This window comes from Camelus ferus, chromosome 10, assembly GCF_009834535.1.
Source record: "Camelus ferus isolate YT-003-E chromosome 10, BCGSAC_Cfer_1.0, whole genome shotgun sequence".
NCBI lineage: Eukaryota > Metazoa > Chordata > Mammalia > Artiodactyla > Camelidae > Camelus > Camelus ferus.
Window position 1 is genome coordinate 31,289,049 of NC_045705.1, and position 276,291 is coordinate 31,565,339.

A 276,291-nucleotide genomic window follows, 5' to 3' on the forward strand; every position below is an offset into this window, starting at 1 on the left:
TGGAGAATTATGATGATTACATCACGTTTAAACAAAAGACAGCAAGGTGTGTAAGTCAACAGTTGAGGTCCCCTTACCTTCTGTTCTCCTCCGTGTGTGGGCCTGGTAGGAGCTACTTAGACCCTTTAAGTGAAGGTGTGTTCCCATCTCACAGGTGGGGAGCCTGAGGTACATGGGGTGCCGGGAGGCAGTGTTGGGCACCTGGGGGTTTGCACCTTGCTGCACATCGAATCCAACCCAGACTTATTCTGCCTTTCAAATTCTCCTCTACCTATGAACCCCCAACCTCCCTGCTTCTCAGAAGGCCAAGCCTGAGGCACCCACTTTCTGGTTTTTTTTTTTTTTTTTACCAAGTTGCTCCCACTTCTGGATACACTGTCCCCCTCTACCTGTCTGGAGAAATTCAAGCCATCCTTCAAAGCTCAGCTCTGGTGTTAGCTCTTCTGGTTGGAATTCATCTTTCCCTCCCCAGCACTCCTTGCTCTGGCCCTTTCTCTCATTACTTTTCCTTGGGCAAGAGGCTTAGCCTCCCAGGTCCCCAGGTCCCTCCTGAGTGCATGGGCTGAACAGTAACATTTGCAGTAATCTTTGCCCGCTATCGGATCATGGACTTCCTCGAAGATGTGATGAAGCTGCTAGAGTAGCTCATGTTTACCGAGGCCCACTGTGTGTCAGCGTCAAGCCCGGGGTTTAAGACTTTTCTGTTCATTATTTCACGTGATAGCCAAGTCTCTTTAGCTGGGTACTGGTATTATCCTCTCTTCACAGATGAGGAAAAGAGGCCCAGAGAGGTGAGATGCCTCTCTCGAGGTCACACAGCTAGTACTACTAGCAGAGCCAGGTTTACCATCTGCCAGAGTTGGGGTCCTAATCACGGCACCCGCTCCAAGGCCGGCTCTCTGCCTCCCTGGCCCCGGAATGGGGGCGGGGAGAACACAACACACTGCACATCCCCTACAATTCAGGGGTTCATGCGCCTCCAAGCCCACCCACCGGCCGGATCAACCAGGCCTTCGCTGTCTTAACGCAGGCCTGGCTCTGCCCTCGGCAGGGATCGCAGTCAACATCTGGTGACCCAGGGCCACGGAGCGGGGCGAGGGATACGGGCTCGTGGCTCGGGAGCGGCAGAGCCGCATCCCGGGTGCCGAGTCCTAGGAATGTGGGAGGGCTGGGCGGAGAGGGCGGGCGAGGCGGGGGCGCTTCCTCTGCCCGCCGGAGGGGAGCCGCCCGGGCGCGCGCGGGGCGCGCCACCGCCCCCTCCCCGCCGCCCCGCCGTCTCGGCGGGGGCGGGGGCTGCCGCGGGAGGGCGGCGAGGGGCCGCGGAGCTCTGCAGCCGCCCGGCCGGCCCGGGCGGGAGGAAGCGATGAATATTCAGAGGGGGAGGGGAAGGGAGGGGGCTGTGCGCTCGCCGCGGCTCCCTGCAGCCCGAGCCGCATGACGCGCGGAGGAGGCAGCGGGAGCCACCGGAGCCGCAGGAGCCGGGATCAGGGCGCCTCGCGCGAGGGGTGGGCGCCGCTCGCTCCGCCCCGCGAAGCCCCTGCGCGCCCAGGGACGCATCCCCCCCGCGGCAGCCGCGCCGGGCTCCGCCGTGTGGCCGCCGCCGCCGCCGCCGCTGCCATGTCCCCGGGGAAGCCCGGGGCGGGCGGAGCGGGGACGAGGCGGACCGGCTGGAGGAGGAGGAGGCGGAGGCGGAGGCCGGAGGCGGCGACAAGGGCGCCGGAGCTTGGGCGCACGGCGGGGCCCGACTCGCGCGTCCCGGGCACGTTCCAGGGCGCGCGGGGCATGAAGCCGGCGGCGCGGGAGGCGCGGCCGCCTCCGCACTCGCTGGGGCTGCGCTGGGCGCTGCCGCCGCTGCTGCTGCTGTTGCGCCTGGGCCAGGTGAGCGGCGGGGTGGGCCTGGGCGAGGGTCGGGGGAGGTGAGGACGGTGGGGGCGGGACTGGCATCTCCTGCACCTGCCCGGGTGCGCCCCGCCTGCGGGGATCGGGGGAGTTGGCTGGGGGCCCGGTGCGACCTCGGAGCCTCCCTGTTGGAGGCCGGCCTCGCACGCCGGCGACCGAGCCCCTTCCTTGGCGGCCCGGTGCCCGAGGGAGGGTGGCGGGATCCGGGGTCCCGGGCTACCCTGAGCCTTCCGGTGGCCGCCCTCGCGCGGGCTGCAGGCCGTCTCCCGCCCGGCCCTGCCCGGAGCTGGTCACATCTGGCCGGCGCGGGCCCCGCTCGCCCGCCCGAGGCGGCCGGAGGGGGCGTGTTTGCGGAGGGCTCCCTACGCGGAGCCGGGCGGGCCTGGCCGCGCCAGGGCCAACCTCCGACCTGGTCGGCGGGGGCCCGAGGGGCAGGGACGGAGGTCAGCGGCGGCGACCTAGGGGAGCCGGGCCAGGGCCTGGCGCGGGGCCTCCGGGCCGAGGGCGATGCTTCTGGGGAAAGTTCCCAGCGCCGGGAGAAGGTGGCCACTCGCAGACGTGCCTCGGGGCGGCAATCCTCCTCTCGGGGAAGCTGCTTGCTTCCGTGGGTGCTTAATTCGTGCTTTGTGGGCGCCGCGTCCCCCCCCCCCCGCCCGGTTTTCTAGCTTCTGTTTTCAGATAATGCTGTGCCTGGCATTTTGGTGACCGACCTTTCCGAAAGCGCCGTTTCTCCTTCCTGGTGTTCCCATCAGGGGGTGAGGCAGGGCAGCTGGGAGACGTCCCCATTTCACGGATAGGGAACTAGAGGGGGAGAAGTGAAAGAGCAGAACCGCCTAGCCCTGCAGCGGGAGCTGAGCCAGCGCGTTCGTCCTCACAGCCTTCTAGGAGCCTGCTAGGGTCTCGAACCCGCGGTGGAAAGGGCCCTCGTGATACCCCTGTTGTGCGTTTTGTAAACGAAAATCTTGATTGTATACAGACAGTAGCTCTGAGGACAGGATGTTTGAAACCTGGGAAGTGAATTATTGGCTGGGGATAGAACCTGGTTTCTGGGAAAACTTTTCAGGCACAAACAGAGGTTTGTCTGAGAGCAGAAATATCAGCCTTGGGGCAGCAATGCCGCCCAGCAGGCAGGACCAGCAGGCAGCTGGGGCCTGGGGGCTATGGTAACTCTGAGCACCCAATGGCCCTCCGATTGCTAAGGTCCCTTCCCAGTTTTCCTCAGCCGGCTTTGAACAGGCTCTCCTGAAGGCCTAGGAGCCACTGTGACCTCCTGCAGAGAATGCTGCATTAGGTGTCAGAAGACCAACCAGCTCCAGGGCCAGGTTCAGGCTGGACTTGCTCTTCAGTATCCACCATCCTCAGTTAACAGCATCTGTAGAGTGGATGTGACACCACCTGCCCCATAGTTGTTTGAGTGGCTTTCACTGGCCAGTGTCTGAAAGAGCTTTGGAAACATTAAACAGTGTCTGATTGGGATTATCATTAAGGTGCAGTGTATCTTCTCCCTGTCCCTGTAGGGAAGTTCATGAAGAACAGTGTATGAGATTAAAAAAAATATTGCCTCATATTGAAGATCTCTGTACCAAAGTTAACACTAAAGAAATACTTGACTTTAATTTATTTTTTAGTTTACTTTAGTGTATATATTTTATTATTTATTGTTTTGCCTGGGCTATGGTGGTTGTTAGCTATGCTTTGAATCAGTGAAAAGTTTCTTAGGTAAATTTATTTCTTGCTCAGTCCTTCCTTGTATTTCAATAGAATCTTGCCACGCTACACTTGTCCCTTATTCAGATATTTCCTTCCTCTCTAATTTGTTATGTAGAAACTCAAGAGGGCTCTTTATTTCTCGTTTTTGGATACATTATAAAATAGGAAATCTAAAAGGCTCTCTGAAAAAGCATCTTCAAAATCCATTTTCAACAGTATATTTTGATATTGGATATTTCAAGGGATCAGTGCATTTTTGAGCTGGACCAGAATTGAAGATAGCTCAGACCCCTCTTTTTTTTTTTTTCCCCCTAAAGTTAAGTATATTGAGGCCCGTGGAAGACAGTGATTGGGCTGAGGTCCCCTGACAGGACAGTAGTGGAGCTGAGATTGGAACCTGCATCACCTGCCTGTGCCTTGGATTTTTTTTTTTTTTTGATGCTTTTTTGGGGTGGAGGAGGGTCATGTTTTCACTTTGCTCTTAATTTTACTATAGGCACTATGTACTCCTGAAACTGGGGGTGTAAATTGAGTTTTTCAAAGTCGAATCATATTTGAGATTGAAAGTCGTATTTGAGATTTCTGAAGCTTGTTCATTTAGGAGATGTGGGGGAAGGTATCTGACTGCTTCCCCAACATTTGATTGGTTTTGTAAGCCTTGGATTGTGTGTGTGTCTATTTTAAAAAGGAATCAACTGTAGCAGCTTAAAAAAATGGACAGGTCATTGAAAAGATGTAGCTCTGTTGGGGCATTAATGAGGGTGGGTTTGGAAGCTGGGAAGGCTCAGTGCTTAGTAGGGCTGGAAAAGCAATTTTTGAACCAGGCATCCATTCCCCTCCTCCAAGATAGAAAGAATGGCCGGAGATGCTTCTAACATGAGGACTTTGCTGATTGCAATGACTTCACCCATTCTTGTAGCATTTTTGCACACTAATTTTGGTTTATGTGTATGTTTTGGGCAACGTGACAAGGCAATTTTCCCCCCTTGCCTCCTTGTCTCGAGAAAAATAGTCCTGACAGATTCTTTGTAAAATCAGCTTGATAGTGGGCTGCTTTAAAATGAAAAAAAGCTGGTGACTGATAGCAGTTTTGTTGGTCTTATAGTGTTTCAGATTTGCTTTTCCTTTATTTTCTTTTTTCCTGATGAATAGTAACTGTGTTTATTATCTGCTGTAGTTAATCCTTAAGCCTGCTTACCTACCTGTTTCATCAAGGGTACAAAAACTATTTTGACTCTCCTTGAAATTGCTAGTTAAATTCTCATAGGGGTGACTTTAAATATTTTTGTTTTGCTTCAGGATAACAATGGAAAAACCAAACAACTATGTTTTGTTTGCAGACAGTTTAAGAAAACAGAGCAAATTGGTTTATGGTTAGATTGTGACTTTGAGCTGATTTCAAGTTTAGCCCATGATAAAGGTAACCACGGAATAGGTTAGGTTTCCTAAGCAGAGAGAATCCTGGCTCCCGAGTGAGCAATTTCGGTCAGCAAAGAGGTTATTTAGCTCCTAAAAGTAATTTTTGCCTGGGGTTGAGGCCCAGGCAGAATTGCTGGATGCCTGTAGGCCTGGGTTTAGCCAGTACATCATCAGCAATTACTTACTTACTTCATTCACTGCTTGGCCAGGGGAATTATTTTGAGTGCAGGGTAAGAGGCAATTTTCTGTGTGTTTCCCTTCTAGCAGACTGTTGCTGATAATATTATAATTAATAGGTAACATTATATGTGGCAGGCACTGTACTAAGGGTTTTTTTTTAACTTTATATTTTCTTGTGTTTATTTGCCTAAATAGCTTTTCACCAAAATCAGTAATTTGCAAATATTTCTTCTCAACATTTAAAAAATTTTAATTTATTTTAAAAATTGAAGTATAGTTGATTTACAATGAGTCAGGTGTACAGCAAAGTGAATATATATAAAATATTATTCTTCAGATTCTTTTCCAATATGAGTTACTATAAGATATTGAATATAGCTTCCTGTACTCTATAGTAGGTCCTTATTGTTTGTTTGGTTTTTTTGGAGGGTAATTAGGTTTATTTATTTATTTTAATGGGGGTACTGGGGATTGAACCCAGGACCTTGTGCATGCTACGCAGGACATCTACCACTGGGCTACACCTGCCCCTCTCCCTGTGCTAAGAGTTCTAATGCATTATCTCATTAGAACATTTCAGAATAATTAAGACGTAGGTGCTGTTCATGTTCTTCTTTTATCTGGGAGAAAACTGAGGTGTGGAACTTACCAAAGATTCATAACTAGTATGTGGTAGAGCCAGGTCTGCCATCTCTGCCGCCCCAGTTTACTGTCCAGGGTTATAAGAAGTCATATGTTTTAGAAAAAGTCTTCAGTGTACAACTGAGAGGAGGTAACAGACTTTTGTGGTGAAGGACAGGCTTGTGGGGCCTGACCTCTAATGGGGCGGGGAGTTATTTTGGGTTTCTGCTCCCTAAACCCTGTAGTCTGTTCCACTGTGACACGGGCAGCCCAGGTGCCCTCTTTCCTGCTCGTGTTTCTTTGGGAGCCTGAATTTGTGAGGTAGGGCTGCTTTAGTGGAGCTGGGATGGAAAGACTTGAGTTTAGGTCCTTGTTCGGCCACTTAGTAGCTGCATAAACTTGGGCAAGCCACTTAACCTCTGTGACTCCTCATTTCCTTATCTGGAAAATGGGACTAATATTTCCTGCTTCACTGGGTGGTTGAGAGGATCAGATGAGATGAGGAGGAACTGCTACGTAAAATCTAAAGGCACAATTCAGTCTCTAGTTGTGGCTGCCTCTGTTACCTGGGGAGAAGGTGTGGGGCTTCAAATCATTAATTCATGTAACAAATACTTATTAAGTGTTTCCCACGAAGTGGTGTGGATTAACCCTGGGGGTGTGCAAGATGAACTTAGTTCACAACACATTTTTTTAAATCTTAATAAGTATTTTAGAGGGAGCGTTAGTAAAAAAAGATTTCCAAGTTGCATATCAAGCCCATTACTTTATAGATAGAGTGAGGCTACCTGTAGTATCCCAGTAAATAAGTTTATTTAAATTTAGTAAGTGGGGAGGATATAGCTCAGTGGTAGAGTGCATGCCTAGCATGCACAAGGCCCTGGGTTCAATCCTCAGTACCTCCGTTAGAAATTAATAAACCTAATTACCTCCCCCCAAAAACCAAACTAAAAAATAAAAAAAATGATAAATTTAGTAAAAAGCTGAGCTAGAGAAAAATATTGAGTAAATAATTATATAAAGATGGTGTAGTTATGGCAAACCTGTAAATGTGATAAATTGCTTACACTGGGGACAGACAGGAGGTGGGACAGGTGCTGAGTGGAGGCAGCTGTCTTCATGACTCTTCCAGGCTCTGGGGATGACTTTATTCCGATCACCCCCAGCTACCCCATCACAGTTGTGACATAGGCTGTGCCCTTCCAGAGAAAGGGCAGCACTGCATTTGCCAGCCGAGGTGAGGCGAGGCGAGAGGCAGAGAATCTAAGGAGTTCCCTGGGATGCGCAGGTGTCAGACCAGGGAAGTCCATAGCAATTCTGTCACCTCTTCGTGTGGCTTTCCAGTGGCTTTTCTGGTAACACCCTGCCCCCCCACCCCCCCCACCCCCGCCAGGAGCTGTAGGAAATTTGTTATTACTTCCTTATTAGTGATAGGATTCCTTAATAGCCATTCTGTTGTCTCAGAATTTCCATGGCATGTAAATGCCTGGGTGAAGGGTGGTGGTAATGAGGCAGCAGATGGGGGGCACTCTGAAAGTGAAGGAGTGTCAGCTCCCACAGAAGGTCTAATTTTAAACATGCAAATAATTTTCAGTTCCACTTTTCCTTCTTCCTGTTTGAAGGAAGCTGTACCCTGTTGCCATTTCTGAGGCTTGAGCAGACAATGTCGTTATTATGCCACAAACTATCTCCTCCAGGGCAGGAATAGGGTGGTGTTTTTCTGGGTGCCTGTGCCTGTCCCCAGCCCAGTGTTATTTCATGGCTTCTGAGAAAGAAGTGAGTGAATATTAAAACTTAGCACCAGTACGCACCTAACACAGTGGTTCTTAATCTTCCAGGGGAGGGAGAGGTTTAAGACTCTTACCCAGTATTTAAAAGGGAAGAATCTTCTCCCTAAAAGAAAGGCACGTATTTACAAATTAATATACAATTTCAGGGGTTTCATGGGCTCTTTTTAAAGCCCAGGTTAAAAAGTCTCCAGTCTACAACTGTGCAGCATTTAGAAAGTATCAATCCTCTTCAAAGAGATAACACCATGGGTATTCTTGGTTTCCTCCCCGGGGTGGGGAGAAAAAAAATGTTTCTGTGTAGTATATGCAAGTATCCATGTTCATCTTTTCAAAAAGTTACATTAAAGAAAACATTATACATACATTGTTTTCCCTTTTGATTTTCTTAGTTATCTTGGAGATTATTTCATATCTGTATAAGTTTTAACTCATGCTTTTAAATGACTGCCTAATACTCTGATGTGGGACTTTACCATATTTATTTGACCATTCCTCTGTCAATGGACATTTTAGTTGTTTTTAGACACCCCCACCCTGCCCCTTTTATAAATCATGTTTCGGAGAGTGTCTTTGGTACATATTCCTTGCAGCCTGCATGAGGACCATCCACAGGGTAGATTTCTAATTTTAGGATGGCAGGATTAGTGGGTTCATGCTTTTAAAATTTTCATAGCTGTTACATTTCCCCCAGTTTGTACCTGCACCCACAGGCTTAGAGAATGTCTATTTCTCCATACTATAAGCTGAACTGAGGATTGTTAAAAATGTAAAACGTGTGCATTTTAAAGAGATAAAAAACATGTATGCTGCTACTTTTATTTATATGTTAAATTTTGAGTTAGTTGGGCATTTTTTTCCTTTGTTTTGGGCAATATATTTGCATTTCTTCCTTTTTTTGTTTTTGGTTAGCTCCCTGTTCATTTAAAAAAATTGTCTTTTTGTTATTGATTTGTCAAAGTTCTTTGGAAATTAAGGAAGTTAGTCCTTTGGCTCTCATTTTTGTTGCAAATATATATTTTTCCCAACTATTTTAGATTTAGCCCTTGTTCCTTAGGAACGCAGAGATTAATAAGACCCCTGGGTGGTGAAGAGAGTGTAGAATTTGGAGCTGGGCTGCCTGGTTGAAATATTAGCTCCACCACCTAACTAGCTGTGTGATCTTGGGCAAGTGCCTTAACCTTCCTGATCCTTGACCTTCACATTTTTAAAATGCTAATAATAATAGTAGTACCTCTCACACAGGGAAGTTGGATAAATCAAAAGAGATCGCATTATATTAAAGGTCCTTGTAAGTTGTTATAGGGCTATAAGAACATTATTTCATCTACCCAAGAGTTAGATTTTAAAGTTGGGGCAAAAGTCCATCATTATGAATTATAAAAATTGTGTTACAAAAATTTTAAAATAGGATTTAAGAGATTAAATCCACAATGGATTGTATACATTTGTGTGTGTATAAATTAAAATATATGATTTGAAGCAGTGTAGGCTTCTCTGAGAACATAATTCAAATTATGTTTCTGTTTTGACAAGTTAATGTAATTGAATTAATATAGGTTAAATGGTCACAAGATGTGACTGAAGAGTGGCCAGTGTGGTCCTCACCCCCAAAGAGCACAGGAATATTGACCATGTCCCTTAAAGAAACAGGGTCCTTTCTGAGCATCTCTCTTTATCTTGTGACGTGGCCAGCTCTGGCTGTGGCTGCCTCCTATCTCTGGGTACATTTTCTGTGGGGCCAAGAGGAGTTATTATATGCCGCTAACTGAACATTTAAAGACATAATCCTTGGCTCTGATTTCAGGAGATGAGAAGCCCAGGGAGTCTTTGCTGATGGTGCCCCTTGTTTCCATGGCAGCACGGTGATGCTGCATTTCCTGCTGCTGGCTGGGGGGGCACCATGTTTTCATGTCTTTGTTTCGTGGGGCTTATTCTTTTTCCACTGAGCATGGACCACACTTATGGTCCTGTTCCTGAGGCCCGCAGAGGGACACTTGCAGGAAAGTTGTTGTGGGTATAGAGGCAGATTGCATGCCGGTGCTTAGTGCTCTGGCTTTGGAGTCAGACAGACCTGACTCCTTTGCTTCTTAGTGGTATGACCTTGGGCCAGCAATTCGAATGTTCAGAGCCTCACTTGTTCTTATCTGGAAAATGGGGACTCCAAGAACACCTACCTCATAGTGTTGTTGTGAAGGACTAAATTCGTCTGCGTAACAAGTTCTTAGTATGAAATAAACTTCGCAAGATATTGGCTGTTGTTTTAGTATCTTATTTTGCTGAGACACTGGTGTACTTTACTCCTTATGAAAGCTGAAATATTATTTTTACCTTATAGTTTGCAAGGCCTTCAATGAATAAGAACTCATTTAATTCTCACAGCATCCTTGTGAGTTTGTCATTGTCATTCTCATTTAAGGTGTGCTCAGATTGTCTCTAAGTGACTTGTCCATTTCAGGTGCCATCTATTTTTTTGCACAATAGTAATGTACATTCATTGTGTAGCCCAGTTTTTCAAATTAGTGAAATTTAGACTTAGCTTTCAAAAGGTGAGATGGGCAGTTGAGTCCCCTAGTTCGGTTCATACATAATTATTAGGTTGAACCACGTGAAATTACTGTTTTGGGCCCTTTGAATACTGGCAGTTGTATATGGTTCCACCTAATATGTTCTAGAAAAAAATGCTTTTAAAGTAAATTTAGAAAACCGAATCATAGACTTGCATGCTGTAAAACAGTATAGTTAAAACCGTGGGTCATAAAATCATTTAGTGTGTTATGACCAGCATTAAAAAATGATAGAACAGAAAATAGCAGTGTCTACTTGCTTTATGAGGTTTGTTTCAGTTATATGTATTGTGTGTGTGTGTGTATGTACGTACTGAATGGCGTATAAAATGCATTGATCATGTCTTCAGTCACGGCCAAAAAAACTGAAAGCCACTATTGTAGAGAATGGAGTGATGGAAGGTGTGGGGTGGGAGGTGGAGGTGGGCTCTGTTTCTAGAGGCAGTGGAAAACTAGTGTCAGGTCCCCAGGCATGCATCACCAGTGCCCCCACATACAGGTGGAAACCATTCTGCAGCGGCTGGTACAGGAAGGCCTGACTTCTGGAGAGGTCCCTTCCGAGGAGAGGGGTTTGACTGACAGCTGAGGAGGCCTGACTTTTAGTAGTTGCCCTTCTGGAAACTTCAGGGGGACCACCGCAGTGGGAAAAGCCGCTGGCCATGCCCAACATTCTTTGGTAGATAGATTTGGTAGGAAGCTAACACTTAGCATCTAGCATGTTATGTACTTTGAAGGAGAACCTGGGGCCTCCTCAGGGGAGCTGAGGCACCGAGGAGTCGTTGTCACTCATCTGGTGAGTGGTAGGGGACTTGGACTCACAGCCCAGACTTTTTTTTTTTTTTTTTAACCTCTAGGCTGTCCTGCCCTCTCGTCCACTCATGCTGATCTACTGTATTCACCAGACTCATGCTGATCCCCAGCTGGGGGCTGTTAGCCCACTTGGCTGGACCTCTCCATCCAGAGGTTCATTCAATTCCCGTATGAGTCAGTTCAGTTTTTTTTAGTATAAAAAATTGGAAAATATACACAAGTGAAAGAAGAAAGCAAAATTATCTGTAATCCCCACTCTCCTGAAATTAACTCCCGGTAGCGTTTTGATGGGTGATCTTTGTCTTTTTTAATTCTTGTTCTAGCTGTCTAGTTCTACTAAAGTAGGGTTGCCTGCTACGCATGCTATGTAATGTGTATTTTTCAAATTTTTAAGTTCCGAGGGTAGATGCATCCCTCGGGGTGCCCCTGGAGGCCACAACATAAACATGAGGCTAGTTCCTGGGTAGGGGCAGGTCACAGCTCCTCAGAGCAAAGTCTTCTGAAATGTTTTTTGGAAATAGACAAACAAACATGGACATATTATAGGTTAGATACCAAATTTGCATCCAGAATATTTTCCGCCAGTACAGAGACAACAAAGAAATCTCTACCCTGCAGACCTTGTAGGGGTGTGAGTTCATTCTCCTCTGCTATTCTCAGGGGCATTTTGTGAAGTAGTGATAATATGTTGCAAACATTTTCCCCTTGAGAGTAAATATTCTTCCCTTCTCTAACTTTCAGGTGTTGCATCCCATTACATTATATGAAGGTACCTTAATTTATCTCATTTGTCCTGTGATTAGTCCTCTTGTTTGTTTCCAAAATTTCTTTTGCCATGATGAAAGTTATTCAGATGACTTTGTGATTGAATCTCTGATGATGGCCTCAGGGTAAGTGGAGATAATGAAAATAATAGCTCCTATAGGTTGAATATTTATTATGAATTGTTGTCAGCACTTTGTGTGTATTAACTCATGTAATCCTATGATGTAAGTCCAGGGAAGGAAACTGAGGCCAGAGAGTTATGATCTGGTCCGTGGCCACATGCTGTGCCAGAACCTCCACCAGCTCGTTGTAGGTTTCCTTGGAGCTCAAAGGAGATCCGACAGGATTGCCTACATGGGCCAGGGCATGTGTGGGTCTCCTGGAAGAACGACTGGGCTTGAGGGCCATTCTCACAGGTGGGAGGGTGTTGTCCTATGGAATGGGTGGCACATTGACACTTGCTGCTCACAGCCATGACATGGCAGGAATGAAACGATTCCCCAAACCCCAGAAGATAAGAGTGTCTTTTCTGTGAATTTTTGATCCTGGAGTCATAAATGAGAAAGGCTGCCTGAAACTTTGGGGCCTTGGCCCAGGTCACATGAATGACATCATGTCATCTTGTTGGGGTCTTGGCCTTCCTGTTGTAATGAATTTGGATTTCATAGAGCTTAAATTTGGACGTGGATGGCCTGACCTCAGGGTGTCCCATAAGAAGAGAAACATGAAAAAGGACATGGGCTTTGATGTCAGCAGAAGCACAGATCCAAACCCATGTTTTGCTTCTACAGCCATGTCTTGGAACCTGTTGTGTCATCTGAAAAATGGGTCATAGTTGCTGGGCCACATGTTATTAGGGTTAAATGAGGGAAGGTGCATAAGGCACCCAATCCAGATTGTGACTTAAATGTTCACTCCCAGCTCACTCACATTAACACAATGCCTCCTGACTTTGGGGCTGCGGTTGCCACACGCCCAAGGTTAAGGAGACCTGCCCTGCAGGGGTTCAGACAACTTCTGCCTTTGTGCCTGGGGTACTGTCTAGAGTGGTCACCAAATCCTACCATGTGGAGAGAAATTGTTGGGGGTGCAGGATGGGAGCTCTCACCTCAGATGCCATGCTGACATGTCTGGAGATGTGGGCCTAAATTCCCTTTGAAAACTAACAGTCTCTAAAAGAGAATAATGTTAATTAAGCTAGAGCTGGAGGTCATGAGAGGGATCACACACATCCAGGCAGAGCCAGCCTTTCCTGGAGGAGAGTGATGGCCCCGCTTGCCTTCTCTCCCTGCTGGTGAGGCCGTCCCAATCCACCACATCCTTGCTTCAGGCAGGAAATATTTAACAAGCACTAACCACGTCTTTTGGCCCTAGCACTCTCCAGCCTAGCCTGTCTCTGTTAGGTGCTACACTTATCCCTGCTAATTTAGCTTGGCTGCATCATCAAATGTCCACCTTCTGACTTCGTGCCTCAACCCATTCCTTGAGGTTGTCTCCTCCTGCAAACCACTCTACCCGGTACCACCTTTCCCCTTATTCTCTGATCCTGCGTTCTCATAGTTTAGACCTGATGTTGAAGTTGTGTCATTGTTCAGACCCGTGCATCTCTCAAGTCAATCACAACCTCCTATTTAGTTCCATTGTGTCTGGCTACCGGGAGTCCCTCCCTATGAGGGTGGGCATCAGACGGCTGGAAGGCACCTTGGTTGGCAGTCTCACTCTGGGCTTGTTCATGGGACTGAGAGATGGTGGGTGCAGTGGTTAAGAGCTTGGGCTCTGGAGTAGGAAGCCGGTGTGGGCGTTCCTTGTCTTACCGTGTTTAACCTTTCCATGCATCATTTTTCTCCTGTATTAAATAGTGGTGATAAAATGACTCAGCTCTCGGGCTGTAATAGGAAGTCCATAAAGTAAGGTAAGGTATGTATCGCAGAGAATTGTTCAGCACATATTAAACACCAGTAAACATTAAAAAAGGAAAAGGATCCTGTGTTGGGCAGGGCTATCTGGTCTGACCACAGAACTTGTGACCAGCTTCTTGATCTCTTCTGGAAGATGCATGTGTAGCTCCTTCGACTCTGCTGTCCCCTGTTGCCCAGTGTGGTTGGAGTGAGTGGGGATGACTTCTTTTCCTGTAGACCAAGGCTTGTCAACCTCCCTTGGCGCCTGGTAATTCCTTGTTTTGGGGGCTGTCCTGTGCACAGTAGGGTGTTAAGCAGAGTCCCTGGCCTCTGCCCAATAGACCCCAGTACCCACCTCCGCCAACTTGTGACAATCAAAAATGTCTCCAGTGTAGCCAACTGTCCCCCGAGGGGGAACACACCCTGGTTGAGAGCCATTGCTTAGGTGGTGCCTGCTTTGAGGGAAGGCTGTAGGTTGCCTGTGCCTGGCAGTCTTAGTAGGGGCCCAGCTGTCCTTCCATTCCCAGGCGATTGTGGAACTGACTTCCTCTCATGAGACAGTAGGTCTAAACTAACAAGTGCAGAGATCCACATTGCTGGGTCTCAGACGAGGATTCCCATCCGACCTCTGCTTGTTCAGTGAGGACTTTTTAGGGATGCTGTAGCAAGCACTGGGCTGGGCATCTCGGCACCCAGGTGTCGATTCCCGGGCCAAGCTTCTCCCTGTGTTCTCAGCCTCAATTTCCTCCTCCACAAAATGGGAATAACAGACACTTTTCCCACCCTGCCCAGTGGGACAGGAAGCTCGTGTTAATGTGGTCTGTGTGGTGCTAAGCTCTGCTGTGGGGGATGTGAAGTTGCAAGAAAGGCTTAGTGTTTATTAGGAGCAGTGAGGCCAGATGTGCCAAGTTCCACACAGGAGATGGACCCAGTCAAAGGGAGATCCCATTACAAAGAGATTCATTGCCAAGTTCCCCCTCCCACCACCTCCCTGGAGCAATTTTCAGCTTTTAGAGTGTTTAGAGGCCCCAGGGCATAAGCCTGGAGATAATGCCTTCAGAGCCAGTGACCGGGAGTCCAGCTGGAGTGAGGCAGGAGGAGGAACCCAGGAAACCCACTGAACTGCTGGCGCCAGCCATGGGGGCTAGGAGGGTTAGCTTTCTGAAAGCTTGCTGTTCACACAGCTTTGGAGGAACTCATCACTTTGTGAAGCCAAAAAACAGCTCCCCCCCTCAGTGTTGATCACCCTGGTCAGGATATACACTCTCTAGGGGCTCGATTCTTTTGCCCAGATTCCATCAAGTTCTTCCCAGCCGTGCACTGTCCTGCCACACGTTGTGTGGCTGGAACTCTCATTTCATCCTTGGAATTATCGTGGCCATTTTAGAGCTGAGGTCCAGAGAGGTGAAGGGACTTGCACAGAGCCAGAAACGGGGCTGTTCCCTAATCTTTGCTGCTTTGTGATCAACAGCAATTTAGTAGCTTTCAAAGCCTGAAATTTTCTTGTGTGCCAAATGGGGATCATAAACACCTCCGAGGATTGTGATGGAGATTCCGTGAGGAAATGCCCGGGGAGCCCCTAGCATTACGCATACGCCTGGCACACGTAGAAGTGCTCCATAAATGTCAGCTGCTGTTATTGGTGTTGTTTCAACCATCAGTAGCAGCAGAGGGCACCGGCTTTGATGAGCTTTTCCAGGAATGGGACGAGTTTGTCCTGATCTAATCGTGCTGCCTATCTCAGGCCTCGTTCAGTAAATGTTTAGGGGTCCAACTGCCTAGAGGGAGGAGGGAGACGTAATCCGGGGAGGACAAAGCATCTGAGGTTGAGAGAATAAAGTAAAACCTGCCCTCAGGGATGTGATCTCACGTCAAACCAGCTGAGCTCATCGCCCTGCAACTTGGTAGTTAATCATTGCCTGTAAGGAGATAAAAAGGATTATCACCTCAAAGAATGTCTGGGTGAGAAAGGACCTTCGGGACATTAGATGCGTGGAGACAAATGGGTTCCAGTTTGTGTCCATCTTGAAGCGATTGATTGTGGCTGCTCCAGCCCTGCCTAGAAGGGAGTCTCAGACCACTTGGGACACGAGCTCATCAGGCGAGAGTGCTGGGATCAATTAGTGATGTCTGCTATGGCTGCAAGAAAGGCACAGGGTGACCAGACATGCTATTTATTTGCTCTCTTTGGCCTCAGCTGAGAGGCTGAGAACTAAGACTTGCTAAAACCCACTAGAGGGTCATCCAGTAAGTTGTAAAACCACACAAATCTTTTTTGGAAGGAAACTTTTCAGGGTGTCCAATTCTGGGGTTTCATCTCTGAGAAAGTGGTTTTTGCTTAACTGTCTTCAGCGAGAAGGAACCCGCCATCTCCAAAGGTTCTGTCTTTGGGTACCTCTCCCAGGTAGTGCTGACGCCACAGAGAGGGAGAAGGTCTTGGAAGCCACTTTAGGTGGGCACTTCTCAACCGTGGCTGAACCTGGGGAGCTTTTAGAAAATGCCGACTGGAGGCGCCCACTCCTGACCGGTGGGATTTGAATACCTGGGTGGGTGGGCACATGTCATCCCCGGCATTGTGTGTTTTTTTTTTCTTTTTCCAGACTCCTCGTGTGATATTTATGAGTCTCTGGGGTTGAGAACCACTGAGGCCAAACCTTTTTTTGGAAACAGAGGCCGAGAAAGGGATGATTGTCCAGGGTTATGAAGGGTTAGTAACACTGGGAGAAGGAAAGTAGGGGAAAAAAACCTTTATCAAGGGCCAGCCATATGCTAGGCTCTTTTACATTCATGCCAAGACTCTTCTTGTCCCACAATGTTGTGTAATTCCACTGCTTAAACCCTGTGTGGCTTAATATCACCCTTAGTGTAAACCCAAATGGGGTCCTGCAAGACCCTAAACCTTGGATCCCGATGACCAGACCCATCCTTCCCCTCCCACCTTCCCCTGTCCACCTGTCCCTTGTTACCACCTCCAGTCACACTGGCTCTATTCGAGCCAACACTGGCACCCACCCCGCCCTCTCCCTCTCAGGGCCCTTACCGCAGTATTCCCCAGATCCTCCGGGCTCCTTCTCGGCTTATTCTAGTAAGAAGAGCACAGATTTTGAAGTCCTTTGGACTTAAATTTGAATCCCAGCACTGCCTCTTACTAACACTGTGATGTTGGCAAATTACTGAACTTCTCTTGTCTGTACAATGGAATCAGAATTCCAATGATGAGCTGACATTGACTGAATGCCCTCTGTGTGCCAGGCACTGTGCTAAACCCTTTATATATTTGCACTGAGTGAATCCTCACAACCACCGAAGGAGGTGGTTCTCTTCTTGCCTTCATTGTACAGGAAAGGAAAACGAGATAGAGGTTCAGCAACCAGCCTGAGGTCACACAGTGAATCAGTCGAGGAACCAGGGTTCAAGCTTCTGCAGCTTGGCTCTAGAGTCAGGGTGTCAGGAATTTAGGAAAGCTCATCCGGATGGCCCCGGATGGGTGGTGGTGCTGAGGCCCTCAGCACGTGTGAGCCCCTCCTCCCGCTTTGACCTTTACTCTCATAGTGACATTTAAGTTTTCTTACCGTTTTTGTTCTCAAGTTGGTGACAAAATTACCAGTTTCCTGTTTGCTGGAGGTGCTCACCTCCAAACACAGTCTCTGTTGACAGGACCTTGGGGAGCACACTTTGTGGGCCGGGAGGGGTATGCACGGTGGGAGGGCCCTGGCATTCAGGGAGTGCAGGTGAGTGAGTGCATTTCTCATTTGAAAAAAACACCTTCTGCCTCTAATATTTGTTGAGTGCCTACTTTGTGCCAGGCGTTGTGACTATGACCAATAAAAACAACTAAAACAATAATTCTCAGTCCTGTCACCCCAACTTCATCAGCCCTTCATTTGCCATGTCCAGTTACTTGGACACTTTTCTGGGTGGTGATTGTTTTAACTGGAGAGGCAGGTTTGGGATTGATGGGGCTGGGTTTGGTGTCACCCTTGCTGAGGCATTTTCTGGGAGGATTTGCCCTGTTTTGATAAACAGAAGAGTGTACCGTCAAGGCTGCCTTTCAAGTGGCTGCTCTGTGCTGGGGCAGGCCTGCCTCAGGGTGGAGGTGAGACCAAACAGCCTCAAAATGAGTTTGGTCTTTTTTTTTTTTTAGCTTATTTAATTTATTTTTCCTAATTGTATAAGAATAACATTAAAAGAAATTTAGAAACTAGAGGAAGGAGGGGAAGCCATATATCTCCCTTCATCACAGAACTATTATAATTTTAAAGTAGTTACAGTTACAAATTATTCCAGGTGGCTTCTTATTTAAAATAATGGTGATCACAGACAGGGACAGTTTTGGTTCCTTCCAGTGCCAAAAGGTTAAATGAAGAGCACATTTTTTTTCCTGTGGTGATATAACCAGAATTTTTCGTAGCTCAGGGTACTGCATGGAGTGTATGTATTGTCATTCACTTACCCTTTCTCCAATTTAGAGATTTCAAGAGCAGCCAGATTTTCACTGTTATAAGTAATGCAGGGATGAAGATCTTCACGCATATCACATTTTCTGTGAAACAGAAATGATTTCTTCCGGATTAATTTCCAGGCATCTTTGTGATCTCTGACACCACTTGCCAAATGGCTTTCCAAAAGGAGCGCATTGTTTCCGTTGCCATTAGAATGTATGAGACTGCCTGTTTTATGACGCCCACACTGGCACTGGGTGTTATCATTTTTTAAAAACAGATTTAATATTTGCATTTGCAGACATGCCAACTGGGCTGCGTGGTGGCTGCCTCACCTTTTGACCGTGGGTGACTCACTGACTCACGTAGAACCTGTTTTGTGTCATCTTAAAAAAAAAAAAGATATCCGTTAATTTTTTTTTTTAATGCTCAGGGAAAAATGTCAAGTTACTGCCTGTGTTTTGTGCTACAGTCTACATTTGCCTGGTGGTACCTGGAACAATTCTAAGTGCAGCCAGAAACCAGCTGGGCCTAGTTGTGTATTACCTGATGGCAGAGACAATCAGGTGTATTCGTGTCATGTTTAGAGCTAGTTGTAGGGGGTCCTGCTCTGACGTATCTGACCTTAAACTCAAATTATGTGATGGGTGGATGGACATTTGCAGAAGGAAGTATTACTGAGTGCCTCTGAGATAACTAGCCTTGAAAGTGGCAGCGTGTGCTAACGTGGTGGGAAGAGGTTGAGGTCAAAGCCCAGCTTTGCCCCTTGCCTCCTGGCCTCCAGACTCCTCCCTCCCCCTCCTCCACCTGCCTTTGTTTCCCCACCTGCAAATCAGTCTGATAGTGCCTGTCACTGGAGGGCCAAGATCAGGATTAAGAGCGTGTAATCAAGGACTTTCGCACACAGGAGGTCACGGGGTCTGTGCTTGGTATTGACACAACGGTGGCCAGAGGGGTGGGGACAGAAGAGGAGGAAAACAGGCTGGTCTCGGTCTCTTTCCTTTGGGAGGTTCTGGTGTCACTGGGGAGAGAAGGTGGGCTGCTGGGTCAGTTTCAAGTCACAGATGGGGCTGGCCTCTGGGCAACAGCCAGGAGCGGAGACAGAAGTGGGGCCACGCGAGTAACCTTGGCTGCTGTTTGGGGGTGAATGTGGGGAGCCCAGATCCATGGGAGGGAAGACTCATTCTGGGTCCAGGGTTGGGGTCATGCTTGGCAAATTCAACGTGTTTGTGGCAAGGGAGGCTGGGCCTGGGCTCAGAGCTCCTGGGGTGTCTGCGTGAGTTAGACTCTGTCTTGTAGAGAATGCGGCGTTATAGGAGGGTTTTCTTTTCAGAAATAATAATTTTAAATATTAACCATTGTGTTATATTTTTTACAGCAATTAAAAAATAGCTTTACTGAGGTATAATTCATATACCTTAAGATTCACTCTTCTAAAGTATACAACTCTGGCCTTTAGTATCTTCAGAGGCAACCATCACCATTATCTTGTTCCAGAATCTTTTCGTTGCCCCCCAAAGAAACCCCATACCCACTAGCCATCATTCCTGATTCTAGTGGCTCCACATGTCATTCCCCAGTTCAGAATTCCTCCCACAATGAAAACATATGTCCACATAAAAACCTGTGCACAGGTGTTCACAGGAGCATTATTTGCAATAGCCAGTAAGAGGAACTAACTCAAACACCCATCAACTCATGAAAGGAGAAATAACGCATGGTATAGCCCTATGGTGAAATATTATTCGGCCACGAAAAGGAATGAAGTACTGATTCTACCCTAGTAAGGATCGACCTTGAAAACGTAATGCTAGGTGAACTAAGCCAGGTACAGGAGGACAAATATTGTATGATTCCTCTTATATGAAACACACAGAATAGGTGAATGCTTAGAAACAGAAAGCAAGTTGGTGGTTGCCAGGGCGGACACACACACAGGCCTCCTCACCGCCCTTCCTGCGTGCTGGCAGGGCCTAGAGGCTGAGTGGTGTTGCAGAGTGGCTGTGAGCTGGGCGGAGTGGTGTCTGTGTGTGTGTGTGTGGGTGAGCGGGGTGTGCGCTGAGGGGACAGGTTTCAGAGGCAGCATCGGAGGGACCTGGTGTGTAGCTACGAAGGTGGAAGGAACACCGATTTTGGAGTTAGGAGAGCGGGTTGGATTCTTGGCACAATCTTTGTGACCGTGGGCTGATTTCATCTCCTTTGAACATTTCCTTCCTCATCGGGAACCTGGGGCTCCTCTCCCAGCCTCCTGCCTCTCTCAAGGCTGATATGAACAAGGTGTGGGGAGGGGTGGGGAGAAAGGAAGCAGGGGACCAGAACTTGCTGGAACATGTGGGGCTGACGATCTGGGAGGCGGAGAGGGACACGCAGCAGGTGCAGGCAGGTTCGGGAGGAGGTTGCCAGCTGGGCCAGGAGGACGTACATCCCTACCCTTCTTGGGGAGTTCTGCACCCTGTGAACACTCCCACCCCGAGGCTAGCACGCTGGTTGTAATCCTGAGGCTATTGATTTTTCCTAGTATTTGAATCCGAGCCTTTGTTTCTGGGAAGAGTCTGGCGTTGATACCCCCCCACCCCCCCGCCCTGCAGCATCCACCGCCTCCCCCCAGTGCATCCTTTCCCTCGGGCTGCCTGGGCATCACCTCAGACTAGTGAGGCTCTCGTGGGTCCTAGTGGTCACTCAAGCGGCACCTCCTATCTGGACCTGTCTCTGTTCAAGTGGCAGAGCTGGCTGCCCCCTTTATCAGTGACTTGCAGCTTGCCTGGGCTTTGTGAAAGCTCGTCATTACCAGTTAGAAAATAAAGACAGAAACCTCCCCTTCGGAGCTGGTGCTGCAATGACTTGCTCTTGTTCTGACTCTAGTATTTTGCTGCTGCTTTATGAATCCGTCACTCAATTTTTTTTTTTTTAATGTGTGGCAAGCATATTTGTCTTAATATGAGAAGCTAGGCTTATGGATGCAAGTTAGGTGATTTATTTTTTCTTAGATTAAGTCAGAATCCTGCCCCTGCCTGCTATCAGAGAGTGATCTGATGTGTTCTCTTTTATCCTGACCTGTGAAGACATAAGAGGACTTAGGTGCCCTAACTGTCCTCTCTGTGTTTCTGCTCACTTGCCTCCAGGCAGCAGCGGTTGGTCCGGGGTTGAACTTAATCAGGTTGCATCCTGAAGTGTAGTCACTGTTCCCTTATATAATTGGCCTGGCCCAAGGGCCTCCTTCACAGCAGGAAGGGACCCCAAGGATCACCTAATCCAGACCTTCCACTTTGCAGATGTTGAAACTGAGGCTCAGAGAAGAGAAGCCACTTACCCAAGACCTCACAGCTCATCACAGTGGGAGCCCAGCTTCCTGACTCCACCACTCTTTTCTTCTGGACAGCAAAATTCCAATAGTGGGCACCCTGGGCATTCAGGGAACATGAAGGGCACCATGTCACCTGTTTCTCTAGTGGATGCAGAATTGGTTTTCTGGGGTTGAATTCTGATGTGGGCTTGGTAATCGGCTGGGGGGGAAATCCACTGCTTTTTGGAAAGTGTTGCAGGTGTCTGCTGGAGTCTGGCATCTCCTGTTTTTGGCCACCCGAGCAAGGGAAGGGTGAGCATCTGGAGGTATTATTGGCTGCCAGATGGTCTCCACCTGCTACCCCCGTTTATTGCATTTACACCCAAGAGAGAAACCAACCCAGTAATTAAAACTGGGAGGTTGAGTTTGGGAGGTAAGTGGGAGAGGAAAAAGAGTGGTGTTCTTTTTAGAATAAAACTTGCTGATATAACGTTGAAAGTCATTGTCTTACTCATCCTTATCCGAGATAAGTCACACAATGGGTGGTATCAGGGGCGCAGAGTTTCCCCAGTGAGAACAAAATGAGATGAACTTTGTGTGGGCTGGTCTGTTAAGAGAAAAACAAGGAGCCATGGGTTAGAAATAACTGAGATGTTAAGGCGTGGGGGATGGCTAAAATCGTGGACGCAGTCATCCCAGATGTTTTGAAAGAATGCTTCATGGTATGGGAGGGTGTTCATAATATGAGACATTTAAAGATGTGGGAAACTCAATTGGGTAAAACGATCAACCAGACTTCCATCTCAAAAACATGTTTTGCCAGGATAGGGGAGTGTACTCTAGTGCGGTTTTTTAAAAAAAGCAGGTTAGGCAGCCCTAGGCCAAGGCCGGGCTCCGCCCCTTGATGGCTGTGTGCCCTCGGGCACATCACTGGACCTTCCGAGCTTCTCGTTCTGTGATGTGGGAGAAGGACCTTGCCTCTGGGTTGCTGTAGGAATTAAATGGGATACCTGAGCCTTCAGAGATGGGGCTTGCCTCTGGCCTGGGAGCTCCCAAGTCATCTTGGAGGCATCTTACTGTGGCTGATGAGCAGACCAGACCTTGTTATCTGCTGCTTCAAGCCCTTCAGAGCTCCCAGTGCCTTCCGGACCCTGGACCGACACACTGTGTGGGCTCACAGCATCACGTTTCTTGCAGTTCCTCCCAGTGTGCCATGCTCTTTCTTGCCACCAGGCCCTTACCCGTGCTGAAGCAGCTCTTGTGTTGTCTCCCTAAATGGACTGGGTTCCCCAAGGGCACCATGTGACAGGGCCTGGTATCCAGTAGGTGCTCACTCAGTGTTTGTCGAATGAATTGAAGAGGTGGGACTTGAATTGGACTTCTAAACAAGAAGTGGGGCTTGGTGATCAGGATAGGAGCATCGTTCTAGGAGGCGGGTAGGGCAGAAGGCAGTGGTGGTCATTACCGCCTGTTCAGGGACCAGACGCACCGGGCACGGCAGATGGACAGAGACACTGCCTTTTAGTGTTCTTTGTCACGTGGGTGTCACCACACATTATAAGATTTAATCTCAGGCTTGGTCAGTTTTGCTACCTTGTATAGCTCTGGGCTGTGTGTGCATCTTCATAAGAGAGACCTATCAAGATGGAACCTGTGTGGTGATCATGTATGTCCTGAGGCTGCCAGCATCCTGCTGATGGTGACCCAAGAGCTGGACTTGGAGGCAGTGGCAGCCTGAGTTCTGTGTCTGGCCTTACCCCATAGTAGATCGTTTTTTCTTTCTTTCTTTCTTTTTTTTAAAAATTAAGTCCAGGTTTTTTGTTTGTTTTTAAATGGAGGTATTGGGGATTGAACCCAGGACGTTGTGCTTGCTAAACAGGTGCTCTATCACTGAGCTATACCCACCCCTCCAGATTGTGGAGTGACTTAACGAAGGAAAGTGATGCTTACCAGAGTGTTCCAAGTGCCTTTACACACAGTATTCTCATCTAGTTCTTACGGCGGTGGTGCAGCTCAGAAAACAACTGGGCCGCACATGTGATTGGTGTTAATGAGGCAGTAGGGAGTAGTGGGGACTCTGGCAGACTCAGACTATGCCTTGTTTGAAGGAGAACATTGCCCCTCCTTTTTTTTTTTTTTTAACGCTTTTCTGTAAGAGTGTTGTACTTCCAAATAGTTTTATTTTTATTTAAAAAATTTTAAAGTTGAAATATAGTTGGTTTACAATGTTGTGTTAGTTTCTGGGCACAGCAAAATGATTCGGTTATACAGATACGTACATATTCTTTTTCATATTCTTTTCCATTATGGTTTATTATAGGACATTGCCTATGATTCCCTGTGCTATATGGTAGGACCTTGTTGTTTACCTGTTTTGTGTATAGTAGTTTGTATCTGCCAATCCCAAACTCCTAATTTATCCCTCCCCCATTCCTATTCCCCATAGGTAACCATAAGGTTGTATTCTGTGTCTGGAGCACACCTGCCTTTAAATTGACACAGTAATTTAAAATGTGTTGGGTACTGTGTTTGTTGTTGTTTTTAATTGTAGTAAAATATACATAACATAAAATTTAGCATTTTAGCCATTAAAAATTATTTTAGTTGAAGTATAGTCGATTCACAGTGTTGTGTTAATTTCTAGTGTATAGCATGGTGATTTATTTACACACACACATATATTCCTTTTCATGTTCTTTTTCATTATAGGCCATTACAAGGTATTGAATATAGTTCCCTGTGCTGTCCATTAGGACCTTGTGGTTTATCTGTTTTATATATAGTGTCAGTAGTCAGTAGTCAGTATCTGCAAATCCCTAACTCCCATTTTATCCCAACCCACCCCTTTTTCCTCCTGGTAACCATAAGTTTGTTTTCTGTGCCTGTGAGTCTGTCTCTGTTCTGTAAATAAGTTTATTTGTGTCGGTTTTCTTTTTTTAGATTCTACATGTAAGTGATATCATGTGGTGTTTTCCTTTCTCTGTCTGATTTTAGTCGTTTTATGTGTGTCATTCAGTGGCATTGTGTACGCCCATAGTGTTGTGCACTCATCACCCGTGTCTGTTCAAGCACTGCTGTTTCTGCTTTACAAATACCACCTCACTCAATCCTCACTGCAACCTGATGAGGAATCTCTGATTTTTAATCCGCATTTGAGAGTTGAGGAATCTGGGACGACACACAACTAGTCCATGTGGGATTTGAACCCTAGGGATCCTAGAGTGGTCAGTTATGATTCTTTTTCCAAGGAAAGCTGGAAATAGTTTTTAATGTTGAAACTCCTGCTTTTAAAAACGATTGACTCAAATTAACCAAACAAAACACATTTGGGGCCAGAGGACAGCCGCTCCACTGTAGGGTGGGCAGTTCTCCCAGGAACTCACTGACACCCACCCCGCCTGCCTCCAGGAGGAGTTGGGTGGACCCAGGGAGATAACGTAAGCGGAAACCTTCTGTTACCTGTGGAGAGCAACACGCCTGGTTTGGGGTTAGTTATTGTAGCTGATATGCATATTGAGGGCTTCCTGTGTGCCAAGCCCTGTTCTCAGAACTCTCATTATCACGAGAGCACTCCAAGGTCTGGGTATCATTACCCTCCTTTTGCAGAGGAGGCCCAGAGAGGTCAGGTACCTCATCTCACGTCACACAGCTGGGAGTGGTGACTCAGGATTAGAACCTGGGCAGTGGGCTCCAGAGTGGGGCTCTTCCCACTGGGCTTCTTGCCTTTGTTTGGGCCCAGCTCTGAAGAATGACCCGGGAGGGGGAAGCGGTGAGCATCTATGAAGCCCAGACTGAGGCCAGACTCCCTGCCAGGCGTCTTCTCTGACTGTTTCATTGAACACTCACAACACCCTCAAGGCTATGGTAGGGTTTCTTATATTACACAGGTGGAAACTGAGGCTCAGAGAGGTCTAGTGACTTGCCAAGGTCACACAGGGAGGGAGTGGTAAAGCCAGGATTTGAACTTGTTTCTGAGAGATGCAAAGCTTACAGTATTCTTTCCTCTACACTGGAAGGTAGTAATCAACCGATTTTTAGTTTTTAAAAAAATATCTACTGAAGGGGAGAGTGCTGGAAAGTGCAGGCAGGAAGGTTTAGGTCACCTCTGTCGACGTGACTGAGAGGCGTAGCCGTTTCCCTTCGCGTGCGTTTATGTGTGTGTGTGTGTGTTTGTGTGTTTAGGTGGCTCCTTGGGAGTCATGTGAGTCCAGGTCGACAGCAGTTGCCGGGGGTGTGCGGTGGGGAGCACTGAAGCACATGTAACTGGGTGAGTGCTGTGCGGCCCCAGTTTGCCCCTCATTTCTTTTTCTGTGAATGCTTTGCTAGTAACAACCTTGCAGATCAGCTTGCTTGGATCCGCACCCTCCCTCTGAGTGATGCTAATCGAATCAGCCACAGCCCTGAGGTGCTGTTGGCAAGGTTGGCATCTAGGAGGCTTTGCTGGAAGGTCCACCACCCACAGTGTTGACTGCCCCTCCTGTTCAGTCAGCACGGTCCCTCCCCTGCGCCTGCTCCGTGCCAAGCCCTGTGCTCAGTCCCTGGGGAGCAGGGATGGAGGATGTGGTCCCTGCAGTCAGGGACCTCATGATGTAGAGGGTAGAGGAAGGGCAGCCGCTCTGCCCGTTGTAACAGCAGATGCCACCTTCAGGGAGGACCTCCCAGATGGCAGAACAACACAGGGTGGGGGTGGGGCAGAGATGGGAACTGGAATGGCCTTGGGAGAAGAGGCCTCCGGGGTCTCACTCACCTTCCGATCCCCGGCACGTAGCCTGTACCTGCACACGGGGTTGCTGACCGTGCCGTTCAGGGTTGCATTCAAGATGTCAAGCCCTGTGGGGCAGAAGGTAATGACAAGTGGTGTTAAAACAGCGTTTGGGCCCATGTTCACCTCTGGGCCACGTTAATGTCTTTCAGACACATGGACTGGGCAGCTAGAACTAGGAGGACCATGATCCTGGCCCTGTGTAGGTCCACGTTAGGGGTGGACAGCAGGCAGTCCGAGGTCAAGGACACGGTTCAGAGGGAAGCCTGTGTGGGTACTTGGTACTCGGTACTAGGTAGATACTTAACAATTGTTTCACGAATGACTGAGTGGGCACCAGAACATGCCGGGGTGGAGCTGAGGCTGGGAGCAGCCCTCTGCTGCCTGGAAGTGCTCAGTAAACATTTGTTAATCATTTCCGGCCTGGCAAGCCCTGTGGGTGCCCAGGAGAGCCCTGGGTCGCGTGGGGGAGGGGCTGCTAGTTATTCGGATGGCCTGACCTCCTGTGCCCTCCCACCCCCTGCTCTCTGGGAGCTGGTGTAGTGGCACCTACAGAGGCGGGCAGTGAGGGTGTCAGCGAGGAGAGCCCGTTGCCAGGTGGCCTCTCAGCTTAGTGAGCTAAACAGAAACATGTGATCACCCTGCGGGCTGCCACCCAGGGACTCCTGGACCGACACATACCCAGATCCTCCTCCCGCACCCTCTTCCAAGAAAGGGCTGCCTTCCCTGGAGTGGTGAGGGCTCTCCCCCTGTCCTAGACTCTGGAATCCTTGCTTTGAATTGGGTGTTTCTCTGCATGCAGGTGACCCTGAGCCAGGAGGCTGGGGGTTGGTCTGGCTGAACAAGTGGGTTCTGGAAGGTTCAGGGTTAGCCAGAATGTCCATGTGTCCAGACAGAGGGGTTTCGCTTGACAGGGGGGGATGCTCTTTGTTCCTTGGCTGTTATGGGACCATGTCATATCTCTGGGGTGCCCCCTTTCCTTCTTAGGGTCAGTTAGAGTCCCCCAAGGGTCTTGAGAACACTTGTGGGTCTGTTTCCCATTCTGTGGAAGATAAAGAGGAGGTTTGTGATCAAGCAAATTTTGAGAACTTTGGGCTAAATGAAATGAAACAAAATGAAGATGTCTTTCTTAAAAGACTTCTAAGAACATTCTGTATGCTTATGACTCTTTGAGAGGTAGGGGGGTATAAAACCGTCCTTTCCCCTAGATTTTTGTTTTACTTTGTATCTGTTTCTCTTTCCTTTTAGAAGTATCTCATGAGACTAGTGTTTTCAGGAACCCGCTGCAGAAAATTAATTAATTCAACAAACGCTTATTGAATAATTACTATATGCCAGTGACCATGCTAGGTGCTTGGAATAAATCAATGACCAATTCAGACTAAGAGCCCTACCCTGGAGGAACTTTCCTTCTTGTAAAAGCGATGAACTGACTTTTATGGAGGACCTGCTCTGTGTCAGGTGTGTGAGTTACCGCACGTTATCCTGTATAACCCTCACGACAGCCTGGTCAGTGAGATGGACCATTTTACAGATTAGGTAACTGAGGTGCTAAGGAGTAAAGTGACATGCCCACATTGGCTGAATTGTCCATTTCGGATTATGCCTTTGAGTTGCAAGAGGAGCAGGTGAAGTAGGGAGCTCCTGGCAGAGATGCTGGGGTCTGGGGTGGGGACTTGTTGCTCTGCTGTTATGTCCCTTTGGGAAGGTCTGATGGAGAAACCTTTCTGAGGCTCTGAATCAGGCAGGGGAAGATGTGCTTCTCCAGAGCAACTGGTCTGTTTTCCTGGTCTGGGCACCGAGAATCTCGTGGCTGATCGCGTTTCCCTTCGGCTTTGATTACCAAGCACCTGAGAGCTAGGTCTGGGTCCCATCTTGACACTTCTGCAGGAAGGAACCGTATGGAACGGATTTCTCTGTGCTCATCTCACCCTGGCTTTATTATTTTCCTTTCACTTATTTTTCTCTCGGCCCGATTCCCTTGACTATTTATTCTTTTGTGTTGTTTGTATTATTCTAAGCCACTGTAAATATTTGGTGGATGGAGCAGAGTATAGCTCAATTTTGAAATAATGGTAAGATGACTTATGTAAGATCCTCCAGCTAGTTTGTGGGGAGGCAGGCTCCACCCTGTGTCCACCACACGGCATGCCTTTCCGGATTAGGATCCACCAGGAGACAGGTCTGTTTGCTTTTGCAGCCACCGTTTTGTGGGTTTCAAAGGAAGCTAGGCTGGCTCAATTGGAGGTCTTGAGTGGCTTGAATTGACCTTCATGTCACACACGTGGTTTGAGCAAAGCTCCCCTTCCTGCTTGCGGTTTTTAGGGTTCCTGGGGTGGGGACAGACCGCCCGCCGTGGACAGACCAGTGAGCACTATTTGCTCTTTGCAGCTACTTCTCATTCTTTATCTTCGTGGCAACTCTGGAGAGTGTCAGAGAGGAGGAGCAGATGGTATTGATGAAGAAACGGGCCTGGAGGGAGAGGCTAAAGGACTTCCCCCACTGGGTGATGCCTGATCCTGTGCCCCAACATAAAACCAGACAGCTCTAACGGGAGCTTCTGGAACCCTCGTGGGGTAGAAGACAGCATGGGAAGGGGGAAGAGCTTGGGACTTGGGATTTGGATCATGTGGGGCTTGAGTTCTGGCCACAACTGTGTAAGTCACTTTTCTGCATCTCAGTAGCCTCGTCTTTAAAATGGGTACCCTGACTCCTGCACTGCCAGCCTCACAGGATCCTCATGAGAAAATGAAGATGAGCATGGAAGCATTTGTCTGGTGTTAATCACTGTGCCTGTGTGCTTGGCTCTGTCTGCATTGTGCTAAGGATGAAGGTGATGGTAATAATAATAATGATGATGATGGTGGATGTTACAGGAATACTGACTCTGTACCCCTCACCATGGTAAACTTTATGTACATTATCTTAATGAATGCACAAGGCAGACAGATAAGAGACACACTCTTTATACAGGTGAAAAAGATTAAGTAATGTGCCTTAAAAAGATTAAGTCATTTGCTCAAGGTCACAAAGTATTAAGTGGTAGATCCGAGATTTGAGCCCAGGCAGCTGACCCTACAAGCTAACTTTATTATCACCACTATCGTAGGAAAGGACAGAAGCCTGGGACCTTTTTGGGTAATGGCATTAATGCAGATCAGTGTGGCAGGGGCAGTAAAGACCCCCTGGGGCAGGGAGTGGGTGTGAATGATCCCTGGAGGGGCAGTAGAACCTGGGACTCAGCTGGATAACAGCCCTGGGCGATCATCTCTGAGTTTCCCCTTTCTCACCTCTAAGATGAGGAGATAAAAATATGCCTCATGGGCTAAATGAAATAGGAATGCATAGATGCTATAGGTGCTTGCTCCTTGCTATAAAAATGTCTGTGATGGGGAGGGTATTGCTCAGTGGTAGACTGCGTGCTTAGCGTGCACGAGATCCTGGGTTCAATCCCCAGTACCTGCATTTAAAAATAAATAAATAAGCCTAATTACCACCTACCCCCAAAATAAGAATAATTGTTTAGTAAATTAAAAAAAATGTCTGTGATTTGTGGATAATGTTCTGCAGACATGGAGAGTAGAAGTAATTAGTTGGAGTGGCCACCTCTGTTTTTTTTTAAAATCACCTTCCTTGCTGAGATGGCTTGATCACCCCGAGTATGCAGATCCTCTGTTCAATCAGTTAGTTGAGAACCCATTTTGCAAAGCCTGAGCAGAGTGCCAGGCCCATGTTACACACCCAGGGATGCTGCTGAGGTGGGGTCCTGGGGGCGGGGGCCCGGGGCCGGGGCGGGGGCGGCACGTGAGCGGCATGAAGCCCCGGGCCTGCCTTGGGAGAGTTGGCAGGAATCTTAGCAGTGAAGACCCTGGGGTGAGGCTGTGGGGTCCCGGGGCTCTGAGGTGGGAGGGGGACTTCTCTTTCCATGGTTTATATCTATTTTCTTCCCACATACGGGTAATACTAAAACTTAAAAAAATTATGTGAAAAGCAGCTAATTAAAAATATAAATCCAATCCCCTTGGAGACTCGAGACAGGCGCACGAGAAACAGTTTCAGCGGGAACAAGATCCTTTGTAAGTGCCGGTGAGGGGGAGGGGCGGGGCTGGCAAGCCCCTCCTTCTGAAGGGCGGGGACAGGGCTCTCCCTTTAGTTAAGTTTCGTGAGCTTTGGCTTTGCCTAAGTGACAGACAGCCCTCGTACTTCCTGCTTTGTTCGCTCGCAGGTACAAATTGACCGCGGTCTTCATTCATGCAAATGGCACCTGGCAGCTGCCGCAGGGGGAGGGTCAGATACCTGGGAGAGTAAGGCCGAGGCCTCCCTTTCCCCTGCCTCTCCGGAGTCAAGTTACCCGTCTCTCCACGCTTCCTGGGGGGTGTGTGTGTTGGGGGTGGGGAGGCCCCTCCCAGGGGACCTTTCGGGTCAGGCTGTTCGCTCCCAGTCTCCCTGTTCTTGTCCTGCCTGTGGGGCAACCTCTGTTCAGGAACGTGGAGGTGGCAGGGGTGAGGTGGGCACTTGGCCTTCACCTTCGTGGTTCATTCTCATCTAACCTGACCCTGCTGGGCAGGGCCTGTCTGACTCGAGACCTCTCACTTCACCAGTCTAGAGTCTGTCCCCCACCACCCTCACCCCTCCCGCCCAGTCTCTCCCCCACACCCCCCAGAGCCCTGATTGCAAAAATCAGGGACCATAGCAAAGAAAGTTGCAAACCTGGGGTAACTTCCTGCCCTCATGTTAACTGATTCTGACTTAAGGTAGTGACCCTAAGAAGTGTTATTTTTGGAAGACGTCTTTGGGCTTAGAGAATATTGTGCACGTTTGTAGTTATCTGATAGCTGTCCATTATTAAATGAGCTCCTCAAATTTTAAAAAAACTAAATTAAAGAGTGGCAAAAAGATTTGAGGACCTCCCCCGCCATGGCCCTCAAACCAACAACCACTTCTTTTCTCTGAGACGGAGAGGAGTTAATTGCGTTGAGTGGACCAAAGAGCCTTCAGTAAGCTGCCTGACTCCCGATGTTGACCGTTCAGCAAACTCCTTTGCCCAAGCCTTAAAGTAAGATCTGCTGACCCAGGTGAAGGGGTAAAAAAAGCATTGTGATTGGCATTTTGCTAGGGTACCGACAGTGTGTTCCCTCTTCCAAGGCGTCAACCGCGCGACGTAGGAACATTTCGGTTCCCCACCCCCCATCCCCTGCGATGGTGTTGAATGTTGCCAGCTTTTCCTAACTAATTATTCATCTTAATAAATTATTTGTGAAAGGTTGATTTGCTTTTAAAAATCAGCAGCTAAGCATGCCTCGTCTCACTGCATACAGTTGAGAGATTAATACAGGTCTTTAGAATTTGTAGCCTGTGTTGTGAACATAGCAACAAACCTGGGTGTACAACTGGTGACAGAAAAGGAACCATAAATTTTGCAGGAAAGAGTTTGTTTTGGTACCCTGTTCTTTTCGCTTTACATCACATATTGTTTAAAAGAGGGATATTTTTGTTAAAGGCAAGGGAACTGTGTATTTGAGATAATTAGTATAAAGTGAGATAAATAATTGGGTTTTGTCATGTGAGTATCAAAATGGCATGGTTTCTGAGATCACCCTGTTTCCGTACTGTTCCAATATTTATATAAAAATGAGAAAGTACAAAGTATGGGCAGGTCCTGAGATCCTGGTTCGACTGTGATTTATAGTGGCATTCTTTTCTGTTTGTTTTACAGAACTGAGTTTGGTGAAATTTCAGGAGGTTTTAGCCAGTGGTGATCCAAAGACAACAAATTTTGCTTTGTGGGGAGGTCTCCACCTCGTATCTTATATGGTGACCGTTAAATGGTAGCCAAATATCAGAACGCATTATGCAAATGTGAAAGTGGCCGGATTTGAGTCAGTCACCTTGGCTTGTGGCTTGACATCCCCTAGTTTTTGGTGGTGGTGGTGGAGGGCTGGGCATGGAAAAGAAGGATGCTCTTTGTCCGTTGCTGCTGTGGGATTGTCTCGTCTCTCCTAACCTCTTGTTGGGTGTGGCCCCCTTTCCTTCTTAGGACATCTGGGGTTCCCCGGAGCATGAGACCTTGTCCACGTCTGTCCGCCACTGAGCTCACATCTGAAAGTCTCACAACTGAGCTTGGTGCCGTCTGGGTGCAGAGCAAATGCTTGGTGCATGCAGCCAGCGCAGCCCAGGTGCCCAACATGGCTCAGCGGCTGAGCGGGCAGAGGTTTCAAAACCCTCTGAAAACCAAGCCATGTGTCGGTTTGGCCGTTGCCCGCTGCTTGGGGCTTTTGGAGGGGCCCTTGGTGTGGACATGCCCATGCGCTACCATCAGGCTCTGTGGCCAAGTGAATGAAACAGTAAAGAAGCGGGGGGTTTGGATGGCTCTCCTCTGGTTTACCTGATTTCACTTTGAGGGGCACATGCCAGAGTTGGATGAAGAAGGATCCCCAGATTCAGAGAAATATCCCCAAAGGGCAGGCTGGTCACTGGGTTTGGGGCACCAGGGGTGGGGATGAAGCCAAAATGCAAGTGCGCAAAGGACAGATGCATTGTGGACAGGTTAAAAAAATTGGGGCTCCTGTGTAAATTAACATGTAGTCGCTCCGCTCCACCCTCCCCAACCCCAGGTACGCAGTGCCCTGAGGAGGAAACCTCACGGCTAGGCTTCCACTGCAGTCTCCCGTGTTCTTGTTTAAAATTTTCATTTTTGTGGGTCTTTGCTTTGCTTTTTAAGGGAAACACTGGATATACTTTATTTGTAAAATGGTTGAGAATACAATATTCCCTTTCTGCCTAAAGGCAACAAGTGATTCCTCCTGGCAAACTGCTTAAGGACCATGGGTATGGATGGAGCCGGGCTGCCTGGGCTCAGACCCCCTGCTCTGCCATTTACCAGCTCCATGACCTTGGCCAAGCTCCATAATCTCTCTGTGCCTCAGTTACCTACTCTGTGAGATGAGGAGAGTTCAGAGAACCTATGACCTCAGACTGTTGTGGGGATTAAACATGTTCCTCTGTGGAGAGGTCTTAGAGACGTACCTGGTCATTCTGTGTGAGCGCTGGTTATGTCAGATGGTTAAGATGAGGGCAGTGGAAAGAGGACTGGTCGGGTGAGTTGAGAACTTGGCTTCCGGCCTGATTCTCAGGTACTGTGTGTCCTTGGGCCAGACACTTTCCCTCTCTGGGGTTCTGATTCTGCACCTGTAAGCTGAAGATGTTTGACTTGAATAGTGCTTTTTTGAGACTCCGTGGTCAGGGGTGGAGGTGGGGGCTGCCCCAAGACAAAGTGACAGAGGCTGGTAGACCTCCATCTTTGCTTTCTCTGGAGTAGCTTGGGTTCATTTCATTTATGGATTTTGGTTCAAGGAGGAGAGTTCCTCTGCATATGTGTGTGTGTGTGTGTGTGTGTGTGTGTGTGTGTGTGTGTGTGTGTGAGTGACAGACAAAGAAAGAAGTATGGAAATGGCTGAATCCCGGACCCTTCCTGGGGAAGGTGCAGGGGGAGTGGGTGAGCCAAGAGGAGGTTGGTGGGGGTGGGCCTGGCGGGGGTAACGGGGCGGGGAGAGGGGTGTGGCGGCTTGGGGTCACGTGGTATGAGACGGGGCTGAATACATTGTGGGACAGAGCAGTGGGGACATGCTGTCATCAGTTTTATCCAAGTGGTACGGGTTGATTTACTTATTGGGGAGGAAAAAATGGCTGTGTGTTAAACGGTGACTGGAGTTTGGAGGAGAAATTAAGAGTAAGAAAATCAAGAAAAATGACTATTAAAAGTGTAGTAATTCAGTGTTGTTGCAGCTTGGTAGCCCTTGCTGGAACTCACCCCAACTTGAGCAAAACAGTTGTTGCCTTGGTCAGAATTAAAACCAGAGGGTGCCTGCCGCCAGTTAATACTCTTGCTTCCTCCACCCGCATCTCTTTCTTTTCCATCCTAATAATCACCAGGAATTTCCCTGATACGAATGCCCATTCATTCCTTTGTATTATCACTGAGAGATGAGGAGCTGTCTTGCCAAGTGGAAAACCCATTCACAGGCTAAATCTCTGGCTTTCTGAACCAGAGTGTTCCATGGGATTTTGGACGTTCATTCTTACCAAAGTGGGATTTAATGCTTCCTTCCATTTCTTCAATTGTAATCTTATTAGGTCTACAGTATTTTTTTCCAGGGGGAGGCCCTGATGATTAATCGAACAGAATTTTGGTTATTTGGGCCCCTCAGCCCACCTCCTCGGTTCAGATAATCTTTCCAAATCCAACTCCAGTGCACCTCATCCAGCTGGCTTCCCGCCTGGACCCCAGCCTGTGTTCACATTCCTCCCACACCTGTATTAGTGACTTCATTAATCTGCAGGGTTCAATGTTTTGATCCTCAACTAGGCTGTTTACTCACCGAAGACAGGAATCACACTTACATTTCTTTTCTATTTTTCTACCATGACCAACCTTCTCTTTCTCTGTCTCTGTGTCTCTAAGATCAAAGCACCAGAGTAAATTTCCTTGCACATGTCACAAACAGCTGATTCTGAGAAGCATAAAGTGTTGGGGACTGAACATCCACCCTATTCTGAAAGACTGCCCCTGCTGCCTCATTTACTAGCTTGTTGAACATTTGGTCGCAAAATGTATGTGGATTGCTAAGTTTCATGCCTGAGCTGCGTTGTTATTTCGTTCATTCTGAGTGGCAGCCAAGCCAGGTCTCCCTGGAGTATGTCCAGGCTCACCAGACCTGGCCCAGGCAGGGATCTCATCTTCTTCAGCTGAATTCCTGAAGCCCTGCTTAGAAGGCCTGACACACAGTGGGTCATTGGGAAGGGCTGGGTTGGTAATAGAAGGGAAAATAAAGATATATTGAATTTCTTCTAAGCCAGCTCTCTTGAGGGGCCTTCTGATTTCTTTCCGCAGTGCCGTCTGCCAGGGCCTGAGAGTTTACGGGGAGGAGTGAAGTAGGTGCTGGGTCTTGTGGGTGAGCTGTGGGATCTGGAGGAGGGATTAGGACCTGGGGCTAGAGAGATCAGAAATCTAGGAGACCCATAAATCCAGCGTAAATGTGCCTGATGTGGCAAACTAAGAGGCCTTTGTGGGTGTGGTAGGTGGCCTGCTGAAAGATAAGTGGACACTGGGTGTTTATACTCAGGCTCGGAGATTAAAAAGAGGTGATGGTATGGAAAACCGGTGGTGGCAAACTCAGCCCAGAGGGGGCTGCTGCCTGTCAGCTTCTTTCTCGCCACGGGGAAGCGTTGTCCTGGAAAAATTCAGATTTTCTTAATGCCGCGTCTCCTAATTTGCAAATGTTGGCAATCAATTCAACAACAAAATCATGCCTGCTGGCCTCTGAGTGGGAGGCAAGGCTGGTGAGTGCCAGAGGCCATCGGGGGACACGCACATGCCGCAGGGTCAGTGTAGTGGGTGTCAGTCACCATCCAGATGGTCAGATACTGGGATTGCTGTGGAAATGGACTTGACATGCCCGGTGGGTGGGGCAGATGCCAAAAGTTGGCATCAAGGAGACGTTGATGACAAAGGTCAAGTTCTTTGCCTACGAGAAAGCCTCTGTTCCTTGTCTCCTGCCCTCCTCCACGCCTTCCAGGGCTCCCCCCTGCCTCCTGTAGCGTTTGAATTTTCCATTTGGCATTCAGGGTCTTCCTTGAGCAGCGGACATTTGTTACCCCATAAACGGTGCTTTCGCTCCAACGTGTGGCCTTAGCTTACACGGTGGGGTTTTCTCCCGGAGTTCCTGCAGACCCCAGGCTGCAGCTGTCTCTGCTGGGGGCTCCCGGGGTCTGCCCACGGCTTCCTCCCTCCCCATTTTACTCATCTGTTCCCTCTTCCTGGCACGCTCATCCCTCCAGTTTATGGGAACCCTGCTTCCCACTCATCTTTCCAGAGGCTCTGCTCACAAGGCACATTCTCCCTGAAGTGCGTTGCCTGCCCCACTCTGTCAATTTGGAAGAGATCACTTGTTCCTTTTAGCTTCCGTGGAACTTTCCCTCCATCTCCACCCATCCTTGGCTCACAGCTGTTCACAGAGTTCTGTCTCCCGGGGTAGATGATAAGATCACTGTGGGAGGGCTCCAGTCTTACTCATCACTCTGTCCCTGGAGCGTTTGGCTCAGGGCGACAGTCAACAGGGGTTTATTGAACTAGACACTTCATGTTGGGGTATGAACTACTGATCCTCAAGAGGAAGCTTCTTAAGGTCTACAGGGAGCATGGAAAGGGGGACAGTTGGCTGGAACAGAGGATGTGAGGGGAGCAGGTAAGGCTGGGTCTAGCTCCTCTTTAGCCTAAAGCAATACCCAATGCCATCGCTCTGACTTGGGAGGGCAGTGTCCTGCGTGCCTTCCTCCATGTGGTGATGAGCCCCTTGTGGGCCTGACTTGAATAGTGGGATTTTAATCCTTTACATCGGCAAGAAGCTGAAGGCAGAGACAGAACAAAACAGATCCAAGTCCATCCTTAACCCCAGCCAGGATGGCTCCCCGCAAGGTGTATTTCTTCCTGCCCACCTTGACAGTCATTCCAGAGTTCCTTGAGGTGGTGAGGGGGTGGAAAGGGCCTAGGGGGTGCAAGAAGGTGGAGGCCCACTTTCCAGGAGAACAAGAAGAGGCCATGTACTCTAGGGGGATCCCGGTTCCAGAGTGTGGAGAAGTAGATTCTAGTGCCAGGTCTGCCTCTTCCAAGTGAGTGACTTTGAGCAAGACTCTTAACCACTGAGTTATTTCCACACCTAGTTTAAGCAATTTCTAGAGTCCTTTGGATCCTGACATCCCATGACTCAGGGTTTTGTTGCATCAAGTGGTCATCATTGTAGGTTCATGAACCTCTTTGTCATTCTCTGTCCACACACAGAGTTATGTACTGACCTGACATGGGGCCACATTGGGATGATTTAGAGGAAACACTTTGTGAAAGGGTCCTTTTCAACAGGGTTTCATGCCAGTGATCTGATATGGACGAGCCTTGGAATCCCCTTGAGGTGTCATCACCAGAAAAGGTGAGATCCCAGGACGCAGAATCTTCCCATAAAAGGAAGGGCCACCACACCAGGCAGGATGTACAACTTGGTTGTGATACAAGTTGGATTAGAACGCCCATGTCGCTGCTAAGAAGGTGTAATTGAAACCCTCTTCCTCCTAAAACTGGGCAAGTTGCTGAGAAATTTGGGGTACAGTAGTTGCCTTTGGCTTTGGTTTCTGTTGAGAGGAATAGGAGACAGTCCCTTGATGAGTATTTCTAATGGGATTCGCCCTGGAGGTCTTCAATTGTTTGATCTCAGTTGGAGCAAATGTCTCAGACCTGTCTGAGATTCTGTGATTAGGTTCTTTTTAAAAAGTATTATTTAATTGAAGTATAGTTGATTTGCAGTGTGTTTGTTAAAATAGCGAAGTCATGGGAGCAACCTGAATGTCCACAGACAGATGACTGGATAAAGAAGACGTGGTATATACATGCAATGGAATATTACTCAGCCATAAAAAGAATGAAATAATGGCATTTGCAGCAACATGTATGGACCTAGAGATTATCATACTACATGATGTAAGTTAAAGAAAGACAAATAGCACATGATATCACTTGTATGTGGAATCTAAAAAATTGACACTAATGAACTTATTTACAAAACAGAAATAGACTCACAGGCATAGAAAACAAACTTACGGTTACCAAAGGGGAAAGAGGAAGGGGGGTAAGTTAGGAGGTTGGGATTAGCAGATACAAACTACTATATATAAAATACATAAACAACAAGGACCTACTCTATAGCATAGTGAACTCTATTCAATAGTTTGTAATAACCTACTATGAAAAAGAATGTATGTGTATATATGTATGACTGAATCACTATGCTGTACATCGGAAACTAACACAACATTATAAATAAACTATACTTCAATTAAAAAAAAAAATCATGGAGGTTCCTGCCCTCCTAATGTTCTTCCCAGCCCTCAGGTGTGGTGTCATTCACATCCCTGTCCTGAGCATTTTAGTGACTGTTCATTCAGGCATATCCAAAGGGCAGGGGGCAACCAGAAGTCTGGTTCAGACACTTTCTAGGATGAGACTCTGAGCTCTTTGGGGCGGCCTGGCTGCCTTCCCTTGGCTGGGGGCTGCTTCAGGGCTGCTTGGATCACTGTCTGGCCCCCAAAGCTGGGCCTAGGAGGGCCTCCTGTGGCTCCTAGAGTAATATTAAGGGCCTGAGTTTAGCTATCTCTCTGTGCAGCTGCGGTATACATCGCATACTTGGCAGTGGCCTTTGCTGTCTGATGGTCTTTGTGGAATTCAGCTCAGGGGCTGCCTCCAGTGTTGTCAAGTTTGTTCCTTTTTGTCCCTAAAAACTCTTCTTCAGAGATCTCTTAGGTCCCGAGCTCACGTGCATCCAGGGTCCAGGCAGTGAGTGAAAATGGGAGGGGCTCCCCAGGCAAAAGAACAAGCATCCTAAGTTAGCAGTCTTTCCTCACAGTTGTACTTGGCTTGCACACTAGCCAGAGCAAAGGTCTTCCCTGCTGCCGAGTCGTATGCTCTCTCACCTTTCTTGAAACGCAAAGTCTTCTTGGTTTATCTTTCCATGTTGTGCTTTTGATAGAGGCCTGGACACCAAGAAATGCTTGTCTTATGGTGGAGAAATAGGCTTGCCGATGGGTACTGGCCTCAGCAGCGGGGGTGCCGGGAGCAGCTCTGGGGACCTCTCCAGGCCCCCTTTCTCCATCTGCCATCTCCCCCCATGGCCATCCCAAGAATGGGGACCTCATGTTGCTACATCACCCAGTTCTTCATGAAAAACTAGAAATCTGGGCTTTTAATGTGAAATCTGTTAAGTGTTAAAGTTAACTTAGATTTGTTTCAAAATATTGTGTGGATGAACCGGCCTCCTCTGTGAGCCTGATTCAGCCGGTAGCCTTCCTGTCCTTGGCCGTGCTTAGGTCCATAACAGGGAGGGAGGTTAAAGCTGCAAGTCAGGACTCCTGCAAATAAAGGGTAGTTTGGAACAGAATCTAAAGCCAAAGAGATTTTCAATGATAAATGTACGATTTTACAGCACATTCCAGTGCTGTGTGACCCAGGTTTATCCCTGTGTGGAACCGTGGTTTTGAGCACAGCATTGGCGGTGGGCTTCCTGTGCGTGCCCCAGGCCCTCTGCTGAGAGCGCCAGCTGCTGCAGGGAGCACAGTGGACCAGGTCCCACCTCATCCAACATCCCTACCCATGCCTCGCGGGTGTGGGCTGGTCCTCCTGGGTCAGGTGAGCCTCACCCTGGTGTGCATTGCTTAGCCCTTGTGACCTCATGCAGATTGGTCTAATTACTCTTCCCTTTCCAGAGCCAGGAAAAATAACAATTTTTTTGAAAGGGAAAAGAAATTTCAATACATGTACATAGTTGTATAAAATTCAGATTATACATAACCTATAATGGAAAAGAACCTGAAAAAGAATTTATATGTGTATAATTGAATCACTTTACTGTACACCTGAAACATTGTAAGCCAACTATACTTCAATAAAAAAAAAAGAAAAAAAATTCAGATTGGAAAGATTTATGAAAGAGGGAGAATTGCTCTTTGCCCTTTCCTCTCTTCCCCTCCCAGATGTTTTAATAAGACTGTCTGACTATTTATGTGGCCTCAGACAACTCCTCTCACCTCTCCAAACACAATTTCCTTATATGTGATGGAGTAAAGAACCTAGCTTGTTATTATAATTATTTTCAGTGTGAATTAAATGAGGTGATACGAAATTCCCCCAATCCTAAGCACGTGGATTTTTTTTTTTCTTTTTTGTGTGTTGAGGATTTCTTTGGCAATCCCCTTTATAATTACTGTGCAGTTTGTATCTGATAAACATGCATGTTAGAGCAGCATAGGAGAGAGAATAAAAATGTTAAAGATGAGCAGCACTATTTTCAGCTCCATGTCCTGCTCTGCGCCCCCCCTCAACCCCCCACCCCCCCAGGAGCTTCAGACTGCTTTCCATACCCTTTCCTCCCCCAGACTCACGAAGACCTGTGATGAGTACCTCTCAGTGAGACCGCAGGACATTTTTCTGTTAACTAGAAAAGGACATAGAATCTTGTCTGTATGTTCTTTGGGGCTAGTGATAGAGAGGATGGTATAGGAGGTTCTGGACATTCAAATGTAAAACAGATTAATTTGTAGGAATGTTGGACTTTTGTCTGGACAGATGTTTTGCTTTTTATGGAGCTGGTTGGGAGTAAAGACGGGGGCAGTGTTTGGTTGGTGTTTTATTTTTGCTTTAAGCTCATGTTAGTTAAGATCAGATATAGCTGCATATAAAACAGCCACCCTCCTGCCCCCCAAATTTCAGATTAACAGTAATTTAAAAGACGCTTAAGTGATGTGTAAAGGGTTATATCTCTCATGACAGTAGGTTGGAGGGAGCAGTTCAGGGCCCTTAGGGCCCCAGAGTACCATCTGAGACCCAGGCCTCCGTCTTCCAGGTCCCCTTCAGTCCGGGGTGTTCTGGAATCCCCGCTCTCCTGTCCGAGCCGTGTGCTGGCAGGAGGAAGAAAAAGCACAGGCCTAAAAGGAGGCACCTTCTCTGCCGAATCAGCTCTCTCTCTCAGCTCTTTTCTGGAGTCCCCCAGACACTGCTGCTTACGTCTCACTGGTGGTGACTTCGTCACATACGCACAGCTAGCTGTAAGGGAGGCTGGGAAGTGTCGCCTTTTTGTCCCCAGTGCAGTTTGTACAATTAAAAACAAAGGTCTTTTTTGAAGGAGGAGGGGGAGCCTGGGTGTTATGGACGTGGCCAGCACGCAGGGTTTTAAAGAATGTTGGTACGTTGTAGAAATTTGTGAACTGACCTCCTTCCAACTCTTCTGCTCGCCTCTAAGCAAAGGACCAGCTCATTGTTCTGCCCAGGGACCATCGCCTGTTAGTGTGTAGGTGTACAGACTCCTAGCCTCCTCTTCCTTTTCATAAATGGCGGGATGAGGATGCAGGGAGCCTGAAAAAGTAGGAGGGCAGAAGGTAAATCGTGTCGAGTTGTAGAAAGAGCCCGGGCCCTGGTGTCAGAAAACCTGGGTCAACTCCGTTCCTCCTCTTACCTCTCTGAGCTTTTCTCATCAAGTGAGCCAAGGAGTAGCACCACCTTACGGGGCTGCTGAAGCCTGCAGACACCTGCTGTGGACTTGAAAGCATGATGTGAATGGTTGTTAATACTCTGCTTGGCTGCAGTGCCTCCAGCAGGCATTTGGGAAGCACCCGTAGGGTGGCAGGTGCCGTGGGGTCAAGGACAACACAGGTGAGGTCCAGCCTGAGTCTGGCTCAACATGCTGGAGGGGCGGGATCAGACTCGGCTCTGTTCTTTATGTCCAACTGTATATCTAGATTTGACCTGCAGGGAATTGGAGACATGCATGTGATCTTCCTTCCTGGTGTCCTGGTGCCTCTCACAGTGTGGTCATCCTGCCATGTGAATGTGGTTCTAGCGATTAAAATGCATAATTTTCATTTTCCATTTTAGGAGGAGTGCAGGTCCTCTGTGTAAGCTGTGAGCCCATGACTTCACCTGTCCAGTGCTGGAGCTCAAGGGAACGGCGTGTCCTTCCCCACCAAAATGCCTAGGTCGACACATTTCAAGGGTTATTACGCTTATGCCTGGGTCTGCCCCATCCCCCGGTGACATTAGCGCCATGTAGAGATGGCGTCCCTGTAACTGTATCCTGGGTTGTCATGAGAATGAGTGTCCAGCTAGGTGCCTGGCTCTTGGTCAAGGCTCAGCAAGTCACCACTGCCATGGCTGCGTCTGGCCGGCCAGGTCAGGCCAGGTGGCAGAGAGTGACTGCTCCCCAGCCTCTCTTCTTGCCCCCTGGCAGGCTGTTCCCCCGGCTTGGTCCCTTTGTTTGATGAAATTCTCATGTGTCTCAGCTGTGGACTTTGATGTACCATCAGTTTCAAAACATGAAGTAAAATACAGAGGGGGGAAGGGAGAGAAGAGACGCTGACAGCCCAGCCTCACTGGCTGCCAAGCGCCTCCCCGAGACTCCTTGGTTGGACTTCAAGTGCTTCTTGAAAACTTTCTTTTAAGTTCAGCCCCAGATGCCATTTTGCTTTTTGACCCTCTCTTTGTCTACCTTGGCAGTTAATCAATAAACCGATTAATGGATTCATTAATTAATAAACCAATGAATGGATTCATTCAGCACACACAATTTATCCAATACCTACTCTGTGCCAAACCCCGTTTGTGTGCTGGGGGTATGGCTGTACCTTCCTCATGGAACTTACATGTGGTGGGGAAGACAGGTAGACTTCAGGCTGTGAAGAGAAATAGAACAGGGTGATGGTGGGCAGGTGCTGTTTCACACTGGTGGTCAGACAAAGCCTGCCCAAGGGGGCAAAGGGAATATTAGGTGCAAATGCCCCGGTTGGCTTGTTTGTGGAATGACAAGAGGCAGCTCTATCGGGGAGTGGAATGAACTGGGCAGGGGTTGTGGAGATGCTTTTAGACATTCATGTAGAGATGTTGAGCAAGGTGCTGGTAACAGGTGCCCAGAGTTCAGAGAAGACATTGGGGCTGGAAAGATAAATTTGAGAGGCATCAGCTATACAACGCTGTGGGACTGGATGAGATCACTGACATCATGTTAGATCGGCGGTACTGGCCAGGTGGTGCACGTGCCCAGTCTTGGCGGATATTCAAGATGCAAGTGCCTGTCTGCCTCGTTGGCCTTGGGTTTGCATCTGGACGAGTGACCAAGGACCAGTCCCTGTGTTGCTCCCAGTCTGGTGTGGCAGCCCTTCAGAATGATGAGACTAGTACGGTGGAGAAGACAGTCAGTGGTGAGTCTGTACTTGAGGTCTGGCCTTGATCGCTGTTTGGTGGGTGGTACTGCTGATGGTGGCCCTGTTGGGGTTTGTCAGCAGAAACAGAGCACTTGACCTGCACTAGCCAGCTGAGTATTTGACACATGCTTTATTTACTGAAAGGCTTCTCTCCAAGGCAAATTTGGGCACGCACAGAATAGGGACTCGGGAGAACTTCTTAGTCTGAACTAAGTACTGACACTATTAATGGTCACCAAGTGGAGCTCTTCTCGCTTGGAAAGTAACATATAAGCTTGGCCCAAACTCCCTCGTCCTCTCTTTCAGCCCATCTTGTCCTGGTGCTGGACGCTGGCTGGGACCTTCCTGCTGGCCATCCCCTCTAGATGGCTCGTGAGAAGGATGTGATCAGCTGGGGAGACTTTGGCTGTACAGGCAAAGACTTGAGCTAGAAAAAGAACAAATGGTCATTCATTCGGTGCTTCCCATTAATCAGGGTGGTTTTTTTTTTTTTTTTTTCCCCTTCTTCTTAAAGGAAACCTTCAAGAAAGGAAGATTCCTAGGACATCATTAGAATTTAGGCCCCAATTGCATATCATAGATCTGTTTTTTGTTTGTTTGTTTGTTTCAATTAAAGGCTTAAATAACTTGGTGGATATGAATATGCAGGTACAATATAGATATTAGTAACCTGTCCTGTTAAATTAAAGGACACCCCTTTCCCCAGATCCCTATTGAGTCATCTTATTTATATAACACATCCTTAGAATAATGCCTGGCATATATACACACACACACACAGACACACAGACACACAGACACACACACACACACAGACACACACACACAGACACACACACACACACACACACACAGACACACACACACACACACACTGTATAAATGCTGTATATATATTAACTCATTTAATCCCCATATCAGCCCTAGGAGGTAGGTGCTATTATTTTGCCCATTTTACAGATGAGGACATAGGTGCAGAGGTTAAATAAGGTCACTCAGTTGGCAAGTGGTAGAGCTCAGATTTGAACCCAGGGGAGCCTGGCTCCAGGTCCAGGCTTTTCAACACAACACTCCAAGGCCTGTTGGTTTTTCCACAAATCGTTCCTAAAGAGCAACGACCACGGCCACACCCGTAGTTGTTGCTCTTTTCATGCTGGGCACTGTTGTGTATCTCAGATGCTTGATCCCTGTGCGGTCTTCAAAGCCCATTCTCCAGAGGAGGAAGCAAAGGCTCCAAGCAATTAAGTAACTGCTCAGAGTTTAAAGAATTGCTCCAGGATTGAGACTCTGGTCTGTCTGGCCCCCGAATCCTGCTGGTTTCCTCAGCACAGGGACCATCCTGCACTGTGCACACAGCACTGTCTTTCCCTGGTGACTCACGGCACCCAGTCATCTCCTTGCAGACTCACTCTGTGGCCCGTGGCACCTGTGGGGCCGCAGGATGGGACAGTGGCCCATGTGTCTCCAGGCCTCAATCCAAGGCCACGTGAGACCCCTCCCCCAAGGAAGCCGGTGAAGCTGGAGCTTGGATTTGAAAGCTGTTAATCCAGCTGGGCCCCTCCACGTCCCTTGCTCCGTTCTGTTAAGCCCAGGGCTTTCCTACGGCACCACACATCTCCTTTTCTGGGGGAAAGAGATTAGGCCAACGTCCAGACCCCGTAATGCGCAAGCGTCTAGTTTCTGGTCAGCGTCAGGATGAGCAGTTTCTAGTGAAGTGCCGGGGCCTGGAGAACCCTCGGGAAGGGTGGGGACCATCTGTGCTGTCCTGTAAAGGAAATTGTGGTTTCTTTCTTTCCTTTTCTCTTTTTTTCTCTTTTCGTTTATGGGAAAGGGAGACGTGTCTCAATCGAGCCTTTGTGGCGTTGTATTACAGAGAGTCACAGAAAATGTTCTATGTAAATGACTATGCGCCCTGATTAGAGCCTCAATAGGCACTATTGTGTCATATTGCTATTATTGGCGATGGCAGGGTTCTAAATGATATTCTCATCAGGCTGAAAAAGTTCAGTGTTAGCAGTGAAACTCGGGGTTAATTATACTGCTCTGAATTAGAGCATAGAATTAAGTTGCAGGGAGAGCTGGGTTCTTGCCCCCCCCCCCCCGTCTCTGTGGGGTTGCTGCTGGAGGTCTGATCAGAGTATTGTTGAACCCATGTTCTAAATTTGTACTTACTGGCATTTTGCTCTGCGTGAGTTACTACCCCTTCTGGTGTTGGGAAACACAGGACCAATTTATGGGATGGCTGGAGAGGGGGAGAATCATCTGCTTCATAGCACATTCTTCTTAGTCACTCGCTGGGTGGAAAGGATTGAAGTCTTAGGGGAGTGCCCGACCCTCTAGAGAGGCCCCTTTAATTGAGCTCTCATCTCTCCTGCCTTTGAATTACCGGCTACTCTGATCCCGACTCACCTCTTTGAAGAAATGACACACTGACCTATATCTTGGCTGAAACAGATAGACGCCTCTATCTGCGTCCTGCCCCTTCTTGGCATTCCGCATGCAACCTGCAAGCGAATCTGAATCCGGCTGAGGCCTGAGGCGGGCCCTCTCAGGTCTCCTGCTCTCAACTCCTCTGCCTTGTTTTAATCGCAGACCTTTGCTCTTTCAGAGTCATTCCTGATTGTAAACTTCCTGCATTCCTTTCCCCCTTTTCTTTTGTCTGTAAATTTCATATTACTTACATCCCATCTAAATCAACATTTCCCCTCCTTTCATAGGTTGTGTGGGCTGTGAATATAATTATGAAGAGTGGTTTTTAGCAGTGGCCTCCTAGTTTATCATGTGTACATATGCTTGTTTATTTACCCACCTTGCCACTTTTGGATGTTTAGGCTGAGTCTTTTTTTTTTTTTTTTTTTTTTTTTTGCTACTGTAAGTCACACTGTATTGGCAACCAGCCTAGGACAGATTCCTAGAAATGAGTTTACTGAGAGTGTGAACTTAAAAGTAGAAGAAAGCATTTAAACCCAGGTCCATTTGCCTCCAAACCCAGTGCTCCTTCGGCCATTCTTTGTTCTCCTGTCTTTCTCCCGTCGGACCTCCAGAGCCTGCCCCAGAGCCTGCCCGGAGGAGCCAGGCACGCCCTGCTCTCCCTGAGCTCTCCCTGAGCTCATCCACTTCTCACCTGGATGGTCCAGAGTGAGGGAACTCTGGAGGTCTTCCTCTCCCTCTTCTTTGTTGACTTTGGCAGTGGTGAACCGGTCTCTGGAGCAGCACTGGGGCCTGTCCTTCACCTGGCAGGAGCACAGGCTGTCCTGCACGGCACATGCAAAGTGCACACGTTAAAGAATGCCACGTTGTGAAGAGAGGGCACTTGAAAGAGTCAAAGATAGTTGGGTGGCCGAATCACATGTGATTTAGTCCTCCTAGCGCCGACCCTATGCAGACCCCCATCGTGCCTGTTGGAAAACATCCGTTCTCAGTTTTTCAGTCGGTGTAGTAACTTTCTTTTCTCTTCTCTTCTCTTCTCTTCTCTTCTCTTCTCTTCTCTTCTCTTCTCTTCTCTTCTCTTCTCTTCTCTTTCCTCTCCTTTCCTTTCCTATCTTATCCTTTCCTTTTCTTCCTTCCTTCCTTCCTTTCTTTCTTTCTTCTTTTTTTTCTTCCTTCCTTTTTTCTTTCTTTCTTTCTTTCTTTCTTTCTTTCTTTCTTTCTTTCTTTCTTTCTTTGTAATTGAAGTATAGTTGATATACAGTGTTGTGTTAGTTTCTGGTATACAGCATAGTGATTCAGTTATACATATATATATTCTTTTTCATTATAAGTTATTACAAGATATTGAATGTATTTCCCTGTGCTAGACAGTAGGAATTGTTGATCTGTTTTACAATGTATAAAATAGACTTTCTGAAGCACAGCCCTGGTCCCCACAACTGTCTTTCCCATGCTGTGCCTTCTCTCAGACCCTGGAGAGAATATGGGGGTAAAAAGGGGGCCCTTTGGTCAAACATGCTGGGTGAAAGCTCTATTCTAAAGAGATTCCCAAAGCCCTTAAAACTCTCGGAGGCTCAGACATGCACCACGGTCAGAAAGCCTGTTTGGTTCTGTGGAAGCCAATCTGCCCCCCAAGACATCTGTTGATATCCTGTAGCATCAGCACATGGAACAATGCTGAGCTAAGGGTTCACGTCCAGACTCATACCTTTCCAGCCCCCCATCCCTGCTGCCACCTTTCCATGTCCTGTCCTTTCTGGCCTCTATGCATCTATATTCACCATTGCTTCTGCCTGCAGTGACCTTCCTGGTGTCTCCAGATGCCAAGTTCAGCTCCCTTTGCAAGACTCAGTTCAGGCCCTCCTTTGTTTGCTTTACCCTGGTATGTTCTCTGTATAATTGGCCCCCGGGCCTTCTGCATCCTTACAACTGTTCCCTGTGTCTGCTGTGTGGCATGATTTCCTGTCTGGTGTTACATTTATTTGTGTCTATGTCTTTTTGAGTGATTCACCTCCTTGAAGACAGGGCGGGTCTTCCTGCCATTGCTCCAGTATGGGCTGTCACATTGCCTACCACGTAGTAAGTGCTCAGTAAATGCTTGCCGAATGGATGTTCATGATGTCGATTAATACTCCGTGGAGGGAGGGCCTGATAACAGTGGTGCCAGTGGAGATGTCCCCACAGCAGTTTCTATGCCAACCTCAAAAACAGGTCACTGCATGAGATGCAGAATCTGCCGTCTCTTCCAGTCAGCATCTCTGGGGAGCACAGCTTTGCTTCTGATCTTTTTCTGATCAGTTTCATGAGGGTTTCATCTGTGATACTAATGGTAACAGCCTTCACTTTTCCAAGCACATACTAGGTGCTAACTGCTTTATGCACATTCTCTCTTTAATCCTTGTATCTACCCAGTGAGTTAGGGTTTGTTTTTCAGGCAATGTCAAAAGCTGTGGCCCAGAGAGTTTTAAAAAACTAGGCTCAAGCAAGGTTACATAGCAAGTGGCAGTGCTGGGAATTAAGCTTGGGTCTGACTCCAGAGTCATCTCACCACATGGCTGTATTGCCTCTCACCAAATATAACAGATTCTGTGCTGTGCTGTGGGGTGGGGTGAGGTGGGGTGTGGTGAGGTGGCATTTATTGATTTGTTGAACTGATCCTGGAGCCATCCTTCCCCCTCCCTGCCCTCCTCCTCTTTCTGAATAACATCATTTCTTTGTCACTTCTGGGCATCGTACCTGTGGATTTAAGTGTGACTGATTTACGCAGTTTTACAAGTTTTCTTAATTCTGCTTCTTCCCTCACCCCTCTTATTTTGGGAGCTTTACTGAGAAACTGGCTGATGGGAGACGAAAGGGACCCCAGTGTCAGGTTTGGTATTGACAGTTAAGGGTCGCCTTGCACCCCAACCCCGGTCTGCCTTTTGCCCTTTCTTAGCGTCACCGATGCCCCCTGTCCCCGAGTCTTTCCCGGCTCCAGGTCTCAGATTTGTTTTCCTTGGATACAGACTGCAGGCAGGTGTTGCTTCTTACCGAAGGTCCCAGATAACACAGGCCTTGCTAAACAGCCCGGTACCAGGAGCGATCACAAGAACCCCGTGATGCTGTGTGTGTGCGTGTGTGCCTGGTGAGATGAAACATTTACAGGGAATAAAAGACATTCTTTCCCCAGAGCCCAGATTTGGATAGTCTCCTTATGTACCCAGCTTTGACGGTGATTCCATACGTTCTGTTCACCTTTACATTTCTGCAGCCTCCACTAATCTATTTTCTATACTGCTACCACCAACAGGAGAGGTGTTTCCGAAATGCAGGTCTGACTAGGTCATTCCGCAGCTAAAAATCCTTCTTTGCCTCTCTGGAGCCCTTGCGGTGAATGGCTCGTTGGCCGCCCACCTCTCCAGCTTCTTTTATGTTCTTCACCTGAGTGTGCTCCAGCTGTGGTGTATTCCAGATTGTTCCCGCGTGCGTGTGGTTTTTTCCTCTCTCTTCTCTAGGCCTTCCCAGCCGGCTGCAGCCTCTGTCCTTGTCACTCTTCGCCTCCACCTGGCTGATTCCTGTTGGCTGCGTCTGGAAATCTGCGCCCAGCCAGATGCATCCCGAGTCTGTCCTTCTGTTGCGTCACTCAGCTCACCGGGCTCCGGTTCATTTCTTTGTGTCTCCCTCAGCTAGATCATTCACCTCTCGCCTTCATCTCTGTCCCTGGCACATGATTGGAGCTCGATAACTACTGAATGAAGGATTAGTCACATGAGTTTATTTCCTATGAAAATGCTGGGAGGTGGGAAATCGAAGCATTTCCTTGAGGTTCTCAAATTTGCATGATAAGGATAATACACTCTACCATTTATCAGATGCCCGCTGTGTGCATTCTGCGTGCTTTTTATAGTTTATTGTTACCCCCGTCCTGACTCCATCACAAAAGCAAAGAGGCTGGGTCTCTGTTTCTCAGATGAGAAGTCCATAGACCATGGCAGCTGAGCATTTCAAGGCAGTTTCTGGATTTAAAGCTGAAGAACACCACCACGGAGACTCAGGGAGATTGTGACAATATTGTGACGGTATTTCAAACAGAATTTTAGGTGCTTGTGTCGGCCCCGAGAGTTTGCCAGTTGCCAAGCTCCTGCGTGCAAAGAGGAGAGGGTGTTTTCTCTCTCACATAGTTTGCATTTACATGAAAGCCAAATTGGACTTGTTTATTGAATCAATAAAGATACTATCTCTTTGAATAATTTAGAATCTGATTTCCCTATTTGAGTTCTCCTTTTCTGAGAGACACGGGGCTACTGGCTGCGCATTGCTGGTGGCTCATCTTGGAAGGGGACTCTTCAGTGTTGTCTCGGTCATATGAATTTTATTTGCCCAGGAGGACGTGACTGAAGCTCTGAATAGTCAAAGAAAACATCTCTCTTATGTTTTTCTCATGAACAGAACACTCTGTTGTCCTGAACTGTTGCTCCACTGGGGCCGGCACGTGGTGTGTTTTCCTCCTGTTGGAACCAACAGGCTTTTTCGTTTTGGGGCAATCCAGGTAAAGATTTTTCTGGTGCTCCTGTGTGGCAAGGAAAGCATCTCTTTTCTCTCTCTTTCCCTTCTGTTCTTGGGTGTGAAAAAGTATATTTTGAGTTGCATGACTCATCTTAGCATATTTACTAGAAATTAGTGTTCTGCCAATGATGGGAAATTCCTTACTCTGATTTCTTACTCTGATTTTGTTTTACTCTGCTCCATTCTCCCACATCAGAACAGGACTGCAGACTGGAATCAGGAGGTATTCAGATCCAGAGGACAGCAGTTCAGAATAGTGGAGGCATTTTTAAGAGTAAATCTATGGCCCTGGGCTCTGATTTTTTTTTTTTTTTTTAGACGGAGGTAGTAAGGACTGAGCTTAGGACCTCATGCATGCTAAGCATGCATTCTACCACTGAGCTATATCCCCAGCTCCTGGGCTCTGATTCTTTTATCTGTTGTGTGTGTGTGTGTGTGTGTGTGTGTGTGTGTGTGTGTGTGTGTGATATAGAGAGAGAGGGAGAGAGAGAGAGAGATTGATCAGTTAGGAGGAGGCTGTCACATGGAAAAGCACAAGACTTCTTGAAACACAGGCCCCAAAGAGATACCATAGGAATCATGTTTTTCAGCCCTTGAATCAGGCTCAAGTTCTGATAATAGTTTTTCGTATGATTTGTGAACATATTAATATGAAAAGCCTCACAAAACTGGAAAAATGCAACTGGTAGACTGTTTTATGAGAAAGAATAAACCCGTCCAGGGTGGGGTGGGACCCACAACCTGGTACAAGTGCAGACAATGGTCTTCAGTCTTTGATCAGCTCCCTCTTGGGTGGAAACTGCTCTGCCAGCCTGATAGTCATAGGCGGGGTGACATTTAGTCTGAGGCCTTTTTCTTTTCCAGGAAGAACAGAACCACACCCCTCAGACCAGGGAGACCCAGGCAGAGCCCCAGGGAGACCAGCACCTCTGGCCTGGACGTCAGTGAGAGCTGAGGACAAACAAGTGCAGGAAGAACAGAAGGTTCTTGTCTTCAGAGAAAGTTCAGTGTTCAGTTGACTAGAACCAGTGCCACCTGTGTGACATTGTGGAAGGTCAAAGCAGAATAGGGAAGGAAATGGTTGAATAACTCTGGTTTTTTTTTTTTTTTTTCCTTTTTAGAGTTTTTTTCCTTCTCTCTCTGTCAAGAAGGGTATTTCAAAGCTGGCCAAGTCCAGTGACATGGGTCCCAAGGCCTGTGGGATGGGGTCTTGGAAGGGGCCGGCTCAGCTGTAGTTGGCAGGAGGCTGTAGCTGCCGTTCACTGAGTGCTTGGTCTGCGCCAGCCCCATTCCGAGTCCTCCTGACCATCCTGCGGGTCGAGGAAGTGAGGGATTTGTGAGGGCGAGTCCCCATGCTCTCACAGCTCCTAAGTGGCCTTCAAATCCATGCTGGTGGGCAGGTGGGAGAAGCCTTTGCCATATTCAGAGGGGCAGTTGTGTGGCGCCTCTCCCCTCCCCTGGAAGGGACCCTTAATCCCTGACTGTGACTTTGACGCTCTGGGGAGTCCCAGAACTGAGAGATCAGTTTGCTCAGAGGGCTCCCCAGTGCGGGGCTCCTTTTCCCCCCACGTCGGGGGCTGGCTGTGCGGGGCAGGAGCGGGAACCTGGTGTGCCAGGCTGTGCGAGGCGCTGGCCTCGGCCTGCACGGCCTTCTCTGGGACGGGGAGGTCCAGGCTTGTGCTTCTCACCCGTGTGTGTTTTGAGGCATACACGCTTCTTGCTCAAGTGGGGGTGAACTGGTTCCTCGCCCAGCTGGACGGAGGGCTGACTTCCTCCCTGGGCCCCAGCTGGGGGGTGGGAAGTGGGATCTCTGGTTAGAGCCCTCGCATGGTTGGGCAGATTCACAGCTGCTCAGAGGTCAAGCCTGAGGGGCTGGTGGGGGCCAAAGAGGAACTGGATCGCCCAGGGACCAGGCTGGGGCTAGGCGGGTTGCCTGTGATTTTCAGCAGAGGCTGGGATCTCCAGCACTGGCTGGCTTGCTAGTGATGATGGACAAAGGAATAACGCATTTGCATAACGCTTTTATTGGCCTCAATGGGATTTTGCTACGTATTATGGGAACCCGGCAGGTGAAGAGGTCAGGTCAGGTCTCCCCCATTTCAGGCAGGAGAAAATGGAGACTTGTTTAAGATCACAAAGTACTTGGAACTTAGCTACTCTCCCAAGGCTGGTATTCCTTCCACTACTCTGTGAAAACCAGGGTGAGGACATGGGCCAAGTCAGGCCTTTAGTGACCAAAGCTACAAGGGAGGGAAGGGCTGTGGACTTAGCAGTGACCGAAGGCAGAGAGGAAGCCATCACTGCTGTGTCCCCAGCTTCTGCCAGGGTCTGGCCGAAGTAGATTCTCAATAAATAGTTAGTGAGACCATGGAGGAATTTCTTAGATGTAGGGGGTGGTTTTGCTCACCCACTCAGCACCTTTCAGAATTTTCCCCTTCCCTCTGTGATAATGCTTCTTACCCCACCAGTGGGATGGCCTCTGAGCAGCACCTTTGAGATACCCACCCAGCTTTTCCTTTTTCCCACAAATTATGGGACTTGGGATTGTTCTTTGGGAGAAAGAGAGCTTTTTGGCTCAGTGCATTAACTTGAGGTCTGAATTTTGTAGCTGACTTCTGATGCACATAGGCCACTTTTGGTCTGGAAGGGTGTCCTTGTAACCTCTTTGTTTTGACAGCTGGGGAGACTGGGTCCCAGGGAGGTTTTAGGAGCTGCCTGGGTCCCCCTGGTGAGCAGGGGCAGAGCTGGACTTGAACCTGCATTTTCACTGCAAGGCATTCTCTGTGTTATGCCCTTTTGCCCCACATCCCAGTGGGCGACCTTGGAAGTCTTTCGAGATTTAAGTCTTTCTGGTTTCTGCCCTTCAGAGCTGAGCAGGAGAACTTGCCTTTAGTGCAGAAGGGTAGTGGGATGTCTCTGTCTAGGTAAAAGCTTGGGACCGTTTGCTCAAGACTCTTGCAGCTCTTACTCGGATCAGGAGCTCCCCGGGATTTTTCTTTTTGTTGTTTGGTTTTCTCCCCTTCCTTCCACCTCCCTTTTCTTGACCCACCTTGTGTTTGAGTCCCTCTTGGCTGCCCGGGTGGAGATGGGTGGAGGGGAACCGGAGGAGTATTTGCGTGTGGCGCTGATTCTCAGACCCCTTGGGCGGGTGCAGATGGTTGTGGTCCAGGCTGCCAGGCGACGTCTGGTCTGAGTGTGCAGGCCACGCCCGCCCTGCCTCTCCCTGGAGGGTGGAGGTGCTGGCCACCTGGCGCTTACAAGTGTGGCTCTACGTGTGTTCTTGTGCATCGAGGAGAAAATGAGAATGCCACCTGATCGTGTGCACATTGTGTGTGACCGTTTCAAAGCCTGGCTCTATATGTGATCTCATCCGAGCTGAGTGCGGGGTGGATTGCTGCTTATCAGCACCTGTGGGGGCCCTGCGCCTGGCACCTTCCCCTCCGTTAACTCATGTAATCTTCTCAGTAATGCGGGGGGAGAGTATCTCATGTCGTATAGAGAAGAAACAGAGCCCTTTGCTTGGGGTTGGGGGGGTGTTACTTTCATTCAGTCTGTAGTTACTGAGTGTCTGCTGTGTGCTGAGCCCCGCCGTAAACTTGGCCTTCATGGATGAGACCGACAAAGTCCCTGTTCACGTAGAGCTGAGAGCCTAGGGGTGGGCATCCCTTATTGAGGTGGTATGAGTGAGAAACGGCGAGCAGGGATTGGAGGCTGGGGGAGAAGTTTAGTAAAATCCTAAAAATTTAGTAAAAAATTTAGTAAAACAAAGTTTAGTAAAATCTTAAAAACCCTGTTACCACCGTTCTCCCTGTGTGTTCCCCCTTCCCCTAAATATGCATTATTAGCACAGTTTACATATGTATAAATGTAGGCTCAGAGAGGCTGGGGTGCTTCTCTAGGGTCACACAGTAGATGAGCTGGAATCTGAACAGACTCTGGTTTGAGTTCTATCGTATGCTGCCCACCTCAGAATAATGTGTTCCCATAAAAATAAATGAGTTTTGCAGAATAACCAGTCATTTTGGTGAACTCTCAAATACATTTAAAAAAATTCAAAGTTGCTCATATGTGAAGATGAAGCCCTGTGTCTCATCTTGTAATCTGGACTCAGGGATGTGGGGTGTTACTGGTCTGAGGGTCAGAGCGGGTGTCTGTCTGAAGACAGGGGCTTGGCCATGTCTCAGAGTTGTGTTTTATCAGGGTTGGGGTTAAACACTCAAAATAAAGCCCTCACATTTGTTGCCAACATGAACCTATATTAACTTTGAAGCCCTTCTAAATCTTCTAGAAAACAGAAGTCTGGAAATTCCGAGTTGAGCCACCAGTGACCTCCTGGCGCACGTGAGCATGAGTGTGACATGGGGTCGGGGAGGATGACGCGGCCTGGGGCGGGTGCCTTGGTGCTTCTCTGTAGAAGCAGAAGTCCCCGTGCACACGCAGCTCTCACCTCTGCTCAGGCTGTTGTGGGGCCCCCACTCTCTCGGCTTGGTTGTGGCTAACTCTATTTGGTTCTGGCCGTTAGTGGCTTTCCTGGGGGATGCCTTGCAATTAGCCAGCATTTTGGGGGACTCTGAGGTCCCTGAACACTGCATTCTGAGTTGTTTTTGTCACGTTATTTAAAGGGCAGATTGAAGTGGGGGTGTTTGTGGTTTCGTCTGATATTCTTTCTTGTGAGGTCTACAGAAGAACCCTGGCTAATCATTTTCTTTGATGATTTTTGGCGTCTGCCACCAGATGCTGACCTGGAACTGGTCTGGTCCCATTGCCCGCATCCAGGACATCTTTGGGAGTACAGGTGACCCCAAGAAACTCTACTCAGAGAACCTTGAGCTGCCCCGAATTGCTCAGTGTCCTAAGTGGCTCTGCCTGGCTCCTGGGAAGACTCCTCCCTCTGCCCGAGGCTTCCTCGGCCTGGCTGCTCCCCAGCTGATGGCAGTGATGACTGTCACCTTCCAGAAGACGTCTCAGCTTTGCTGACGAGTCTCTTGTGCAATTGGTGGTGGCCGTGTGCAGGGCCTTGTGGGAGCGCTGTGAACCCTTTGTGGGCAGAACCTCACATTGTTGCCACCAAAAATCCTGGAAGGCAGGTAGTGTTAGCGTCCCCATGGTACAGCTGAAGAAACAGGCTTGGATGGAGTAAATCACTACCCCAGCTCATATAGCCAATGATGCAGGGCTACGCCTCCCCGAAACTGCACTTGCAGTCCTGAGGTAGGAGTATTTAGTTTAAATCTCCTTCAGCTTTCCCTAATTTTTTTTTTTTTTTGTGGGGGAGGAAGGAAATTAGGTTTGTTTGTTTATTTATTTAAATAGAGGAACTGGGAATTGAACCCAGGACCTTGTGCATGCTAAGCACTCTCTTTACCACTGAGCTACACCCTCCCACTTCAGCTTTCCCTTCTTGAGCCTTCTAATGATGGTAGGGCCTCCCAGCCTCAGCACTCCTGCTGTTTGGGGCCAGGTCATTCTTTGCCATGGGAGCATCTGGCCTCTCCTGACTGGGTGCCTGTTGCACGCCTCCCCTGTCCGGAACCCGTGTCACCTCGCCCAACCGAGACCACCAGAAATGTCTCCAGACATTGGCAGGTGCCCCCTGGGGGACAGAACTGCACCCAATGAGAACCACTGAGTTATAGTGACCATCGCAAGCCCTAAACCAGTCGGTACAGCGTATGGAGACAAGGAAAGGGAGAACATTTCAAATCAGGACTGTCTTAGAAAACTTGAAGGTGCTGCTTTAAGTGCAGCCCTCAATGTGGGAGGACAGACTGACCTTGGGCTTTATGTGGGATGATTTTTAATGGCTCTGCGTACCTCTCAGAGGCCCCGTGGAGCCCCCGTAACATATTTCATTGTTATGCACTTGTTATGCAGTGAGAACTGGCGGGGAAAAACTGTAATCTTAGATTTATTGAAGGTTTGTGATTAAAGGCACTTTTTGCTGAAAGGAACTGGGTGCAAATGAGAAGGGCCTCCCCTGAGCCCCGACACGTGGAGAACAGACAATGAGCAGAGCATTTCCGTGCTGTCTGTGCCCCTGGTGAGCCCACCCTGCAGGTTCCACAGCCGCTCCAGCCGTGTGGTTTCAGAGCCGGGTGTTTGCTGGTGTGCGGACCCAAGCCCGCGTGAGCTTGTTTTCCACACACGCGGCTGGCAAACCTGGCACGTTTTGTCAAATGAGATTTCTTTTCCTCCGTGGACTGGTTCCCATTGGTTCACACATCTGCCCTCAGGGTGCACCGGTGCCGACCTTGTGCCAGGCTGTCCCTGAAGCCTCAGAGCATCTATTTGCAGAGTTAGTTAAACATTAGAGCATGTGGTTTGCCGAGATGCCTTGTGCTGAGAAAATCCAATTTATCCAAACCTCAAATAAAACAGTAACATTTGGGAAGATTTTTTTCTTCAGACGATACAAGCAGATTGTAACTTTATTTCTTGGATTCTTTGAAACAGAGCTCCCTCCTGCTATGCCATGAACAGGGTTCAGCTTGCAACACCCCTTTCGTGCACTTTTCCAGAAACACCTATTTAAGCTGAGGTGTCACGTGCCCCTTTGCGGTAGCAGGTGACCTTTGGGGGACATACTACTGGTCTTATGTTTAGCGCAGCTCATGAGAGTGGCTGGTTTTCAGGAAATGGTTCACGTGTCAGTCTTGGTAACTCAGAGGAATTTTGCAAAAGCACCTGGTGAACATTTCCGTCTTTTTGTAGTCTTAATATAAACCCTTTCAGGGGAGACATCTAATGAACTGATGACAACTTTTTTTTTACCCATAATATCCATTATTTGTATTCCCAGGGCTGAACTCCCTCCTCCAGGAGAAAGAGTAATAATAAAGCTACCATCTGGGGTCCCTGCTGTTGTTAGTATTATCACCTGGGAAAAGTTAGAGATTCAGCACAGGGTCACACGGCAGGTGACCGGCAGAGCTGGGATTCCAACCTGCACTTACCCTCAGGGCTTTCCTGCCTCTGAGTCACTGTAGATAGGGAACTGGGGAAACAAGGAACAAATAAAGAAGAAATAGAAATCCCTTAATCTGCTACCTTGAGATCAACATTGTTAACATTTTACCGTTTCCTTATGACTTTATCCCCCAGGATACGTAAGTTATAAAACATGTCATATTGCATATTGTTTATGTCTCATCTGCCTCACTTTGTGTCTTCTCATGAACACTTTCTCATGTTGATAATTGTTCTTTTAAAGCATCATTTGGTAAACTGCATCATATCCCAGTGTCTTTTGTAATATATTTTATGTAACTCTTCTATTACTGAGCATTTATTTATTATTATTTTTTAATGGAGATAAGTGGGGATTGAACCCAGGACCACGTGCCTGCAGCTAAGCATGTGCTCTACCACTGAGCTATTTGCCTTCCCCTATTTTTGGGGGGGAGCAGTGGAGGTAATTAGGTTTGTTGGTTTGTTTGTTTGTTTATTAATGCAGGTTCTGGGGATTGAACCCAGGACCTCATGCTTGCTGAGCACGTGCTCTATCATTGAGCTATACCCTCCCCGCCAAGCATTTAGTTTATGTATTTCATTATCCTAAGGTGCTGCTCTGATGTTTGGGACATTAGTTTGTGCGTGTGTGTGTATGTGTGTGCTTGTGTGCAAGTTTGTGCAAACTGACTCACGGTGTGAAGGCTGTATGATGGGCCACTGGGATCCAGGCTCGAGCTGGAAGATTCTTACATTTGACCTCCAGGCCAAGCTGCTGAGGTTTTCTGTCTTTCTTTCTTGCTCTTGGTTTAGGGGAAGTCACTTGGTCATGTGGTCACCCCCCCAACCATGGCATAAGGAAAAGGGTGGTTTTTTTTTTTTTTTGCCAGGTGTTTTTTTGTTTTGTTTTGTGTTAATTTTTATTTATTTATGGTGGGGGGAGTGTAATTAGGTTTATTTATTTTTAGAGGAGGTACTAGGGATTGAACCCAGGACCTCATGCATGCTAAGCATGTGCTCTACCACTGAGCTATACCCTCCCCCGGAAAATGGTGTTTGTGATGGTTGTGTTTCTCTGTAAATGTGGAAAAACCTGCTCCTGGTTTTCAGAGAGGTTTTTCAGGGCCCTGTGAGTTGGGTCTGCACTGGATGACCAGACTCATTTTGCTGACAACCACTAAGAGCAGTTGGTCACCCAGGGCAGTGAGCCAGCCACCGAGCCAGCTGCTTTGCATAACCAGTTTCATTTACCCTCCACTTCAGCCCCGTGAGGGACTGCCTGTGTCACAAAGGAGGAGACCGAGGCCCCCGCCCGGGGGCAGGGCTGGGATCTAACGCCAGGCTCGTACCCAGGGCTCTTGGGTCGTGGGCTGTGTGTCCCTGGTATTCTGTGCAGGTCACAACCGGGGGCGATTTTGCCTCCAGGGGACATCTGGCCACATCAGGAGACCCTCTGATGTCATGAGTGGGGGGCAGAGGATTCTAAAGTTGCTTTGGCATCTAAAGGGTAAAGTCCAGGCATGCTGGTAGAAACCCCACATGCACAGGATGGCTCCCCGCAGGGGTGCACTGTCTGGCCCCAGAGCCAGCAGTGTGGACGTCGAGAATTCCTGCTGTAAGGGGAAACGACCAAGAAAACACAGGCTTCTCGGGGGGCTGCCGGGAAGGGGTAGAAGAAAGTGGGCTTGGAAGTCAGCCCTCTTCCTGGTTTTCCTAGTTTTATCGTCTTGGACGAATTACATACACTTTCTGAGGTCAGCTTCCTCATCTGAAAATCAGGAACTGATGCTTGACTGGCATTTCTAGCATGAGTTCAGGAGTCAGACTTCCTGGGTTTGCATTCTAGTTCCTTCTGTGACTTTGAGCAAGTTGCTTTAACTTCGCCAAGCCTCTGTTTTCTCATCTGTTAAACAGGCAGATAATGTGCACACCCAGATGTGATAATGAGAGTGAAACGTGTAACAACACGTCAGCTGAGACGGAGTGAGCACGGCAAACGTTAGCGCCTTGATCACAGTGACGGGGTGAAGATGGTGCTTCGCCAGGTCTGAAGGCCAAGGGCCTGTGCTTCCTGAGGGCAGGGTTTGTCTTGTCCTGTGCTCTCTCTCTAGTGTCTAGAGTTGCCTGTAGGTTCGCCCCCTGGATCCCGTCAGTGTAGGGCTGAGTTTAGAAAGACACAAGGTAGCGCATCTCCAGGGGTGCCAGGCTTGGTGTTTATTCTCAGTCTGCAGTGTAATGGAGTTGTGATCCAACTGTGAGTGTGCACTGGGAGCAGAGGGGGACCACCTTCAGGTTCCTGAAACTTGGGAATATGGTTCCCTTGGGGCGGGCACTTGTCTTTCTCTTTAGCCTGTCAGGACTTCAGGAGATGCGGGCCATCCTCTGGAGCCCATGGATGGCCTACTCCCTCCTGGCTTCGGCCTGGAACCGAGGTGCTCACCGGTCCAGCCCCTTTGTCAGTGCCAGTGTTGTGGCGGCAAGGCCCCCGGGCACCTTCACCCTGCTTGGCAAAGGCTCATGCCCTTTGTGGGGTGGAGGAGCCTCCGAGGCCAGGGGAGGCTGGGGATCTCATGTGTCTGCATCCTGATACTTTCAGGGGGAGCTGAGACCTTAAAGGGTGGGACAGATGGATCCAGGGCTCAGAGAAGGGCCTGGGGCAGCATCAAGCATGCTTGCCCAAGGGGGCTGGCTCCACATTACCGTCGTCAATGGAATGCCCTTCATGCATCCCCCAGTAACAAGGAAGTGATACCAAAAGTCATGGACAAGGAAGTAAGGGCTCGGCAGAATCGTAGGAGCTGGGGAAGGCCCTGCAGTTGTGCCATCTCACGACACCTTGCTTGATGCAGTGCTTGCTTCCTCTAGCAACACGGGGGCCACCAGCCTGCAATAACGAGGGCCATGGACTGGGGGCACTGGTATTGAGTCTGAGGAGTCAAGCCCCCCAGGAGGCCACCGCTACTCAGCCACAGCCCTGGTTGTCATGCCAGATCTTTTGCTTTTCTTCCCCTGAGAAGAGCAGGACCTTCTATTTTTATGGGAAATACTCTTTTCTAGCATGGTGCCTGGCACGTGGAGGGTATGCGGCAGACACCCATCCAGAGTGGTCAGGATGTGTCATTTATGGACCGTGAATTCTTCTGGTCCCAGTGGACCGCACTTCTGCCTGGCGGGTTGCCTGCCAGCACGGAGCTTTTGATACAGTGATTCATGGAGTCTGAGGGGCCCTAAATCTCCCGCCAGGTCTCTGGGGTTAACTCGTAGTCCACGCCTTGCTTTTTTTCTTAGCCTCTGTTCCCTTCGCCTCCTCCTCCCACCAGTGTGACAGTCACATCCTCTCTAGAATGTTGCTGATGAATTCGCGCCTTGGGAAGCTTGAGGGCTAGTCTCATGACCAACATGTGAAGGACAGTATCACCCCATCCCCGTCCTTGGTTGGGCCCCTAGGCTCCATACTTCAAGGCGGGTTAGTTTCCAGGGCTGGCTGTCAGATGTCCCTTCTGTTGCTCCACGGGCAGTCCTGGGGACCCGAGGGTCCCATTCCACCTGTAGGCCTCAGGGTCAGCTGATGGAGGTAGGCCCTTGAAGTCAGGTTCAGGAAAGGCCGCTGGGGCCAACTTCTCTTGGTCTCTGATGCCGATCTCAGGATCCAGCAGGATGCTGCTAGCTTGCTTGGCTCGGCTTGCCTGGTGCTGGGAATTATAAGCAGCATCGAAGACACGATGCATTTCAAGCCAAGTCACTCTGATCCCTTTCCAGGCGTTGGGAGAATGTTGTTCCAGCTCGGTAATTTGCTGGCATACATAGGTCAATATACAAGGTGTTCTCGGAGAAGCTGGGGCTGGATGTTGCCTTTTGCTCCCTGGGATGTGTTCTGGGGAGGAAGTGGGTTTTTAGGTTGCAGTGGATCTAGGATGTGGTCTGGGGTGATTAGCATCACACTGGATGAAGTTAACAAGAATTGTGGACCATTTTCCCTTTTGTACTTTGGAGCTAAGGCTTCTCCCAAGGAGCTTTGTGTATGAGGGAGGCGCCCTTGATTCTGCATGTATTTTAAACATTTGTATAGAAGTTAGAAGCACACTTGTTGCTTTTTATTTTATGCAGCAAATATGTTTCTGGCACCTAACTTGTAAAGACCTGAGTTCAGCTTTGACCCTTAGTGGTTATGTGAGCTCTCTGAATTTTAGTTTCTCGAGTGTATAAATGGGACAAAACTCAGAGATTGTTGTAAGGTTTCAGTGAGTTGCTGCATGTAAAGCACTTAGTGTACAATTCTTGGCACAGAGTAATGATAGTTATTATCCTAATTATTGGGCAGCTTAGTAGGATAGTAAATAATAATAATAATAATAATAATAATAATAATAATAATAATAATAATAATAATAATAATGGTGATGATGGCAGTTACTGAGCGCTTGCTGTGTGTCAGTTATTCTTCCAAATATTTTGCATCAATTAACTCATTTAATCCTCACAATAACCCAGTGAGGCAGGTGTTGTCATCATCTCTGTTTTATAGATGATAAAACTCAGGCATAGAGAGGTTAAGTAACTCGCCCAAAGTCACCCAGCTCATAAATATGAAAAGAGCACAGACTTACCCACTGAAGGACCTTGGCGGCTGGCCTGTTTGTCATCCGATGGTGTGGCCTTTTGCGAAGTACTTACCGCTCGGAGTAGCCTTCTCACCTATAAGAAGATATGCCTGATTCAGACCTCCCTCGCCTCCCCCACCCTTCTTGGCTTAGCCTGGTGCTGATGGTGAGTGTTTAATTAATAATAGGGGCAGAGGAATCATTTGCTTGTTAACTGACGAGGGGAGGGGGTCATTATGAGGTTCCAATGAGCTGCAAAACTCGGGACAAAGTTAGTTGTTGTTTTAAATGCCCCGAGGTCTTATTTTTTGGGTTTATGCAGCATATTTGTTTTTCAGATCTCTGAAGCACTTAAGAGAGAGGCTGAGAGTAAAAAAAGTAAAAATCAAAATATCACCTTTCTTACTGATAACGGCTTGATTGGAGGATGTGGCTTAGTTGTGGGGCAGCATGAGCTTCCTGATAGGAACCTGGTATTAGAGCAGCGTGCCCACTCAGTCATGGGCAGCCTTGAGCACCCGGAGGCCTCCTCTTGGTTGGAGTGGCGGCTCCCAGGTGGAGGAGCGGACCACCTGGGCGAGATAAATCACCTCTGGACTCCGGAGACCTCGGGGGAGAGGCAGACGGAAGCCAGGAGTTTTGAAGGAGACTCTTTTGGTGCCCCGAAGTAGGGAATAAGCACCCTGGCTGCAATGACTATTTAGAGGAGTGTTTCCCTTCTCCCTCCACAGAAAGCCCAGTAGCCCAAACCCACACGTGCTCCTGGTTCTGCCCACTTTCCCCAGCACAGTTCACACCCCAAGCCTTGGAGTCATCCTTGACTCCACTCCCTCACACCCTGCGTCTGTCCCCTGACCCTCAAGGCAGATCCAGAATCCCAGGCCCCACTGTCCCTCACCTGGGTTACCACGGGGCCCCCCCACTGGTCTCCCCACTTCCACCTTGTTCTCTTTTCAGTCTGTTGTCAGTGAGGCAGCCAGAAGGATCCCTTTAAAAAACCGAAGTTGGATCGTGACCTTCCTTTGCTCTGAACCTGCAGGGATTCCCTGTTTGACCCAGAGGAAGGGGCTGTGCACCTGACCGCTGTCCCGTCCCGGCTCCCTGGCCCTTCCCCTATTCTCCCTCCACCCCTCTGCACAGCGGCCCTCACGCCTACCCCAGGGCTTCGTACTGGTGGCTCTTTCTGCTCAGAACTGCCTCTCCCCAAGTACTCCCAGGGTTCACCCGCGTCCTGCAGCTTCCAGAGAGGCCTGTTTTGACAGCACCATTCACAGCAGCTCCCCCAGGACCCCTGACCTCCCCTCGCCCTGCTCTGCATTTGATCCATCGCACTTACCACCTCCAGTAGCCTGTGGCACCCTCTCAGAATCAGAATTTAGTCTCCAGGAGGATCTGATCTGTGATGTTGTGGGATGCACCTCTAGCCTCCCGCGCAGTGCCTGGGACAAAGTCAGTCCAGAATGTGACTCTGTAACAGATGCTGGAGATGGTGCCACGTGCGCTTGGGGATAGAGCCGGAGGGGGCACACACTGCCCCCATCCCTTCCTCCATTGACGGGCTCCGTGATTGGATGCTCTTCCGTGCTCCCTCGCCGCCACTCAATAAGGCAGCTACTGTTGTAACCTCCGTTTTACAGGTGAGGAAACTGAGACAGGAAAAGGATAAGTAACTGACCCCAGGTGACACATCTGGCGTCAGCCCCACGAGTCTGTGCTCTTAGCCACGGCCCCTCCCGTGTCCACAAACACAAACCTGAATCACAGCAAGAACCATCAAGCCCAGTTTTGATGGAGGCTGTAGAGGAGCTTTGCACGTGGTTAGTGGGGTGCTCTGTGGTCAAGGGGTTCTGGGAAGTCTTGTCTGGGGAAGGGGTGTCTTGTACAGTGAGGGCGACCTGGGTAAGTGGAATAATCTCCCACCCCCCAGCAGCTTGCTTTTTGAATTAACTGTAATACATCAGGCTTTCAAAAGGAGAGATATGTCTGTTTTGTTTCTCAAGGTCTAGGAAGTAGATTTTTGCTATGAGAAAAGTTAAAAATGACCAAGCCCTAGAGTTGCTGAGAATTCAAGAGATGGAGTAACAAAATGACATTTGATTGCAACTTTATCTTTTGAAAAACATGTTTGAGAAGCCCTGTTTATAACCAGGAATCAGGCTTCATGAAACTTTCTTTTCCATGAAAGTGTGTATGGCACGCTGTAAACAAAGGCCGAGCTCCTGTAAGCTGCTTTTTCATAACTCAGAGAAGCAATTTTTTTTTAAAAGGATCCAAACTCATGTTGCCACACAAACAACAAAATAAACCAGTATGTTCCAAGAACAAATATTGGCTTTCCCCACCCACAGCCTTGGAAAGGAGGATTGAAGAAGTCGGAAGCCAGGGAGGTAGTGCCAGATTGTTTTAGGAGCTCCTGTTAATTTTAGTCGGTCTGGAAGAAGCTCTTAAGCTTTTGAATGTTTTTATTAGAACCACCGCCTCAACAAATTTGTTAGGAAAACTGCTACTGTGGAGATTCACTGGGTTCTGAGTTCCTTGAGCAGCTGGGACCCCTCCAGCCCCTTAACAGGCAGGAAGGTTTCTCCCAGCCCTGCCTCCTCATCCCCACTTCTCCAGAACAACGTGTGGCCAAGGAGCTTTTGAGTTCCACCTGACGAGTGGCTCCTCTGGGAGCCTCGGAGGCAGGAGGCTGCTTACTGCTCAGACTCGCCCCGGGAGCCCTCCTCGGTGGGGCGTGGGCTGCGGGCCGCGGGCCGCCTGGGGTCCATCCTGGCTCCGCCCTCGTGGTGGGCGCTGGTGGACTCCTACTCAATTTCCAGTCATCCCATTTCCTACCTGGTAGAAGCTGCTTTTCCCAGTCTCGCTCGCGTGTCGGGGGCCACGTCCTGGGAAACGGCTGTGTGTTGGGTCACTGGGTTGGGCTCCTGGGAGAGCCCTGAATGGGGTAATTAGGTTTATTTACTAATTTTTTTTTAAATGGAGGTACTGGGGGGTTTGAACCCAGGACCTTGTGCATGCTAAGCACGCGCTCTACCACTGACCTATACCCGCCCCGCCACGGTGCCCTCCTGACTGGAGTTTGGATGCTGTGCTCGGAGGTGTGGTAGTGATGCTACTGCTGCTACTAACAGTAAATACTAAGGCAGTGAGTCTGTGTGTCAAGCACTTTCTGAGCCCCTTTTATTAACTGGTTTAGGATACGTAATGTAATCTCCACCAGAGAGATGAGGAAGCTGAGGCTGAGGAAAGAATAATGGACGCCCCCCGCCAGGGCCTCAGATGGAGTAGGTGGTAGAGGTGGGACCCTGGCACCAGAACTCACATCTGCCCCTCTCCGATCTGCTGCCTCGCACGCGGTGCAAGTCCTGCCCTGAAGAACGCAAGCAGGATGGAGCCTTGAGCACCTGTGAGTGTCCTGGGCTACCTGCTTCTGGAGCGCTTGTTACTTGAGAAAAATAGACCCCTTACTTGTTACCAAGGGCCGATGCTTTACAGAATTGAGGGAAACACTCCATGTTGTGTGACTTTGGGCATAGTCCTTGACCTTTCTTTGTCTCGGTCTTTTCATCTGTAAAATGGGGTTAGCATTGGTGCCAACTCATAGGTTCTTTAGAATAGTGCCTGGCGTGGACTCACGCCCCGTTGTTACTGCTTATCATCGTCATCAACAGCACTGGCAGTGAATCCAACAACTGCTGATCTGCTCTGTACGAAGCTCAGCAATAGGGAGACAGAAATAGCCCGTGAGGGACAGTCAGGGTGCCGGAGCAGCACTGAGGAAGACGGTCAAGTACTGAACAGTAAGACCACTTGGCTGTTGGACAGCTCTGTTTCTGAAGCTCTTTCTCGTATATTTTCCCATTTCATCTCCTCCTTGCCAGCTTTCCCAACCAGCACATCCCCAGGTAAAGCTACCCCTTAGCAGCCTGGGCTGAGATGCGTTCCTGGGCAGCTTGTCAGTGCCCACACCTGGATGGATGCAGGGGCAGCAGGTGGGCATGAACTCCTGGCTGCTTACTAGCCGTGCAGAAACAGGAGCCAGGTACGAGTGGGTGTACGGGCCGGAATGAGGGCGAGGGGAAATGTCTTAGGTGTCATTTCTGTTGTGAGAAGTAGAGAACGGATTTCTTTATTTAAAAATCCACCTTTGGAGAAGTTAGCCCCCCAAGGAGGGAGGTTTTTGTCCATTTTGTCCACTGCTCCAGAATAGCAACTGGCTCACAGTATAGGTGCTCAGTACATACTTGCTGAATGAGTGATGAGAGGAATGGGCCCTCTTTGCTCAGTTCTCATGAAGATTCAGTTTTCACATAGAGGCCAGCGTCGTGGACAGGCTGCCAGAGGGTGGCTTTCTGTGATTGCCTGGCCAGTCTTTCCCGACAGAGGGAAGTGCACATTTTTTAGCTACTTTTGCTCTGACTGATACACTTGGCTGCCTAACAAAAAGCCAGAGAAGAACTAAGATTTTTTAGCATCATTCAAAATGCCTGCCATTCCTCTCGCTTTGCGAAATCATGAGCTAGTTATTTCGAGTTCACATGAAGGTCAGAACTTGATCTGCAGGAAGGAGGTTCCCCTTGGTTTATGCGAAGGGAATGCATTCCCCCTTCTGTTTATTTTACCCAAAGGCTTCTGTTTTTCTCCCAAGCTAAGATCTGACATTTGTTGTAGAAAATTCTCAGTTTATGTATGTTTTTTTTTTTTTTAAAAGGGCTCATGTTTGGCTTTAGTTTTGATTCTTAGTTACTTTTTTTTTTTTTTTTTTTTTGCTGCCTTAGAGTTGATTTTCTGCTCCTTGAAAGGCCGGCTCTGAAGTGGGTGCCTGGGGTTCACTTTCAGTTTCAGAGGTGACTTAAAAACCATTTTCCAAAGCCTTCTAGGTGCTGCTCCAGCTTCTGTTTCTTCTCTTCTTCGCTGATCCGGGGGACAGGGTCTTTCAGAGTACCTGGGCTCTTCTGCCTACCCCTCCACCCCCGTTTTGTTTTTAAGGACTGCGAGTCAAGAGAGTTCTCTCTCTCCTTCATGTGTAAGTTTTTGGGGGGAGGTGGTGAAGTCTCCTGAGCCCTGGTGCCATCACAGCCCCTCCCCTGGGGAACTGGAGTTCTCTTCCCTTCAGGGCTCAGTTCAGAAAGTGGGAAGTGCTGGCACTTTGAGGGGGCAGGTGCCATGGGGGCTGAGTGGCGGGGCGGAGCCTGGGCAGCAGCCCAGCAGCAGTCGGGGCTGCAGGGTCCACTCCCCAGGCATTGCCAGGTCAGGCGAGGCTGCCCAAACCCTCCCTGCTACTCCAGAATCCTCAGAATGTTTTCCTAATAAGCAAGGGGTGGAGGAGAATCAACCCCACTGGTCAGCCAGTCTAAAAGAGGAGCCAGGGGAAGGGTTCTCCCCAGCCTTGGGGGGCGCTTAGCCCTGCCCAGTCTTCCAGGCCCCCTCAACATGTGTCCCTCCTGGGAGGAGGTGTCCCTCCCAGGACCCCCTACCCTGTTCTGCACTCTTCTTGTCTTCATTCTTTCTGCCTGTGGTGCCCGTCAGCTTTTCCCCAATACCCAGATTTGCATGTATAAGTTCTGGAAACATTTGCAAGTCTTTTTCTTTTTCCTGTTTGTAAATTGCGTGTCCTCTGTTCAATTCTAAACTTTGTAAAGTCAGTGTCTTTCTGTGTGCCGTGCTCTGTTTGTAGTGTGTAGCACGTTGCAGATTACAAAGGACTTTCATGCCTTATCTCAAGAATAGACAGTAAGAATGGCAGACACTGCCACAGTGCCTGGCTCTGATCTGAGGACTTTGTACCTGCTAACTCATCCTCATGCCGCCCATTGCGCTGCCAGCAGCCCTGTTGTACAGCGGGGAGAACTAAGCCAGAGAGAGGTTAGAGGAGACTCTCCAAATAGAGAGCTGGGATTATAACCCAGGCAGGTGAGCTCCAGAATCCTGGTGTTTAACCCCTGCACCACACTGGCCTTTTGTAGTAGCCAGCAGGATTAGGACTTATCATTCTTCTTTCTCAAAAAACACCTTTTCTTAAAAGATTCAAAAGTAACGCTGCAGGAAAAACTTACACGATGCATAAAAGCAGATAGAACTTCCCTCCCCCCACCAACCCACTCTCAGTGCTCTTGGGAGAGACCAGACTGCTAACGGGATGTCCTTACAGACTATCCATTTGGTGTCCTTATGTATTTTATACAGGAAGTATCATAACACGTATAATACACTAACGGGCTCCCACTAGCGTCCTGCAGGTGGTGGGATGTCAGCTCTGGGGCTGACTCTACTCCAGGGCACACGGCAATGCCCAGGAAGTCTAGACTCCAGATAAACAGCAAGGACCTATTGTAGAGCACAGGGATCTATATTCAATGTTTTGTAATAACCTATCATGGAAAAGAATCTGGAAAGGAATATATATGCGTATGTATAATTGAATCACTTTGCTGTGCACCTGAAACTAATACAACATTGTAAACCAACAATGACCAAAAAAAGAAGAAGTCTTGACCAGAACCCTAAGCCCCTCTCCACTGTAACCTGCCTCCGGGGGCGCTGGTCAGGGTCTGGTTTTATGCTAATCCTCTGGCTTGTATTGTTGACAGATGGTGTTTGACATAGTTGTGGGCACCTTCCAGGATCACAATTAAAAAGGGAATAGGCTTCAGGCAAAGACAGAAAAATGCAAATCTACAGTTTCGGTTTAGAAAATCTGAAACCTGCGGTGGGGATATAGAAAATAAGGAAGTAGCATGATTCTGTTATTTCCCTCTCCCTTCTTCCTCTCTTCCAGAGAGAAAGGATTAGGAGGCCTCCTGCAGAGGAGTCCAGGAGAGTCCTTTCCTGTGATAAAACCAGCCCCCCGCCCAGGGCAATTACAGAGCCTCTGGCCTGGAACCCTGGAAGCATCCTCGCCAGCCTGGAGGAGATACCTTTCTACAAACAATGGGGGGAAGGAAAGGAAAGCAATGCCTTTGCCAATGGTGCAGAGGACTTCCTCAATGCAAGACTCGGGCTTAGAAAACCCCTGCTGGGAGGCCCCCCTGTAGGACACACGTATAGGGTTTACTTTCACTCTCCACATCCTATTGTCCGGGAAGGAACGTGTGTCAGACGGCAGGGACAGGCCCTCCGGCCGTGAATTCATCTGGAAACTTGAAAGGGAAGGGAACCTGATCCTAGGAAGCCTCTCTCCTTTTCTGGAGTTGACTGGTCAGGCAACAGCACATTATCCAAACCACAGCTCTGCACCAAGAGGCCAGCCACAGGAAGAAGAAATTTGAACAGCAGTGAAAATAGGCATTCATGTTTTTCTCAGAGTGGAGTATTTGATTCAGGTTTGAAAGACTGGTCGAGTCAGTGTCGTTCTTCTGGCTCCCTACCCCACAGCAGGCAAGCAGGATGTGAGAAGGGATAGGAGAAGCTTATGGAGCAGCTCCAGGGTGGAGGTGGAGGAAACCAGGGAGGAGGAGAAGCGGGTGCATTGACACCTCTGCAGCCCCTGGGACCCTGAGGTGCTTGGTGTCTGCTGAGAGTGTAGAAGGGCCATACCTCCACCAGCCTGGGAAACAGTTATCCAGCACGGTAGGTCCAGGCTGCTGGTAGGATGGCTGGGCATCCTCAGGAGATGCAGTGATGACCAGGGTGTGACGTTACCAAACCCAGGGTGCTCAGTTTGAGAAGCTCAGTTTGCTTTGGTCTGTACAGACTTCCTCGTTTCTTTTTCCTTCCTTCCTTTCTTTTTTTAAAAATTGATGTATAATCAGTTACAATGTGTCAATTTCTGGTGTCAGCATAACGTCCCAGTCATGCATATACATACACACGTTCGTTTTCATATTCCTTTCTTTACTCTCCCACAGTTGTGAGAGACACGGGAGCAATGGCTCAATTGATTGATTACTGGCCTGCTCTAGGCAGTGAGAACACTGAGTTAAACATTCATTCGTCACTGAATACAAGTCAAGAAGTGTTCATGTTGCTGGGAATAGGTAGGTGAAATGACGTGGACTTGGCAGCAGGGAGCTGGCCCTTTAGTGACCTTGAGAACTGTGTGGTTGGGGCGAGGGTGGGGTGGGGGGGGTCCGGGGAGCCCGACCCTGAGGCTGGTCCTGCTGCTCCCCTTACCCAGCGGCTGGGTCCCTTCCTCCCTAGTCCTCGCTTTGCTCGTATGTGAAACGAAGACTATGAAAGTTCTCCCCTCAGAGGCCCCCCGCGAAGATGAAACGAGAAAAGGCACGGACGCTGCCTTTGCACACCGACTGGCGTGGCCTGGTAGCTGCTCCTCTCCTTTAGTTCTTATGTTCCAAATCTGCCCCCCGGGGAATTCCGGGACGGCTTTGGAGAGGAAGTGATCCTTGAATCCAGTCTTGAGGTCCCTATAGTGGGTGCAAAGGAGATGACACAAGCTAAGAATAATTCTAAATGGTTGTGATTAAAAAGTAGGTCATGGTTAATTTGTTCATACGGACTCGCACATTGCCTGCTGATGGTGGGACAATGCGAGCTGCCCGTACAGTACTTTTCAGATCATCGTTAGTGATGCCGAATGGAATCGCATCCCAGTTGGAGCACGGGTTCTTGATTGTAAGTCAGTGCCGTGGCAGAGATGATGTTTAGTTAAAATCACGAATGGAAACCATTCCTTGAGCCATCCCAAAATACAGTGCCCAAAGCGGTGTGTATGTATTGCACTGAGGAACACAGGCCGTCTCTTAGTAAGCCTCCCTTAGCTAGTTATTCCTCCGTGGTTGAAAAGGTGCCATCTGTGCTTGAGTATCAGATAAAATATTATATTTAGGGTCTACGTGGAGTGGAAAATCTGTATCCTTAAGTGTTAGATCATTACATGGATGGTGAGGGAATAGCCCGTGGGGACCTGGGACTCACTGAGGATTTCCCAACAGCAGATTTGGGTCTCCCAACAGAGTGTTGATGGATTAGCTGGTGCCATTTAAATTATTTTTCTTTCTATTCTCCCCTCCCTTTCAGCAGATATAGTTTAATTCATCCAAGTAATATTCTTTTTATTTATTTATATTTTTATTGAAGCATAGTTGATTTACAATGTTGTGTTAGTTTCTGGTGTACAGCATAGTCATTCAGTGAGATATATATATATATATATATAAAATGTTCTTTTTCATTATAGGTTATTACAAGATATTGACTATAGTTCCCTGTGTTGTATAGTAGGACCTTCCTGTTTATAATTCATCCAAGTAAAATTCTTAAGTGATGGGATGTCATCATGGGCTTTTGTTTTTGCTGCTGTTGGTGATCTGCTTTTAAATATGAATATGTCATTGCTTAAGAGTTTTTGTTCTATGTATTATCCTCTGTGGAACATTTCTTAATGTATACTTCAGTGTTTATCTCCTGGCGATAACAGCAAATATCGTCCATTGTGATTGTTCAGAGGAGCAGACTATTTTTATATTTTTCAATCGAAAGTGACTGACATTTTCAACTGCAGAGGGAACTTGGATGGTTGGGTGTTACGTGACGGCTGCCCTGAAGGTCACATGACTGTCCTGACTGCCATGCAGGTATCTTGTTTCCTGGTTTCTGAGAGGAAGAGGGACTTGGTTTTCCCGGGCTTGCATAGTTATTGGTTCCCTGGAACTGCAGACACATGAGAGAAAAGGGTGAGAGACCATCTAGTTCAGCTCCTTCCAGGGCAGGGAACCATCTGCAGGGTTCTGCACAGATACAATAGGCCAGCACACCAATGACTAGACGTCTGTGGAGCTCTTCTGCAAAACACGGTGGGAAATACCAGTAGAAGTGGTGAGAAGTATCAGACTGCTGTGCCCTTGGCACTGGGCTTCATACTGGGTGTATTTTTTCAACAATCCCAGCAACCACCGTAATGGAGATAGCATGTCATACCCACACTCAGGTGAGGAAATACGGAGACAGTCAGGAGTTTTAAACCTAAAGTTATCTAATTCAGAAGCCAATGATCTTCTGTTTTGCTTGACTTTTTTTGATCCATGGTTCTAAATGTGGTGGTCCTTCAACTACTGGTATGTGAGATGATTTTAGGTGCTGCACAGATTGAGTATTTATTTTAATAGCCATCTATTTTTTAATATGTATTAAGAAAGAACCCAGAGAACAATGAACCTCATGCTTTCTTGAATAGTATTGCATGGGGTGAAGCTAAATTTATTTCCGTAAAAAATCTATAGATCAGTTTAAAGAAAAAAAAATTAAACAGATAAAAATGTGGGTGGTTTGTGACTATGGCAAAAATGATGGGGGCGGTACTTAAACGAGTAATTTCAGTGGTGCATTTGCCTGTAGACACTGTTCCGTGGTTAATGTGGTTCCACCTTTCTGTTAAGGCCGTGTGCCCAGAAACCTGACCTGATCTTTCTGTAATTGTGAACCTGGGCCGCTGAGGGGTAACATGGCTCCCCTGGGCACAGGAGGATGGAATCAATAGGCAGAGGCCTTTTTTAGCCATCAGAGAAGAAAATGAAATTATTTCATCTTTGGACTTCTAAATACTATTGAGTGATTTTTTTTTTTCTTTTCTAAACAGGGACATCATGTTATAAAAGCATCTTTTTTTTGTTATTTGTTTGCATCCTTCCCCTATACCCTGTGTTTTAAAAATACAGGAAAAAAAATACACTTTTTGTACAAAACACTTAAAAGAGTCAAACAAACAAGCCAAAGTTGCTTGCTCTCCATCAAGTTGCCAGAACTGACATTGTGCTGGGGGAAATATTTCTTGAAAACGTGAGTGGTATGAATCCTTGACTTTGATAAACCTGTAATATAACTCCAAAAAAAAAAAAAAAAAAAAAAAAAAGAAAGAAAAAAAGAAAGAAAAGAAAAAAATAACGTTCTTACAATGGGGTAGCCTCCTTGCCTGCACCTTTTGCCCCCTAGTTCTGTTTGGTTCCCCTGGAGCCACACACAGGGAGCCTGCATACATTTTTCTCATTCCCGTTGGTGTTTTCTTCTCCTGGTTAAGGGTCCCCTGCCCTCTGAACCATTCTCCGTGTGCCTTGTGCATTCCTGCCCCAGCCATTCCTTCCCAATTGCGTTTCTTCTAAAACGTGAGCATCCCACATGAGATCAGATCACCTCCTGGCATCTCTGGAAATGCTGCTTCTACGATGGTGACCTTTAGCAGCTGCTCCAGGGCAATCTGACCTCCCGCCCATTGCCCCACTGCTTGATGTTTTTCTTAGGATCCACTGACCTCAGCTTTCTCACCTGTAAAATGGGGAGAGAACATAAAGGGCTGAGCACAGTGTTTACGCAAATTCTTGTTGCTGCTGTCAAGTCACTTCTTTGCTGCTCATGGGTCATATTCACTGGTGCTTTTCTTGAATATGAACGAGTTCACTGTAACCTAAAAAATTTACACATGTAAGACTTCTGGTCTCAAAGTGAAAGGACCCCTTCCCAATTCACTTGATCAGCTTTTCCTTTCAAATTAAAAAAAAAAAAAAGGATGTTTAACATCTTTTCACTTTCGAGTTCAGTTTCTCTCTTCTCCTTTTTTCTGGGTGATGGTTGAAGTTATTATTTTAAAAAACGCTATGTACGTGAGATAGAAAAGAAGCCAGTGTAGCTGAAAGCGTCCAAATTTTTTTCCTTGCATTTTTAATTGACCCCTTCACTTTGTACGTCTGGAGGGTATTGTATTTAAGACACGTTCAGTGTTCTGTGTTCCCAGTTTATTTTCGCGGTAGTAATTCTTTCAGAGGCATTTAGTATTTGTGTGTTGGAACATTGGATGAATTCATGTGTCGGTATATTTAGAGCCTTTTACTAAATAAGAATCACGTATAGCATGCCTGAATTGTAACTGTCTAGCATGGGACCCAAATTAATATTCAGTGTTTAGATTCTAGGCAAGAATGCATTATATTAATGAGCATTATTTTGGTCGTGGTACAGTCTCTTCCCACCTGTCCTGTGAACTTGGGCAGGGCACCTTTCTGAGCCTCAGTTTCCTTCTTTATCGAGTGGGGTCATTGGACCCTTTCTCCTTGTAACTCACTGGGCGGTTTGGGCGAAACTAAAGTCTAGTGTTAACGCGACTGTTGTGGAGACTTTGAACCTTAGTCCTTGGGTCAGGGCTTCAAATTTTGAGTGGCTTGTTTGATGTTCTCTCAGGTGCAATCTGGCATAGTTTTAAGGTATTTTTGTGAATAGTAAGGCACTTACTGGAATAATTGATGAAAATATGCAATTTTGCTGAACGAGGGTTAGGACTCAGTGCTCTCTGCAGGGGAGAATCTCGCCTTCTGTGCATTTTATGCAGGTTTGACACGTGAAGCAGGCACAGTAAAGGCAGAGCCAGGGCAACAGTGACTGCTGTCAGACAGGGGTTTTCTTTGCAAACAGGAGTTAGCGAGAACGTGCCAGATGCGGCATTTGCTTGAGGAAAACAGAATCTTTGAGACAGTGAATCTCTTAAGATTCTGTGGTTTCTGTTTTCAACCTGCACCTGTGCTCTAGCCCCTTACAGCTTTTCCAGAGAACTCGAAGAGAGTATTTTGAGGTCTGACCGTGTCCCTTACCTGCTCTGCAGCCCTTGGTGGCTGCTGTCACATTTCACCTTGGTGCCCCACGCCCTCTCCCGTGAGCCCTGACCCAGCCTCACTCCCCTAGACGCAGGCCAAGTTCTAGGTCAGCCAGCCTGCTCATTGTTTCCTAAGTGTCAGGTGTGGGGCCTTCTGCGTGGAATGTTCTCCCTTTCCCCCTCTGTCTCCGAAAGTCCCCGTCATCTGCTGTCCATCTCGAAGGCCCCTTGTTCATGAAACCTCTGATGGTCTTTCCCACCCAGCCGGGCATACTTTTCCTTTTGCTGAGACTACTCTGGGGAGAACATGGCAGCTTGACCTGTGTTCACATTACCGCCTGTGTGTTTATCTGAGGAATGATCAATTCATGTTCTCAGAGCCATAGAATACCTAATTTCCACCACACAGTGTAACTGACTTCCCCTCTTAGCTTCTCCCCAAGCATTGGTGTCATCTCTTCTGTTATCCTAATGGCTTTTACATTTGCTATTGTGTTAGAGTTTTGTTTTTGTCTTATTTTGTTTTTATAAATTATAATCTTATGAAAGAAGAATGTCTTGTCTTTGTTTCCCCAGGAGTGCCTAGCACACAGTGCTTTTACATAAATAGGGCTTTTTGTTGCCAGTTTCCATACAGTCAAGTTGATCTGGAGTTATTCCAGTTAAGGGATAAAATTGGAGAGCGCTTGTGTTCAAAAGGGCCTTCTTCCCCCTTTTCATCCTTGTATTTCTGCCTTCCTCTATCTTTTAGCTTCCATTTTTACTTCTTTAATGGAGAAAGCACCAAGCTCACTTCAAAGAGTTGACTTCAAAGCCCCCTGGGCCGAGAATTGCTCGCCACTGAAGCTTATAGGAGTTGGCATCAATGGAAGACCTTGTTTTGGTTGCATTTAAGAGTTTTTTGGGACTTCTATTTTTATAATCCTTTTAAAGGGGAAGGGGGGAGGGTTACAGAAACATCTGCTTCTTTAAAAAAAAAATCAAATATAAGCCAGTGTAATTCCAAAAAAAGTTACACTATCTTAAATAAAATGAAAGCAAGTTTACAATTGGTGAAAAAGAACAAATCTTTTTCTTAAAAGAAAAAAAAAAAAAAAGACTTCTGCTGTTTTGTCCTAGTTGCAAGAGCTGAGGATGGAAATATAGTCTTATGTGCAACATTTTCCAAAATGGCCAAGTGGGTTTGCAGGTTACATAGCAGAGAACGGGGCTTGGGCCTCATGAGACCTCACACTCAGTTCTCCTTTGAGCTGTGGGTGTGGGCTGAGCCAGGGAGCGGGAGATTAGAGACCAGGGTTCTCCCGTCATCAACCCTTTGATGCTCTCGATTGTTGACTTTCTGAGGCTTGGAGTGACTGACTCTTCCAGGAATGAGAACTGGAACCCTCCCAGTGTCTACGGTAGTCCCCAGGTATACTTACTGAAGGCCTACTGTGCGTCAGCAACATGCCGAGCCTCACCTAGCAGCCTTAGCGGGCATGTTCCTGAGCCAAGAAGCTCCTCGTGATCAGACATTTGCCACCTGCCCTTACACCCCCTGCCCCACCCAGGCCTTTGCACTAATCTTCCCAGCCTGGAATGCTTCCTTCCGTGCTCCCAAACCCTTACGTCTTACTGGCTGGCTCACCCTTCAAGACCTGGTTTGAGGGTTAAGTCTTTTATAGAGCCTTCCTCCAATTTTCCCTCAGCTGGTTGCTTTCTTCTCCAGGATGACTCTGCGAACACCAATTAGAATGTTCACTTTGTTCTTTGGTAATTATCTATTTACACTCTTATCCCTGCTAATTTTAAGCCCTTTGGGGGCTAAGTGAGTGGCATAAACAGCTGCTGTAGGAATTGAGACTCAACTGAGGTTAGGTGATCAGGGAAGGTTTTAAGGACGCGGTCTGAGTCAAATCTAGACAGATGAGACAGTTTATTTGAAAAATTGAAGAGGAGGGACTTAGGCAGTTCAGTCTGATTAGGAGACAAGGGTGAAAGGTGTTTTGGAGCCTTGAGGATAGTCCTCATATGCCAGCCAAGATGTTGGGCCATTTGTAGAAGGGGAATGAGATGACTAAGGTGGAATTTGTCAGAAGATCTGCCTGGGTAGGAGTGAGCAGGATGGATTTAAGGGGCATCCGTAAAATGTGCTGGGAAGGCCAGGTAGGAGAACGTTGGCGAGGTCTCCGGTGGATGAAGTGACAGGGTGTAGACCAGGCCTGCCACCTGTTTATGCATGGCCAGAGGGCTAAGAAGATACGCCATGACAGGTGGGAGTTGCATGAAGTTGAGATGTCAGTGTCGTAAGTGCAGTCTTGTTGGAACACAACCAGGCTTATTTGTCTGCATATTTTCTGTGGCTGCTTCCATACAAGCAGGTCAGCCTTGAGTAGCTGCAACCGTGACCGTGTGGCCCGCAAGGGCTAAAGTATTTACTCTCCAGCCCTGCACAGAATGAGCTTGCTGAGCCCTGGAGTCGATCAACCAAGATGCGAGAGGCTGGAAAGGGAGGGATGGACAGGACCAAGGGACGTTTTAGAGGAAGATGCTATGTAGGAGTGTTATTTCTAAGTAGTTGCTGTTGCCTGCTTCTGTGTGACTCTGTGTCTTGGTGGCAGCACCCTAAATGTGGGCATTGCTAGGGCAGGGAGCGTGGAAAAGTAAAAGGACTGTGCTGTGTGATGGGGGACCTGGGTTAGTCTTAGAGAAACTCCACACCACCCGCGGGGCTCCGAGCCCAATGCGGGGTTCCTCACACCCAGACCGAGGACAGCTTGCTGGGTAGCTTGTCAGCTGCTGATGGGGCAGGACAAGAAAGGAGTGAAGCTGAGAGGCCCACACTTGACTGATGGAGGGTTCTGGGGGGCACCGGTTCTCCAGAGAGGGCAGGAGGAGCAGTGGAAGGGGAGCAGCCCTCGGGAGGCTGCTTTGCTCCCCAGCTGCTGCTTCTCCAGGGTGTGTTTGTATGTGACCTCGGCAGTCAGAGCTCTTGTCTCTGGCTGGTGTTGACACATGTTTTCCCTGCCTCTGGGGATGAGATAGGAAGCCGATGACTCCCTGTAGCCCCGAGTGAGGAAGGCTGGGAGGTCAGCTTCCCCTCTGTCCTGTGCCTACCTGCTGCGGGGAGTGTCACCTCCAGAGCTCTTTGAGTAGGAAAAGATACAAAGGAGAAGCCCGGGTGAAAAGGGAGGCTGGAGAGGAAAGCAAATACCCTGAGGCATGGCCCTCATCAGGGAAAAGGCATGACTTCCACCCAGCCTTAGGAGTGCCGGCCGGGCGTCTCTGAAGCTGCGAGTCAGCGTGAGCATGCCCAGCAGTCCAGGGCAGACCGTGAGGACTTACAGTCTCTTAGCACTGGTAGAAAAATGGATCCTATTCCTCGAAGAGCTGTTAGAGAGGGTCTGGTCTAAGCCTCTCGTTTTGCAGGTGGGACACCTGAGGCCCAGGAAGGATCTGGTTACCACCGCTGGTTAGTGATGGTACTTGGGTTTAATCACAGGCCTTTTCTTATTATTATTACCAAACAACTCTTAACGTTTTTTGAACTTGTACCATGTGCCAGGCTATGAGCCGGATCCTTCATATGCTGACTTCCTCTTCCCTGTCACGATGGGAAGTAGTTACTGTCCCCATTTTACAGATGAGGAGAGTGAGGCTTAGAAAGGCAAACTGCCTATGACCCAATAACTGGAAATGCTCATCAGACCCTAGTCTCACTCTAGAGGCTGTGTTCTTCATCAACAGGTGCACAGAAAACTTCTGAGCGGCTTCCTAGCTCCTGTTTCCATAGTGTTCAATCTGTCCTCTATTTCTGTTCATTCATCAGAAGCGTACCATGTGCCTTCGAGAAGTCAGGAGGATGCTGGGTTAGGTGAGGATAGGTGGGACACCATCTTGGTTTTGGTCAAGCCAAAGGGAATGCTAAAGGCCAGTCAGGGTGAAGACTGATGGTTCCAGAGCATCCTCGTCCCCACTCTCTTGACCTCAGCTCCAGGATTCCCTTTTTTGTGAAGCTGCCTGTGACCCTCCTGCCCTCCACCCCCAGCAGAATTGATTTCTCCCACCTCTGTATTCCTTTGGTACTTTATGCTCTGTCTTCAGCAAAAATTTGTGCTCTTTTGTGACTCCCTTGGACTCCCAGGCTAAGAGCACATGCATTTATTTTTGTATTCCTACTTCACGGGCACTTGGCAAATGCTTAGTGAGTGAATTAATACGGACCCAGATTGTCCATGGTTCTCAAACTTTATTTTGCAAAAGAGTCACTTGAGGACCCTGTTAAAGATTCAGACTCCTGAGTTCCACCCCTGGTGACTACTCCTAGGTTTGCAGTGGGCGAGGGGAGATCCCAGCATCTGAGTTTTCCTGAAGCGCCAGGTGTATCTGCGGGTGGTCTGCAGGCCACATGTGGAGCAGCTCTGGCACAGGTGCTGCGCCTTCTGGAGGAAAGACGGGAACCCAAGGTTAAAAATAGCACTCCATTCATTTGCTTCTGCTGAGACGCCAAGTGCCCCCTCCTGCTAGTGACAGGTCCGGATGTGGGCCAGTTCTCAGCCCGGGGAAGATGAACAGTGTCTTCTCCGTGGTGCCCAGAACAGTCTGAGTCAGTGGAATGTGCCGGCCAGTCAGGCAGAAGGGAACTGTTACTTCTTTTTTAAACCTTGGTGGGAACTGCGCTGGCCAGGCGGACTGGGAGGGGAGGAAGCTCGATGTGGGGTTTGGGGTTGGCGGACGTCGCAGGGCTGGCTGTACTCTGGGTGGCCGCCGAGGGCCATGGCTATATATGCCCCTTTTCTCTTGAAATAGTCACTTCCCTGGCTGGGTTATGTGTGGATTGGCTGCCACAAATGTGTGGCTCTTGTTCAACGGGGCCTCCTGGGATGTTAAAAAGAGAGAATTGGGCCGGGCTGTGGCCAGGGCTTTGCAGGAAGACAAGAGAACTGGCTTTGGCCCGGGTCACACCTCTGACTCATTGTGAGATTTGGGGAGTGGCTTCTGGGTTCCGGGCTGGCTTTTCCATCTGTAAAATGGGTGGGGTGAAGGGGCAGAGTAATAAAGCTTGTTTCCTCTCCTGAAAGGGCCAAGATTGAGCACAGGGTTCTGTTGTTGGTCTGATGCAACTGACGAAGGCTCAGGAAGCTTGACTTTTGGAGTTAACCCTTTTAGGGAACATGTGGCCAGTAATGCCAACCCATCCGTGAAGGATGATCAGAGGTTAAGGAAATGGTAACAATCTGTAGGGTAGAACAAACGGGACAGAGGAGCCTGGGGACTTGGGTTCAAGTTCTGAGTTCGTTACGTAATAGGCGTGTTCCTTATTAACCTCTCCCAGATTCAGTATCCTCATCTGTAGAAGAACTGAATGATACCCACCTCTCAAGGAGTCATGTGAGGCTCGTGCACAACAATGAATGTGCTCTACGTGCAAGAGGCTGCCCGAGCGATGAAGTGTGGCAGCGGGGAGGGTGTGGACAGCCTGCTGGAGGGGCTGAAGCCTCCCAGTGAGGCGACTTCTGAGGTTTGCCCCTCCTGGAGCAGTTGGAAAGGAATCCAGCCTCAGTGGTGAGCTTTCAGTTCTTCTAGGGTAGGTCGTCCCCCTGACTCCCGCCCCCGCCTGTGTCCACAAGTATTTTGGTATTAAAAAAAAAAAATCCCATATTTTGTTGTGAAACCCTTAAATTAGCAAATCCCAGGCTGGCTGAATTAGGCTTCCCAGGGAGACCGCATGCCCCCGTGCAAACGTCTGGTTCAGTGCTTCCTTTTCCCATCAGCACTTCCCACCTCCTGACGTTGTTGTGTGCGTTTACTTGTTTCCTTATGTATGGTCTGCCTTCTCCGTGAGGCTGTGAGCTGCACTGGGCAGGGCTTTGTTTTGTTCACTGCAGAATTCCCAGCACCTGGATCAGATGTAGTGGGTGTCCAGTAAACAGCTGTGGAGTGAATGAACGAATGGACACTTACATTCACTGGGTGTGAACGTCTTACCATTGGTTTTCGAAGAGTGGTCCTGGGACAGCTGGGCGTTCTTGGGACCCTTTCAGCAGATCTGCGTGGTCAAAACTGTTTCCATAATAATATGAAACTGTCGCCCTTTCACTTGAGAGTGCAAATCTCTCCTAAGTGCAAATCTCGGTGAATCAGTATTTTCCAAGTAACCAACACAGGATGGCGCAAGGCCATGTGGGCTAAAAATAGCTATGCAAAGTGTAGTGGGTGCAAAGAGCAATGGGTTTTCACGTAACAGAATATGAAAGATCACCGATGGAGGGACGGTACAGCTCAGTGGTAGACTGTGTGTTTAGCATGCACGAGGTCCTGGGTTTGACCCCCGGTACCTCCACTAAAAAAAAAAAAAAAAAAAAAAAAAAGTAAAATAACATTTAAATATAAATTTAAAAAATCACTGACATGGTTTCAGATTCCACTTTGCAGCTGACTTTTAAGAAACTGCCTACTACTTGTCGAGTTTTTGTGTAGTATCAAAGAAAAACATCCACAAGTACAGAAAAGACCGTGAAAACGCTTTTTCCCGACTACGTGTTTGTGGATGAGGCCAGGATTTCTGCACCCACTTCAGCCCCCTCAAACCGTATTGTAATACAAGGATTGCAGAAACACACATGGGAATCCAGCTTCTCTTGTGCAGCCAGACATTAAAGAGACTTGCACGAATCTAAAATAACGCTGCTCCTCTCATACATTTTTTCCCCCGTATTAGAAAATACCATTTCCATAACGATGTTATTTTTGTTAACAGGTAATAGGTTTATTATAAACAAAAGCTCTTTGGGGTCCTTAATCATTTTTAAAAACATTAAGGGGTCCGAACAGTTTAAGAAGTGCTAGTCTATCACAGACATAGAAAACAAACTTGTGGTTACCAGGGGGGAAAGGGGGTGGGGAGGGATAAATTGGGAGTTCGAGATTTGCAGATACTAACTACTATATATAAAATAGATAAACAACAAGGTCCTGCTATGTAATGCAGGGAACTATATTTAATACCTTGTAATGGCCTATAATGAAAAAGAATATGAGAAGGAATATATATATGTCTAACTGAATCACTATGCTGTACACCAGAAATTAACACAGTATTGCAAATTGACTATACTTCAATTAAAAAAAAATTGCTTGCCTCCCCCTCCCTCCAAAAAAATGAAGCGCTGGTCTAGACAGAGCCCCCAGGTTGTGGAAGGATCTGTGCTGATCCTGTAGCTCGTGCATGATTCTTGTCCAGGTGAGCAGCGGGGGTTTATCGAGCATTCCCTGTGGCAGGGGTACCTCTCTGAATGAAATGTGTGCCTTCCAGCCGCATGGCTTTGGGAAAGTTGCTGTCTCTCTGGGCTTTGCTTTTCTCATGTGTTGAAAACTGGCTCCTGGGAGTGGGTGGAAGAGAACGTGTTGAGTCTCCTCTGGTTTCCTCCATGGGTTAGCTCTGTTCGCCCCTCTCCAAAAGACCTATGAGACTTGAAACAGGGAGAGAAGGTTTCAGGGAGAAGATGAGGCTTAAAGCTGAACAAGCTTTCCCTGGGAGGCAGGGAGTGACGCATCTTGCATTTGGGCAACCTGAGGCTTTCTACGTGAGCCCCGAGGCAAGTCACACGGGTTTGATTCTGGGTCCCAGCCTGTCTCCAGCCTGCAGACTGCAGCTTCTTGTCCTGCTCACTCCATGCTGCAACCCTGACCTCACCTCGGCCCTTTCCTGGGATTTACTGAGCAACCGGAGTCAGTGGCCTGGGGCCACCTGGCCTTCCCGGCTGAGCAGCTAGTCTGCAGGAAGACACTGGACGTGTGTGTTTGTTTTTATTGCTCCTCTATAACTTCCTGCTCCTCTTCTCAGTGCAACAGTGCTTTTTAAAAGAGTGTCTGTGTGTGTGTTTCTCCATGCTGAGCCCATGAAATATGCTGAAATCTGTTTTTACCAATCTGAAACGATTTCCCTATCATTGTGCCCCTGGAGAACTGCACACGTTGATAGAAAAAGAGCAAAAATCGAATATGGAGAATTAAATGAACCAATCCATGCAAAGCACCAAGTGTCTTGCCTGCTTCAACAACAACAGAAAAATTAAAGTAATGCATTATTATTATGATCAGTGCTATTTCTCTTTACCAGTCTTGATAATTAACTTATACAATTCACATTATATCAGTTTATTCTGCAACTAAGATGCATTGAGTTTTTCCAGTGTGCCAGGCAAAGCAACTTAATTTTTTGTCCTAAGATTAATGTGCTTAGAAATACATATGATTGTGGTTCCCAGACACTGGTCTACAGACCAACGCAGTCTGTGAAAAGTTTCCAGTTAAAAGTTTCTGTGTTAAAAAGAGAAAAGTAAGGCTAATGTACTGAGGTTCTCATGACCCTAACTCAGTTCAGAGGATCATTCTTTCATCAGAATTATGTCCTTCCTATATTTTTAGGGGGAGGTATTTCCTCTTGTGAAACAAGTAGGCAGTAAGTGCCCTTTGGCAAAGTAAGAAGTTCTGACCCTTGGGTTGACCCTTCATGCTTTGTGTGTTTAATGTTTGAAACTGCGTTGACCTGCGAAACCCAAACCCCTGGTAGGTAAATCCATGAAACGTCAGAGCTAGAAGGGGCCTTAGAAATCAGTCAAGGCCTGTTCTCCTTATTTTACGGATGAGGAACATGAGACTCAGAGAAAGCATGTGACTTGCCCAAGGTCACACAGCAAAGCTGAGGCGACGCCCCTAACACCCAGAGAGGATGGCCGTGAGCACCGGTTTAGAGCTAACCACACCTGTGTTCAGATTCTGCCTCTGCCACTTAGGAGCCGATCTCTTGTCTGTGAAATTGGGGCACCTACCTAAGGAGTTAACATGTGGACTTAACGAGATGAGTCGGTTTAGGAGAGATTTTGGGTCAAGAGCCAAGGAAACCCTCTTCTCTTCCCCCCTGCGCCCACTAGTAAATAGGCTCTCATGATACGTCAGTGAGTGACACCCGTCAGTTTTATTTTTAGCAGGGTTCCTACCTTTACTACCTGTGATTCTGAGTAACAGCAGCCGTCACTTGTGCTGGCTTCCTAGCCCTCTGTTGTGATCTTGCGCTTCAGCTGTTGAAGGATTTCACAGATCTAATTTGAGTCCCCGTCCCAGGCTCGGGTCCTTGGAGGCTGGGATGAGGGGGGTCTGCCCAGGGTCCAGTGCTCCGCACACGGCTTGGGGGCTCTTCCCTTTCTCGAGAGGGCCTGCCTGCCTCTTCCAAGATGACTGACAGGCATTTTCTCTCTCATCTGGGAGCATGGCGAGGCAGCCTTTTAACAAAGAGACCACAGAGTCGCAAGCATGTGGAAATTCTCATGACGCACTGTCAGATTTAAAGACCAGAGACCATCCCATGCTCCTTCCCTAAGCCCTGTAATGACTGACATAAATTATCTGTGGGAAGGGAACGGCCCGGCCTCTGCCGAGCTGTCCCAGGCTCTCCTAGTGACAGTTTAGTGACTCCATATGTTCACAGATGAAGGAAGCGCAGAACTTGGCAACTGGCCCCACGTGCCCCTAGCTTGCTGCCACAGGCTTCTCCTAGAGACCTGGGCCAAGTGGTGTTTGAAGGATGCCCACCTTTGCTCTTGGCCTTCAGCGGGGCCCCCACTGGGGGTGGTGATCACTGCTGGGCTTCCCGACTCTAGACAGTCCTCAGGTCTTCTCTCTGCCACGTCATTTGAGCGTTGTCGTCTGAAATCTCCTGTGTCCTCCAGGGTGGATGTGTTAGATGTCTGTGTGCAGGGGCAGGAGTCCCTGTGGCTTCTGTACCCAGGCTTGTTATGCTTGGCTTGGGGCAATCTTAGCAAATGCAGTTTCCATCCTGGTGGGTCACATTAAGAAAATTTACGTTGTGTTGGCATCAGCCAAGTCGGCCGACATGCTTTGCTTATGGAGCTTTATCAGCTATTACGCGTTCAGGTGACACGCGGTATCTCTTCACTTCGGTGCCGCCCTGTTCTGTGTGTCATCCCTGCCTCGTGCAGCCAGGAAGCCGTCTCCTGTGTTGGAGACTTTGAACATTTTTATTTGGGTTGTTATTATTCCCAGCTGTGTGTTACATGGAATTAAAATCCCATTTTTTTTTCATTTGTAAAAGGAAGCTTGGAAATGATGTCCGGTACAGAAACAAGCAAACAAAAAACGTTGCCTGTAACTGACTACCCAGGGAGACCGCTGTTAATGATCTGGTGTCTTTTCAGTTTTTTTTTTTTTTTAATGCAATAAGCTAATCTAGTCGATGTCATACTGTACACATATAAATTCTTTTAGTTTTTTTAAACAACTTTATTGTGGTATAATTTCTCACATACAGATTCTTAAATGGAGATGATGCATTTAATTCAGAGGGCTACCGTGAGGGTTTAATGAGAGAACAGATGTGATCTGCTTAGCCCGGGCCTGGCACCTAGTGATCTTCAGTAAATGAGAGGGATTTTTCTGGGGGATAGAGTAAAGAGGGGGCCTCAGGCCTGGCTCTGGCACATCCTACCTCTAGGGCCTTGTACCAGCCATTGAAGTACAGCACCTTCATTTCCTCACCTATGATGGGGGCTAACCCTAGCGTGCCCCCGGCTGTCACATAAAAGATCCTGGGAGCAGTGCTGCCTTATGACCAGCTCTCAGTAAATACTGTTATTATTCAAGTGAAATGTGGGGAAACCCATTGTTATACAAAGTAGGTGTTCAGTCCCCTCCTCCCTACCCACCTGGTCCTCGTGGGTCAAGGAAACGCTGTTTAATATGCAGCCTGTTGAGCAGCCTGGGTCAGCTGGGAGCCGCCTTTGAGGGCGGACACAGAGCACCACTGTCTTTGTGTCCCACGCGCCCCGGCCCACGTGGGCGAGACTCACAGCCCCAGATGCTATGCATCTTCCCCTTCTTCCTGACATACCCTTTCTCTCCTCCATCCTCCTGTCACCCAAGCCTCAGGGAGGAAGTAAAGATGGTCTGTCCTTCCCAGGACCCCGGGCCCATACTGGCCTCCCTTCTTGAAGAGCTCCTGGCGCCTAATCAGAGACTGGCCTGGTGGCTTTCACTTCTGCCCCGTCCCTGCAGGTCACCCATAAGGAGGAGGCTTTGGTGTCATGTCCCTGACCAGAGCTGGCACAGTGGCCTTCCTCAGAGACAGGTAGGGGCCTGACGGCGCAGCCTGGAGCACCTCTGTATCCTCACCAACTGTGAGAGGTGGGCGCTGGCCCCCAGACCCACCCCGACCTGCCTGGCCTGGCTGGTGGTTTTACTGAGCACTGGAGCCCCACCACTGTTTCTGATCCATCACACCTCAGTGTTCAGGAAGTTTGGTTCAGGTGGCCAGGGATGCTCTGCGTGCTGTGGTCTGGGGCCCAGCTTGCCCTGCCGGGTTTCCTCTGGTGCCCGCATGAGCTGTCAGCCCTGCAGCCTCAGCTCTGCTTGGCTGTGAGCAGGTGGCCGGTGCTTTGCATTTCGAGTGTTGTCTTTGTCCCGCTGCTGCATTCTCCCCACGACTTCCAGCATTTTAGCAAACACTACCAGATTGCCCCACTCTAGAGGGTGAGTGTCTGGGGCGGGCGGTGACGTGTTTCCCCCACCAAGGGCTGTTTGTGAGACCACATCACGAAGGTTGACACGCAGAGCTGGGGCTGGGCATTTCCCTGTTTGCCTTGGAGGATTTCTTCAGTCTGCAATTGAGCCAATTCCTCCTTGCTATCAAGTGGGAGGATGTGGGCTCTGAGTTGGACCAGTCATGCCTGGAGGAGGAAAGGGGGCCTGTAGAAAGCATCCCAGCAGGCTGCAGACTAACCATATGGTCTTGGGCAATTTGCTTCTGGTGTTTGAACCTCAATTTCCAATTGGTAAGATGGAGATAAGAGCGTCCCTTATCTCTTAGAGTGTTACTAGGATGACTTACGACATAGGAAGACAGAGTCCTGGCACATAGGCTGTTGTCATAATATTATTGGCATTGTCAGAACTTTGCATCTTTATTATTTCCCCATGAGGCGTTAAGTGTGTGTGTATTTAAAAAGTTAGGCTACAAAATAAAACTCTTTCTAAACCTTAGGGCAGGGTGGGTCTTGTTTAGGTAGATTCCGTAGCAGTGTTTGCTGATGAGGGGAAAGTCGCAGGCCCGGCCCTCTTCTTAAAGGCAGGTCTCGACTGTCCTCCTCTAAGTGAAAAACCTGGCGTTGTTTATGTGACTTTCTTTCCCTTCTTTGCCCCAGACTTGACCTTTCCTTCCTTTAGGTGATTGAAAAATTTCTCAAAGGCACCTGCTTCCTTAGGACTGGTGTCAAGATGAGACTAAGTGAGCCAAGCAGGTGGAGTCTGCTCCAGAGCCCGCGTCTGCTCAGGGTTGTCAGTCAGAGGGTGGTGTCTCTGGGCCGCCAGCCACACGAAGGGATGAAGTTTGCTTTCTGGTGCTCGGGTTGCTAGGGATTGAAGTGGAGCCTGGAGAACAGCTGGTCTGTTGGGTAGAGTTGAATCTCCCCTGTGCAGCCTGCAGGTTGTAGTCTTTGGCAGCAAACATCATTATTTCTGGACTCCCGTGGGTGCTGTTCAGAAATGAGAAATGCTGGTGCTTCTCCCCGCTGCTGTGGGAGATGCCAACGTGATCACGGTGGGCCACTTACTTCTGAAAAACTGTCTTAAGAGTGTGCTCTTGTAGACAGGAAAAATTTGAAGTCTGCAGAGGGCTTGGATATGCCATCTCATTGGATCTTTGAACAGTTCTGTGAAGTTAGAAGGCAGGGGTGACAATATCATTTGATGGACAGAAGAACGGAGGCCGAAACAAGGCGAGGTGTCTTGACTCCAGGGGTGGAACAGGTGGTTCGATCTAGGACTCCAGACCCACAGGAATAGCTTCCCCTTTCCTTTAGATCAGTTCTGGGCTGGGAGGGTGGCCTCTGCTCTGTTTCCAGCAGCCTCCTGCACTGTCTTGTTATGACCTCATCAGGTAACCACCGATCTAACCGAACAGTGGGCCGGCCGCCTCCAGCCGGCTCCTGAGTCCTCTTTCTCTCCCTCTTCCTCTTCTCTGTCCCCCTCTTCTCTCACTTCCCTTTCTTTATCCCTTTTTCTCTCTTTTTCCTTCGAGGTCAGTAGTGGTCCTCAAGACCTCCATCCTGCATGTAGGCCTGAGGCCCCGGCCCGGCTATAAACTTGCCCCTTTAACTCTTCGTGAAGAAGGCCCGTTGAACCCTGCAGGTGATGGCCATTAGGAGAAAGCTTTGGATTTGCTCTGCTTGGACAAGATACCAGCCATGTGTACGCTTCTTAGAAACAAATTACGAGCAGTATTTCTCACAATGGAGGACCATCCCCCCTTCCGTTGCCACCTTGTCAACTGAGAAACATTTTTCTAGAAGCTAGTGATTAGGTGCTAATTCGATAAAGCAATTGGTTTTGGAGTGTCCGTGGTTGTGCATGGGTCAGCTTATGACTGCCTGCATGAAATGACAGAGCACGTGACTCCAGTAACACAAGCCCCGGTGGACTTGACTTACATCTCCAGCCTGTAGGTGCTGACTGGGCACCTGCTATGTGCTAGGCGCTCAGAGGGGAGCAAAGGCACTGATAAGGCATGCTCCTTAACTTACACTGCAGTGGGAAGGGAAGCGAACACCAGATACTCACAGGCTGGTGGTGGAGTGAGGGCTCGAGCCCAGTGGGAAGAGCACTGGCGGAGAGTGAGGCGGTCTGGCTTTGCCGTCCGGTTCTGGCCTCCCACCTGGCTACCCTGCTTTGGCAGATCCCCTGACCTCTGTCCTTCATCTGTGTAACTGGAGTGGCGCCGGGCCTCCAGCGATCGCCTGATAAGTGTCGGCTGCTGTCAGCGTCATGGACGGTGATGACAGTGGATTGTGTTGGTGGTTTAGTCATTCTTATCAGATCATGTTTGATCGTTTGGAAGAACCTAGTTGAGCTACAAGTATGGTAATGAAGTGTACCCCTGTGACTCCACCACCCAGCCATTTCATCTACCTGGGTTCCTTTTGAGCCTATCCCTGGCCTACCCAGCAGTCAGATCACCACTATCCTGAATTACATGGATCCGTTTTCAACATTAAAAAAATTTTAAACATATATGTGCACATACCTAAGCAATATGTTTTTTAGTTTTGCTTATTAAGGGTACATGTCACACTCTGTGACTTACTTTTTTCACTCAGTATTGTCTATTGTGCATCCATACTGTGTGTGGCTGCAATTCATTCAGCTTTATAGGCATGAACTGTTGATCAGTGTGTTATTCTGCAGTCATTTATCTGTTCTCCCGAATGATGGGCATTTGGCTTTTCCCACTTTTTTGATTATTGCCTATGGTATTGCTGTATGAACATTCCAGCTCGTGTCTCCTGGTTCATATGCAGAGAGGATTTCTGTGTGGCTCAGTCCTGTGAATGGAATCACTGTGATGAAGTTTAACCTCACCAAACTGCCAAATTGTTTTCCAGAGTGATTGTGGCCATTCTCCCCCGCTGTCGGCACTGTGTAAGAGGTCCTGTTGACCCACTGCTTCTCCATTACTGGCTGTTATCAGAGTTATTAATTTTTGCAAATCCAGTGGGTGTAAATGATGTACTTCTGTAGTGTTGATCTGAACAACTATTCCTGGCTTTATCGGTCACTTGTATTTCTTCTGTGAAACATTGTTCAGGTCATTCCGTTGTTTTTTTCTGTTGGGTTATTTGCTTTATCTTATTGATTTATTGAAGCTCTTTATATGTTCTAAGGATTAATTCTCTCTTGGCTATATGCATTGTATCGTCTTAGTTTGTGGCTGTCTTCACTTGCTTCAAGATATCTTTTGGGGAACTGAAGTTCTTAGTTTTAACGGCATCAGATGTATCAGTCACTTTTTTATGGTTATGCTTTTGGGTTTTGTTTAAGAAATACTTCCTTACCTTGAAGTTATATTCTCCTGTAGTTCAGTCTAAAAGCTGCAGGGTTTTGCCCTTCCTAGTTATGTCTGTAATCTGTTTGGAAGTGGCTTTGGTGTACGGTAGGTATGGTGGTAGAGATCCAGATCCACAGTTTTCCATGTAGACACCAACATTTTCTCCATTTGATAGATTCTTCCCTCTTGTCAATGAACTTCAGTGCCATGTGAGCCATATCACAAGGTTCCATAGATGAGTGGGTTTCTCCCTGGGTTCTTTTTTAGGGGGGGGAGGGAGGAGGTAATTAGGTTTGTTTGTTTATTTCAGGTACTATGTTAGCCACATTTTAATGACATAAAAACTGGGGCACAGAGAAGCTGAGTAGCATATTCAGTGTCACACAGCTAGATAGCAGAGATAACATATTCTCTCAAATACTCATGGAACAATAACAGAGATGTACCTACTATGATTCAAAGAAATCTCAAATATTAAGAAGCTGATTGTATTTAAATAAGTTTACTGGCCAAATGCAATAAAAGTATAAACTAATGACAGAAGTGGGGCAAGACCCCACATTTTTGTTGTTGTCCTTGTTCTTCTAAGTGTAACTTACATAGTTAAATATGTAAGGATTTGGTGTACAGCTCAAATTTTGATGTATACACCTCAGTAACCACCATTCAGATCAAGATCTAGAACATTTCCACTTCTCCAAAAATACTTCTCATGCCCCTTTTCTTATTTATTAATTTTTAATGGCGGTACTAGGGATTGAACCCAGGACTTCATGCATGCTAGGCATGTACTCTACCACTGAGCTATACCCTCCCCTCTTCTCCCTGGGTTCTTTACTCTGTTTCACTGGTCCCTGTGTCTGTTTCTGTACCAGCACCACGCTGTATTAATCACTATTGGCATCATAATAAGTCTTTTTTCTTTCTAATCATAAGAAGTGTTGAGAGGTGCTAGAGGAAACCCCTCCCCCAAATTCTTCAGGAAGTCTTGGCAGTTCCTGGCTTTCTGCACTTCCACGTATGTTTTAGGATCAACTTTGTGGAAAAAACCCACCTCATTTGGATTTTGGTTGGGATTGCATTGAATCGATAATTAGCTTGATGAGAACTGACATCGCTCCATGTTGAGTCTTACAGTGTGGAACAGGGTGTATCTCTGCTCCTTGACGGCTAAAAAAGTTTGATGATTATCTCCCTCCAGAGCTTACACCTGTTTATTAGATGGAGTCTTAGATTCCTCAGGCTTTTGCTGTTATTGTAAATGATAACTTTAAAAAGATCACCTCTTCTCTTTATGGCTGATATATGGAAACACATTTGATTTAGTAACTGAGCTGGATTAAATTCTCTGATTATTTCTAATAATGTATCTGTAGATTTAAATATATGACCAATCTTATCTCATTTTCTGTAAGCAATGAGAGTTTTATTTCTTCCTTTCTTGTCTGTTATGTAAACTAAAGTGGTCACAGTGATCATCCTTGTCTTGATTCCGCTCCTCCCACCCCTGCTGCCCCGCCCCCAACTTTACTGAGCTGTAGTTGACAATTAATGTCTTGGTCCTGATTTTAAAGGGAATCCTTCTCAGTTTCACCTGGGTTCAAAATGTTGCTGGCCATCATTGAGTTAAAGTTCCTTTCTACTCTGAATTTGCTAAGAACTTCTCTTGTATGAGTGTTAAATATTATCAGATGCTTTTTCTGTATCTATTGAGACAAACTTGCGGCTTTTTTTCTTTAATCTGGTATGTAATAAATGACACGTATTTTCTATTTCTAATGAAACCACTGTTGCATTTCTGGGATAAGTCAACTTGGTTACGATACATTGCTGGATTCATGTGTACTAATATTTTGTTTGGGATTTTTTGCATCTGTGATCATGTATCAGGTTGACCTATAATTTTCCTTTCTCATTTTGTCCTTGTCTAAGTATCAAGATTATATTGACTTTATAGAATCAAGGAGTGTTCCTCCTTTTAAAAAAAAATCCTTTAGTAGAGTTTGTATAAGATTAGAATACAGAGGAGTAGTTTAAAACTCTCCCAAGGAAACATTTTCTGAAATGTTTCAGGAATTCTGTTAAATGCTTGGTTCAAATGAAAAGAAAATTATTTTTTATTATTTAAAACTTTTAACACAATACTGTATTTTATACTTGAAAGTTGCTAAGAGAGTAGATCTCAAATGTTCTCTCCCCAAAAAGTATCTATGTGAGGTAATTGATGTACTAACTTACCTTCAGGTGGTAGTAATTTTGCAATATATAATACGTCTATCAAGTCACCATGTTGTATACCTTAAACTCACACAATGTTACGTGTCAATTACTTCTCAATAAAGCTAGGAAGAGAATTAAAAACCTTTAACATTGGAGGTTACTCGTGTGCTCCTTTGTACCGCCAGCTTAATTTTTTTTTTTATGATGCCCTTAGGAATAAAACCTCTGCTCTCTGTTTAATTGAGATGAATTGTTAAACTTTTACCATTTGCAGCTCCACAGCTCTGTGAATCAGAATTTTATTGATTTTTGTGCAAACAAATGAAACCCAGAAATGGATGTGATGTAACTAACATGTGATTTCAGATTTTTGTGTTTGCCCAAGTTGCCATTTTTTAAAAAAATTGGTACTCCACAATAAAGAAATGATGTAGATGCGATCTTTAAAAATTAAGGCTTACTAATATAATGTTATCCCTCTTAACTGGTTTTATTTGGGTTTCCCGTAAGATTTAATTTGTCAAGAGGATTTTGCTGTTCTCAAATAATAAAAAGGGAAGCCACTGATTGCTGATGGCTCCTGCAGCGCTGACGACCCGTGATGAAGTGTTCTTTGATTATGTGTCAAGATGAATGGTGCAAATCTTTGACAGACACAGACTGTGGCTGGAGAGAGCCCAGCATTAACTGCTGACCTCGCCATCCCAAGTGAGCAGGTGTTGAATGAGCTCAGTTCCTTCTCAGCTCTTCTTTTTCCCTGGTGGGTCATTGGCTCCTGAGTAAGATAGATGCATGCAATAGAAGAGCTGTTAATAGCATTTACTCTGTCTTAATCCTTTTTAATCCCATTCATATTTCAGTGTCTGAAACTTGGCAGGATGTCAAAAGCCACAATGCAAGCAGGGAAATTTTCCTTTGAACAGCGAGGACCAAATAAAATTGTTTTCCTGATATTTAATTTGTTAAAACACGTAAGTGTGGAACAGTCTCTCTTAGATCCCAAATAGACTGCCACCCACGGATCTTGCCAAAATGACCTTCCCGGAGTTTCTTACTATATTCATTTTTTTTTTAAGGCAATAAAATCATTTTATCAAGCTTACCAACTATCATAGTGAAATATTCCTGGCATATTAAATTTCTTTAAAAACTTTGACAGAGGTTGACCGACAAATGTTGTCTGATGTCAAACCTGCTGGGAATTTGGATCTTTTAACTATTTACTGATGAGACTTTAGCTTCTGCTTGGTCTTGTTGGTTCAACTTTTTGATTAACAGGAGCTGGCTGTTTCCTTAATGATCTTATATAAAGAATTTGGAGAACTCCAGTAGAATGCCAAGAAGATGGAGACACTAATCTCCACTGTGATCTGTCAAATCTGAGGTTGAGTGGGCTGGTTTTTGGTGTCTACTGGGATGAATGTGTGTATCTGAAGCTTGTATGTGGCTGTAAAGGATGATCTGGGGGTGTAGAAGTCCTTGGTAGCACAGTGGCTTCCTGAAGGCTAAGATTCTGGATCAGACTTGGGGTGAAATTCAGGGTAGTAAGAGGATGGACGCCCAAGAACATGTTGTCTTTGACTTCCAAAGAGCCTTCCTCTTCTCAGTGCTGGCCTTTCTTGGGCAGAGATGGGTCTTGTCTGGAGGGGGAGCCCTTTCTGCTGTTTGAGTTCTTGCCGAGCCCTGGGGTGAGGGTTGGTGGGGGTGGGGGGTGGGGGTCCAGGCCATTGTGGGAGAGAAGGCTGATAAGGGCTTTTAGAGGAGCGTTTGGGGTTTGAGTCAGTTGTGTCTTTGAAAAAAAATTTACCCATTTTGGACTCGTCTGTGGAAGCAATTAGGGAGATCACAGGACCGTTTCTGATTCCTGATTCTGTACAGTGTCTATTCAGAAAAATAGAAAACAGTCAACTGGAACAGGGGATTATTTGAGCACACACAGAGTCCTGTTGTCTCAGAGGCATGCCCTCAGACAATCTGCCTTTTAGTGAAGTTTAAGCCCATGAAAGGAAATAAAAAGTGTTTTATTAGATGGCAAAGAAAGATGGACTGGACTTAGGAGACTTTGAGAATTTTGGCTTTTTCTTTGTCAGTGCAAACTTTGGAAGAGAGTGACTTTTTATATAATGCAATGTATTTGTGCAACATGGCTGATAGTTAATAATTATTTTCAACTGGTAAAATACCAGTGTGCATGTGTGTTTATCTTTCATTCAACGCTAAATATGACTACTTCTGATGTTGAGTTTACTTCAGGGATTCAGCGAGCTAACATTTGCTAAGCAGCTACTTTGCACAAGACCCCATGGAAGTTCCTGCTTGTCACAACCGTGAGAGGTCAGGCAGCATCGTTCCCCACCTGAATATATGGAAATTAAAGCTTCAGGAGAATTGATGACTCACCCAGTGTCACCCAGATGGTTGGGTGTGGGGTGGGCGGCTGAACTCGGCTCTGACTTCCACAACCATTCTCGTGCTTCTGGAAAAGGCCAACTCATTCACGTCAGGTCTGGCTGGAACACAGCCCAGCTCACAGCAGTTTACAGAATGTGTTTACATCCATCAAGTCTCTTCAGTGCCGAATCTTATTTCCTGAAAGCACACCAGGAAAAGCAAGGGACCCACGAATGGGACCAGTAACGCGCTGTGTGGCTGGATGGTGGCAGTCAACGGGCAGGAAAAGGATTTACCAAGGGCTGAGTGAAAGGGCATTGTGCTTCCTCATCTTGCTATGAGGACGGTTTAAGTCCTTGGTCCCTGTTAGTCCAAATCCCTGCATAGGCTGAAGCGATTACTTTCTAAGATTTGTTGGCTTGCCGGATTTGTTACGGGAGAGCAGGAAGAAGCTGCCGGAAGTTTGCAGTGCATCTAAGAAAAACCCTCCCTGTGACCCACCTTCTCCACCGAGTATAGTCTGGTTTTAGTCCAGCTGGAACTTCCGGAGCAGACTCAGCCTGGATTCCGGAAGACCTGGCCCTTTTCTTGTTTAAAGACCGTTAAAGTGTGTCTTTAGTTTATTCTGGATTGAGTTTCCTCAAACTAAACCATTCTCGGCTCGCTCCCTGGAGTGAGCTGCTGAGGGCTTTCCTGGGAGCTTAGGGGTGTGGCTACTTCTGACCAGAGGGGATTCTGGGTTCCATCACCCTCCCTCAATGTCCCTTTAAAATACCTTCATCCAGTGGATTTCAAATGTCACCTAAAGAGCTGGTAAAGGACACAGAGGCCCAGGCTGTCCAAAGCAGGATGAGGCTGGGCCTCTGTATTTTTACTAAGTTCCTTAGACAGTCCTGATACTTACCAGAGCGTGAGAATCACTTCCATGCGCCTTCTTGCATTGTTTTTTTTTTTTTCTTTCCTCACACTAGTCTTAGCTTGAATGCTCTCTTCCGTTCTCTTCTGCTGTCCAAATTAAAACTGATTTTCATGCTTAGACCATCTCCCCAGTGTCACCCTTTTAGCAACTAAACTTACCATGCAGACGACCAGCAGTCAGCCGGTGCAGGCACTGTGCTAGGCGCGGAGTTAGAGGCCCCAACCTCAAGGAGTTTCTGGCCAAATAGACTGTCACAGTAATGAGCAGGAAGAGGAGAGGTGAGGTGCTGAGCGTACCCTCAGAAGAAAGCGTATGCTGTGCTGGGGAACGGAGTTTGGCAAAGTTGTCTCGGTAGAAGAATGAGCAGGAGTTATTTGGGCAAAGGAGGAAGGGAGACAGCTCTCGCCTTCTAGGTTGTGGGACAGGACGAGTCAAAGCAGGGGTGACAGCACTGATTATTCAGGGGATTTGAGGTTATGTCGATACCTGGGAAAATGGATATGAAGTGTGAATTCTGTTTTTATGACTCACGCTTTCCTTAATAGAGGGCATTGGTTGCAACGTAAAAAAAAAAAGGTGTGTATGTTGAAAAATTTAGAACACTAAAGAGGTAGAATGTGAAAAGTTGAAACACTCACCAAATTAAACAGTTCCACTTAAAAGGAGGAAAAAAAATCAGTTTATTTCTTTGTCTGCCTTGCCAGTCTTTAGGCAGCTTGAGACCAGGAGACGTTCGTCTCTCTGTCCCTAGAATGATCATGGGGCCTGGCCTATAGAATGCGGTCAGTGAACAGCTTCAGACCCAGAAACTTTGGACAAATCCCTTTACCTCTCTGGGCCTTGTTTCCTCAGCCCTAAGTAGAGGTGGATCGGTACAGGCGATCCCTAAGATTTTAGCCTACTTTGTGATTAACCACCTATATCCTGATTGCTTGCTCTTAAGGCCCTGAAGTTCACACACGTCCATCCAATTTTACCCACTAATGTCCAGGCCAGCTCTGTTCCAGACCCCGGAGATCCAGTTAATATCCACCAATTGACCAGTGCTGAATGAGTACGTCACAGGGAAGGCCATGTGCTGGGCATGCCTGGATATAAGTGTGCGACTCCCCCTACCCTAAGAGAGTTTATTGTCTAGTTAGAGACATAAGTTAAATACATGGAAAAATAAATTGGCTTATGCCAGGTGCCAAAGGTCAGGGTCGGATTGCAAATGTCCAGGGTACCAGAGGGGCTGCTCTGAGAAAGCAGTTCTGTGGCCATTGTGTTTTGACCGTCAGGCATCATCCTCTGTCGCCGTTGGACCCATATTGAGAGAGATTTTGTCTCTCAAATACCCTGTGTTCATTAAGGCAAATTTTGTTCTTTCCCGTCTTACCAGCCAACGGGGAATTCGGACCTACATTGTGAGATCCTGTGTTCTTAAACAGAGTTGATCGGCATTTAGCCAAAAGCAAAGAAACAATGGCAGTGATGATAGAGTGATCCCCTCTTGAACATTTGCCTCGTGCCAGAGGTTATTTCATTTAATTATCTTAAGTCTTCAAGGAGGGTACTCTTGTGATCCCCACCTTCTGGTGAGAAGATTAAACTTTAGCTTCGTACCCAAGCTAGTAATTGTCAGAACCAGGACACAGACCCAGACCCAGACCGTGGGCTCATGCTCTGACCTGCTCTGGGCCTGTGCCTGCAGCCCGTCCAGGGTAAATAAGTGATTTAGAACAGTGGTTGGCTGACTACCATCCAGCGGGCCAAGTCCAGCTGCTGCTTGTTTTGGGATGGCTGGTGGGCCAAGAGTGGTTTTTTACATTTTTAAGTGGTTCAAAAAAAATCAAGAGAAAAATATTTTGTGACACGCAAACATTATATGAAATAGAAATTTAATGCTCATAAATAAAATTTTATTGAAACACGGCCATGGTCGTCAGCTTACGCATTGTCTGTGGCTCATTTCACATCACAACAGTGGAGTCATAAGACCTGCAGAGCCTAAAATATATACTGTCTGGCATTTGACAGAAGTGGTTTGCCGATCTGTGATTTGGGGCATTCATTAGGCTCTATGAGATATTGATAATCACCTGTCACCTCCCATGGCTGCCCTCGTCATTTGTGGGTAGGCTCTGCTGATTATCCAGTGTTTAATGACTCAGTTTTCTCTTTTCATTGCTTGGATATCAAATACACGTGTTTACTTTGTGGCATCACTGGCTTGACAGTACTTGCCCCAGGTGATTTGCCAGGCTGCCATTTTATCAAAGATCAGTCTCTTAGAGAGGATGATGGCATGGCCTTGCCTTAAGTTTTTTTGGGGGGTGGGTGTGGTTGTATTCTGGTTATTGTTAAGAGCTGATTGGAGAACAGTTGACATTTCCTGTGTTGTCTGGATGTTTCAGTGATGCATTTTTTTTTTTTGGTGGGAGGAGGTAATTAGGTTTGTTTGTTTATATATTTTAATGGCGGTACCAGGGACTGAACCCAGGACCTTGTGCGTGCTGAGTATGTGCTCTACCACGGAGCTATACCCAGCCCCCTCAGTGATGCACTTTTCAATTGAAAGAGAATATTGGAGGCAGAAGAATCTGTAAAAGGACATAGAAAACAAACTTATGGTTACCAGGGAGGAAAGAGGGTGGGAAGGCATAAATAGGGAGTTGGAGAATTGCAGATACTAACTACTGTATATAAAATAGATAAATAACAAGGTCCTACTGTATAGCACAGGGAACTACATTCAATATTTCATAAAAAAGAATATGAAAAGGAATATATGTATGCATATGTAGGACTGAAACATTACACCAGAAATGGACACAACATTGTAAACTGACTGTGCTTCAGTTAAAAAGAAAAAAGAAGAATCTCTGTAAGAAGTGACCTGTCACCATCACCTGTGATTGTTGAGGTCACCCTTCGACTGTCCTGGGACCTGGGCTCTCATCCCGATGGCAGAGTGGGGAGTGGGGCTGGCGATGGGTTTCTTTCCACCCCAGCATCTTTCTCCTGGGGTGGATGCAGGATGGCCTCCGTGCAGCTCTGGCCGTGATGGGTGGCAGGAGATGAGAATTCGGCCAGTCTGAGAATTTCCCCCCATGTTCCACTCATCATGCAACCGAATGCAAGATACCAGCTGGCCCTGCTCTGCTGTTCTTGCTTCTGTGTTAGCAGAAATCCCTTCTGGTTCTGCTTTTTCTTAGTTTTTGTTGTGACAGCTCTCCCCTCCCCATGCTTCACACCTTGAACCCTGCAGTCCCAGTTCCTGCTCGTGGTAATAAGTGTAATAATAGCTAATATGTACTGTGCACCTGCTGTATATGTTAAGTGCATCACATGGGTTATATCATTTAAGACTTGTTACAGCAATCCTGTGAGAGAAATACTCTTTATACCATTTATTTCTTTAGTTATGAAAGTTATCGGATGCGCACAAACGAACTCCCAGGTTCCCCTCTCTTGGGTTTTGTACTTACCGCTCTTTCACTTCCCCCCTTGCTCAGGTGGGCACTGTTGGGGTTGTTGCTGAAAGAGGACGAGGAGCTGGCTCAGGCGCGTGCAGCTGATAGGGCTGGACACCAGAGTGTCTTCTCTGAATTCCTGTGCCCTCCCACCTTGGTGACTCATGTTTCCTGCTGTTTGTGGAGCACTTACTGCGTGCCGCTTAGTCCCCACATCGAGCCTACAGAGAGATGGCGACTTACAGGTGAAACAGATCAAGAAGTGAGGTCGCTGGCCTATGGACTCCTTGCAAATAAGTAGCGGTGCCAAAATTCACACCCAGAGCTGACTCCAGGCCCTGTTGGTTTCCTACCCAACCCTGTTCTCTGTCCGCCTCGATTCCACAGTGCAGCGGGAATGAGTGAGGTGGTGGTTTGGCTGGTGGGAACCTCCGTTTGCAAACCTTGGAAGAATGTAGGGTTCTTCAGGATGCGCTCGAAGAGGGCGTGAGAAGCTTCTGGGTCTGTTGAAATCACTGCTGGCCCTTGTGACCTTGGAGATAGAATCCACCCTTGGCTTCTTGGCTGGCGTTCATAGATGGTGAGAGACCCCCTAGCTTTCTGTGGTCAGTTGAAGTCAGAGCTTGCCAAGTTGGAACCTGGAGTCCTGGTGTTCAGTCCTCCTCTGGGAGGAAGGGGGAGGGCTGTGGGGGCCTGGGGAGCCAGGAAGGCATGGATTGTGGATGCTCCTGGCTGGGCGGTGGGAGGTGGGAAAGAGGAGGATTTCATGAGGAGCTGGCCCTGGACATAGCAGGCGCTTGGTAAATGGTGTCTGTTAGCTATTTTTATCCAAACTCTAAAGTGGATGGGCAGTGCAAGAGGAAATTGGTGGGATTTATGGAGTGGTTTTATTCAGATTCAGGAGTAGAAAATCAAAGTCTTCAACTAAAAGATCAGAACACTTTACCCTGTTTTTGATCCTTTTGGTGGGTGGTGGTGACATGGGGGAGCAGGTCAGGGGATGAGTGTGGATTGAGGGGCAGGCAATGTGGTGCATTTTAGATCCTCATCGTGTATGTTATTCATGTCTGACACTGGCCAGAGCTCTTTTCCTGATAGAGAAACTTAGAAAGTAAACAATCAATAATTGCAACCTGTGAATTTTGCAAGGTGCACTCCAGTCAATGGTCAGAAAGTCAGAGACAGATGGGAACATAACTAAATGGAATGGGCCAAATAATGAAGTCACAGTGTCTCAAAGTTGGAAAAAAGTACAACGGGGAAAATAGGACAGTGTTCTATTGGAGGCGAGTTAAGAAAACAACAACAAAACCAACACTGTGGATAGACCAAAACATGTCAGTGGGCTAGATTTGGACCGTGGAACTCCAATTTAGAACCTCCAGATTTATCATATGATGTGGAGAAAGGGTTCAGACAGGGGCCTGGGTCCTGCCAACCCTGATCTTCTCATAAGATGAGGAGACGAACGCTGCCAAGGAGCCCACAGATTTGTGCGTTAGTCTCAGGGCCGGGTGATCTGGGCTGAGTTGCTGCTCCACTCTGGGACTTACTTTTTTCCTTCATAGAGTCAAAGGGTAGGTAGATCCCTAGTTTACAAACTGTGTTCCTCGAGGTGCATCGGGGGTTCCATAAATGTTTCCTTTGAGTTTCATTAAAAACATGCCCCCCACCAACTGCCCCTTCTAGTTTGGCTGGGTTTAAAATTGTAATGAAAATGCTTGCCCAAATGTGTGTTATACCAAATTTTAATACATTGGAGAATACAGGTTAAGACCCGTGTCTTAATTTGGTTATGCATCTATTATATTGAAAATAAGAAATAACAAAGTAGGGGGAGGGTATAGCTCAAGTGGTAGAGCGCATGCTTAGCATGCACGAGATCCTGGGTCCAGCCCCCAGTACCTCTAAAAATAAATGAATAAACCTAATTACCCCTCCCCCACAAAAGAAAAACTAAAAAGAAAAAAAAAAACCAAAATAAGAACAAGGAAATCTATAACTTTAAATATATAACAACAACAACAAAAAACATATAATGGCTTTTGTCTGAGTGTACGTATACACACACAGACTTTATACATATGTAGATATATGTGAAATGGGGAACTCTGTACATATAGCTCTTTAGTGTATTCTTTTTGGAAAAAAAAATAAGTTCCACTAAAAATACCCATGGAAACTTCTGGCCTGGGATTTCCAAGGTCGTCCTCAGCCCTGCACCACAGAGTTCACGGAGACTCACCAAAATAGCCCCTCTGGTTACTTTTTTCCTCTGTGCATTTGGAAGGGAAATGTTCATCATGGCTCCAACTGCCGCTAGAGGAAGGGGTGAGTGAGCCAGCTGGTCATTCCTTCCTTCAAAGCCTCACCTGACTTTTTGGGTTCACAAAATTACGGATCTTATTGACCCTTCTCCACAGTCCTTTTGATGACAGCATTGCATTCAGAGGGTCATATATCTGCAAATGAGGCGGAAAGTCAGCACATTCTTATCTTTGCCTGATGACCTGCGCTGTGGGTACCACTTGCCAAGCTGCCTGTTCGTCTGTCTATCTCCTGCCTATGGACTTGAGGGTGGAAAGGGATGCCAGGTATTCAGGCTGCCCCATGATGCCACATCTGCCTTCTGGGAAGTTTCCCATAAAGGTGTTTATTGCCTGGCTTCTGGGTTCCGAGGGAGTGCCCACCCTATCTGCCATTTTCATGACTAATGATTTACCTTTTTATACCAATTTTATAGGGAGCTGTTGGGTAATTTTCACAAGAGAGATAAATGGAAGGAAGAATGATGACCTTTCAGTATTGAAATCCGTGCATGTTGCAAATCCCATAAAATGCGACTTGATTTTGAAAATTGCTTGAAGTGGTTCGCATTTTGGTTAATTACGTCAGTGGGTAAAAATAACTATTGTCATATGGTGTGTGGGCTTGGTTTTAGAAGCATAGTCTATTGTTACCCATTGTGTTATTCAGTCACTTACTACCCATCCCTGAAAACCCAACGTGTAGCATAGAAAACCTTAAGCTTTGTCAGTTGCTAAAATCCAGGTTCTGTGAATTTACCCTCAAACTCTGCTCCTTTTGAGAACAATGCCCAGCCTTCTTAATTCAGTCAATTTAAATGGGTTGATGGAACCTGTCCCCTAGGCCCAGGACAAGCAGGGGCTTGTGACGAGCAGCCCTGCAATTGCCTTTGGGTTCCGTGGTCTCAGATGAGATTTGTCCAGGGGTGAAGCAGCTTAGTGCTTCCAGGAATGGTTAAGGTCAAGAGCTTCAGAGTCAGGCAGACTTGGGCTGGAATCTTAGACTTACTAGCTGGAAGATTTGGGTCAGGAACTTCACTTTTCCAGGGCTTAGTTTCTATATCTGTAAAATGGGGATGAACACAGTTGCTGCCTCCTGGGTCCTGGTTGTCAGGCTTAAGGGAGATGATGAGTGTAACAGCTGTAGTGCCGTGACTGGCTGATAGTTAAGGCTCAGTCAACATTATAACAAGTAGAACCAACTAGCATTAAGTTCCCGCATGAGATCGCTCTCAAGCCACCGCGCCCCTCCTTCTCTGTCCCCCAGACTCACCATGTGCCTGGGCACCCCCTGCCTCCTCACTGGGTGGCTTCTGGCTCCCTTTCTGCCCTGTCTTTGCCTTTGTGCTGCTCTTGCCCACGAGCTCTCGGTGAGTCAGAACCACCTTTTGTGCCTTGGTGTCTTTGGCATCTAGCCTAGAGCCTGCTGCGGGAAGAGGCATGGACCCGAAGGGGCTCAGAGCCTGGGTGTCTCCTGGGCTGGAAGGGCAGCACGCCAGCTGAGGCAGGAGGGAGGCTGTGAGGCTGGGAGCATAGAACCTTGTTTTGTCAGAGCCCCAGGAGAACTCAGACGTAGGGTCGGTATTGCATCCGTGCTTCTGTCATTTTGTGACTGATGAAATGGATGGCTTGGCGAGACCCCCAAGTCCCAGAGCTCACGAGTGTCAGAGGAAGTTGAACCTAAACTTCTCAGTCACCCTGCTGGGCCGTGCCTGCTGGATTCACAGGCTCTTGATGGGACGTGAGCTCTGTGCTGTGTGCCCCTGCAGACCCCGGCCCACCCACCCCAACCTCTTCCTTCAGGAAGCTTCCTTTCGCCCCTCCCTCCCAGTGGCTGAACTTGATGATAAAGCCACTTACCTACTATCTTTATTTTTTTTTCAATTGAGACAAAATTCACACAGGATAAAATTAACCATGTTAAAATACACCATTCAGTGGCATTTGGTGCATTCACAATGTTGTGCAACCATGACCTCTGTCTAGTTCCAAACATTTTCATTACCCAAAAGAAAATGCAGTACCCGTTAGCAATCACAATCCCATCCCCCTTTTCCTCGCCCCTGGCAACTGCCAGGCTGCTTTCTGTTTTGATGGATTTCCCCATTCTGGACATTTCACGTGAATGGAAGCACACTATGTGTGCCCACAGACACAGACACTTCTGTGTTTGCCTTTTATTTAGCATAATGTTTTCCAGGTTCATCCACATTGTAGCGTGCACCAGAATTTCATTTTCATGGCTGAATCGTATTCTGTCGTGCGTGTGCGGCGCATTTTGCTCATCCATCCATCTGCTGATGGACAGTTCAGTTGTTTCCACCTTTTGGCTGTCGTCAGTTGTGCTGCTGTGACACCCACTGTCTTTTAGGCAAACACTGCCCCTGATTCAGTACGGGAGCTGTGACTTCTGGTGTTGCCTGAGTCCTAGCCACAGGGTGGGCTCGTGCAGAACCCTCTGATTGCCGGGTGGGTCTGCTGAAGCCAGGAGGGAGAAGGCTGGGAGCCTGATGTGCCCCTGGCCCTGGGCTTGGCTCTGCATACTTTGTCTGGTTTAATTTCTGCCCAGAGAGAAGTAGAGAGTGGAAAGTGCTGGTTTTTCTCTACCCAGAAGCACTTTTCCCTCCTGTGCCTGGAGCAAGTTCATACTAGCCTGGAAATTCCTCAGCTCTGAGACCGGAGGTTCTGTACTCTGAGCCTCAGTGTCCTCATCTGTAAAGTGGAGATGATCATTCCTGCTTTACAGAGCTGTTGTGGGGACTGAATGAGATGGAGCCGGTGGGATGCTCGCCTCTTACCCTGCCCAGATTTGGAGCTCTGGGTTAGGGACCAGTGGTGGAAGAAGGGCACTCGCAAGCAGGGCGGCTTCTGTGGAATCCTTGATTAACAGCCACTAGTGCCTTTTTGGGTCCTCTTAGAAGGGGAAGGAGCTGAGGTTATTCTTGTTGCCATGTTCAGCTGTCACTGCTGAAAAGTTGTCCCTAACTTCCTTTTTCTGCAGTTTAACTTTGGTGCTCAGTGATGGAATCTGTGGGAATTGATTTTCTCCCATTTCACCCCCAGGCACCGCTATGCAATGAGCTAACTTGAGAAAGATGAACTTTCTGTTGATTGTATTCTTTTAAAAAGTACTTATGAGGAACCCCATGGTAGGTATCTTGTGAGGGTGCTGTTTGCAAGGGACTTTTTCTCCCTGACTGTGGTCGGTGGAAGAGTCTGGGGGCCCAGCAGACTTGGACTTGCCTCCTGGCTTTACCTCCCACTGACCAGCTCTGTAACCCTGGATGACAGATCACTGACCCTTCACTTTCTTTATAACAATGAAGGTTAATGTGAAAATTATTCGCCTTGCTTTGCTTTTGTTGTGTCAAATAGTATTCTTTTGGTTGCAGATACTAGACAGTCCAAACAAAAGTAGTTGAATAATAAGGCATATTGCCTCTCCCCAGACAAGAAGTCTGGAGGTGGGAAGGGACTAGGATTGCTTCATTTAGCCATGCAAGGATCCAGGTGTTTTCCCTCTTTTCATCAGCAATTCTCAGCAGGTTTCCTCCCCCTCCTTATCACATAGTGGCTGCAGCAGCTCCAGGCACCATGGGCAGATCTGATGAAGTCCAGCAAAGCAGGATGGGATTTCTTTCCATGTAATTCCTTTTTATTAGTGAAGAAGCTCTCCCCCAAGAGACCCCTTGCAGACTTCTCTTAGGTTCCCTTGTCCCTTGTTTTAGTCTGGGTCCTTTAGGTCCCCTGGGTCCTGAGGCAAAGATTAAACTGCTGATGCTTTATTTGGGAAGTCTGGGCCAGTGAGGTCAAGATGAGGGAAAAGAAGTGGGGGTGAGGCCAGGAAAGACGGGAAGCCATACGATGCAGTGGGTTATCACTCTGGCTACTGTTTCATGATGAGCTTCAGAGAGACACCAGCTGGTGTGTACCCATCCTGGAATAGGTGGATGCGGGCTGAGGGCCGGGGCTGGAGGCAGGAAGATGAGCTGGGGAAGTTTAGGCTGAGGTGAGGAGGGCTTGAGGGTTGAGTGCGGTGGTGGGAATGGGAAGTTTGAGAGTCGGGGGGGGCGAGAGGGAAAGGAGAATGAACAGGGCTTACCCTGCCCCCACTGGGCTTGCAGGGAGTGGAGAGGGGGAAGTACCGGATTCCTTTGAGTACGGTGCCTGGGTCACTGGGAGCTGGGACAGGGAACAGGCCCTTCCTTCTCTGCCCTTCAAGAGATGAGAATGAACGTTGTCCTTGTCACTTCCCTTTGATAAGTGCAAATGGCGGGATAAGGGGAGGGAATCCTGGGCTGGATTGTTTGACTCCTGGACCTGACCGGTCTTGGCCTTGGCCTTGGCCGTACCTTTGCTGGGGGACCTTCTCTGGGTCTTCGGGATCACTGCCTCTCTAGAACGAGAGGCTCGTTCTTTCCTTCAGTGGCATTTATTGAGTGCCTACTGTGCGCAGTACTCTAGGCACAGGCACAGACGAGGTTTCCATCCTAGTGGAGGCTACGGTTTAGTGGGAGGAGACTGACAATAACTGAAGTAAATGGGGAGGGGAAAACACACCAGGGATGTGATGGAGAGTGAGGGGGCTTATTTCTATTGGTTGGTTGGACAAGGACTCCTTGAAGAGGTGGCATTTCAGGCCACGATCTGGGAAGGTCTAGGAGCAGATTGCTTCTGGAGAAGGGAACCACTATATGAAGGCTCTAAGGGAGAACCAGCTTCAGGGTCTCAAAGGGCATGAGGGGTGATGAGGTCAGAGGGGCCACGTAGGCTGTGGTCAAGTTTGCATCTCATTATAAGTGTGATGGGAGGCTGGAGGACATTTTTTCCCCTAGAGCCCTTCTGAAAATTTCCCTCATCACAAGAACCATACTCTGAAACATCCTGTTAACCAAAAAGTGTCCTTACTATGCAACAGAATGAACAATCTTGACTTATTTTAGGTTTTTCAAGTATGGGTAAATAATTTATGGATCACAATAAATTTGTGTGAGGATTCCCAGGGATCTAAAGATGGCAGATTGAGACACTGTCAACTAAAGAATCTTTAAGGTCCCTTCTGTTTCAAACATTTATTCTTGAAGCTCTTTGCCATATGATTTAGGAAAAAAAAAGTTTACTGCCACCTACTGGTAGAAGGAAGATGATGAATTTTTGCACAATGAAAATTTCAAACCTGGTGGATTTCTGTCTGGTTTTACACCCTCCTTTCTTGACCTGCAGTGGCTCTGGGGAAGGGGTGATGTGGTGATGGTCCTACTTTCCTTTCTTTCTGGCCCAGAGAATCTCAACTCTTGTTCTGGTGTCCTTCTGCCTTTATGCACAATGTAGGGACAAGAAGGAGTGCTGACCTGGGGAGTTGCTTTTGTGGGGTGTTTCTGTGGGAAAAAACACCAGGCAGCCAACAGCCGTTTAGTCTCCATATAACTGAGTTAATCCATTGTTTGTAACTGACCCGCAGTTACACTGAATTCCCCTAGTCAGTGGCCCCACACCCTAACCCTGGCCAGCAGGCCCTTTGCTTAATGGACTTAACAGCCTGCCCCAGTTATTAAATTCTCAACTGCTTTATTTCTGATTTGCATTTGCCATGGCTGAATGAATCTGCTGACTTCCGTTTTCTTTTTCTGTTGCAGATCGTGTGCGAAGGTAACTGTAAGTACCACTTCCCATTACTCTTGTGTTGTTCGCAACTGCCCCCCGATGGACACAGTGACATTAACAGCCATGTGAAAAAATCACAGAAAATGCTAATTTGTTAATTAGTTTCCAGTTTTTCTTTAGATGTGGGGTGAGTGTCACGGAGGCAAGTGAAAGAAAAGATTTGATCAATTGTGCAATCCTGGGAAATAAAAAAATTTTTTTTCTGTGATTTTTTTTCTCCCTAGCTTATATCTATGGGTGATTAAAAAAAAAAACCCTTAGTTTTCATAATGCAGTATGCTTTATATGTATTTCATGTACTGTTATCACATCAGTCTTTTCTTGGGTGCTGTATTACCCCATGATTTTTAAAACGGTGTATGGAGGTGGGGGGAGGGTATAGCTCAGTGGGAGAGTGCGTGCTTAGCATGCACGAGGTCCTGGGTTCAATCCCCGGTACCTCCATTAAAAAAAAAAATAGTGTCCGGGGTTTGTATAACCTCGGGCAAATCAGACATAGCCTCCTGTGTATTTTGCTTCCATGTGGAAGGCTGAGTCCCAGTTGCTAACTAGGGCTAGTCCACTGAAGTCTTCCTGGGTCTATAGGAAATTGAGAAAAATAAGGATAGTATAGTGAGTTTTTAATGACCCTGAATATATTCAGTCAGAAGCATTTATTCTGGGATTATGTCCTTACTAATTTTTTGATCATAATTTGTTTTATAAGAAATAAAATTAATAGTATTTGGTAATTTTTAAAATGCACCTCTTTGAAAAAATAAAAATTGGTAGCTTTTGTTTGTTCTCAAAATTTGGGGACTTTTTTTTTTTTCCTGGTTGGTAAAATCTCAAGGTCTGTGAACCATAGAGATGAAATAATTAGAATGCTCTCACAGTGCCATAGCAAGGGGGCAGACCTTGCTGAAACCTTCTAATAAAGAAAGTCTCAGTTAATAACAGTAATTATGCAAAGCCTGTGCAAACAATAGGGAGGATTCTCCAGTTGCTTTTTCTTCCTTGTTAATCACTTTGGTTAAATAAGCTGCTAGGATCCTTCTGCAGGCTTGAATCACTGGTGCAAAAGAAGAAAACATCTATGCATAGAGGCGATATTGTAAAGTGGGGAAGGGGGTTGATGAGGGAACTATGATACGTTTTAATAATTATAGTAAAAAAAAAAGTCTGTTGAATGGCCAGTGTATGGTAGGCGGTGTCCTTTTATTAGCTTATGTTTTGTTTTTCTTTCCTGTGTTCTAGGCTCCAACTGTGAGTTGTCTACAACCAAGGCACAAGAAAACTTTCCAGTAACAAGTGTAACCAATTCGAGTGGCCAGATTCAGCAGTTTTCCCCGGCAGACAGTGATGGGAACACTTCAGTTTTGGGAGTGACTTCTGGGAAGCAACCTTATTTCACCTTTTCAGGTAACTCTAGTACCTGCTGCCAACAAGTACAGACAAGTGAGCGAGACTTTTCTTTTGGAAGGGATGGTGGGTTTTAGAGAATGCCAGTGTCTTCGTATTTGCGGTGTATTGAAGAACAGTGTATCTCAGCTTCAACAGTAAAAAGCAACTACTTCTTGGATCGCTTTGCTCCCCATTCTTGGCCCTGTTGCCTGGCTCGAGGGGTAGCCTGGCTCCTCTGGGAGCTGCTCTGACACTTCTCTGTCTGTCCTTTGAGCAATACTACAATGGTGTGGCAGGTCAGAGCATTGACTGAGAATCAGAGACTCAGGTTTGCTTCCTGGGTCTGTCAGTTTCTCACTGCATGACCGAGGGCAAGTCATTGGTCCTCTTAGACCTCGGTTTCTTCCTCTTTATTACCAAATAGTACATGTATATACACAAACATATTTTAAAAAGGTATTTTAAGGTGTACTTTATTTTCTGAACTGTTGAAAGTTAAGAATCTGCTTTTTGCAAAACCTCCCCAGGATCCCTGTATGAACCAACAAAATTGAGTCGTTAACACATTTCTCCTTCTTTAAAATGGTGCCATAGCCTTCTTTATGAAGTCATTGTGAAGCATAAATGAGAAAATGTGTGTACAGCACGTGGTCAGCACCCAGAACAGGGCTGCTGCTGCCCTTGCTTTATCTTTATCTTCATCACCATCATCATCACTGATTGCAAATGGCACTGCAGTGACAAGCTGCCCAAAATGCTCCTCTGAAGCTGTGAACTGGGCACTTTATAAAGAGGAAGCTCAAGTCCGGGGGGGCTTCCTGACATGAAGTTTATTGCATTGTGGGTCACCAGATTCTTCTGTGCCTGGTCCCTTTTCCCTTCTCTGGTTTCTTCTCCTGCCCTTCTTCATTGATTAGGTAAATGTTTGCATCTCCCAGGTTCCAGGTAAGGCACACTCTTCATGCTGTCATCTGAAGGCCAGGTGCGTGCTGAAGTGGTGTTATCTGCATCACCTTTAATCTTCTGGAATCAACCCCCAGATCCTTGAGGAGAAGGACTCTCTTATTGCCTGTGCTTATTACTCTTCTGTTTCTAGTTGTTACCACTCCATCCTGAATGCAATTGGGATGCGTCCGTTTTGACGTTCTAGTTATTGTTACTAACCGCAGCGGCTTCCGCGGTGTTACAATCCTGTACTTGTGCAATTTGACAGATTATGCAAGTGAGGTTCAGCGTGACGGGAGGACCTTTAGTAAATCACATGCTCATGCCTAGCAGGATTGGACTCTGAGCCCAGGTTTTCGAATGTTCCAGTCCAGTGACTTTGTTTACCAAATCTTGGTGCCTTAATAGTAATCCTTTGTGTTTAATGTAGTGTCTTAGAGCTGTCAACAGAGGAAACCGAGACTGAGAGGTTTTAAGGGACAAATTCTGGGTCACATGGCTAGGGGGCAGAGCAGGTCCTTACGTCCAGGTCTGGATTCCGAGACCAGTCCTTCTCTCTTTATGCTACTCTGTCCTGTAGCATCTTTATGTCAGAGAGTTGTGGAGTGTCCTCCTGATATCAGGGTTTGGCAAAAAAAAAATGATCACCTGCTTCTGCACCATATATGCCTCTCAACCTGCCCTGTTTTCTGAGATTCAGGAGACAGACTCTTTTTCCATCTTAGGTCTCTTTTGTGTCATTTTCTGTACAGATTTAACTCCAAGTTCAAGTCGTAGCTAACAAGGCCAACCTGTATCGTTTTTGTCTCCTTTTTGCAGCCTTCTGTTTCACTAACACATGCACACACGTATATATGGGAATCTAAGTGTATTTTGTTGGGAGTCCAGGAGGCAAATAAAGAGAAGTGAAATTCTAGGATTGCAAAATTCACTTCTGGAAAGGAAACATACAGAGCAGTCCTTAGTCTTATATTTCTTTTTGAAATATAACTTTTTTTTTTTTCCCCCAGAGGAAGTACTGGGGATTGAACCCAGGACCTTGTGCATGCTAAGCATGCACTCTACCACTTGAGCTATGCCCTCCCCACCCTGAAGTATAACTTTTTTCTTTCTTTCTTTTTTGTTTTTTGGGAAATGATGTTAAAATAGAATCCAGTCCTCTGGAAGCTGTTATCATCAGTACAACCCACGTGACCCCAACCTGGAAAAACGATGCAACTGCTTCTGATTACACACATGGAGTCAAGAGTGGGACAGAAAATGGGCAGATAAGTCTTTCAAATCAAACAAGTGGTGTCAGCACAGACTCAACTCCGGAAATAGTCAGTGGGACTTCAGGAAATGCCACAACAAGTAAGATGAGTAGCTCCCAGGGACGATTGTGAACCATCCTTCTCATCCTGTATCCTAGAGCCTTGTGCGTTCAACTCACCTTTTGCAAAGAGATTGGTTTTCATTGACTGTGGAAGAGGAGGAAAGATTCTGTGTTGTTTCAAGCCCAGATGTTCAGGTGGCAGGATCATTCAATATTAAGGTCTTGTGTATTTTGGGATATTTTAACTGCTTCTAACTGTTTGGTTTTAAAAATCTTTTATTAGTATTGGCTAATACTTTTCTGCTAAGACTTGGGAAGAGAGACCCTGTTAGAAGTGTGTCTTGATGGTGTCGGTAATTACTAGGCTTCTTTTAGGCTCCCCAGGGAAGTCAATGCTGTGTTTATATTCCCAGGAGCTTCTTTTGGGCATGAAAGTTTTATAGAGGAGTATGTGTTTCAAATGAAATAAGAGCCCAGTGATATTCAATTAAGCTTAGATTTTTATTTAGCTTAGATGTCAATATCTTGAGCCACCTGTTACAGCTGCAAATACAGCTTTTTTTTTTTTAGCTAAAAAGAACCAAAAATATAAAAAAGAGATGAGAAGCTCTTTTTAAGCTGAGAAAAAGATAAAATTTAAAAAAGAGGTCCTGTGTTAGCTTTCTGATCTGGGAGTGTGGTCTCATTGGCTGGTCACGGCCATGGAAACCTGATCTCTTGAGCCCGCGGCTTGAAGTGACTGCCTGGCCCAGCGCCTTCTGCACACGAAGCAGGCCAACACTAAACCAGTGGTTTTCAACTTTTTTTTTAAGCCAGGAAACTATTTCTTTAAATAAAATCTTGCCCAGAAGCCCAGTAAGTAAAAAAGAACTGGGGAGGGAAGATCACAGGTATCTTCAAAAAACTCCTGGAGGTCCTCAGAGCAAAGTTTCCAAGGAAAAAAAAACCCACAGTAAAGATTTGCTATATTATATTGTGAAAGAGATGAAATGAAGGAGAGAGCAGAGAGATGAGAATTAAGGAGGAAGAAGAGGACAGAATTTAGAAATGGTGATGGGACAAGATGATGTACAATTGGTGACTGCAGGAAAGAGGAGGTGGACAGGTGGCCAAAAGCACCCAGCCCAGGAGCCAGGTATCCTCAGTCCAACTTCAAGCCCCCAAGGTCAGGGCTGTGTTTATCAGCTGCTATTCACTGAGCATGTACTATGTGCTTAGCTGTCCTTCCTACATCAGGGCATCCTCACAGTAACCTCGAGGTCTACAGTGGAGGAAACTGCAGTGCTGAGAAGTTAAGTTTCTTCTGTGCTCCTGGAATTACTGAGCATCACATGGTGGGAACCCAGGAGCCTGATTCCAGAGCGCAGTGATACAGTGATGCTCCTAACAGTCACCCAGACCATTGAGCTGGCTGATTTATTGGTGTTGTATTTCCTTAAAAAAGACACGAGTGACCCGATTTAGAAATCTTTGCAACAGATACATTTAACTTGAAGGATGGAATCGTTGTGTGGATCAGCTCGCTTCAGAGCTGAGTTATCCAGGCCAGTGTCTTTGAGTTCAGCCACCTCAAGAAGGGTTGGGGCTCCGTCTGCAATGCTGCTTGTGCTTGTGTCTGCCTAAAGCTGGAGCCCTGGGTTCTTGTTTTTCCCCCATGCTACCAGTAGTGGGCGTTCTTGAGCAAGTCATTCTGCTATTCTCAAGACTGAAGGTGGTGGCTAAAATGATTTGGTTTATGTCACAAGCAGCCAAATAAAGTGATGGAAAGAGCAGTGGGGGGATAGTAGAGATTGAAAGTCTTCTGAAAAGTCCCCGTGGGGTTGGAATACAGGGATGAGTGTCTTGGTTGAAATGTCTTGGTACTCTGAAACATTATTTGTATTATCTTGAATTGAGACCTTTAGATGTAGCAAATGACCACTTTATTTGACGCCTTCTTCCTGAAGTCTGAAACAAATGTTAAATGTTTCTGTCTGAAGGGGCAATTGAGAAGAGTATCAAAATCACTGTTGGAGTTAACCATTTTGGAGAATAGTACCCAGCCTAAAAATTTTTGGCTTTAAGGTTTATTCTTTTTTCCTCTTTTCTGTATAATGATAAGTTTTCTTCCTGCTGTGAGATGGTGGAATGGCACTGGACTCTGGTATAAAGGAATTATTTTTAGTGGGTCACATTGAAACATCAGTGTCCCCAGTCATTCTTAATGAAATGTGGCTACAAATATCATATTCCATCAATGCCCACTGTGTGTTTTTAAAATAGAGCCGAGTCAAACTTTTGGTCTTCGTGTTGCCTTCGTGAATGTGACGCAAGTTGTTCTTACCTGGGAGAATGATAACATCATTGCCACCTACTGGATGCTCCTTGAAGACGTTGGAAGCCAGGAGTTGGTCAATATAACAGACCTGAAGCCAAGGTGTCAATACGAGGTCACCCCGTATTTTTCAGAATCAAATGAGACACAGAGAAATGCCCTGGTTACAGAAAATGGCTTAGGTGAGTTACAGAAGCGGGCTTCTGATCTGCTGGTTTGACTTTTAGTAACTTCTTATATTTGTATAGTGTTTTAGAATTTATAGAGGTCTTCTCCAGATTTCAGCGTGACCCCACACGTATATGAGGAAGGAGGGAGAAATGTTCTTATTTTACAGGTCAGCACATTGAGGGTTGAAGCTCTTTGGACTCTGGCATCCAGGAAAGTAGCTGGCCCCTTTAGCTCTCTAAGCTTTCAGCAGCGCAGATAACAGCTGTGTTAATACAAGGAGGCCCATTGGCGGAACTTACCACGTCCACTGAGAAAAGGGGGTGCTTCCCAGGCAAATCTAGCAGATGTCTTCTGCATCGACAGTGGAGTAGTCATTTGCAGACTTCATAGGATTTTCAGGGGTAACCTGTGAATTGAGAAGAAGGACCGCCCTTTTACACATAAGGAAACAGAACTCCAAAGTAGTTGTGAGAATTCCTGATGGCAGGTGACCGAAACCAGACTTCAAATAGCTTAGACAAAAGAGCAATTTACAAGCTCATGTGTATTTCCCTCCCATGGGCAGCAAGGCCTTGAAGAGATGAGGTGATTCTTGTCTCTCCTCCCTGCTTCTTTCTTTTCACCGGTTTGCCTCCTAGTTCAGCAGTTCTGTCTGTTTTGCGTGCCTTCAGCCGGGGTCTGGTCCCGGGAAAGAATTCCTTGGGTGGGCTCTGATTAGCCCAGCGTGTGTCACGTGGCTGTCCCGGGAAACCCATGTCTGGAGTTGGGTGGGAGAAAATGGTTTCTCGAAAGAAGCTGGGGAGGGATGCAAAGAGCTGAGCTGGAGAGAGAAGCCCAGATACCTGCAGTGCTACCTGGGATAAAAGTACAGGGCGGAATACCTGCCCCACATCAGGCCCCTTGCAGGAGCACGCATCTCTGTGTGGGGTGGGAAGGGAATGGACACTCGTGGAGTCCCGACCGGGGCTGCTGTCTGACGTGCCATCTTCCGGCGGGGAGGGCAGCGGCGCTGGCAGAAGACACGGACGTGCTCCTGTTGCAGGTAACACCTTTGCCTTTTGTGTTTGAAACAGACGCCAGCAACGCGGACAGCCGGTCCCAGCCACCCAGGATCCTCACTCCCCAGTGCAAATACCCACCCGAATCTGCAGACCAGTCCTCTGACCCTTCTCTGACCCAAGTCCAGCTTTTGGGGTTAAAGTCTGACACACTGTACAAGGCCACTGTTTATCCTCAAGCAGAAGACGGCACCGAAGGACAGCCCCAGTCCACAGAGTTCAAAATAAGTATGTTGAATTGTGTAAAATGGCTTCAGCCAGAGGTTTTTTTTTTTTTTTTTTTTTTAGCACAAAGTTTATTTTCTGTGATTCTGGTTCTGGGTTATCTCTTGCTTCATAAGTAGTTTTGTTGTCAGAGGGAGTTTTCCAGAAGGGATTTCGGACAGAGCAGATCCAGTGAGTTTCTTCTTAACTCTGTGGCCAAGACTTTTCTTTCATTGAGCTCAATACACCATATTTTTAAAAATTGAGATATAGTCGATTTACAATGCTGTGTTAATTTCTGCTGTACAGCAGTGATTCAGTTGTATGTGTGTGTATATATATATTCCTTCTCATATTCTTTTTCATTATAGGCCATTACAAGGTGTTGAGTATTGTTCCCTGTGCTATACAGTAGGACCTTGTTGTTTATTTTATATGTAGTAGTTAATATCTGCAAATTTCGAACTTCCAACGTATCCGTCCCCACCTCCTTTCCCCACTGGTAACCATAAGTTTGTTTTCTATGTCTGTGAATCTGTCTCTGTTTTGTAAATAAGTTCATTTCTGTCATTTTTTAAAACTTAAAAAAAAAATTGAAGTATAGTCAGTTACAATGTGTCAATTTCTGGTGTACAGGATAGTGTCCCAGTCATGTATGTATATACATATATTTGTTTTCAAATTCTTTTTCATTAAAGGTTATTACAAGATATTGAATATAGTTCCCTTTGCTATACAGAAGACATTTGTTTTTTTAATCTATTTTTATATATAGTGGTTAACATTTGGAAATCTCAAACTCCCAAATTTATCCCTTTCCAGCCTCTTTCCCTAGTAACCATAAGATCGTTTACTATGTCTGTAAGTCTGTTTCTTTTGTAGATGAGTTCATTAGTGTCCACTTTTTTTTTTTTTTAAGATTCCACATATAAGTGACATCATATGGTATTTTTCTTTCTCTTTCTGGCTTACTTTACTTAGAATGACAGTTTCCAGGTTCATCCATATTGCTGCAAATGGCATTATTTTATTCTTTTTATGGCTGAGTAGTATTCCATTGTGTATATATACATTTTCTTTATCCACTCATCTGTCGATGGACATTTAGGTTGCTTCCATGCCTTGACTATTTTAAATAGTGCTGCTATGAACATTGAGGTACATGTATCCTTTTAAATTAGAGTTCCCTCTGGATATATGCCCAGGAGTGGGACTGTGGTTTTCCATAATGGCTGCATCAAACTACATTCCCACTAGCAGTGAAAGAGGGTTCCCTTTTCTTCACACCCTCTCCAGCATTTATCATTTGTGGACATTTTAATGATGCTGTGAGGCGTCACCTGTAGTTTTGATTTGCATTTCTCTGATGATTAGTGATATTGAGCATCTCTTCACGTGCCTGTTGGCTATGTGTCAGTACAGCATATTGAGCCACTACCATGTGCAGACACTGGGCGCTACCTCATGTCTTTCTTTCATATCTCTGCGTACTGGCCAGTGAGACAAACTGGTGTACTGTCTTTCTCTTATAACTTGATTGATACTCATTTTGCCCATAGTGGTTAAGTATTTTCCCCTTGAGAGAAGAAAACACGTTTCCTTTTTGGCCTGAACTTGGAAGGCATTCTGACCTTCCTGTGACACTTGCTGACACGCACGTTGCTGCCTTCTACCTGTAATTTGTCAGCACTCCCACTCTGTAAATTGGCCAATATTTAGAAGCTTTTTCGGAGGTGCTGATTAGGGGGTAAAGAAACACATGGTTCCTACCCTCAGGGAATTTCAATATAGGTGAGGAGCCGAGATAAACAGTCTTGGAGAAGTACATGGTCAGGCTCTGTGGGTTCAGGAAGAAATGCTGTAGACTTGTAGCCCCCGGGGGCTAGGTTGCAGGCCACATAGACTGACTTTGGTTATTTTATCCAAAAATATATCTATTCTGAAAGGCTGTTGTAGACCCATAGAACGGAGGGAGAGAGGGTGGGGGCTGGAGGACCAAGGACAGAAAACAGACTGGCATCCAGGATGCTCTGGAGGGCTGGACCACTCTGGACCTTGGTGACACTCCCTCAGGATTCTAAGGTGGAGAGGGTGCCACATACTTTTTCTCCATGTAGCTTTCTGGATGGCTGTGCTGGTGAAGGGAGCCGCTGGCCCCCAGCTTCTCTATGGGTGCCAGTACTTCCTCTCTGCAAGAGAGATTGAGATGCCTTTTGGAAAAGGAGGTTGGGTGCTGCACAGGTAACACATGGCCACTGTCCACTGTAGCAGCCCAGTAAGTGCTGTGACATTGGAAGACTGCAGCATGAGTTTAACCTCAAATCCCAAAGGAAGGCCTCTCTGCAGGGAGGAGAGGCTTTGATGTGGCGGGGGGAGGGGTTGGATTTGGATAAATAGAGAGGAGGAGGGGGACGTGTCCATTGAGGAAACATTGTGAGTGAAAGTGCAGATCATGGACACTGAGGTATGAATGTGGGGAGGCTCTGGGACTCCGTGACGTCTCAAGGACTCTGATGATTCTAGAGGGGTTGATTTAATTCCTAGAGAGATGTTATATGTATGTTTCGCTCTTTTGTGGGGACCTGGGGGATATGCTGTAGGTTACTTGGAGGCAATTATTGGCTGGGAGAGGAGGGGCAAGAGAGAGGAGAGGAAGGGGCCCCTCCAGGGGTGCCAGTGACAGTGGAGGGACTGCCCTACACACAGGATGCTTGTGCGGGGGGTGGGTAAGTGGGGGCTGAACTCTAGCCTGTTGGCGCCTCACCAAGCCCTGCACCCCAGGGCAGAGCCGTCCAGAGGAGGTTCTGTTTGCCTGATTTGCTAATACGGTTCACGTGGCTTAGTGTGTGCCTGGGGTTCCCTGCTTTTTAAAGTGATTTAAGTGGAATCAAAGTAATAGTGATTGTGTCTTAGGCTTGTGTTCATATAGATACACAGCAGAGCCTGGTTTGTGTTGGCTGTCCTAGCACGTAATAAATAATCATTATATAATACATGTAATTATTATATTGTCATAATTTTATTATTGCCATAACCCTCTCTGTATTGTATACACACACCACACACACATATATGGTATCAGGCACTTGTCAAGTGACTAGTTAGGTGGGACGGAGTTAAGGAAACCATCACAGGGTGTTGAGACCCCTGAAACTTGTTGTGGTAGAAAATCAACCTCCAAGGCTGAAGAGCAAGGGGAAGGGAATGGTGTTTCTGGAGCCCAGTGAGGGTCGGGGCAATGGAGGAGCCAGTCATGCCAGAACAGGCAACAGAGCAGGAGGCAGAGGGGAGAACGATTCCAATTGCTTTCTTTTCCAGCCGCCCAGTCGCCTGCCCGTATCATTCAGTGGTGGAGCCTGGTCCCAGGCCACCTGGCAGGGTCTCTGCACACCTGTGCCCCAGTGATGCAGTGTGCAGGAGTCAGCCTCCCGGGGCACAGAGCAGGCAGGAGAGGGGCAGAGGGTGGGTTGGGAGGGTGGGGTGGGCAAGTGGGAGGACCTAGCACTCTGGTGTTGCCTTTTCTTGAGTTCGGTTTGCTACCCTGATTTTAGAGATGAGGAAACTGAGCCTGGTGATTTTCCTAAGGTCCACCTGGCTATTAAAGCAGAGCTGACCTTGGAACCAAGACCTGCCTCGTGCTGAAGTCTGTGGTCCTTATTTGGTCACGTAGAGTATAGTGTTCATTCTTAGATGGATACGTACTTGAGGCCTTTCTGGGTCATCCAGCCCGTAGGGGACATGAGTAGGGTCCATGTTGTTGTCTGAGGAGTCTGTCACATCTTGAAGTCAACTCACAAGAAGAACAAAGAGTTGCAATTGGCCAGATTGTTCCTTCACTGAAGATGCTCCCCCCATGCACTTGGGCATGTTGTGGTTGTGGTTAAATGGTGTAGAGTTGGAAGGAAGAATCACTAAGAGTGTTTCTTAGATGAGAGGATGTGCTGTGATGACAGCTTCTCTCTCTCTCTCTCTCTCTCTCTCTCTCTCTCTCTCTCTCTCTCTCTCTCTGTAGCTTGGCCATTCTGGTGGTTGTTAACTTGTCTTGTGTCTTCACAGAGTCTATCCGGGTATTTGACCTTCAAGTCGTGAACATCAGTGCCACAAGCTTGACCCTGACCTGGAAGATCAGTGATAATGAGTCATCCTCTGTCTACTCCTACAAGATACAAGTTGCTGGCAGGACCGATTCCTTCAATCTCACTGTCAGTGAAACTCATGCTGTCATCGCTGCACTCAGCTCCAGCACCTTATACAACATCACTGTGTGGCCTTTGCTCAGTGACGGATCTGAGGGCACTCCAGGCTTTCTCCAAGTGTACACCCGTGAGTCTGCTCCTTGCTTTGCTAACCTTTCTTACCTGCCTGCTGTGCGCCAGGCCCAGATACAAGATAGACTGTTCCTGCACTCGAGGAGGGCACAGCTCAGCATGTGGGTCCTCAGGGACTCTTACTTGCTTCAGACGTGTGGTACAGTAACAGTGATCATGGCTTGACCCGGCCCACATGCCCAGCATCGTGTGACGTGCTTTCCTTGTGTGGTCTCATTTAATGTCCTCAAATCTGTGACAAGGTTGGCATCAGCCTAGTTTTATGGATGAGGAAGCCCAGGTGGAGAGGGGTGTCAAGAGCCGGTGTCATACCTTGTAAGTGTCACAGCCTGTGCTTTGCTGGCCACTCTAGTGTGGTGGAGGTGGAGAGCAAATTGATCCACAGAGACATAAAGAACCTGCATATTCATGTCCCTTTGTCCTTTGGATGCTGGCTGGCATTCTCATGAAGCAGCCATAGCTGCATCTCGTCTTTTCTTCCTTCTCATCCAACTGTCCCTTGAAGATGAGATGATAGGCAGTAAATGAAAAGCTTTCTGTTCCAAGGAAGGTCTAATAATTGAAAAAAAACACAATGATGGTGTCCCAGGAGTAGAGTAATTTAGTGGGTAATGGTATCAGTGTCACACTGTGCCAGGAGCTGGACATGTGTCCAGTGGCCTTCATGGGAGGTGTCAGGATCCCTGTTCTACACGTGAGAAAACTGCAGCCCAGCACAGCTGAACAGTTTGCCCAGGACCGCAGAGCTGGCAAGTGGCAGAGCCGAGACTTGAGCCCAGGGGCTGCCTGGCTCTGGACCCAGGGCTCATCCCACCAGAATGCTTTATTCGAGGGTCTCCTGCTTCCCAAGAAGTACACACTTCAGGCGTTCTTACAACCATCTTCTGACTGGGTCTTGGGGGTAAATAGAACCCGCTTCCTTTTCTTTACCTTTTGCTTTTTCACTGTTTAATCTGTTAGGATTTTTTTTGTGGTAAGTAACAAAACAGTCCCCAAGTATCCAAGGCAGGAGTTTATTTCTCTCTCATTTTAAAAGAAGCCCAGCGCCAGGCAGGATGGGGTGGGAGCGTGTCAGCTGTGGTTCAGTTGCAGGAAACAGAAGCTGAGCTATTTGAAGCTGAAAGGGACTTAATCTCAGGAGCGGAGGCTTTACAGAATCCCTGGAAGGGCTGGGGTGTTAGTTTGCTGGGGCTGCTGTAACAGGTCACAGACCGGGAGGCTTAAACTACAGAAATCTATTCTCTCACAGTGCTGGAGGCCAGAAGTCTGAGATCAAGGTGACAAAGTGACTCAGGGTTGGTTTCTTTGGAGGCCTCCCTTCTTGGTTTGTACTGGCCGTCTTCTTCCTGTGTCTTCAGGTTGTTACCCTCTGGTCTGTGCATGTCTGTGTCCGAATCTCCTCTTCTTATAAGGATACTAGTCATATGGGGTTAGGGTCTACTTAATGTCCTCATTTTAACTTAATCACCTCTTTAAAAATCCTATCTCGAAATATAGTCAGATTCTGAGGTACTGGAGGTTAGGACTTCAACCTATGAATTTTGAGGGGGACACAATTCAACTCATAACAGCTGGGGAGCAGGCTTTCGGCTGGGACCCAGAAATGACTCCCTTCCCAGGGAATCCCCAGCTGTGAAACAGTCAGCAGCCTCAGCTGTAGTGTTGGCTCCAGAAATGTTCAGCTGCTGTCCTGGTATCAGGAAGCTGCAGCCAACACCACGTTGTTGGTTCTAGAGCTGGCCAGACTGAGCACCAGGCATCACGTCACATTCCAGCTACAAGAAGGAAGGACAGAAAATAGTGCTTCACCCTTTAAGGATACTTCCTGGAAGCCTTATGGGTACTTCTGCTCACATCCGATTGGCCAGAACTTAGTCACATGGCTACTTAGTAGCAAGTGAGGCTGGGAAATGTAGTTTTTATTCCCAACAGCTGTGTATACTGCTAAAACTCTGGGAGTGTATGATTAAGGAAAAAGGCAAGGGGGGTCCATTTTGGGGGTCAGTAGCAGCCTGTGCTGCACATCCTTAAACAGAGACTCTGGAGGCTTAATGATGTGTGCAAGATAAAGCAGCAGCCAGCAATGGCCACAGTCCTTTTTCAGAGCGTGAGCCCTTGACCCACGAGAATTCTCATTTCCTGTGAATGACTTTGCACAACTTAAACACCAGTTTCTGCACTTCTGTGGTCAAGGGTTCTCTCTCTCTCTCTCTCTTTTTTAAGTTCTGTTTCTTTCTTACTTTTTAGGATTTCTTTTAGGGAAGAGGGGTAATTACATTTATTTATTTATCTTTAGAGGAGGTACTGAGGATTGAACCCAGGGCCTCATGCATACTAAGCATGTGCTCTACCACTTGAGCTATACCCTTCCTGCGAGTGTTCCCTTCATGCTTAGAAACACTAGTTTCTGAGGGGCTTGTGTTGTAGGTAATAATACAGAGAAGAGAAAGGGAGAGGTTGGGTGTCCCAAGTGTGCATTTAATCTCAGTATAAATATTTTATGAGGGTCAGTAACCCTTGTTTTCTGGAGAAATAGATTGTTAATCTAGTCATTTATTTTCTTCCTACAGACCCTAGTCCAGTTTTTGACTTTCGAGTGACAAATGTCAGCACAAGGGAAGTTGGCTTAGCATGGAGCAGCAATGACTCTAATTTCTTTGAGATATCTGCCACTCGCAATGGAACTGGAAAACCTCAGGTGGAGACAACTACCAACCAGAGTATTGTCATTGGTGGCTTAGACCCTGGGACCAAGTACCGTTTTGACATAGTGCCAGAAGGACCAAATGGGACTAAAGGGGAATCCCGGACAGTTTACAGTAGAACTGGTAAGCAGATAAGCTGTGTTTTCTGTGAAATAGTCATATTTCTTAAGGGATATGAATATAATTTATAAATGTCAGGTTTTCCAAATATTGCTTTTCTTTTGTCTAAGGAAAATCTTCAAAAAAATTTATGACAGCAATGCATATTCGTTATATAAAATACAGACAAGCAAAAAGAGAAAAATCACAGGTAAACCATCAGCCAGAGATAATCGCTGGTAACCTCTGATGTGAGATGTTTAGGAAGTTTAAGGTATATACTGGCGTATGTGTGTGTATGTATTTCTTTTATAAATATTGAAGTCATCCTGTACATGCTTTTTATAATCTGCTTTTTCTTCACTTAAAAGTTTATTATCAGTAGGCTTCCTCATCAGTATGAATATATCTGCAAGATGATTTTAATACCTGTCTGACATTCCACTGTCAGAATCAGAGGTCAGCAGACAATAATAGCCCATGGGTCAAATCTGGCCCACTGCCTGTTTTTATAAACACAGTTTTATTGGAACACAATCATGCTCATTTCTTTATATAATGTCTATGGCTTCTTTTGTGCTAGAAATGAGTAGTTGCAACAGAGAACACATAGCCTGCAAAACCTAAAATATTCTATGGCCCTTATAGAAAAAGTTTGCTGACCCCTTGGTTAGGTCGGTGGTTCTCAAAGTGTGGTCCAGGGATCTCTGAGAGTTTCATTCTCATAATAAAACTGGAGCGCTATTTGGCTTTTTCGCTCATTCTCTCAACTCACAGTGGAGTTTTCTAATGGCTGTATGATACGGGATAGCATTGTTTTTCTTTTGGCTAGTAATGAAATGCATGCTTGTGTATTTTTATGTTTTAAAATTTTCCTCATTGAAAAATTTCATTACAGCAAACATAAATATAACCTAAATAAATAAAAATTCTCTGAGAACCTCAGTAACATTTAAGAAGGCAGAAGGGTCCTGAGACCTTGATGTTTAAGAACCCCTGATCTGAATGTATTACAAATTATGTAATTACTCCCCTGTTGTTGGCCAGGTGGATTATTTACAATTTTTCTTAAACAATATTGTGATACAATAGTTTTGTTAGTTCTATAAAGCTAATTGATAGTGATAAAAAATAGTTCATGAAAACAATTTATTTTTCATTGTTTTAAAATTTGAAATGAAATTTTTGGGAAAGCTTGGAAAACATACAGTATTCTTTGATCTTGGCTTGCAAGGGAATTGGAATCCTCTCCACGGAAGGGAATAATAAAGAAACGAGACCGATTCCTTGAGCCGTATGTGCAGTCATTTGGGCTCTTGAGATTCTCTGTGTGGATTTCCTCAGCTCTGTTGGTTGGGTTAAGCACTGATAGTTACTTGGAAGACCTTCTAAAATAAGGGAAGGGCTCAAACGCATCCCTCAGATGAAGTGCAGTAGTTCCTTTTCAAGTCTGAATTTTAGATTCAACTGTTGAGTTAGGGTTGTGATATCAACGTATATATTTTTTTCTTTTGTTTTGAGAATGTCGATAGTGGTAAGAGGATCACCACTGTGGGGTCCCTTGGTATTGTGTGATTTGCCAATGTTCAGAATTTAATATAGTAATAATATAATATACTGGGGGTCTGCAAAGTGCTGGGTTCTCATCCTGTATTTAAGCATTTTTTAACACGACATCATGAGGTAGGTATTACTATCTATCATCTCTGTTTTACAGAGTAGGGAATGGGGACTCTGTGAACTTAAGTGCCTGGCCCACAGGGACAAGGTAGTGAACTGATCTCCATCTGGCTTTGAAGACTGGGGTCGTCACCACAGTATGGAGTGAATGACACTTTGATGTGGTGCAGCTGCAAAAGTAATTTTGGACTATTCATAAGGAGAAGGCGTCTCCTGTACTGTTGCCTATGATTGTCCCATTGAATGGAAATCAGGAAGAGCTGTAACAAGGCACTAGGCTCTCAGGGGTATTACCATTCTACTATTGAACAATGTTCATTATTACTGAGGGAGAAGCAATGCGATAGGATGAAAGGCAATTTTGAACAAGGGAAACAAATACCGTACGATGCAGTAATTCCACTCCTACATGTATATATTTCCAAAAGAATTGAAAGCAGGGACTTGAACAGTTATCTGTACACCAGTGTTCAAAGTAACATGATTCACACTAACTAAAAGGTGGAGGTAACCAGACATATAAGCCAGACATAAAAGGACAGATACCCTATGATTCCACTTCTGTGAGATGCCTAGAATAGGCATGCTCATAGAGACAAAAAGTCGAAGAGAGGTTACCTTCTGGCTGGGAGGACAGAGGAACAAGGAGTTGTCGTTTAACAGGAACAGAGTTCGTGTTGGGGATGATGAAATGTTTGGGTATAGATAATGGTTTTAGTGACACAACATTGTGAAAGTTCAATACTACTGAGTTGTACATTTGGCAATGGTTAAAATGATAAAATATTATGTTGTGTTTATTTTAGTACCATAAAAAGGGAAACAGCAATAACTCCACTGTTGTTTTTAAAATATATTTTAGGATTTTTTAAAAATCTTTTTTTGGGGGGGGGTGGAATTTGATTTATTTATTTAATGGAGGTACCGGGGATTGAACCCAGGACCTCGTGCATGCTGAGTACACGTTCTACCACTGAGCTATCCCCTCCTCCCTTAAAAATTTAACTCTGCTCTTCTGACCCAACTGAATTCCTTTTTTGTCTGTATCCACAGACATACATTTAGTTTATATCATTGCAAAAATTGTATGAATCACTTTACTTTGCATTTGAACTTGGTATATACTGTAACTTCCTTCCCATGGTTATTATGTCTTCACATTTTTAGAGGCTGCAGGTTATTTCATCCTATAGCCAGATCACAGTGCCTTTAGCCCTTCTCTTTTTACGAACTATTTAGGTTATTTCTACTAGTATGTTTATAGAAAATTGTTGCCTTTCGTGGTCTTTTGTCTGTGGAATCCCTTTGACATCAGGCATCTGGTGGGTAGGGAAAGAAGACTTCCAAAGTTGCTTTCTTTTAGGGGAGAACCCACTTAAAAATGAATTTGGGTGCAGATAGCACATGCATGTGGTGCAAAATTAAAAAAAAAAAAAGGATCTTACAGTGAAACTGTTTCCTTCTTTTCTCTTTATCCACCCAACTCCTCTTGTTAGAGGTGACCTGGGTTACTGGTCAAGAGAAAAAAGTTGTGAAAGCAAGGGCAGAAAAGAAGCCCTCTTGTAGGGCTGGTTATGCCTGGGCCTCGCTCTGTGCAATTATCTTACAGTTGGTTCAGGGTGGGGAGGTGTGGTGGTCTGAGGACAGTCCCCGGAGGACTCACACGGGTGACCTCGCTTCTGACTCCCAGCTCTGAGGGCGGGGCGCGTGTGCTTCATTCCCTTCCCAATTCCAGCCTCAGATGCTCCCGCTTAGTAAGTGCCAACTCTCCATTTCAGTTTTTCTCTTCAGTATGCCTGACTATGTTAATAGAAAGATATTTACTTTTGAGGGAGTGATTAAAAAAAACTTTATTGAGATACAATACACACACGGAGAAGCACACGTATCCTAAGTGCGTAGTTCGATGAATTGAACCCATCTGGTCACAGCACTCAGGTCAAGGAACTGAACAGGATTTCCACCCCAGAAGACCCCTGAAATGGGGCATCTTTATGACAAAAGCAAAAGACCAGAAAACCGGTAGAATGCACTGGTAGGTTCATCTATTATGGAACAGCCAAAATTCTTGGAAGAACTGAGCGTGTGTGTTTTTCACCAAAGTTTTGGAGTTTGCCATTTGTGAACTCATTGGAGAGTCTGATGACAAAAGAGGAAGTTCTCTTGATAGACACTTTGGAATAGAGCTGGATATTATGATGGTCATTTACAGACTTCTCTTTTTCCTTCCTTTCCTCCGAACAGACTCCAGTGCAGTGTTTGACATCCGCGTGGTCAGTGTCAGCACGACTGGCATGCAGCTGGAGTGGAGGAATACAGACAATGCTTCTGATTACGTCTACCGTGTAATTATAAAGTCAGAGCATGGCTCTAACTGGACAAACAGTTCTTACGAAGGGATCACGCTCAGGGACCTGATCCCGGGCACCTTCTATAACATCACCATCTTCCCAGCAGTGGACCATGTCCAGGGGATCTCCAGCTCCACTGCACAGTACACACGTAAGTGTCTTAGGACGCCCTCCTAAGGGAGTGTTCCCCCCGACTTTCACTTGGAGGATAGGAAGTGAGCTTTGGTTAAATGCTGGGGTGAGGGGCTCTTGGGTTCCAAGGCTCCAGGTAGAACGTGAAACTGTGTGCTGAAAACATTGGTGTCAGCAAACTTTTTGTTATGCTCGTGGCGCACTGGTGCTGAGCCACGAGGACTTGGAATTGTCTTCAGAAGCAGAAAGTGATCCCACAAGCAGGGAAAACCTGATGATTGCATTCATTCCTTGGGAAAACAGACTAGAAGGGGGTCACCTTGTCGTGTTGGCATTGGAAGACGCTGTTCAGATGAGGTGCTGTGAGTGTAACAGTGAGGGAGGTGCTTTGCAAATACTTGACCTAAATACATGGTAGAGATGGTAGTTTATAACATCTTTTTCATATACTTTTCTCTTTCATTAATCATATTTCAAAAACAGATAGGAAACTCCATCTTGAAAATGTATTTCAGATAAACTCAAAGTATTAAAAGAAACCTGAAAAACCTTCCTCTTTTGAGATTTAATCTGTATAATTATTTTCTTAATGTCTTTTTGGGAAGCCTTCCATCTTTTGAGCCAGCAAATATAAACTTTATTTATTCTTTCCCAAAAGGAGCTAGGCTCTTTTTATTTTTTATTAGATTAAATTAAATTAATTAATTTTCAGGCTATTTTTAGATGCAGTTAATAAAATGGTCCTGGAATTCCAGCTAACTCATGCTTTTCTTCCCCCCCTTAAACTAAGGGCCCAGTGATGTGTTCAACATTAAAATAAGTACCAACACCACAGCAGCAACCTTAAGGTGGCAGAACTCTGATGAAGCCTCTTCCAGGTACACCTACCGCCTTCTAATTAATCAGGATGGAAATTCCGGCAACACAACGCAAATAGTCACGGGCCTCGGCATCACCAGTGCTACGGTCACCGAATTGACACCTGGCTCCTCATACACAGTAGAGATCTTCACACAGGTGGGGGATGTCACCGAGTCACTGGCACCTGGCTGGCAGTCATTCTGTACAGGTGCGTAGTCCCAGGTGTGTCTTGGACACCTTGTGTGATGTGGTCCTGCATGTAGATCCTCGTAGTAAACTTTAGTTGATTAGTTTTTGTGTGGGGTGTGATAATAGACACTGAGCTTTCTGAGGATCCTGTTAGTTTATTAGTTTCGTCTTATTTAACCCCATCATTTATTCAGTCAACAGCTTTGTATTGAGCACGTACTCTCTGCCAGGCACTGTTAGATGACACAGACAAATCCCTGCCTTTATGGAACTTTTGTTCTGGTGGAGAAGACATAATAAACTAGATAAGTAAGTTATTGGATAAACAAGTTATTGGATAATGATTACTGCTAAGGAGATGGAAATAAACAAGGACAGGGGAAATGAGATGTTTATTTTGGGAAGCCTTCAGTGAAAAGGTGACTTTTGAGCAAAGATTTGAAGGAAGAAAAAAGCCAGCTATGTGGATATCAGGGCACAGAGTGTTACAGGCAGAGGGGCAGCCAGTGCAAAGGCCCTGAGGCTGGAGTGTGCCTGCTGTGTTGAAGAACAGGCAGGAGGTCCGGGTGGCAGAAGTGGATCCAGGGGAGCAGGAGGGCGAGGGGCTGGAAGTGAGGCCCGAGAAGGCTGGGCCAGGGTGCGGGAGATGTCCAGGCTTGTAGTGCAGGTGCATAGCTGGGCTTTTACACTGAAGAAGACAGAGATGATATTGTTAAAACAGATGTCAGCTTTTTTACCCTTTTTGATCCTTATGTCTCAATGCAAAAAGGGTGATAAAGAAAAGAGGAACCCTGTGTTTAACTGAGGGAGGGAGCTTTCAGAGGGTAACCCGGAGAATGTTTGGTGGGTGGTTATGAGTACTTCTGCTCGCAGTTCTGGTGCATTTATCACCTCTGAACCATCTCATTCCCCACCCTCTCTGCACCTGCCTCATCTCTTCCTTAGGCCAAGACTTTCAAGTGCCTTCAGGCTGATTTGGAAGGGAGGGCAGGGGTCTCACTGGATCCTCCTCCCTGGGAATGTGGGACCTGGCACCTTGTTGACCCCTGACCTTGCATGTGGAGTGGCTGAAGAATCCCTGCAGCTTTGAGTTACCTCTGCTAACTCAGGCTCCATCCATCTGGTCTAGACTCTGACTTTTGGCATGTGGGTGGCTTCCCTAGAGCAGGAGGGGAAAAAATACACACAAGCATTTATGACTGAGGGTGGATGGAACAAGAGCTGTGGGAACAGGTGTGCACTGGCCAGGTTACCTTCCCAGGGGTCCTGTGGAGAATGTGGGAGTTGCACTAGGTGACTCCTTGTAGCTTTTCCTGCGTTCAAATACTGCACCATTAAAGCCATGATAATATTCTCCTTCAGTGCATGGGCACAGAGTTTTCCCTTTGTATCAGTTTTTGGTTGGCCCTCAGTAAAACTCTATTGGCCCTCAGATAGGTGGAGACAAATAATACCCTATTTTAAAGACAAAGAAACTGATACCATTTACCATTGATTATTCAGCCCGTTGTGTGTATAGAAAGCGCCCTGGAGCTGGATTTAGAAAAAAATCTGGGATCCAGTTTTGGCTTCATCACTGATCTGCACCTTCTTTTTTGCAAATTGCTTAATCTCTCTTAGCCTCAGTTGATTCATCTGCAGAATGGGACAGTATTAGCTCTTCCTGTTCCAGAAGGATTGTCAAGAGGGCCCCCAAATGAGGTGACGCAGGTGAAGGAGTTGCTGCCACCCCGTGTGTTGTAGCTACCTCTCGCGGAGCCCTGTTCTCGCCCAGCCTGCCACTGTTTCATTTAATCCTCGAATAGGACTGCAGCTGAGGCTCAGAGCAGTTGGGGGACTGACCCAAGGTCACACAATTAGTAAGGCCTGATTCAAGGTCAGCCCCTGCCTCTTCTACTGTATCCCACGGCTATTTTCTCATCACCAGTGGGCGAGGATTCTGCTGCTCCCCAAGGCTCAGTGTTTGCAAAGGCAAAAGCCCCAGAATCTTTTCTTTTTTTTTTTTTTTATTAAATTAGATGATGTGATGTGCTGTGCTTGATTTGCAGATCCTGCACCAGTAGCCTCCTTCCACTGTGAAGTGGTCCCCAAAAAGCCAACTTTAGTCCTCAAGTGGAACTGCCCTGTCGGCACCAACACAGGCTTCAAGGTGAAGGTCAGCAGTGGAGACTGGAAGAATCTGACGTCCCTGGAGAGCTGCTCTTCGGAGAACAGCTCTGAGTACAGGACGGAGGTCACATACTTGAATTTTTCTACCGTGTACAACATCAGCGTCTTTGCCTTGTCCTGTAACAAGACGACACTGCCCGCCCAAAACACCTGCCTCACTGGCATCACAGGTGGGGTTCACGGAGGGCAGGGTGGCCGGGTGGCATTGTGGGCACCCCGGGAAAGCTGACCCGCAGGGTCTGCAAGTGTGGACCTAGAAACCTGTTATTTAAAAAAAATGTATCCTAAAATATTTGCTTCTGTTGGTATAGACCCAGTTCTACAGAAGTCTAGTTTATATATTCTATAGAATTTGTAGAAATCTAGTAAGAGGGAACTATTTTTTTTATATTCCAGAGGTTTCCTTTGCTTTACAGAATAATTTGTTGCCACGTTTTCTTTTAAGTAGTAAGTTCTCCTACTCTATTAAAACAAAGCTTTTTTACAGAAATGTGCAAATATACACGAAAGTGAAGGACAGTTTAATGGAACCCGTGTAGCCATCATCCCCCAGATGAATGTTTGTGAGCCCTTAACCAATCTTTCTTCATTTATATCCTCTCCTCCCTTACTGTATTTATTTGAGACCAGTCCTGGTTATTCTGTAATTTTATTTGTAAATATTTCAGCATGTACTGCTGCAACATAGGGACTCCTTTTCTCCTTCTTCCAAGCATAACCGCATTACTATTAAGCATTACACTTAAAAAATTTAACGCTACTTTTTTTTTTCCCCACTGTTATCAGATATTCATTCAAGAGTCACATTTCCCTAGAATCTGTGTTAACAAGTTCCCCAGCTGTTTTGGGAAATGGGATTATTCACTGCACAGAGGATCCCTCTAGATAATCTTTTTGTGACCATCTGGTTTTTTTTTTTTTTTTTTTTTTTGTACTTGGAAGAAATTGCTTCTTTCCTTTTTTTAAAAATTGTGGTAGAGTGGATTTACAATATTATATTAGTTTCAAGTGTACAGCATAGTGATTCATGATTTTTATAGATTATACTCCATTATATAATATTGGTTATATTTCCCGTGCTGTACAATATATCCTTGTCACTTTTTATTTTATACACAGTATTTTGTTTCTCTTAATCCTCTGCCTCTATCTTGCCCCTCCCACCTCCCTTACCTGACTGGTAACCACTAGTTTGTTCTCTTTTTGTCTGTGAGTCTGTTTCTGTTTTGTTACATTCATTCTGTGCTTCATTTTTATCTATCTTTTGCTCCCCATGTCTTTGCCAAAGTTATGTCTTAGATCACCTTGGTTGAGTTGGTTTTGCTTTGTGCTTTTTGACTCCACATTTCCTGTGGGGTATCAGAATGTTTCTGGATAATTTCTGAAGAATTAGTGGTAAAAGTAAGAAGGAAAACCTTCTTCAGGGACACTGACTTGGAAAGTGGTTGAGGGAGTCTATGGACAGAGCCTTGGACTTAGGCAGACCTGGGTTTGATTATAAAGTCTGCCTTTTGCTAGCTGCGTGATCTCAGAAAAGATGCATAATCTTTCTGAGTCTTGTTTTCCTTAGTTGTAAAAAATGGGAAATAACAGGGCTGTTATACAAATTAGATGATACAATATGTGTGAAAGACCACTTTAGAGCTGCCGTGTGTGGTTGCTCAGGTTGTGCACTGCACAATTCCATGGGCCATTGTTCATATAGTCTACTGTGTGCATGGGGCTCCTTGGACTTGTGTAGCTCACAACTGTCTATGATGGCCCTGGGTCAGAATCCTTTGTGTTTCTGCAGCACTGTAGAACATAACAGAAACCATGAACCTTGTAGGTACTTTTTTGTAGTTCTCTGTTTTATGATGTCACCTCAGTGGGTCTAAGCTATTAAGGAACATAAACTGTGTTTAATTTGATATCACCGGAGCTGAGCACAGTGCCTCATGAAGAGAAGGCGCTTGTCAGAGTTAGTTGTTTCTGAAGCTGAGCCATGTGTGGTTAAGGTGCATAATGACCACTTACCATTTAGTCCAGTGATTTTCTCACTCCTTAATCTGTATCTCCCTTTCCTCAGATGAATTTTTATGTACACATTTAGCATGCTTTTTAAATGTACAAATTTAACGTGTCTTTTAACGTAAAAGTGGAGCTGTGTTTTCTCTAAGAGGTAGGAAGTGCTGAAGGATGGGCAAATCTCGGAGCGTTGGCGTGATGGTCTTTTACCCAACATTTGTTGATGTCCTGGGGGTATGGGGTATGAAGACAGGGCCCCTGGAGCTCAGGACTGATGTAAGCAGTGAGAAGCAAAGGATTTCCAGGCTTGGAGGTGGGTGAGCTAGCCTGCCAACTGGGCAGTCTTGGGGTGAGGACTCTTTGCTGGTGGCTAAAAGGCATAGAGCTGCTAGGAAATGTTGGAGCCCTGGTTAGGAAGTCTCTGTTGAGGCAGTTGACACTTAGACACAGGAACATGTGGAAGCATGGTCTGGAGCTGTGCTGTCCAATGGAAAATAATGCGAGCCTGCAGCCGCTGTGGAGAACAGTATGGAGGTTCCTTAAAAAGGTAAAAATACAGTTATGATCCAGCAACCTCACTCCTGGACATATATCCAAAGAAAATTCCAATTTGAAAAGATACTGCACCCCAGTGTTCATAGCAGCACTATTTACAGTAGCTAAAACATGGAAGCAACCTAATGTCCATCAACAGATGAATGGATAAAGAAAATGTATATATACACAATGGAGTACTACTCAACCATAAAAAGGAATGAAATATTGCCATTTGCAGCAACATAGATGAACCTAGAGATTATCATACTGAGTGAAGTAAGTCAGATAGAGAAAGACAAATATCATATGATATCACTTATATGTGGAATCTAAAAAAAAGTGACATAAATGAACTTATTTACAAAACAGAAAGAGACTCATAGGCATAGAAAACAAACTTATGGTTACCAGTGGGGAAAGGGGGAGGTAGGGATAAATTGGGAGTTTGGGATTGGCAGATACAAACTACCATGTACAGAATAGATAAACAACAAGGTTCTGCAGTATAACACAGGGAACTATATTCAATGGCTTGTAGTAACTTGTAAAGAAAAGGAATATGAAAAGGAATATATATATATATATATATATATATATATATATATATATGTATAACTGAATCACTGTACTATATACCAGAAACTAACACAACATTGTAAGTCAGTTATACTTCAGTTAAAAAAAATGTTAAAAAAGTTAAAAAAAGAAAATAATATGAGCTTCTTGTATAATTAAAATTTTTCTAGGAGCCATATTAAGAAAATGTAAAAAGGAGCAGCTAAATGAGTTTTGATCACATTTTATTTAACTCAGTATATTAAAAACGTTGTCATTTTGACATGTAACTTGTGTAGAGTAAGTTATTAGTGAGATATTTTACATCCAAACTTGGACCAGTCACTGTTCGAGGCTGAGCAGCTCCGTGTGGCGGTGGTTGCAATATTGGATTGTGTATGTTTGGAGAATTGCATTGTGGTTTTTTTGGAGTTCAGTTTTCTCAGTCTCCCCGAATCTTGGTTATAACAATGAAAACAAACTATGTGGGAGACAAACTTAGGTTCACCTATAATTCAGCTTTTTCTTCCTTGTGTGTCAATTCAGAGAGTGGCTCCCCAAGCTTAGCTCAGGAGGGTGAGGCCCATGGTCACGAAGGTCTCCCAGGGAAGACCCTCTCCTGTGTGGGCTTTTCTGGTTTCTGGGAAGAAGGTCGGGTGAGTTTCTCTGGGTGGAGTTTTAAACCAGCCCCAGCAAAACTGAGGACTTGAGTGTGAAGGGCACAGGCAGGAGTGCAGCCAGGTCTTGGGAGAAGGTGTGTCCCCTGTGTGTTATCTTTGCTTCCCTCTGTCGTCTGCTCCATCCCTGTTCTCAGCGGAGCGATCCCAGTGCCGAGCCCACGTGCAGCTCCCAGGTCCCCATTTTAGAGTTCCACCCACACAGTCTCTCCCCGCTACCCCCCCATCCCGCCCCTTTCTCAGGATAAGGAACCTGGCCCCTCTGGGTCAGGAGGGAAGATAGAAAAGGCAGGTTATGGTCTACAAACAAGGCTGCCAGGACACCACCCCGGGGGTGCGGCTGGACCCACTGGAGGGGTCCTTGTGAACTAGGCAGGCTCCCCCAGCATCTACCATCTCTGTTCCCCACCAGTTCCCTTCCCTGCCCTCTGCACTGGAAGAGCTTTGCATGAGCCCAGCACGCAGCTTCCAGAGCAAGGGCAGAACTTGAGGGGGACCCTGCAGCAAATTCTCTCCTTAACACATTTGTTCCTTCTTTGGTTTTACGTGTTGGGTGATCGTGTTTTGTTCTGTTCTATCTCAGACCCCCCTTCTCCAGATGGGTCCCCTAATATTACGTCTATCAGTCACAATTCGGTGAAGGTCAAATTCAGCGAATTTGAAGCCATCCACGGACCCATCAAAGCCTATGCTCTCATTCTCACCACCGGCAAAGGTAAGGAGAGGTCATTACGGGTTAAACAGCCAGGGCATGATGGCGTGACCGGGCCCCATTTCTGTGCCACGGAAACCCGTCAGTGGGACGGACACATGTCTTCATGCTGCGGCCCACACTTTGGCACTCACCCAGGGGTGGGTGGGGGTAAGCCATTTGCCTGATGAGTTAGGTTAGAGGTTGACAAACTTTAAAGGGTCAGACAGCAAATACTCCAAGCTTTGCAAGCTTGCAGTCTCCTCAGCTTGTCAGCTCTGCCATCATGGCGTGAAAGCCGCTGTAGAAGATATGCAAAGTGTGAGTGTGACTGTTCCAATATTTACTAAGACGGGTTGCTGGCTGGATTTGGCCCGTGGCTGTAACTTGCTTACCTCGGATCTAGATTTTTCATCTTTTTTTGCCTCATAGGGTCTTTTAGGTGGCAGAATGTTAGTCTTAACCAAGTCTGTCATTCACACACACACACACTCACACACACACACACACACACACACACACACACAAAGGCACATGCTCAAATCATCCTCAAAGAGTGACTTTCTCTTGGAAGAAAAGAGAAAAGGATTTGCACTGGTAGTGGGAAGTTGCAGAGAGCATTGCCATAGCTGAGAGAGGAGGTGGATTCAAGGCTGCTTTCCCTTAAAGGGCTCCATTACCTCCCTTGGAAGGAAGAAGGGGATGTTTGAGGGTGTCTTTGTTAGCTGTGTGTGGGGGCTTTGCCTCAGGTCCGGCTTTAAAGTGCCAAGTGCTGCTGTTTTTGGTGATTCTTTAACTGTGGAAAATGCAGTGCCGGCCCTGCCCAGTCTCTCAGCCTGTGATGGTGGCCTCGTCTTCTCGAGGAAGACAGAGATCAGACACACTGTCAAGGCTGCCGGGATCCGGGAAGACAAGGGATCTGCTGGTGTTACAAACCTGCGGCAAAATTCCAAAAAGAGATGTTGAGATCTCTTTCCCTCTGTCTTTTGTTTTGGGTCTGTTTCAAATACTTGTCCTTTCGCTGTGAAGATTTTCAGCAGATCCCAAGCTCAGACCTTTGCCGAATGAGGGGGACCGTGTTGCACAGTGACCAGTCTGGCCAGTACCAGTCTGTGGTGGATGAGGCCACACGCTCCATGTCAGATCGTCTGGGTTAGAAATTTGACTCCACCTTATAGACAGTGCAGCTTTGGGCCCAGGTCCTTTTATCTTTCTGTGCCTTCATCTTCCCATCTGTAAAGTGGGGGTAGTAAACCTATGTGATGAGGTTATTATGGAGATTAAATGAGTTAATGTAACCAAAGCACTTAGAACATAGCAATAAGGAAAACCTGGCAGGGAGCGCACACATGAGGGATGGTACCTGTCCCTACCATCACCCAGAGCCAAGGTCATTAGTGGATACCCGGGAGACTTAAATCTCTGCAATCACTTTCTTACCCCTTTCCTTCTGTGGACCTTTCTTAGACATTTGGCCATCAGAAGATGTCTTGAGATATACATACGAAGACTTCAAAAAGGGGGCCTCGGATACGTATGTGACTTACCTCATCACGACAGAGGAGAAGAGGCGTTCTCAGGGCTTGTCCGGAGCCTTGAAATACGAAGTCAACGTTGGGAATGAGTCCACCACGCACGGCTACTACAACGGGAAACTGGAGCCTCTGGGCTCCTATCGGTAACGCCTAGGGGTCCTTGCTCTTTGGGGGCTGGGCCCGGAGGTGCAAAGCTTTACCTGCCTTGGGTGTCAGACACGTTCCAGCCTCCTCTTTTTCCTCTTGTCGTCCCACAGGGCTTCTGTGGCTGGCTTCACCAATATTACCTTCAACCCTCATGGTGACGGACTCATCGATGGGGCCGAGAGCTATGTGTCCTTCAGTCGCTATTCAGATGCTGTTTTCTTGCCCCAGGATCCAGGTAGAGGAGCATCAGTGCTGTTAGCAATTCACTGGGCTTTTGCTTTCAGTGTCTGCAGAAGGATGGGTGTCTGCACGCCTTCCTGGGGCCCCAAGTGGGTTGGAGAGCCCAGTCTCTCCTCTCAGAAGTTGAGATGTCACTTGGCCATTGGGACCCAGCTCAGCTTCCTCTTTTGAGGTCCCCACAGCCCCGCCCACCACACTGCCTTCTCTGAATCCCACTTGCATTTCCAGTCTGCAAAGACTGCAGGTCCTTTCTCCTCCGTGTAGTCATTTGTGTGCCCACGTGCCAGACACGCATGTGACTTTTAGTGTGCGGCACCCCTGAATATTAGGATTAGAAGGAGACAAGGAAATCGTCTCGTCCAACCCTCCTTTTAGAAATGAGGCTGTTAAGACCCAGAGAGGGACAGTGTCTTTGTCCAGGGTTGCACAGTGCCTTCGAGGCAGGGCTTGGACTCCTCGCCAAGTGCTCCTGTACTTTATCAACCAGAACAAAGTGATTTAGGAGCTTTAAGGACCCAAGGAGGGTACGTCCCCTACCTTTAGGCCAGAGACAGACTGACAGACAGCTTCATTAGTGTGTCTGGTTTCCCTACTCAGTGGTTGTTGGCTTCAAAAAAGAAGCCTCAAAGTTCAGGGGGTCCCCATAGCCTTTCCCTGGAAACAGATGGGTTTTATGTCACTATGTGCTGTAGCTACTTCTGCTTGTACGTGGGTGTGAGTCTCAAAAAGTTGGCAGTGGAACATCTCATCTTGGGGTTTTCAGGCAGTAGTCACTTCACCAAAGAGCTCAGTCCTAAGATGCTCCCCGCCCCTCCCTCCCCGACCTCAGCAAGAGCGTTTCTGCCTGGTTTTGTCTCTTATACACGGGGTTGCTGCACACAGTTTCATTTGCAGAGAGAAAGCAGTGGGTAAGAACAGCCCGATAGCTCAGTTCCCTCTATTTGCAGTTTAGGAAACTGCAGCCTGGCGAGGAACAGCTACTTTCTCAAGACCACCCAGTTAGTGGTGGGCTGGGAGCAGAGAACTCGCTCCCAAGTGCAAGTTTAAGTCCAGAGCTGTTTACCTCTCCTCTGCTACACACACTCACTCACTCACACACACACACTCACACACACACTCTCTCTCTCTCTCTCATACTCTTGACTCTAGACCGATGGTCCGTGAGCATCTCTTGAAGTACCTCCCTCTTGGACTTTTCCCAGGTGTCATCTGCGGAGCAGTTTTTGGCTGCATCTTTGGTGCCTTGGTCATTGTGGCTGTGGGCGGCTTCATCTTCTGGAGAAAGAAAAGGTGACTCTTGCTTATATTAATAATAATACCCTACTTTTAAAGGGAGTTTTTTTTTTTTTTTTATTACGAATAGTTTCAGACATTTGCACGATTGGGAGGGATGCTGTCATGAGCCCCCAGGTCCCCGTCATCCACAGTCTTCACCATCTGGCCAGTCTTATTTTATCTCAGCCCGGGAGCTGGGGGGCCTTAAAGCATCAGGTCGTGGTGAACACTGCAGTGGAAGGTGTTGCTTTCAAACAGGTGTTCTAGGTTAACCAGGGTGTTAATAGATGTCATTTTAGAGTTAGCTTAGTTTGAACACACACTCCGTCTTGACTAGCTGTTAGGGGGCTTGGCCTTAATGTCTCTGATGATCTGTGATACGGGGGTGGTAACAGTGCCTAACTCATGACGCTGAGGAGCATTAAATGAAGTGATTCGGCATTGTCTCGTGCCTTGTATGCTATTACTGTTTTATCTGTACACTTGCTCCTTGTGAGCAGTTAAACAGTAAAAATAACAGCTCTGTTCTGAGCACTGGATTTGTGCTTTCCCTGAATTCTCTCCTGCATGAGGCTGTGTCTCCTAAGCCCTGTATGCAAGGATGCAGCAGCTGAGCGTAGGAAGTGTGGACATGGACTTGAACCTGGTCTTTGCTCTTCATCGCACAGCCTCTTGCCTGACTTTGCGGGGCATGAAGTCTGTGTATCAGCTGGGGTTCATTCGCTGTCGTCAGGTGCTGCCAGCCAGGGGGATTTCGTTCTGGCCCAGGGTTTCTAAAGTGGGCTACGCCTGGTCTCCTGCTTCCACCTTGCCCTGGTGGGTTGACAGGCAGTGCCTGTGTTCCAGCTTTTTGCATTAGATTATGAGTTTTTTTTTTTTTTTTTTTTTTTTGGTGAGGGAGGGTGTTCAAAAACAGCTTTATTGTTTCTTGTTAAAATAAAAGTTATACATGTTTATGACAAAAAAATACAGAAGAGCAGAGAAAATATTTAATCCATAGTCACACCCACATACAACTGCTCTCAATGTTGATGTGAACTAGTACCCGAAACACACAGACATACCCACAAACGGAATCATATTATACGCATTATTTTCTGGCCAGCTTTGTTCATTTAAGACATTAGTGACAACTTCAATACTTCATTTTAAGTGCCTATCAAATGTTCAAGTGTGTGGAAATTATTCAACCAGTTTCCTGATGTTTTCAGGTTTTTTTTTTTTTTTCCCATAGTTACTTATCCTTTTGCCTAAATCTTTGGGTGTATTCATGAATAGTGCTTTCGGCTAAATTCCAAGCTGGGTAGTTGCTGGATCAGTGGGTAGGCATGTTTTCAGTTTTGATACTTACTGCGAAACTGCCTTCCAGAAAGTGTGTGTGTGTGTTTTTAAAACACCAATTTGGGGTTTGTCAGCAATACAGGAGGGTGCCAGGTGCTCTGCTCCCTTGCCAACACTAGGTATATTTTCTGGTTTATTCCATTAACTTTATCAAAAAGGCTTTCTCAAAACAAAAACCCCACAAACAAACAAACAAACGAAAAACCAACCAAAAACAGAGAATAAAATAACAAGTCTGGCTTTACAGTAGGGTAATACTGCTGATAATGTATTTACCCAGAAAAATTCCTTCAAGTTGCTTGAGTGAGATTCTTGGATGCTGTTAGACGGTATACAGGAGAGTGACTTCACGGGGTTTAATCAGCATTTGCTGCTTAGACCATTACACTTAGCATTTGTGAGTAGGATCTAATGTCGCCTGTGAACTAGTACCCAGAGAAAAGGCTTTTTGTAGTTACTCAAAGGGGACAAAGCCCAGAATTAAACTGTTTTGGTCTAACGGGTCCTTTTTTTCTTTCAAAACAGGAAAGATGCAAAGAACAATGACGTGTCCTTTTCTCAGATTAAGTAAGTCTCTAGAGTTGTGGCTTTAAGACACTTAATCCCCCCAATCTGCTCAGTGACTGTTCTGATTTTTTTTTTTTTTAATGGAACCTGATGTCATTTTTCCTGATTGGCACGTTTGGCCCTAGTCAACCGGTAGTCCTTACTAGCTCTGTTATTCTGCAAGGAGTCTGTGTTTATTAATCTCCTGAAGCTGGTTTCCTTGTCATGTTCTGCTGTGGCAAGCCACACCGGAGTTGTCTTGTTCTACCAAGAAACTTACATTTTGTGATTTAAAAAAAAAGTGGTTATCAAGTTCTAGGAGGAGAGAACTTGCCCAAAATCACAAAGCCAGTCAGTTAAATAACAGGGTCTAGAAATCAGATTTCCTGATTTATGTTTCAGTGTTTTGTAAATAACTTTATACCGACTGCCCCCGATTATACTGTAGTTTTTCTTCATTTTGGGAGATGTTTACTATCGTCTGCAGAGTCATGGTTGAGTCATTTTTTCTAATTGAAAATTGAGTCTTTTTTTCTAATCTAATTAATTCTAATTTCTGAATTCTATTTTTTTCTTTCCCTTTCTATGATGAAGACCTAAAAAGTGAGTAGACTATTTGCTTTTTTTATTTTTAAATAACTTGTATTTTTCTATTTTGAGTACGAACTTGATCGAATGCAGAAAACCCTGAGATGCTGTTTTGTTTTCCCAGATCCAAGTTAATCAAAGTGGAGAATTTCGAGGCCTACTTTAAGAAACAGCAAGCCGACTCCAACTGTGGGTTTGCAGAAGAATACGAAGTACGTGCTTGTACAGACTGTGTTTCTACTTGCTTCATGCTTTTCCTGAAAGGTGGAAAACTGCCTATTTCTGTTTTGTGGTGAATCTTTGGGTGGGAGGCCGCCCCCTTCGAGGGGAGGGAGATGCCCATGTGTGTCCCCTGAGGGCCTGCTTCGGAACCTCTGGGGGAGGGTCCCCCCTGTGTCATCCACCTTGTGGAAGCCCTCGGCGTTCTGGCTTGAGGCAGCATCACCCCATCACCTACCTCCGTCTTCCCGTGTCTCCCCATGTGTCTGTATCTCAATGTCTGTTCTAAAGACATCAGTGATACTGGATTAAGGGCCCTCACTCCAGTATGACCTCGTCTTACTGTGATTACATCTGAAAAAGCTATAATTTCAAAGAAGATTCATAAGTGCTGGTTCTTTGCAAACCTTCTGACTCGGACTGGAGCCCCAGAGCTGTGGTGTTTAAAGCCTCGCAGTAATTCTGATGTGAGAACCACTGACGTGGGCCCTTGCCTCAGTGTCCGCGTCTGTAAAGGAAGGAATAGATGAGGTTCTCTCTCAGCCTTGGGAGAAGGTCTCTGGTTGATGACCTTAAATGAACAGACCGCTGTGTTGGGAGATCTTTAGCCCGCTGCCTCCGAGTATGTGAAGTGTGTAAACAGGCGCATAGATGTCTTTCTCCAGCAGTTTTGCGGTTTTCCTGGGTACCATGAAGGAGCTCTGTTACTGCCGGGATGCCTGTGGGGGTGGGGGGATGAGTGGGAGGGATAAACTGGTATTTTTGGGTCCTGTGTACATACTGGAAGGATCCTTTCATAATAATCTAGAGACTCTATCCCCCCCCCCCCCAAAAAAAAAGGTACCGGGGGTTAGAACTTCTCCATACCTTTTTGGGGGACATAACGTAACCCATCCCCCCTCTGCCTTCCCACTTTTTTCTCTCATATTCTCTGCTCGGGATGAATAATATTTGAACATGGAATAAATGGATAACTCATGTATTCTGTTTCCAGGATCTGAAGCATGTTGGAATCAGTCTACCTAAATTTGCAGCTGAACTGGCTGAGAACAGGGGAAAGAATCGCTATAATAACGTTCTGCCCTGTAAGTTGTTTTTTTCCCACCTTATCGTTCCCTTTTTCCTGTCACTGGCCTCACATCTCTAAGAGTCGAGGGGAGGGTAATCCGGATACTAACTGGCCACTTCCACAACCATTCATCAGTCACCTATTGTGCCACTGAATTCAATCCTCGCCATAACCTTATGAAATAAGTAGTAGAATATTCGTTTTGCAGATGAGGAGAGTGAGGCACAGAGTGGTTAGGTGATTTATCCAAAGACACACAGATCGTGGTGATGGAACCAACCTTGGACCACGTCTGTCAGCTTCACTCAGGAGGTCAGGCGGGGAATTAACACCTTCTGCTCGTCCAGACATGTCTCTGGTTGGCCTAGTATGTTCCACGCCTAAAAATGAATTCTGTTTGGATTCATTCCTGTTTTCGAGAATTAACAATGTCTGTAGCCTTACTGACAGGGATGGCAACAAATTGAGTTTAAAGTGAGAATTATTTACTCATCATCTGTTAGGATGAAAGGTAAACCCTTCATCGTGGCACGTTCTTTGCAGTCTCTCTTTTGGATGGGAATTAGGGCCCAGAAAGAAGGATCAGTAGGTCATAGCTGTGTTCAGATTTAGCTGAAATTTATAGGCTTTATTGATAATTTTTACATTAGGACCTTTAGAGGCATTGTCTGTTTTACTTGAAGCTGTGTGTTTCCTTCCTGGCCCAAAACGTTAATTTCTCCGTAGATTCAGGATTTTCTGGCTCTTCCCTTCTTTGTCTTCATTTTCCCCCTTGTGTGGACAGTGGACGTTAACTCACGTTCTGAGAGAAACCAGGCTGGTGAGATCTGCCTCCGCTCTGCCCTTCTGGGGTTAATTCAGGGGTGTTGGCCTGTTTTTGTGAACGTCTGTGGAGATTTTTCAGATCCAGAGTTTGGATATTGTTTTTTTGTCAGGAAGATTTTAGGCTGAGCTTCATGTTGGTAACTGGGTTTAGAATTGTTATATTATTTTGTCCAGGGGAGGGAGAGATCGTGGATAGTCAAAGACAGAGAAACATAGCTCAGCACGACATTTGAAATTTTAAGGATATTCTTTCGTTTCTGGGGTTGGGCGAGTTGGTGTGAGTACTTTTTAAGGTGACGGTAAATAGAAAACATGAGAGTTTTATGTTTTAGATCCTTCTACTTATAGTAGTCTTCAGTTTATTCTTGAATTTGGGACTGTCTTTTTATAACAACTTTTTTATGAGAATAAAATGTTACTGAAACTCAGGTCTGGCTGTTCACTGCTTGAAAGCCAATACTTGAGAGGCAAGTGTTAGTAGAAAGGGAAGTTTGCTTTATTCCACAGGCCAGTAATTAGAGGAGGGTGGACTCATGTCCAGAGGCCAACTCCCCTCTTCCTGCCTCGCTGATCCTTGGGCAAGAGCTTTTAAAGGGGAGTTTCGTGGTGTGTCGGCGGAGGGAGGAGGGAGGGGCTACGTGCAGAACAGCAGTCAGTTCTGACAGTCATCTTGAAGTTAGTCATGCCTTGGTCTGATCAGCATCATCTCGATAGCTTTAAGTACTGTTAGTCTTCAGTCCCAGGGTCGATTTGTCCCCATTTCTTTGAGGCCAGTTCTTGGAATTGTGGCAGCTTATGTCATGGCTACAGTCTGGTCATCATGTGGTTAACTTTTCCACCCGGAGGGGGTTTCAGTATCTATAAAACAGTTCAAAGGATGTGGCTCAGAATATTTTCTATCGCCCTTGAGGAGGAACTAAAGGTCCTTGACTTTGTTTAATGTCTAAACTATCTTTATTTTGTTTTGCTTGACTATTTCCATTTGTTTCTATATGTTCTTATTTCTCTGATTAAACTTATTCTTTGACTAAAGATTTTCTACAGACAAGAGGTGGGCAGAGGACATGGGGGTAGGGGGCGTTGTTCTGTCCTGGGAAAGCCCCATAGGGTCCTGCTCGGTTTCAGAAGTGTGAAGAGCTTAACCTGAGTATCTGCCTTGCCACAGTGGATAGGGCACTGGATGTGGATTCTGATTGCCATCCACCAGATGAAAGTGCTTGGAGAAGTCACTTAGTCTCTCTGACCCTCAGTTTCCTCATCTGTAAAATGGGCACGGAAGCTTATAGGGTGGTTTTTGAGGAATAAATAACAATTTTGAGGGCCTTCCCTGGCTCATGGCACATACCCAAGGATGCTAATATATTGGCTCTGTCTGAGAAGGCCGTCTGGGGTGGTTAAGAGCTTGGACCCTGGTGCCAGGCTGCCCTAGTTTGAACCCTGCCTCTGCCACTTCCTGGCTTTGCCCAGGTCACCGTGTACCTCCTCTGTGCCACAGTCACATCTGGTGACTGTGAGAATGAAATCAGGTCATGTATGTAAAATGCCAAGCTCTGCAACTTTAAGGTGTGACATTTTCTACCTCTTTTTTTCTCTTGTGTGCAACTCACCTCAAACGTACACTTCTAATGAGGACCTTTTTTCTTTGAATGTCACAGATGACATTTCCCGTGTCAGACTTTCAGTCCAGACCCATTCAGCTGACGACTACATCAACGCCAACTACATGCCTGTAAGTGGGGAGGGGTTCTCGTAGCGCTGGCTGCTGAGGATGAAGTCCTTGGAGCTCCTCTTGCTGTCTCTTTGAGGGTGAAGATGTGCTGCTTTCCATTTTTAGGGCTACCATTCCAAGAAAGATTTTATTGCCACGCAAGGACCTTTACCCAACACTTTGAAAGATTTTTGGCGTATGGTTTGGGAGAAAAATGTCTACGCCATTGTCATGTTGACCAAATGTGTGGAACAGGGAAGGGTAAGTAGCGTTTATTTTTGTTATTGTTCAGTTCAGTTTATTTATTCATTCTTACTATGGTGGAAGAGTAAATGTCTTAAAAATCATTTGTCTTTAAAAAAAAAAATCTGCCAAACATTAGCACCACTGTTCTTAGAAATGTGTTTTCTGTCTTTTTCTCCTCTAAGAGAAAAGTTAAAAAAAAATTTAAAAAATTAATTTTATCATTACCTTCCTTTGTGGACAACTAGCAACATTCTCCATTTATTAAGTCACTGCTCCTGTTAGTAAACAGGAGTTGGGTTAGTGTAATGGAAGAACTCGTGGTACAGCTCTGTTCTGCTTCACCTCTGGGACTGAGCGCAAGCCCATTGTGTCTCCAAGCAACCAGCTTTCTCATCTGTGAGATGACAGGTTTTTTTTTTGAGTTGCTTTATTAAAAAAATTTTTTTTTTATAACTGAAGTATAGTCAGTGTACAATGTTGTGTCAATTTGAGATGACCAAGTTGATCAGCCCAGTGATTTTCAAACAGGTTTTAGCATCAGGACCCTTTCTTTATGCAAAATTTCAGACTTACTGCCAGGTAAGTCTCAGCAGTTCCCGCTCCCCTGTGATGGCCCAGAATCCACCCCCTCAGCCACTACCATCAAAGACAAGATTTTCTTCTAGTCATAAAATCCTTTGTTTCCATATCGAGGAGAATTGAAGAACATGGGCTAAATTCACAAAGTCTGTGCCTGAGGAGTAGGATCTCTTGTGCTCTGTGAGTCTTTTCATGTTGGTTCGTTACTTGAGTAGGACAGGAATCGAGTCCCCAAGCCAGTGATTCTGAAACTTTAACGTGCATGAGCATCACCGGGAAGGAGGCTCCGCCTACAGTTTCTAATTCAGAGGGTCTGTGCTGGACCCCAGAGTTGCATTTCCGATAATTCTCGATGCTGCTGCTTCCACTGCCCCCGGGTGCAGGCGCTGAATAGCGGTGTCCAGGTGATTGTGGGAACCCACTGGATGTTGTTTAAGTCCTTTTTTTTTTTTTCACCTTAACTTAGCTGATGTTTATCCAGCCCCAGGTGTGTGTAAGGCCCTGCGCTAGGGGCTGGAGTTGGGGAGGGGAAGGTAATGAAGAACAGTAAGAGGGGGTTCCCACCCTCTTGTTTACTTGTGATTCAGAAGGTTCTTGCATTAGAACAGGTAATTATAAAAACGAAAGGCGACTGTTTATGAATGCAAATAAACCTTTTGGTGCTGTTGAGCCCAGGACCTCGCACATGGAACATTCTCATAAATATCTGTTAGATAAATGAAAATGACATGGTTAAATGAACAGAGAACAAGAAGATGAATTTAGATGGGTCCTTGTTCGTCTTAAGTCGAGAGGGAAGTGGATGTTCCTGCCTGGGTGAAAGGGGAGGGAAGCCAGTGTGTTTTCTGCACTAGATTCTCCATCTGTTTTGTTTTTAGCTTTAACATCCCTGTGAGGTGTTCTTATTTTATAGATGGGGAAACTGAGGCTTGAGTTTAAGAACTTGCCTATGAGGTTAGCAACATAAATCCAGCTGCTAGGAGACCAAGCTGGGCAAAAACTCCATGAGTGTTCCAGTTCTGTGTTCTTTCTTGGAGCGGTGGTCCAGAAACCAGGATCTTTGAAAAAAAAACAAACAAACAAAAAAAACAAAACAACAGATCCTTGGGCCAGAGGCAGTTTCTCTGGAGGTGGGAGGCAGGCATTCTTTTTTTTATTCTTAAATTTTTTTTGTTGAAGTGTAGTTGATACAATGTTAGTTTCAGGTGTACAGCAAAGTGACTCAGCTATACATATACATGCATATGTATTTTTTCTTTTCAGATTCTTTTCCATTGTATGTTATTACCAGGCAGCTCTTTTTAAAGTGAAACAAACCTCCCATTTTTGAAAAAGTCAATTACCAAATGGGCATTCAGGTATTCTTAGGAAGCAGTTGTTTCCTGATTTTTATTTTTGTTCACATCTGCCCACTGACTTTATAAAAATCAAATACTCCCAAGTGATGTAACCTGATTCTCTCTATTGGTGTTTGTATATTTGTGCTGCAGTTAGTGTATATCTGAAAGTATTGGGGGGGAGGTATAGCTCAAGTGGTAGAGCTTGGCATGCATGAGGTCCTGGGTTCAATCCCCAGTACCTCTTCTAAAAATACATAAATAAACCTAACCCCCCACCCCCAAATTAAAAAATAAAAAAAATTTTAAAAATGTCTTTAAAAAAAAGAATTGGGAAAGGTTCTCATTTCTTCTGCTGCTTAGGGTTGTGGGTCAGTTGGAGAAGTGTAGTTCAGCGAGCAGTTAGTGGAGTGGCCGCTGTGGGGCCTGGAGAGCTGGGTGAGCTTGGGGTCCCCTGTGAAGGAGCAGCTGCTGCTTACCTGTAAATCAGTTTTCATGCAGAAATGGGGGCTCAGTGTTGGTCAGGTCTTCTGATTTTTCAAGAGAAGCCAGAAATCTGGATTTTTACGAGAAAACTCCCAGATGTGAAAGAGTTGGCAGGAACTGTAAATTTAAAAAAATCCCCAAATTCCAAGGGTCAGATAGAACCCAACTAAGGGATGAATTCAACCCTGATGCTAGTTTTCAGTATCTGGTCTCCCTTGGGAGGCTTCAGTGATGGCAGGTGATGGGATCGGAGTCTTGTATAAAAATGCAATTTTCTTCTAGACCAAATGTGAGGAGTACTGGCCCTCCAAGCAGGCTCAGGACTACGGGGACATAACTGTGGCAATGACGTCAGAAATTGTCCTTCCAGAATGGACCATCAGAGACTTCACGGTGAAAAATGTAAGTAAGAGGTCCAGATGGATAGGTCTTACACAAAATTAATTAATATATTAATTTTGGGGTGGTACTTTTTCGGTTGATATTAACCAATTTTCTTTATGCATCAGAAAAATATTTTTGCTTTCTTCTCTACAGAATAAAACAATTTGTATCTGCTTATCCTTTAGGGCAACCCTTTAGCTTTACTTTCTTAAGGACAAGTTCATAGGTTATTCTTAAAATGAATTTTAAAAAAATTGAAAAAACTTTTTTAATAGACTTTATTCTTTTAGAGCAGTTTCAGGTTCACAGCAGAATTGAGCAGAAAATACAGAGAGTCCTCACATAACCCCCCCCCCCCCCATATATACTCCCCTACTCTCAACATCCCTCATCAGTGTCGCATATTTGGTACAATCGATGAGCCAACATAGGCACATTATTATCAACCGAAGTCCACAGTTTACATTAGGGTTCACTCTTGATGTTGTGCATTCTATGGGCTTTGACAAATGCATAATGACATGTAGCCACCACTATAGTATCATACAGAATAATTTCATTGCCCTAAAAATCCCTTGTGCTTCATCTGTTCATTCCTCCCTCCCTTCCTCTCCCCGAACCCCTGGAAACCATGATCTTTTTTTTGTTTCTGTAGCTGTGCCTTTTCCAGAATGTTGTTTGGTTGGAATCGTACAGTTTGTCGCCTGTTCAGACTGGCTTCTTTCATTTACTAATAGGTCTTTTAAGTTTCTTCCATGTCTTCATGGCTTGATAGAACTTTTTAAAAAATTTTTTTTACTGCACATATATTCTTAAAGTGAATCTTAAGAGCATGGCTCAGCATCTGTAACTCCTTTCCGTCCACTTCCAGGTGACTTGCTCATAGAGTTTTTGTTACAAGGCCCTTTTGGACTGTTTGGCTGGAAATATGACACCAGGAGTGGCCATTTGCTGTTGAAACAGTTTATGATGACAGTTACATTAATAAGATTCCAGGGCATATACACATGGCCTCCCATCCCTCAAAAAGTTATGAAAGCAAATCTAATTAAGTTATGTAGGCATTCTAGGAAGTCAGTTTATATATCCTTTTTATATTTTGAAGGGTGTTTAAAAATAGAAGTCGTGTCATGAGTGACACTGATATCTTTTGATGGCCATGTAAATTAGTATAACCCTTTGCAGTTTACATCAAAGGTATAAAAATATCTGTTCCTTTTTGATCTGGTGGTTCCAAGTTTGAGAATCTGTCCTAAAGAAATAATCTTAAGTACAGCAGAAGCCTTGTTATTTAGAAAGATGAATCTGAGCATTATCCATACTGGAGGGAAAATTTGGAAACCATGCAAACAAAGATCTAGCTTTTGGAGAATAGGTAACTAAACTATAGATTATCTGGTCATTGTAATTATTCAGCTATTAGAGGGGATGGCTGTGGAGAATGCATAATTACCATGAGGGGAAATTAGAGTGTAATTAAGTGAAACATACTAGGAGATGAAACTTTTGCACATTATGGAAAGAAAAGCCTGGAAGTAGATTCAGTGGAGTTGAATTTTATGGGGGGTTGTGGGTTGGGCTCTGGTTTATGAGAATTATCCTTAAAGATCTCATAAGTCTCACTGCTGTAGTGTATCAGCTATTAACTCTGTACTAATTGCTGTGTCTCAAAGGCTCTGGCCTCAGTATTTCAGTTCCTCCTCTGGAGATGCTGTCAGAGCAGTTAATCATGCACTGAACGGCCCACATGAATAATGCGATTCACAACCATTGAGAATCCCTTACGATGTCATACTTATGTCTATAGATTTCACCTGTTTTAAACAGACTGGCTTATCCTTGGTTGCTTTCACTGTGAGCAGTTCAGCCTTCAGATGCTGCTGGATCTTGCTTGCCTTCCTCTCTGGATCTCACCGCTTCTCTTGGCTTCTAGATCCAGACAAGTGAGAGTCACCCTCTGCGTCAGTTCCATTTCACCTCCTGGCCTGACCACGGTGTTCCCGACACCACTGACCTGCTCATCAACTTTCGGTACCTTGTTCGTGACTACATGAAGCAGAGCCCTCCTGAGTCACCAGTCCTGGTGCATTGCAGGTACGCAGGTGGCGCTCCGTGCGTGACGGACTTCAAATGTAATGATAAAGATGGACACTTTGGGGGAAAAAAAGCCTAAGAGGGACTGCGGTAGGTAGGTTTTACAAATTCAATAAAGGTTTGGATAAGGGACTATGGATTTCTTGTTTTTTTTTTAAACTTTTTTTTTATTGATTTATAGTCATTTTACAATGTTGTGTTAAATTCCAGTATAGAGCACAATTTTTCAGTTATACATGAACATACGTACATTCATTGTCACATTCTCTTTCGCTGTGAGCCACCACAAGATCCTGTATATATTTCCCTGTGCTACACAGTACAATCTGTTTATCTATTCTACATTTTGAAATCCTAGTCCCTTCCCACCCCCCGTCCCCCTGGCAACCACAAGTTTGTATACTAGGTCTATGAGTCTGTTTCTGTTTTGTATTTATTTATTTTTTTAGATTCCACATATGAGCAATCTCATATGGTATTTTTCTTTCTCTTTCTGGCTTACTTCACTTAGAATGACATTCTCCAGTAACATCCATGTTGCTGCAAATGGCGTTATGTTGTCGGTTTTTATGGCTGAATAGTATTCCATTGTATAAATATACCACCTCTTCTTTATCCAGTCATCTGTTGATGGACATTTAGGCTGTTTCCATGTCTTGGCTATTGTAAATAGGGACCAAATAGGGACCATGTCTTGGCTATTGTAAATTCTTCCCTAAGTCTTGAGACTTTAGAACAAGGGTTGGCAAACTGTAGCCTGTGGGCCAGTTCGGCTGCTTGCTTGGTATTTTTTTTTAAATCATAATATATTTTAATTTATTTCTTATTTATAATGTTTTCTTATGAACTCTTTCAACCTTACAAAAAATATAGAGAATAACAATAATTTGATAAAGCATGATATATGTTTATTTGTTGATAATACATTACAGATGCAATTAAAGTCTCTGCTTACTAGTCTCCTGTCCCCTTCTCCTGCTTACATAGGTGAATGTGGTCCTAAAGTTAATCTCTATTCTTCTCTTGTGTGCTTTCGTATTTTATTACATACGTATGTAACTCTATAGTTTTATATAGCTTTAAACTTTTACCAGATTTTATAATGTCTACATTATTCTGCAGCCTGCTTTCTTTAGCATTTTGGTTTGTTATTTAACAGTGTTGGAACACATAGCTCTAGTTCATTTTATCTATTTGAGAATTTTTGTTGTTGTTGTTGGGGGAGGTAATTAGGTTTATTTATTTATTTTTAGAGGAGGTACTGGGGATTGAACCCAGAACCTCACGCATGCTAAGCATGTGCTCTACCATTTGAGCTATACCTTCTCCCAAGAATATTTTTTTTTTGACATATGGAAATCGTACATCAATGAATGTGTACAATCTGATGAGTTTGGAGATAAGTATATCCCCGTAAAACCATGACCACAAGTCTACTTGGCTGCCTGTTTTTGAAATAAAGTTTTATTGGAACACAGCCATGCCCGCTTGTTTACATGTTGTCTATAGTTACTTTTGTGCTACAGTGGCAGAAAGGGTCCCTTGGTCTGCAAAGCTGAGGATACTTCCTATCTGGTCCTTAACAGAAAAAATTCACCACCCTCTCCTCAACAACAATAAGAAGTTAGATTTAAAGCGAAAGGAATTAATTTAGGACAGAAGGAAGGAGGGCCCTTGTTGTCCTATGGGGAATAAATTGATGGAACTTGCCATCCTCGACTGTGGTGGCAACTTGAATGGGACTGAGATTCAAGAAGCTCTGACGAGGTGTTTTATTCGTGGCTTTGGACTTGGAAGTAGCTTTAGGACTTGGGCCCTAGTTCCAAGCTAGTACAATCTGACTCACAGAGGTTTCCATTGGGCCGATGGTTAACAGTCCTGGGCTTGCCCTTCGAACCCTGATAACGCAGGAGAGCAAGTGTGCACACAGATGGGGGAACTGGAGAGTTTTACGGCAGAGAGAGCCCGTGCTGATGTGCTCATTTCCCTTTCTTACTCAGTGCTGGGGTCGGGAGGACGGGCACGTTCATTGCCATCGACCGTCTCATCTACCAGATCGAGAATGAGAACACCGTGGACGTGTATGGGATTGTGTACGACCTTCGGATGCACAGGCCTTTAATGGTGCAGACAGAGGTGAGGCCAGCACCTGTGTTGGACAGTTCCCCCTTCCTGTTCGTGTTTTAAACGTGGCGTCGGGTCACACACGTGTGTTAAAACATTCCACCTTCCAGATCTTTCTGGCTCTCGGCTGTGAAGTAGCACTTTATTTCTTTTAAGATCCTAAACTGCTATGGGATTGAACCACCTGATACAGTGACACAGTGGTACTGATAGCAGCGATGGAGCTGCAAACTGGGATGGTATCAAGATTTCTCACCTTGCTGCCACTGGCTCACCAACTTAGCAAGTCTCTGAACTTTGGCTTTGGGTTTAAACTCATAAAAGTGGTCTTTTCACTCTTGGTTTCTAAGAAGGCCTAACCATCCTTTTTTTAAATTTTTTTTTCTTTTTTAATGGAGGTACTGAGGATTGAACCCAAGACCTTGTGCATGCTAAGCATACACTCTACCACTGAGCTATACCCACCCACCACCATCCTTAAAATAAGCTAATGAAATGGACTTATCAAATATTAATGATATGAAATAGCATAATTCTGCTTTAAGCATTAACACAGCAATGTATCCTCACCCCGCCTTGTAACTGTTAAAGATCCTCAATGATCATGGCTGCAGGAGGATGGTGACCAACTGAGAAAATGCATGCTTAACATCTACAGTGTTGCTTGTATAGAACTATTGGGTTTGGCTTTCCCTGAAATGTTCCTGATAAATAATGTGTTCAAGGCATATTCCTGGCAAGTAGATGAGAAATAGCCTTCCTCAAAGCTGTAGGGCTGAGTCCACCTTGACCAGGATGAGAGCAGAATACTAATCTCGTATCAGGCCATCACCGTGTACCAATTTACAACTTTATGAACATGCGCTGTGCTTCTGGGTCCAGCAGGGAGTGTCCTAGAGGCCTGGGTACATTGCGTGCTTCGGGCTGAGCAGCCTGGCTGTGGTGGGAAGGGTGGAAGTCACCTCCTATGCTGGTCGGAAGAGAGATAATCTTTTTTTCTGACATAGCATCATAGTTCTCAGTCTTTTATTTGCTTTTGAGGAACACAGAAATCTTATACCTGCCTACAGATTCTCTCATCCTTTTAAAAAATATTTTGAAAATAACATAAATTTGTTCATATCGAAGAATTTAACAGTACAGGGTTATATTGAGGACATTTTTCTCTTTTACTTTTTCTTTCCCAGTCCCACTCCCTAGAGGTAGCCAAGGTTTGCGGTTACATGTATCTTTGCAGGCTTCTTTATGGATATCTGTGAAAGACCACATGTGCACACGCACACACACACACACACACACACACACGCACGGAGCATATTTTAAAACTTGGGTCCTATTTTATACATGATGCTGCCCTGTGATGATTTTTTTTTCCTCTTACAGTGTGTGGATGTCTTTCTGTGTCAGCATAACCTCTTCCTCCTCTTTTTAGTGGCCACCTGTACATTCTGATGTGCTTACCTTAAGAGCTACCCTGATCCGTTACTCCAGTCTCTCCACTCCCCCCCCACCCCCCAGTGGGTGGGGGACGCCCAGCTCAACCTCGATCATCCCCCTTTAACCCACCCCTCTACTGAGTGTACTCCTCATTCTGCACATCCTCACTAGCCAAGAAAATCTGGTTGGACTTTTGAGTGAATGTACGTGTGGGTTATTTCCTCCACGTTCTTTCTTTGCCTTTCCCTCAAGATTCTGGTCCTTCTTCTTGGGGAAGGGACCTGTAGGGAGTGTGCCCTGCCCCCTGGTTGAGAATCATTAATGGTGAGAATCTTGCCGTCTGTGGTTTCAGATTTCACCAGAATGTTATTACCTCTGGACACATGTTACCTGGAAGTGTTCTCTGTGGAGTGGGCAGGGTTGGAGGGGTACTAATGTCTGGGACCTGGGCTCATTTGCTTTCTCTCTTTCTCTTTTTAACAGGACCAGTATGTTTTCCTCAATCAGTGTGTTTTGGATATTATCAGATCCCAGAAGGACTCAAAAGTGGATCTCATCTACCAGAACACGACCGCAATGACAATCTATGAAAACCTCGCACCAGTGACCGCATTTGGAAAGACAAACGGTTACATTGCCTAATTCCAAAGGAAAAACCTTTCTGGAGTTTAACCAGACCATCACACCCGCAGCGAAGGGAAATGCCCCGATGTTGACGTGTTTCTCTATGTCTAATATCCTAATTCTTTGTTCTGTTTCGTTAGAACTAACTTGAAAGTGTGACGCTGCGCATGTCAAACACGACCGATGAGCAGTTGGGGCTGTCGGGCTGTAAATGGGTGGCGAGCGAATCATCTACATTCCTGATTACCGACAGGATGGGTTCACTTTTGTTTTTGTTTCTGTTTTTGTTTTCTTGAGAATTACAGAACACCAGGAAAAGTGAGCTATGATTTTCTTTTTTCTTTTCCAAGACATTTTTTTTTTAAAAGACTATTTTATATGATTCACACGCTAAAGCCAGGATTGTGTTGGGTTGAATATATTTTAAGTATCAGAGGTCTATTTTTACCTACTGTATCTTGGAATCTAGCTGGTGGAAAATTACGTAATTGTGGATGCTTATCATGGAGGGAGGGGTACCCGGTGCCTCCTCTGCCTGGGTTTTCTATTTGAACATGTGCCTTTTCTGAATTGTGCTTCCACAGGCAAAACTCGGTAGATATCTCTATTTTTGTATTGAATCTCATAATTGGAACAGGCGGAATATTTAAACAGTAGTCTAGTATCAGAGGTTCAGCCTTCTCAGTAACATTCCTGTCCTCATCTAGAGGAGGTCTCCCCCCGTAACCCCCCAACTTCCCCATCCCCTGTTTTGTGTTCTCTTCTTTCTCCCCCTCTCCCCTCCTCTTCTTCCCCAAAGATGCTTCAGATGGCCACATTTTCTGCCCACTGGTTGAGTGCAAGTGGAAACTAAATATCCCCCGCCGAGGAATTTCTGTGGGGGGACACAGAGGAACCCCATGGTGACACAATAATCTTTTGTCATCCCCACTCCACCTTTTTTCTCATTTCTGTGTTTGGTAAGAAGGATTATTTAAAGGTGCAATATGTGACTTAGTGATTCATGAGGCTCTCTTGGTAGGTAGTCACGTTTTACTCAGGTTGGCATTTTATGTGTCTCTGTGTGTCCATGTGCGTTGCGTGTGTGTGTGTTTTAAAAGCGTGGCAATCTGTGAACACTTGCGTGTGAAAACAGTGTCAGATTAATCCCTCTTTCCTCAAAGTCTACTGGCTTTAGTCTGTATTTGCAATGACACATATCCGTATCTACTGTATATATATATATACATATATATATATACACTAAACTCTTAAAACAGTCATTCCTTTGAAATGAGGTGTACAAAGTTCGAATTTGTATCAAAGATGTAATTTTTATTTTTAAAACCTCTTTTCACTCTACTGCTGCTGTAATTACTTTGATTTTTAAAAAAAAAACCTGTAGATTAATTGTGTTTTTTGGCTTTCAGTTGTGTCTCTACCAAGAATTTCTGAATTTATGTGGATTTATTTTATTGGTACATAATCTGTAAACTTCTCAAGGCATTAACATGACAGGATTTGTTTCTTTTTATTTTATACTGTGGCTCAGGTTCTATTTTGAAGATGTGTTGAGTTTATCCTCTGATAGGCAATGAAGTGTCCAGGTCTTATGAAGGAATTACCAGGTCCCCGGAGCTCCGTGGCCATTTTCCACAGTAGTAGATCCTGCTGTAAACTTAGGACAGTGTGTCCTACTGGAAATGGGAGTGGGGTCTCCTCCGAGGGCCCCGGCCATGGTTGGCCTGGGAGAGCCCGTCTCCCGACCCTGCCATGCTCCTCAGCTCGCCGGCACTTTGATGACTGACTGGACAGGGAGAATGAGTATCTTAGGGTTATGAAGGATGAACCACAATGTATTGAAGACCCTTGACTTGGCTCAGAGGTTGAGTGCTGTACGCCTCTCATCTCCCTTTCCCTGTGAGGTACTTAAAGGAATAAAGGAGAGGTGGTGATGGTGGTGTCGTGTGTTGGGACAACCTTACTTCCCGAGCAGAAATTGCACTTTTTGGCTGAATCCTTTGTTCTCTTGGGTCGTAAGCAGTTCAGTTCAGTATCGGGCCCTTCAAGGAGTGGGCTGGCCAGGCCAGGCTGGGTCCCCTGGACTCCACTTCAAAGAGGCCTTTGGCTCAGAAGGTCTGAATCAGGGAAACCATGCTGTTCCCGGGGTGTGGAGTGAAGCTGGGTTTGGGCGGGTGGCTTCCAAACCGTCATGCTGGTCTGCCCCTCGCACGCAGATCTTGGAGAGTTCCCAGACTTCTTCCAGGCAGCAGTTCCATGGGTCACACCCTTTCCCACTCCAGTTTGTCAGAAAACCATGGTGATGGGTGTCTAGCTGTCAAATCCCACATGGATACTACGCCCTGCCCACGTCATCAAGTCAGAGGGAAGGACTTGAAAGATTCCTTTAAAAGATAAAAGCAACAATAATGATAAACATATTGTATAAAAATGCAAAAAACAGAGATCCTCCGCCTTTCCGCCCGGATTGAGCTTGGGAAATGAGCAGCAGCGCCACAAGTTGCTCTCCGACGTCACTCTCAGTCCTGGGAGGAAGGCTTGCGGTGCAGAGGTCTGGGTTCCAAATGGGCAGGTCACACGAAGGTCACCATGTTTCTCTGCATCCTGAAGAGGCCTGGGGACGGGCCAAGGCGGGTGGTGAGGGTATTTATAGCACAGTGATTGAAAAGGGAAGATGAATGTGTAAATATAAAGGACACACGGGCTGGAGGTTGGTCACAGAAAAGAGGCAGTGCTTTTGAGCTCCTGCCCCAAACCCTCCCAGGAACGATGACTGAAGACTGGAGGAGGGTGTGAATGCGCCTGCTCAGTATCTGACAACCGCGTACAGAGAGCCAGCCAGGGTGGGACTAGTTGGTTTAGGGGATTTAGTCCCTTGACATCTTCTCCCAAGAGCAGGGACATCTTGCCTCCAAAGGTGAATTTAGTGATGATTAGCACCAGGAGGAAAGGATGCTTGGGTCTGTTCCCTGTGGCCATAGAAAGACCTCCAGCTAGATTTTGGCATAATTGACTCCCCTGGATTTGGGCATCCCCGAGTCAGAAGCTCCTGGGGGTCGGGGGCCAGCTCCGCAGCTGATTAATGTCTGCTTTTCATCTGGGATGAAAAAGCCTGGTTTTCTGTCAAAATGCTGGATTGCACTTGTTGAACTAAACAAGTGTGGGTGACTGGTGTTGACTTGCCTCCAAAGTCCACGCTCTGAGTTCAGGCTACGTGGAGCAGCCGCGTACTCAACATGCCGTGGCTTCTCCCCGCCTTGGGGGCACCTATGAATAGGCTGTGTTGGTGTGGACTCTCAAACTGTAATTTTCTTGTAACTATTTTGGAATGATGCATATTTCTAATGTTTGTTATACCTGTACAGAGCATTGCTGTCGGTTGCTTTTTTTGTTTGTTTGTTTTTTAAGGAAAAAAAATGGCCTGAAAAAAATTTTTTTAAAAAGACTTACAAATACCAAATATAAAAAAGTGTCAGCACATTATGCCTTTGTTTGTTTGTTTGGTCCCCCCCGCCCCCCCCTTACTTGACACCCCCACCATTTCATTTACCGAGCAGTTTGCTGACCTGCGTCCAGCTGGGGCATCCTTTAACAAAAACACATTTCCCACGGGATTTTCCACATGGTTTCGGTTTGCTGGGGCCGGTGTAACAAGGTACGGCAGACTGAGGGGCTTAAACGAGAGAAATTTATTTACTCACGGTTCCGGAGGCCAGAAGTCCGAGATCCAGGCATTGGCAGGCAGGCTGCCCCTGAGGCCTCTCTCCTTGGCCTGTAGACGACCATCTTCTCCCCGCGTCTGTCCACAGTCTTCCCTCTATGTGTCCCAGTCTCCTTTCTTAAAAGGGCACCAGTTGAAGCGAATTAGAACTCACCCTAATGACCTAATTTTACCGTAATTACCTCTTGAAAGACCCCCATCTCCAAACACAGTTGTGTTCTGAGGCACTGGGGTTGGGATTTTAGCATATGAACTCTGAGGGGGACGTAGTTCACACAAAACACACATCCGGGGTGTTAAGTGGAGAGGAGACGGGGAGAAGTGAGTGCGCAGCTAAGATGTGACTGCGTGTGCTCTCGGAGGTCGGATGTGTGGGTCTGCAGGTGGACAGGCACCACTTGGTCGTGCATCCTTGCCGTAGACAAGCCTCCAGGGTTTTGAGAGAGTGTTTTGGTTGATGGATTCAGGGAATCTCAGAATAGCTGGGATTCTGTGGTAGTTTTCCTTTCATCTCACTCCCTTATGCCCTTGATGCAAAGTCTAAACAGACTGAGATGATTTTGTTTTGAGATTAAAAAAATAGAATTTTTATTATTTTTCTTCTTTACGGAGGTACTGGGGATCGAACCCAGGACCTCATGCATGTTAAGCACACGCTGCAGCACTGAGCTATACCCCCCACCCCGCCTCTTCTGGAACCAGTGAATCCATTCTGCAGTGATGTACTGAGTGCCTACTGTGCATTGGCCACGATTCCTCAGTGGCTGAGGGTTCAACTGCAAACAAAGTGGACCGAAATCTCTGCCCCGTGGAACTTACATTCTGATAAAAGGAGACAGACAGCCAACGTGTGTGAATAAAGTCTTCAGGATCTTAGATGGGGGAAATATGGAGAAAATTAGCATCTCATGCCCTGACGCACCAGCTCGTGGCTGTCACACAATGGGGCAGAGCTGTTAATCCGTGTCAGGGAGACAGCGGGGCAACTTTTGCTCGAGGGGAAGGGAAGAGAGGCTGTCTGGACGGCAGTACCCACGCCTGCGGCCTGTCGGGGAGACAGAGGGAAGTGCAGCACAAGTCCTGCCTGTAAGGAGTGGACCGTCCAGAGGGAGGGTCCGGGAGCACGTGTGATGCACATGTAAAACGCAGCCCGAGAAATACCAGAGGAGGTTGGAAGGGACAGGTGGCAGGGACCCCTGGAGAATAAGAGTTGGTGGCGCATGAGCAGAATCTTCAGCGGAATTTTCGCAGCAGGACACAGGGAAGCAAAACGGTGGGGTGGTGTGCATGCTTTGCTTGGAGGACGGTAGGGACTTCGGTGAGGGGCGGGGCTGGGATGTGAGCATGCGGGGAGGGGGGAGATGAGGGGAGGTGGTGGCTGATGACCCTGGCAAGGGACAGCCCTGGGACTGTATGCCTGGTTGACTAACTGTCTCACCCTTAAGATGCTGCACCAGGCGTGTGTATGTGTGTATGTATGTACGTAAGTAAACAGACACACAGACATATACACACACGTTTGCCTTCACTACTGTCTTTGGATGGAAACAGCATGAAGGTCGCAAGGGTGAGTGACCACAGCAGGATGGAAGGAAGGACACCCCAGACACTTGGCTGGGTAATAAAAGTAAAAGGTATGATTTCCTCCACAGCACAGGCTACGCTCCATGTAGCACGTTCAATGGGAGACATGTTCCCTCCAGGCTGCTCTAGGTCCTCAGCGGCCAGTGCCATCGGGCAGATCAGGAAGGGGTCACATCAGACCTTTCGTTTGCCTTGCCGATTGCACCCTCTCAATCTCTGTCTTCCTCTTCCCTTTCTTTCTTTATCTGTCGTCCTCCTCTCCTGTCCCAACCATCTGGAGACGACAGGCTAAATGCTGGCCTGCTTGCCAACTGCAAAATAACCAGTGACAATTCCAGCACATTCCTGAGTTGTTTACTGTGAAATCCTGGGTGAAGTCAGGTCACTTTTCCAGGCATGGATTCCCTTCGTCTGTTCAGGTCTGCCCGAGGTCTGTTGCTGTAATTATTTTTCTGATGAGGCAGAAAAGCACAGATCTGGAGCACACGACAGTGTAATTATTCCAGACGTGATTATTCCCCTCACTGAGGGTAGAAAATAGTTTGCTTTGAAAGAGATGCTTCTGCACGGATGATGGTACAGAGGATGGTGCGGGTCCAAAAGTTTGGAGGCCCGAGCTTTTAGTTCTCTCCCTGCCCCAACTAAGTGGAAATCATAGAACTTTTCTACTTTTGATGAGCAGTATGTGCAGAGAGCTGAAGTTTGCCTGGAGTGTCTGGCGGGCAGCATCTGTGGCTTGTTGAATACACAGCGCCATGTGCCTGAGCAGAGGTGGGTGCAGGTGGACGTCCTATTAGAGCCAAGGAATTTCAGAGCCTCAGTTCCGTAGGAGGGCATCTTCCACATGTGTTTTGAATCCATCCGAGTGTTTTGACTGCTACACCTTCTGCGGGGCAGTTTCCAGGCTTCAGCGTCATGTCCCTGCAGAGGATAAGTTCAGGAAGAAAGAAGACGGCAGGTAAGTTTTCTGCACGTGGGCACGTGGTTATGATCTTGATGTGGTAACGTGCTGAGACACTCAGCATATTGCCCAGGGCACGTTAAACACCCAGTAAGTGTAGCTATTTATTTATCAGCTTAAATTTGTGTTGGTCATCTACCATAGGCCAGCAGTGGGCCCTCAGGATAGACGTTTGTGAACAAAACGGGCATGATCCCAGCCCTTGTGGAATTTAAGGGCCCACGGGAGAGACAGGAAACTAAGAAGGAATCGAACGTGTGTCTGCGGACATGTGGAGGCTGGAATGGGAAGGCAGCCCCGGAGGGCGTGGGCAGGAGGGCCAGCGTGTGCCAAGACCTGGAGGCGGGAATGAACTTGGCACTTTGAAGAGTGGTGAGAAGACCATGGACTTGGGGCCCTTGCTGGGGATGGAGCAAAGGGCACCATATGAAGCCGGAGAGGTTGTCAGGGGCTGATCGAGTCAGCCTTCGTGAGCCGTGGTCAGGAGATGGGCGGTTAGTCGACAGCCAGCGGGAGGCCATCAGGGTTTCCACAAGAGTCCTGATGGTGCTGGTCACTGTAGGAAGAAAGAGATGCAGGAGGGGAGGCTGGAAGCAGGGAAGTCTGTCAGAGGCTCTGGTTTAGCACTGGTTTTGGAAATAGATGATGGTGACGTGGGAGGGTTGTGGCAGGGAATCTGCAGAGAGATGGGTGGATCTGAGATGGGTGATGCTGGTGGGCTGACGTATCCCCTCTCCTCTTGCACTTAAGACAAGGCTGTGCAATTTGCCTCGGACCATGGACGTGCACAGAAGTGACAGCACTCGTTCCAAATCTAGCCCGACACTCAAGTGTCTCCTGCTTCTAGCACTTAATTTGATAAAAGACTACCCTTGTGGTGACAATGAGTGTGTATATGTCCATGAATGACTGAAAAATTGTGCTGAACACTGGAATTTGACACAACACTGTAAAATGATTATAAATCAATAAAAAATGTTAAAAAAATAAATTACACATAGATGAAAAAAAAAAAAGACTACCCTTTGGAGCCTAGAAACTGAGATATCATGGGAAATAAAAATCAAGTGATCACCTGGGCTCTTATAACAGCTAAAGTGGAAGTGAGAAAAGCAATTTATGGAACCATAAGGGAATAATTCCATTAAAAAATGAGACACGTGCATAAGAAGACAAGAACAACTCCGGAATAATGTGATGGTGGGGTTACAGGCGGCTTTTAGTTTTATTTTTACCTGCCTACATTTTATAATTTTTCCCAATGAGTACAGAGTACTTGGCTAAAGTTTTTATTAGTCTTAACATTTCTCCCCTTCTTGACTCAATACAATAAGCAACAACATATTTCAGAATATATTTGTCCAGTTTTACAAAGCTCTTTAAAGTGAGCGTGAACCCAGGCTTTCTTTGAGTACTTCCTGTGGCCAGTGGCTTGTTAAAGCGAAAGCTTAGTTTTTGGAGATTAGATGCTGAGCTGTGAAACAAGGGACCACCTTCTCGCTCCTGGCTGAGCGAGGGTCTGCCAGGGTGGAGGGTCCTGTCGGCATCTGGAGAGCAGAAGGAGGCAGGGAGAAAAGCGGACTAGCCCTGCCCCCCAAAGTTCTTATAGCCCTCCCATCCTTTCTGCGATCCCACAGCTCCCTTTGTGGATGAATGTGGAAGATCCCTGCGTCCACTGAAGGGGAAAAAGAGACCCTAGGCTTTCCCCAATAAATGATAGTTACATCCTACCAAAGTCACCTTCCTGTAGGCAGGTAAGACCATCTGACCCAGGAGTTAACAGCTGTCAGCCAAGGACGGCTGTTTTGGATGCTGCCACGAGATGGCGCCAGAGGACCAGGCTGAGAAAGCGATCCTCCGTTAGGGTGTGAACAGGCGATGGAGGAAAACAGGATTGGAAAAGGAACACGGAGGTGAATACGGGATGCATTCAAGTCAACAGCAGGGCGAAGGAAAATGCCCTTGCTAGCAGCTGGTAGCTTTTCCCCCTATAATTTATTATATATGTTTACGGTAAAACAAATTTAGGACATTTAGATAAGAAAAAGAAGGGGAAAAAAATCCCATGTGGTCTCCAACCCAGAAGGCCCCCAGTGCTGCCTACTTCCTGGTGTCCACACCCCACTGTGCCACTGATCTCCTGCATTGTTCCAGGGTTGGCCCGCATGACCAAGAGAATTCAGCAGAAGTGATGTTACGTTACTTCTGCGATCATGTTCTGAAAGACTCTGCAGCTTCTGTCTGTCTGTCTGTCTGTCTTTCTGTCTCTCACTAGCAACCCTATAAGAAGATTTCTATAAGGAGGCGCTGATGCTCCTGCCCACAGCCAAGTGATCTTGGAAGCAGCTTCTCCAACCCTTGTCAAGCCTTCAGATGACTGCTGCCTCAGGCCAACAGCTTGTCTGCAAGCTCCTGGGAGGCCTTGAGCCAGAACCGCCCAGATAAGCCGCTCCCAGATTCCTGATCTTCAGAACCTGCTCTAGGCTTTGGAGTCAGGTGGCCCTGACTGGTGTCCTAGCTGACCACCTGCTAGTTGTGAGACTGCAGACAAGCCACTCCACTTCTTTGAACCTCTGGTTCTTCATCTGCAAAATGAGAGTAATAGCATTTAGTCACAGCTTCAAGCGAGACAGTGTGTGCAGAATTCCAGATTTATATAGGCAGAGGGAGAAAGTTTCCTTGGAGTAGATGTCTTTGTTCTGAGAAGTTAACTGAGTGCCCTGCTTAATTACGCAGATGTAGTGAGTATAGGTACTTATGATTATTACGTCTTTCCTGAGGCAAAGCATAAACTGCCTCTCCGCTTGGTGTGCACAGTTTTCATGCAAATTGCTTAAGGGGCATTCTGGGAAGGAAACAGCTAAATTCCAACCCCCCACCCCCTGTGCTTTTGGTCTCTGAGATTTGCAGTTAAGGAAATCTGTTTTGGTGGTTCATGGTGACACTGACCATGATCCATCAGCATAAAAGAATATTAAAAGCCCAAGAGGATGCCCACCATGAGGGTAAGGGGGAACAGTTTTGGTGATGTAGGTTCAGCATGGAGCTGGGTGGGTATGGGGCTTGGTTTTGTACAACAAGTCCTTGAGGCCTTAACCACTCTTTACATCTCAGCTATCCTGAACGAACGGGTTTCAGGGGAGCACCAGCTGAACCTGTGACAATGAAAAAATAAAAGTAACTGCAACCTTGGAGCTCCAGGACGGACTCTAACTATGACTTAGCTGTGGGCGTCAGCACACATATATCAGGTCATGCAGAACTGCTTACATGGTAATGACCGAGCTTAAATTCTTCTGTTCCCCGCATGGTCTTTGGAAGCAGGAGCCCTCTGGCCTGTTCTTGGACAATTTGGGATGGAGATGGGGTCTGGCATTATGTGAGAGGTTGAGGAATTTCTGCTATTAAGGCAGGAGTGTCCTTGAGCCATTAGTTGGGTAAATAAAAAAGGTGATTTAATTTGTATTTTACAGAGAGTGACATAGATTGGATGAGTTAAGTAAAGTGACTAGTGTTACAACGAACAACTACGAGATTGTGACAGCTCATACCCATGTCACACTTTAATGTGGCCTGCACTGTTCAAGGACGTAGGCCGGTACAGGCCATCTTTAATCCAAGGCTGTCAAGGTCACCCAGAGTGTCACTGCCCAGGTGGGTGATGAGGAAGGGAACTGGAAGACAGTGTGTGGGAGGTTTCTATTGGCCAGGTGTGGCACTTCCATCCACACTCCACTGGAAGGGGTGTCGCATTTGGCCACGTACCCAGGAAGGAGAGGACCGTGGGTCTTGGTGTGCACTGGCGTTCTGTGCCACGCTGGGCAGGCCAGTGGATCAAGGGCTTAGCACAGTGCCCGGCTCCTAGCAGGGAGTCCATAAAGGTGGTATCCTCCTCCCTGCCAGAGCCACCCATCTGGGGAAGGAGAAGATGTGAAAGAAATGGCTTCTGTTTTCCTGCATTGGCGTGGTGACCCAGCTGCTTCTAAACGTATGGTTTGGTGGACCTAACAGGGATGCTGGGAGATGCTGTGTCCAGGTTTGGGTCCGCCGTATGGTTACGGGAGTATGTGAGCTCTGGCTCATTAGCAGTTTGAACATCTAGTAGAGATGTATTCTTGTAGTCTTCAATCATGCCTTTAATTACTTACGTGAAGCTCCCAGGGATCTCAAGGAGGTAAAAGAAATTCTTAGTCATCTCTGAAGAATCCCCAAGGGGTGACACTAATTTGCTCCTTTGCAAACTTTTCCTAACTCTTTGCCTCAGCACCTGAGGGCATAATTAGTTGCCAGAGGTTGCCATAAAGCCTGAGGGTGGCCTCTAGAAAGTGGAGGACTGACTGATCATCCAACTCACAGAACAGGAAACTAATTGGCTTTTTTTCTTCCCTTGATGATCATTGTAGCAGCAGAGAACTTACTCTATTAAATGCAAAGAAGCCATTATCTGAGTTATGGCGGGTTAGTGGAAACAGCTGAGAAGACACAGATTTGATAAACACTTTTTTCTTTATATCTATGCTATTATATTACACAGACTGTTTTTCAACTATTTTTTTTTTGAAGTTAATGGTACATTTCAGAGCTCTTTCAATATCAGTGTACTTAGATGTGCTCATTTGCATTAGTCAGTCTGGTCTGCCATAACAAAACATCACAGACTGGGTGGCTTAAACAACAGGGATTTATTTCTCATAGCTCTGGAGGCTAGAAGCCCAAGGTCAAGGTGCTGGTGGAATTGGTTCCCTGGTAAGGACATCTTCCTGGCCTGTAGAGGCTGACTTCTTGCTGTGTCCTGACATGATGGAGAGAGAGAGAGAGAGGGAGGGAGAGGGAGAGAGAGAGAGAATCTTCTTCCTATAAAGCTGTTAATCCCATTACAAGTATTTTACCTTCATAATCTCCTCTAACCTCAGTTACTTCCCAAAAGCTCCATCTCAAAATACTATCGCATTAGCGATTTGGGCTTCAACCAATGAATTTTTGATGGACACAATTCAGTCCTTAGCACCATTTTTAAAATTCCTATTTGACATTTTATTTTTTATTTCAGCTTTATTGAGGTATGATGGACAAAGAAAATTGTAAGATAATTAACATGCACATGGTGGTGACTTGATATTCATATACATTGTGAAAAGATTCCCTTGTCTAATTAATGGACACATCTATCACTTAGCAAACTCACGTATGTATCCATGTATCCTTTTTTTTTTTTTTTTTTGGTGAGAACATTTAAGTTATACTCTCATAGCGAATTTCAATTATACAATACGGTGTTGTCAACTATAGTCACCGTGCTATGCATTAAATCCTCAGACTTTATTCATCTTACAGCTGAATATTTGTATCTTTTTACCAACCTCTTCCTGTTTCCTGCATCCTCCAGCCTCTGGAAACCACTTTTCTACTCTGTTTCTGAGTTTGACTTTTTATTTTAGATTCCACATATATTTAAGAAAAATTTTATTTATGTATTTATGTATTTATTTTACAATATCATATTTTAAAAATTGAAATATAGTTGATGTACAATATTATGTTATAGGCATATAATACAGTAATTCCCAACTTTTAAAGATTATACTCCATTTACAGTTATTATAAAATATTGGCTATATTCCTCATGTTGTACAATCCATCCTTGTAGCTTATTTTATACCTGATAGTTTGTACCTCTTAACCCGCCACCTCCATCTTGCCCCTCCCCCTTCCCTCTCCCGACTGTAACCACTGGTTCCTTCTCTGCTAGATTCCACATATTAACTCCTTTATTACTGTATCATGATGTACTTTTTCTCTTGCTACATTCTTTGACTTAAAGTCTATTTTTTTTTGATCTAAGAATAGCAGCCTCTGCTCTTTTGGTTTCTATTTGCATGGAATATATTTTTCCATTCCTCCACTTTTCCATTTATGTGTCCTTAAAGTTGAAGGGATATAAGCTGCATGTAGTTGGCTCATGGTTTTTTTTTTTTTAATTCACTTATCCACTCTATCTCTTTTGATTGGAGAATTTAGTTCATTCGTATTTAATGTAATTATTAATTGGTATGGAATTACTATTGCCATTTTGTTAATTGTTTTCTGGCTGTTTTGTGACACCTTTGCTCCTTTTTTCTTCTCTTGTGCTCTTCCTTTGTGATTTGATGATTTTCTGTAGTGATTTGCCTAGATTCCTTCCTTTTTTTTCTCTTGTTTGTCTACTCTAGGTTTTTGCTTTGTGTTTGCCATGAGGCTTACATAAAACAAATTTATGAGAGTCTATTTTTAGCTGATAACAACTTAAGTTCAAATGTATGCTAAAGCTTGACATTTTTACTAACCCCTACATTTGTTTTTGATGTCACAATTTACATCTTTTTACCTTGTGTGTCTGTTAAAAAATTATTGTAGTTAGTTATTTTTAATATTTTTATTGTTTTAGCCATTATATTAGAGTTATAAGTGATTTACTTACCACCATTACTATGTTGGAGTATGTGTGTATGTATATATATATATATATATACATACACACAACACACACACACACACACACACACACTCACACACCCACTTCTGGAGAGGGCTGACTTTATTTGGATCTGAGTGAGGAAAATTTCACGCCCAGGGTCATTGCTGAAAACTACAGCAATCTCAGTGGCAAACAATGTTACAGCTCTCCTGAGGTCTTGAGACTTGTGGAGGCAAATAGCAGTTTGGCCGACAAGTAAAAAATGTGGCAAGAAGATCGAGGGAGTGATGTCTTTTCTCAGTTTTCTTTTTATTTATTACAGTGTAGGGGAACCCACTGCAGCCATCTATGAAGTTCACCTCAGGGGACATAGACCATGGTGAATCAGAGTGGAGAGTGGTCTGGAGTACAGAGAGTGTTCAGGACTTCACCGTGATGCTGCTCAGAATCTACCCTTGCCCTCATTTTGTATAAAATGTTTATATTCTCTACACGTAGTCATAGTTCTGTGGGATGCTGTCAAGTCAATCATTATCTGATCTGAGTCCTAAAATATTAGCTACTACTGTGCTCTTGATAAAGGGTAGGAGAAAAAAGGGAGGACAGAAACAATCAGCACACAGCAGTTGGAGCCCCTGCGCTTTTTATTTTTTTAAGCATCTTCCTTGAAAATTTTAAAGTCCTCAACCGATTCTTGGAGGAATCCAGGATTTACTCCCTCACTCATCAGGAGAGAAAAATGAAAAAGATCACTCACTCAATTCACTCAGAACTGTTCAGATTTCTTGGTTTTCAATGATGAGAGGTTATGAAGGTGCTAGTCAGCTAGATATAAATCAATTGCATTAATTTACCTTGTATCTGAAAAATTAAAATGTACATTTTGGTACATTCATGCTATTGTTATACAAGTTAGGTAAGCCTGCTCGAAAGAACTCTCCTCTCTTCAAGTCATGCCAAAAAAATTCAATTATTTTAATATCTGCATACGTTTTTTCCTTCTTATTGTAAATCTGTGTCAAAGGTTGAGTTCCCTAGGAAACACCTCTGAGATTGAGTTTGTGTGTAAACATTTATCAGGACGTGCTCCCAAGATCAACGTTTGTAAAAGTGTGAAAGGAGCAGAATTGGGCAGAGGAAGCTGAATCATGATACAATTACAAAAAGGATCTTAGATGGTCCTCCAAGGAGATTTAAGGCTGGGATTACCCTTCAGAGTTGTTTCAAGATGAGGCAAGAGGCTCAAGTCTTTCTGCCCAGCAAGTAGACTAGTCTTGGATCCAGCCTGCTGGAGGAAGAGGACATGATACTGGGGCTCCCCTGGGGTAAGGCACTATCCGGGGGAATGAAGTGAGTTAGGAGCAACCATCCCTCCTGGCAGCTGAGGGAGTGCGCACCTCTCTCCTGAAGGAGGCTACGTGGCTCACCGCAACATCCATTACAAACCCTCTCCTTGGCTCAGATAGCCCTATACTGAATATGTTTTTTAAAAATTCTGAGTCCAGTTTAGCTGCTTCTGTAATGTCATATAAACAACTTCTGTTTATGGAATGTTTAAAGAAAATTATGTGAGAGAAACCTCTAACCTCAAAATGAATCCTTCGAATGAGTGTTGTCTAGACGTCTAGGGTTGCCAAGTTAACAGTAACAACATCAGTGAATGCGGCTCCCACCACTGACAAAATTTCAATCCACTTCCTCTTGTCTGATTCTTCGTGTAACCCTGGGAAGTGGTGGGAAATGTAGCTTCATCTCTAGCTTCAAGTGAGGACACAGGAAAGGCAAAGGGCAGTGAAATCAACTCCAGCATTTATTTTTGGTGTCATTCCTTTATGATAATACCACACCACTTAGAGGCTCCTGCTCAGAGACAACAGCACTATATGTAAGCAAATAGACTGTGGCTGTCAGATTTCTCTGTACCAGTGTTTATTCCACCCAGGGCACCCAGAAGGGACTATCTCTCATCAGATATAAGAGTAGCTTTAGAATATCTCTAAAGTCAACCTACTCGTGGTTGGTAGAGTAGGCTATCCAAACTAGATCTTTGCATTTCAAATCCAGACTCTTTCTATGATATTAATATACAATACAAATTGTTTATTTGTGAGATAGGATTAAGGGATGATGATGGACTCATTTCCAGCAACTCTTTTGGAAATCGGTACAACTGAGACTGTGCCAGTCCCACTGAACTTCCCATCAGGATCTCTCGTATTTCTTCCCCCAAACCTCTTGATCCACAGTCTCTTCATGGCATTTTTCATCTCTGTGTTTCTCAGGGTGTAGATTAGAGGGTTCAGCATGGGTGTGATGATGGTGTAAAATACAGCCACCATCTTGTCCTCAGTAAAAGTGGTGGAAGGTCTCAAGTAGATGAAGACGCAAGGGACGAAAAACAAGATCACCACAGTGATGTGGGAAGTGCACATGGCCAGGGCCTTGCGCCTCCCCTCTGATCAGCGGTCTTGAAGGAAAGCAAGATGACGATGTAAGAGCCCACAAGGATGACAAAGCAGCTGAGTGAAATCAGGCCACTGTTGGCCACCACAATGAGCCCCACCACGTACGTGTCTGTGCAAGCCAGCTTCAGTAAAGGGTGGACGTCACAGAAGTAGTGGTCAATCAGGTTGGGGCCACAGAAGGGCAGTTGTACAGTGAGCATGGTCTGGATAAAGGTATGCAGAAACCCTCCTAACCAACAAGACACCACCAGTGTGGAGCAGACCTTCCAGTCCATGGCGGTCAAATAGCATAGAGGCTTACAGATGGCTACGTGCCTGTCGTAGGCCATCGCCGTGAGGATGAAGATCTCCGTGCAGCCAAATAGATGGACAAAAAAGAGCTGGACCATACAACCCACAAAAGAGATTCTTTTGACCTTGGCTTGAAAGTCAGTAATCAGCCTGGGGGCTGTAACAGAGGAATAGCAGATGTCGACAAAGGACAGGAAGCTAAGGAAGAAGTACATTGGAGAGTTGAGACTTGGGCTCCTTTGAATGGTCATTATAATGAAAAAATTTCCAGTCGTGAGAATCATATAAAACAGTAGGAACAAAAAGAAGCATAGCTGCTGTACTTCCTTATTTTGGGAAAGGCCCATGAGGATAAATTCAGTAACATTATTTTCCATGGAATCTGGGCAGTTAACAGGAGAGAAACACTGTGTGGCTTTACCTACGGGAAAAAGTATAAAGGATAATTAGATTTGGGCACTTAATGCCATAACAGTATGGTTATTATTTTTAAACAATTATTTATAGAATTCCTCCATTAAGATGTTGGTTTTGGCATAATCCACTTCTTAAAAGTACTAGAGATTGAGGGAGGAATGGAGGGAGAAAGAGGAGAGAGAAGAAAAATTAATAGATTTTAAATATATTTAGGAATGGAGTAGGCTCTCCACTTAATTATCAGTTGTCTGAACCTTAGTTGCTTGAGAATTTATTTATTTATTTATTTTTGTTGACAAAAATCTTTTTTTTTTATGTTATAATAAAGCCCATCAAAAATAAAAGCTCAACAATTCTATAGCTTTACAGGTAAAACACGCAGACAGATTGGATTGTATCTCAGCCGAGTTTTAAGCGAAGGGTATTCGGGGTGAGATCTGAGACACGCACAGCTCGTGAACCTACACAGTAACTTGTTTCATGCTAGAAGATTCTCCAAAGTACCTCTGAAGGATTCTGCATAAGAGTGAGTGGACAAGGTGGGACTAGGTCTTCTGGGTCCTAATGCCTCCACGTCTGGGCCCTTCAGTGTTCAGGTAAGAGCCACCAGCTGTTTGTTGGAGGGACAGCTGGGTACCACTCTGTGCTGGAGAAAAAGTGCTCAAGTAACTTGAGGTTTGAGCTCGAAACACTGAAGGGCAGAGACCAGCAGGTACTCTTTACGCTCAGTTGATCAGGCACATACACGCTTCAAAAAGCCCCCGAGCTGGCATGCCGCTGCCTTTGACCTACGCTGCTACTGCCGCAAACAGCTGCTCACTGAACCTACGCGAGCGCGACTAGACCATCACTCCCCTCTCCAGGTCAGGCGCTTTCTACAGGGAACGTGGCCATTCCAGAAGGCTGCAGCTGCTTGTCTTTCTCCTAGGGAGAAAGTAAAATACCTTTCGAGCCACCGCCACCTGTAACGGTCCATCCAGCGCCACGTCCCAGGCCCCACTTTTCCTCCTGGTGTCGCGTTTCAGCTTCACCCTTGCACTCGGTAACACGGAATTAATTTTTCCCTGACTTTCCCCTTGATGACTAGCCACCCTTTAGACCCGACCCGGGAGTAGACAAGAGAACGAGACGTGCAGCGTCTTGGGCTGAAGCTGACAGCTGCCTGCTACCCACCTCTCTGTTTGGTCAGTCAGGCCATTTTAGCCACCTGGCTTGCCCTGTCAGGGGGTAGCTATGCAGGAAGTGAACCCAACAGAGATTTGGGCCGATCCATCTTTACTGTGTCTCAGGGCTCAGATGATGGACATGGCTCGCTGTCACCAGCCACTCATCTGCTATCCTGTGTGAATAACCTCTGTAGGACATTCTAAATTGAGTCCAAGTGATCAATAGCAAGAAAGAAAAAAGGCTGAGGCCACCATTGCCACTCCTACCACGGCTCTTTTAAAAGCAAGGCCTGACATCAGTGAACACTCACCTGCCTGTGACAGTTCTGTGCAGGAGACCTGAGGCTCTGCTGGGGAAAATAACTTGTTTTGCCAAAGCTCTTTTTCTCCTCCGCCCCTATACAAGGACAGCTGGCTGCTAGATACGGACGGGGAATTAATGAGCGTCTTGGGGGCTAAGCGCAAGCCTGTTGCTTCCCAACGTTATAAATCCATTCCTTGCTTCACGGCGCTTTTTATTCCCCACATGTTCAGAAGTAGTTCTTGCGCTCCAGAAATATGAGTACCTCTGTCGTACCCTGAGCACTCACTCACCAGCTGGCGAGCCTCCTGCCGGCAGACACGAGGCCTTTACAAACCGGAGTCTCCCTAGAAGGCCTGAGACTGGGCACCTTCAGAGGCTGCAGGTTTGTGCGGAGTTTGTACATGTGATTGAGCGCTTGAGTGAAGAAAAGCCCGCTGGTGTTGACCTCCATCAAGGTCAGGTTGTCCAGCGTGGCACTTGCTGTCTCACCAGTCTGCCAGCAGACACCCGGAGCTTGGCTATGTGAGTGTCCCACACATCCCTGAGATCTCATCTGCTTTCGGGATGCTGTCCGAAGCATGGTTTAACAGGAGTTCGGTGAGTTCCACGTAGTAAGGGCTGGGCATCGGGGTGAAAGAGTCTTCCTTTCGTTCACGATCCCTCATTGTCTCCAGCTTTTCCACGTCCACCCACTCGGGAGGAGCCAGCCGACACTTCTGTCTTTGTTTCAAGTTGACGGCCAGCCACAGAGGCAATTCCACGGGTAACCCAGGGTTGAAAGGCCCCAGGTCGCCCCCGATAAGGTAGATCTTGTCCAGACTGAAGTCCGGGATAATGGTGACCAGCTCCTTCTCGGCCAGGAACTCCGCCTCGGCCGAGTTCATGGCGGTGCCGGCGGCCGGACTGGGACTCGCCACTGCCTCTGGCCCCTCAGCATCCGGGAAGACACTCCGCGGCCTCTGCTTTCCGCTGCTTGAGAATTTAAGTATCTTCCTTTTAAATTGAAATTCTAAGTGATAACCTCCATGCTCGTTACTCCGGGATGCTCTTTTCCTATATTTCTGTTGATTTATGGAATCTATGTAAATACACACACACACACACATACGCATGCACACTTGATATCAAAAGTATGTCTTCAAACGTACAACTTTAAGTCAGACCTGGGCTGTAACTAGCCATTCATGTGGCTCTTTGGCCTCCCAAATTACTGACAGCCTGATGGACTTCCTCTTATTTCACATTATTCAGATTATTCTGGGAATTCACTTTTTGTCACTCTATGTTTAAAAGTTGGGGGAAATGCTTTGAGGCTTCACAAAAGGGAACTACCATTTGCAAGATGCTCAAGACTTCATATGAGCTGACATTAGTTGTTCTAGGATATGGGGAGATAACAGTCCTCAGAGTGGTTTATATATGCCTGTGACAATGACCACCTGCAAGGTCTGGGACAAGGTCGCTGAGGCCTAGCGTCTTTGGCCACTGGGGTGACTGCATGAACACCAAGGGCGCCTCCAGCTTTGATGCTACATCGTGAAATTTGGGATGATCTTTTCAATACAAAGAATTCCTGCCATTTAATGTGGCTTCTTTCTTTCATTATTTTTGTATTCCTTTGAACCAGAAGATGTATGAAGAAAAAGACAATGTGTGTCTTTTTTTATTGTCTGAGTGCAAATACTGTTTCCATTAGCTTGTCAGGGAATTTAAACTCTTTGAAACGCGGTTTCTTTATCCTTCAAATGGAAATGCTACCGACTACTTCAGAGATTTGTTTCAAATACCAGACCTAACCCAGCATATAGGAAGTCCTCACTGAATTATGCCTTTTTATTTTCCAACTAGATTGCCAGTACTTACGTTTTATTATGAAAAATTTCAAATATGTACAAAATGGAGATAAGAGCTCATATATTCTTTACTCAGATTAAAAAATGATTAACGTTTTAGCACAATGCTTCATGCATCTCTTTTTCATTATTTTTTTGTTCCAACGTATTTTAATGCAAATCTCAGTCATCATGTCATTTCAACTTCAGTATCCATGTCTCTGAAAATAAGACTTCTCTTTCTATCTTTCTTTCTTTCTTTCTTTCTTTCTTTCTTTCTTTCTTCTTTCTTTCTTTCTTTCTCTCTTTTCTTTCTTCTTTCTCTCTTTTCTTTCTTCTTTCTTTCTTCTTTCTTTCTTTCTTTCTTTCTTTCTTTCTTTCTTTCTTTCTTTCTTTCTTTCTTTCTTTCTTTCTTTTCTTTCCTTTCTTTCTTTTCTTTCTTTCTTTTCTTTCTTTCTTTCCATAAACATGAGGCCTTGATCACATCTAATGTAACTGCCAGCAGTTTCCTGGTATCCCTCAATTCCTGGTCTGCTGGAGCCATGTTTTGTCCCCACCTCTCCTTACAGGGCTTAGGTGAGTGCCTACTAGGTCTGTTCTGTGTGGTGTGGTAGCCCACTGTGGCTACTGAGCATTTGCAACGTGTACAGTGTGATTAAGAAACAGAGTTTTAATTTTATTTAAGTTTAAATTCAAAGCTAAAGTGATATAAAATATTTTGACATAATAATTAGGACATTTTGAGTTAAACAAAATATGCTTAAATATTACAAAAGTGAATTCTGCCTATTTCTTTTGCATCTTATGTGGCTACCAAAACATTTAAAATGACAGTGTGGCTTGTATTCTGTTTTTAGTACACAGTGCTCTACTGAGGTGCTTGACTATACCATCCAATTTAATTCTTGTAACTCTAGTTAGAAGAATAGTGGGAAAACTAGTCCCACTATTCACGTAAGGAATAAAACCCAGAAAGGTAAACTGAGTTTATCCACAATCACATAGCTACTCGCTGGTGGAGCAGAGCTTCAACCTTGATATGTCTTAGCCTGTGCTACATTCTGTCATTTAAATGGTCTATTTCCATTGGCCTTTTAAAAATACCGATAATAGCTTTGGGACCTTCTATACTGTTCTAGGGTCTCTGGGACGGGCATCGCTACTTTAACCAATCCGAACAACAGAATGTAATTAACCAAGACAGACACCAACACTCTGGGATAAGTTAGCGGACTCCTGATATCCGTGCTGTTGCAAGAGCCGCTGGCTTTATAACCAAACAGCGGTTTCTGCTGTGGGGTAGGCACAGTCTTAGAAAATGGTTCAGATGGTGGAGAAGCATATTCAGACTCTCCCGTTATCCTGCCGGAGTCTGGGACTCCGGCAGGATCCTTCGTCTCACCTTCCCGACCCCGATGGTCCCTACCGTGTGGAGCTGTGATGAGGCAGGGATTGCTCTACGTTGTGAAAGGCACTAGTACCTGTCAGTCTGTAGCTGAATAAGGAGGGAGGCAACACCCAACGGATGAGGCTCTAGGCTTCACCAAATGCTAAATTCCACCCCTTTGACTAAATGCTGAATCCCTGGGGGAAAAAAAATTCAGCAGACTTTTCCTGAAAGAGGTGGCTTTCTGGAAGTCTCCAGTAGAGGAACTTTTTGACCCCTCCAGGTATCCGCTTTTTATTTCAATCATAATATTTAAACCATCAAGCTTGTAGGTTACTTGTGTGTTTCTCCCAATAGACTGTGTAGATCCTCAGTCCTTGACTCTTGAACTGACTAGCACACAAGCATTGGATACTGAGTAAACTTTATAGGAAGGAAGAAGAGGGGGAGAAAGGAAATAAGAGTTTCTGGTTTATAAATCTTTCTAGATGGGTTAGTTTTAGGCACCCACTCTATTCCCCCCGCAACATTGTCTAGAATGGAATACGTCTAAAAGCACAAATGCTTATCATGTAGAGCTGGGTTTTCAACCCCCAGCCCTAGCAATGACCATCTGTGTGGCTTTAACTAAGTAATTTTATCTACTTCATCATTGTCCTCACAGGTAAAATAGGGATAAACAGTTCCTGCCTCATAGAGTTGGTGCGAGAATTAAAACAGCTAACATCTATAAAGCTTAGTAATACTAGAGTCTGTGCCATAGGAAGTACTTAAGAAATGTTAATTTTTTTACCCTACAAATCATAGAGATGGGAAATATAACTCCAAGAAGAAAGGTAATAAAAGTGACTTTATTTCCCTGGAGAGTGTGAAAATCTTCCCATCTTTTCCCTACGTCCGGGTCCCATGAATCCTCTGTCAGGCTGTGACCCCTCCAAACACGATTCCTGTTCCAACAGTCTTAGGTTTCTGTAGGTGAGGGCATGTATGTTGCTTCGAAAAATCGTCTGTCCCCCATTCATTCCTTAGAACTGCTGCCTTGGTCAAAAGCAAAGGTTATCTGTCTTGAAGCAAAGCTGTTTTATGCTGTTAGGTTCTCGGTAGGTGCTCAGAAACCAGTAAGGACAGAGGGTAGATACCATAGAAATATATGACTTTGAGACCATTTCAAATGTTAACTCTCACAGAGAAAAAAATGTGACAATGAGTGTGTATATGTCCATGAATGACTGAAAAATTGTGCTGAACGCTGGAATTTGACACAACATTGTAAAATGATTATAAATCAATAAAAAATGTTAAAAAAATGTTAACTTACACTCTCCCTGGGATCCAGAGTTGTTCCTCAGCTCAGTGTAAGTTCAGCCAAGAGCCCTGGTCTAAGGCTCTTTCAAATCCAAAGTCTACGGCTTGAGAAGGAGAAAGAAAGGCGTCTTGATACCAGGAGGATGCTGCGTTCTCTGTGTCTGTCCTGAGAAATGAGTTCCCTTGAGCCTTCCCAGTTGCTTCCTCTGTTGAAAGTTCCTACTAAAGATTCACATAATTTTCCCCGCTGCATCGATCAAGTGTGGGGACCCGCTGGGAGGGGACTTTTCAGAACAGAGTCCCCTGGTTCTTATGGTCCCTGGAGGTAGACCACCTCGAATTTCACATCTGGTACCCATTTTTAAACTGAACAACAATGGATTCCACTGGTTAAATACTTTGTGTCCTGCATTATTATAAGCACTTTGTGTTGCATTGCATGGTTTCTTTGGATTTGTTCTCATGGCCTTGGTTTAACTGCATTGAAGTAATTAAGATTGTTGTTTTGAGACTGACTGTCATCATTGTTCCATGCATGACCTATTCAGTATTAATTAATAAGTTAGTTTAATAAGTAAATTCCTGTAAACCAAAATGTAATCCCAGTGTTAGACATTATGAATAACTTATGTCTATCTCTATATGCATTCCCTAGCCCATCCTATTTTACTGTTTCAAATTAGAATTTTGCTAATATCAAACACTGTTTCATGAATTTCATGCCATTTTGATAGTTTTTGTATGAAGTTCTGTTTTTTATTCCATTATTAGGTTATCTCTCCTGCTATTTCTGTAGAAGTCCTTTTTATATAATCTTGGTACAATCCCCTTGCCATACCTATATATGTTTCTGTCTCTATCTCTACATATATATTGTCTCCTTTCCCAATTTTATAACTTGCTTTTTCTCATTTAATGGTATTTTTTGAGGAACAGAAGTTCTTATTTTAACATAATCTAACTTATTGATCTTTTTCATCATGATAGTTGTTATGGACTGAATGTTTTTGTCCCTCAAAATTCATCTGTGTAATCTTAACCCCCAATGTGATGGTATTGGGGGTGGCACCTTTAAGAGGTGGTTAGGTCATAAGGGTGGAGCCCCCGTGAGAAACCCTAGCGCTCATCCCTTATACGGTGTGAGGACACAGCAAAGTGCTTTCTGTGAACCCAAAACTGGGTCTTCACCAGACACTGAATCTGCTGATACCTTGATCTTGGACTTCCCAGGCTTCAGAACTGTAAGAAAAAAAAAATTCTGTTATTTATAACTTACCATTCTCTGATTTTTTTTTACAGTATCTTAAAGAAAAAGACAATAATACCACTTGTGTCCTCTTTAAGAAATCCTTCCCTATTTCAAGTTTGAAATATATTCCTCTACATTAATCCCTAGATGCTTTATTGTTTTACTTTTCAAATTTAGATCTAAAACCCCCCTGCAATTAACTTTTGAGTATTCTCTGAGGGAGGGTCCAAGATACATTTTTTTTTCGTATGGATAGCCAGTCAAAGTAACACTATATATTGTAAAGCGTGTCCTTCATCTATGGCTCTTCCGTGCACATTTGTAATAAAGCAAGTGTCCACATATGTATGTGTGTGTCTCTGGACTTTTTACATGACACTGTTGGTCTACATTATAAGATTAGGTGCTAATTGGGCACACCAATTAAGTATGACCTCTTTAAAAAAATTTCCAAAAGCTCCACCAGTTACTTTGCTCACACTTCATTGACCAGACTTGGATCATAAGGTCATGTCTAACTGTATGGGAGCCTGGGAAGGTGACTATTTTCCTGTGAGCAAGATTAGAAGAGAATAAAGGAAGTGAAGTATTAGCAGTATCTGCCACCAAAGAGGAGGAAGAAATGTTTTTATCAGACACTTTGTTTCATCAAAGAAATACTGGTAATTATTTTTGGTGCTACTAATTTGATTTTTCATTTAGTGCTGCCTCCCCTATAAAATTTGACACAAAGACCTACACATTAAACTGGGTAATAGTCCACCTACGAAAGTTAAAAATCCTAATTAACATTTATGGAACACCTACCACGTATCAAGCATTTTCTAGATAAACATTTTAACACAGGTTATTTCATTCCATAGTCTAACAATCCTGAAGGTATGTGTTATTACCCCGATTTAACAGGTGAGAAAGCTGACACTAAAAGCTGTTAACTAAATTGTACAAGGTTATAAAGCTACGAAGTGGTGGAAATAGAATCTGAAACCATCTTTTCCTGATGCAGTCTCTCCATTATGCTATGCTTGCTTTTAAAACTAAACTTTTTTTTTTGAAAATTTTAAAGTCATGGCAATATAGTGTCTCAGTGCTATTAATTTGTTCCAGAAGTTTCCTTTCTTCATGAGTACAGAAGCCATCCCATATGGCACCCAAGAATTGGCATCTTCTTCTCAACGTGTAATTCAAGTTAGAGAATGGTGCAGCTCCGAGAATTCGTGAGACTATTGTGGGTGACATTTTCACCAGTCTACGATGACCAGAAACAGGTGTGGGAGGGAGGAGACTGTCATTAGTGTGAACTCATAATGAAGAATCCTATGAGATTTTAACCTATGTTTCCTTCCTGAGTTTGCACAGTATAATCTCCAAACCTGGGGTTTATATTTATGTTCTGGGAGTCACAAGTTTCTGTTTCCTTTTTTTTTTTCCCCAGGGCAGTTTTTATTTATTTTGTAGAGAGTATTTCCTGAATCTTTAGGAATAATCTACTTTTTAAAAGATTGTTTTTTCACATACATATTATTTCAGAGACACATTTGGAAGCTACCAGTAATAAAGATTTCTAAGCACGCTTATAATACGACTCCTAGAGATAAACAGTAACACTTGTTTATGAATATATTACCCGTGTTTAAATACACCTTCACTTTTGCACTTAGGCATTTTCATCTTCTTGTTCTCATTTTTGTCACAATACTTTTTGGGAATGAGAGAGAGAAGAGCTATAAACCCAACCTTTGGGTAACCTTGAGTAAATAGGTAGTCTTAGACACAGAATTCCAATAGTAAGATAAAAATAATAAGATTGTACCAGTTAGAACTCTTTATGATTCAACTGACAGAAAATCCTATTCCATGTATTTTAAAAAATAATGGAAGTCATTACCTCCTGTGACTGAAAAGATCCGAGGCAAGGTAGGCTCCAAGAGAGACTTGATGCAGTGGCTCAAATGTTACTCTGCCCTCTCCTCACCCTTCCTTTTGTGATACTGACTGCCTTTCTAGGTCTCACGTGCTGGGTGTCTGGAAGCTCAAGATTCTTCTTTGTCACAAATGTGCTGTTGCGGTTCTAGACCTCACAGACTCACTCGAAACCACTTCAGGCAAATATATCTGTCTCTTTTGATATGTTCTGCCCAAGACAGAGTAAGCTGCTTTCCTGTGAATCCCTCAGATGTCTCCCTGTCTTCCTGACTGCGTTACTTTCCATCCCTGAACTAATATTGTGCTCAGGGGGTGGTTTATGGACACCTGCTTAAACCAGTCAAAACCCGTCTCTAGGTGAACAGCATCACCCGCATTACGTGGCTGGGATCTGGGTGGTGTGGTTTCTCCAAAGCAAAATCTCGGTGGTTTTGTCATGAAGAGAGGAAAATAGATGCTGTGGAGGAAACAAAAAGTGCTCAATAAGAAAATTTGCCTTGCAGGATTGCCGTGACTATTGGAGATAATGGCTGCAAAGTGTCTGGTATAGTGCCTGGCACACGGTAGGTACCCAGTAAATGGCAATGAATCATCATCATCACTTCTGGGGTATTTAAGTCTAAGTGGTCTTGAAGCATAGACGGTCAGGGTTAGAAAGGACATGAAAGATAATCTAGTCCAATTCTGTTCTATGTCTGTAAACTGCAAACCACAGAGGTGAAGGAGCTTGCCTGAATTCATCCCATTCACAGCTCCCACCTGGCCAGCCCTTTCTTCGCTTCTCCCTTCAGACTCATACACCCATGGAAACTCAGAAAATTGGGGCAAAAAACTCTCCTAATGTCATATTTTCAGTTTCCCTCTCTCAGTGCACAATTACTGGATATTTATAACTTCACAAAGTTCTCTAAGTGAATTAATTTGAACACACTTTGAATCTTTTCCTAACTCAGGTTCTTGGAAATGTTTCACACTAGAGACAAAAAATTCTGTGGGGAATTTGGTCCCTTGATCACAGCGTGTGGCTCAATTTATTTTAAATAGTTCAAGCATCTCAATATTGAAAAACATTCTTTGGTCTTCTAGAGAGTAAGTGGGTTTTCTAAACCAACAACAGGACCTAAAACTTACTGGTTAGCTGTATTCTTTAGCTATTTTTCTGTTCCTAAATTGCTGATCTAAGGATTGGCCATGGGACTGATTTCCTGAATCCTTCCTTTTGTGATTTATTCACATCGCCATAGGCTATTTGTTCTCTAAAAGGTTGTGGAACCTATGGAGTTTTGTTGTATGGTAGCAAAACTGACACTGTTAGTTGGCAACAACAATCGCAAAATCAAAATCACGAGAAAGAATCCCAGTATCTCGGAGACAGCACCCAGCAACCTGACCAATAAGCAGCCGTGTGACTCCGAGAAGCCAGTAAAACTCTCTGGCCCTCAGCTGCTTCGAGGGTAAACTAAGGAGATTGGATGAACGGTCTACCAATCTCTTTTCGCCTCTAAAGTTTCCTTAGTTTCGCCTGGTGCCTCAGCTGAGATGAAGCTGCTCGGACCACTGGGGGTCTGCACTGCAGAGGAGGAAGCCCCGTGGGAGAGTTTTGCTGGGAGGAGAGCCTCCCTGTGCTCCAGGGCTCACCCCTTCTGTCTCCCCAGCCCAGGACATCCCTTTGAGTGAAGGGTTCTTGCCACGGAGGGAGAAACATTTCCTGAGCCTTCATGCTCAACTCCTCGCTCTAAGACGGAACATTACCCAACAAGGTAGGTCATGCCACGCCCAGAGGATGTCACAGGTGAGTACGAGGCTCCAGACCACCATGTGATCTAGGCTGAGTCACTTCCCCGCCATGAGCCTCAGTTTCTGCCTCTGTAAGGGGAGGACTAGACAGGATATTAACTAATTTTTTTTGGCATTCCCATTCTGGGGTTCCACGAAGTACTGCTTGGGGACCCAAAGTGAGTCATGGGAATGAGACCTCAGTGGTGCGGCTTTGAGTGCCTCGTAATAGGTCTTCCAGGCTCTCTGTCACTTTATTGCCTCGTCCTGGTCAGATTTCTCTAGCTGGGGCTTTTTATGTTAGAGGATGAAATTCTACCTAGTTAGGGTCTAGACCATTACTCACCTACCTAGACTCTTACATATAATCCATGGGTTACCTTGTAATCCTTGACCTTAGAGTGAGGGCTTTTCTGGGGGAAGTTCTGGCAGGAAGATGAGGTAATTAGTTACCAATTAACTGTCTTTCTCTTGGGCAAGGGGGAAAGAGAAAGCAGCGAGAAATGTGAACAAATACTAGGATGTCTGAGCTAATAATAGCTACCATTTATTGAGAGCTTCCTGTTTGCCAGGCAACCCTGTAAAGTGCTGTATATATTTTATCTCATATCTAATTTTTTCAACCACAGTGTCAAGAATGAACTGTTACCCTAGTCCAAGAAAATAAGAAAACCTGTTCACAAGGACACCATGGTGTGTGGCTGACAGAGCCAAGATGCGGCGGTCACCTGCAACGCTCTCTGTTATAACAACTACTCTAGACCAGTCCGTGGGGAGAGTGAGTCAGCTCCACTAGGTGTTCTTGTGTTGTTTTCCTCAGCCCTTCAGAGATCCATGAACCTGGGACTGATCCCTCTACTGAAAGATGATAATGGCATAGATTCTAGCTATCCGAATGGAAAGGTCAAGTCGGGTATTTTAACAAAAAGCTCATCACTTTTAGCTGCAGTTTACCAACCGTTCTCTCCTATGCCACGACATTACACGTTGGTCGGGACCCTAGGATGATTTCCTGACAATCCCCATAGTGCCCTACATTCTGCAGTTGAAAAGCACTGAGAAAACGGCAGAGAGGTGGGATAACTGACCAAGGAAAGAGTAAGTGGCCACGTCACATAGACCGTGAGGGGGACTCTGTAGCCGTTTTTCCTGTGGGACCCAGGAAAGACATTAGTAGGGATTTTTTTTGTTTTGTTTTTTGTTTTTCCTCTGTTGAGAATGTGTGTATGAGACACAATCTGATTGATCTTTTGAGAGGATCTTGCTGACTCTGTTCTCTGGAGGATAAACCTCAGGACAGAAGAGTAGAAGCTGGGAGAACAGTTAGGAGCTTATGGTAGTAACCCAGCCACGAGATGACGGTGGCTTGGACTAGGTTAAATAGACATACAAGGCACGTGGGAAGGCATCACTTTCTATGAAACCTGGGTGTTGCTTTATTCTCTAAAATTTGGCTTTCTTTACTTCTGGAGGCAATTAAGAAGTTTGATGTTACTTATTTAACTGTTTATTCCATTGCCCACCAATAAAGGGCTCCAGGAATTCCCCCTGAGGATTTAATACTGCTTTCCTAGTCCTTCCTCCAACTTTGTTGGCTACTGGAGGAAAATGGGGTGGAACAGACCTATGTCTTTCTTGAGCGTCTTCGTCCTGTTTTAGCCCTCACTACACCAAGACTGTGGTGTCTACTCTGGACTGTAAGGTATGTAGATACATTTCTTCACCCAAGGATCAGGCACACTTGTAACAATATTGTGGCATGAGAGACTGAGCCAGTAACTAAAGCTAGGTTTCCCTTTGAGCCGCACAAGGGAGGGTATGTAGTTCTTTCATGATCACTAGAAAAATGTCACTCATGTCTGCTCCTTCCAGTCCCGATTTGCTCGCTCTCTCCCCCAGTTCAGCCAATACTTGTGTTGAGGAAGCCTCTCCCTCCCTTTCTGGTTAAGCCTGGGTGTCAGCCTTGACTGAATCACTCTTAAGTTGTGTTTCTCTGTTGCAAGTAACCTAACCTCTCTGAATTGCGGTTTCTCAGAGCTGTACAGGAAGAATTAAATAAGGAGATGACTGTAACATGCTCACCACCGTCCAACACTCAGTGGAAGCTGAATACAGGGCAGCAGTCTCTGCTGCTGTGGTTGCTGGGATGACAGTGAACGTGGGGAACGCCAGGTGACCACGTGCTTTAGTTTGCTCCAGGCCACCAGACCATTTCACAGCCTCTTTGGGTGTTTTTTGATGCCTTTCTTCTTTCCATTTCCCTGCACCAGTAAGATGCTTCATCTCGCCTGCTCAGTTGTTCTTCGTGGGTGCCCCTCCTCTTTTTTATTACGCCATGCAATGGCCCATTTCTTCTCCTGTTTTAGCCAGTTAACTTCCTGAGGATTCTCTCAGCATATTTTACCCTGTCTTCAAATTCTTATTAGGAGAAAAACTGGGGGGAAGGAGATAATTAATCTATTTCAGCATGGAAGCACAGGCAGCAGAAGGAAAAATAGGAGGAATAAGAGATTCTTCAAAGTAATTTTACAAGCAGAGAAAACTCTCAGGATTTCATAAATGTGCTGTTTAATTGCATGAAGTTGCAAGCTTCCTGAGGGTGAGAGCCATCTTCCTTCTTTCACAGGTCCTGAATCACCTAGGCACGTGGTAGATGCTTAATAAAACATTTGGTCAAGAAAATTGAATTAAAATAAATCCTCACCTCCTGCTGACAAAAATCTTTGCCAATGGCAGGAAAACTGGAAGACAGAAACCAGCAAACTGGTGAATCCCTGTTTATTGTATTTGAATTATTGTTTGATGGTGAGTTATACCCTCAACAACTTCCAGAAGTTTGCTTCCACCACAGGTGTCAAACATTTAAAAAAAAGTTTGTAAAAATTCATGAAGGTGTGAGATTGGGTGAAGCCATAGAGACTGAAGTAATTCAGAAACTTATATAGTTCATCCAAAGAAAATATTGAAGACACTCTTTAGGAAGGAAGAAATATCAGTGAGATTGGCATTTCTCAGGGATAAAAGGAGAAAACAAGAGATGAGACTCAGGAGCAGAAATTCACTTGAGAATTTTTAACACAAAGGCAGATGGGGCTGGGATAACTGTTAGTCATTAATATGGATGGTTATTAATGCTGAAAATGTTATTACTATTAATTATCAATCAATTAATTATTAATATTATTATTATTTTATTTTGGCAGGGGGCAGGTAATTAGGTTTATTTATTTCTAGACGAGGTACTGGGGATTGAACCCAGGACCTTGTGCATGCTAAGCATGCACTCTATCACTTGAGCTATACCCTCCCCCAAATGGTAATTATTTTTTCAGTGTGGTTTCTTGAAATAACATACTGGTTAGAATAAAATGATCTGGTTCTTGTTCTGGATCCTTTTCTTACTAGGAGGCTCGGCTGATTCACAATCTCTCGGAGCCTCAGTTTTCTCACTTGTAATATGGAGATCACAGAGTTTTTGTGAGGTGGATTGAATCTGGTGTTGCATAGAGTGGACCACTGGGCACCGAATGAACAAACATTTAATGTATTAACAAATAAACAAATAAATAAATTAACCAGTCAGATATCATGTGTGAAGGAGTTCCACCAACAGTTCCACCAACGTGCTACACAGACATGAAGGACTGGTGTTAGGGCTGTGTCTGTTTCATTACAGGTCTCTTCTCTTTGATCCACCTTCAAGTGGCGTCCATGGCCACTACGAATAATGTGACTGAGTTAATTTTCACTGGCCTTTTCCAGGACCCAGAGGTGCAGAGAGTGTGCTTTGTGGTGTTTCTTCCTGTGTACGTGGCCACGGTGGTGGGCAATGGTCTCATCGTTCTGACGGTCAAAGTCAGTAAGAGTCTGCATTCCCCCATGTACTTCTTCCTTAGCTACCTGTCCCTGGTGGAGATCAGCTATTCCTCCACTGTTGTCCCTAAGTTCATCACAGACTTACTTGCCAAGATTAAAACCATCTCCCTGGAGGGCTGTGTGGCTCAGATATTCTTCTTTCACTTCTTTGGGGTCACTGAGATACTCTTGCTTGTGGTGATGGCCTATGACCGCTATGTGGCCATCTGCAAACCCCTTCACTACACAACCATCATGAGCCGGCCTGTGTGTCACCATCTGGTGGCTGGTTCCTGGTTTGGGGGCTTTTTTCATTCCATAATTCAGATTCTTATCACCATTCGATTGCCCTTCTGTGGCTCCAATGTGATTGATCACTACTTCTGCGACCTCGAGCCATTATTCAAGCTTGCCTGCACCGACACCTCTGTGGAGGGGCTTATTGTGTTGGCCAACAGTGGCTTAATTGCTCTGTGCTCCTTCCTGCTTTTGGTGTCCTCCTATATTGTCATCTTGGTCAACTTAAGGAACCATTCTTCAGAGGGGAGACGCAAAGCCCTCTCCACCTGTGCCTCTCACATCACAGTGGTCATGTTGTTTTTTGGTCCTGCCATCTTCCTCTACATGCGACCACCCTCCACCTTCACTGAGGACAAACTGGTGGCCATGTTCTACACGGTGGTCACCCCCATGCTGAACCCCATCATCTACACACTCAGAAACGCAGAGGTGAAAATCGCCATGAGGAGACTGTGGGGCAAAAAGGAGAACTCAGGGATGGAGTGAAAATGAGAAAGTGATTAAAAAATTGTGTCTGATTTTTCTGTTCTTGAAGTGGATTTTAATTTTAGTGGGACATTCATGAATGGCAGAAACAAATGTAAAGACTTAATGTTACTGCTGCTATGGTTCTCTTTAGTAACTAAAGACTCCCTAGTGTATTCTGGTATTGTTCCAAGGACAGAGGTCAGATTGGCTTCATTATCTCCCGCAATATCATGGGATTAGGAAACACTAAGGCTCAAACTAAGTGCAAATACAAAGGAGAACATTTCAATAAGTATTTTATAGGTTAAATCAAATTATAGATCACTTAGTCCTATGATCTCCTTGCATTCCTTCCTTACCCCCTTCCTTTTTCTCTTCTTTCCTTCCTTTCGTCTTTCCTCATGCTCCCCTCTTTGTTCAACCTCCTTAATGATAATAAGTTATATTTAGTTAAAAAAAGGAAGCCAGAGGAATTATCAGGGGATACTTGAGAAGGAGGGCACCAATCTGATCTACTCTTCTAATGTGGACAAGTGTGGAAATTGAAAACGGGAAGTTGCATCCAGGGACTTCTCTATTCTTCTGGTGGTTTTGACATCTTGTGCTCTAGATCACCTGATCACAAGCCCCAGAAAGGTCCCAGGAGCAACTTCAGTTCTTGTGACATGTTGGCACAATAGTCCTTCGATCTCCTCTCACAATGTCCATCTTCCATAGTTAGAAAAGAAGATGATAACAGTATAGATTCTAGCTATCAGCAGGGAAAGATCAAGTCGAACATTTTAAAGAAAAAGACATCCCTTTTAGCCTTATCCAGATGCAAATAAATATAGAATGTAAAAAAAATTTTATCAGACCTAACTTTAAGGATGAAGAGGAAGCAGATAATACTGAAGATTTACTCTGCACTTCTGTCCTTTATTCTGATTGATCAGGCCAAGTCCACTTTTTATCATGCCTCTTAGTGTTTTTTGGTTGAAACAGGATGGGACAGTCTGTGCCTACATTATTATTTTCTCTCTCAGAGATTCCTCTCACCAGACTCTTAATCATGGTGAAAAATTTAGAGAATATCATAACATTTGCCCCCATTGACTTCGGAATTACAGACTGTCTTTGCATTTTCCCTCCATCCTTCCAGCTCTCCTTGAGGACTGGAGGAAATGATGTGGGCAGCTTCCTTGCAGAGGCATGGAATATCACTGTATGCTTTAGGCCTTAAGGGCTTTTCCCTTTCTCCTAGGTGCTGGTGGAGCATGTAATGAATGGTGGTTTTAAATGCACCAGGGAAACTTCCCCACTTCCCTCATTGTCCCCAGTAATCATGCCCATGGATGGCCACCAATAAGCCCTGAAAAAATACCACTTCTTCCTGGAACTGCTTTGCCACACTTTTCATATGGCAAACTCCTATACATCCTTTAGGACCTAGGTTGAAGTCACCTCCCTTATGAGTCCTTGTCTGACCTTCCTCCTCCTTGGGTTGAACTTGTGTCCCCTATCCATGACAATTTTTACATAATTTTATCATTGTCCGTATCACTTTGATTGTATTATTTTGTTTGTTTTTCTCTCTCATTAGACTGTGAATTCTCCAGGGCAGGACTATCCACTGTCTCTTCTTTGCAGCTCTAAATATCATGCTCTCACCTGGTGCTTTGTAAGCACTTGTGAATAAGCAGCCCTTTCTAGATCACATTTTACAGATTTTTTTTTTTAATGAGCTTGTCTCATGGTGTGGAGTGAATCTCTTCCTGCTAAAATCTGAAGAGCTCAGGCTCTGAAATTCATCACGTTCTTCCTGTTGCCCCTCTCCCACAACCCATGATTGAAGTACTTACTTCACCCTACACCTGCTTATCATAAATACAATAAGATTAACAATAGTATGAACTTCATATGTGTTCTGAATATTAAAAAAGATAATATTCATAAAGGTTTAAGAAAAGAATGGTATAGGGTTGGTATCATGGACTCAACAAATAGTAGCTATCATAATCGTGATTATAATGAGTGCTGATTATTCATTTCATTTGTGTGATGACTACATGGCACTTCTTTCTGTCTTGAGGGGATACACTTGATTACATCCTAACAAAAGTTTCAGGCAGGTAAAAGTCAAAGGCAGTTAAATCCTTTTGTTTTGAGGCTTCTTTGGGCTAAACAGTCTCTGTTTCTTAATTGCTTTTGAGTGTGTAGCAGCATGGTACCTGGCACATTGTAGGTGTTCAATAAATATTTGTTAAATAGATTTGACTATCAACATGGCCTCACTATCTTTTATGCTGAATGACTTATATTTTGGTAATATATATTTGAAAGCATTCGGTTCAGAACTAAACTCAGTGCAGCTACCATTCCTTTTCTTATTACCTTGATTGTATTGTATCAGACTAGGACTTTAGGATGCAGGCTGTGATAGAAGCCTCTCACTCATGCGCACCTTTTGTTTCCTCATTGAAAGCTAGGAATACATCATCAATACACTGTGAGCCTTGGATACTCATGGACAGATAACATCTGCTCTAATGAGATTGTCGATTTTCTGAGGGATTACTTTACCTACTGAGGGTGAGTCTACTGAGGGCTAATTACTTTGTTACAGTCTCCCTGGAAAAAACATAGGAGACAAAGGAAAACATCTTTTCAGTTGTTTTAAGAGCCAGATATTGTTTTTAAATTTAAAAATGTCTACTTAATTCACAGAAGTAGTAAAATTCTGGTTATACCACTTAGTGTTGGACACTGTGCTAGTTAGCTCTCCTTTGATTCTGCCACAGCATCAAGAAAGGAAGAAAGAAACCCTCCAAAATGTATTTTTTACACAATAAATATAAAATAATTTCATTAAGGACAAGTTGGTAGAGGGCTAAAAACTACTACACACATACAATTTTTTATTCTTTACCGATTTATTATTTATATATACATATATTAGATATAGGTTTGACTGCATACAGTAGGAAAAAAAGCAACTTAATGAGAGAGAACTATAGAAATACAGAAGTAAAAGTCCAACACCTTTGGGTGTTTCATCAATATTATCAGAAATTCAGAGTCGGCTATCTTCAGCATGTAGATTCAACCTCATGACCTTGAAGAGCATCTAATACTACATATCAAGACTGTTCAGTAAAACTTATGTGACACTGAAGATGTTCTTTATCTGTGAGGTCCAATATGGTAGTGGCTGTTGAGCTGCAGAAATGTGGTTAGTGAGACCAAAGAACTGAATTTTAATATAAAAAGCTACATGTAGCTAGTGAATGCCATATTAGACAGCACAGCTCTAGTATTTCCTCTATATCATAGGAGGCTGTAAAGGGGAAGAGGAGAGGATAAACTGATCACTTTTGTTTTTAGGAGAGGTTTCAAAAGTGTCACATAACACTTTTGCTTTCATCTTATTCAACAGAAATATGTCACATGGTCACTCTTAATTACAAGGGAGACTGGAAATTCTAATATTTTATTCGGTGTGAAATTGTTTTCTGTTAAAAATCAAGGTTTTAGTCTGTTCTCCTTTTAAAGAGAAAAGGGGAGAATGGATGTTAAGATTGGCATATTGTCTGAAGCATTCTATTATACAAAATTTATTTTGTAATTAAAAAAATTAAAATCATGGAATGCAACAGAAGCGGTTCTAAGAGGGGAATTTATAACAATAAATGCCTTAATCAAGAAACAAGAAAGATTTCAAACAAATGAAGCCCAAAGTTAGTAAAAGAAATAACAGAGCAGAAATAAATGAAATATAGACAAAGAGGAGAATAGAAAAGATCAATGGAACTAAGTACTGTTTTTTTCAAGAGATAAACAAAACAGAAAAGCCTTTAGCTACACTCACCAAGAAAAAAGAGAGAGGATTCAAATAAAATTAGTAATGAAAGAGATGTTATAACTGATACTGCAGAAATAAAAGGATCATAAGAAACTACTATAAACAATTATATGCCAACAAATTGGACAATCTGGAAGAAATGAATAAATTCTAAGAAACATACACCTAGACTGAACTGGGAAGAAAGAGGAAACCTGAACAGATTACTAGTAAAAAGACTAAATTAGTCATCAAAAACTTCCCCAAACAAGCAAAAATCCAGGACCAAATGGCTTCACTGGTGAATTCTACCAAACATTTAGAGAAATATGAATACCAACCTCACTCAAACTCTTCCAAAAAATAGAACAGGGGGGGAACTTCTAAACTCATTTTAAGAGGTCAGCATTTCCCTGATATCAAAACCAGAAAGGGGCATTACAAAAAAAAAAAAAAAAAAAAAAAAAAAAAAAAAGAAATTACAGATAAATATTCCTGATCAAACTGGAAGCAAAAATCCTCAAAAAAATTAGAGTAAACTGAATTAAACAATACATCAAAGGAATCATACATCCTAATCATGTAGGATTTATTCCAAGGATGCAAGAACGGTTCAATATCTATTGAAAGATATACTTTACTCAGGATTTGGAAGAATTAATATTGTTAAACTGTCCATACTGCCCAAAGCAATCTGCAGATTCAAAGCAATTCTTATTAAAATTCCAGTGATATTCTTCACAGAAATAGAGCAAACAATTGTAAAATTTGTGTGGAACCACAAAAGACCCAGAATAGTAAAAGCAATCTTGAAAAAGGAGAAAAAAGCAGGGGGCATTATACACGATGACTTCAAACTATATTACAAAGCTATAGTAATCAAAATAGTATGGTATTTGTGTGACAACAGACACATAAGTCAATGGAGCAGAACAGAGAGCTCAGAAATAAACCTACACATATAGGGTCAATTAATTTACAACAAAGGTGCCAAGAGTATACAATGGAGGAAGGATGGTCTCTTCAATAAACGGTTTGGGAAAACTGGACAGCCACATGCAAAATAATGAAACTAAATGACTCTCTCACACCATACACAAAAATTAACTCAAAATGGACTAAAGACTTGAATGTAAGACCTGAAACTAAAACTCTTAGAAGAAAGCAAAGGGAAAAATCTTTCTTGACATCAATCTTGGTGAATATTTTTTGGATTTGACATTAAATGGAGAGACAACAAAAGCAAAAATATATAAGTTGATCTATATCAAACTAAAAAGCCTCTGCACAGAAAAGAAAACCATAAACAAAATAAAAAGGCAGCCCACATAATGGGAGAAAATATCTGCAGATCATATATCTGATAAGAGGTTAATTCCAAAATATATGAAGAACTCATACCACTCAATAGCAAACCCCCAAACAATTAGATTAAAAAGGGGCAGATGGTCTGATTAGACACTTTTTCAGAGAAGACATACAAATGGCCAGCAGGTACACGAAAATGTGCTCAACATCACTAATTATCAGGGAGATGCAAAACAGAACCACATTGACATACCACCTCACATCCTTTAGAATGGCTATTGTCAGAAAAATGACAAGAAAAAACATGTTGGCAAGGATATGGTGAGAAGCGTGCCCTTGTACACTGTTGGTGGTAAAGTAAATTGTTACAGTCACTATGGAAAACAGTATAGAGGTTTTTCAAGATATTAAAAATAAAACTACCATATGATCCAGCAATTTTATTTGTGGCTATTTATCTGAAAGAAACTGAAACACTAACTCAAAAAGATTTATGCACCCTAATGTTCACTGCAGCATTATTCACAATAGCTAAGACATGGAGGCAACCGAAGTGTCTGTCATGGATGAATGGATAAAAAAATGTTGTATATACATACAATGGGGTATTATTCAGCCATAAACAAGAAGGAAATCTTGCCATTTGCAATAACGTGAGTGGACCTAGTGGACTCACCTAACGTGAGTGGACCACTATGCTAAGTGAAGTAAGTCAGACAGAGAACTACAAATACTGTTATGATCTTACTTATATATGGAATCTAAGAAAACAAACAGAACGGAACTCACAGGTACAGAAAACAGATCAGTGATTGCCAGAAGCAGTGGGTAGGGGTTGGGTAAAATGGGTCAAGGGGGTGAAAAGGTACAAACTTCTAGTTATAAAATAAAAAAGTCATGGGATGTAATGTACAGCATGGTGACTATAGTTAATATGACTGTATTGTATTTTTGAAAGTTGCTAAAAGAGTTAATTTTAAAAGTTCTTATGGCAATAAACATTTTTTTAAACTATGTGTGGTGATGAATATTAACTAGATTTATTGTAGTGATAATTTCATAATAAGCACAAAAATCAAATCATTATGTTGTACACCTGAAACTAATATAATGTTATATGTCAGTTATATCTCAAAAAACACATCTGCTTACTAAACATTTTTTTCCATAAAGGTGATCTGTAAGGGCTTGGTAACATCACAGAATCCAACTGTAGAATAATTTACTTAATCTTTCAACCATTTCAGGGTTTTTTGCTTTATTTAATAATTTATTCAAAAAGACAGGCATTTTTCTAACTGCTCGGATACAGAGCAATACTTAAGACAAAGAAGGTACCTGTCTTCATGAAGCTTCATGAAGTTCTAGGTAAACATTCTGTTTCTGAAGCTGCTGTGGTTAGATCAGCAGTGCGAACAGAACATTCTGTGATGATGGAAATGTTCTGTTTCTGTGATGATGGAAATGTTCTGTATCTGCGCTGATATATGGCAGAACTTAGCCATGTGGCTAGTGAACACTGGAAATATCCCTAGTTCGACTAAAGAATTGAGTTAATTTTAATTAGCAAGTTTAAATAACTACAAGTGTCTTCTGGCTACCAAACTGGGCAGCATACACCTACAGCTTTTCAGTGTTTACTTGTGCTACAAACTTATAGTTACTACTCTGGCTTAGGGGCAAAATTGCTCTTGTGCCTCAATACCCTGGTTCCTCTGTGGCTGACTACTTTTAATCTCATCGCTCACTAATCAGCTCTTCTAACCCATCCTCACATGGCCATATGCTCACCACCCCATGTCCCCACAGAGATGCCAGGGTGGCTGGAAGGAAGGGGGCACTAGTAGCAGTCACCTGCTGTGCTCAGCTAGCCCTTCGCCTTGGCCTCTCAACCTATGGATCAGGAATGAACTGTGCCTGGGGGATTTCCTGTTTTATGATTCACTGCTTCCTAAAACGACTTTTTGCAGCATTAGACCCAACTGACCATTCCTTCCTTGAAACAATATCTTCACTTTATCTTTATGCCACCATCTTGGTTCCTTCCCTACCACATTAACCACCTTTCTTTTCTTTTGCTGATTCTTTCTTGTTCCTCCGATTTCTTAACATCAGCATGCTGTAGGGCTATGTTCTCATGCTAATTCTGTCTGAGTCTCTAAGGAGATCTTATTGAGTCTCATGGCTTTAAATACCATTCATGTGTTTATAACTCTCAAACTTATAGCTCAACCTTGACCTTGCCCCTGAACTTTGATTCATATATTCAACTATCATGTCAACATCTCTACTGGTGTTTTGAAAAGCAAACTTCACTTAACATGTCCAAATCCATACTCTGAATCTTCCCAGGTCCCATGCTTTTCCTATGGTAATTCCAGTCTCAGTAATGGTAACTCAATTTTCATTGCTCAAGTCTAACCTGGAGGTATTCTTGAATTTTCTCTTTCTTTCTCTCCTCTCAATGAAGACATCAGCAAATCTAGTTGTGCTTTCAGAATGTCCAGAATATGACCACTTCTTAAAATCTTCAATACTACAGTCCTGGCAAAGACATAAACATCTATTGGCTGTGTTATTGTGATGTTCTCCTAACTGGCTTCCTTATATTTCCCATGTCCCCTTCCTTATTCTCATAACAGCAGAGATCTTGACAAGAGCCGGCCTTTCCTTACTACCACTAGCAATCTCTATTCTCCTTAACCTGTTTTGTTTTTCTTCATAGGGCTTATTAACGATTGGCTTGCATATCAAGTTTTATTTGCTTATATTGTTGTTATTATTTTTACCTCCATCATCTTGGTGGGAATATGAAGGGTGTAATCACCTTGATTTAAGGACTTTTTTTTTCACTGCCAAATCTTTAGCACCTAGAGCAGTGCTCTGCATATAAAGGACACAATACCATTCACTGAGTGAAAGTATGAATGGCTGGATGGATGAATGGCATCTCTTTCTGAGGAAATTCTCACTCTATTATATTATTATCACCATTATTATTGATGGAGAGGCTGAGGCACAGGGAGTCTAAGCAACTCATACGTAAATGTTAGAATTGGAAAGAACAATGGATATAGTCTAGCCCAACTCAATCATTTCATCTGGAAGTGAAAACAGGAGAGTGTGAGAGGTGCAGAGGCGGAACAACGTGATTAAGACAGATAGTTAATCAATTACTGAACCAGAGTGAATGCCTAGGGGTCCTGGCTCCCTATTTGGTCCTCTTTATTCTCTATTAATTTTCCTTTTCATTCTCAGCAGTCCGTTCTGGAAAAAATGTTCCCTTTTTGTCTTTCTTTCAACTTTCTTCTCTTACGAGCTCATTACTGGGTACAAAACTTTACGGAAATCTCACTAAGCTAATTGAAAAGATTTTGAACCTTTCCTAAGTCAAGGTTTATTAGACAAAGTTTTACCCTAGAGAAAAGAAATTCCATGGGGAAGTTGTTTCCTTGATTATAGTGTGTGGCTTAATGTATTCAAGGATCTTAACTTATTGAAGGATCTAAGCATTTAATTACAACACTTGGAGTTTCACTGGGTGCGTAGGTTTTTTTTTTTTCAATGAAAATCAGGATTTAAAATCTCTGGGCTTGCTGATTTCTGTAGCATTTGGTTATTTCCTAGGTATTATGAATCCAGTTATCAACCCAGATCCAGATCCCCTGAATTTCCCCCCTTTTATTTTTGTGATTCATCTTAGACACCATCTGCTTTGTTTTCTAAAAGCTCCCAGGATTGTTGGTGATTTGTTCTTGCAGACAAAGTTTGACCCCTGAGTGGCAGTAGCAACCAGCACCTAGTCATCAATGCTGAAAGAACACTGATTTCTGAAACCCGGCGAATAACTAGCGTGTGTCTTGGGAAACCAGTTAATCTCTCTCGGCCTCTGTCAGCTCATCTATAAGCAAAGGAGGTCGCAGTAAAAGGTCTCTAAGTCTTTTCAGCTCCAGTCACAGTGGCTTAGCTGCGTGTGACCAGGACTTTGCTCACTGGAGGACCTCAGTGAAAAATCAACTGAGTTGGTAATCTTAGCCAAGGCACCTTGCTTCACAGGGACCAGGATGCCCAGAGAGGAATTCAATTCTCCATCCCATCGTAGTTTCACCAAACCAGATCATCTCTTTGAGTAATGATCGATTCCAGCAGAGTGGCTAACTTCATGCTGAATTGGAGATACTTGAGTGCATCTGAGATCCATCTGACTCAATTCCTCACTCCAAGGCAGGAGGAACCACACCGGATATTTTTTACCGATAGGTAGGTGACATGGCTGGAAGTAAAGTGCCAAGTCTCTAAACGGCCATAGGATATTGGGCAAGTCAGTTCCTCTCTTACAGCTGCAAGTGTCCATTTGTTAAATGATCTGGTTGGGTTTGAAGATTATTTTCATGAGGCGGGGAAGGGAGTAATGAATTCAGTTTGTTTATTTATTTTTATTGTGGTAAATTACACAAAACATGAAATTTGATGAATTTAAAGTTCTTTACAATTTTGGGATTCTGTGAGGTACTGTTTGGGAGTTAGGAAGTGGGACTGGAATGGGGGCCTCATTACATCACTCTGAGATCAGTCACTTGGCATATGAAGCTTTCTATTATATTTCCTCTGGCCATTGTTGGCATTCTATCATGATGCTCTGGTCCAGAGCCCAGCAGGTTACCTGATGTAGAGACTACATGCTCAAAGGCTGATTTAGGCTTTTATATACTGGTCACATCCCCCCCCCCCCCCCCCAGATTCTAGCTGAGGGAATCTTGTGGGGAGAGAGGAGATATTTCTTGCCAGCCCAGCGGGAGAGATGGTGGAAATGGGCTAAGAGGTGGGGTAGCAGAGAGAGGAATAAACACTGAAAGGCAGAGATGACAGAAAAGGAAGATGTGGTTTTTAAAGAGAATGGCTATCACACATTTATTAAAGCTTAAACTGTGCATGCTTTACATTCAGCAGTTTCACCTATACCAAGAATCCTTATGGATATATTTACACAAATATGCACAAAGTAATCCCCAACCCCAAAGAAAACTATGAGACTTAGATTTTTTTAGATATATGTAAAATTTTGAAACAGTGTCCGATACTTTGTAAATAATCAATGTGAACTCTTTATTTGTACAAAGATATTAATTATAGTGAGGATTATAGTAATCAATAAAAATCTATCTAAATGTCCAGCACAGGAGAATGGTTAAATAAACCGTACTTTATCAAAAAACCACAAAGAGAATGGCTATCAGTTATTCCTTCCATTAGGGGTGAAGGCTGGAAAAACTGGACCTTTTGTGATCCCTCTCGTGCCTCTGAGTGATCTCTCAGAACGGTCCTAGAATACTTTCCTTAGTTTCTCTAGTTGATCCAAAACCACTGAGTTCACACTCATACAAGAAAGATTTGTATTGGCGGATAAATATACCTTGGACTTCTTACAAAAGGGAATGTTTAATTTTAACTCTTCCCTGACGTGTTGTGTACCTAGAAGTTGTATAGATACTGGTCAAAGAGCACAGGATCTGTGGTTCACCTGCTTGGGTTGAAATCCTGGCTCCACTCCTGTGTAGCTTTAGGCCAGTTAATTCACTTAACTGTGTTTATTTATTTTTTCCCTCTTACGTAAAAAGGGGTGTTAATTATAATAGTCACAACACAGGTTTGTTCTGGGAATTAATTGATGAGTATAGAACAAACAAAACAAAACAGAAACAGACTCCTGGATACAGAGAACAAACTGGTGACTGCCAGAGGGGAAGGGTGTGGGGGGGATGAATGAAACAGGTGAAGGGTATTAAGAGGTACAAGCTTCCGGCTGTAAAGTAAGTAAGTCACAGGCATGTAGAGTATACAGAGGGAATATAGTTAACAATATTGTGACAACTTCGTATGGTGACTTATGATTACTAGTCTTATTGTGGTGATACTATGTTGTATCCCTGAAACAAATGGACTAGTGTATGTTAATTACAACTCAAAAATGTGTGACATATGATGCTATTGAAGTACTAGCTATTATTGTCAACTAAAATGCAATTAATAATAAAGATGTAAGAAAAATATCAAGCAGATAATTTTGAATACTAGGACAGTGTATTTCTTGGTAGCATATATATAAAAACAGTACCATAATTATAAAGAATCTGCTAATTGCTAAAAAAGAATTGTGATACAGTACTACTGTAAGAGAACAAAGGATGGAATATATTATTCCCATGGTAATGAGGTTCCTCACACAATCTAGAAAGAAGAGAATATTTCACACAGAGAAAGGAGAAAGAAAATTTTGGACTGGGAAATAGCTGTATAATGTGCATTTAAGGGATGACAATAAGGTTGCAAAAAAAATAGGCGATGGCCAGTTTAGGACGAATCTGGAATCCATGCTAAGACTATTGGAGTTTGTGCTGTGGGCAATGAGGAAGTGTTGATAGATTTTAGGTAGAGTAGTAGACTGATTTGATACGCATTTAAGGAAAATCACCAAAGTATTTTTTCAATGCTCAGAGAAGAGAAGATACATATGCGTTGGAGTTTTAATGGCAAGATTCACTGAACACGTAAGCCTGGAATTGGGGTTGGAAGGTGGGTAGGACTGGAAGGAACAAGGAGAGGGCATTTCTGGTGAAAGGGGTCTCTGTGGTAGAAGTGAGGAGAGTGGGCTTGTGGGATGTGGAGAGGACCCTGAATTAAACAGAGGTGAGTGGAAGTTTAGTGAGTGAGAGCGTGAGGTTATGAAAGTCTTTAACAGTAAGTCAGAGGAGCTCAGGGTTTCCCCCATTTACTCCCAAGCAGTGGAGGATCTGAGGAAAGAAGGGTCTAGGAAACAACTTTCTGGCTGCAGAGTGCACGATGGATGGAGTGGGAGGTTGTGGAGACTAAGTGGCTTTGGTAATTTAGACATCGGCTGACAGCAGGCGTGAAGGTGGTGGCAGCAAGATTGGGGAGAAAGTGTGAGGGTTTATAGATAAAATTTATGGGAAGTGAAGGAATCCAGGAGAAGTGTTTTATGGAGATTCCCTGTTAAGAGAGAGCTATCAAGATACAATAAAGATGGTAAAAATGTGGGTGCTGGACTTGAGTGGCTCCCCAAATTCAGAATATCTTACAGTGGATTAGAAAGAACCCAGACTGAAGTCAGAAAGTCTGGTTCTGAGTCCTAGAATTTGCTACTTTCTGTGTGATCCTGGGTAAATAACCATTTCTCTGAGCCTTAATCTGCTAATATAAAAATTGTTAGAGTGGTCATCTGTAATGCTGATTGAGCACACGTTGGCTGAATGAATGAGTCCGCGCTACGTTTGTATTGTAAAGTGGTTTGCACTGTCTCACTTGCTATGAACGAGGTGAATTGGTTACAACCAGTATTTGTTTCATTGCAGGTTTCTGATTACTTCCTGCCCAGTACCTATGAATCACTTCCATGGCAAATACAAATAATGTGACCGAGTTAATCATCACCGGCCTTTTCCAGGACCCAGAGGTGCAGAGAGTGTGCTTTGTGGTGTTTCTTCCTGTGTACGTGGCCACGGTGGTGGGCAATGGTCTCATCGTTCTGATGGTCAAAGTCAGTAAGAGGCTGCATTCCCCCATGTACTTCTTCCTTAGCTACCTGTCCCTGGTGGAGATCAGCTATTCCTCCACTGTTGTCCCTAAGTTCATCACAGACTTACTTGCCAAGATTAAAACCATCTCCCTGGAGGGCTGTGTGGCTCAGATATTCTTCTTTCACTTCTTTGGGGTCACTGAGATACTCTTGCTTGTGGTGATGGCCTATGACCGCTATGTGGCCATCTGCAAACCCCTTCACTACACAACCATCATGAGCCGGCCTGTGTGTCACCGTCTGGTGGCTGGTTCCTGGCTGGGGGGAATTTTTCACTCTATGGTGCAGATTGTTGTCACTCTCCAATTATCCTTTTGTGGTCCCAATGTGATTGACCACTACTTCTGTGACCTCCATCCCTTATTCAAGCTTGCCTGCACTGACACCTCTGTGGAGGGGCTTATTGTGTTGGCCAACAGTGGATTATTCTCTATCTTCTCCTTCCTTCTCCTGGTGTCCTCCTATGTTGTCATCCTGGTCAACCTGAGGAACCACTCAGCAGAGGGAAGACGCAAAGCGCTCTCCACCTGTGCCTCTCACATCACAGTGGTCATGTTGTTCTTTGGTCCTGCCATCTTCCTCTACATGCGACCACCCTCCACCTTCACTGAGGACAAACTGGTGGCCGTGTTCTACACAGTGGTCACTCCCATGCTGAACCCCATCATTTACACACTCAGAAACGCAGAGGTGAGAATCGCCATGAGGAGGTTGTGGGGTAAGAAAGTGAATTCAGGAGTGGAATAAAAATGAAAATCTGAAAAAGCTCCCCAATAAGCCTGAGCAGTAATGACAGAAGAAACACTACTTAAAGTCATAATGTGAGTGCGATTAAGTTAGAAACGCTACTTTGTTAGCATTCTTAATGGAGAATCTGAGATTGTATTTGCACCTCATATATTTTTGGTTTCTCATATACTACCTTGTTCCATGTAAGACCTGAGGAGGTAATGCCATGTTGTATTTTATTTTATTGGGGGGGGTTATAATTGAGGAAATTTTATTTTCTTTATTTTCTTTTTATTTTTCAATTGACGCTGTAGGCGGTTTACAACGTTGGGTGCTGTGTTGTATTTTAGTGGGCTCCTTATACTCCGTGGTATCAGTCATAGCCCTTTCCTCACTGTGCCTATTTTGGAAAATGCTGAAAATTCCTTCTCTTCTTTGGTGATCCATAGTGCAAGGTGCACAGATTTCAGCAAGGAACATCTGAACTTGAATTCCCACCGTGTCATCTTCTACCTGTACAACTTTGGGCTCATTCACTTTTCCGTGGTGTTAGCGTGCTGTGGTTTGTGGAAAGACTGTGGCACCTGGAGACAGAAGATTACACTTTGCTTTGTCTCCCCCATCAATGTGATCTTATTGGACTCCCAGGAAGGCTTTTCTACTTCATTGGAGCCCCTGCCACATTAATATGATTATAATATCTGAAATTCCATGGTAGAAGCTTTATTTCACAAGAGGAAGGCATTGTTAGAAGGGAAATGTCTCTGAAGGTGAAATACAATAAAACTATCGTTAACCATTAGTATTGTTACTGAGTCCAAACTTGTTCTGCTCACCGCACGACAGGCCAATAAATCAGGAGGTGAGGTATTGGGGGAAGGAATAATAACTTTATTCAGAAAGCCAGCAGACTGAGAAAATAGGGAACTAATGTTCTAGAGAACAATCTTCTCCAAGTCAGAATTCAGGCTCCTTTTATACTGAAAAGGGGGAGGGGGTATGGTTGGTTGTTGCAAACTTCTTGGTGTTGGAATCCTTTATTCCTACAGCTGTCCATGTGGGTCAGGTCATCATGTCCCTGTAAACCGCCAACAAGACAACTGCTATTCTCTGTTCTGCAACTTTTTACTTCTATATGAATGGAAAAGTGTACCCTTAAAGGGTAGAGCCTTGAGGATGCTGAATGTATATTTCAGGCTACAGAAAACATTCTTTTATAAAAGGTGCAGAACCAGCATGACTCAGCCCAGGAAACAGAGCACAGGGTTAGAGCTAAAGGAACAGATCTAATATGGGGTCAGATATGTCCTCCCCTATCATAATACGTTAATCTGAACAATTTTACAGGACCATTCCCTTTCTAGACAGCTTGTTATCTGAGCACTGGTATATGGTTTAAGCCAAATCCAGCCCATTTCATATGGCCTGTGAGCTAAGAAAGGCTTTCACATTTTTAAGTGCTTGAAAAAAAATCGAAGTAGCATAGTATTTTGTGACATATGAAACTTACATGAACTTCAAGTTCTAGTGCCCATAAATAAGGTTTTATTGGACGGTAGTCATGCTCACTATTTTACTTCGTGTTAGGGTGGCCTGGTTAAGCAGTTGTGCCAGAGACAGTACGGTCTGCAAAGCTTATATATTTACTATTTAACCTTTTCCTGAAAAAGTTTGCCAGGCCCTGGTTTAAGCCATAATAACACTTTAGCTTGCTCAGCAAGAAATTTGGAGGCCAGTGTTTCCAGGGCGGTTTTGTTGCTTCTCTGATGCTGGGGCACCTGGCGACTGCCTCTTTCATTCTCCTGGCTGTCCCCTTGTTGCTGAAACACAGCCTCCTTACCTGCTTACTGAATTGAGACTTGAGGACAGAGTTTTGGATGAAGTAGAGAAGGCAGCTTTCTTTCTTTGCCAGGCAAAGGAGGTCACACTAATACATGGTATAAAATCTGTGCCAGATACACTCACGTGTACCACTCAACTCAGAAGAAATTCTGTTATATCTCTACTAGGGTATCTCGACAGTAGCACTGTTGACATTTTGGATCAGATAATTCTTTGCTGTGGGGGGCTGTCCTGTGCCTGGTAGGATGTGTCCTAGAAACCATGACCTCTACCTGCTAGATACCAGTAGGCTCTCTTCTCCACCTAGTTTGTGACAATGAAAAATGTCTCCGGATATTGCCAAGTGTCCTCTAGGAGAGACATTGCCCCTGACTGAGAACCACCGATCTGTGCACATTTCTCCTGCTATCCAAAAGGAGACTGTCCTTAGGACGTGACATTTTGTAAACGTAAATGATGTAAAGCGAACAGACGATAACCTTCGGATGCATCCGGCTAATGAATACACAAAACAAATCAGGATAAAGCACGGATGCTCACAGTCACAGCTGAAGGCTACTGCAGCTTGATGCTGAGAAGCTGGGCAGTGCGGCTCACCGCTGGGGGCGGGGGGGGGGGGCTCTGTAACTCTGCAAGACAAACACTGCTGTTTTTGCTTTTTACCCTTTTCCATAAAACCAAAAATCCTCTTTGGATCCTCCTTCTGTCCACACACACACAAAAAAACAGGTACTAATGTAAAAGTGAGGTGGCTTTTTCGAAGTGAACTTTTGAAAAGTGGGGAATACCTGTACCTTCATCCACACCAAAGCCAAGGAGAAGTGCTATTTCAGTTTTCTGATACTTGTCGCCCGTATTCCTTGGATCCATCCTCTCAGTGGTGTCATTTCATGTAAAGCCACATAATTGAGTCCATGATAAGCCAGAGCTGTATCTAACTGACCACTGAACAGCGCAGAGCCGCACAGCCCAGCTGCCCTGTGGACACTGGGTGAAAGTAATTTACATTTTCTATTGATTTCTGAAGTTATGTTACCTACAAGGAAGTCTGAGTTGTTAGTATCCAGGTCCTGCTTCCCACAAGGTAAGCTGCCTGATTAGGAAAGGGAAAGGCATGGCTCTCTGGGGACCAGTCTTCTCTCACTTGATCATCATGCCTTCCCCCTGGTATCTCTTAAGCCGAGTGAACTCAAGGCTGAGTTGCCAGAATTCTTATTTTTCTGTGGAATACATAGGATGCAATTCTATTGTGTTCTTTTGTTTTAAATCAGGTGAAGTAGACCCAGTGGTCTTGTCTTCACCATTCCTAAGCCCAAGGCTGCAGGAGGAGCAGATCCTCTATCTGGAAACTTCTGAGAGGCAGGAGCTCTGGTTGACAGCTTGGCCTTACTGCTTTCAGACTGAAAAACTGGGAGACCTGCATGATCTGGTGGCTGTTCTCAGGGCATTATTTGCATATCTGTGGTCAGGACAGAAATAGGAACTGTGGTGAGAACAGCAAAGCCACAGAAACACTGGGGTGAGTTTTGTCTTGTGAGCATGCACTTCTTTTTCATGTGATGATTACAGTTCCACTTTGAAGGTAAAGGGAATGGTGCCAGGAAGCCCATGGCATTTTACAAAGTGCTCTCAGATCGGTTTGGTCTTTGCTCAAGGCGAGCATAGTGCTAGATATGGGATTCAGGGATGGAGAAAAGTGTGATCTTGGTCCTCGGGGACCTTTGTTCTTGCAGTATTTACTGAACGCTTGCAATGTACCAAATACTGTGCTACAAAGGCAAGGGAAGATCTGTATCTACTATTCCCTCATTCTGTGTTCATTCACTGAAAGCTCTTTTGTAGAGGTGCTTCAGTTAGCACTGGAGATGGAGTGTTGAACAAGCTGCAATCTCTGCCCCGAGAAAGTTCAGTTTTCTGGGACAGATAATCACATAAAACAATTCCAAGTCAGTGTGTCAAGTGCTGCATTTCCGGAATGTCCTGAGAGAAGAGGGCCACTGACTGTAGGGTCTATGGATTGGGAAGATGGATTTCCTGTCTCTGAGAAGACTCCGAATTTGCAGTTTCAATGCTAGCATTTCAAATACACAGGGGATTATTATGCAACTCACCTGCTTAACAAAGTGGTCTTTTGTATCATTTCAGGTCACCCTACCTAAATTATTGCCTTCTAGTGGTGACTTCATGGCTGACACACGCAATGTGACAGAATTCATTTTTCTGGGACTTTCTCCTAATCGGGATGTGCAGAAAGTTTGCTTTGTGATATTTCTGCTCTTATACACAGCAATTGTGCTGGGCAATTTGCTCATTGTGCTCACTGTCATGACCAGCAGAAGCCTCGGTTCCCCCATGTACTTCTTCCTCAGCTACCTGTCCTTTGTGGAGATCTGCTACTCCTCTACCACAGTCCCCAAGCTCATCTCAGATTTGCTGGCTGAAAGGAAAGCCATATCTTTCTGGGGCTGCATGACACAGCTTTCCTTTATCCACTTCTTTGCTGGCACTGAGATTTTCCTGCTCACTGTGATGGCCTACGACCGCTACGTGGCCATCTGCAAGCCCCTCAACTACACCACCATCATGAACCGGCAGGTGTGCGCTGTCCTGGTGGGAGTAGCATGGGCGGGGGGCATTGTGCATTCCTTGGCTCAAATCCTTCTCATCTTCCGCTTGCCTTTCTGTGGCCCCAATGTGATTGACCACTACTTCTGTGATGTGCTTCCTCTGCTCAAACTTGCCTGTTCTGACACCTTCCTCATTGGTCTCCTGATTGTTGCTAATGGGGGGACCCTGTCTGTGATCAGCTTCGTGGTCCTGGTAGCCTCCTACGTGGTCATTTTGCTCCATGTGAAGAACCAAAGCTCTGAGGGGCGGCGCAAGGCCCTCTCCACCTGTGGGTCCCATATCACTGTGGTCACCTTGTTCTTTGGGCCCTGCATCTTCATCTATCTGAGGACCTCTACCACTCTGCCTGCGGACAAGATGGTGGCTGTGTTTTACACAGTGATCACCCCACTCCTCAACCCTGTCATCTACTCCTTCAGAAATGCTGAAGTGAAGAAGGCCATGAGAAGGCTGTGGATCAGGACAATGAAACTAGGTGAGAAATAGAGGCTGAGTCTTGGTGGTGTTTCATGGATTTAGAATGATGCTGCATCCCAACTGAAGGGGCAGAAGGGATGGGGGACAGGTCCCAGGACTTGTTAGTTCTAGAGTTATTCTAACTGATTTCTATCTTCAACAACTTAATTCTAATCGCTTGTAAAATATTTCTCTTATAGATGTACTATTATTTAACTAGCTATTTTTTGTTAGATGTTTTAGATCATTTCTAATTTTTTACTAATTAAATAACACTGTGGTTAAATATTCATGGATATAAAATTTTAAATCTACTTTGATTTTTTTTAAAAGCTCACTTGCTATAGTAACTTTTTTTGTTTTAAAAGGTATAGCAACTTTTGCTGCAAAATGTTAAATTGATTCTTAGAAAGGTTGTTATACTTAATCTTCCTTGTGAAAGTAGTCCTGACAGAATGAACATTATCATTTACCGTTTTCTTGGTGAGAAATAAGATGTCAAACAATCTCAAAGTACCTTCCCCACAACATTCTTACTGACTGCAAAAGTTAAAAATGTAACTCTACAGTGGAAGAATGTGGAGGACACTCCCTTAAACAATTACTGCAAGTTGACACCATCAGGACAGAGACTGGTGAGGCCCACAGTCTCATTACTGTGTTATTCCTACCAAAATATGATAACCTGAGTCTCATCATGACAAAATATTAGGCAAATGCTAACTGAAGAAATTCTGCAAAATTACTGGCCTGTGTTCTTCTAAAGTGCCAGACAGAAGAATTGAAGAATGTTTCTGGATTACAGACAGATGATAACCAGATACAACCTGTGACCCCTGATTGGATGCATGCCGGATGAAGGCCATGAGCCAGTAAAGCACTGCAGATGATTTCACAATTAATTTCCTGATGTTGATAATTGTAGTGTGTTTGTATCTTCAAATGTCCTTAGATTGAGGAATTACTAAGATACCTAAGGCAAATGTGCATTATCATCAACTTTCAAACATTTCAGAAAAACTTGGCTTATTTTCAACTGAGATAATGAATGATAAAGAAAATGTGGCAAAATATTAATATTTAGGGAGTTTGGATTAAGGATATACAGGAAGTCTTTGTATTATTATTATTGCAAACTTTTTGATGTCAGAAACGATTTTAAAGTATAAAGTTATAACATTTTGCAAATTAGATAGACATCTTGTTTAATTTGCATTTCTTTTTGTGAGCGAGGAGGGCAGTTTTAGTGTTTACTTCGCTTTGAGTCTTGTTTACAAATCTTTTAATGTTTAAAGCTTTATATTTCTACACGGTAATACTTAGCAGTTTTTTTCTTTTCGTTTCTTCCATCGTGTCTGTTTAGATTATCTTACCAAATTAAGAATAGTGTAATTTATATTTTCTTTTAAAGTTACTTAAATTTTAAATTTAATTTTGTGCATAGACAATATATTCATAAGGTTTAACAACATCACCAAAAAAAAAAAAAAAAGAAAACGGTATGCAAGTGAAAAGTTTTATTCCATTCCTTTCCCCATTCCCATGTCCCCACTAGATCGACACTTCTCTTAGTTTTCTGTTTTTCTCTGGAGTTTCTTTAAGCAAATACTAGTTTATATATGTTCTCGTTTATCTCTGCCTTTTAAATTGACAACAATATGCTATGTAAACAGATCTGAAACTTGCTTTATTTACTAAACAATATGTCTTGGAGATTTTTCTGTATTAGTACAAGGAAAACCTCCTCATTCTTTTCCTGTAGTTTTGTCATATTCATTGAGTGGATGTGCCATCACTTACCTAAGCAATCTTCTGATGAGAAATATTTGGATTGTTTCAAAATGTTGCAGTGAATAACCTTGATGTAAATGGGTGCAGCTAAACTAGGATATATTTCTAGAAATAAAACCGCTTGATCGAGTGTGGGTATTTGTGGTTTGATAGATATTACCAAACTGCCCTCCATACCAGTCATACTTACTTGCACTCTCACCAACAATTTTGTCTTTCTTGTAAAATGTTTTGTTGACTTTGGGATTTTGCTAATCCAATAGTTGCAAAAGTGGGAGGTCAAATAATTTTCATTTACATTTCTCTTATTTCAAATGAGGTTGAACATCTTTTCATATGTTTAAGAGCTATTTCTATTTTCTGTAAGCTCTTCTTATAATTTCCCCATCTGTATTTAGATTGTGGTTCTTTTTATTATATTTCACGAACTATTTACGTGTAAAGATTGGTCATTTATGATATGACTTATAGATCCATAGATCCTCTTCCTGCCCCTGTTTGTCATTTGTTTTTGACTTTGTAGTTTGATGTTGATGATGATGATGATGATGCCGCCTAGAAGAGCCAGGACCACACTGTGGCTTTTTATGGAAGCTTTATACATATGTTAACATCTAGAAGGCTAGAGGATGTTGTTTCCCAGTGTGAACTTTGGATTTAGTTTGGCTTCTCTTCCTGCTCTATATCCCCCCAAAAGAACTTATTGTTTTGATTAATATCGTGTTACATTTACAAACTTATCTAGAAAGAATATCTTAATATAAGTCTTCCTGTCTAAACCATGTTTTGTTCTTCCATTTGCTGACATCTTCCTTTGTGTTCTTCAGCAGTATTTTAAAGTTTCAAAAAATTAAAAAAATTGTGTCCTTTTAAAAACTTTCCAGCTGTTTGAGATGTTGTTGACATCCAACACTGTGTAAATTTAAGGTGTACAGTGAGGCCGTACAGGTATTGTCTTTCTCTTTCTGATTTATTTCACTCAGCATGATGCCCTCAAGGACTGTTTGTGAAGTTGCAAAAGGTACAATTTCCTTTTTCTCATGACTGGTATTCCACTGTGTGTATGTGGTGTACAGTAAAGTAAAACACAATAAAATGGGGGTATTCCTGTATTATCCTACTCTCTTCTTTTTAAAAATATATTCTTGTTGAAGTATAGTCAGTTTATAATGTTGTGTCAACTTCTGGTGTACAGCAAAATGCTTCAGTCATATAGGAACATACATATATTTGTTTTCACGTTCTTTTTCATCATAAGTTACTACAAGATATTGAATATAGTTCCCTGTGCTATACAGCATAATCTTGTTGTTTATCTATCTTATATATAATAGTTAATGTCTTCAAATCTTGAACTCCCAATTTATCCCTTCCCACCCCCTTTGCGCCCTGGAAACCATAAGTTTGTTTTTTATGTCTGTGAGTCTGTTTCTGTTTTATAAGTAAGTTTGTTTGCCTTTTTTTTTTTTTTTTTTTTTTTAAAGATCCCACATATAAGTGATATCATACGGTATTTGTCTTTCTCTTTCTGGCTTACTTCACTTAGAATGACATTCTCCAGGTCCATCCATGGTGCTGCAAATGGCGTTATTTTATTTTTTTTTTTATGGCTGAGTAGTATTCCATTGTATAAATATACCACAACTTCTTTATCCAGTCATCTGTCCTTGGACATTTAGGTTGCTTCCATGTCTTGGCTATTGTAAGTAGTGCTGCTATGAACATTGAGGGGCATGTATCTTCTTGAGTTATCCTACTCTCTCTTGGCCTGTAAGTTTTTTGCTGAGAAATCTACTGATAGCCTCATGAAAATCCCTTGTATGAGAGAAATATTTTTTCTCTTGGTGCTTTCAAAATGTTTTCTGTCTTTGGTTGTAAACAGTTGTTATTATAATGGACTTGGAGAAGATTGTTTTGTATTGAAATTTGGGGATGACCTATTAGCTTCATTAACTTGGATGTCCAAATATCTCCCCAGACTTGGGAAATTCCCAACTACCATTTCTTTAAATGACCTTTTTATACTTCTCTGTCTCATCTCCTTCCTGGACTATGTTAATTTACAGATCATTTCTTTTAATAATATCCTGTTATTCACATAGGATTTCTCCACTCTTTTTTTTTTGACTTTTACAATCACATAATATTTTATTTTATTTTCCCTTCAAATTTTATTGAGATGTAATTGTCATATTCCTCACTCTTTTTCTTTTTAAACTTCTTTTTCTGACAGAGTAATTTCAAAGGTTCTGTCTTCTGTTTCACAGATTCTTTCTTCTGCTTGATCAGTCCTTATAATGATGCTCTCTATTGAATTCTTCTTTTCACTCATTGTAGTCCTCAGCTCCAGATTTTCTGTTTGGTTAGCTTGATTGTGGTAATCATTTCACAACTTACATGTGTATCAGATCATCAGATTTTATACTTTAAATATGTACAAATTTTACTTGTCATGAATGCTTCAATAAAGCTAGAAAAATTAAAACAAACCCAGTACTAATTATTTCTACCACCTTTCAAAGCAAATGTTGTGTGTGCATGTGTATGTGTATGTGTGCAATGTGCACACATGTGCATTGGTCTATGACAGGAAGGTGCAAACTGGGGCAGAAAGAAAGTGCTCTCTTTCTACATTTTTAGGTCAAGAGAAATGCATGCATGGGCCATTGTTTGTATCTCTTCATTCCATTCCATCAGCCACTGTTACTCTTAGAAGTTCTTTCCAGGTTCTGGATGTAAGCCAGATGTTAATAATATTGTGGTTTTGCAACATTTTTTTTTTCTTTTCCAGAGATATTTTAGTCAGAAGTTGAGAAAGGCTGAGCCTATGGCAATAGCCAATGCCATTTAGTTTGAAACAAATAAGTTATGGAGGAAGGTATTGATGTACATACAGAAGAATTTAACATGTTTCCTTTGCAAGAATTACTGGGGCTTTAAAAATAGAGTTTGAGTTCTTGCAGTAGTTCAGATGCATTATGGGAAGATGCCACACTCATACCATTGTTTCATAATTCACTTGTCCAAAGACACAAAACTCTGAAGAAGTAGCGTGGCTACACAGAGCAAAAGCAGACTGGGGGTATGTTGTAGCTCCGTCTCCTGCTGATCTCTTTGCTTCCTAATGGGGCACCAGCTCCTGGTGACATATTCTGTATAGACAGGAGATGTTACACCTAATCATTTGACACAATAGAACAATTTATTATTTGTATAGGTTTGAACAATTCTCTTAATCTTTTTGAGCCCCAGTTACCTAACCTGTCAAATGGGAATACTAGTTTCTGCAGTATACTTTGACTATATGTGAGGTGCTAGAAAGAAAAGTCTGCCCAACATGTCTGTGGTGGGGACAGAGGGATGATGTGATATTGAATTGTCTTCCATCACTTGCTTGAGGATGCAGAGGGAATACTCTAGGGGGCAGGACAAGAAATTGCTAATCATAACGCACAAGTAGGAGTCCCGACATTATAATTGGATTAACTAGAGATTCTTTAACCTCTAAAGGAAGTGACTGGGAAGTTGACATTTGCTGTTCTCAGAAATTCCCCAGACAGGAGATGTTAGAAAAGGTCAGGGAATTCAGTTCTCTCGTCTCAATTTTCCATTGCATTCACTTTAAATACTTACAGCTTCAGAGTCCAGCAAATATTTTTCTAAATCCTCATTTTGATGGTTTTTAGGGTAGATCTAGTCCCTTGTAATTTTCTTCACGAGGAAGTTATTAAGTGCTGGAGTTGGCACATGTAGGTGGTGGCACTGATGGCACCCGGTGAGTCCAAAGAGGAAGGTAAGTGTTAAGTAATGCCTTTCTGTGTGGAACAGATTCAGTTTATTCACTGAGCCTTTACCATGAGCCATGTGAAGTCTTCCACAAAGACTCAGGCAGAGTCTTTCACACACATTGGCACCTTTCATTTTTGTTACTCCGGCTTCCATGCACTTCCATACCTGGGCAGTCTTTTCTAGATTTGCTCTCTTTCAGCTGGTGGGGCAGACTTTAGATATCACCCCACTAAATCTCTCCTGCCAACTTCCTTCAGTGACAGGGTGAGAAAGTGACTCTGTGGCTTGGCTTAGAGCAGATGTCACAGTCACCCTCCCAGAGCCACTTGGAACACAGTCAGTGTGGAGATCTTTGAAAAGTCAATTTTCAATTAATTGTCGAGTCATGCTTTGGAAAAATTCAAGAGACCTGGCTTAAACATGTTCATGTCTAGAAACTCCTACCATGAAGAAATGAAAGCATTAGCTGTCTTCAAGCCTGAGTGGAGATTACACTGCACAGAAACTCAAATTTTGTTGAGGGCCAATCTTTGCCCCAAATTTCCAAGTTTTAGATCAGTGAGCACTAACACACCATGTTTCTTTGTGTTCGTGAAACAAAAATCTCTGTTTTCCTGGGGTGACTTGTGGAAATGAATCAGTTTTCTGACTCCAAAAGATTCAGAAGATAAAGTTAAGAAGCAAGGCAACGAACAATATTCAAGGTAGGCTCATTTGCTGTCTCTATGGGGTTATAATTTGGAATATTTTTCAAAAGGAAGCTCTTATTATTTTTTTAACACTAGATACCCCCAGTAGAGAGGATATACTTTATCTTCTGTGGTGTTTATAGGACGCCACAATGATACCTTGGTTTTGAAATAGATGTAGTAGCAGATGGGAGATTCTGGAATCAAACCTCAGACACTTATTAACTCTGCTGAGCCCCCCACCCTGTAAGGTGCAGCAGTGGGTATGAGACACTGTAAAAGCCTTCAAAAGGTTCTATTCTCTTTTGTTGGAGAGACCAGACAGATGTATGTGAAATAGCTAGAGAATAAATAACCCTTGGTGACAAGTGCTGGAGCTGTGATCCCTAGTCACCAAGGCAGATCTTGCAAAGGCCCTTTCCCTGGCCACCTGCTTTGGCTGACACCTGCAGCGCCCTCTCCTCTCCAGGACCTCTAAGGTCTGCACAGGCTGTCTGGGCAGAAGTTACACCTGAGGAAGATGGGACACTGAAGTCAGACCACACTCTTGTTCACACTGTTACTGTTATTTTTTTGGATCTTACTCTTCAGTTTTGCTTTGCCTTCTGTTATAAACATGATTTTCTTCTCTCTCCATGTTCTCCCTCCAATCTGGAAGTGGACTTTGGGTAAGTACAGGGGGAGCAGTCCACGGATCAGATAAGCAATGGAGCAAGTATTGGATGGGGATTCATGGAGCTTACCGGGCTCTGCACCAAACAGCTGTGTGATTCTGGGCCCAGATTCCCTTCTAAAAGAGGAGGAGTTCATGAACTTCCTTCCAAATCTAACAGTTTATTTACTCAGTAAGGGAAACTAGCAAGGAGAAGCCCTGTATCTGACCCCTCTGGTGGTAGAATATCTTTGGAGAAAACGTAGGAGAAAAGGAGTGCTGGAAAAGAGCAGGGCAGTCAGATCTCCTCGTCCTCCTTGTCGTCCTCCCCCCCCCCCCTTTCTCCTTCTTCTCCTTCATCTCCTCCTCCTTCTTCTTCCTCTTCTCCCTCTTCTCCTTCTTTCTTTCTTCTTCCTCCTCCTCCTTCTTCTTCTTCTCCTCCTCCTTCCCCTCCCCTCTCCCTCTCCTCCTCCTCCTTCTTCTTCTTTTCTTTTTTTTTTTTTGTTGAGAAATATGTTTTATTCTGTGGACTTACTGAAGACTTAAGCCTGGGATACAGCCTCTCAGATAACTCTGAGGCACAGTTCAGACCAGTCTTATTTTTCAGAACTCCCAGGACATGGAGTTCTATAATAAGAAAGGTATAATGAGAAACCACAGATAAGCATCAGATTGAATTTTCACAGAAGTTGTTTACTGGGGCCAACCTATCTTTAGCTTCTATGTTCATCCTTCTTTGGGTTTTCTTGCCACAAACCTTAGAAATGTGCAGTTACTTACTGTCTCATAAGAGCACATACTTATTTTTCAGAATCTCTTCCTTGGTCCTGCCAATTAAAAAGTCAGAATTAACAGTTATCCCACAGGTAAAATGCCAGTGCCACTGTCAATAGCTTACAGGTCTGATAACCTTTTTATGAAATCCTTTCTCAAATATTTTCCATTTCTACTCAGAGTATTTTTTTAAGTTTATTTATTTTTTAATTTTAATTAATTTATTTTTCATCTTGTGGTGGGAGGTAATTAGGTTTACTTATTTATTTATTTTTAGAAGGGATACTGGGGATTGAACCCAGGACCTCATGCATGCTAAGCATGCGCTCTACCACTGAGCTATACTCTCCCCCCACTCAGAGTTTTGATAGATGTTAATTTCCTTTTCTTTCCTCCATTATAAAGACTTTAAAAGTTTAACTTTTTAGTGAAATTTGATTATACCAAATATATATCTTTCTCTGTTAGCATTCAACAACTTGGAAAGAAAAATACAACTAATTTTTTTAAAATACGAAAGCTAAAGTGGTCCTTACAAATCTTCTGAGACACCCTCTCTCACTGACACCCCAAATCAGAAGCAATTATAGAGTCAGGGAGCACTTACTTTCAAAGCTAAATTTCACAGAGATTATTTGTGAAATTAATTTTTTGTGAAAAATATTTCTATTTCTAATACAGCCATCTTTGCTTTGAGGCTGAAACATGCCCGCTTATAACTTCTGCTCTTTGCCTAAGCATCCTGAGTGTGAAATACTGGCCCATGGCAGGAGAATCAGCTGGATACATAGAGGAGCCTGATGGGGAGGTAAGGGAAGGGCACAGTAACGCGAGTATAGTCTTATGTCTATTTTATACATTAGGAAACTGAGGCTCAGAGAGGTTTAGTCCTTGCCCTAGGCCACACAGCTCATATTTGAACTGAGATCTGTATTTTCTAAAATGTAGGTTCTTCTACTGTCTCTCTTACTTCTGAAGTGTGCCTATATTGAACGCATAACAAGGGTGTCATATCCATCTTGCTTTATACCATAATGTGGAGTGGACTTTCACTCCACAAGTGCTAGAATTTCTCAAACTCAGTTATTCTGCAACCTTTGAAACGAACCAGGCTCCCTAATAAGCATAAGAAAGAAGCTAAAAAACGAGAGAGGAGGGGGGGAAAGGACAAAGTTGCCAAGCTTCCACCATTATTCTTGGAGGTGGGCACGGAGAAAGGGAAATGTGAGTCATTTGAGTTTATCTATCTATAAATCTCTATCTATCTATCTATCTATCTATCTAATTGTGATAGAATACAAATAACATAAAACGTACCACTTTAACCACTTTTACGTGTACAATTCAGTATATTAAAGAACATTCACATCGCTGTGCAACCATCACCACCATCCATCTCAAGAGCTCCTTTTGTTGTTGCAAACTGAAATTCTGTACCTGCACCCATTAAACACTAACTCCACTTTCCCCCTCCTCCCAGCCTCTGGTGAACACCCTTCTACTTTCCGCCTCTGTGAATTTTCCTACTCTGTGGACACCATACAAGTGGGCTCATGCGGTCTTTTTCTTTGTGTGACTGGCTTAGCACATCACACAGCGTATTCGGCCCTGTGTTGTTACATAGCCCACTATTCCATAAGCTAGTTGTGAGATGCTTCAATCAGAATCCCAGGATGTTGCAAGTCTATACAAACAAAGGTGGGTGTCACAGCTGCCTCTGAAGCAGGAGCACCTTAATGAGTCCCCATCACATTCTGCACTAACAGGGTGATAAGGCGGAGTAAAAGCTTAAATCAGTTATTCTCTGATACTCTTATCAATTATCCTGTTATACAATTATTATTTGTTTTAAAACTTGTGAGCTCATTCAGTTCTCACAACAGCACCATGGAAAAGGTATTTTTATTTCTGTTTTTCAGATGAAAATTACAGGCATGGAGGCAAATGGTAGACTTGTTAATGTCACACAGCTACTAAACGGTTGTGTTGAAGCCATGTCTCCTGACCTCAAACCCGGTGTTCCTGTCACCAGGTTGACGGGCACAGGCTGGCCTGGACTGCAAGCTGGCTGTGAGGTGTATGAATATCAACTCAGGGGACCCTCAGCTTTGCTGGGAGGGCTTGCTGCACCCCGAGGGAGTGACGACTTCAGAACTGTGGTTGTGGATTTTCTGTGTCTGATTACCCTTCGTCAGTCCTCAGAGCCCCCTGAAGACCGACTCACATCTCCTCCTCTCCGTATCCACCCCCAAGGACAGTGGTTGAAGCTTGATGACTGTCCTTTCCCCTTTCAGCCAGAGTCTCTCTCATGCCTGTTAGGAAGCTAGGCTAGTTTCAATAATTGTAGAATAACTAAGGTTGAAAAACCCTAGCAGTGGCAGCAGAAATTTTGTTCCACATTATGGTGTGAGGCAAGACTGATCAAAACTCTTATCATGCAGCCAAATACAAGTGCACACTTCAGGGCTAGGCTATGTAATAGGAACATCTACATTTTGAAAGATACAGACTTCAGTTAAAAAATGAGCTGTGTGGCCTTGAATTAGTGACTAGCTCTCTCTGAGTTTCAATTTTTATGTATAAAATTTCCTCTTATTTTTATCATAAGGATTCGTCAGCTATTGCATGTGCCTGAATCAGGGAAAACGCTTCAAGGAAGCATTATTACAAACTGAGATGCTATTTTGGGAATAATATCAAGCATCTGATGACCTTTGTTTTGTCTATTTGTCTCAAGGAGAGCATTTTTTTAAATGGGGGGGGATAATTTTAGGTTTATTTATTTGTTTATTTTTTTAAACAGAGGTACTGGGAATTGAACCCAGGACCTTGTGCATGCTAGATATGCGCTTTACCACTAAGCTGTATCCTCCTCCCTAATGAGGACGTGTTTGGAGACACTCAAGGTACAGAGGGGACTCAAGAGAGAGTAGAATGACAATTGTCCTCAAGACCTGAAAAGGATGTTTCTCATTATTGAGGCGACCTTTGATTTCTGTGATTGCAGGTCTCAGCTCCAGCGCCTTAAAACATGGCTGCTACAAGCAATGTGACTGAAATCATATTCTTGGGATTTTCCCAGAACCGGGATGTGCAGAAGTTAATTTCTGTGGTGTTTCTCCTCACGTACACGGCCATTGTGCTCGGTAATGGCCTCATTGTGGTGACCATCATGGCCAGCAGGGGGCTCACCTCCCCCATGTATTTCTTCCTTGGCTATTTATCCTTTGTGGAGATCTGTTACTGTTCTGTCACGGTCCCCAGACTCATCCTTGATTCTTTTTTGGGGAGGAAAGTCATTTCCCTCAAGGGCTGCATCACACAGATATTTTTCCTCCATTTCTTTGGTGGCGCCGAGATCTTTCTCCTGACGGTGATGGCCTACGACCGCTACGTGGCCATCTGCAAGCCCCTGCACTACACTGTCATCATGAGCCGGCGCGCGTGTGGCCTCCTGGTGGGGGTGGCGTGGGGTGGGGGCTTGCTGCATTCTGCCGGGCAAACCTTCCTCATCTTCCAGCTGCCCTTCTGCGGCCCCCAGGTCCTCGACCACTACTTCTGTGACGTTCACCCGGTGCTGAAGCTGGCCTGCTCGGACACTTTCCTCATCGGCATACTCGTCATCACCAATGGCGGGTCCATCTCCGTGGCCAGCTTCACTGGGCTGCTCGCTTCCTACGTGGTCATCCTGCAGTCCCTGAGGACCCAGACCTCAGAAGGCCGGCGCAAGGCCCTCTCCACCTGCGCCTCTCACGTTGCAGTGGCGGCCCTGTTCTTCATCCCCTGTTCCTTTGTCTACATGAGGCCCTGTGTCACCCTCCCTGCAGACAAGGTAGTCGCCGTGTTCTACACGGTGGTCACACCTCTCTTAAACCCCGTCATTTACTCCTTCAGGAATGCTGAAGTCAAAAACGCCATGAGGAGACTGATGGGGAGGAAAGTGATTTGGGACAAGAAATAGGGGATTTAGTCAGGGAAAACAGGAGGGGCAAGGGACGGGGAACTGTGGCACCGAGATCCCATGCTGCCTCTACCTTTAAGTGGCCAGGTGGCCTTGGGCCAGTCACCTTCTTTCTTTAAGTTTCAGTTCCCTCATCTTTATGGGCTTGGATAGGACTGATGGGGTCTCTAGGATAAAGTCTAGGAGGGGGTCCTCTGGTGCTGCACTTCCACATTTGATGGTGACCTTGAGGCAGATTGGCTAGTTTCGAGAGAACAAACGCTCCAGAAACCCAGGCGCCCTCTGGGAATAATGAAGAGGTCGGTGGGAGAGGACAAGGACCTACTTCGGGGAACAGTGTCTGAGTGCCCTTTGTGTTTGAAGAGCCTGACCTTTGGATTTGGGGAGGTGAAAGTTTAGGAAGGAAGTAGGGGTCACGCCAATGCTTAGAAATTCTATGGAGCCGACATAGGAGGATTTGTCCAGTGGGTTCTGGGCAGGCCAAGCTGAGTTAGCAGGATTTGGTCCTCAGAACAGGAAGTATTTTGGCTTTTGATAGAGATTCCCATGAACTCATGCCATCATTATATTCAGGTGTTCAAGGAATCAGATGGAACCACAAGGAGATTTTAAGTGATTTGAAAACACTAGTCAATGATATCTACTCAGGCACAAGTTTTATTTTCCATGTATCATTACTTTTTGATGTTTAAAATTCTCTTCTGTTCATACCTGTCTGTCTTTTTAATTCTCATGTTTCCCTTCCTTATGCTTTTGTTTGGCCCGTTAATTTTCTCTGTCTTCAGCCTCTTACCTTCTTGAGTTTCTCAGCCATTCCAACAACACACCCCAATAACCTGCCCTCTTACACAGCCACAGTGCCTTGTCGCTCTCTAGCTGTGAGCACCCCACTCCTATCTATGCCTCATTCTGGAGCTGCCTGGTGATTACAGTATGGACTTAACTGCCCTTGGGTCCTCACTTCTTGTCCTATGATACTTCAATCATTTTTTTGAGTCCTACTGTATGTAACCATCACCCCACTTTAGAAGAATATACCACCCCTCCTCAAAAGTCTTCAGTGACTCCCTAATTGCCTTCTGAATCAACCACAAACTCCTACTTGACTTGTAACAACCTTAAGGCATGACCCACTCTTAATGTTCTATTTTGATGTTCACTTACACTCTGGTAAAGCTCATTGTTTTCTGAACATCCCCTAGTGCCTGCCATCTAAAATATTTTCCCATCTCTACTGGTCAACATCTGACCTACCTTCCAATGTGCACCTGAAATGCTGCTGCCTTTGGGAAGCTTCCATGATCATCCTATCTGGATATGTCCTTTTCCTTGTTTGAACTCCCAAAGCACTCAGCAGGGATCCCGTAAGGCCTTTACTAGCTTTATTTCAGTGTTCATTTTCCTCCATCAGAATGCCACTCTTGAGAATATGGCCTGAATCATATTTATCTTTGTATCTTGCTTTAAGTGACATACAGTAAAACTTAATAAATATTTGGTCAATTAAATTTCTGGAAATCATTGGTGCTTCACACTGTAAGTGAATAATAGTTATTACAGCTTTATTTTTGTCTCAATTTTCTAAATAATACACTGATATCACATCACTTAAGACAAATCAATAATCATTCCTTACATTGTTTCTGAGAATAATGTTTATAAACAAAGAAGCAACATGTATGTGTGTGTGTGTATTTTACAATGAACTGAGAGATTTCATGTATTTTATCTCATTTGACCCTAAAACACTCTGGTGAGATGGGTATGCATCCTCTCTTTTGCAGACGAAGAGACTGAATCTTTGGTAGGTCAGTGTCTTGATCAAGGTCACAGAGTTACTAACCCACAAAGCCTGAGTTCAAACCCATTTGCCTGATTTCTAAGCTCCTGCTCTCTCTGTATATTCCTCTGCTTTTCTTAAAGATCACCAGGACATAAACACATCTAAGTCTCTGAATTCCAAATCTGAGGCCTGATAATTTTTTTTAATTGTCAGATTTTCTCCCCTGGAATCAATTCAGAGTAAATAAAAAGTATTTTTAAAAATGTAGCATGAACTGCCTTCATGCTATATAGGTTCACACTGTATTCCTGGGTCCACAGAAAACCGGGACCTGAGACCCAGATCTGGAAGTGGAGGGCAGGAAAGCAGGAAGGTATGATGCTTCTGTCTGCTCAGGCCCCTCTTCTCATGGAGCCAAAACCTGGGCGTTGAGCTGGGAGAGTCACCTAATCCTTGGGGTCAAAACCCAATGCGTCCGCCAAGAAGAGATTATTTTCCTACTGACATAATGCTGAAAATGGCACAATTCTTAAGAATATCACACAGATCAGAAAATAAGAATCAGAAAACTGAACTGAGCATCCTCCTCTAAATTTCCTAAAGTTAAATCTCAGGAGGTCACTGCCCTGTCGGGGGAACAATGCTCACTTTGCAGCTGAGGAAACTGAAGGTGCAAAGACGCTTCCAAAGCCCTTGATGCTTTTTCTGTACCAGCTGTTTGTGAGCCAGGATTGAGTCCAGGATTCTTCAGGTACCACAGGGGTTGGTGCAGGAGCAGAGCAGGAGAGGATACGAGGCAGCCGAACAGGCGTGTGTGGGACTTCAATCAAAACAACTGATTATCTCTTTTTAAAAATCTATTTTATATGTTTATGTTGATAAAAAGTATTAAAATCCCCAAAAAGTTTAAAAACCACTATCATATACTATGCTTACACTTCTTTCTTGGTTGGTTGTAGCCAGGTCTCCTGTGGCTTGGTTATGGATTGGAAAACTTTAGGAAATGACCTCCATTCTGAACAGGGAAAGCGGAGGCAAGTCTTTGGCTAAAGTTCAAGTCCAGAGGGATCAGGGCAGGAACTTCATCAATGAGAGTGAAGGCGTGCCTCAGAAAATGTAGCATGTCCAATTGGGGGGGACTCTCTTGAACATGAAATGTTGACTCAGCCTGGTTTGAAATTGCCTCACTTTTTGGGACGAGGCCACGATTGCTTCTTTCTGTTACGATTTCAGACTGTGCCATGGGGCTCATAGCATTCAGAGTCTTCTTCGTAATTAAAAAAAAGTGTGACTTGTTTAGAACTAGACGTTCTGTACTTTGTTTATGCATGTGGTTCACATCAAGCGAATCGGGTGAAACATGGTCATCCTAAGTCATTCTGAAGAATTCTAGGTGTTAGGGCTTTTACCAGTTGAGAAGCCATCTCAGGAGACATCTCCTTGGTTCCCTTACTTTGTATCTTTGCTCAACATCCACATTCAGCGGTGTTCTGGGAAGCAGAGAGATCAGATGGAGATATGGCTTCTCTTGGAAAAAGTCTGAAAAGCCAGGTGTTGGCAACAGGACGAATAACATAAATGGGCACCATTGTGTATCTTCTAGAAATGGTGGTTTTCTCATGGTGGGTGAAAACCTACTCTGGAGAATCATACACAGTGTTAGAAGTGACCTAGTCATAACTACCATATTCAGGGCATCATGGAATGTAGGGCACTGGAGGAAGAATTATTGCCCTGTTTTATGTGGATTCAGTGAACTCAGATAACTTTGGCTAAAATCACCCCGTAGTTGAGGGTGTGCCAACATACGATGGAAACTTCCTATTATCCCTGCCAAAATTTAAAAATTTTGTCTTGTCTTGTTTTGTTTTGAGGGGGTAATGAGGTTTATTTATTTATTTATCTTTAATGGAAGCACTGAGGATGGAACCCAGGGCCTCGTGCGTGCTGAGCACTTGCGTTGGGTGAAACCAAACAGGAGGATCTCAGTCAGTGCCTAGACTGAAGCTGACTGCAAGCCAAACCCTCAGGCAGCAGCTTTAAAAAAAAAAGAACACATATTTTATGCAAATACATGTAGAGTCCTGTGGGATCATAAGCATAAGCCCTGTTGGCCACCAGAGCCAGGCAATCTGGAGGTGTTCCCTGGGTGACAGTTGCAAAAATTGGGGCTCCAGACAAATATAAATGGTCCTTTCAGGAAGATACAGGCAAGCTGTAGTGAGGCAGGGGGTGTGCAAAGATGATGTCCCTTGTGCTATGTCCCCCAAGAGCAGCCCCATGTACGCGTAGAAATGTGCCAGACTAGAAGCCTGCCCACTCAGGCCAAATCTTCTGAACGAGAAAATAGGCCTCTTTATCACAAAGTCTGGGAATGAGTTTCCATCTGCTATCTGCGCAGTGCCCTGGGTGGGGTGGCAGTTGGCCAAGAACTGTGTCTCTGATTATTACATTCCCACGGGACCCAGGAGTGCAAGGCCCCGTGATCTCCAGAGCCAGGTGATCAAGGGGTACCCCCTGGGTGGCAGCCACAAAAACAGAGGCACTAAAAGGGTGTTAAATCCACACCCCACCTCCCCAGGAGTATTGGTGCTCTGGAGTGCGACAAAGAGAAAGTGTAAAAATGGCGCCTGCTGGGAAAAAAGTCTAGAGTTAAAAAAAAGAGAGATGGTGTCCTCTGGCTTTAGCAAGGCAGAGGGCAAGTGTAAAAATAGATCCCACCAGCCACCATCCCTAGAGAGGGTCCTGGGGGCCCTTGCCCCTCTGGCTGATGCTTTAGGTTTAGCAAATAAATCTCTTTTACATAAAGTCTGAGCACTTTCCAAATGGCTGTTTCTTTTCTTTTCCTTTTTAAAAATTTTGTCTTGTTTTGCTTTGTTCTGAGGGGGTAATTAGGTTTATTTATTTATTTATCTTTAATGGAAGTACTGGGGATGGAACCCAGGACCTTGTGCATGCTGAGCACACACTCCACGGCTGAGCTGTAACCTCCCCTCCCAAATGGCTGTTTCTGAGTTGGACCCTGGAGTGGGTGAGTCTGCCATGAGCCCCTTCAGAGCTGTTTCGCAGTTTGGGTCTTATGGACATGAGTTCTGTTGGTTTTCAAAGTCAGATGTGCTGGGGGCTTGTCTCTCAGGTACAGGTCTTAAAAGCTGGGGTGTCCAGTATGGGGTATGAACCCTTCACTCCTCAGGGAGAAGCCCCAGTCTTGTGAGTTCCCTTCTGATTGTGGGTCTGTGCTGGAATGGGGTTTATGGAGAGACTGTGTCCCAGCCTTTCTTACTGGCTTCAAAGTGACCTTTTTCTTATTTGCCTGATGTGAAGGAGTTGCTCAGCTAGTTTCCAGGTCTTTTTCAGAGGAAATTGTCTTGTATGTAGCAGTAGATTCAGTGTGTCTGTGGGAGGAGGTAAGTTCAGGGTCTTTCTACATTGCCCTCTTGAAATGCCTCTCTCAGTTTTGAATGTTAAAACAATCTTGCATTCCTGGGATAAATCCCACTTGGTCATGATATATAATCCTTTGTATACATTGCTGCATTTAATTCAAATATGTTTTATTAAGGATTTTTTTTTGCATATATGTTCAGGAGTGATGTTTGTGATTCTCTTAAAAAATTTTTTTTGGTCAGGTTTTGGTGGCAGAGTTATGCTGGTCTCATAAATGACTTGGGAGGTTTTCTCTTCTATTTTTGAAAGCATTTGTGTAAATCTGGTGTTATTTCTTTAAGTGTTTGATGAAACCAATGAAATCATGTTGGTTTGGAGGTTTTTGGTGTGTGTAATGTTTGTCAACTATGAATTCAATTTATTTAACAAATATAGGGCTATTCAGATTAGGGTCAATTAGGTAAGTTGTATTTTTCTAGAAATTTACTGTTTTCACCTAAGTTGTAGAATTTGATGGCTTTAGGTCAACAAATGACATTGATATTAAAATTAAGATTGTTCATAATATTCTTTCATTATACTTAATTTTCTGCAAAATCTGTAGTGCTAATCTTTTTCCTTCCTCATATAAAAGAATTATGTGTTTTCTGGTTTTTTCTTCAGCAGCCTATTTAGGGACTTACTGGTTTTCTTGACGTCTTCAAAGACCCATTATCTTGCTTTTGCCCATCATTTTTCCTGTTTTTAAATTTTCTATGCATTTAATTTCTGTTATCTTTCTTGTTCCCTTCCTTGTATTTACATTTGCTCTTTTTAAAATATTTCTTAAGCTGTAAACTTGGTTCATAGATTTTAGATCTTTCTTCATTTCTAATATGAAAATTTTACACTGTAAAGTTTCTTTAAGTAACGTCTTAGTTGCATCCCATAAAATTTCACATGTATTTTTATTATTCAATTAAAATGCATTCTAATTTTTTAAAAAGTGATTTCTTCTTTGATCAATGGATAATTTACAAGTTGTTTATTTTCCAAATACTTGGGTTTTTACTTGATATCTAATTGTTACTGATTTTTAATTTAATTCCATTGTGAGTGATGCCATTCCTTTTACACGTACATTCAAATTTGTTTCGAAGTCCAATATAAAGTTTGTCTCGGTGAGTGTACCATGTATACTTGAAAGAATCTGTATTTTTCAGTTTTAGGGTGTGGTACTCTATAAATATCAGTTAGGTTAAGGTGGCTCATGTGTTTTTTTTAGATCTATGTTTTTACTGATTTTTAAAATTTTGAATTATATTCCCAATTGCTGGGGTGGTTATGTATCTTCCAGGTGGTGGTGGTGGTGGTGGTGGTGGCGGTGGTGGTGGTGGCGGCGGCAGCGGTGGCGGTGGTGTTAATATTTTATATTGATTCATTTAAATCAGAGAAAGAAAAAAATTACCGGTGGGAGAATGGAGATGGTAAGCCACTTGTTAAAAGCTCTGTATCTACCAGGTGACAAAGTTGGCCTTTAAACAAGGCAACTTAACTCCTCGGTCTGTGCTTTTAAGCACCATATTACTGCCCCTTGTCTGCTTGCCCTACTCACAGGGTGGAAACACTTTTCAAAATGCTGTGCTAACATACATAGCAGTCAAGGAGCTAGGCTGGCTCAAACTTGTTCCTGCTACTTAAGGAAAAAAAAAAAGAACCCAACAATAAAAAACAGATCAGCTTATATTTAACATCAGCTCATTTCCTCAAATAGATGGCACATAACTATGCCCTGCTGACAGCCACTGCTTAATAAATATTGTTGAATGAGTAAGTTGGGGATGGGTCGTCATAGCAACCCAAAGTCAGGATGAAAACAGCCACGTCCTTGGCCTCCGAAGTTTGTCTGAACCACCCTTAGTGTGACAAGGGGTATGGCTGTCTCTGTGTCCCTCTCCTCTAATTGGGATGCCCCTGGGGTCTCATTAGCAAATCTCAAGGTACTTTTGCTAAGCATGAATGTGCTATGACTTCCGAGGCAGAGGTGTTCAAGTCTGGTAGTGGCTTTGCCTGGGGCGATTCCACACGAGAATCCCTGAACCCTCTGTGCTTAAAAGTTTACTGAAACCCTTCACTTCTCCTACCAGAGTCCTGACTTCCACTGCTCAGCGAGGAGGGTGGAGCTCACTAAGGTCAGTTGTCGTGCAGTCTTGGTTTTTGAGGGACTCTATGGCTGCGAAAAAACCTGAACTGACCAAGGACCCTTGTAGAAAACAGACATCCTCACTTTCTCTGCCCGCTCTCTGTTTTGTCCTCAAAACCCAGATCAATGTCCTGCTGTACAGTATCTGAGTATTTCTCAGGTTCTTGCCTTCAAATGCATCAAGTGTGAGTTGATGTATTTTCAGATTCCCCAGGGCATCGCTAGACTGCTTCTCCTTCAGTCATTTTCCTGCTCACCCCTTAGCTGCTGAGAACGTGTTCTCTTTGGCTGGTCAGATGCACCAACGTCCCCAGTCAGGAGTGCTGTATAGTGACTTAAGAGTTTGAAACCAGTTACGCTGGGTTGCATGTCTGGCTCTAACCCTCACTGCCTGAGAACTTGGCCAAGTCTCTCGGTCACTGTAATCCACATTTTCCTCATCTAAGAAAGAGGAACAAGCACTGTTGTTTCCTCCAAGTGGTGGTGAGCAGATTAAATGAGATGATGCATTTGAAGGGCTCTGCCCAGGGCCTGGCATACAACATTGCTTAATAAAGGCAAGCAAAAGTCATGGTGCTATGATTACTGTTCCTTCTACTTACGGAGATGTTCAGACACATAGAGTGCTTTTACACACACGTTATTATTTAGAGATTTGCCATATGAATGCCCAGACCATGGCTGGGGGCTGCTGAGGACACAGGAGAATGGAAGGACCAGAGTTTATAGAACAGACTGAGTTCCCCAGCCTTTCCCATGGGCTGTCCTGGTGTGTGGTCCCTGACACCACATTAACTTTTTGGAAATTAGAGCAAATTTCACTGAGGTACAGTCTTGACACCCTTTCCCCAAGCCCAAGCCCACCGACAAGGCGGTCTTTCCTGTAAATGACTCCTCAGATGTCTGAAGCTTGAAACCCTCTTAAAAGACTTACTTACATTTAATCTTCTAAGGTAGAGGAGTTTCTAAATTGCATTACAGACTTCCTTTCTCTTTCAAGACAGAGAACGTAGCTGAAAACTGGTGTGAGAGCAAATACAACGTGAGGTATGACAGACGTGAAAACCCGTACCTCAGCCCCCACCAACCCTCAGGCAAAGCTGTGAAAGGAATGAGTGATCACATAAGGGCGCCTACTTGCTTTCTAGTTATCTTTAAATTCATCAACTATTGGTGATCGTTATCAGTGAAACTAATTTTTTGGGTGGACTTCAACTTTTCCAGCTTAAAGTCACAGCACTTGGTCCTACTGTCATGTTGCAGAGATGGGGAAATAGAGCGCCAGGCAGAGGGAGGGAGCTGGCTGATGTCACTCAGCTACCAAGTGACAAAATTGGGCTGAAACCGAGGTCTTTTGGCTTCCAGACCTGTGCCCTTTTCATGGTGTCAAGCTGCCTCCTTTGAGCCCAGTCAAGTCAATGCTGATCTCTCTGAAATCTTTCAGTCGTGTGCGACTAGAGAAGGTCGGAGGGTATAGCAAACAAGCATTGCAAGGGGAGAGGGTGGGAAGACACTACTGTACCAGGGAGGACTGTCTGACAGTCAGGTCTACAAATGTCTCCCAGAGTTGGTTGTAATTCCTCTTACGGTGTTTGCTATTGGGGACCTTGAGCAAGTCACTTAAACACTGAAATTTTGAGGTTCCTTTTCCTCATCTCTGAAGTGAGAGTGTTGACAGTTACTGTCAAGGGTTGTGATGAGTGTGGACGAGGGTAATGCGTGAAGCCCAGGAGCTGTGCCTGACCCGTAGCAGCTCCATCATGAGCTGCAGGAGGTGAGACCTCCCTTTTGCACTCCACTCAGTCTTGCTGAGGTCCTCACAGACTGCAGGGTCCAAAGGTGTGTTTATAGCTTAAGGATGGTGTGAGGAATTTGGAGAGTACCAGAGAGGAGGAAATGAGAGAAATGAGCCTTTAGAGAAGTTGAAGGTGTTTTGAAATGTTTAGGTTGGGGAAAAGCAGTCTGGGCTGGGAGTTAATGACCATTCTTGTTTTATTAGTTTTTTCTCTAATCCCCAAAATATCAAATGATGTGGTCTCCAAGCTGGATGAGATTCTCCCTCGACCCTAAAAAATGTCCATGCCCTTCACCTCAGTCTTCCCACTCTAAGGAATTGATCTTAAGGAAAACTGTATAGATATTTACAGAGGAAGGTCATGTACTAGAGTACAAAATAGGGAGTAACATGAAAACTCATAATAAAGAAATGGTCAGATAAGTTAGGGTACTTTTACATAACACACCATTGAAAACGTCTCTTGAAAAGTATCACCTTGGGGAAAGGCTTAAGGGGAAAAGTATTAAGGGAAAATGCTGAATATAAAACTATGTATACATCTCATTCAAATTTGTAAAAATGTTTTCATAACTGAAAGAAAACGACCAAAACAAACTCACCATAGCAGTAATGATTTCTAATTTTGAATTGTATTTTCTCTACTTTCCAAAGTATCTCTAATGAACTTGGGCTAATTAGTTAATCTCTCTGAGACTAATTATCCTGATCTGTAAAATGGGGATAAGAAGAGTGAATGCATAATAGAAGTGTTTTGGGGATTAAATAACATAAGGCGTGCATTATTTTATTATTTTATATTACAAACCATAAAAGTAAAATAGAAATGATGATAATAATGATGATGAAGATGATGATTTTCTTTGGGAGAGTCTGGGTCAGAATAGAATCCCTTGAGTGGAAGGGAAGAGAGAATTAATCCTGACTTGCACCACCCAAGCACCTTGTTGTCGCTTTATCCTTAGAGGAGTTGGCGCCAAGAGCTGGTGGATAACTGCCTTGACATCCCAAGTTTTATGTACTTGAAATCTAATAAAAATGTCTTGAAATTAATGGAAATGGCACATAACCTTGGAAATAAATCCTACGGCATTGCCCTTGTAAACCAATCTCCCACCTGAGTCTGACGTGCGACCGCTGAGGTCTAATAACAGCTGATCTTTACTGAGCACTGACTCTGGGCCGAGCACTGACCTAGACACTCTTACATTATCCCACAATGACATTCTAGGGGATATGTATCATTACTTCCATCTGACCTACGAGGAAATTGAGTTTCTGAGGGGTGAAGTAACTGCCCAGTGACATGCTGCGCTGGAGTGGCGGAAGTGGGATTCGGTCCCACAGCATCTGGCTCTAGTGCCTGGTTCTTGCTGACTATGATGCTGCCTCCCTGAGCAGTGTTCAGATGATGGCCTGAACGCCATCTGTGCAATTCTGTGCAGGCATTTTATCTTAATGTCCTTGTTGGCTTTTTTTTTTTTTTTTGAGTATTGCCAAAAGATCAGATAGAAACAATGTGCATGTTGTACCCTTACTGTCAGACTAGAGAAAGACAAAACATGGCAGAATTTTTTTGTGTGAAATAATGGTTAGGTTATTTGTCTGCTACCAAAGTCTCTTTTGGAGTGTGTACAATGATTATATTATTTTGGGGTATAGCCTTCTCCTTCAGGGGCAGGAACTGGCTGGCTATTTCCAGGGCTCTCTCTCCTCTCTGTACTGTGGATAAATGTAAACCATTTTTGGAATTTTAGCAGGAGTAGAAGAAGAATTTTGCTGTTAAATACATATACTTTCTGCTGGGAAATTTCTGGGAAAAGGAGATGCTTCATAAGCCTGGGGAATGTCTCGGTCCATGACAATGATTTCCTCATTCTGATTCTGGTAGTGTCATTGCTTATTATTCTCATTTTTGATTGCATCTTGAAGTAGATCCAGCTGCTTGAGGACAAGCAGTATGTTTGGGGCCTCGATTTGGAGGTAGAAACGAGTGGTAGAAGCCTCTGAATGTAAACCCTTTGTGCCAACCTCAATGAATTTATGCTGCAGACATTTCAATTCTTCCTCCCAATCTTCTGTGAACCTTTTCCAGGACCCTACGTTTCCTGGCAATGCAGGGTCTGGAGGTTATCTAAGTCCTTGTAAAATATGATTCTCTTTACTGTTCTGCTATTTATAAATGTCATTTGACTTTTTATTTTTTTGCAGCCACAGTATCAAAACCAGTGCTCAGTCTTGTGGGATTTCCTTTCCTTTGTCTCCACACTCTACCAACCTGCCTTTAATTACGAACCATTAATAATCATCCAGCATTTACCTGTTGTTGCTGCTGTGTTTAGTAGAATTTATGGCAGCTTTCCAAATTTACTGATTGACATACACAGAAGAGAAAGTCTGAAGCCCAGCTTCCTAATGTCAACATCTCTCATCTTCCCCCGTTAAGAAAAATCTTATTTTATCCTTAAAACAGCCCTGTTGGTAAAAGCATTTGATATGATCCTAGGCACTTAGGATCAGTGACAGTATTTGTTGACACTTAGGGGGCTCAACAAATTTGTTGAATTTAATACATTTTTAATCCTATAATCTTTTATTCCCAAATTACTTCTTTGAGACATTAGTTTATGTATTCAGATCTATTCATTTATTTATTCATTTGTTTTATGTGCTTTCATTATTGTCCCAGGTCTGTCTTTGGTCTGTTCTGACACCGTACACGTTCTACGGTAGACACTGCATGGAACCTCACCGTTTCTAGATAACAAAATACTTCCCGCATACTGTGTTTTAGCTTTGGCATAGAGGAGTTATGAACATTAGTTATTGCAGTGTGTTACCTTGAGAAAATAATTCTGTGAGTTTTAGATCCTGCCAATGTAAAATGAGGGAATAAATAAAATGAATTTCCAAAGGTGGTTGAGCTGATATGAACAAGGAGTTAAGTCCATGTCTGGCACAGACCTGGGGGGGGGGGGCTGGAGTTGAATTGTTCAGCAATAGCCAATGATTTAATCAACGATGCCTATGTAATGAAGCCTCCATAAAAGGATGGGGTTTGGAGAGCTTCCAGGTTGTTGAACAGGTGGAGACTGGGCAGAGAGATGCATGGAATCTCCACATCCTTGCACATACTTTGCCCTGTGCATCTTTTCCACCTGGCTGTTTCTGGGTTATATCCTTTTGTAGTAAACCAGTAGTTTAGTAAGTAAAAGTCTTTCTCTAAGTTCTGTTGGCAATTCAAGCAAATTAACTGAGGAGGTCACTGAAACCTCCAATCTATAACCATTATGTCAGAAACACAGGTTTGCAACTGGCATCTGAGAGTGGGAGGCAGTCTTATAGGGCTGAGCCATTACCCTGTGGGATCTGACACTATCTCTAGGTAGAGTCAGAACTGAGTTGAATTGTAGGACACCCAACTGGTGTCTGGGAAGTTCTTTTAGATGTGGGGAACCCCTCTCCCTCAGTTTAAATAGGGTACCAGGGTCATTATTAGATTTGAATACAATTTTCTGACTCCTGGGTTTGGGAAGCTTTCTCATCTCGTGTAATCTGTGTCCTTGCAGAGCTAACCACCTTGTCCAGTGCTCGGTGCAGAGAATCCATGGGCACTAAGAACAATGTGACAGAGTTTGTGCTGTTCGGCCTCTTCCAGAGCCGAGAGATGCAGCACGTGTGCTTCCTGGTCTTCTCCCTGTTCCACGTGCTCACCGTCCTGGGGAACCTTCTGGTCATCATCACCATCAATGCCAGCAAGACCCTGAATGCTCCCATGTATTTCTTCCTCAGCCACTTGTCTTTTGCCGACATGTGCTATCCATCCGCCACCACACCCAAGATGATTGCGGACACTTTCGTCGAGCGCAAGACCATCTCCTTCAATGGCTGCATGACCCAGCTCTTCTCTGCCCACTTCTTTGGTGGCACTGAGATCTTCCTCCTCACAGCCATGGCCTATGACCGCTACGTGGCCATCTGTAGGCCCCTGCACTACACGACCATCATGGATCGGGGGAAGCGTGGCCTGTTGGCGGGGGCCTCCTGGGTGGCTGGCTTCCTGCATTCCATCCTGCAGACCCTCCTCACAGTCCAGCTGCCCTTTTGTGGGCCCAGTGAGATTGACAACTTCTTCTGTGATGTCCATCCCCTGCTGAAGCTGGCCTGTGCAGACACCTATGTGGTGGGGCTCATTGTGGTGGCCAACAGTGGCATGATTTCTTTGGTGTCCTTCATCGTCCTTATTACCTCCTACGTGGTCATCTTACTGAACCTGAGAAGCCGGTCATCTGAGAGCCGGCGCAAGGCTCTGTCCACATGTGGCTCACATATCATCACGGTCCTTTTGGTTCTTGTGCCCCCCATGTTCATGTACATTCGTCCCTCCACCACCCTGGCTGCAGACAAACTTGTCATCCTCTTTAACATCGTCATGCCACCTTTGCTGAACCCTCTCATCTACACGCTGAGGAACAATGAGGTGACAAATGCCATGAGGAAACTGTTTGGGGTCAAGGGGACCTCAGGGGAGAAGTGACACTCCAAGGAATCTTCCGAGCCTGGAACCTGGGAGATGTCCCATCTTGTAGCATCTAACACAGGCTTTGCATCTCCAGTCTGATGTTTGTAATGACAACTGTCTTCTTAGCTCTTTTTGGAAGAATAAGCCACGTGTTTTCACAATCCTTCAGTCATTAAATATTTATTGAGTGTCTGCAATGAGTGAGGCACTGGATACAAATAAAAGTAAGTTGTAATCTCTACCCTGAAGGGGATCACAAAAGGCTCGTTCAGGAAAATTACAAGAGGTTGAGGGCGCCTCTTGAATGTTCAGGTGTCTCATCCACACAGGTGATAATAGCGCTAGATAATTCATCTATTGTCGCTAACAAGGTGCTTGATGAAATTCAGTCTCTTTTCTGTTACGACATTCAAGGCACGTTACTCATATTCCTTCATTTCATGCTCTCAGTAGGCAGATGAATAAATAAATGTAGTGAGATTAAAGAATTTACCAAAGTCACCCAAGAAGTCTTGAGCAAGGTGGGGACTAGGATCCTGGTTCCCTAAGTTCTGCTTTCAGGGTTCTTACCACCTCAGAACTCCCTGACAAAAGTTGAGTTAATGGATACCAGGCAGGATGGACCAGGAAGTTTTGAAGGACCGAGGACTGATGGCAGCCTGGGGTGATGGGAAGCAGAGTCAGGGAGAACACTTTGGCACGTCGTCCACTCTGTCTAGCAGGGTCAGTCCTCTCTCTCCTCCTTTGCTCTGTTTTGCTCTAGAAAGAGCCACTTTGTGCAGGATGGAATTAGAAGAGTAGGGTTAAATGTCCTGCTTAATTAATCAGTCATGGGTCATTTAGTCTAGTTGAGTCTTAATTTGCACATTTATAAATGGAGACAGTAACAATACCAGCTTCAGAAGGTTGTTAGAGGACCTACAGGATTTAATAAATTCTGGTGTCAAAGAATGCTGTTCAGGGGGGCTGCTCCCTCTGTTTCTTTTTTTTTTTTTAAATTGTGTTATAGTCAGTTTACAATGTTGTGTCGATTTCCAGTGTAGAGCACAATTTTTCAGTTATACATGAACATACATATATTCATTGTTGCATTCGTTTTCACTGTGAGCTACCACAAGATCTTGTATATATTTCCCTGTGCTATACAGTATAATCTTGTTTATCTATTCTACATATACCTGTCAGTCTCTACAAATTTCAAACCCCCCATCTGTCCCTTCCCACCCCCCTCCCCCCTGGCAACCACAAGTTTGTATTCTATGTCTATGAGTCTGTTTCTGTTTTGTATTTATGTTCTTTTTTTTTTTTTTTAGATTCCACATATAAGCAATCTTATATGGTATTTTTATTTCTCTTTCTGGCTTATTTCACTTAGAATGACATTCTCCAGAGACATCCATGTTGCTGCAAATGGCGTTATGTTGTCATTTTTTATGACTGAATAGTATTCCATTGTATAAATATACCACATCTTCTTTATCCAGTCATCTGTTGATGGACATTTAGGCTGTTTTCATGTCTTGCCTATTGTAAATAGTGCTGCCTCTGTTTCTTTATAATGTCTTCTATTCCCTATTCTCTTCTTACTCCCTACTTTTCCCCTGCCCTTTCTCCTAAAGTCCTTGTAATTACCAGATTGATTATTCACTTCTCAAATGTTTATTGATCATCTAGCCTGTGTAAGTCTGTCCTCCCCTTCCCTTCCCTTTTCCTTCCTTCCTTCTTTTCTTTTCCTTCTTTCTTTCTTTCTTTTCTTTTCTTTTCTTTTCTTTTCTTTCTTTCTTTCTTTCTTTCTTTCTTTCTTTCTTTCTTTCTTTCTTTCTTTCTTTCTTTCTTTCTCTCTCTCTCTCTCCCTTTCTTTCTTTCTTTCTTTCTTTCTTTCTTTCTCTCTCTCTCTCTCTCTCTCTCTCTCTCTCTCTCTTTTTCTTTCCACCTGGATTTATGTTTATTCAATACAGGCAAGCACCCAGTCCTTCTTCAGGGAAGAGGCTGAGCTAGGGGAACAAAAAAATAAAGGCCACTGAGGTGTAAGAGGACTGAGGTGGAGCCTGGGGTAAGGGTATATGAGACATGGTCCCAATCTCAGTGCCCTCCCCTGGACACTCGCTCCCCACAGGTTCCAGGTGGGGCTAGCGAAGGTGTCCACAGGAACAGGTCTTGGACTTTCTGCCACTTCCAATCCCTCTTCCTGTCTGCCCTCTCTCTTTCCTAAGGCAGATCCAGACACTAAACCTGGCTGGGAAGGTGGGGGAAGGAAGGATGAAGGAAGCCAGGGTCCAGGTCTGAAGCTATGAGCCTGGTGCCTTTCCTAAGTAGGAGCTGGTGGTACAGCAGGAAAAAAGCAGACAAAAATCCTTGTACTCATGGAGCTTATGTGTGAGTGTGTGATAAAAGCTGATTCAGTGAATTCTTCTAACATGACAGACACTATTCTAACTGTTTTTAGTGAGTCTATGCCTCTTGACTGTGAATTTCATAAGAGTGTCTCAGTTTTGTTTTCTCTACCCTTGGTTGGGACAGAAAGGTTATTGCCGGTGGGAAATGGGTGTTTCCTTTCCCTCAGGTCAGTTAGTCTCTGGTAATACCACAGCAGGTTAGGTTAAGGTTAACTAGTTTCCCCTGAGGGCCCACCTTGTTCAGAACTAGTGTTCTGAGTATTTACAAAGGGTTCCTTTTCTGCCCCCTGCTGGAAACACGAGGGAATTTTTCTCTGACATTTACTGTGGGAACCTTGTCCAGCTCCTGCAGGTAAATCTCACAATATTGTGGGGGGTTCCCTTACTGGGTGCCCCTGGAGTTTTTAACTCCAAGACCCGTCCACACCGAGCCTCCAGCAATGCATCAGTCACAGCACGGGTTCCTGCAGCCGTTCCCACTTCTTCGTTCTACTCTGGTAAATTGCAACTCCCTGCATTTGCCTATCTTCTCCCCAGTCTTGGGGACACTGTCCTCCCTTCTCTTATGCATCCAAGGAAAGCTATTGACTTTTCAGTCTGTTCAGCTTTTTACTTGTTAGGATGGAGTGTCGACTCCCAAGCCCCTTAAATGCGAACTGAAGTGGAAACCCTGCTCTAAGTGTTTTGATTGCATTAACCCTTTTCAGCCTCACAATAACCTCATGATGTAGGCATAATCATCAGAAGTGTGATCAGGGCTGGGGTGAGGATGGCAGTGTTGAAAGACTTTTTGTTCCATCGGATGCCTAACAAACACAGATGCACGTGTTGGTTCTGACTATGAGAGTAGCAGCAACGAAGTAGCAACTGACAATGGAAGGCCACAATGACCTTAGAAGTTTTTGAGCATCAGCTTAATCTGTGTTGAATAAATCACCTTCATTGAAAAGTTCTCGGGAGAACGTGAGAATGTATATGGTTATTCAGGTTTGAAGAGAAATGAAAGCAGAGGCAGGATGAATTACACACAGTCATGTTCAAGGACCTGTAATTGCCAGTTTAGTGCTCTTTCCGCGGCTGCCTTCACACAGCATTTTACTCTAAAGTGATGACAGTGTGTAGTTTTACCTATGGCGAGTGCATGTATGCGTAAGTGTTCACGTAGGTGGAGACAGATGTATGCGGGTGTATGGGCGTACATATGGATACACCTGTGTGAGCGTGCGCCTGTAGTTGCTGGAGAAGATTCACTCTGCCAGGGAAAGTTTCAAAGTTTAGACACTAAGTGCTAATGTGTAGTAGAAGTGAGTTACCTTGGCATCTGGAAATTCTACTCCCTTCTTTGAGAAAACCCAAGCACCTACATAATGAAATGCTGAGCACAGAGGTGAATGGAAAGTATTTATTTAGGAATCTTGTTATCCGGCTCCACTCCTGTTTACAGGACTTTGTCCGACTCTGGGGGCCATCTTAGCGGGTGGGGTCAAAGGTGTGCTTGGCTGGTAGAGCAGGCGGTTCTTCCTGCTCATGCTGGGGTGGGGAAGAGGAGGAAATTGGAGCTGGAGGGAGAACCATGGACTACAGGGAATAAAAGCCCACCTGTGTTTTGGTTGTGGATTAGGAACTGTGTATGAGAACCTGGCCTGAGAGAAGAGGCCACCGTGTGGTAAGTGGAAATGGCACTAGACGGCGATTTAAGAAACCAAGCTCTGACACCTTGGTGGGCAGTGATGCTGGCAAAGTCAAGACATTCATTCTTCATACTCCAATGCATCCAAGATCATATGAATATGTATTGCTACAATAGACTTCTGGAACTTCTCATCTGAAAATCTGGACTTCCACAGAGGTTCTCTTGTCCATAGGTGACAAGCCCAGCCAGTGTTCCACAGGCATTCCAGCCAAGGCCAAGAGGGGTCAGAACTCACTCACAGCCTCCTGTAGGTTCCACAGCTTGTCTTGAAGCTGGTCCTGCCTATGACCCAACATACCTGTGGATGACACTTCCCAAGTCCCTTGGCATATGGAGTTGGATCCCACATCTCCCATAGGAGCACTTCTGATCATGGATGGATGCTGAATTTTTATTGATGAATGAGGGGATGAAAATGAGGACATCTTACGCCACCATGATCCCAATGTCACGCTCCATTTTCAGACAGTTGAGGCAATTCAATCCTTTTGTTTTGAGGCTCTTTGGCCTCTGTTGCTTAATAGTTTTTGTGTACCAGGCACAGTATCTGGCACAATGGAGCTGAGCAATAACTATTCATCAAATAGATGTTATCTATAACACAGCGTCTCCATTATATTTTATGCTAATTTGCTTATAAAGTTGACTCTTGAACAACATAGATTTCTTTTTTCTTTTGAAGTATAGTCAGTTTACAATGTTGTGTTAATTTTTCGTGCATAGCCACACACACACACACACACACATATATATATACTCCTTTTCATATTCTTTTTCATTTTATGTTATTACAAGGTATTGAATTTAGTTCCCTGTGCTATACACTAGGATTTTGTTGTTTATCTATTTTATATATAGTAGTTAGCATCTGAACATAAGTTTGAACTGTGTGGGTCCACTTATATGTGGATTTTTTTCAATAAAACATATTAAAATTTTTGGAAATTTGTGACAATTTAAAAAAATTAGCAGAAAACCACATAGGATGGAAATATCTAAAAATTAAAAAAAAATTGCATATGGCATGAATGCAATATATGTGGATATTATTCTACCTTATCATTTACTAACATAAAATATACACAAATCTTTTATAAATAGTCAAAATTTGTCAAAACTTATGCACACTTAATATTATTATTACTTAAATATTTGGTGCTTTTATATGATTATTAGCTAATCTTTCTAGTGTTTTTCTTCACTGTAAAGGAAAATGGTTAATTCAGGGTTGCACTTTCAAAAGCAATTACATTAAAATATTTAAAACAATCTTAAACTATCTCAGCATAATTTTCTCTTTAATCATTATTTGAAACTTTGCATCTTGTTTCAACTCTAATCAAGGATGAATTAATGACATTTGTGAGTAGCACTGGTGTAGAGCACATTTATCTTACAAAGTGCCATTATGGCATTTGTCAAAAATTTTCATTAGAGAAAACATAATAAATATACAGATGTCGGTCAAAGCAGATTAATAAAATCACATGAAACCAACATCCAGCATTAATAAATACCAGTTCAGACAAATTTTATTTCGTCCTTAGCAGTGTATCTCAATAGCAGTAGTGTTGTGATTTTGGGTCAGTTAATCTTTGCTGTGGGGGGCTGTGTGCTGTAGAATGTTTCACAGCATCTCTGGCCTCTACCCAGTAGATGCCAGTAGCACCTCCTGTCTACCCAGGTTGGGACAATGGACAATGTCTCCAGGTATTGCCAAATGCCTCTTGGGGGCAAAATATCACCCATGGTTGAGGACCACTCTTCTATACCCTCATCCACACCAAAGGCAAGGAGAAGTGCTATTTTGGTTTTTCTGACACTTATGGCCCATATTCCTTGGACCCATCCTCTGAATGGTGTCATTTCATGTAAAGTCACATCAATGAGTTCATGATAAGCAAAAGCTACATTGAATTGACCTCGGAAGAGCATAAGCCCGTAGTCTAAGTGACTTGTGAACACTGGGTGAAATTAATTCACTTTTCCTATTGATTTCTGAGGTTATGTTACTTACAAGAAAGTTTGAGATGTTAGTATCCAGGTCCTGCTTCCCATGAGGTAGTTCACTTGATTAGGAAGGGGAAAGGCATGGCTCTCTGGGGACCAATTTTCTCCTACTTGATCATCATGCCTTCCCCCTGGTATCTCTTAAGCATAGTGAACTCAAGGCTGAGTTGCCAGAGTTCTTATTTCTCTGTGGAATATGTAGCAGATAATTCTATTGTGTTCTTTTATTTTAAATCAGGTGGACTAGACTCAGTGGTCTAGTCTTACCGTTCCCAAGCCTGAGGCTGCAGGGACCTCCATCTGGCAGCTCCTGAAATGTATGAGCTCTGGTTGATGCCTTGGCCTTAATGCTGTTGGATTGCACAACTGGGAAATCTGCACAAGTTGAGGGCTGTTCTCAGGGCATTATTTGCATATCTGTGGTCAGGACGGTGACAGGAACTGTGGTGAGAACAGCCGAACCATGGAAACACTGGCGTGGGTTTTGTCTCGTGAGCGTGCACTTCTTTTTCATGTGATGATTACAATTCTACTTGGAGATTAAAGGGAATAGTGCCAGGAAGCCCATGGCTTTGAGCAAAGTGCTTTCACATTGGTCTGGTCTTTGGCTGAGGCAAGCACAGTGCTAGGTACTGGGATTCAGGGGTGGAGAAGATACAGGCTTTGCTCTTGGGGACCTTTGTTCTTTCAATAGTTAATGAACACCCACAATGTACCCAATACTGTGCTAAGAAGGCTAGGGAAGATCTGTAACCACTGTTCCCTTATTCTGTGTTCATTCACTGAATGCTCTTTTGTAGAGGTGCTTCAGTTAGCACTGGAGATGGAGTGTTGAGCAATATATAGCCTCTGCCCTCAGTAAGTTCACAGTTTTCTGGGGCAGATGGTCATAGAACACAATTATAATTCAGTGTGTAAAATGCTGTGATTAAAAAAATGTCCTGAGAGAAGAGAGGCCACTGACTGTAAGGGTCTATGGATTGGGAAGATGGATTTCCTGTCTCTGAGGGGCTTCCAAGGCAGCACAGTGGATGATCTCTTAACTTTTCTTGGAATGTGCTGGGAGGGAGCTGTATGGCATTTACCTGTGAGGTAGGCTTCATCTCCATGGTACAGTTTGGATCTTGAGTCTCTCAGAGGTTAAAGAACTTTGTAGATATCACTGAGATATCACCTAAGGAGACTGGGATGTAAGCCCAGGAGTTCAGAATACCAGCAGTGCTTCTTCCACGAATGACTTGGAGAAATTCCCAAGCTGATCTGGGAGTTTGGGGCTGGTCTCTGCCTTCTCTGTGTCTCTGTAATCGTAAATTCTGTCTGATTTCCTCGTGGTGGTAGCTCATGGTAGTCTTCAATGCCCTGGGCCTGTCCCCATAGTTAACAGAAGGAAGCTTTGTGTCCTGAGTGGGTGTCATGTGACTCCTAGTCTCAGGTGCCCTGGAGTCTAACTGTAGGAGGGGTGTGTTGATACACACTGCTGTCAGTCACCTTGGAGAAAGTCCTGCATGGATGAAGATAGTCTGCAAATCAGTCAGTGCACAATCGTGATGATACTTTGAGATGTTGAAAGGCTGGACTTCAGAGAAGGATGTGTCACAGGCTGAGTGGGCAGTTTGGGTGGAGAGATGGTTTGCACTTCTGTTACCACTGGGGGACTTACAATTGGAGGAGATAAAGGTGCCAGTAAAGAGAAGAATTGTGAGGGTATTAAACTGGACCTTTGGTAAGGACCTAGGTCGCTTAGTGACCAAGTGTAGAAGGAGATAATTAAGGGGAGAAGCATAAATAAGAGGCAGCTCTGGGTGTCAAGGAACAGTCTTCTGGAGACTCAAGAATATACAGAGAGGTGAAAATCTTGTTCTGCAAACCGATAATGAAAAAGGATGAAAAGGAAGTGGGATGAAGGAAAGCTGCAGGCAAAAGACAAAAGCATTCAAAAGCGACAGAGAGACAGTTGTCATGGAGACAGCAACACTGTCCTTGCTGCCCTACATCATCCAATGAAGCAATCAGTCTCTTACAGGTTTCCTCTCATCTGATCTGTTTTCACTAGACCAACCTCTACATACAGAATGATTTTACATTCCAGTTGACTAACCTTCCTGATGGTCCCCATTGTCTGCTGAGTAAACCCCAAGGTCCACAATAGTCCTTTATGAACTGGTATTAGATTCTATCTGCAACTTTACCTTTGCTCTTCTCCTCTTTACTCCAGCCTCACTCAATGAATTTTCATAGCTTTGCACTTCCTCTTCTCCTTTTTGGAATCCTCCTCCCTTCTTCTATATATAGCTAACTCCTACTCATTTTTCAATATCCAGCTCACAAGCTTCTCAGATATGCAAGGAAGTATTGCATAATTTATCCACCTTAATGTTGGAATCCTTTCTTTTGTATCATTTCAGGATCACCCTAACCTAAATTATTGCCTTCTAGTGGTGACTTCATGGCTGACACATGCAATGTGACAGAATTCATTTTTCTGGGACTTTCTTCTAATCGGGATGTGCAGAAAGTTTGCTTTGTGATATTTCTGCTCTTGTATACAGCAATTGTGCTGGGCAATTTGCTCATTGTGCTCACTGTCATGACCAGCAGAAGCCTCGGCTCCCCCATGTACTTCTTCCTCAGCCACCTGTCCTTTGTGGAGATCTGCTACTCCTCTACCACAGTCCCCAAGCTCATCTCAGATTTGCTGGCTGAAAGGAAAGCCATATCTTTCTGGGGCTGCATGTCGCAAGTTTTCTTTATGCACTTATTTGGTGGTACTTGAGATGTTTCCTGCTCACTGTGATGGCCTACGACCGCTACGTGGCCATCTGCAAGCCCCTCAACTACACCACCATCATGAACTGGCAGGTGTGTGCCGTCCTGGTGGGAATAGCCTGGGTAGGTGGCTTTGTGCATTCCTTTGCCCAAGTCCTTCTCATCTTCTGCTTGCCCTTCTGTGGCCCCAATGTGATTGACCACTACTTCTGTGATGTGCTTCCTCTGCTCAGACTTGCCTGTTCTGACACCTTCTTCATTGGTCTGCTGATTGTTGCCAATGGTGGGACTCTGTCTGTGATCAGTTTCCTGGTCCTCCTAGTCTCCTATGTTGTTATCTTGTTCCATCTGAGGAACCGAAGCTCTGAGGGGCGGCGCAAGGCCCTCTCCACCTGTGGGTCCCATATCACTGTGGTCACCTTGTTCTTTGGGCCCTGCATCTTCATCTACCTGAGGACCTCTACCACTCTGCCTGCGGACAGGATGGTGGCTGTGTTTTACACAGTGATCACCCCACTCCTCAACCCTGTCATCTACTCCTTCAGAAATGCTGAAGTGAAGAAGGCCATGAAGAGGCTGTGGATCAGGGCAATGAAACTAGATGAGAAATAAAGTCTGTATTTTGATACTGATCCTTAGCTGGAGAATGATGCTATGTCCCAAGTGAAGGAATAGAGTGGGAGGGAGGATAGTCCCCTGGACGTATTAGTTGTAGAGTTATTTTGTCTTGTTTCTAAGTTCATTGTAATCACTTGTCAAATATTTTCTTTTAATATTACTTAACCAGCCATTTTCCTTTTAGATGTTTAGATTGTTTTTAATTTTTTACTACTATAAATAAAAATGTGCTAAGTTTCTTGGATAGATGTCTTTAACTACACTTCTGATTTTTAAAGACTGCTCCATAGCCCCTTTTGCTGCAGTGCTCTTTCCACTGCCAATGAAGGTGCAAACACTTGGAGGATGCGCACACTTGGGGAAATCAGAGCCGGCCTGGACCCGGGCTCTGCTTCTGACTAGGGCAGAGACTGCCATTGCCAGCGCTTGCTTTGGTGCACACACTTGTGGGGGAGCCAGACCATCCTCCAGGGTGGAGACTGCCACTGCTAGAGCACCCAGCCCTGTGCACACTCTCAGAAGGGCTGAGGCTAGCTCTAGGGTGGAGACCTCCATCAGTGGACAGTGTGTCCCTATGCACATGTGAGGGAGCAGGGCCAGCTCAGTTTTTTGGCATCAACCCTTTCAACTCTAACCCAGGCTATTACCAAGGAATGCATACTGAGTGAAAAATCGACCCTAGTGCAGAAGTGCAGTACCAAGCCCTCACACCTCAGCATTTCCCAAATGAAGGTGGAGACTACCATCACACCTGCGAGAAACCCAACTCCCTCGGGGCTCCTGCTCCAGATCCTCAGGCAAGACCTCACCCCTGATAGGGCAGCAAGGGCCACTGGACATAAGAGAAGCTCTCCCAGCATGCCACAGGGCACACATAAATTGCATAGGGCTGTCTACAAAATGACATGCCTTTGAGACAAAGATAGGTGACTGTTTCACTTAATTTCATAGAGAGAAATTTAAAAGAATGAGAAGATAGAGGAATATATTTTAATAAAAGAACAAGAAAAAAAATCTCTGAAAAAATCCTCATGAAATAGAGATAAATAATTTACTAGGAAAGAGTTCAAAGCATTTGTAGTAAGAATGCTTACTTAATGTGGGAAAAGAATAGGTGGTCATAGTGAGAATTTTAACAAAGCTTTAGAGAATAAAAAAAAAAGAACCAGTGAGAGCTGAGGAATACAGTAGCTGAAATAAAAAACACACCTGAGTTAACAGCAGATTAGGTGATACAGAAGAATGCATAAGCCACCTAGAGTATAGAATAATGGAATTCACTGAAACAGAGAAGGAAAAAGAAAAATTTAAAAAATGAGAATAGTTTAAGGGACCTCTGTGATACTATCAAGCACATCAATATTCACAATATAGGGGCCTCAAGGAGAGGAGAGAGAACAAGGAGTAGAAAATGTATTTGATGAAATTATTACTGAAAACTGAACGTAAAGAAGGAAACAGATATTCAGGTACAGAAAGCAGAGAGAATCCTAAGCAAGATAAACTCAAAGAGACCCATATGAAAATGTATCATAATTAAAATGGCAAAAGATAAGATAAAATTCTAAATTCAGCAAGAGAATAGCAAAGAATCCCATACAAGGGAATCCCTGTAAGTCTATCAGTAGAATTTTTCAGATTTTTCAGTGGAAACTTTGCAAGCTAGAAAAGAGTGTCATAATTAAAGTAGCAAAAGGAAAAAACCTGCAACCTAGGATACTCTGCCGGCAAGTTTATCATTCAGAATTGAAAGAGAAGATAAAGAGCTTCTCAGACAAGCAAAAGGTGCAAGAGTTTATTAATACCAAGCTGACATTACAAGTGATGTTAAAAGTTCTTCTTTCAGGGGAAAAAAAGAAGGCTACAACAAGAAATAAGAAATTATAGGAAGGGAAAATTCTGCTGATACATGTGAATATATAGTAAAACCCGTGGACCAACCAGTTAAATAAGCTCATATGAAATTTAAAGGACAAAAATTGTAAAATCAACTATAACTTCAATAAACAGTTAAGGGACAGACACGAAGATGTAATATATAAAATCAAAAAGTGTGGGAGGAGGACTGAAATGTGCAAAGTTTAAAAAAATGTGTTTGAACATAAATGACTATCAATTTAAAACAAGTAGGTATAGTTAGAGGTCAACGTATGAACTCCATGGTAACCATAAGTCAAAAACCTACAAAAGATATATAAACACTAGTGAGAAAGGAACACAAACGTAACACTAAAGAAAATCATCAAACCACAAAGGAAGAGAGTGAAAGAAGAAGAAAAGAACAGAGAACTACAAGAACAACCAGAAAACTAACAACAAAATCACTATAAATTCATATCTAACAGTAATCACTTTAAATGTCAATGGACTAAATGCTCTGATTAAAAGACATAAGGTGGCTGATTGGATAAAAAACAAGATTCATCTATGTGCTGCAGCCAAGAGACTCATTTCAGAGTTAAAGACACACAGAGTGAAAGTGATGGGATGGAAAAGATATTCCTTGAAAATGGAAATGAAAAGAAATCTGGAGTAGCAATACTCATATCAGAAAAAGTAGACTTTAAAACAAAATTTATAATTAAGAAGGACATTGTATTATGATAAAGGGATCAATACAAGAAGAAGATATGTCATTCATAAACGTATATGTACCTAAATAAGAACACCTAAATATACAATGCAAATATTAATATACATCAGTGGAGAAAGTGACAATAATACAATAGTAGTAGGGGACTTTAATACCCCACTTACATGATGGACAAGTCATCCTGACATTTCTCTCTCTTAACATCCCATCCACCTTTCAATGCTCATCTGAAATGCTGCTACTTTAAGAAGCTTCCATGACTATCCTATCACAATATGAATTTTTCCTTCTTTGAATTCCCACAGCACTCAGCTAGAATTCTTTAAAGCTTTTACTACATTTAGCTCAGTGTTTATTTCCTTATTCTCCCCTCCCCTCACTGTCACTCCCGTTGGGAATATGGCATGAATCTGCTCATTTTTATTTTTTGCTCTAAATGATATACAGTAAAACTCAATAAATGTTTGATCAATTAAATTTCTGGAAGTCAGTAATGCTTCAGATTATAAGTGAATAATTGTTTTATCTCTATTTTCATCTCAATTATCTAAATAATATACCAATATCATGCCACTTAAGGCAAACCAATAATTGCTCCTTAATTGTTTCTGAGAATAATATTTAAATACAAAAAAAAATCATGTATTGTGTGTATGTTTTACTATTAACCAAGAGATTTCATATATTCTATCTGATTTCATCCTAAAACACTCTGGTGATGCAGGTATGATTCCCATGTTTTACAGATGAAAAGACAGAGGCTTTAGGGGGTTAAGTGTCTTGATCAAGGTCATAGGGTTACTAACTCCCAGAGCCTGAATTCAAACCTAAGACTGTCCTAATTTCTAAGCTCTTGCTCTCTCTGTGCATTCCTCTGCTTCTCTTTAAAGAGCACCAGAACATAAAGACATCTAAGTCTCTGAATCCCAAATCAGAGATCTCATAATCTCTTTATTGTCAGATGTTTCCCTCTGGAATCACATCAGTGTAAATAAAAAATTTTTCTTAGAAATATAGCATGAAGTAGTTTATGACGTTCACAAATGTTCCTCAGTCCATAGAAAACTAGAACCCGAGACCAAGATCTGGAAGTGGAGGGCAGGAAAGCAGGAACATACGATGCTTTGATCAGCTCAGACTTCTGTTCTCAGGAAAGCAAAACCTGGTCACTGAGCTGCAGGGTACCTAATGCAGGGGAGCAAAATCACTGTGTTTGTTAAGAAGAGATTTTTTTCTAGTAATGCTGAGAAAGTCAGCATTATTGAATACCATACATTTCAGAAAATGGGAAATAAAAGTCAAAAGACATATACATTGAGCATCCACCAATAATTTTCCTTAAATTAGATCTCAGGTGAGCACTGCCCCGTAAATGGCACAACACTCACTTTGCAGTTGAGGAAACTGCAGGTCAAAGCCCTTGATGTTTTTTCTGCACAAGTTGTTTGTGAACTGTGATTTAGAATCCAGATTTCTTCATGTACCTCAGGGACTGGTGCAGGTGTGGAGCAGAAGAGGATAGGAGACAGTCAAACAGGCACTTGTGGGATTTCAATTACAGCAGCTAATTATCTCTTTTTGAAAAATCTGTTTTATATATAAGATTTATGTTGATAAAAGATATTTAAATCTTTAAAAAGTTTAAAAACCACTCCAATATGCTCTGTCTACAAATCTTTCTCGATTGGTCGTAGCCTTATATTCTGTGGCTCAGTTGCGAAATGGCAGACTTTAGGAAGTGACCTCCATTCGATGCAGGGGAAGCAGAGCCAAGTATTCTTCTAAAGTTCACCCTTATCATGTGTCTCTGAGACTGGATGCCCCTCCAACCCGAGGCCTGGGTGTGGAAGGTCTGTGCACTCTTATCATGTGTCCTAAATGGGTGTACGTCCATACACAGTTCTGGGAATGGAAGTACACTCGTATCATGTGTTTATTATATGAGGGTACATAATTGCACAAGTCTGTGTATGAATTTGTATATATATAATATGTATAGTATGCAGTATATATTTATATATACATATATAATAAAATATATATACATATGTAATATGCTTATATGTGTGTATATCCATATACATGTCAGTGTATTAATATATATAATATATCTATTATATATACTTATGTCTGTGAATGGATATGTATATATAATATGTATACTATATTATATATGTGTGTATATACATATTTAATATAATACATACATATATAGTATGTATTTATTATTATATATGTGTGTATATACATGTTTAATATAATAAATACATATATAGTATGTATTTATTGTTATATTTTATGTGTATATCCATACGCACATCATTGTATGGATATTTATATAACACATATATTATATATACACATGTCTGTGCATGGATATGTATGTATATGTATATACAGTATATATGTATATTATATATGTGTATATCCATACACATGTCAGTGTATTGAGAGATATATATATATATAATGTATATATTATACATACACATGTCTGTGTATGGATATGTATATATAATATGTACATCATATAATATATGCACATATATAGTGTAAACTATATACACATATAATATAATAGATACATATATTATATGATATATATACATATAAACTATATATATTATCTTGGTGTATATCTACCCCCAGGCTTGTCTAACTGAGACCTCAGCTCATATTGGGGACCAACCATCTTTTTTTGCTTGTTTGTTTCAGTATAGTAGGGTTATTTAGAGATGCATCAAGAGGCAAGGGAAAGGCCACAAGGTGTGGGGTTTGGGTGCTCAGAGTAGAGTCAAAGTAGGTACGCACTCCATAGACAGTGCACGCCATGTCCGAAGAGGGAGAGAGAGGGAGTTGTGGTCTTGGGACTGTCTTGGCACCTGTGGGCATGTTATTCACCATGCTAACATATTACAATGGTTGTATAATGAAGGTCAAGGTCTACTAGAAGTCAAATCTCCCACCATTTTGAGCCTCAAGGCCTCCTGGGGGTTGAATCTTTTGCCATTCTAGTGTTAATTGCTGTGTTATTCCTTGAATGGTTGTGCCCTGCCCCCTTCCTGTCTCACTTCCCTCTCAGAGATTTTACTCCCATCATCTTCTTCAGGGGTTGTAGAGGGATGACGGTCCATCTTCTGAAACCACTTCCAGGCTGAGTAGGGGCATTGACCCTGCCTACCAGGGAGTAAAAGAATTTCTGAATGCCCTATCTAGGGGCAGAACAGTCTTTTGTTTTCATGTCCAGGGTGCTGAGGGGATGGGCCATCATTTGATGTGGGACTGTTGTAACCCACTGTATCCATTGACTTCTGATGAATTTTTTTAAAGATGAAGCACCTTGTGACAACTTGACAGTGTAACAACAAAAAGATTTAAAAGGCATGATTAAATAGCTGTAATTGATAAAGATTTGTTTGTAATTACTAGAATTATGACTGATTATATTTAACTTAACATTTTAAATAATCCTAGTTAACTTAATATCTGAGATAGTCTCAGGTTTTCTTTAAAGCATCTTAAAGTTAGATGGGGCTACAAAGAACTTTTTGAATTTGTTAAATATTTAAAATCCTGATTATGTATGAAACCTTTTTTTTTTTGCAATTTTTTTTACAGAAACTCTTACTGAAAACATACATCTTACTTTTCCATTGTATACTGAAATACTTACTTTAGAAGTTTTAATTACATATATTATCATTTTAACCCTCAAAAATCTTAAATCTCTGGCAAAAACCAAGAAGCAAGCAACTGTGAACTGGTTGTCATATCACCATTTCCTGACTAAAAACTTATGTTTTGGTTTTTCTTTTTTTTTCCCTAAGGCAAGGGTAGATAACCTTAGATCTGCCCAGCAATTAATGTTTTAATATTTTATAAATGACACAGATAGTCAGTGAACTTTTTAGTTTAGTTTTAAGTACCAAAATTTGGAGAGACAGTTTTAGGTAGATAGTTTCAAAAGAAAACTTCTATAGGGTTTACTGCAAATCTCTTATTTTGTTTATTTTTTAAAGTTTTTTTTCATTGAGTTACTTTTTTTGTTGACAGATTTGTAACAGATATAATAAAGTTTTGCTTGACCTCTAGTAAGCTGTGAGCAAAAATACTGCAATGTGAGTGAAAATACTGCAACCATAACAGTAAACAAAGAATGCTGAAGCCAAGCCATCAGCGGCTGCTGCCACCCCCTAGTGGGGACAGGCCTGCAGCCCGGCCTCTGCAGCCACTCACAATGGTGCACCCTGAGGGGACTCAGAATAACAAAGGACAGGATACTGGCCCTAGATAGCCAGGTGCTTGTCAAAGGAATGAAGTCGGTGAGTCCAAATGTTTGCTTCCTCCCATACATAGAAAAGCACTAAATTCTTTAACTTGAGAAGCCTGGTTTTCTTTAGATAACAAGTAATCTTTTATTGTTTCAACTACCTGGTCTTTGCTGTAAAGCTCCTATATATCCTAGCTCCTCCCCAACCTCTTCGGAGCAGTCCCTCAGAACCATCTGAGAGGCTATCATCCCAGCTCGAGTCCTCCCGCCAAATAAAACATAACTCTTAACTTTTAGGCTGCGCATTTATTTCAGCTGACGAAGCTTAGGCACAACCAAACTATTATACTTAACACTGATGTCTCTAAAGAGTCATGTTTCTATTAATTAAATCAACAAGCTTAAGCTAGCTTCAATACCAATACCAGTACTGAATCCTTTTTAGGTAATGTGAACCTGAAATTTATTTTGGCCAGTTTACTCTATGTTTGCGTTTATGTAAGTACGTAATTTCCTTTCAGCCAATTAAAGAGCTCTTTTACCATTTAATTGTGCCAATACTGTGAAGAAAAAGCCGGGCTGGTCTAACAAGATAATTCACAAATCTAAGTATCGGAATACTGATCTGAGTTCTGCTGGACTAACTTGTAAATCTAGGTTAACTAGTATTGGTTTGCTGTTCATGTTTTTTGCTAGCCAGCTGGGTTTTCAAAGATACATATCTGGCTTTGGAATGTTGGTTTGCTGCCTCCCCGCATCCACTTTTGTGATGATAATGCTGCTAAAACTGTCCCATGCCTATTGGCTGAATACTCCAAGCTTGTACTTTACCCTATAAAACCTCATGCGCACGTCTTGGAGGTGCTCAGAGCTTCGGAGCAGAAGCCCCTCTGAGCCCGCCGGCGTAATACATCTGAGTACTCCAACCCTCCGAGTGGTGTTTGTTTCTTGGCTGGCCTGTCATTTCCGTAACAATACCATACATCTATGACATACAAGCCAGACACCTTATAGTTTTCATTTTAAAATTTTAGTCATGAGTCAGGTTTAACAAAGTAAAACCCCAAGTAGGTTGGATTTAAACTGTATTTTTTGGCAGATAGAACAAATCAAAGTTGCCCATCTAGATGGCTAAGCCTTTTTACTAATATTTATGAAAAAGAGATAAAATTTTTACTTGTCCTTCACAAATTAAGTTCCAAATTATTTATCCCCCCACTTTTTTTGAAATTTGCATTTTAAAAAGATGGTGAGATCAGAATTCCTGGAGAAGACAAGGTAGAATATTTGTATCTCAAAGGCATAGGAAGGCAAGTTTCTCCTAGAAAGACTTTGTTTTTTAAATGCCAGAAAAAAAGGTTTTTTGTTTTTTTTTTTAATACTTGTCTCTTAAGATAACTACGTAGGGGAGGTTTGGGGAGTGGTAGAAGGGTTGGTGGGCTTTGCATCAGTTTTGGAGCCACACCTCTGGTCCTGTAAAGACTAGATTTATAAAACAAAGACAGTTCTGTATTTTCTCTCATTTAGCTTAGGGGAGACTTTTCCCAAAAATTTTTATTAGGCTTCGAATATCAGCTATGGTCAGTTTAGTCCAACCGATGGCCTCCCATTTGGCCATCTATTTATGAATGCTTTTGAGAAGCCTTCCTGGGTTTGAGAAATTTTTAAATTAAGGCTCTTGGTTCAGCCTTTGATCTGAAGAGGCTTGCCTGTAGCCTCATGTGGTCCCATTTCTGGTGATAACCTGACAATAGTAGCTCTGTCAGGGACCTCACTTTTCTAGACAGCAGGGTCTACTTGAGAATCAATATGGGGTGGAAGGGAGACCTCTTCTGGCTTGGGACTGAGGCAGGCTCCCAAAGCCAAGAGTAGACATTTTTTTGGGTGTGTGTCTTTCATGTAAGGGTCTTTGAATTGGATTATTTCTTGGGATTTACCGAGCAAGTGGGTCCCTTCCCAATGAGGGGACAGGACACTCAGCCACCAGCAAAAACTCATGTGTAAAAGTAAATTTTTAGTAAGCACCTTGTTGGGGGCCATCTATTGATCCCCGTTATTACATAGGATTGAGCGGACAAGGGTCCAGGGAAATCAGTCAGCACAGAGTAGGTGGCTCCCTTATCTAATAAGAAGACAACTTTTCTCCCTGCCACATCAAGGGTTACCCAAGCCTCCACTGGAGAAATGACCTGGTGTCCTGTGGGAGCCAGGGAGGGTCCTGGGCCCCATCAGTCTTTAGTCATCTTAGTCATCATTGGTTTGGGAGCCCCAAGCCCCCTTCAGGACTGGGGCCAGTCCCACTTCCAGTGGCCTTTTTGTTTGTATAGGGGGCAGGGTCCTGGTGGACTTTTCCCATGCATGGGGCATTTGTTTTTAGAGTGGCCCTCCTGGCTGTACTTAAAAGAGGTCCCTTTTTGATGTGACAGTGGCTCTGATGCAGGCATCCTGGATCCTGTCCTCGCCTTGGGTCTTGGTGGAGGGTAACTCTGAGGTGGAGCAGAGATGAAGGCTGCCGCTAAGAACTGCGCATTTTGCTGTTGTCCCTGAAGCCTTTTTACCTCTTTAGCCCTGTCTCTATTGTTCAATACTTTAAACGCCAGATCCATGAGCTGATTCATGGGGGTCTGGGGTCCCCAGCTGCCTGGAGGGTGCCTTAGGGGTAGATGATTTGGGAAGACCTCTCCAGTGGTGTCCTTCCCAACAGGAAGCAATGGAAGAATTAAAAAAATCTCCCAGTAAGATCCCCAGCCTTGGGGCTTCCAGATGCCACAAGGCCCTTCCAGTTATATGTTCATGAGAGGAGGAATAGCCTTGGGGGTCCTCACCCTACGGCTGGGTCCTACCCAGCAGCCTATGGGGTACCTCTCCAAGTGGCTAGATCCCAATGCTTGAGGCTGGCCTTCCTGCCTAAGAGTGTTGGGAGCCCTCTCCACTCTCCTGGAGGAAGCTTTTAAGCTAACTCCAGGCGCCCCCATACAAGCATACGATAACCATCAAGTTTCTGACCTTTTAAAAGGCAAGGGGCATTTCTGGCTCTCAGATGCTCGGCTTCTTAAATATCAGGCATTATTACTGGAAAACCCAGATGTCACTGTCTCTGTTTGTGGGACACTCAATCCTGCTACACTCTTACCATCACCAGACGAGTCTCTTTCTTTTCACCTATGTCATGAGACCCTATCCATTTCTCAAGGAGCTAGAACAGATCTTATCAACCAACCCCTGGAAAACCCTGATGAAATCTGATTCACCATTGGGAGCCACATATTCTTGTGAACCTCTTAGTGATCTGCAACTGCTTTTTAAGCAACACTCCAGTGAAACTTTTCCATCGTCCTATGGGCCTATGGATCCCTGTTAGATAAACCTCTTCCTTAAATGTCTCCTGGTTCAGATCTTTTCTCTTTGAGGGCCCCCACCAAGCTGTTTTAATACTAACTTAAAATGTCTCTGACATTAGGGTCCCTCTTTTTACTCCTCCTTTAGTTCACTGGGCTAACACTCCAACATCTGCTTTCTAAAACCTAAACCAACAGAAAGCACAGAAATCAATTACTTTCTAAGACCCTTGTTTGCCCCTTTCGTTCTTTGGCTCAGATTAGCTCTATATATTTGACCTCTATCTTTTCAACCTTCTTATGAAAAGTGTTTCTTCTCATCTAGAGATAAACTTCAAATGATTATATAACAAGGTAATCAACCAATCAGCCAAGACCACTTATATACAAGGCCCTTGATGAACACTGACACTTCGCTCACATCCTGCCCAAGGGCAGCCAGCTAGTCTGGGACCCCAGTGAGCTCCATCATTACTCCAGATCAGCAGGAAGTAGCTAGAGTGGTCCTTGCTCTCTACATCCCCAAGATTTGGGGTCTTATGTCATGAGGGGGGAATCTTAGGTAGCTTAGATAGAAAGGAGCATTGGGCAAAGGCAGAGGAAGGGGAAAGGAAAAATCCAGAACACAAGAAACTCGAGCTCTCAATCAACCAGAGTGCAGGAAAACAGAGTTGTCAATCACTCACTCACTCACTCAATCAATCAATCAAAAGTCCTGGGGGTGGAGGCACACCCTGTGTTATGTCTCTATGAGACTCCAGAGAGTCAGGGCAAGAACTTCGTCACTGACAGTTAAGGCATGCATTGGAAAATGTATCATATCCAATTGCGGTGGACACTCCATGCAATGCTGACTCAGCCTGCTCTGAAACTGCCTCACCTCTTGGGATGATGCCACCATTGCATCTTTCTATTAAGACTGCAGACTGGTCAGTGGGACTTGTAACATTCAGAGTCTTCTTCATCATCTTTTTCTTTTTCAATTTGTGAGTTGTAGAGAACTAGGAGTATCTTGTAGGTTGACCACCTTGCCCATTAGGTATGTCAAGTTTTATGATTCTTTGTACTTGAAATTTAATAAAATATTTTGAAATAAAAAAGAACCTTGGAATTAAATCCTATGGCATTGCCCTTGTAAACCAATCTGCCCCCGAGTCTAACATACAACCATTGAGATCTAATAATACTTGATATTACTGAGCACCTATAAAGTGCCAAGAACTGTGCTAAATACATTTACATTGTCTCAGTATGGCCATTTTTGGTGATATGTATTATTATCTCCATCTGAAATGAGTAGACTGAGTTTCTGAGGTCTGCCTGCCTGCCTGCCTGCTTGTCTTCCTTCCTTCCGTTCTCCCTCCCCGCCCCTTTCTTTCTTTTTCATTATAGCCATCCTAGTGGATGTGAAGTGGTATCTCACTAAGATTTTGATTTTGCATTTCCCTAATGACCCAGAAACTTGAACCAGGAATGAGAGCTGCTCTTCCCTTGACTGCGACAGTTCCGGTGGTGTGGGGTATGGTAAGCAGGCAACTTAAAATTCCATAACACTCTCACTGCAAAGGAGCTGCCTCATCCTTTACCAAGCCTTCCACTGACTGTTGTTAGTTTTTGACTAGAATCCCAGGTTCTGCAAAAGTGAATTTTCTCTGTGCAGGGAAAGGAGCTCTAGAGCTCTCTCCTGTGCTATCTTCAGTGATACCACTCCTCCACTGCCTCTTACAATCGTAACTCTCTAAGGTAGATGTTAATATTATCTTCGTTTTATAGATGTGTAAATAGAGAGGATAAGTTACTGGTCCAAAAACACTGAGCCACAGACAGTAGGCCCTGGATCCAGAGCATGGGATACTTACTATGCTGTTACTAGTACGTGCTTGATAAGTATTCAAAGCATAGAACAAAATTTGGAAGTTAAGCTTCCTTTTTGTGTGGTAATGATTTGGACTCTGGTTTCAATTAGAAACCATGAAGGTCTATTGTGTGTCAGAAGCTTCTAGGATAGACTAATAAGCTTTGAAGGGAAAAAGGGAGGGATAGAGGCCAGCAAATGAGGAAGTATGGTTCAAACAATGCCGTGTGTTCACCAGATCACTTCATCTTTTCCTTCTGGGCACACAAACTGCATTTCCTAGTCCCCTTATATCCATATGGGGTCTTGTCACTAATGGGTGGAAATGATGTACCCATTTGGGCTTGGTCCATAAAACGTCCCCAGTGATCCTTAATCTATCTTTGGTCATTGGCTAGCTGGGTGCAGATGACCCAGCAGATAGTCCTGAAGCCCCAGGAGACTTGAGGCATCACAGGTGGAAATGGACCCTGTGTCCAGGAATCACATCTTGGTGGTGAGCTGGCCCATGAGACCAGCCCGATTAGGTAAGTCTGCGGGGGACATAGTGTGAATGAGAAATAAGTGCTTATTAGGATTAATCACTGAGATTCTGTATTATGGCAGCATTTCTAAACCATGTCAATTAATATGTAAGGGCCTAACAGATAAGGTTACTAATGAATTTTTCCAAAAAATGAGGAGTTGAAGAGGTAGGGTTGAAGGCACTTAGGAAGGGCTGGATGAATGGATCATTCTGAGGAGCACTACTCATGGGAGCAGGAGCTAGTCCTGGGTAGAGCATTTATCATGCTGCACCTCAGTACTGCACTCAGACCACCATCTTTCCAACACCGCAGTCAACCCCCCACAATGCCCCCAGCCACCTGGAGCTCAGGGGGTGAACTCTGCACAACTACTACTGTGTTAGTGGTGGAGGAGCAGCACAACTTCACTTGGAGGCGTTTCTGAACTGAGCAAACTTGAGACCCTGAGCTGGTGAGTCATTCGTGAAGCAGCACTGCAGTTACAGAATAAATGAATGTAACATGCTGATAATCACATCTGCCCTGCCGTCTGCACAACTTCCTGATGAACAAATGTGTTAATGAATGTGAAAATCCTTTGCAACATTTAATGCACACATGAGAGAAAGCACAAGTCTTGCTATTAACAGTTCTCAACTCTAGGCTGCCTCTGGTTTACGTTGTTGCAATACAGAGAAAATTTCTCAATCCTAAATTACATCCCCCCAAATGAGTCTACTTGATTGACCATGCCATGAGGAAGAAGCCATAGTGTGTGTGTGTGTGTGTGTGTGTGTGTGTGTGTTTTTCTATCTGGCCCTCCTTAACCTGAAACCCTAATGTGCACAATGTCCAGCTCAAAGGTATCAGTTCCTCTCGGATGGAAGGATGAACAGATGGGCGAAAGGCAGAGACTTTGACAAGGCTGTAGATTTTCTGAGACGGCTCCTAGCTCTTAATTTCCACTATTTTCCCATTCTTTCATAAATTTTTTCTGAGCTGCTCTTCTATTTTCTTTAAAATGAGACGTTAGATTTATAAACTTTCAACTGCCCCTGCTAGGTTTCATACCCCAAAATTCTAAGAAAAATTTAACGGATTGCTTATAGTTTCATTTTTATGGTTCCCTTATGTATGCTCTGGGTGATAAATGCCCACTAGGAGGAGGAAACAGACAAATGCATGAAGCAGGTGATGCCATGTGATGGCATGCTAAGGTTTAGAGCCAAACCTTACAGAGCATCATTTGAGAGTGGGGATGCTGAAAAAGTCACAGAGGGAGGAGGGCCACTGGGTGATCTGGGGCCACAAGGGGAGGTGAAGGGAATATTTTACAAGATTTTTAGATTCACACTTTAAAAAAATGACACTTGAATCTTTCAATGAAATAAAGATAATGGCAGAATTCATGTTTGGGGTGAGTACTACTGCTTTTTAAGAAAAACATTTGCATTACCATTTGACCTTTATAAAGGCAAGGTCCTGAATCTCCAGAGAGGAGAAGTTGAGGCAAAGACAAACTAAGCTGCTTTGCTTAGTTTAGTAATATGTAATAAAATAATAAATAATATGTAAAAATAATAAATTTAATATGTAATAAAATAATAAAAGTATAAAATAATAAAAATAAAAAGGTGACTCTTACAGGTGAAGAAGTTTTAACGATGCTATCTGATTTTGGCTTTCTCCCAAAGGCTAGAGGTGGACATTTAGGGGTCTGGATAGGGGGAAGATCCAGCAAATGTGATGAGGCCTGAGTGGAAGCAGACCCCAAGAGACAGAGGCAAGCGGGTTTGAGACTCCCTAGCATGCGGTTTGGCTGGTGGCCACTAGGAGCATTGGGAGCACTGATGCCTGATGCTAACATTTAGGATTTCCTTTGTACTATAATGCTTGCTTTATGCTATCCCCAGGTTGTATCATTCAGCCGAGTGTCCACATGCTGAGATGAAGGAAGGTAGGCGCTGGAGCGGCACAGAAGTGGTTAGATGCACATGATTAGGGAATAGCAACCTTGATAATAATAACGATGACAGTGTTAATAGTAGTAGTAGTGATAGCAAATACTTACATAGCAATTACTATGTACCTAGCTTGTTCCAAGCATTTTATGTAAGTGTTCTAATTTTATCCTCATAATGACCTTATGAGGTAGGCATCACTTTTTCCAGCTTCACTGAGATATTACTGACATATGACATATGTAATTTTAAGGTGTACAATGTGATGATTTGCTATATGTATGTATTGTGAAGTGATAACTGCAATAAAGTTAATTACCACCTCCATCTCCTCACATAATCACCACTTCGTGTGTGTGTGTGTGTGTGTGTGGTGGTAACACTTAAAATCTACTCTCTTAACAACTTTCAAGTGTGTAATATGTGTTGTTAGTTATAGTTACCATGTTATGCTATTGATACCCAAGTAGACACTATTTTTAGCCCCATTTTACAGGTGAGGAAACTGAGGCACAGAAGGTTAAAAGTTAAATAATTTACCTAGAGGGGAAAACCTGAAGTAGAAACCTAGACTCTCCAGAGAGACTTCCTGCAGGCACCCAAGACAGCATGCACGCTGTTTTATTGGGATAGTAACATAGAGTGTGACCAGGGAAGGCTGGAAAACCTAGGGCCACAGGTTCAGCATCTGGGACAAACTTTGTCTACTTCTTTATATTTCCACACTCTGACCCTGGGCCACACTCAGTAGACTTGGTAGCCTCTGAGACTGGGTCTCACTGGACTATGATGTTTAAACTCCTGGTCCATTGCCAACTTCTTCCGACTGGCTGGGAGGAGGGAGTCTGTCCCTTTCAGGAGCTAATGCTCCAGCTCAGATACTCGGGGGAAGATGCTTTCAAATTGTTCCAGTTTTCATTGCAAGAAAGACAATGGGATTGAGCTGTTCCCAATCTGGTGGGATCATATATTTAATGATTTCATCCAGAAGCCAGACACTAGGGCTTTAGAGCTGGGGTCAGCTGGGTCATGAAGCAGCCATCTCTCCCCGTCTCTCTTCTCCCCACTCTGATTCCAGAGAACCAGCAGGACTCAGGACCAGCTTTAGGTGAGTTCAGTGCTATGGTGGTTGTCACAAGCAACATGTTGGGAAACACCTTTATATGCAGAATCTAAAATTTTAACTGGCATTCATTTCAGAAATTTTCAATCCTCAAGATTTTTTCTAGAGAAATATCCAAGCAAGAGAATAAACTCTATGCTAATCAAGCCTTTCAACTTTTGTTGTACAAGTAAGTTTTCCTTCATTGCTGATATCTTTTCTATTAAGTTCAAATTTCCTATCATTTTCCATGAAAAAGGGAATGGAATAAGTCATTTGACTCTTTGTAAGGATCCTAAGTTCATTTTTGTCTTTTATGAATTTTAATTCAAGTTTCCAAAATCCTATCTTATACCTGTTTTTAGGGTTTGAATTGAGAAAAAAGACACATAAATAATAACAATAAACAATGTACTTCCTTTTTTGAACTTTGTAGTGTCTACAATCTGTTCATTTATTTTTTCATCTGATATCCTCAGTACGCTTCAAAGGCAGGTAAAATAATTATTGGCAAACTTTACAAATGAAGAAACTGAGGCTCAAAGTGGCTGAAGGGAGGATCTGGGATCTCCATGATTTAATGGTTATTTCAGAATCTCAGGATCTAATAGTGTTAAGGACATGTCATCAGAACCAGACATGGAACACTCCAGTCCAGTTTAGTGAGTCTCCCACCCATTTGGAATTATTATAAACTTCTTTTGCATGATTTCTTTACCTGTCCTCTGTTAGCCCCCTTTATTTGATAAGGATGCAAGAAGTCAGACAATACAAAATTCTCTCGAGCTCTTTCCTAAAGAGACTCAGCTTCTTTTCAATGTAAAATATATTTTCAACAACCCTTATCTGTGAGGACTGATGGGTTTACCTGGCCGTTCTATAGCAACTTCTTCTGAGATTCTGCAGCATTCTGTAAAGGAAATTGTTTTGATTCTTTTGACTTTCTTTGTTTATGACTCTCACAATTATGGATGGAGCCTCTAAGCGTCAACAATGGTCAGTGAGTTGAAACGTATGAGACCTAATGAACAATTTGGATGTCAGGAATTGGAGCTTAGTTATAGTGAAGGGCATCGCAGAACCTGAAATTAAGGGGTCCTAGGGTGAAGCACAGGAAATTGAGGGGCTATTATCCATATCATCCAGGGAACATGAGAGTTGAGAGCTGAGCATATCTGTGCAGTGTGAACCTGACAGCGCTTGGTGCTGAGGAAGCTAAGTTTAGCATTCATGAGTAATTTAAGGTGGGTTTCCCACTCTTTATGTCCAGTTTGGGTGGGACTCATCCTCATGCTCATATAGGTCCTTGGGCAGATTTGCATCGTAGCACTGAGTACCATTCTGTCTGTGAGAAGAGGGATCAAGGTGATTTCATTTGCTGCTTCCTCAACAACTAGCCCGATACCTGCTGAATGAAGTAAGAAAATGAATAGAGGATCTAAGGCTCTTTCCCACAGCTCAATTCTACTTTAAATGGATTTGATTTATCCTAGGAAGTGTTATTTGCCGATCCACTAAGGTGTGGATCTCCATTAATATGAAAGCCAAAAAGGACCAGGGGTGCTAAGACCATTATTCACGGGTTTTAAGAATACACTAAACTGCTTCTTTACTGGTTTAACAGTCTAATATTTTCTTTCCTTTTGAAATAAAAATATTCTTTGGATCACCCATATATGTTAGGATGCCAGAGTGTTTTTTCCAGTTTTGTTTTTGTGTCTGACCCTGTGCCTCAGTCCTTTCTACAACAAAGCATAACGGGGTAACCGAAGCTCAGCACTGACACTTCTCTATCTTGATTCTTAGAAGAGGACAGGATGCTCTTTGGAACTGATTGAATTTCCCAACGTAATACATTTTTGAGTCCTGGATCCCAGCTACTAATGTTCTGATTTAATGATGTTTTGGCCCATAAATCTCCTATTTACCCAGTGAGTATCTGTTCCTTTTGGCAAAATCTGCCCAATTATTATTTCCAGCTAATTACAACTGACCATTTAATACCTCTAGATCATTTCCGTTCAAACCCCTGATGTGTATTCAAATGGCTTCAGTTAAAATCCAGACTGGGCCACTTATTCCACGGACCCAGAAATAACTTAATGAATGATGAGGTGTTTGTGGTACTACAATGACTTATTATTAGAAAAATCCACTTGACAGAATAATATGCAATCATTAAAAGTAACACTTTTAAAGAGTTTATAATGAACAGGGAAATGTTTAAATTATAATATGAATCAGGATAATATATTAAATATGTGGTATAAATGAGAAGTGAACAAAAATCTGCGTATGGAAGAAAGAGTGGAAAAAAATATAGGAGAAAACTTATAATTTTCCTTTTTGGATGGCAGTACCAAGAGTAATTGTTTTCATCTCCTTTAAATATTTTCTAAACTTTGTCTAATCATCTTTGTAATTACTTTTTTCTATCCTTTTCCTTAGAAAATCTGCTGATACCCAACCTGCTAACAACTTTGTCTTTCTTCTGTTCCTTCTGCCCTTTCCATGGGCTGAGTAATCTGGGTTCTGAGAGGACACATCATGGTGCAGGAGGGGGTATGGGTGAGGAGTCAAAAGACATGAGTGTGTATTCAATCTCCTACATCCTAGCTTCTGTAACTTGGGCTGCCTACTTAACATCTGTAGGTCAAAATGTTAGCATTTTTAAACCAAAGATGTTTGCATCAAATTGTTACAACTATCACTATTTTTAATGAGTTTTTAGCAAAGAAAGTGGGTTAAAAGAATATGATAGTTTAAAAGATCCTCGGTAGCCCATAAATGGATGAGATGCCTTATTCAGTTTTTCAACTCAGGTTGCTTAGGACTGTGGGAGATTTCCAAGTTAAGGAAGAGATTATGAAACCGTAGTTTCTCATTGCATTTTTTTCTCTCTGCAGGAACTTTATTTAATCCTGTCCAGGTATTTAACACACACACTATTCAAAGTAGGGGAAGGAAGACCAGATAATGCAGAAGGATAAACCAGTCGAACTGTTAAGGATCCTACTGGTTCTATCACTCTCCCATGTCAGAATGTAATAAAAATTCAGATAAGAGGCTATCAACTTCCTTATAGCCAGGTGTTGTAAGTTTCCTATATTTTATGGTTTTAGTTTTTCATTCATTCAACAAATACTCATTGAGCACTGCTCCAGGTCTGGCAATGAGGATACTGAGCACAAAAATTCCTGCTTTCAAGGTGCTCCAGGCATAGGTAGGAGGGTGGAAGAAGATCAATATCACACAGAATGCAAAAAGCTAGGATAAAGCTACTATAGGAATTCAGTGGAAGTCTGTATGAGCTAGCTTAGGGTGAGGGAAGAGATTATCTTCCTTGTGGAGATGACATCTGAGCCTAGTTTTGAAGGATGCATAAGAGTAGGTCAGAAGAATTGGGAACAGGTATGTAGGATGGAGTGGGTGGAGGGGTAGTGGAATTACACGTGGAAGGCAGTGAAGTATGCATGACCATGAGTTGGTCAGGCGTTTAGGGTAGTTCAATATGGCTACAGCACATAGTAGTGGACAGGGATGGGAGCTGAAGAATAACATGGATGGGTCTGCAGGGGTCAGGGACTTGTAATGAGACTGAAATGCTTGGATTTTATCTTAAAGGTAAGGAGAAGTTTTTGGAGGTTTTAAACTGGTTAAACATGATTGAATGATTGAGTTTTATACATATCACTGTGGTTGCAGTGTGGACGATTGAGCAGGTGTCTGGGTGAGATATGAAGGGACAGCAGCTATGATGTTGTTGGAGCAATCATCAGCTCATTTTGCTAATTGATCTAAATCTAGTGCCACCAACTATGGTTGGGGTATGGTAGGTACTCAAAAATGTCTTTGGAATAAACACACGAATGGATGGTTGGATGGAAGTTTAAGGTACAAGATTTGATAAGATGTTGTGACTAATTTTGGAATTATGAGATGGACTAGTAAAGGGAGCAGTCAAGGGTGACTCCCATATTTGTGGTGGAGGAAATATAGAAGGGGGAGCAAGCTGAGAATGGATGAGATAAAGAAGATGTTTTGAGGAGATGTTCAGATGCGTTGAGAAGTGCAACTGGGAGTAGGAAGTGAGGCTCTAAAAATATTTAGAGAAATTATTTCCCCATATTGTTTTTTTTTAATGAACTAAAGTTGGTACTTACATGTTATAATTTTTATTACAAAAAATTCCATGAAGATATTTGCAGTCTAAAAGATTTGTTTTTAGTGGTTAAAATGCAAGAGATGTAATGTTTTGAAGAGTTGTTTATTTTTGCCTGCTATTTAACTTTGTCAAAATTACTAATTTGACATGCATAAAATGATTTGCAGGTCCTTGTTTTGGGATTCAGGATTTGGGTTAATTGTATTCCACAAACACTAACTTCCCACATTTCTTTGAAACACCTTGTTAAGAAGTAATAACAGTTTTTTTTTTTTCCTGGTAAATCTCTTTCAACCAAGTTCTTGTTGCCGCTCAGGATTCATGGATAGTCCAAGAAACATCACGGAGTTTTTCATGCTGGGACTCTCACAAAACCCCAAGGTGCAGAGAGTTTTATTCGTGCTCTTTTTAATTGTCTACCTGATCTCTGTTGGGGGCAACCTGCTTATCGTGATCACCATTATCTGCAGCCCCACCTTGGGCTCTCCCATGTACTTTTTCCTCTCATATTTGTCCTTTATTGATACTTGCTATTCCTCATGTATGACCCCCAAACTGATTGCTGACTCCTTGTATGAGGGGAGAGCCATCTCTTATGAGGGCTGCCTGGCTCAATTCTTTGTTGCCCATTTGTTGGGAGGAACTGAGATCATTCTGCTCACAGGGATGGCCTATGACCGCTACGTGGCCATCTGCAAGCCCCTGCACTACACGACCATCATGACCAGGCATCTCTGTGCCATGCTGGTGGGGATGGCTTGGCTGGGAGGCTTCCTGCATTCATTGGTTCAGCTTCTGCTGGTCCTTCAGTTGCCCTTCTGTGGACCTAACATGATCAATCACTTTGTTTGTGACTTGTACCCCTTGCTGGAGCTTGCTTGCACCAACACATATGTCATTGGTCTGCTGGTGGTGGCCAACAGTGGTGCGATCTGCCTGTTGAACTTCCTCATGCTGGCTGCCTCCTACATCGTCATCCTTCGCTCCTTGAGGTCCCACAGTGCAGAGGGGAGGCGCAAAGCCCTCTCCACCTGCGGGGCCCACTTCACTGTCGTTGCCTTATTCTTTGTACCCTGTATATTTATTTACATGCGTCCATCATCTACTTTGCCCATAGACAAAATAGTGGCTGTGTTTTATTGTATCTTGACACCCATGTTCAACCCCCTGATTTATACACTAAGGAATGCAGAGGTGAAAAATACCATGAAAAATCTCTGGAACAAATGAGCAATTGTGGAGGGAAGATACAGGTACAGGAGGGAAATAAATAACCGGGCATTTTCAGTAGGAATCCTTATTGTCATGACAAAAGCTGAGAAACCATAAAAACATTTGGAATCAAACTGATTCGAATATTTGAAATCATGTCTAAAATATCCGTGTCCCATATTATTAACCAGGAAAGTGAGTTAATTCATTTTTTTGAGATGCTGCCTTCGTCAACTGGAATACTGAGAGTCTGTGAGGAGCAGAATCCCCCTGTTGAAACATTACCAACCTGGTCCTCCAACTCTGCACCCAGAATATTGCTCACAATAGTTACTGATGGTTCAGTTGCACTTATTTCTAACAACACTAATATCAGAAAGAATCCATAGCTTGGGACTTTGAGAATACAGGGAATACAATTAAGAATGACTGAACTCAAATCATGGAAGTGTGTAGAATAGATTCACTCTAAAACTGATGTAAGCATGATTATATACAAACTAAAATGTGGAGGGAAATTCTGTAATGAATGTCTAACTATTGTGCACATGTGACTACACACACATGCACACATATACACATAACACGGTGTATAGTTTATTGAGCAATGCTTTGGTATCTTTGGTATTAGGCATGGGGCTAACCAATTTATAAACAAGATCTCATATTGTCCTCATGAGAAGTTGGCTTGGTTTTCTTTTTAAAAATGAAGAAAACTGATTTGCAGACATTGATTTATTTAGCCAAGGTTGAGATAGAATTTAAAATCCCGATCTTTCTGCCTTCAAGTCTGTTCTTGCCGAAATGCTGAGTGCTTTACTATCTGCTGATCTTCTCTGAATGGTTTTATTTTGTTCGTGTTTCCTACTTGTGAGCTCCTGTTATTAATGCCCTTATTTTCAATCTCTGATGTGCACTTTCGCAGAGGAAGTGTGCGCTGAGTACATACAAAAAGAGCTTCAAGAGAACCTCTCTTAGTCACACAAGTAAGCCAGAGGGTAAGGGTGTGGATTTCTTCCTTTTGCTTTTTTCCTGTTCCTTCCTGTTCTGGACCTCAGTCAATCCTGTTGCAGAGTAGCAGTGACAAGGGCGACAGTGGCATCTGAAACTCTTAAGGAGGAGGATCCTTCTACTTGACCATAGCAGATGTGATCTCAAGAGCACGGGACAAGTGCTCATTGCTTTATTCTTTCTCTGTCCTGAATCTTGGCCATTGACACAGACTTAGTAGTGGGAAGTGTGCAGAATAGTGAGAAAACCAAAGTCAAGTTTTCAGAGCCAGAAAGCATCAGGGAGATCAAATAGAGGAGGGTGTTCAAGAGAGTCATCCCATTAAGTAGTGTATGAATTCCAGGGCTTGCCTCTGAGCTGCAGATACGTGGATCTGAAAGTAAACAGCGTACTGAAGTCAGAATGGTACAGAGGAGCTCACCATCCAAGTCCTAGGCTGGCCACTGCGTGGCGTACCTGTGATACAGGTGTGAACAATGCTGCAAAGGATTGTATAACTGAATTGACATTGGCAACACAGCTCACAGAATGTGGGTTGGAAATTGCAACCTGAAACTAACAAGGTTAACTGCCTGCTACAACTAAAACTTCAATATTCTCCTTGATTTAAAAATATTCAGAGTATCATAATATTCAAAATATCCAGGATACAATCTAACACTACTCATTATATAAAGAAGCAGGAAATCTCAACCTGCAAATGAAAAAAAAATCAGCAGTTGCCAATTCTGCAATGACGCAGATGTTGGAGTTTTCAGACAAAAACTTTAAAGCAACCATTATAACCATGATCTTATGAGTAAGGGCAAGCACAACTGAAACAAATGGAAAGATAGAAAGTGTCAGAAAAGGAACAGAAATTATAAAGAAGAAAAAAGTTGAAAACTGAGAACTGAAACCTACAATAACCAAAATTAAAAATTCGTTGAATGGGCTCTCAAAGGCACAGTGGAAATATAAAAGAAAGAGTCAGTGAACTTGAAGATAGGTCAACGAAAATGATCCAGTCTGAACAAGAACAGAGGAAAAAAAGATTAAAAAAATTAAAAAAAACGGAAGGACTCATGAGACAAAACCAAAATATACAACATTCATGTGATCAGAGTCTCAGAAAGAGGAGAAACAGAGGTTCAGAAAAATGTTAAAAGAACAATGGTTGAAAACTTTCAAAATTTGGTGAAATAGACAGACTTACAGGTTCAAGAAGCCCAGCAAATCTCTCAGTGGATGAACTTAAATAAATCCACCCAAGACACATCGTAATCAAACAATTAAAAACCAAGACAAAGGAAAAAATCTTTGAATTATAAAGTGGAACATCTACATAACTATAAATCAGTTCAAGAAGTGGATTTTTAGCTCGTCCAGGACCCATCATATCTCTTCCCAATTTCACTTCTTTCTCTTCCCTTAAAAGTCAACACTAACACGACTTTTATGATAAAACTTCTTTGTTTTTCTTTATACTTTCATACGCTTATCACCTAAAAACACTTCCCTAGGTTGACCTATTTTAAATTTTAAATAAATACTATCATGTAGTATGTAATCTTTTGTGTCTGAATTCTTTGGCTCAGCATTGTGTCTGTGAGATTAATTCATGTTGTTATATATATATATATCTATAATTTTCTTAGTTTCATTGTTATGTTAGACCACCGTATAAATATACCAGCATCTTCATTCATTCTATTGATGGTGGACATTTAGTTTGTTACCAGTTTTGTGCTATTACGAATAGTTCTATTAAGACTCTGAGTGATGTGTCTTCTAATGAATAGGTGCACATCTTTCTCTTAGATTTATATCTGGGAGTGGAGTTTCTGGGTCATATGTTACATGTATATTTATACATATTGAATGTATACTTGGAAAACCATTATGCATTTCCAACACTAGTATGTGAAAGATACCATTCCTCCATATTGACAACAAACACTTGGTATTAACCATCCTTTTAATTTTAGCCTTGTAGGGGGAGCAATGCCATAGTATTTTATTGTTCTAGATCATATTTCTCAGATGGTTAAAGAGGTGAGCACTCCCCCCCTTTATATGTTTACTGGTCATTAGATATCTTTTTTGCTGAAGTGCTCTTAAGATCCCATGTGGCCGTCTGTCTTTATCTTACTGATTTGTGAGATATATTCTGTATCAGTCCCCGTTTTCTGAGGAGCAGAAGTGAAAATAGAGTAGATGTGCAAATGATTTATTGGGGAAAACACTGGTGAGGGAAGGTGGGAGGAGTCCCCAAGGATGATGCTGGTCTGACTTCCAGAAATGAGACAGAGAAAGAAGAAAAGAAGACTCATAGACTGCTGTGTAGTTCTAAGAAAGTTTTTTTCAAGACTCAGGGAGTTCTTGAGTTAAAAGAATGTGGTTCAAAAAATATAAAAAAACAATGGCTCAGAACTTTCCGAGAGTAGAAGTTGCAGAAGGGAATTTTGACCAAAGTGAAGATTTTACATGGTCCTTGAAGAGAATTGGGAAAATGTGCTGATTAAAGAAATATAGTAGAATTGCTGGTTAGTGTTGATGAGCCTTTGGAAGTTGGTGGCATGAATTTATAGAGAACTAAATCTTCCCTATTTTCCAGAAGCTTTCGGGAAATAGGTTTGGAGAAAGCTCAGAATAGGATTCATTCAGCACAGGGGAATGGCTGTACACATGTGCTGAGCAGGCAAGAGTGTTGGAAATGTGAACAGTTACAAATTTTGTGGAAGGAAAATTTGCTGCATACACCAATAAGTATTAAACATGTATATCCTTGACATTATTGATTAGTATTAAAAATATAAAATGCACCCAGCAATTCCATATTTTTGATTTTATAATTATCCTGTTTGTTTTTGCCCCTGCTTTGTTTTGGAGACGACTTCTGTACCCATTAGAATATGAAGTCCTTGCTGCCAGGGAGCGTGTCTGTATTATTGACACTGATATTCTTGGCGTTTAGCAAAGTGTTTTCTTTTATTAGGCATGAAAAAGTCCTTACTGAATGACTAAAAGGGTGGAAGTGCAATTCCAATCCAGTCACTCTGACTCTAGTTTCCTTGGTCAGTTCAGCCCACCACAGAGGGGAGGTGTGGATAAAGGACAGGCAATGCTCTCCTCTCAGCTTCAGAGGAGTGAAAGGACTTGTGCCTAGAACACAGAAGATGCTCAATAAATGCTGCTAGTTGTTGCTGTTGTTCAGTCAGCAATTTCCCTAAAGGTGCTAACTCTCCAATATCTGTTCTGAAAACGTCCTAACTCCCTTTTCCTCCGGACAACTTGTGGACCTTCTCCAGATGCTAGAAGGGCACTGGGTACTTCTGGGAGGCAGAATAGAAGTCTCTTCCTTGTGAGACCAAAACTCTATTCAAAGGGACTAATTAAATGACGGCATCCCATTGCTCTAACCTGAGAATGAGGCAAAAGCTCACTGCAGAACTTTTTCAGCAAGTGATCCTGTGAGCAGAGAATTAGTCTCCCTCAGAGACATAGCACTGATAATCCCTGTGTTATCACTCCTACTTTATAAACAACCTTTTCAGCGGAAGAGAAAGACTTTCTCTGAGACTCTGTTGGTGAGTCTTCTTAGCAGAGAGCAGAGCTAACAAGCCAGCTACACTTTTTATGGGGCTTTTCTCCCTAATGTTTGCAGCAGCACTTTTTCTTTTCTTTTTTTTCTTTTTCTTTCTTTCTTTTTTTTTGGCTTGTCACAGATACAGAAAATAGATAGTGGAAGGTGGTCGTGATGTTGGAAAGGTCACAGGCTGGAGCGATGAGTACCTGGGTACCTTCTGTGCCTCTGTCATGAAGCACCAGCGCGACTTTGGACAAGCTGCATCTCACCTCCCTGAGTCTTAAATCCACCATCTTTAAAACCAAGACAGTTGGAAAAGATGATTTTAAAGGCCGTAGGGTTCTTCAGCAAATGCGAGAGAAATGGATAATGAAGCAAATTCCCAGCTGCTTGTAAATGAATGACTTCCTTTTGAGTTTTCACCTTGTAATATTCTGAGAAACTTTCAGCTCTGATGCCTTTCTGCAATCAATACACCTGCCCAGTCTGAGAGTTTGCCTAAATGAGAAAAACAATTTTAATCCCATCCAGGAGTTTAATCACGTGAAACAGTGAACTTTGGGATGATATGCTTGGAGCTGGTCTAGATGACCCTTTAAGAACTCTCTCAGGTCCACTAGTTCCACGATGTTAGGATGTAAAAAATCAAAACCAAAATCAAAACCCCTGGTGACCTGTTTGTGTCCTCAGATCCAGTCAGTGTAAGTTTTCTATAATCTATTTAAAAAATTAAATAAAAGAAAAATGCAACTCAAATAAAAACGGCATGGGATAATTTTACTAAAGTTCTGTTTCCACAAAATAATTTTGTTTCTCATGGATAACTCAAACAAGAGACTTCCTTTTTTTCTTTTTTGCTAGTTTTTAACAAATAATTTATTTTGTACTCCCACAAACTTGAATCACAGAAATGAACTAGCTTAACAGTTTTCTTTTGGGGCATACAAATTCATTATATGACTAAATTGTCTATTGTTCATATTGATTGCATTTACTCTTTGTTCCGTTTTGGGGATCAGTTTTAGGGAATTTTTCATATTTATAATAAAATTATATCCATTGCAATACCTGCATACTCTTAGGTCCTTGGCACCTTAAGCCACATGAAGAATTCATTGCTCCTGGCATTGATGATGGTGACTTCAGAGATTCTGTTTATTGAATGTTTATCACATCCGACCTCTGTGCAAATGCTTGACATGCACTGTTTTTATTTACTGAGCTTTGCAAACTCAAAGTGCAACAGTACTTATTTTCATTTTATAGCTAAGAACGTTGAGGCTTGGAGAAGTTGTCCATGATCACATGGAAAATAAACGGCAGAGGAAGTATTCAAACCCGAATGAATTTAAGGGACAGTATTGTATGGTGAAGCCCACAGACTCTCATCGCAAGGCTGCCTGGGCGCAAGCCCCAGCTCCCGTGCTTGGCTGAGTACGCTCCCGTAAGTTTCTAAACGTGCCTCACTTTCTTCCTCTGTAAAATAAGGATGAAAACAGTAATCATGGGGGGTGACATGAGGATTAAAGTGAGCTGATCTATCGAAAGCAATTAGGACAGTGCTTGGCACAGGGTAAGTGCTACGCAGCTGTTGGCTCCTATGACTGCCGTCTGTGCTCTTGGCCACAATGTTCTTCTCTGAAAAGGTCCCCATCAGCCTCGTCACTCGCAGAAGCTGCATTTGCCTTCTTGCGACAAAGCTTGGAAAGAGAAAAAGGGTGCAGTTTCCTGATCAGTACAGGAATCTTCTCTCCAGCATTTCTTATATCTGGGTATCTGTTTCTTCCTTTGCGTCCTTTGACACTCAATGATTCTCCTTTAATTCTTATATTGGGCATCAGATTTTCAGCAAGTTGGGTGATTTAGCTACTTTAAGAAGGCCTATGTTTCCAGGAAAACAATAGATGGTTGGTGTAATAATAGATGAGTGACAGTTTTTTGTTTAACCAGAACTAATATAGGCACAGGCATTTCCTTAATATAGTTAGGAGAAGAAAGGGTAAGTAGGAATGTTCTGCCAGATGAGATTCTGATTTATAGATGGCTGAGACAGGGCATCTGTTCTCCCTGCTCCTGTACCTTCCTTTGTGTCCTGAACAGGTAGATAACCATGTCATAGAGTTTTCACTGATGATCACAAAACTTAAAAAAAAATATTTTTACTTTGACTCATCCCTGTAGACTGTGGAAGGAGTGGTAGCCATTAACTAGAAGGATTTCACCAAATCCAGGGAAAGCAAAGCCCCGAAGTCTGTATGATGTGTAAAGCAAGGGGGAAGAGGAATTGAACTTCTTAGACATGATAACTGTCCACAGCACAGGCATGAAGTGGGAGTAAATGAACATGGAGAGAAATAGAGAAGTTGGGCAAGTCTCCAGCTGCAACCACATCAGTTTCTCCCAGTCTTACTTCAGTTTGCTTTGCACCCACCTGTGTTACTCATTGGAAACACAGCAGAAAGTGTAGCGAACCTCATTGCAAAGCCCAGGAAGAAAGATTTAACTCAAAAGGTAAGGACTATACGTGTAGAGGTTTCAGGAGATCCTAAATATTCATGGAGGCCTCAAGTGCCACTGCATATATGTGGAGCCCTGCTGAAAATTGTCAGATATGCACTCCAGCTGACAGAAAATCAGTGTCTGCCAAAAGCTCAATTTCAGTAGAAACAAAATAAGTTAAAGTTTAGATAATTAAATAATTATTTCCACATAATGAGTTAGATATCTAGTGCCCAGCGATATTAAAGTGAACAGACATGCTCACATTTTCTGGTTACCAGGATGGATTGGTACAAGAATTTTGGAACAGAAAGGGTTAAGAGGGAAAAGGGAAGTCAGTGTGGCTAAAGGAAATCTTGTAATACTTTCTCCCTATGATGAGTTCTGCTACAATTATGTTTCTCCCTTGACTTTATAGGCAATACTGTACTGCATCCTCAGTGTCCTTGGACTTTATGGAAATACTACATAATATCACAGAATTTTTCATGCTGGGACTCTCACAGAACCCGGAAGTACAGAGAGTTCTCTTTGTGATCTTTTTGATCATCTATGTGGTCACAGTTTGTGGCAACATTCTCATTGTGGTCACCATCACCGCCAGTCCTACCCTGGCTTCCCCCATGTATTTTTTCCTGGCCAATCTGTCCTTTATTGACACCTGTTATTCTTCCTCTATGGCCCCTAGACTCATTGCTGACTCCTTGTATGAGGGGAGAGCCATCTCTTATGAGGGCTGCATGGCTCAGCTCTTTGGAGCCCATTTTTTTGGAGGTGTTGGGATCATCCTGCTCACAGGGATGGCCTATGACCGCTACGTGGCCATCTGCAAGCCCCTGCGCTACATGACCATCATGACCAGGAGTCTCTGTGCCATGCTGGTGGGGATGGCTTGGCTTGGGGGCTTCCTGCATTCATTGGTTCAGCTCTTGCTAGTCCTTCAGTTGCCCTTTTGTGGCCCTAATGTGATCAATCACTTTGTCTGTGATTTGTACCCCTTGCTGGAGCTTGCCTGCACCAACACATACGGCATTGGTCTGCTGGTGGTGGCCAACAGTGGTGCGATCTGCTTGTTGAACTTCCTCATACTGGCTGCCTCCTACATCATCATCCTTCGCTCCTTGAGGTCTCACAGTGCGGACGGGAGGCGCAAAGCCCTCTCCACCTGCGGGGCCCACTTCACTGTTGTTGCCTTGTTCTTTGTGCCCTGTGTGTTTACGTACGTGCGTCCATCATCTACTTTATCTATAGACAAAAACATGGCAGTATTTTATGGTATCCTAACACCCATGTTGAATCCACTCATTTACACCCTGAGAAATGAAGAGGTAAAAAATGCCATGAGAAGGTTCTTCACACAGTAAGAAATTGCAGGTGGATAAGGAGCAGTAAAGCAGGAAATAAAAATGACTATTTCTGAAAGAGGAACAAACTAAAGCTTGTTTTTTATTACCATATGCCATCCTAATCCATCATATCCATTTATTCGTCTTCATAAACTTTTATAGCATTCTTAGTCTTTCACTTGAACTGCATGATTTGATTATAAAACATCTGTGTGAAATGTACATGGCACGAATGATTATTATCCCTGTTTCAGAAATAAGGAAACAGTGTCTCCTGATGTAGTTAATTGATTAATTAAGGTTATCTAGCTTTGAAATGCCTAAACCGAAACTTAAAGTCAGTTATTTTTGATCCATCATCCTGATATTTAAATAGAAATCTATGTTAACATTATTTGAGTCCGTGTGATAGTTGACTGAACTGTAGAAATGGGAGACAAAACACAACTTAAGGCAAACAACTTCACATTTAGCCACATATAGCAGTCTGTGTGCACAGAGGCTTGGCTCTTATTCCTTCTCATCACCTTTATGACATCAGCAGTACAGGAGTACACTACAGCACACGGCGAGATCTTGGTTCTGGAGACAGATCAACCTGCGTTTGAGTCTTATATCCCATGCTTCCTCATGGCATGCCCTTGGCTAAGTGACCAAACTTCTACAAGCCTCAATGCTCGTCTTTAAAATAAAGGTAATGATAATACATGTCTAAAGTATATTTTATCCTGAGAATTAAATTAGATAACCCATGTAAAGTTCTTCTTCTTCTTTTTTTTTTTAATGTAAATTAATTTATTTACTTTTCTTAACATTATGCTTTTTGGGTTTTGTTTAAGAAATCCTCTCCTATCCCAGAATTAGGGAGATACTGACCTATTATTTCTTACAAAAGAATTAAAGTTCTTCTTTTAGTATTTGAATTCGTAATTCATTTGGAGTTGATTTTTCTGTATGGTATGAAGTAGAAATTCATTTCATGTAAAGTTCTTAATCCAATTTATGGCATATATTAACCATTCCCCCCAAATTTTATCTGATGTAATTATTCTACTTCAGTCCTTTTGTAACCTTTTCTAAAGACACTGCTTTCTTTTGTTTTCTATCTCTACTATGTTTGAAATATATGCTTCACTTAGAACAGAATGGCTTATATTTTAGCCAGTGACGCAAAATGGCATTTCCTTTCATTTCTCCTAACTCACTCTGTTTCAAACTCTAAGTGATTCTAGTGTTCTGGAATCTGAGACATACAACCATGTTCATTCCATTACTTTCCTGACTTTACACACTGTGACCACATCCCATCCCAGGCTTCACCCTTTAACAGCGCAGGCTCCCATAATGTATAATAAACTTATTCTTTGTTTGACAAATAATCTGTAATTCACCATGTTGCAAATATCTACTTTTTGCACTAAGAAAAAACAAACTAGAAATTGATATGAAGAGCAATTTTTCTACTCTAAGCATTCAAAATTAGCCTCCAACAACTGATAAGTTCAGATCATCAGGAAATACTGTTTTAGCCCCAAACTTCTATGCCTAACAAAAAGACGACTAGCTGGTTCTTTGCAGAACTCATGCAGAGTTATTAGGCAAAATAAATATTGTCTTCTTTCACTTTGTCACATTTTGACAGTTTATTTTATAATAGCTTTGTATAACAGATCTAAAATTCTGTATCTATTCATTTCTGATGTTAGATAATAAAAATATAATTGAACCAATTTTTCAATCAGCTAAGAAATATGAAATCATGGCGAGGCTTACTATAAATAGCCTATTTTGCCAGCTTGCCACAATTTTATCTCAAGAGGCTTTCTAGAAAAGCATACTTACTTTAGTTAAAAATTTGAAAGGGGGGAGGGTATAGCTCAGTGGTAAAGTGCATGCTTAGCATGTATGAGGTCCTGGGTTCAATCCCCAGTACCTCCATTTAAAAAAGAATAAATAAATCTAATTACCTACCACCCCCCCCACCAATTTGAACACACTTTTATTTTTAGTACAGTTAAAATATCAAACAGCATAAAGGTTGGATCCAAGTGCACTCTTGTGTTTTGCTGTCCAAATCATGATTAACAATGGCCCAACAACTTATGAATGCTGCTTGTTTTTGAAAAACTGCAACCTGCTAGAATAAATACATGAGTAAATATCACCAGAAGTTTTCTAGATGATTTAAAAATTATTACTAATCTTGTTTACAAAGGAAGTGGTGTCTCTATTTTGGAGCCTCTGTAAGACATCTTTCCTCCCAAACACATATCTATTTTAAAATTTAGAAAATAAGAAATAAAGATTGGCAACACACACATGCATGTGTATAAATCCTCTTATAAGCCCATTACCTAGAGATAATCACCATCAACAGTTTGGTAGACACCCTTCTAGTCATCATCCTCTTTTTCTCCTCCTTCACTTCCTCCTTCAAACTCTTCCGTAAACTTGGTTAAGCCTCTACCATCCTAAAAATTACTCTCTGGAGCTAAATTATTTCTTTGTTCAACTTACAAGTTATCTTAGGCAAACAAACCTTTCTGATCCTCAGTTCGCTTGTCCAAAAATGGGCAATTTAATCCTCATGCCTTATGAAAGGAGAACGTGTGGGAAGAGCCTCATGTCTGACTGGTGATAGGAGCCTGATGAATGTTAGTGTCTCTTCCTTCTAGTGGGAAACAGAAATATAAAGACTAGAGATAATGTAAGCCTCTGAATGTTAAGTACTGTTGAAAATACACTTGTGGAATAAAGAAAGAAGACCTGTATTTGGAATTTTTATTCCATAGCTTCTTGTTACCTGGTTACTAGAGAGAGCTTCTTAAAAAATAATTTTCTATCTTGCTTACACATTCCCCTCCCTCAAGTTTTTTCTTCTTTTTTCTTTTTTAGGACAAAGGCAGGATAAACATATATTCATATCAAATATATTTGCTAATTAAAAAATTTATCAGAGGAAGTACTACTATAAAAGCCATAGGATATTCCTTTATATATGAACTAGTGCAGATAAAGAAGAAAATAACTTTGAGGGAATTTCCTGTTACATGGGAATCAAAACATTCACGGAGCTATAAATTATGGACTAGCTGGTTCTTTGCAGACTCGTGTACTTCAGGGCTATCGATGAGGGAAATCCACCTTCAAATTGGCTTAAACAATTAAGGCCAAAGGGTTTCAAGAAGAAAATTGTAAGAAGTTCAGTTTGTCATCTGTTTAAGGGAAGGCAAAATGAGTTTAGTGAAGCACACAGGCTTTGGGTCAGATGGAGTTTGATTTGAATTCTGATTCAGCCGAATTTTAGCTAATTGATCTTGAACAATATAACTAACCTCTCTGGCCCTTTGTTTCCTAATTTATGAAGTGGGAGAATCAATATTACTGCACTTACTGGGCTGTAGTGAGGACTGAGTAACAAAATGGATTATCAGGCACTTCGCACATAGTAAACGCACAAATAAGAGATGTCGTGATTATCTGCACTAGCGTTGTTTTACTGACGTTTACACCGTCCTAAAGATAGGTTCACCATTATGCTCAAATAAGGAGATATTTTAGGCAGAAGTAAGTTCCACAGTTTGAGGTTTAAAACAGATTAAAATAAGACATAAACTAACGTCAGAAATTTGCTGCTTCCGAAACATACAAAATGAGTGCTTAGGTCAAGATTTTATGCACAGAAAGTGCTCAGTAAACGTTAGCTATCATCACCACCATTTTTATTTTTACATTATCTTTCATTCCATCTTTCTTGGGAACTACAAATAGATGTTTAAAATATAAGTTTGATTTTTTAAACATACTTTTGCTTTTTCAAACAACCCAATGGAAAAATGCATGGAAGCTCTAAATAGACATTTTTCCAAGGAAGACATTCATATGGCCAGCAGGCATATGAAAAAGTGATCAGCATCGCTAATCATCAGAGAAATGCAAGTTAAAACCACAACAAGGTATTACCTCACACCAATCAGAATGGCCATCATCAAAAAGTCTACAAATAATAAATGCTAGAGAAGATGTGGAGAAAAGAGAACCCTCCTACACTGTTGGTAGGAATGTAGATTGGTTCAGCCACTATGGAGGACAGTATGGAGATTTCTTAAAAACTGAAAACAGAACTACTATGTGATCCAGCACCTCCACTCCTGGGCATATATCTGTAAAAAAAATGAAAACTCTAATTCAAAAAGACACATGCATCCCAATGTTCATAGCAGCACTATTTACAATTGCCAAGATATGGAAACAGACCAAGTGTCCATCAACAGATGACTGGCTTAAAAAGATATGGTATACATATACAATGGAGTATTACTCAGCCACAAAAAAGAATGAAATAATGCCATTTGCAGCAACATGGGTGGACCTAGAGAATATTATACTAAGTGAGTTAAGTCAGACAGAGAAAGACAAGTATCATAGGGTATCACTTACATGTGGAATCTAAAAATTAATACAAATGAATCTATATACAAAACAGAAACAAACTCACAGGCATAGAAGACAAACTTATGGTTACCAGGGAGGTGAAGGAGTCAGGGAGGAATGAATTAGAGTTACAGGATTCACAGATAAAAGCTACTATACATTAAATACAGAAGCAACAAGGCTTTACTGTATAGCACAGGGAATTATATTCAATATCTTATAATAACCTATAATGGAATACAACCAGAAAAAAGAACTGAATCACTATGCTGTACACCTGAAACTAATACAATATTATCAATCAACTGTCCATCAATAAAAAGAGGAAAAAACATATTGTTGCTTGTATATGTTTACAAAATGGTTACTCACAAGAAATTATGGCAAAACATCTATTTTTCAAAGTTATTTATGTGTACAGTAATATCTAGCCTGATATAAAGTCCTGAGAACATGAGAAATGACAGCGTCACATGATACTCAAGTCCTTGGTTGAGAAATCTCCTGAACACAAGTTCTGAGCTCTTCCCCCCAAATCGCAAGCTCTGTACAGAGATTGTCCTTTTGGTCTCTGGCCCAGAGACCTATTTCTCTATTTCTCCTATTTATTCTGGAGGACCAGAATGGGACAGGAGCCATCATTAGAGCTTTTGTTAGAAGTTCTGCTCTAGTGTCTCACAGTTGATCCAACCAGCTCTCCCATTAGTAACTGCAGAGATATTTAATGGCATTTTTATTCCAGAAGAGGGAGTTGGTGTTGGGCTAGCTCTTAGTATCCAGAGACCTGCTCTCCAGCTGAGATAACTCACTGCCACGCTGTCTGAACTCATAAGTGGATGGCATTTATGACCTATGTTGAAGCAAAGTGAGTCTGGGACAGACCTTTGGTCTTCCTGTGATCATGGTTAGTAAATGGCAGTAGCAGTGTTCTTGAGCTCCTCTGTCAGGAACAGCAGGCCCCAGCATACCTCATGCTCTGGTGGTGTCTCTGAAGGCTGTAACAGTGTCTGAGCAATTTTCACCAATTTTTAGCTGACTCATTTTTCCAATTTAAGTCATTTAATTCTCACAACTTAAGGAAGTATGCAATGTCATTTCCTTTTTACAGATGAAAAACACAGGTAGAGAGGGGAAGCAATTTGCTAACATTGACAAGACTGATTAATGCTGGAGACAAAATGAGAAATTAAGTTCTTTTGATCCAAAGTTCTTAATCTCTGACTTCAAAGCATCAGACTATTTCTGAATCTCTTAAAACTTCATTATGTTCATGGTATGGATTCTTTTCTATAATTCAGATTTGTGATTGTTGTCTGGTTCCATGACACACACTTGTTCTTAAATCATGGGTAATTTCCTATAACAGCTGTTTCGTTTTCAGAAGATTTCCTTTGTCTGTGTCTAAACCCAGATTTTAATGTACAGGTATTTTCTGCCTTAACTCTGCAGACTTTATCAATTACGTTTCTTTTATGCCAGCTGATTCTATTTCCAACTCTTTTTGTAGACTACTGTCTACTACGGGGAATGATGGAAATATAATTGTTGGAAAGTACTTTTGTGTGCAAATGCTCTCTTCTTGGGACTGTGGTAAGTAAAAGTTTTTATTTGCCGTGGTGGGAGAACATTTATAAGCCTCTCACACTTAGAAAGGTCAGAAAAAGTATATTTTGATAAATGCACTTTGAAGACTTTTTTCCTACTGTTCTACACCTTTAAAAATGTATAATTGTTTTTCCTCTTTTAAAATAAAACTTAGTTCTAGCTATAGCGCTGGGTATAATGAGTGTTCAAGAATATTGCTGTTGATCTATTTCATACCTACAACCAGGGCAACATTATGACTTTTGTGGGCCCTTGGTACGTCTGCCTTCATGGGGCCCTTCCTCCATAAAAATATGAAAAGTTATATTTTATGACTGCATTGATGTATAGATGTCTATAATCCAAGTTGCATTTGGAGTATATTAATTTTTTATGTTTTAAAAGAAACTAAAACATTTCAGGGGATCCTAAAACCATCGTGGGCTCCAGGCACCGCATCTACTATGCCTTCAAGGATATCAGCCCTGCTCACAATATATGGGCTCCTGAAGAAAACTGATCCAGACCGGATAATTTTTCCAAGTTTAATTAGCTATGAAGAGGAATAAAGCTCTATGAAATATCACTAGATTTTTTTTTTTTTGCCTACACACTCCACCCAAGATTTATCTATCGCTAGTTTTCATTATTTGCCCCCAGAGTTTCTTCATGACATTTTTCACTTCTGCATTTCTCAGGGTGTAGATTAAAGGGTTCAACATAGGAGTTACTATGGTGCAAAACACAGTCACAGCTTTGTCAGTGGGGAAGGAGGTCACGGGTCTTAGGTACAGGAGTGAACACGGTACAAAGAATAAGATGACAACAGTGACATGAGAGGCACAGGTTGACAGAGCTTTGTGACGCCCTTCAGAGCTGTGAGTCCTCAGGGAGCGCAGGATGAAAACATAGGAGGCAACCAGCATTGAGAAAGTTAGCAAACACAATGACCCACTGTTGGCAGCAATCAGAGGCCCCAAAGTGTGAGTGTCCTGTGCAGGCTAGCTCCAGGAGAGGTATTAAATCACACATAAAGTGGTCAATGACATTGGGGCCACAGAATGGTAACTGGATCATGAATAAAACCTGGATCCCTCCATGAAGAAACCCTAAAACTCCAGCCATTCCAACCAGGAATCCACACACATGTCTGCTCATGATGGTCATATAGTGCAAAGGCTTACAGATAGCTACATAGCGGTCATAGGCCATGGCAATTAACAAGATAATCTCAGCTGCAGCAAAGAAATGTTCAGCAAAGAGCTGAGTCATGCAACCATCGAAGGATATGGTGTTCTTTCCAGAGATCAAGTCAAAGATCATTTTGGGTGCTATGGAAGAAGAGTAGAAGCCATCTATAATGGATAAGCAGGATAGAAAAAAGTACATGGGAGAACCCAGGGCTGGACTGATGAAGATGGTGACTGAGATGAGCAGGTTACCTGCCAATGTGGTCAAGTAGGTAATTAAAACCACAGCAAATAAGAATGTCTGCAGTTCTGGATTCTGGGTCAGGCCCAGCAGGATGAATTCTGTTACATTGCCCATCCTTTCCATCAACTCATCTTGGGTTATGAGCACATGGTCCATCTGGAAAGATCACATTATTTCTGAGTGATGAAATGTTAAATTCAATGCTAAAATAGTTCATCACCTCTTTAGTCCTGGGCTCTGGGATTGGTGAAGCTACACCTTTCACTCACCTCTGGCATTTTGCAGATAGTTGTAAAAACAAATAAAAGGAGGCTAAATTTCTCCTTATTCATATTAATTGAATATATGGTGACAATACCTTACAAACACTGCAATAAGAAAAAGATGTTATTATGAATGTTGACTTACGGTTGACTTCTAGATTTTCTTCATAGTTTTAAAAGTCTCACAGATAGCTTTCTTTCACTTTGGGGGACAAATTCCATCAACAACAGTTATTTTAAAGTTATACTTGTCTATTGGCATGAATATTTACATGTATATGGACACAATATTCTTCTAAAAGTCAACTGTATATCAGATATGGAAGTGCCAACCAAGCTTTACTATATGTACACCAGCTGTGCTCTGTGAGCTGTTATTCCATTCTGTCAAATGAATTCACATGCACACACACAGATGAGCTGCAGATGACATTTTTGTCCCTCAAAGTGCCAAGGAATTAACCTTTATAACAGCTCATTGAGCAGCATTCACTCAACAGCCCCGCATGTTGTGTCTGGCTCGGCATGACCTTTTCATATTCACTCTTTCCACATCTTTGAATGTCAACATGTAAGTGGTACAAAGTTCTCTGAAATTTTCTCAATATTTCTGAAATGAATTTTCTGTTTATTTGGTCTTTCATCACATATAGAATAATGCTCTGGAGTAGGTATATTACCCTACTCACATTTTACAAATGGAATTAAATGAATCATGAAGTTTCCCTGAGTTTCCTATTGACAAGACAGAAAGGTTAAGGTCATCCGAGATAATACAATGTTCAATTTTGGCTTAAGTTTAATCAATTAAAATGAGCTTGAAGTTTTCATTGCTAACTGGTAGAAATATTGAATATATGTAAGAATATTTCTTTTTTGGGGGGAATGAGCTGTACATGGATTTTCAAGAGTGAGTACATGTTGTTGTGAAAGTTCATGAGATATTTTATTCTTTATCCCTCTTTTTCTTCTTTCCCCAGTCCCTGCCAAAAAACATAATCACATATTTTTCCTCAAAACTTTCTGGGCACAGAAGTCAGCATCATGATCTCTCAGTTTTCAATAAAGGTGAGGAAAGATACCTTTAGTTTCCAGGAAAGCTTAAGGCTCTGACTTGTTTCTTCTGTATCTATGGCTCCTACAGATGGTGACTACGTGGTTAATCACTCTTAAAAGATTTAATTCACAAATTCTAACTTCAGTGTGGGACATGGAAGTCATGACAAGGGAAAAGAATTTCTAGTAACTACAAACAGAAGTCTACAGAATCAATCTACTCAGTGAGACATAAGCATTAACCACAGTCTTGTTAAAGTGACTTTTGTAGTTCTCAACAGCGTCTTGTCTGGGAACACTACAGCCAGTGTTTTCTATTGATATTTTCATATCATTTTGTCCAAATTCATTTTTAGAGAGAAAGATTAACTTCCAATGAACAGAACTTAACTCTAAAAATTATTTTAGTGAAACTAAGTTGGTTAAATTAAGACAATCTGCTTAAATTTTGGGCAAAAGAAGTAGTTATCACTAACCTGGATTAGTTGATTGTGGATTCTTCAGTTTTTAGATTAAGCCCAGCCATTGCTTTCTTCCTCTCAGGCATTTGCCCCACATCTGCAAATAGACTCCATGAACTAACCAGTGAGACGCTGGAAGTCTTATATCTCTCTAGACAACTCTCCAAGTCTTGGACATTTTAGTTTATTTTGTTCCCCATTATCAGTCTGGATATGGAAAACTTGATAGTTCTAGGATTTAATTTTGATTCATTTTCTTGGTTTCTTATGAAAGTATAAATGCATCTTCAAAATATATATCATGAAAAATTCTTCAAATCAGGAAAAGTTAGTATATGGAATTATAAAATGTAAGTCAAATCCATTTGATTGGACATGATTTTCTCAAACCAATTCTGCCAAATTTTTGTTTCCCCAAAAGTCTATGAGCAATGTGGAGAGAATTCCTTTCACTCCTGATTTAAGCCCTCTTTCTAACCCATACGAAGCTTGGGAGCAGTGTCTCCCAAACAGGTCTTCAGTTTGTTGATGCACGACTATGTAGCTATTATTTACTTGAAGGTCCTTATTTGTAATTCTTTCTTCACTGACTCTAGAAAATGTTTAAATAGACTTTCATGAAGTGCAGGATTTCTAATGCATGGTAGTGCATTGACCTCTCAAGTCCTCAGAGGATTAGTAATTGGTCCTGTTGGAATCATAGCTGAAGCATCAGCCACAGCCATTCATTTACTCCCACTTGACACCCACAAACATCATTAGAGTCCAGTTTTAGAAATGCAGTTGCCCTTTGGTTAAACACATACCTCCCGCTATATTTACCTTACCAAGTAAGGTAAATGGAAAATTTCATGATAGGGCTTCGTCACTCATTTTGACATTGGTGAGCCTGACATAGGATGTATGGGGTGGTTTTAGGCATAGGTCAGAGTTCAGAGAATGGATTTCTTTCTGAGAATGTGACTGTCCTAAACGGTATGGTTGCCCTGAGAATAGAAACGCCAATCTTCAAAGCTATGTGCCAGATTACCCTGAGGGAGTGTGACATTTTTATTAGTGACTGACTAAGGAGACTTAGATGGCAGAATTCCCAGCTCCCAAAGATCGAGTGATTTAAAAGTCATAGTCGTATCAGCTTCTTTTAGTGTGAGAACCTAGGCAACAGATTCTTGTGATGTATTATGTAGCTTTTCTCTCTGCCCCACAGGGAGAGAATCCCGGGGACTTACTGTAAAGTACTATGCTTTCACACAGTAGCCACTGAGAAAATCACACTCAGGCAAACACTGATGTATAAAGACATCCAGAGGTAGAGAATAGAAACAGTATTGAAAGGAGGTTCCACTGTAATCTTCTCTCCTTCAGCTTCTGAGGTGATAAAGAGCTGGCTGGAACCCTGCGCAGAATCACCTTTCTTTGTCACCAGCCTTTACCTTAAGGCCAAATTGACACACTCCTGAAGTTCAAAACAGAGAGGGAAGCAACGCATACAGCCCTATCCTCCACAGTTAACAGTTCTGCTCCTCTGTTTGTTGCCAACTTTACTCATAGTCTGTCCCTCTCTCTTGACTTTTTTGTTGTGGCAAAATACACACAACATAAAACTTATCATTTTAAGTATTTTAAATGCATAGTTCAGTGGCATTAAATACATTCACATTGTCGTGCAAATGACTCCACCCTTTCCATAACTTTTTAAATCTTCTCAGACTGAGACTCCGTATCTATTGAATAATCACTTCTTTTTCCTGCCTTCCTCCAGCCCCTAGAAAACATTATTTTACTCTGTTTCTATGAGTTTGACTATTTTATATAATTCATGTACATGGAATTATGCAGTATTTGGTCTTCTATTACCTACATTTCACTTAGAATAATGACCTCAAGATTCATCCATGTTGTCACAAATGGCATGATTTCCTTCTTTTTAAAGGCTGAATAATATTCCACACATGCATGTACCACATTAAATAATCGATTTATCCATTG

At 44.0% G+C, this 276,291-nt stretch overlaps 11 protein-coding genes, 2 long non-coding RNA genes and 1 pseudogene across 13 annotated transcripts; 10 read left to right on the forward strand and 4 right to left on the reverse strand.

The window, feature by feature from the left end:
* The first annotated feature begins 1,384 nt into the window (after nucleotides 1-1,384).
* Nucleotides 1,385-154,481, forward strand: PTPRJ (protein tyrosine phosphatase receptor type J). The gene is made up of 25 exons (XM_032488679.1): nucleotides 1,385-1,878; nucleotides 105,796-105,814; nucleotides 107,060-107,224; nucleotides 109,301-109,504; nucleotides 111,729-111,962; nucleotides 113,025-113,237; nucleotides 117,270-117,536; nucleotides 120,112-120,369; nucleotides 124,270-124,527; nucleotides 125,299-125,577; nucleotides 127,607-127,897; nucleotides 132,087-132,218; nucleotides 133,662-133,872; nucleotides 133,987-134,111; nucleotides 135,319-135,406; nucleotides 137,258-137,299; nucleotides 137,873-137,881; nucleotides 137,991-138,078; nucleotides 139,080-139,170; nucleotides 141,635-141,708; nucleotides 141,814-141,948; nucleotides 144,618-144,737; nucleotides 146,653-146,813; nucleotides 148,814-148,949; nucleotides 150,858-154,481. The coding sequence occupies exons 1-25, from the start codon at nucleotides 1,435-1,437 to the stop codon at nucleotides 151,014-151,016; spliced, it is 4,203 nt and encodes a 1,400-aa protein (XP_032344570.1). The 5' UTR covers nucleotides 1,385-1,434; the 3' UTR covers nucleotides 151,017-154,481.
* On the forward strand, nucleotides 30,059-56,738 carry LOC116666376. The gene is made up of 4 exons (XR_004323199.1): nucleotides 30,059-31,168; nucleotides 41,680-41,689; nucleotides 44,605-44,610; nucleotides 56,729-56,738. It is a non-coding gene; the product is annotated as an uncharacterized LOC116666376 (long non-coding RNA).
* On the reverse strand, nucleotides 38,645-51,271 carry LOC116666377. Its single transcript, XR_004323201.1, has 3 exons — nucleotides 50,888-51,271; nucleotides 41,177-41,183; nucleotides 38,645-38,654 (listed from the first exon to the last, which is right to left on the reverse strand). It is a non-coding gene; the product is annotated as an uncharacterized LOC116666377 (long non-coding RNA).
* Nucleotides 154,482-165,835: 11,354 nt separating the features above from the next.
* Nucleotides 165,836-166,851, reverse strand: LOC102514258 (olfactory receptor 4S2-like). The gene is given in 2 exon segments (XM_014563959.2): nucleotides 165,836-166,179; nucleotides 166,182-166,851. Coding segments are annotated over 2 exon segments (1,014 nt in total).
* Nucleotides 166,852-168,705: 1,854 nt separating this feature from the next.
* LOC102514497 lies at nucleotides 168,706-169,446 on the reverse strand (annotated as a pseudogene).
* A 12,079-nt stretch (nucleotides 169,447-181,525) lies between these two features.
* LOC102508956 (olfactory receptor 4B1) lies at nucleotides 181,526-182,477 on the forward strand. The gene has a single exon (XM_006190268.2). It carries the CDS (start codon nucleotides 181,548-181,550, stop codon nucleotides 182,475-182,477), a length of 930 nt encoding a protein of 309 aa, XP_006190330.2. The 5' UTR covers nucleotides 181,526-181,547.
* Nucleotides 182,478-194,917: 12,440 nt separating this feature from the next.
* LOC102509203 (olfactory receptor 4B1-like) lies at nucleotides 194,918-196,003 on the forward strand. Its single transcript, XM_006190269.2, has one exon. It carries the CDS (start codon nucleotides 194,999-195,001, stop codon nucleotides 195,926-195,928), a length of 930 nt encoding a protein of 309 aa, XP_006190331.2. The 5' UTR covers nucleotides 194,918-194,998; the 3' UTR covers nucleotides 195,929-196,003.
* Nucleotides 196,004-199,936: 3,933 nt separating this feature from the next.
* LOC102509449 (olfactory receptor 4X2-like) lies at nucleotides 199,937-200,866 on the forward strand. The gene has a single exon (XM_006190270.2). It carries the CDS (start codon nucleotides 199,937-199,939, stop codon nucleotides 200,864-200,866), a length of 930 nt encoding a protein of 309 aa, XP_006190332.1.
* Nucleotides 200,867-211,562: 10,696 nt separating this feature from the next.
* LOC102514754 (olfactory receptor 4X1) lies at nucleotides 211,563-212,492 on the forward strand. The gene has a single exon (XM_006190288.1). It carries the CDS (start codon nucleotides 211,563-211,565, stop codon nucleotides 212,490-212,492), a length of 930 nt encoding a protein of 309 aa, XP_006190350.1.
* Nucleotides 212,493-225,246: 12,754 nt separating this feature from the next.
* On the forward strand, nucleotides 225,247-226,176 carry LOC102509697 (olfactory receptor 4S1). Its single transcript, XM_006190271.1, has one exon. It carries the CDS (start codon nucleotides 225,247-225,249, stop codon nucleotides 226,174-226,176), a length of 930 nt encoding a protein of 309 aa, XP_006190333.1.
* Nucleotides 226,177-234,706: 8,530 nt separating this feature from the next.
* Nucleotides 234,707-235,638, forward strand: LOC102509939 (olfactory receptor 4X2-like). The gene is given in 2 exon segments (XM_014563976.2): nucleotides 234,707-235,030; nucleotides 235,033-235,638. Coding segments are annotated over 2 exon segments (930 nt in total).
* A 20,117-nt stretch (nucleotides 235,639-255,755) lies between these two features.
* LOC102510177 (olfactory receptor 140) lies at nucleotides 255,756-256,753 on the forward strand. The gene has a single exon (XM_006190272.2). It carries the CDS (start codon nucleotides 255,756-255,758, stop codon nucleotides 256,662-256,664), a length of 909 nt encoding a protein of 302 aa, XP_006190334.2. The 3' UTR covers nucleotides 256,665-256,753.
* Nucleotides 256,754-264,167: 7,414 nt separating this feature from the next.
* On the forward strand, nucleotides 264,168-265,100 carry LOC102515025 (olfactory receptor 4C3). The gene has a single exon (XM_014563975.2). The coding sequence runs from the start codon at nucleotides 264,180-264,182 to the stop codon at nucleotides 265,086-265,088; it is 909 nt and encodes a 302-aa protein (XP_014419461.1). The 5' UTR covers nucleotides 264,168-264,179; the 3' UTR covers nucleotides 265,089-265,100.
* A 6,405-nt stretch (nucleotides 265,101-271,505) lies between these two features.
* On the reverse strand, nucleotides 271,506-272,645 carry LOC102510408 (olfactory receptor 4C45). Its single transcript, XM_006190273.2, is given in 2 exon segments — nucleotides 271,506-272,080; nucleotides 272,082-272,645. Coding segments are annotated over 2 exon segments (930 nt in total). The 3' UTR covers nucleotides 271,506-271,714.
* Between the last annotated feature and the right edge of the window lie 3,646 nt (nucleotides 272,646-276,291).

What these genes read in the sequence shown, in the direction of transcription:
- PTPRJ (XM_032488679.1), top strand. Translation starts at nt 1,435, where the DNA reads ATGACGCGCGGAGGAGGCAGCGGGAGCCACCGGAGCCGCAGGAGCCGG. An exon ending in GGTTACAGAAAATGGCTTAG is followed by an intron (nt 111,963 to 113,024) that starts GTGAGTTACAGA and finishes TGTTTGAAACAG; the next exon opens with ACGCCAGCAACGCGGACAGC. An exon ending in CTTTAATGGTGCAGACAGAG is followed by an intron (nt 148,950 to 150,857) that starts GTGAGGCCAGCA and finishes TCTTTTTAACAG; the next exon opens with GACCAGTATGTTTTCCTCAA.
- LOC102508956 (XM_006190268.2), top strand. Translation starts at nt 181,548, where the DNA reads ATGGCCACTACGAATAATGTGACTGAGTTAATTTTCACTGGCCTTTTC.
- LOC102509203 (XM_006190269.2), top strand. Translation starts at nt 194,999, where the DNA reads ATGGCAAATACAAATAATGTGACCGAGTTAATCATCACCGGCCTTTTC.
- LOC102509449 (XM_006190270.2), top strand. Translation starts at nt 199,937, where the DNA reads ATGGCTGACACACGCAATGTGACAGAATTCATTTTTCTGGGACTTTCT.
- LOC102514754 (XM_006190288.1), top strand. Translation starts at nt 211,563, where the DNA reads ATGGCTGCTACAAGCAATGTGACTGAAATCATATTCTTGGGATTTTCC.
- LOC102509697 (XM_006190271.1), top strand. Translation starts at nt 225,247, where the DNA reads ATGGGCACTAAGAACAATGTGACAGAGTTTGTGCTGTTCGGCCTCTTC.
- LOC102510177 (XM_006190272.2), top strand. Translation starts at nt 255,756, where the DNA reads ATGGATAGTCCAAGAAACATCACGGAGTTTTTCATGCTGGGACTCTCA.
- LOC102515025 (XM_014563975.2), top strand. Translation starts at nt 264,180, where the DNA reads ATGGAAATACTACATAATATCACAGAATTTTTCATGCTGGGACTCTCA.